Raw genomic sequence first — 288,358 nt, 5'->3', positions numbered from 1 at the left:
AGAAACCGACTCCAACTCTTCTGTTGTCAGAAATATTCCTAGTTGGAGACCATTAGTTAGCGAAATAAATGTGTCAGTTTGCCCTTGAACAATCAACTGTAATTTACTTCCAGGGTTGTCAATAATTGCTCTACTAAAAGAGAGCTTTTTTAATGTATTTTTTACACCAACACACATGTAAACACACGTGTGTAGAACAGGATGAATAAGCACTCCATGTGACCTTTGACATTATCCATTCCAGGCCATACCTCTTATTGCATCCTACTGTTGTTTTCTAACCATCTTCCACCAACTTGTACCCCTTCCTCCCTGTCTGTAAGTTGCAGTATTATCTTATTTACCCAATTCCTCTTTCTGTTCAAAGTAGTCTGGCCCTTTATTCCGCATGGTTACTTTATAACACAAATGCTACCTACTATTACAGCGATGACAAGGAAGTCATGCAGTAAGGAATTGATGTTGCCTTTTACTGGCATTTTTGTACTTTGACAGATTAGTACGGAAAAAGAAGAACTTTTGCTGGAATAGCTGGATTCTACAGCATGCTACAGCTGTACCTGCACACCGGAGGCAGAACCTTAGATGGCTCAATCAGCTTTGTTCAACTATCACTACTTTACACAACATGAAAATCTAAATCCCAAATCAAATCGTACATAATACTGCCTTTAGTCTGGTTTGCATGAAATAATGTACCCAAGACTAATGTCCTTTATAGTTAGTAGTCTCAAATTCATTCAAGCAATTTCCATAAAGATGTCAGCTCTTCCCATAAAGATGTCAGCTCTTCCCTTGGCTCATTATGTAGTCTCATATCACAGTGCTTTTCAACACAACCAAATCAACCAACATCAGTATAATGAATGCAATTCATCAGCAATTAAATTCAATGTCACAAATCAAAGGATTAACTCTTTAACACCCATCATGAATGCTATAAAATGCAGGACGGCTCTGCATTTCCCATGTGCCAAGATGAGACGGTCCTTTGCTGCCATCTAATGTCCCTTTTACCACAGTATATTGAATCACATAGGCTGTTCAGTCATTTTCTAAAAATACTGTTTATTTCACAATTGAAAATAGCACACCACATTCTTTGTCAGAATAGGGGTACCTCATGAGGCTCTTTGCAATAGGGAAAATGTTTATGTACTGCCACATAACATTTGATCTCTGTGAAAATGCATGGCTTTCAAATCTAAGACATTCTGAATATTTTGTCCTGAACTTATCTTGCCTTTTGTAATGCCCTCCCTGCTCTGGGAGAGCCACCATTTGGTATGTTTGCACTGCAAACCTGATTTAGTGCACCATATTCTAATAATTAGCTGGTTAATAAACTGCATGGGCTAGATATAGGTGGGTTTGGAGTGAAAACATACAGCAAGTTAGCACCCCAGTATTAGTACTGGAGATCACTGCACTATTGAATTCAGGGAGTTGTGTCCTAAATTAAAACGCCTTACAATTTTTACTACTTCAATTTAAGTAACTTTTTAAAAGGGAATGTAACTTACTCAGAAAATATTTTTTTTTTTTAAGTTTAATGAAAATGTAAGTTTAATGTACAATTAAATTGCACCTAAGGCAAAAGATGAGGTCAACACAACAACAAATGAATGGATATTCCAGCAAAGGCCTCAATGGAGAACACCAATGGAGAATGGCAACAAAACAACAGAAAAATATAACAGGGGAACGTGCTATAAAAGGATCTGCCGCCTGGTTCAGTTAAGAGGTGTCCATTGTAGGTTCTGAAAAACAAGGAGAAACAGTCACTTCACCCATTTGACCACTCAAAGAATACCATCTATAAAGTGCACATAGATGTAGGTTACGTGTTATTTTAATACAACACAATGCCTTTACAAATCTACTCTGAGAAATTTACATATGTTCTACGAAAGTTGCTTTTAAAATGTTAATTCTAGAGGTGTTCCCGAATACTCTCAAAAACAAGTATCATTACGGATGAGTATATGATCATTATTAATTAAATATCATTATCTGGACATTTACTGAAAACCAGACAGACATTCTCAAATCTCACACACACAGGTACATTCTGTTCCCATGCCGCCCCTCAAATATTTATGTCTTCAGATTATTATAATTTTTTTTAAAACAAGAAACCAGGCAAGCCTCGTTCAGCCGGACCGCAATAAAAAGTATTGCCCACGTGAGATTCGAACCCAGGGCTCAAACATCAAAGTGTGTGTCGCTAACCACTAACTACTACACCTAACCACTACGTTCAACGGGTGTCAGTATAGCCTCGTGTCTACGAACAAATCCTCTTTTGCCACTGGCCATTTTAACAGCTAATTGGCAATTTGTGAATGATATTGATACAGTTAAACTGACTAACGTTTCTTACCAAGTTTACCTCCACCACAAATAGTGTCTATGAACTGTTAGCTTTTGCCACTGGCCGTTTGAACAGCTTATTAGTTAGTAATAGGCTTTACCAGTATCTACTAACTTACTAGAATAGTCAGGAGTTGAGCAATTGCTAGCGAGTCTGCCAAAGCAATTTCATGGCATAAGAATGTATTTTTTTTCTTTCATGGCATAACAACATACTTTTTACTTTCATTCATGAATGAGACTGATACAATAACTATCAATAAAGGGGACGATAACTAACTTTTTCATCAATGTGAAACGACGAGAGAATCGTGGAAATAAAAAAATAATGTTGTTGTTCACAATAGATTGAAACTTGATTCCTGCCCCAACTCATCATACATGCGCACACACACGGTCTGCTTCAATTCTGCACTCTCATGTTTAAACTTTTTTCCTATGCAAATACGCAAATCCATAGTTAGACATCTTATTTCCCCATAATATGGATTATTTTTCTTTTGTATGTGGTTTAGTGGGCGGTTGCATAGCTGAAAAATATTCTAGTTATAATTGAGCCATTGTGTGTGCTAATTAAGCAAATGCTCTAATTGGCCTTTTGAGTGGTCAGGATCAGTTTTAAACTAAATGTCTTGAGCCTTCCACATGAGGCACTGTCTTTAATCAGAACACCACGGCCTCACACATTTCACCAGTTGCAAAACACTATTGAGCATTGTGTTAAACTGACTAACGTTTCTTATTAAGCTTACCTCCACCACAAAGAGCGTCTATGAACTGTTAGCTTTTGTCACTGGCTGTTTGAACAGCTTATTAGACGGTCATAGGCTTACTGGTATCTACTAACTTCTTGGGAATAATCATAAGAATTGACCAATTGCTAGCGAGACTGAAGATTAACTTTTCCATGCCAGAAACAGTTGCAATATAACCGTATAGAGTTTTAGTTAAGGATCACTGTAACATAACTACTTTAGCCAATGTTGTAGCCAGCAGATGTGTTTGTAAACTGTTTTGTTTCAGGCTTACTATAATGTAGTCATCAGAGGTTTTAGCCAGCGAGGAAGAATTCATAATGTGTTTTGCTAACCACTACGCTGTTTAACAAGGGGTGGTCATTCAGTCAGTCACTCAGTTTTCACTCTCCGCTAACGCAGAATGAAAGTTTGCCTGTCTGCGTATGTCTCAGAGAACAAAATAGAGAGTGATAAATAGTGATTATCAGGTAAGTCAGAATACTCTTGATTCAGGGAGGGGAGATTATGCTTACGGGATTGGCATCTGTTTTAGATGCATGTTGGGATTTGGAAAACGGACTTGTCATCCATTTCCTTGGAATACAAAATGACTTCCCAAGTTAGACTTGCTATTGGTCTGAAATGTTAGAAAATGGGGCAAAGACAAAAATTTGACTCACGTGTTGTCTCGTTGAAGAGGAATGAATCCTGATACTCCTTCATATACTGTGATGATCTGGCCTCATCCAGGAAAAGGGAGTAGACCCTTTTAATGTCCTCAACCTGCACCTCTGTACCCTGAGAAACAGAATCTAGCTTAAAAACTGGTCATATAGGAATCAATCCTCAACTAAACAAGATCTGACACCTGCATGTTTTACCTCAGTTACACAAGAGAGGATGTATGAAGAAGAATGCACATAAAGAATGGAGTGGAGAAATATAGCCTAAATGGAAATGTGAATCAATTTAAGAATACATTTAAGAATCCAATTTTCAAAGGATTCTAGGCATGCTGGTGGAATTAGTTCCTTCTTGTGTCTGCCCGTTAGGTCTCCAGGTGTGTGCGTAGGAAAGAGGGAGCGCAGTACAGGTGAATTTTATCCTGCCCTTTATATGGTGATGCTTGTGATAATAAAATAAAGGAATAGGTTCACCTTGCCCTTTATACAGTGATGTTTTTGATAATACAATTAAAAAATATGCTCAGCCTACCCTTCATACAGTGATGCATGTGATGATAAAATAAGGAAATAGGCTCACCCTGTCCATAATACGGTGATGCTTGTGATGATAAAATAAGGAAATAGGCTCACCCTGTCCATAATACGGTGATGCTTGTGATGATAAAATAAGGAAATAGGCTCACCCTGTCCATAATACGGTGATGCTTGTGATGATAAAATAAAGGAATAGGCTCACCCTGTCCATAATACGGTGATGCTTGTGATGATAAAATAAGGAAATAGGCTCACCCTGTCCATAATACGATGATGCTTGTGATGATAAAATAAGGAAATAGGCTCACCCTGTCCATAATACGGTGATGCTTGTGATAATAAAATAAAGGAATAGGCTCACCTAGGCCCTTTATACGGTGATGTTTGTGATAATAAAATTAGGAAATATGCTCTCTCTGCCCATCATACGATAATGCTTGTGATAATAAAATAAAGAAATAGGCTCACCCTGCGCTTGCGACACACCAGGCCAGCGGTGCTGATGAGCTGGATGGCGTAACGAAGCGACGTCTCCTGGCCAATACGAGTCAGAACAGTGTGAGCCTCCTCACTTAGCTCTACGTCCTCTTCCTCACACCTTGATGGAAAGCACAGAAGCATTACTACTCAGAATCCCCGACGTGTTTCACGTTGTTAGTCCCACATGGGAATGACCCTGAATGAAGGCCACCCGATTACTCAAAACACACCTTTTTGTTTCAAACCACCATGCAACACATACATTTCACAAATGAAGGATGTGTACAAACAAACTTTATGAAAGTCAGCTTGTTTGCTAAAAGCCTGGGTGTGGCAAGTTTTTACAATGTTTTCCCCCAAAAGAATAGTGTTACTGTATTTAAAATTTTAAATACAAAGAACAGGCAAGAAATCTGTCTTTTACCGGATCTTAAGGATTTGCCGTGTCTCTTTCTCAGTGTAGGGCGAGGTGGCAATGATGAGGAGGCGGTCCAGCAGGTCGATTGGGATGCCATGGGGACTCTGGTAGTTGGTGCCTCGGATACTGACAGAACGGAGGAGGACAGAAAGATACACTGTTACACGAGGCCAAATCATTTTCTTATAAACCAATACTTTTAAAGGTATAATCTGTATATAAAAAAATGTAACCATGTTTGCAGCTACAGTTATTATATATTTTTAACATCATTAAACATTGTAGTATAAAGGCTTCTAGCATGGTTTTATGGTGCATGTAAAAAAATTCAAAGCATAAATTGTATTCCTAAAGAGTAAAGGGGTATTATCATCAAATCACACATTGCCCATGTAAACTACTGGCAAAAACTTTAAAGACATGTTGTCATTATGCAAGCTTTAAACACGTCAAGAATTCTGACGTGCCAGTGGTAAATAAATTTACTACTGGCAGCCGACCCAAAAATATCTGGCACACAAGACGCAGCATTGCAGGTTCAGAAATTACTTGGTGATTCCCCGGTTGGTGGCCATAATTAGAACAGGTGATAAGTCACTCTCCAGGGCCCGGTTCAGGAAGGAGAAGCACTCCATGTCCAGCATGTGCACCTCGTCAATGAACAGCACCTGGAATCACAAAACACAGAGAACTCAATACAGTATACAGGAGTTTTGAAGTTTACGTTAAACATTCACTCCAGTTTTCCAGACAGACAAAATCTAATCCATGACTACAAAGCACTTTTAACGGAGACTCTCTACCCACAATTTATTTAAGTCCATTACTGGGCTTTGGAAACCTACAGATGATTGCAGACTCACCCCAGGAATGATCTCAGCCTTGCCCTCTTCCCTCCACTCCGAAACCTTGGCGTTGATCTGTTCACGGACTTCGGCCTTGATCTCTCCGGTGTCCCCAGAGAACAGGGCCAGGAAACCCTGGGTACGACTGTTGATCACGTCGATCTCGTGTAGAGACACTGTGTGCACCACCTCCTTCCTTTTCTGTAGCTCCCCCTCTGGACACTGGACGAATTGCGTCTGGAGAAGTAAAGTAAAAGTGGAGTTTTGAGATGATTACAACATTCACCTGTGAAACATAGGTGAAAACTACAAGCAGTTGAGCTCAATACAATACAATGCAGGCAACACCCCATAAGCTCTGCAACCGAGTCCAGCAAAGGAGTCACAATGGTGTGCATTGCAATACATTTGAATGAATGGACATCCGCTGCAACGCATATGGCTTGACGCATTCTAGGTCCCCGGCCTTAGACCACTGCACCACTCGGGCCTGAGAAAAACTATTTTAAAAGCAAGTAGTGATTCAATTTCAGTTGTATTTGTAAATAATTGATGATAAGGAGTAGTGTCTAAAAAAAGAATTGAGTCTAAAACCAATGTTGTACCTGTGCACCCATGGCATCGTAATCCCTGGCTCTGGTAAAGGAACGGCCCAGCTTGCTGATCTTTCCTGTGGCTTTATCAATAGTGATCACATCTCTGGAAGAGAGAGCGAAGAGTTTAGGTTATTTATGTGAATGAATGGATTCAACAAAGCCATCATGCCACCGAGGGCAGGGACAAAGGTTGTTGGCCATAATTATTAGGCAACCAAAGAGGGGTCATCGGAAACCTGTCCAATAACCAATGTCGTTTTGTTATGTCCTGATGACTACAAATTTGGTCAATGGCGCTATGTGAACAATATTATAATGAACAGTATTAACTGACTTACCCAGCCTGAACACGTTCTTTACTGAGGCTCTCAATCATCTTGCTACCCAGGTCATAGATAGTCTCCATCTCAGTAGTCTTTAGGGTCAGCTTACCCACCTTGGCACCCTACGAGAATAACATTTAAGGTGGCAGACAGGCAAGTAAGGAGAAGAATTATTGACTAACAGATTTATTTAGCCATCACATTTACAGGTCACATTCTGACTTACAGTGGATATAAAATGTCTACACACGCCTGTACAGTGAATTGGGCATCTCCTCAAAGATATCAGTTTGTTTTTCAATTGAATTATTCACATTATAGGTCACATTAAATGTGGAAAACATTCTGACATGATTTGTCTCATTCTTTTACATCACAAGAACCCAGCATTTTAACAGGGGTGTGTAGATATTTATATCCACTGTATATGCTTGTCAGCTGAACCATGGCCCGAAAGTGAAATTTTCATAATTAAACTAATTAATATTTTAAAAACATAAATAGTCCAAGTGCATTTGATAGATTCAAAAAGCAGATTCAAAATATGGTCAATGTGTTCAGCAGCTTAATCAAAATGTTGGGGCAGCAAATTAAGTGCTACCAGCGTCTGAGTGGCACAGACATATTTCAAACAACAAAACCTATCAGCTTCCAAAATGACATTTCACTGTGATCTATAAAATGCTGTTTCTATTAAATGACATCCTGACAGAACCCTCTCTCTTCACCACTCTAATGGATTCACCAGTCACTCTAAAGGATTGATTGATTGTATTATCAGAAGACAATTACAAACTTAATCACAGACTGAAATTAAATTGACCTGTCGTTACATCTCTAATGCACCTCATGAGTATGACTCACACTACACAAACAGACGGCATAGATCGAAACAGGTCTGAGTAGCTACCCACCGTTCCAGTAGCCGGCCTGTCAATCTGAATCTCCACCACCTCTCCTTCAATGATCTCTGTCTCCTCTCTGCAGAGAAAAATGTGTGTAATGAATATCAAATCATTCATAAAAACAAAAAAACAGACAAAAACTAAATACCAATGTAGACTCATTTCGTGGTCAATGTTGACAATCATTGAGCATTCTTGAATTATTGCCCAAGTGAACTGAACACTAAACTCACTTGATCCTCACTCCGATGGCTTTCCTGAAAGCCTGGCTGAGGGCCTCTGTCTTGCTCATCTCCAGAGAGAAGATCTCACTGCCGGCCATGGCCGTAAAGGGGGTGTCAGGGCCAAGTGACTGGGCAATGCCTGGATAGGTAAGAATGGGATCACCGTTATCAAAAACAGACTCATATAAGCAACAAGAAAATCCACATTTCATGAAATCTATTTTGTTCATCCTTAAATGTCCACGTTATAACACCATATGTAAATGAAACACAAAAAAACACCTTTAGTGAATTTAAATAAGAAATTTAACCAGGAACTTTTGTATCAGCAATCAGGGCACAGCAATTACAGAGGAAGATAACATAGCAATGGTAGAAGTAAATTAGCATCCATCCTTACCCATGGCGATGGCAGTTTTTCCAGTTCCAGGTTGGCCTGCGATCAGGACAGCCCTGCCTGCAATGTGGCCATCTTTAATCATTTCAAGGATGAGACCAGCTGCACGACGGGACGCCAACTGACCAACCATGCCCTGGGACACCTGGCCCCATGAAGAAAAGAGAAAAGCAGGTCAGATCAGTTAGCTTAGATTGAAAAACACTTTGCCCATATTTTACAGGGTAACTTAACGTAGAACACATCATTTACAGCAACTTCAGGAGAAATTCAAGTTAAATAAGGGAAAGGAAAACATTTTTGTCAGCTCTGGGATTCAATGTAGTAACTGGATGCTCAAACCACTAGACTACAAGCAGCCTCTAAATATAGAAGAGTTTCAGTTTACCTGTCGAGGTTCCAATGCATCATCTAAACCAAGGCCACGTATGTGTGAATGTGCTCCTACAGCAATAATAGCAGGATTCAGATCAGGTCAGGAAAAAGTACAAGACATGAAGAGTGGGATTTTAACACTTGTTACAATACAGACTGCAGTCAGAAATGTCAAGAATAAGTATTCAATAACCAGAGTATTCAGAAAACAACTGCTTGGAGTAATACCCTTACCAATTCTCTCAATCCTCGTGATGTCACGGACTTCTGGAACCTTTGTAGTCGCCATCTGTTGAATTAGAATAACTCAGTGTGATGGTTGTAGAGGTCATTTGGGACACGTAGTAAAACTAACGCTGAGAGGTTTAAGTTATCGAGTCGGGTTTGGTTGTCATAGTGATACAACACAAGTTCAGGACAACCGACTGCCCTTCAATACGCTAGTTAGCATTTTGGCTAATTGACTAACTGACGTTATTTAGCTTTGATACGTTTCATGTCAAAAGCACAATGTACCTAAAGCTGGCATGGTGAATTGAACTTATACAATATTATCCGCGTAATGATATGTGAAATAATGAAATCACTTTTTCATTAGATTAGTAAGAAAGTACCGTGACGTTGGTGCACGCTATGAGTACTGTAGCCCGTTGTTGTTAACGTGTAGTTTAGCTAGCTAGTTTCATTCATACACAACTGTCTAGTATTAACAGCACAATATTGTTCTAAGCTTTATTGTGCTATTATCTGAGAAACCCGATTTGCATAATAAAAATATAATAATATAGTTTTCGGTCTCAAGAACATAATCAAAGCTAGAAATTATTTTTTACATGATGCCGACTCACCTGCGCTGCCATGTTTGCAAAAATGCGGCGCTTCTTCAGTGAGTGCGTAGGGCAAAATAATTCGATGTGCAACCTAGATTGATGGGAAAACGTTCCGCGTGTATAGCTAATCTAATAGAGGTGGGTTGTTTGGACAGGCCATGAAAGGACATTTACTCACGCAAACTCCATGACACTCACGTGACATAGTGATTTCTTCTGAAAGATTTGGAAAACCTGGGATAGTTAACTTTCTGTATGTTATTATTCTTTGTTTCATCCATGTTCACTTTCGGTGGGTCACTTCGATGCCACAATGGGGATGCGCATGCGTCCACCATACCCATGAATACAAACAAAATCAGGTCTGATAAGGCTCTGAAGACTGGATAAATGCTTTTTTGTTTGACAGAAATGAACGAGCCAGGACTGGGAGGTTTTTGTCAACCAGATACATGGTGCAAAATGGCATGCCACAAGGTAGTGTGATTAGCCCTCTTCTACTTTTAATTATGATTAATGATGTTTCCCAGGGTGGGCCAGGCATTTGAAATGTCGTTGTTTACAGATGACAGGGTGATAGGTTAGAGGGATAGAAATGTGTGGTTTGTTGTTCGGAAAGTGCAGGAAGCAATTGTAGTGGTAGAGAGGTGGGTGTTGTCCTTGGATTTTAGGTTCACTGTACCGTAGCTAAGATACATACTATGTTTTTTAGTAGGAGAAAGGTGGGGGAAGAGGTGCAGCTAAAATTGTATACGGAACGCTGGGTGAGAGTATGTGGAGATTTTCATGAATTGCATATGTGGAGTCCGCAGTTGATTGTGTGGTATACAGTCACTAAAATCTGGCAACCCTGCCCCCAATATCAGAGTCACTCCTACACAGTTGATTAGGGTAAGCATGCAGTTTGTCACCATCTTTATAAGATAACGCCAACTTTCATCATTTACTGCTGTGTGTTGTCAGGTGTTTCTAGGAATTTCCTCACAGTTTTCCTTAGAAAACGTTATTCCTGTACCATCTTCATGGAGCCAAATTGAGCTCAATTGTATTGACCGTAAGAAAAGAAAAATGTAACATTTGTTTTTGAATAATACAAAAAGCAAGGTTAACAAAAATATTTAATCATCTGAAAATACATAAAAATGTGGTAAAAGTGTATGCTTACAGTGGATATAAAAAGTATACACACCCCTGTTAAAATGCCAGGTTTTTGTGATGTAAAAAATGAGACAAAGATAAATAATGTCAGAACTTTTTTCACTTTTAATGTGGCCTATAATGTGAACATATCAACTGAAAAACAAACAAACAAAGAAACAAATATTTGAGGGGGGGAAATTTAAAACTCCCAATAACCTGGTTGCATAAGTGTGCACACCCTTTAACTAATACTTTGTTAAAGCACCTTTCGATTTTATTACAGCACTCAGTCTTTTTGGGTAGGAGTCTATTAGCATGGCACATCTTCTTTGCAAAAGTGCTCCAAATCTGTCTCCTGTGCACAGCACTCTTCAGATCTCCCCACAGATGTTCAATTGGATTCAGGTCTGTGCACTGGCTGGGCCATTCCAAAACGTTAATCTTCTTCTGGTGAAGCCATGCTTTTGTGGATTTGGATGTGTGTTTTGGGGCGTTGTCGTGCTGAAAGGTGAACTTCATCTTCAGCTTTCTAACGGACGCTTGATGATTTTGTGCCAAAATTCCCTGGTATCAGGGACTGTTCATAATTCCCTCCACCCTGAGGCCCCGGTGCCAGCTGAAGAAAAACAGCCCCAAAGCATGATGCTGCCACCACCATGCTTCCTGGTGCTATGGTGTTCTTTGGGTGATGTGCAGTTGTTTTTGTGCCAAACATACCTATTGGAATTATGGCCAAAAAGTTCAACCTTGGTTTCATCAGACCATAACACATTTTCCCACGTGCTTTGGGGGACTTGATGTTTGTTTATTGCAAACTTCAGCCGGGCTTGGATGTTTTTCCTTGTACGAAAAGGCTTCCGTCTTGCCACCCTACCCCATAGGCCATTCATATGAAGAATACGGGAGATTGTTGTCACGTAGCACACAGCCAGTACTTACCAGTACCTCCTTTAATGTTGCTGTAGGCCTCTTGGAAGCCTCCCTGACCAGTTTTCTTCTCGTCTTTTCATACATTTTGGAGGGACGTCCAGTTCTTGGTAATGTCTCTGTTGTGCCACAGGTGTGTAATGACTTCTATTTAACATGAGTTTGAATGTGATTGGTTAATTCTGAACACAGCCAAATCCCCAGTTATAGGAGGGTGTGCACACTTATGCAACCAGGTTCTGGTAAGGTTTTATTTTCATTTTCCCCCCTCAAAGATTTCAGTTTGTTTTTCAATTGAATTGTTCACATTATAGGTCACATTAAAAGTGGAAAAAGATCGGACACTGTGTCTCATTCTTTTACATCACAAAAACCTGACATTTTAACAGGGGTTTGTAGACTTTTTATATCCACTGTAACTCAATAAATTGATTTTCATGTCCAATCTTCCAAGTTTCTTTGTTCAAACATGTTTTTTTCAATTTTTCTTCTTGCGATTACAATTTCTTCCCACTTTTGTTCAAGTTCCCACCTAGACGTTCTAATGATGTGTTCTATCAATACATTCTAATTACACTGCAGTGATCATACGCATCAAAGGGTTAAACTATTCATTGAATGTTATCCCTGTGACTGGCATGTTGACTGGTTATTAAACTAATACATAGGTTTTCAACCCTCTCCTGGGGATCCCCCAGGCATCTCACAGTTTAGTTTTAGCCCTGAATTATTTATAGAAATTTTTATCATAGGTACTCTTCAACTGTGAGTGACGGAATCTAAAACAAAAATCATATTGTAATTAATTAGCATTTTATTGCATGACATAAGTATTTGATACATCAGAAAAGCAGAACTTAATATTTGGTACAGAAACCTTTGTTTGCAATTACAGAGATCATATGTTTCCTGTAGTTCTTGACCAGGTTTGCACACACTGCAGCAGGTGTGCAAACAGACCTTCTCCAGATCCTTCAGGTTTTGGGGCTGTTGCTGGGCAATATGGACTTTCAGCTCCCTCCAAAGATTTTGTATTGGTTTCAGGTCTGGAGACTGGCTAGGCCACTCCAGGACCTTGAGATGCTTCTTACTCCTTGCCCTGGCTGTGTGTCAAAGAATTATGTTTCCACCTCCATGCTTCACAGTTGGGATGGTGTTCTTGGGGTTATACTAATCCTTCTTCTTCCTCCAATCACGGCGAGTGGAGTTTAGACCAAATAACTCTATTTCTGTCTCATCAGACCACATGACCTTCTCCCATTCCTCCTCTGGATCATCCAGATGGTCATTGGCAAACTTCAGAAAGGCCTGGATATGCGTTGGCTTGAGCAGGGGGACCTTGCGTGCGCTGCACATTTTTAATCCATGATGGCGTAGTGTGTTACTAATGGTTTTCTGTGAGACTGTGTTCCCAGCTCTCTTCAGGTCATTGACCAGGTCCTGCCATGTAGTTCTGGGCTGATCCCTCACCTTCCTCATGATCATTGATGCCCCAAGAGGTGAGATCTTGCATAGAGCCCCAGACCGAGGGAGATTGACCGTCATCTTGAACTTCTTCCATTTTCTAATAATTGCTCCAACAGTTGTTGCCTTCTCATCAAGCTGTTTGCCTATTGTCCTGTAGCCCATCCCAGCCTTGTGCAGGATTACAATTCTATCCCTGATGTCCTTACACAGCTTTCTGGTCTTGGCCATTGTAGAGAGGTTGGAGTCTGTTTGATTGAGTGTGTGGACAGGTGTCTGTTATACAGGTAATGAGTTCAAACAGGTGCAGTTAATACAGGTAATGAGTGGAGAACAGGAGGGCTTCTTAAAGAAAAACTAACAGGTCTGTGAGAGACGGAATTCTTACTGGTTGGTAGGTGATCAGATACTTATTTAAAAATCATATAATGTGATCTTCTGGATTTTTGTTTTAGATTCCATCTCTCACAGGTGAAGTGTACCTATGATACAAAATACAGACCTTTACATGCTTTGCAAAGTAGGAAAACCTGCAAAATCGGCAGTATATCAAATACTTGTTCTCCCCACTGTAGCTCACCTGATTCAACAGGTAAGGGCTTGTTAATAAGTTCATTCAGGTGTGCTAGCTCTGGGATACATCTAATAGATGGAATGGCTGGGGGGTCCCCAGGAGGGGGTTGAAGACCTATGTACTAATAGATGATCTTTCATTCCAGAGAGTTATTAATAGACAGGCAAATAGATAAGAGTCAGATAGGAGCCTTACTGTGTTTTAATTTTTTTTACGAGAAGGTATCAGGGAGTGATCATAGATAGGACAGAGTGGACGGAGCTCTTTTTGTCTGAGTTGGTAAGGGCACAAGCCTAAGCAGTGTTATAGAACAGTGATTCTAATTTTTAGGCCCAAGGAACCAGAGAATTAATGGTTTTCATTCAAGCCCTCTAATGAGGTAATTCAGTTGACATGAATGAATTACCAGTTAGAACAGAAAACTAACAATACAGTTGGTTGCCAGAAATGTTTTCAGAAAACATCCCTCCGACATAGGTGATTTGTTAAATTGTAATAGAAGTTTGTGAAAACCACAGTTGAAAAAAATGGCTATAGGACTCATGCACTAGGTCATTCCTACCCACTGAAAGCAAACAAGGGGTTTAACAAACATTTATTTGTTTCCATGTTTAAAAAATAAATCTATTTAACCATTTGTAATTTTGCTGGTGAATCTAAAGACAAAACTAAGATTATGCTTTTCTGCACATATCTGGAAGTCAAAGAGGCTTGGAAAATATGTCAATTTATGCAGGAGCTGTTCAGCTCTCTGCTGAAGACATGATACTAATACATGATAATGATCCTGCAGTTATCTAATCCAGACATACCAGAGAGGATCTTTTTGATTTCACTTTTATTCTTCTATGAAGGTGACTGCAGAAAGGTTTCAGATAATGTTGGAGAAGGTCCAGTTAGCTGCAGTTCTGGAAGTCAAGTTGATCTTGGCTACCCTCCGTGTCAATCTGCCAGTCAATGGAAGGGTGTACAGAGTTTACTGAATTGGCTGGTTCTTTTAAGACCATGGAAGGACAGTGGAAGAAATCTCCTAAAACAAACATGCTTCTTTAATTGCACATTATCTTTCATTATTATAGAGAATGCTGCTGGAGGTGAACGACCTAAAAAGAAGAAAAATCCCATTAGGAAGTTCTTCAACTGCATCTGAAGCATCATAATGTATTCCTCTGGAATCTACAGAGAAGAAAATAGCTTTTCTGTCCCTTTCTGTGTGGACAATGGGAATTGCCAGTAAGTAAAGATCCTATGATCATTTGCAATAGCTTCTAGAATATTCTTCATAGATCAGTTCACAAAAGTAGGATGGTGTCAAAGAAAGAGTAGCTGTGTAAATTACATAAAAAAGACAAACACAAAAAGACACACATCAGTCAACATGACCCAGGTCCACATGAGAGACAATCCACAGCCAAGGGGAGGTAGCCTGCTGAGCTGGAAGCACTGGCAAAAAAGAAAGAGATAAAGAGGTTGTGGAGTAGGAGAAAGAGAAAAATCATAAAAGGAGAAATAGAAAGTGAAAAACAGGAGAAAGAGGACAACAAAGAAGAGAGAAGAAGAAAAAGCAAGAGAAGAATAAAGAAAAATCCCAGAGTCGCCTCATCACAGTTGATGCTTAGACTGGTGTTTTGCGGGTACTATTTAATGAAGCTGCCTGTTGAGGACTTATGAGGCGCCTGTTTGTTAGTAGACATTCTAATATATTTGTCCTTTTGCTCAGTTGTGCACTGGGGCCACTCAGAGATGGGCAAAGATACATCAAAATGTATTTTAAAATAAGAAACCAAATACCTTAATTTTAAATGTATCAAAATAAACTACAATAAATAGTAGTATAAAGTACAGTATGTAAAATACTTTTACAAGGGAGCATGAAATCACTTCGCAAACTTCCATCTATCAGCCTATTTGATCTGTCCCTTCACCAGTACAATGACTCAGTTGATTAAGTAGACAATGTTTGATAGCAACAGCTTTTCTCTGCCTAATGAGTCATGTGATAAATCTGACATATGCAACCAGTTAACAGATAGAATATTCACATATCCCTGTGATCACCCTGTGATACATTACAATATTACTTTCGCTACCCCCTCCTTCTGAAAAGGTGACATACAACCAAATAGTCCATTACTTCCTTTTCTGCCGAGTAGCTCTCCTTGGGCTCTGTCTCAAATGGAAAAAAGTCAATATCATCACGGCTGGCTGACATCATGGACACAGAGGCAGGAGCATTTGTGCGACACTGAAGTCAGAAGCTCCCTCACAAGCTCTCTCCTACCCTCATCTCTCAGCCAACAGAGTTTGAACTGGCAGCTGCAATAAGTGCATCTTTGCTATCCAGTACACCAGCAAAATGAGTCTGGATGGCCAGTAAAATACAGTTTGGTTATATTATAATAGTTGTATGATTACTGTTTTATTTGTATTGGACTGCTTTAAAAACAAATTGCAGTAAGATCGGTTTCCTCTGTGGATCTCCGGCCAATGAATGGTGCAATGAAACAAATCTGCAGGTTTAGGAGTATAGGCATACCTTTACAATGACATCTGGAAGGCCAGCTGTCATCCTTGAGAGGGTTCCTTTCAATGCAATTGTCCTTGACATCAGGACTTCGAGGGTTGGTAATAAAGTCCCATAACAACAGTTATCCCTTTGTAAGATGTCCAGTGCTGTGGCTTCATGACGGTGCAGTACTCCCTCAGGAATTGGTACTCCTTGTCACTGAGGCACTTAATTCCCAGTTTTTACACACAGGCTATAGCTTTCTGTGGCTGACTTCCTCCGTGTGTTCTGTTGCAACTGTAGATCGACTTGCCTTGGTCCAAAGAGCTGTGCATTTCGCAGTGGGCCTATCACGAGGGGCCTATCATGAGCCAGTAAAATATCACATTGTTTTGTAATTTGTCAAATTTTCTGTCCATCACTTGATATTCATGATTCTGGCTGCTGATTGATCCAATTTTGACGTGACCAATGACGCTACGTTACCATGAGTTTGCATTAGGCCGAGCTCAAAAACGCAAAATATTACGGCAAAAAAAAAACTGTGAGAAGGAATTGTTTAAGCACATTAAAAGATAACAGGATAATTTAACCCTGCTAAAAATGAAGACGCGAGGACTGGATGAGCGTAGAGCCAACCGGAGATGGACAGACCAGAGGCCTGTTACCTGTCTCACCAGAGAAGAGGACCTGGCAGCACGGGTAGATCCAACCGAAGGGGATCACAGTGGAAGAGACAAATGGGCAAGATCAGATCAGATCAGATCAGATCAGATCAGGACGGGACGAGTCGGATGACGACCCCAAAAGCACTGACCCATGTCTCTGGGGCCACAATAATACTGACGAACAGGTTCGTCTTTACTGGGCGAAAATGGGACTGGAATTGTGCCAGAACAGAGAAGCTGACCTCTCTGCTTCAAAACACCAGAGAGGATTCTTCTCAAAGACACATTCCAAGCGCAAGCTTAGTAATGGCGAGTATCTGCCCAGGGAGTGGCTATGCTGCTCTACTTCCCAAGGTAGTGTGTTTTCCTTATTATTTGTTTGTAATCAGTCTGTACTGTTGTGCTTTGTTGTTACAGAATCACATACACATAGATAAACAGTCTAAACCATAGACCTGGACTCTATCTCCTTTTTACCACAATTGTACCTGAACATAGACATAGTGTCTGACGTCACACATATATTCTACACTGACTTTTGTGTTTATGGTCAAGTAGGCTCAAGTGATTTGGTCATCTCATATAGGGACAAGTGACTGTTGTGTCCCTCTTTAGAAACTAACACATTTTGAGCTGTATCGAAAAGCGTGGATTTTACAAATGTAATTATTTTTAGTGTGAGTTGGGGGGGGCCTACAAAAATCTTTCAGCCCCGGAGCCTAATGGCAGGTTAAGGTGTGTCTGCATGCCTCTGATTCACTTACGCTAAGGCTGGCTTGTTGCGCTCCAAAGTGGAACTGCTTATCCACTTAAAACTGTTACACCCAGAAAGCTTTTATTGTTAGCTGTCCAGACCTCAGCTGGGGTGGAAACAAAGTCTAACTTTCAGACTGTGCCTTCGAATTAGATTCCTTCAACGCATATTCTCTCTCGATGTAGCCTGCAAACGTCATTCTCTGTGGCAGCTTGGCATTGCTCTTCATGGATATTTTCTCTATAATGCGTTGAAAAGTGGGTGAGTCAACTGTGAAATAGGTAACATCTCCTCTACAATATCCAGCGACAAGCTTCTTCAGATCTTTTCCCATAGCGTCTGTCCACCACCTTGTCCTGCTCTGAAATCCAGTTTCTGCTGTTTAGCCGGAGTGCATGCCTCACTGGCAGTGCCACATTGTTGTGCTGCCCTATCAGATGCATCAATAAATTAGATGTTGTATTATTTTTTTTTTGCTACTCGCACAAAGTTTACGACGGACGACAATGTTCATTGCATCTTTGACTGAGACAAACTCAAAATGATGACAATACTTCCAGTTGTGGAAAGTATGCCTCTCTTCTTCTCCCACATCCTCCATACTTCATTTAGCTTTTTGGCTAGTATCCGACGTGACCTGCCCAGTGTTGCCAACTTAGCGACTTTGTCGCTATATTTAGGGAGTATTCAGACCCCTCTAGCAACTCTTCTTGAAAAAAACGTCTAGCGACAAATCTAGCAACGTTTTCTGGTGTTTTTGAAGTCTTGTGGAGACTGACGTGAAAGCATGTATCGTTTCTACTCTTCTCAACATGCAGCGGGTGCTGCAGTCAGAGCAGGAGATGTTCACCCCTCTGCGTCCAGAGACTGTAAATGAATCGTGCATGTGGGATCCCACGCTGCTGGCTGATCCCACCCTGGCTTACATTCAGGGCGGGATGTAAATGTCAAATGTTCTTTGTCCAAAATAAAGCACTGCACAATAATACATCACTGCATTTGACTCACACAGCCTCAGTCACTCACCTCGTCCACTGTGTACCTCCCTGTGACATAAGCTAAACACCTAGCTGGCTAGCTCATCATGTCATAGTCTAAACTGCACACTCAAAAATACAGAAAGGAGTGGGAATCAAACAATGAATTCAAAGGCTGGTTGAAGCCATTTATTGGAGATGATACACAGGCATACTGCCTGTATTGTAAGGCAGATTTTGTTGAAGTCTAACACTTCCCCGAGTTGGTTTGTTGGAAAGGAGAATAAAAAACCAGGAGTCAGGTTAATTACCGTATCATATGTCCATTTATTACAGAAGCTTCTGGAGACACGTGTCGCCGCACAATGTCTAAGGATCAACAGTCAAAACATCATTTTTATACTTCTACTACGCCCAAAAAGATAGAGGCGTTAACTTACAAAGCAAGTGTGCTATTGGTCCAGTTCCAGTTCTATTCCTTATAGGATAACTGCAAGTACCCCCTTGCCCCCCTTGTGGTTTCTGTGTTGTCTGTCTGACTATGTGTGTGCGCCTCTAACCTGTGTCCTGTTTCTCAAAAGACAGACATACTAAATCTTTCTCTCCCCGGCAACCGCTTGAACAGGGTTTCCTATTCTCCTACTTGCACCTTCAGTTTCAGCTCATATTACAAACAATTAATATTTTGCTTCATTGGTTACAACAGCTTACAACAGTTCACTAACTTATACAATCAATACATCTACAATTCCCCCTTTTGATCTCTCCCCAGAGAGATCACCCCTGTTCGCCAAGCTCCAGTTCTCCCGGGTCATGCTGCTCCAGTAGAGGCATCAGCATCCCTGGTGGCGGTCCTGGAGCCTTCTCAATGGCTGTAGAAATCACTCTCATGGCAAGCCCTCTTATGCATGGGATACAACAACACCCACAAGTAACCATTATAGCACCATATGTAGCAAGCGATAAAAGAACAGACATTATCAAACCTTTCCACTGGCAGAACATCGAGGTCAGCCATTCCTCCAGTGGATTATCTATCCCAGAATGCTCTTATGTGACCCCTTGACATAGTCCAATTCAATCCCCCAAATTTCCTCAAACAGGTGTCCTCAGGTGGGGTCGCGAACCTCTTCGCTGGGGGAATGAAGACCTGATGCCAACCTGGGAAACTTGTAACAACATACAACACACATCATTATTCCACCAATGTCCATGTACCACTTCATTCTACTATCATCTCCCCAGACCTTTCTCTGTAACCCTGTCATCTTGGTACGAGTGGTAGCCACTCAGTGTCCTATACCCCCTTTTGTTACAGTATTCTTCAGTTCTTTCCCCTAAGAGTCTATTCCCCTGACCCCGTCCTTTGTCTCCTTCACTTGCTCGTAGTCCCGCCGTGTCCTGGGGTCCGCTCCTGGCACCGGTCCGGCTGGTGCTGGTCCTCCTTCCGTCCACACTGGGGAAAGCTCCTCCTTCCCGGTTTGGATGAGGTCCGTTAGCGACCTCCCTGGCTCCTGCGCTGGTGTACACTGGCTCCAATGGTACCAGGTCTCTCCTTTGTCCCTCAGGCGGACCGCATGACTCGTTCTCTCCACCACCTGATGAGGACCCGTCCACCTTGGCTCCGACCACTTTCGCTTGATGACTTTCAGCAACACCCACTCCGCCTGGGGCAGGTTCTGGTCCAGCGGTTGCAGGTCCCTCCGTTCTCCGACTCTGTTGGTGAATTCTGAAACGAGAGCTCGCAATTCATCAAAATACACTCTGTGATCTCTGGGACACTTTTCCCCTTCCGGGACCGCAGGCCCCGCGGCTGGTCCTGGAACTGTCTCCCCGTCAGCAGCTCAGTGGTCTGATTTAACGAGCATCGAATCGTCATGAGTGCCAGTGGCAGTGCATCCACCCAGTTCAATTTAGTCTGTGCACATATCTTAGCCAACTTGTTTTTTAAGTTTTGGTTAATCCTTTCTACCTTTCCCTGGGACTGTGGATGGTACACAGTGCCAAAAGCATGTTTTAGGCCCAATAAGCTCTCTACCTTCTGTAAATCACTGTTCTTAAAGTGAGTCCCATTGTCTGACCTGATTTTCTCTGGGAAGCCGTGTCTGGGAATGTACTGGTTCACTAAACACTTGATCACTGTCTGACTGTCCTCCCTTCTTGCTGGCCAGGCTTCTGGCCACCCTGTGAACATGTCCACACACACTAACATGTAGCGGCACCCCCGTACTGTTTCCCCCATGTCCGTGTAGTCTATCACTATCTCTTGCCCAGGTCTCGTCGTCATGGGGAACGCCCCCATCTCAGGTTTGATCGTCGGTTTTGGATTGTGGTGAGTGCAGATGGTGCATGTCCTAGTGTAGTTACGTACCATGTCTACCATAAACGGGTGCCACCAATGGCACAAGTTCCTCAACATCTGTGCTGGCCCTACATGGCCCAACCCGTGGGCTTCTGCAAATGTATCTCCCCGCATGGCTGGTGGAAGTATTACTCTACCGTCTGGTCCTCTCCAGAGCCCGCTCGTCTCTGTTGCTCCTCTCTGTTGCCAAATTGTTTTGTCTTGTGGGGAAGCCCCCTTTTGATGTCTCACTAGCCCGTCTCTCTCAGGGCCTTCTTCCCACCCCACTTCCTCTTCTGCTCTTACCACCATCACTCGTGGAGTGTACCCTGCTGCCTGTTTTGCTTCTGTGTCTGCCGCTTGATTTCCCTGAGCTACTACACTATTTGAATTATCGTGTCCTTTGCATTTTATGATGGCTACCTTTTCGGGCAGGTCTAGGGCCTCAGCTAGTTCTCTCATCTCTGCCTCGTGTTTAATCGGTTTGTCTCCTGCTGTTCTAAACCCCGCTTTTAACCACTGTCCTAGCTCCACGTGCGCTGCACCTACTGCGTATGCCGAATCTGTGTAAATATTTATTCTCCTTTCTTGGGCCAGTCTGAGGGCCTCTATCACTGCTCTCACTTCTGCTCTCTGGGCTGATTGCATCCCCTGGAGCCTCTCTGCTTTCAGCGTGACTAAACCCTCTGGTGTTAGTTTCACTACCGCAAAGGCCGCCCTCAGCCCGTCTTGTTCGTGTCTGAAACAGCACCCATAAGTGAAGAGGTCCTCTGCCTCTGGGAGGGGTTCTGCCTCCAGATTGGTTCGGGTCTTACTCTCCCTCACTACCTCTTGCGCGCACTCATGTGGTAGCCCCGTCCCCATTTGGTCTGCAATATTTATTCATGTGTGAAAATCTAATTTGGAGCCCCGAGAATTTTGCTTAGGTGTTGTTGCCTGAGGGAAGTCATAGTGAACATCTGTGAATTTACATACGCCACTACATTGTGTGTTGTGAGTATCTGAAGGTGATGCCCCATCACTATGTGTGCGCATTTTTGAATGAGTCTCACTACCCCCGCTGCATGCTGTGTGCAGGTGGGGTGGCTTTTTTCGGTTTTGTCAAATCCTACGCTTATGTACATAAGGATGTTCCTATCTCCCCCTTTTTTCTGAAACAGGACCCCGTTCATGACTTGTCCTGTTTCAGAAACATCTAGAAAAAAGGGTTTTGTGTAGTCAGGTATGGCCAAATCAGCTGCGGTGGCTAGTTGTTGTTTCAGCAAAATGAAGGCCTGGTCGGCCGGGCAAGTCCAATTGAGAGTGGCTTTAAGTTTACGCATTCCCTGCTCCTTAACTAGCACTCTAAGTGGCTCTGTGAGCCCTGAATAGTTAGGGATGTAATTGCGGCTGTACCCCGTGAGTCCCAGGAATGATAGCATTTCCAGTACGTACAATGAGGACCGTCATTGTAGCTTGGATGCAGGCAGCCACCATTGGGGCCGCCAGCAGCAGGTCATCTACGTACTGGACCAAAGTTACCCCTGTCGGCAGGCAGCATCCCTGCAGCGCTTCTCTCAGTACCTGGTTGAATATACCAGGGGAAAGCGCGAACCCCTGTGGTAGTCTCGTGTACCGCCATTGCCGACCCCTATGTGTGAAAGAAAAAATATCACGAAGTTCCTCTGCTAGTGGGAGACAGAAAAAAGCGTTAGCCAGGTCAATGCAGGTGAACCATTTTTGATCCGGGGTCAAATTAGTGAGTGCTACATACGGGTTAGGTACCGGTATAGTGGGTGTGAGTAAAATGTTGTTAATAGCTCTGAGATCATGGGCCATACGGTATTTCCCTGTCCCTTTCTTTTCTACCGGGAGGATAGGTGTGTTCCACGCGGAACCTGACTCCTCTAACACCCCTGTGGGCCACAAATCATTCAATGTCACATCCAACCCTTCCTCTGCCTCTGGTTTGTGTGGGTATTGGGGCAGCCATATGGGCTCTCCCGGTCCGATTTTAAAGGTGACCGGTGGGCAATCGGTGAGCCCCACGTCCGTGGGGCCCTTGGACCACAGTGAGTCAGGTAACTCATTAAGTCTGGCTGTGGCTACAGGGTGATCCATCTTTTCCCTCCCATGATCCCAAGTTATCTCCCTTCGCTCTAAACATACCCAATCCGTCCCTGGTGCTTCTAACCGATACGTCTTACAGCTGTGTGAGTACCATACGTTTGGCGCCTGAGTGAGTGTCCAATCAGAACATTCGACCGCCCTTTTAACCATGGGCCCCAGGTCTTTTGCTTGGTGTTTAGGATGCAGTGCCAGTGACACATGTGGGACGGACTCCTCCGCCATCATGTACCACTGATCCTGCTCCTCTGTCAACTGTACATCTGCCGCTACCCCTTCAGGGCCTACATATATGAATTTAGACCCGACCTGCCACGTGTCCCCACACACTACATCCCCAAACCCCTCTCTATACACCTCATCGCCCTGCCGATCATAAAATAGGGTTACATGTGGGGGGTCTGGCGGAGGAAAGTACGGCTCGAGGAGGGAGATCCACGGCCTCCATTTGAAGTACTGGGACAAAATACCCTGTTTGTCCGGCTTTTCAGGTGTCAATAGTCCCCAGTATATCTCTGCTATTTCACCCTTCACCGGTTGTACCAGGTACTGCCCTTTGCGTGTGGTTTCAGGTCCGCACACCGCCGATGTCCCGTCTGGTAACGTGACAGTTAGTCCATCTGGAGAACATAAGATATTAGCCCCCAGTTTTATCAACAAGTCTCTCCCCAATAAGTTCACTGGTGTGTTTGTCGACACCACATACGGATGGCTGAGGGCATGTTTACCCAGTATCGTTTTAAGAGGAAATGTCACTGGCAAAGTCTGTCCCACTCCTTCAAACCCCACAACTTCCACTGTCTTGGAAGATAGTAGTCCTGTGACGGGAGGGGCGGTGATGGTGGAAAAAGTGGCACCTGTGTCAACCAGAAAGGGGAAGTCCTTCCCGTCGACATTCAGGGACAGCATAGGGTCTGCCCTTCCCCCGCTGTCCCCTCCCCTCCCTGTAGACCGTCATGCCTGGTCCTACCCTCCCTCATAAGAGAGTGGGTATTGTCCAGGTGCGCTAGGTGGTGGGACGGCGTGTGGGTTGGGAACTGGAGCTGCCCCTTGGTTTGGGTATCTTCTGCCCCCTGCAGTGTTCTGTGGGCAGTCTCTGGACCAGTGGTTCGGGTCACCACACATAAAGCAGGCTCCGTATGGGACTTGGGCTCCTGGAGCCCCTCTGCCTTTAAAGCCACTCTAAAGCCACCTTTTTCCCAAGGTAACTTGGGCATCGGGGCCCCAGCGGGCAAGGGAAATCGTTCCCTCAGGGCTGTGGCTATGCGCCCGACCACCTGACTGAAAGGGGTGTCGTCAGGGCTCCGCCTAGTGGCGGCCCATTTTTCTATCTCAGTCATAGCCTGGGCGGACACGGCTCGGGCGGCTACTGCCCTCCAGTCCCCCAGTGCCAACATTTGACCAGCTGTGAGTTTATCAAATTGTGACAACCATAGTCCACCTCCCTCTCCCATCGGGGGTAATTTATCTACCAATGCCTGTACGTCTCCCAGCCCCAATGGTTTATATCGCGGTTCGCCGCCTCCCACTCTAAAGAGAGGCAGCTGAAACCCAGCACACCCAGCTTCCCCTGCTTGTGACCGCGTATACATTTTATTTTGCGTCTTTTGAATTGATTCTACTGCGTCATGGTGTAGTTTATGTTCTGGTGGGGGCGTACGCGGCAGAGGGTATACGTCTACGTCCCCCTTACTCCCGTCTCCACTACTGTCTGCGTCGGGGTCTTCGTCTGAGTCAGTCCATCTCCCTACTGCATTGCCCGTGAGTACCACCCGTCCTCTATGTGAATTCCCTTTTTTCTGCCTAGTTCTGGTCCTTCTCACTGTGTCACTATCTTCCGACCTAACCTGCCTTTAGTACGGCCTGACCTTCTCTTTAGGGCCCCTGTAATCCCATCCTGTTTATTCTTTCCTAGTCGCCTCCCCTTCTCGCTCCTTTCTTCGTATCTCCCGTACTCTCTTACTGCTCTTGCCTTGAACGGTTTCACCTCCCCCTCAGTGTCTGTTTCGCTCTCTGACTCCGCTTTCCTACTCAGCTTTCTCTGATCTTGCTTTCCTGTGACTTGAGTTATGGGCTTGCTATTCTGTGTGTCTAAAGACAATATACCACTCTGTAAACGTAACACTGGATATAATGGTGCCCGGTCTGTACCAAGCACCGCCGGGTCATCTTCATATGCTGGGGGTTCTATCTCTCCTCCCTTTTTCTCCTCAATTTTCTGTCACACACTGCTAATTTACACCATTCTTTTCTGTGCTTTTCCCATTCCTTCTCCTTTTCTCTATATCTCCCTCTCTTGACCAAATTTGCTGTTTCCTTCTTGTCTCTAACTCTATCTCGATTTTTGGAACACTCCTTCTCCTTATTCCACAAAATAACATGTAATGGTCTCCTTTCCTCCATCCTTAATCCTGCCTCACTCACCACTTGTCGCAATTTCTCTTCTATCCCTTCTTTTTCTTTCTGAATTGGGTCCATCCTGCCTACAACAGTCATTACATTTGCCACCTGTATCCCCAATTGTTTCCACTTTCCTGTGCCTGGACCCCACCCATCGTCATCAAGTCCTCGGGCCTCTAACCCGACTGGTTGCCAAGACTCTAACTCGCAACTCTCCACCGCCCCCTGTCGGGAAGTGGCGTAGGGTAGTCAACCCTAGAACGATTAACGGGCCTCTAACCCGACTTACAGTGAGACTCTAACTCACACACCGGTAACGGGCCTCTAACCCGACTTACAGTGAGACTCTAACTCACACACCATTAACGGGCCTCTAACCCGACTTACAGTGAGACTCTAACTCACACACCGGTAACGGGCCTCTAACCCGACTTACAGTGAGACTCTAACTCACACACCATTAACGGGCCTCTAACCCGACTTACAGTGAGACTCTAACTCACACACTGGTAACGGGCCTCTAACCCGACTTATAGTGAGACTCTAACTCACAGACCGTTCCTCTGACCCCCTGAATTTAAACCAGTTTTTCACAGGTCCACAATTTAGTTCACAGCCAATATGCAGATTTAGATATAACAGGCTCTGCTTACCTTTATCATGAGCCGGCTCGGAACCTGTGAATCTCGCGTAGGTTGTCTGGACCAGATCGAATTCCTTCTCCTCTTTCCAATCCCGGACGAGCCCCCAAAATTGTTGAAGTCTAACACTTCCCTGAGTTGGTTTGTTGGAAAAGAGAATAAAAAACCAGGAATCAGGTCAATTACCGTATCATATGTCCATTTATTACAGAAGCTTCTGGAGACACGTGTCGCCGCACAATGTCTAAGGATCAACAGTCAAAACATCATTTTTATACTTCTACTACGCCCAAAAAGATAGAGGCGTTAACTTACAAAGCAAGTGTGCTATTGGTCCAGTTCCAGTTCTATTCCTTATAGGCTAACTGCAAGTACCCCCTTACCCCCCTTGTGGTTTCTGTGTTGTCTGTCCGACTATGTGTGTGCGCCTCTAACCTGTGTCCTGTTTCTCAAAAGACAGACATACTAAATCTTTCTCTCCCCGGCAACCGCTTGAACAGGGTTTCCTATTCTTCTACTTGCACCTTCAGTTTCAGCTCATATTACAAAAAAATTATATTTTGCTTCATTGGTTACAACAGCTTACAACAGTTCACTAACTTATACAATCAATACATCTACAATTTCTACGCCAAACTTAGTGATGTAAAAACACATGAAAACACATCAAAAACATACTCTAAAGACAGCGCCTTATAACAGTTCCACCCAAAACTAGCTGCCATTTATGGTTAAAAAAATTGACTCTGCAAAAAAGGCTGAGACCAAAATGGCATTAGCAATCGCTGAACACTGTTTCATGCTGGCATGTGATCACATTGGAGAAGCCTGTAGAGCTGCTTTCTCTCCCACGACGTTATTCCTCTTTCCTACAGCGTCCATCACATTTACATGCACATGGCCGGTTATGTAAAATAGGTGATGATGTCATTTAGCGACTTCTAGCAAGTTTTAAGACCGCCAATAGCTACTTTCCTTACCGAGGAGTTGGCAACACTGGACCTGCCTGCCATGCCTTATCGAGTTTTTGCAAAGCAATTATGCAAGGTGACTTGGATTAATAATTGTAAAAGGCGAACTAATACACAACCACAAAGCAATAGACGGAGTCGAGGAGAAAAGTAGGCTAAGGTGAAACACGGGAATTGATACTAGCGATGCACTAGGCGAACACAAAAACCCAAAGGCTCAGTATGAATGACAAACAATACCTCACAAAGGCTAGGGAGAACTGAACAGGACTAAATAGGGACATAAACCAGACACAGGTGGAGACACAGGTGCTCAGAATGAGAGTGATTGGGATCTGATGACTGGGGTGCGTTCAGGAGAGGTGGAGCGCAGAAGCGGATCCAAGCCGGAGGAGGACGTCACAGTTATTGATTAACGCTTTACTACCCAACACTGCTAGTTTCTAAGTAATTAAGCATTTGATTGTACATTTTTCTGAGCAATATATTTATGATTAAGGGAACATTTAAGTCACACATCAAGCCTTGATGAAGGTAACGTATTGAAGATAAATATCTATACTGTACATTGTATAATTTGTTGAGAACAAATTGAACTGAACTTGAACTTGACTTGAACATAACAACGGTCAATGGATACCAAAACCACCAACTGATTTTAGTGCTGGATTCGAACTCACACCGAAAATCTAAGTAAACAGTTGAAACCACAGGCTGAAGTTGCAGTGATGAATTTCATCACGGCAACTCATAATGTGACTCAGTAGTGTCTATGGCCCCCATATGTCTATATACACTCCCGACAGTGTCTGTGCATGCTCCTGATGAGACAAAGGATGGTGTCCTGGGGGATCTCTTCCCAGACCTGGATTAGGGCATCAGTGAGCTCCTGGACAGTCTGTGGCGCTACTTAGCAGTATCAAATGCACCGATGCATAACGTCCCAGAGGTTCTCAAGTGGATTCAGGTCTAGGGAATGTGAGGGCCAGTCAATGGTATCAATACCTTCGTCATCCAGGAACTGCCTACACACTCTGGCCACATAGGGCCGGGCATTGTTCTCCCCCAGGAGGAACCCAGGACCCACTGCACCAGCATAAGGTCTGACGATGGGTTTCAGGCAGGGCTTGACTTTGGCACCCGCCCACCCGCCAAATGCGGGTAGAATTCAGCTGTGGCATGTAATGTAGTCACACTTACTAGCCACTTCAGCGGGTGGCATTCTAAATATCTATACACAGGGTTTTTCCTGCATTTAAAGCTCATAGGCAACAGCCTTCCCAAAATCTCGCACCGCCTCTGTGTGTTGGCATGGTAAAACATTTTGCGCTTTTTCCATATTGAGTGTGGCCGAGCGGAGTGTGTTTCCCACACAACTAGGCTATTTTTAATGGTCTTGGGCGAGTCTATTTGTTTTCTGGAGACAGCAACAGAATACAGTTTATGGTCAATAAAATCTGGCAATCTTGCATACAGGACCACACGGGCACAGATTACGCGGAGAAGAGTAATGTCGGAAAAACAGGTGGATCTTAGTTTTCTTTCACACCCAAGCATGTCAAAATATTCCATTAAAACGTATTAACCTCAAATGACATCTAAAACGCAAAAAAAAATGTCAGGTTTGTTTTTAAAGAGAGATTGTGAGACAAACGAAGATGACTGGTGAAAAAACCATCAGATTAGGGTATGTACTATCACCAAAAACCTTAGGCTATATATAAAATATATAGAGTAAAAAAACATAATTAACTTAAAGTTACTAACAATATAAATATAGGGAACGTGAAGACGCTGGATCAGCGACAGCAGCAGAGCCTAGTACAGCTGAAGGAAGTCGAGGGGGATTAACGATGTGGCGTCAAGGCAAAGATGGGGGAAAAATAAAGCCTATATATGCAAGCCTATATTAACAAGAACATAGCATAACAAAAATAGACAACAATAATATTGACTGCGATTAATTATAAAGCTGGTAGGTGATTTCATATTTCTTTTTACATGACATGTTAATAGTTCTAGGTTATGTTAAGAATATATATATTGCTTGCATATTTTGATTGATATTAGGGAAGACATTGTAGCGTGCATTAGCTGCACAAGTGGATATGGACAACAGGGCAGATTTAACACTATATTAGTTGTCTTTTTCAAGTGTGTAGCCACATTATATAAAGTATTTCACAGAGGGGTGTACAGTAGAATGGGGTATCACTTTTGCCTAATAGTGACTGAACTAGTGAACCAGACAGGCTAAGATGTAGCACACCATTGTCAAATTTCCCAAAAACAAAATGGTGGCTAGTGAAAATGTTGAGTGGACTAGTAACTTTGGTAAACCACTAGCCACAGTGGCTGATGAGCAAAACATCTTATGTAAAGCGCTGGTCTTAGGATTTCATCCCGGTACCTAACAGCAGTTATGGTACCATTGGCTAGCACGTGGAGGTCCATGCAACCCTCCAAGGATATTCCTCCCCAGACCATCACTGACCCACTGCGAAACTGGTCATGCTGCATGATGTTGCAAGCAGCATAATGTTCACCACGACATTTCCAGACTCTTTTTTTTGTCTGTCACAAGTGCTTAGTGTGAACCTGCTCTCATCTGTGAAGAGAGTGGGGCGCCAATGGCAGACCTGAGAATTCTGGTGTTCACTGGTAAAAACCGATCGAGCTGCATGGTGCTGGGTTGTGAGCACAGGTCCCACTAGAGGACATCGGCCCTCATGCCACACTCATGGAGTCTTTTTTTTTGAGAGTTGGGTCGGAAACTTGCACACCAGTAGCCCGCTGGAGGTCATTTTGTAGGACTCCTGTTCCTTCTTGCACAAAGGAGCAGTTACCGTTCCTGCTGCTTGGTTGATGCCCTTCTACGGCCCTGTCCAGCTCTTCTCATGTAACAGTCCGTGCCCAAATTTCACAGTTTCTGTCATGGTAGGCAAACTTATGAGCACAACTGTACCTGCCAGAAGAGAAGACTTCGGCTCTCAGACCCAACCAACAGTCTGTGCTCTGCCATTTTGTGGCCACAGTTGGGTTGGAGAACTTGCCAGTGGTTGAGAGGGCACTATCCATCTGGCTGATGAAGTACGTGAATGCCGTCACCACAAAGTGGCTCCCTAACCCTGGTACTTCCTCTTATGACACCATTGTGGAAGCAATAGTGGATCCCCTTATTCCTGCAAAGTTGCATTTCTTCATGGCATTCCCATGGAACTTCACACCCTTTCTTACTAAGTACCAAACAGATGACCCTGTGATGCCATTTATTGGCAACAATCTGGCTGAGCTGCTGAAGGTAATGATTGTCTTATTGCACTGTGTATTTAAATGTAATCATGTTATACTGATTGATAGCCTATAGTACTGTGCTACATTAGTGGCTTATTTTCATAGTGAATTGATAATAGTGAGTGCAACTTTTCTGTTTGCAGAAAAAAAGTTTGCTGAGGCGATTCAATCAATCAATCAATCAACTCAGCAAATGTCACAAAGTGCTTTTACAAAACACCTGGCCTTAAACCCCAAGGAGCAAACAACAGTAGTGTTCAATTTCAGTGGCTAGGAAATACTCCCTAAGAATGCCAACATTTTGAAAGAAACCTAGAGAGGACCCAGGCTCAGAGGGGTGACCAGTCCTCTTCTGGCTGTGCCGGGTTAACATATTAAGATTACAACTGTAATAATTAATAAATGCATGTGGGCTGAGTCTAGAGTCTATTTAAACTTAGTCCTGGTCGGAAGCATGACCTGATGGACAAGGAAAGGGACAACAAGGGGGAGGCGGGATTCATTAAGAAAGAACTTCTCCATGGCCTCATACCTCTGCAAATGGTCCGGCTCGATGTCACTGACAAGAAGTGTATGGTCTGCTCAATTAAAGTCAACTTTGGCATTAGAGCAGAGGCTGTTATAAAAGTATGTGTGTTATGATAAGGGTGCAGACAATGGAATGATTTCTGTTGCATAAAAAGTTGTTTAGCACCTTTTCTCCTCCCTGTCAGGAACTCCAGCAGCAGAGTAGTCACAGCATTGGAGAGCTTTCTGTCCTTGAGTTCAGAAAGAATTGCATTAAGAGTCTATCCAGCATGGTGAGGAGGAGTTCAGGAAAAGCCCCACTGTGAGGCAGATGGTCTCCCTTAACACAGCCGTCATGTATTCAGATCCAGACTGGTGCCAGAGCAAGATGAAGTGTCTAGTGCAAAGGTTTCTCCAAATCTCTGGTACAAATTATTAAAAAAAATCAGTTTAGAAAGTTTGAAATAAGGGATCCAATGTCAGAAATTATATCAATAGAAACAAACCAGGAAACATTTATACAACTCAAACTAAAATCAGTAGTGAAAAGTATACAGGTGCTGGTCATAAAATTTGAATATCATCAAAAAGATTATTTATTTCAGTAATTCCATTCAAAAAGTGAAACTTGTTCATTATATTCATTCATTACACACAGACTGATATATTTCAAATGTTTATTTCTTTTAATTTTAATCAGCTGACCCATCTCGATGTGGAGGAGCAGCGGCTCTACTCTGCGCTCCTCCCGGGTGACCGAGCTTCTCACCCTATCTCTAAGGGATCACCCAGCCACCCTGCGGAGAAAGCTCATTTCGGCCGCCTGTATCCGGGATCTTGTCCTTTCGGTCATGACCCAAAGCTCATGACCATAGGTGAGAGTAGGAACGTAGATTGACCGGTAAATCGAGAGCTTCGCCTTGCGGCTCAGCTCTTTCTTCACCATGACAGACCGATACATCAACCGCATTACTGCAGAAGCTGCACCGATCTGTCTGTCAATCTCCCGTTCCATCCTTCCCTTACTCAAGAACAAGACCCCTAGATACTTAAACTCCTCCACTTGAGGCAGGCACTCTCCACCAACCTGAAGTGAGCAAGCCACCCTTTTCCGACTGAGGACCATGGCCTCGGATTTGGAGGTAGTGATTCTCATCCCCACCGCTTCACACTCGGCTGCAAACCGTCCCAGTGCATGCTGAAGGTCCTGGCTTGAAGGGGCCAACACGACAACATCATCCGCAAAGAGCAGAGACGAAATTGTGTGGTCCCCAAACCTGACACCCTCCGGCCCCTGGCTGCGCCTAGAAATTCTGTCCATAAAAATTACGAACAGAACCGGTGACAAAGGGCAGCCCTGCCGGAGTCCAACATGCACAGGGAACAAGTCTGACTTACTGCCGGCAATGCGGACCAAGCTCCTGCTTCGGTCATACAGGGACCTTACAGCCCTTAGCAAGGGACCCAGGACCCCATATTCCCGAAGCACCCTCCACAGGATGCCGCGAGGGACACAGTCGAATGCCTTCTCCAAATCCACAAAACACATGTGGATTGGTTGGGCAAACTCTCATGAACCCTCCATCACCCTGTAGAGGGTATAGAGCTGGTCCAGTGTTCCACGGCCTGGACGAAAACCACACTGTTCCTCCAGAATCCGAGGTTCTACTATCGGCCGTATTCTCCTCTCCAGAACCCTGGCATAGACTTTCCCGGGGAGGCTGAGAAGTGTGATCCCCCTATAGTTGGAACACACCCTCCGGTCACCCTTCTTAAAAAGAGGGACCACCACCCCAGTCTGCCATCCCAGAGGCACTGTCCCCGACTGCCACGCGATGTTGCACAGGCATGTCAGCCAAGACAGCCCCACAACATCCAGAGACTTGAGGTACTCAGGGCGGATCTCATCCACCCCCGGTGCCTTGCCACCGAGGAGTTTCTTAACCACCTCTGTGACTTCAGCCCGGGTGATGGACGAGTCCACCTCTGAGCCCTCATCCTCTGCTTCCTCAATGGAAGACGTGACGGCGGGATTGAGGAGATCCTCGAAGTACTCCTTCCACCGCCCGACGACATCCCCAGTTGAGGTCAACAGCTGCCCACCTCTACTGTAAACAGCGTTGGTAGGGCACTGTTTCCCTCTCCTGAGGCGCCGGACGGTTTGCCAGAATCTCTTCGAGGCCAGCCGATAGTCCTTCTCCATGGCCTCACCGAACTTCTCCCAGGCCCGAGTTTTTGCCTCCACAAGCCAACCAGGCCTGATAGGACTCCTTCTTCAGCTTGACGGCATCCCTTACTTCCGGTGTCCACCACCGGGTTCGGGGATTGCCGCCTCGACAGGCACCGGAGACCTTACGGCCACAGCTCTGAGCGGCCGCTTCAACAATGGCGGTGGAGAACATGGTCCACTCGGACTCAATATCTCCAGCCTCCCTCGGGATCCAGTCGAAGCTCTGCCGGAGGTGGGAGTTAAAGATCTCTCTGACAGGAGACTCTGCCAGACGTTCCCAGCAGACCCTTACAGTACGCTTGGGCCTGCCGAGTCTGTCCAGCTTCCTCCCCCGCCATCGGATCCAACTCACAACCAGGTGGTGATCAGTTGACAGCTCCGCCCCTCTCTTCACCCGAGTGTCCAAGACATACGGCCGCAGGTCAGATGAAACGACAACAAAGTCGATCATCGACCTGCGGCCTAGGGTGTCCTGGTGCCACGTGCACTGATGGACACCCTTATGCTTGAACATGGTGTTCGTTATGGACAAACTGTGACTAGCACAGAAGTCCAAGAACTGAACACCGCTCGGGTTCAGATCAGGGGGGCCGTTCCTCCAAATCACGCCCCTCCAGGTGTCACTGTCGTTGCCCACGTGGGCGTTGAAGTCCCCCAGTAGAACGATAGAGTCCCCAGTCGGAGCACTTTCCAGCACCCCTCCCAGAGACTCCAAGAAGGTTGGGTACTCTGCACTGCCGTTCGGCCCGTAGGCACAAACAACAGTGAGAGACCTATCCCCAACCCGTAGGCGCAGGGAAACGACCCTCTCGTTCACCGGGGTAAACTCCAACACATGGTGGAGTTTATTGTGAATATTGTGAAAAGGTTCAATATTGAAGACACCTGGAGCCACACTCTAATCAGCTAATTAACCCAAAACACCTGCAAAGGCCTTTAAATGGTCTCTCAGTCTAGTTCTGTAGGCAACACAATCATGGGGAAGACTGTTGACTTGACAGCTGTAGAAAAGACAGAATGAATATAATATACAAGTTTCACTTTTTGAATGGAATTACTGAAATAAATAAACTTTTTGATGATATTCAATATTTATGACCAGCACCTGTACTTATAACAAACTCATCTGTATATTTCTCAGAATTAATTTTCTTCAGGATTGCTGGTGTCAACCGTATTACAATTTTTACTTTTTGTTCTCCTCCAATCTTTTTCCTTTTCATTCATCTTCCTTCTCTTTTTTCCTCTCCTTCTCTTTACCTTTCCACCTCACTCTTTTTACTCCCTTCATTTTTCCTTCTCACTCTTCTCCAATATGACAACAGTTGCACTGGAGAGGCAATAACAAGACATCCCCCAAAAAGGGAACTGTCAGAAACCGACTCCATGAGGGTGGCATGAAGGACCGGCGTCCTCTAGTGGGACCTGTGCTCACAACCAAGCTCGATTGGCATTCGCCAGAGAACACCAGAATAGGCAGGTCCACCACTGGCGCTCCGTTCTCTTCACAGATGAGAGCAGGTTCACACTGACCACGTGACAGACGTGAAACAGTCTGGAGATGCCATGGTGAACGTTACGCTGCCTGCAACATCATCCAGCATGACCAGTTTAGCAGTGGGTGAGTGATGGTCTGGGGAGGCATATCCTTGGAGGGACACACAGACCTCCACGTGCTAGCCAACAGTACCCTGACTGCTGTCAGGTACCGGAATGAAATCCTCAGACCCATCGTCATATTTAATATATTTAATATATTATTAATTGAGTGTGATTTAAGTGTTCCCTTCATTTCTTTGAGCAGTGTAATAAAGATTTTTAGATACTGTGACACCATGGTCCTGTCCGTGTCTCGCCACTAGAGGGTGAGAGCGTGCCAGACCCAAAGGTTCAGAACCTTGGAGAGAGCACACCGAAAGAGTACATGGCGGACGTTCACCACGGGTGTCCAGAACCTTGAAGAGGCCCCACCCCTACACACATGTCTCTCGTCAAGAGTGATGTGGTTGCTATATGAGAGAGAAGGGGAGCTGGCTCCAGGGGGAGAAAGGTAACAAAAGGTCAAGATGGTTATCGGTGTAAATAACCATATGTATATTTTGTTATAAAATATAGTGATCGTCTTTTAATTTGAAACCTTTGTATTGAAACGGACTTCCGGTCTAAAGCTACGCGCTTTTGTTTTTCGTTTTGGAAGCGCGCGCATCTGCGAGTGCAGTTCATAGCAGGTAGCTCATTCCAAAAGAAACTGAAATAACTTCGGCACGGAGTGTCGACAAATTCATAATTGCAGCCCTTCCAAAGAGGCAAAAGGTTTGTTTATTCAGTTGAGAACGAGCATTTTGTCTGTTAATGTTAGTTTTGCACAAATGTAAGACAGCATGTGATTGTGAACAATGTTAACTGATGGGGTACATGTTTTTGTATACATTACAGCTCTTACGTTGGTGACATGGTGAACTGATTATGGTTCATAAAGAATTAAACATCATAAATCCATCAGTAAAAGACTCATCCTTGTTCGGGGGGCATGCTACAATCGGTTTTACAAATCCTTTGCTTGTTCCAACTTTTCTCTCAGCACAGGACACTACTCCTCATCATGCATCAAGCCCCACACGACTTTGCAGCCGCTGTTGCCTCCAAACCCTCCTGATTTAACCCTGCTGTTTGGACGTTCCAGGAGTTCTTAAGTTCTTTTCAATATAACGCCCTCGGCCTGTACACTAGCCGCCCTGTCCCGTGTCTTTAGGTATTCCTTGTATGAGCAGTTAGAACAGAGAAAGTACACATCCCTAGTACTTCCAGCAGCACTCAAACCTATTATTCAGACAATACCTTAGTCTGACCTCTGTGGGCCGCCTAATAGTTGTTGGGAATCAGACTCTATGTAGGCAAATGATTGAACAAGAGACAGGGCAGCAGTGTACAGGACCGTGTCATCAGCTTTAAAATGAAAATGACAGTTTCTCGCAGTTTCAGGTATCATTTACAGTGGGTATTAAAAGTAACCACCCCCTTTTTAAAATGTTCACCTTTTTTTTGCCTTACACCGTGAAATGGAAATACATAAAATCTAACTATTCAGACAGGGAAAAAAACTATTTGGATAAGTGAACACTGTCCTTAGAATTGCAATTGAAAACCTCTGCTCCATGTCTACCTGGTCATTCAGCTGACTTGTATTCTGTTCAGACTCTTGACACGGCCCATAAGCATTGATTCATTATTATAATCTTGTGTAATAATCTCCCTCAGAGTATTGGCTCCTTGTAAGGTTCCGACCTAGTTGAGTTGTTCCTAACCACTCTGCATCCATTCCATTGTTGCTTGCTCTTTGGGGTTTCAGGCTGGGTATCCATAAAAGCACTTTGTGACAACAGCTGATGTAAAAAGGGCTTCACAAAATAAATGTTATTGATTGATTGATATGGGCCTGAAAAGTACTTTCAAAAGATACAAGATAAAGTTTTGGAAAGGCATAAACATGCAATTTGAACAAGTTTGAACAATTCTGCTACGAAGAATATTGCATGGTCTACATGTGAAAAGTTAGTAGAGATTTATTCAAAGACACTCAAGGCTGTAATTCCAGCAAAAGGTGGTTCTAAAAAGTGTTAACTTGTGGGGGTGTTCATTTATCCAAATAAGGTATTGTACTAGTTTTTTTTTGGGGTGGGGGGGTTTGGCAATGAAGTGGTAGAACAGTTTTTCAGAGTTTTCCAGAATTTGGCCAGATTCCCCTTACAATCAAATAGTATGTTTACATACTATCAGACATAGTGGGACCCATGTCATCCAAAAATGTCCTCTTTTGACTCGCCTGTCCAGAGAACATTATACCAAACGGCTTGGAGGTTATCATTGTGCTTTTTTGCAAATGTGAGATGAGCACTAATGTTTGTCCTAGTTAGCAGTGTTTTGCACCTCGCAATTCCACCATGAATTCTATTTTTACCCAGTCACTTGCTAATTGTCAAATCATGCATGCTGACCTTAGGTGAGGCTAGAGTGGCCTCTAGTTCCTTAAATGATGCCCTGGGTGTTTTTGTGACTTCCTGGATGAGTCGTCGCTGTATTCACAGGCCTCTTAGAATCCACTTCACAAGTTTGCGTGGTCTACAACTTCGTAGCACGGTTGTTGTTCCTAGACATAAGTAGTATCCTATGACAGTGCCACGTTTAAAGTCACTGAGCTCTTCTGTACGATCCATTGTACTGCCAATGTTTGTCTATGGAGATTTCATGGCTCTTTACTGGATTTAATGCACCTGTGAGCAATGGGTGTGGCTGAATCCCAATTGTCCACATACGATGGATATAAAAAGTATACACACCCCTGTTAAAATGCCAGGTTTTTGTGATGTAAAAGAACGAGACAAAGATAAATCATGCCAGAATTTTTTCCACTTTAATGTGACCTATAATGTGAACAATTCAATTGAAAAACAAACTGAAACCTTCAAGGGGGAAAAATGAAAAATAAAAACCTTACAATAACCTGGTTGCATAAGTGTGTACACCCTCTTATAACTGGGGATGTGGCTATGTTCAGAATTAAACAATCACATTCAAACTCATGTTAAATAGAAGTCATTACACACCTGCCATAATTTAAAGTGACTCTGATTAATCACAAATAAATTAATCTGTTCAAGTAGGATTTTTCTGAAATTTCCTTAGTTGCATCTCAATGCAAAAGCCGTGGTCATCAGAGACCTTCCAGAGCATCAGAGGGATCTAACTTTTGAAAGATATCAGTCAGGAGAAGGGTACAAAATAATTTCCAAAGCATTAGATATACCATGGAACACAGTGAAGACAGTCATCATCAAGTGAAGAAAATATGGCACAACAGAGACATTGCCAAGAACTGGAAGTCCCTCCAAAATGTATGAAAAGACGAGAAGGAAACTGGTCAGGGAGTCTTCCAAGAGGCCTACAGCAACATTGAAGGAACTGCAGGAATTTCGGGCAAGTACTGACTGTGTGCAACATGTGACAACAATCTCCCGTATTCTTCATATGAATGGGCTATGGGGTAGAGTGGCAAGACGGAAGCCTTTTCATACGAAGAAAAACATCCAAGCCGGCTGAAGTTTGCTAAAACAAAGTACCCCAAAAGCATGTGTGTTATGGTCTGATGAAACCAAGGTTGAACATTTTGGCCATTGATAGATATTGAGCATGAAAAGTAATTGAATTAAGCTTGACATAATGTATGAGAGTACTAACTATCTCTGTACGAAGGACACTAGGTAGGAAATGTGATGCCCCATTACTGATGGGTCCCAAACACCCTGTCCATACCACCTGCTAGGAACTGTGTATGTGACTGTCATAGGACTCTCTGAATAGACCCTAGGGTCTTAGGTTGGAATATGCCATACAATGGTATTTTGTAGGATAAACTATTTCTTATAATAGTCTGTGTAATGGTTGGCTATGAACACTGACCAGCCTGCTATGTGTCCTGGTATAAAAGACTGTGTTTGCGTTGTAATCATTTGGAGAGAAAATGAAAGAACTATGGAAGGTTATCATTGTAAACCTCATGCTGAATAAAGGCTCTCCCCTGACTTCCAGTTGCATTCATTTTGTTCATGGATCAGAAATGGACAGAATCTAACAGCATGTTGCCATGATTTTGCGCTCTGATTGGTGAGTCAATGTCAAAGTGCAGGTGTAGTGTAACGTGTTCTCGTTACAGTACCCCCCCCCCAGGACGATCAGGGGCCAACGATGGAAGTCGGCGAGGGGCCCTGGATCAAGAACATCCACCGCCAGCACCCAGCAACGCTCCTCCGGGCCGTACCCCTCCCACTCCACCAGGTACTGCCTCGAATCGAGTATGGAACGGACAGAGTACGCCGGGCCCCCCTCGATGTCCGCACCTCAGACTGCTGGAGGGGACCAGCCACCACCGGCCTGAGGAGATACACATGGAACAAGGAGAGGAAGGAACCGGCAGGTCTTTCAAAACCGGTCCACAACAACCAGGACCGTGGTATTGCCAAGTGAGGGGGGAAGATCGGATAGAAAATCAACAGACAAGTGAGATCATGGTCGTTGTGGAACGGGCAAAGGATGTAACTTACCTGCCGGAAGGTGTCTAGGTGCCTTACACTGAGTGCACACCGAACAGGAGGACACGTACGCCCTCACATCCTTGGCCAGACCAGGCCACCAGTACTTATCGGTAAGGCAGCGCACAGTACGGTCTATGCCCGGGTGACCCGTAGAAGGGGATGTGTGGGCCCAGTAGATGAGACGGTTATGAACATCCAGCGGAACGTACTGGCGATCCGCAGGACACTGAGGAGGCCCAGGATGGGGTACCTGACAGTTGGGACAACACAGCACCTATCCCTACCGCCGAGCCATCCACCTCCACTATGAACGGCAGTGACGGATCGGGGTGAGCCAGAACCGGGGCAGAGGTGAACATTCTCTTAAGGGTGCGAAATGCGACGTCTGCCTCGGTCGTCCAGGTGATCCGGCTCGGCCCACCCTTCAACAAGAAGGTAATAGGATCTACCACCTTGCCGAAGCCCCGTATAAACCTACTGTAGAAATTGGCAAACCCAATAAATCACTGTACCGCCTTAACCGTGGTGGGAACGGGCCAATTACGCACGGCTGACACGCGATCGACCTCCATTTTCACCCCACTGGCTGAAAGCCGAAGCCCGAGGTAAAAGACGGCTCACTGGAAGAATGCGCACTTCTCTGCTTTAACGTACAGGCCATGCTCCAACAGCCGCTTCAGAAACCAGCGAACGAGAGACACATGCTCAGTACGCGTAGCGGAATACACAAGGATGTCGTCAATGTAAACCACAACTCCACGCCCCAGCATGTCCCTAAACACATCGTTCACAAAGGACTGAAACACTGCCGGGGCATTCATTAACTCATACGGCATCACCAGGTATTCGTAGTGCCCCGTGGTGGTGCTGAAGGCAGTCAACCACTCGTCTCCCTCTCGGATTCTCACCAAAATGTACGCACTCCTGAGGTCCAGTTTCGTGAAGAAGCACACCCCATGCATTGACTCAATGTATTGGGAAATCAGGGGGATAGGATACGAATACTGGACCATCAGTTTATTTAACGCCCTGTAGTCAATGCATGGACACAAACCCCCATCCTTCTTCCTCACGAAAAAGAAACTAGAGGAGGCGGGCGAGGTGGAACGGCGGATCTGCCCCTGCCGTAGGGATTCGGCCACATAGGTCTCCATCGCTGCTGTTTCTGCTTGCGACAGGGGATACACATGACAATAAGGCAGCACAGCATCTCCCTTTAGGTTTATAGCACAGTCCCCGAGCCGATGTGGTGGCAAACGACAAGCCATGGTCTTAGAAAAGACCAGCGCTAAATCGGCATATTTTGTGGGAATGTGCACTGCGCAGACATTGTCTGGACTTTCCACTGAGGTCGCACCAACGGAAACACCTAGACACCTCTCCTGACACCCCTGAGACCACCCTGTCAACACCCTCTGCGACCAGGAAATAGTTGGGTTGTGTCCCGACAACCACGGAAGACCCAGCACCACAGGGAAAGCAGGAGAGTGAATAACATGAAATTCAATCTTTTCTGTACGGGCATGCTGGATAGTCATAGTGAGGGGCACCGTGACGTTCTCTACTAGACCAGTACCCAGAGGTTTGCTGTCCAAGCCTGTAATGGACCTAGGCCTGGGCAACGGCACCAGCGGAATGCGCAACCTCTGGGCGTAACCACTGTCCAAAAAATTCCCAGCTGCGCCTGAGTCTACGAGCGCCTTACACTGAGAAATAGCAAGGAAATCGGGAAAGGCCACCAAAAGTGTCATGTGATTCGCAGCGAGCCCTGACAGTATGTGTGGTCTGCTCACCTGACTCGTTGTAGGGGTGTCAGACTTCCTCCGCTCAACCCTTTTCTGCTGGAAACAGTGGGAGGCTGAGTTCCCCTTCCTCCCACAAAAGGAGCACTCCGTAGGCCGCACCGTCTCCCTATGTGCGGCGCCTCCCACCTCCATGGGTTCAGGTCTGACGACGGGGTGTGCCGGAGGGGGCAGATTATTCCCGGTGCGTCCGCGGGTGGCTAGCAGGTTACTGTTATGGTCATTTTGAACTAAGGTACATTTGAGAAAGGTCTGTCTTCCCATTGGCTGGTATGTAGATCTTTACTTTGATTGTGACACACGTCTGTATAGTATCAGAGGATTAACAGGTATTTGGGCCATGTCCTCCTGCCTAGAAGAAGGGTGTCAGTCTTTTGTTCCTCAGGAATGTGGGGGATCTGGTATTTGCATAGGGGACATCTAATGTCTGTCCAGATGCTGTAAGAACTCTTAGAATTGAAGAAGTTACTTATGGTGGGAAGGAGAGCTGTCTTTTGTGTGAAGCTTAGGTAAACACAATAGTAAACATTATGGCAGGAAGGATAAGGTGGGGGAAGATAGCATTTGACTTGTGTGATAGAACAAAGGTGTTTTATTGACATAGGACAGCATCTTACCACACCCCTTTTTCTATGTAATAAATACTGTTGAAATGATGTTTTGAGTCAGAACTCAAAACATAATTTCAACAGAACTCCAGGGCGAAGGCCTGCACGCTCCTCGTCCCCTACCTGAGGTGCACAAGACGACCTCCCTGCCATCGGGCGGATGATCGAAAACGGCCCGAAAGAGGCAGATGAACGCCTCGTAATGGGGCAACTCCGGCCCATTAGCAGACCCAACGGAGTTGGCCCAGTCCAACACTTTGCCCCTCAGGCAGGAGACAAGGGCCGAGACCTTCTCCCTATCCCCCGGGTGAGGGTTGAGGGAGGCGAAATACAGCCCCAGCTGTAACAAGAACCCGCAGCACTGGGCTGTGTCTCCGCTGAATCCCTGAGGAAGGCTCAGTTGAATGGTCCTCCTCTGCGATGGTGGAGACGATGGCAGGGGCACGTCGGCCGGGTTGAGTGTTGGTGGTTGCTGCTCAGGTGGCAGCCTCGCCTCCAACCGCCGCATAGCCTGGACCATCTCAGTCATGGCCTCTGTCAAAGTGCAGGTGTAGTGGAGTGTGTGGAGAAGAACTGAATCAAGCGCAGGGAGGCGATAAACGTTTCTTGTATTAGTAACTCAAACTAAAGGTACACTATAATACCACACAAAGACACCCAGAAACACAGGAACTAATATAGGCAACATAATGAGGGAATGGACACCAGGTGTGTGCAATAACAAGACATGACAGTGCCGTGGGAGGAGGAGCGGCGTGACTAGAAGGCCGGCGATGACGCACGCCGAATACCACGTTGGGTCGTCGCGTCATCCACGCAAGTCCTCGTTAAGGTCAAACCACTCTAAAAGAACAAGTCAGTTTAAAGAGCATGAGTATCCAGATCACACATCTGGAACCAAAAGTCCTAGAAATGTCGCTTTTTAGGCAGTAGAACCCTGTGGTAAGAACACGCAAGACTTACATTGACGCTGAAAGATGTGTTCTTAGTCCATAAAATACCACAGGAGAAGTAAAATCTTCCCTGTTGTGAAGGCAAGTGCTTACTAGACTGAATAGTAAGTGTAACACTTGTATTACAAGACGTAATATTGGACACTCTTATATAAGTAAGAAACCTTCTTTATTCCATCCAGAATTCCTTGCTAGGTGGATAGCAGGTTGACACGTGTGAAATTGTGATATTGTTAGAAATCAGCAGTTTCGTATAATGGTCAAATAATGTAGAACCCGTATCAAATCGAGGGAGAAGTTCGCTCAAGGTTTCAAAATCATACATTTCAACATTAAAGCTATTGAGAGGAAAATATATTTAGCTTTCACTTAATGTTTGATTATCCCAGAACTGAATATGCTTGGTTGCTTGGTGTTGGTAAAATTACCACAGATGTGACCAGACTGAACACTTGAATTTAACCCTTAGTAATAGGCTACTTTGATTTAATGGGAAAGGTTGTTAGGGGCCATCCCAGTGGGTCTGCCCCACTTCCTGAAGCTCTGAGCTCCACCCACATATGGTGAGCCATTAAAAAGGCCAAATGTTTGTTTAAAGTATATGAGATTTTAATTCCCACACATAAAAATCTGACATGGTCCTCAGGCTATCCTTTCAATTTAGCCGACATATTTCGTTAACTGAAGATTTAGATTTAGTGTCCAATCCATCGAATATTTTAGTAGTTTGTAAAAATATGCTTATCATTATCTACACAACAACTCAACATTAGGGTGGAAATGAAGAAACTCTAAAGAATGGCAATGTAGACAGAAAACTGATGTATGAAGTCACTAAAATCAATAATCCAAAGGACACTCAACGTAGGCCTTAAACACTGTTACATCAATACCCTATTTGTTCATTAGTCAGTTTACTGTTTCAGAATTTAAACTCCATTAACGAGTATCAGGCGTCTGGATTAGAACACAAGTATTATCCCATTTATAGTTGGTAAATACAAATAAGAGAAACTATATTATTTAACCAAACTCAATTCAGCATTTAAAATACAACATCTAATTGTATTGTGGGGAGTAAACTCGCTTTAGCTGTATTAACCTTTTTTTTAAGTCTATGACTATTTTGGATTCAAATTCAATCCTCATGGAACACAGCCTGTCTCCTTAACGTTCAAGTCTATCACCATGTGGATTCTTCATTCTACCACTTATGCAATATATAAGGAGAGAGAAACACAATATTTTAACCTTTTGTAAGAAAACCATGAGAATATTTTACCAGATTAGAAAATCATTGTAACAAATTCTAATTCATCACTAGGTTTCAGACATACCCACTTGTGCTAGCGAACAGCTCCGCACACAACAAACAGGTACCACGTGGTGGGCCTTGGTTAAGGCCTACCCACATTGTTGTGAGACCCCCCTTGAGGCCTTACGGTTTTACACATTATCATCAATACAATAAATACGTTTGACTCAAAATTAAACAAGTACACATGATAAAGCACAACAAAACAGGTTATTTCTTGAATACCTATTAAAACATGTTCAGGCATGACAGAAAACAGGCTATTTCGAATGCCTATTAAAACATGCTATATAACATCCAAGTGCTTTTCAAACTGCAGGTAATATTCAGTTAAATAAGCTTGGCTATTACCGAGGAAGATGATCAGGTGTCCTTGATAAGTTCCAGCTTCATTTAATGGTTAGGTATGATACATTTTAGGAAATAAACATTTAAGAACTTGGAATCAATAATTATGAAAGCTCACGTCAGTTCCTAGTATCATCCATGATTCCAGGATCCCATAAGAGAGACTCCATCTTGAGACTACTGTCGGTCAGCCAGGTGGTCAAACCGAATGAATCTTCATCCATTTTGCTTGTCTCCTTTCGCACCTTTCGACTGTTGTCCTTTCTCGGCCATCTTAACTTTCCTCTGTCTTCTCTCTTTGTCTGTACCACACTCTCCATCTGTCCATATACAACTTTCTCCATCTTGTTTAGCCGGAAAACGTTATTTTACTTTCTGTCCATTTCGACTCCAAGCCTCGTTGTTAATGATCTTTTTCATTGTTGATGGTATCCTATTGGCGCCATGCTATTTAAATATGAACGCGTCATGCCAGAGGCTGCACTCGTCTTCCCGTCGTATTTGTACAAATGGACGGCATTATATTTTACTTGTACTAAAGCAATTAGCATTGTCAACGAAATACAGTTCAGCGCTACTCTCCAATTTATCCACCCCTGGAGATTTTTGCACAATTTTATTCGTGGCCTAGTCATGGTCTTACCAGGTCTTCTCTCCAATGTATCCACCCCTAGAGATATTTTACACGATTGCAATTCGTGGCCTAGTCAGGGAGTAACTAGGTCTCCTATCACTACTTGTGCTCTTGTATTACTCGATTTGTTCGTTAAATGATGTGGATTTCAGGCTCACCAATTTTTCAGCTGTTCACAAGAAACAGGAACAAAGATCGACTCCCTTGCGGGTGCCCGCAGCCAGCTTCGTCTCAGGATCTCCAGCAAAAACTGTAGTTTTTGGTAGAATCTAAATCTCCAACCCTACGGCTGACAGCACCAAGTGTTAGAAATCAGTGGTTACGTATAATGGTCAAATAATGTAGAACCTGTATCAAATCGAGGGAGAAGTTCGCTCAAATTTATTGGAAAATTGCAGCACCGATGTCATTCGGTGAACGATCCATTATCTTCTCACTGTAATGTTAGTTGCCAGCTAGGCTATACATTAAGGGCGTTTCTACCTAGAAAAGATCAGGTTTCCAAGACAGTTACCCCGATGCCAAATGGTCAGTGTAAACATTCCTGAGGTTATCAGAGCGCAACCTACAGAAAGATAATCTAAACAGAGAGGTTTCTGTTGTTCTCATTATCTAGGCACATTCACTTCCAATGAAACGTTCATTCATATTGTAATTGTTAATGCTCAGATTCCACAATATTAAAAAACATTGTATAAGTAACGTACTTTAATTAAACTACAATGTGGTACAGACGGGGACTGCAGCCCTGACGTTGCAATTTAGAAAAATTGCTAAATCAATTATGTCTTGTCGCCAAGACATAATTCAAAAATATGCCATTGTTCCAGAAGGGTTAGGGTTAGGATTTTTTTGAGTTTTTTTGATATACAGAAAATATGGGAAGAAATTACAAAAAACACGTTGGTCATTGATTGTGTTATCAGAAAATCAAAAATGGAATGATAAATTCCTCAAAGATGGTCTTGAAAGACCTTTGAAGGAGAACGAATGTGTACAGGCGTGGGCTGAACAAATGGCTGAACTGGTTGAAAAAGGAACTGGAAACATTGAAAGCAGGAGCAACATCTAAAGTCACTCAAAACCCATTGAAAAAGAAACCAGGATTATGTCACTATTGTGGAATCGCTGGTCATTGGCAGAATGAATGTCACAAGAAGAACCGAAGGAAAAAGACAGAATGTTCAGATGGTTGGAACACAAGACATTCTGTCCACATGCCGAGCAGCGGCAAGCAAAGATCTCCCATGTATGGAATTCAGGAATCAAAGACGGAGGATTTCCTGGAGATACCTGGAACTGACGTGAGTTTATATAGTCATTGATTGAGTTCTAAATCTGTTTCCAAAAATGTATCGTACTTAAATATGGAGTAGAGCTGGAACTTATCAAGGAAATCTGATCAATTCTCTTGTTAAATACCATGCTTATTTAAGTGGATTGTCACGGCTTCGGGGTTGAGAGGAGCAAGGAGGAACCGGAGAAGGCGTGATAGAATGATAGTTTAATGTATCCCAGCGAGAGAAATCAGCATGAGCTTACACAAAGCGTTGAACAGCTCTTCAATAGCAAGAGACAATTACACACAAAGACAGGGGGAGCAGAGGGAACATATATACCGGGGGAAACAGCGATGATGAGGAACAGGTGCATAAACGAGACACAGGTGAAATGTATGATGAGACGGTGGCGTCAGAAAGCAGGTGACGTCGACCGCTGGGGCCCGCCCGCTGCAGGGGGAGGTGAACCAGCAGAGGTCGCAGTTGTCACATGGATATTCATTTGAATAAGCATTCCAAATTAATGGGTATTCAAGAAATAGCCTGTTTTGTTGTGCCTCGTCATGTTCACTATGTAATTTTGAATCAAACGTATTTATTGCGTTGATGATAATGTTTAAAACCGTAAGGCCTCAAGGGGGGTCTCAATACAATGTGGGTAGGCTTTAACAGGCCCACCGCATGGTAACCATATGTTGCGTGCTGAGCTGTTCACTAGCACACGTTGGTACATCTAATCCTAGTAATACATTAGAAATTGGTACAATGATGATTTTCTACTCTGGTAAAATAGTCTCATAATTTTCTTACAAAAGGTTAAAATATAGTGTTTTCTCTCTTTTATATTGTATAAGTGGTAGAATGAATAATCCACATGGTGATAGTCTTTAACGGTAAGGAGACACACTGTGTCCTATTAGGACTGAATATGAATCCAAAATAGCCATAGGCCTTTACAAAGGGTTTCCACCAAGTTGGAATGGATGTGTTCTCTCTCTCTCTCTGCCTCGTCACAGGACGACTGGTGAGAGGGAAACAATACAGAGGGTAATCATTTTTTAAGTAAAACACATGGCTTTCCATGTGCACTGAATTTGATTCTAATAAATGTTATAATTTGGTTTTAGTCTAAAGATTGGGATTACATTTTCATGTGAAATTATAGCAGAAAGTTTGAAAACAGCCAAAAGCAAGTTTATCCCCTAAAATACAATTAAATAGTTTATTTTAAATGCTAAATTGGCTTTGGTTAATTAAGAAATTGTTATCTGTTGGTTTTTTGTGTTTCTGTAGTTACTGAGATGACATTTGTGTTTTAAAGGACAAAATAGTCCAATAGACATATAATGTTGATGAAGTTTAAGAAAAATAGCATGTTTAACAACAGTCAAATGTGTATTAAAGTTATAATGTAGTGTTTGGCTGACCGACACTATTTAAGAATAACATTTCAAAATGAATCAGAGTTTCAGAAAAATTTCCCTACAATTTAGGAAGTTAATCAAGATGTTATGTTTGTGTTTCTCATGAGGTAGTTGGGCCATAACCTTTAAAAATGCTGAATTTGGATGAGGTAGATATGTTAATAGAATCACCCTTGTGGTTGCAGTAGGTTACACATTGCAACCTGAGCTGGATTTCCCCCCACCCCCAATTATAGTTAAACAGACTATCCCCTAGAGGGCAACTTGTTTATTTAGTTGGGTATGTGCCACCAAACTACAGGAGTTTATACAGTAGGGAGAACAAGTGTTTGATACACTGCCGATGTTGCAGGTTTTCCTACTTACAAAGCATGTAGAGGTCTGTAATTTTTATCATAGGTACACTTCAACTGTGAGTGACGGAATCAAAAAATCCATAAAATTACATTGTATGATTTTTAAGTAGTTAATTAGCATTTTATTGCATGACATAAGTATTTGATCACCTACCAACCAGTAAGAATTCTGTCTCTCACAGACCTGTTAGTTTTTCTTTAAGATGTCCTCCTGTTCTCCACTCATTACCTGTATTAACTGCACCTGTTTGAACTCGTTACCTGTATGAAAGACACCTGTCCACACACTCAATCAAACAGACTTCAACCTCTCCACAATGGCCAAGACCAGAAAGCTGGGTAAGGACATCAGGGATAAAATTGTAGACCTGCACAAGGCTGGGATGGGCTACAGGAGAATAGGCAAGCAGCTTAGTGAGAAGGCAACAACTGTTGGTGCAATTATTAGAAAATGGAAGAAGTTCAAGATGACGGTCAATCTCCCTCGGTCTGGGGCTCCATACAAGATCTCACCTCATGGGGCATCAATGATCATGAGGAAGGTGAGGGATCAGCCCAGAACTACATGGCAGGACCTGGTTAGAACACCATCCCAACCGTGAAGCATGGAGGTGGAAACATCATTCTTTGGGAATGCTTTTCTGCAAAGGGGACAGGACAACTGCACCATATTGAGGGGAGGATGGATGGGGCCATGTGTCGTGAGATCTTGGCCAACAACCTCCTTCCCTCAGTAAGAGCATTGAAGATGGGTCGTGGCTGGGTCTTCCAGCATGACAACGACCCGAAACACACAGTCAAGGCAACTAAGGAGTGGCTCCGTAAGAAGCATCTCAAGGTCCTGGAGTTGCCTAGCCAGTCTCCAGACCTGAACCCAAAAGAAAATATTTGGAGGGAGCTGAAAGTCTGTATTGCCCAGCGACAGCCCCGAAACTTGAAGGATCTGGAGAAGGTCTGTATGGAAGAGTGGGCCAAAATCCCTGCTGCAGTGTGTGCAAATCTGGTCAAGAACTACAGGAAACGTATGATCCCTGTAATTGCTAGGTTTCTGTACCAAATATTAAGTTCTGCTTTTCTGATGTATCAAATACTTATGTCATGCAATAAAATGCAAATTATTAAGGGCCGTACTTTCTATGGCCCCTCGTGCTAACCCATCTGCACTAACCCATTATTAAACCCAACAAACCTAAGCGTGGCGAAAATGCCGGATCCAGAGCAAACACCATGGGGTCGCAATGCTGCCATCTTTCACCCTGGTACCTTGATTTACGTGCCCAGCATGCTTTAATAAGCTCGTCAGCCCTTTCGCAATATATTCCTTACTTTATACTGTGGTCCAACCCCCGTACTGTTAACAGTTTTAACCAAAGTCCGACTGTATTAGTCTCTGGGTACCTGTTTTGATAAATCTCAAATATAATTTCAGCTGGACGCCCTGACTCTCACCTCTTTTGTAGCCAGCCCACGATCGGGGGAGGATTCGGGCTCCAGAGACCCAGTCTCCAGCCGGGCATGGTTGACCTGCTAGGATATGATTTCGAGATAACAGGTTAAGTAACCAAAAGAGGACCCCCCAAAGTGTCATGGTAATTCCATCGATAGACACTCTTAAAGGAGTAAGTACAGAGACAAAATTCTCTTGGCACAATTATGTTTATTTGCAAATAGAGAGACGCTTCAAAAGCTTACAGGATAATCATTTGAGGAGTCTCTAAAGCATTTGGTAGTACATTCAATACTTAAAGAGGAATGGGTGGAGATAAGAATCTGCATGGTCATACCATAAAAACAATACATGTTCCTTATCCATCCTACCCCCTGTCGTATGTCTTCCTCTATCTGAAACCCCTTGGTCTGCATCCACCCCATCCTGTCGAAGATTTACATTAAACTTGACACCTCATACTTCCTTTACCACAGCACAACCAGCATTCCTTTTTTTCTCTAATCATGGGGACTCAATACATTTATCAATAAGAAATTTCCATAACATAGGACAACCAGGCAATTTGCTGAGTCCACATCACACTGACTGCAAATACTGATATTGGAACTTTACATCACTGATACAAGACAGAGAAGACTGAAGATTAGAACTACAGGACATTTGATGGAAACTAACTAACAATCAATAGCTTTCCTAAATTTACCCGGCATTTTGATCTCTTCCGTATGTATGTTCATTCCTCACAAGGCAGGTAGAGGACTACATATGATCAATACCCAAACATTAGTCACTGATATCTTTTTTTTGTGAGAAGCTGCTTAATAGTCATAATTACAACAACTATCCTGATATGTTTAATAGTGCCATATTCCTTTATAAATGTAGAAATTGTTACTAGTACATTCATTGGAGTTGAGTGTTGTTACATTCAGGGTATGTTGGGTCGTTAGTATGATGTTGATGCATGAATCATGATATGGACAAGGGGGGACTATAATTTATGCATTTCATTAATATGTCATGTTAGGTCTGTTTCTGTTGGATACAGGTTAGACTGATAGTAGCCTGGGACTTAAGGTGATAGAATCTAACACCATAATTCCAAAAGGTATGTCTTGTGCAAACACAACACTACACATCACCCAAAGAACACCATACCCACATTCAATTTTCCCCCCTCAAAGATTTCAGTTTGTTTTTCAATTGAATTGTTCAATTTATAGGTCACATTAAAGGTGGAATGTTAACTTTGTAGCCTGCTTTAAGTTAGCTGGATGAGATTTATAACTGAACACAGAACTGAATACTACTTCAGATAATGTTATAAAAAAGGCTATTCAGTCAGTTAGCGGGTTAAGTATACGTTTCTCAGCAGATGATAACTGCTAATAGTGTAATTGTAACAGGAGTGGATTCCAAATGTAAGGCTCAGAGTGAATGCTCCCCTGCCAGTCTGACTTTGAGAGGATCTACAAGGAAGAATGGGCAAAACTGATCGCTGCCAAAGGCACTTCTACATCGTACTGAATAAACCCATATGGAAAATAAATGTATTTTAAATATATTTTTGAATACATTTGGTAAATATATGTCAACATTTTTGAAATTGGCCGCTTACATATGTTTGTAAAAAATGTATATAATTCATTTAAAAAATGCATGTCTAAATTATTTTATGATGTGTAATATGATGTCCCCAATCTGCAATTTATGTAGTGATAATGTAACGAGGACGCGCGCCATCCCCCCCCGACGTGGTATTCGGCGCGCGTCGTCGCCGGTCTTCTAGCCACGCCGCTCCTCCTCCCACGGCACTGTCATGTCTTGTTATTGCACACACCTGGTGTCCATTCCCTCATTAGGTTGCCTATATTAGTTCCTGTGTTTCTGGGTGTCTTTGTGTGGTATTGTTCTATGTCTTTATATTGTGGAGAGAGGCACGTTCGTTTGAGCGTTTTATTTCGCCGTGTGATAGAGTGCCTTTGTTGTTGGATTGTTCTTTTTGAGAATACAGTTTTGTTTATCGCCTCCCTGCGTTTGGCTCCAAGTTCTTTCGATACACTCCACTACACCCAGCCGTGACAGAATACCACACCACCATGGAGTCAGCGGGGAGTGACCTGCTCCACCACCATGGCAGCATGATTGCGTCCCTGGGGGAGGCCATGACCGAGATGGTCCAGGCTATGCGGCGGTTGGAGGCGAGGCATCCACTTGAGCAGCAACCACCCATACTCAATCCGGCCGAAGTGCCCCTGCCAACGTCCGTAGGGAGCTGGCATGCCGGGACGCCATGTTGACCTTCGACCAGCTCGTCGACATGGCGATCCGGCTGGACAATCTGCTAGCCACCCGCGGACGCACCGGGAATGATCAGCCCCCTCCGGTACACCCCGTCGCCGGACCTGAACCCATGGAAGTGGGAGGCGCCGCACGAAGGGAGACGGTGCGGTCTAGGGAGTGTTCCTTTTGTGGGAGGAAGGGACACTCTGCCTCCCACTGTTTCCAGCGAGAGAGGGTCGAGCGGAGGAAGCCTGACACCACTACACCGAGTCAGGTGAGTAGACCACACACACTGTCAGTGCTCTCTGCGAAGCACATGACACTTTTGGTGGCCTTCCCTGATTTTCCTACTAACTCTCAGTGTAAGGCGCTCGTAGACTCAGGCGCAGCTGGGAATTTTATGGACAGCGGTTACGCACAGAAACTGCGCATTCCGCTGGTGCCATTGTCTCAACCTAGGTCCATTACGGGCTTAGACAGCAAACCACTAGGCACTGGTCTCGTTGAGCACGTCACAGTCCCTATCACGATGACCGTACAGCACGCCCATACCGAACAGATTGAGTTTCATGTTATTCACTCTCCTGCTTTCCCTGTGGTGCTGGGTCTTCCATGGTTGTCGGGACACAACCCAACTATTTCCTGGTCGCAGAGAGTGTTGACAGGGTGGTCTCAGGGGTGTCAGGAGAGGTGTCTAGGTGTTTCCATTGGTGCGACCTCGGTGGAAAGTCCAGACAGTGTCTCTGCAGTGCGCATTCCCCCGGAATATGCCGATTTAGCGCTGGTCTTTTCGAAGACCATGGCTAGTCGTTTGCCACCACATCGGTCCGGGGATTGTGCTATAAACCTAAAGGGAGATGCTGTGCCGCCTTATTGTCATGTGTATCCCCTGTCGCACGCAGAAACCGCAGCGATGGAGACCTATGTGGCCGAATCCCTGCGGCAGGGGCAGATCCGCCGTTCCACCTCGCCCGCCTCCTCGAGTTTCTTTTTTGTGAGGAAGAAGGATGGGGGTTTGCGTCCGTGCATTGACTACAGGGCGTTAAATAAACTGACGATCCGGTACTCATATCCTATCCCCCTGATTTCCCAATATATTGAGTCAATGCATGGGGCGCGCTTCTTCACAAAACTGGACCTCCGGAGTGCGTACAATTTGGTGAGAATCCGAGAGGGAGACGAGTGGAAAACCGCCTTCAGCACCACCACGGGTCACTACGAATACCTGGTGATGCCGTATGGGTTGATGAATGCCCCGGCAGTGTTTCAGTCCTTTGTGAACGACGTGTTTAGGGACATGCTGGGGCGCGGAGTTGTGGTTTACATTGACGACATCCTCGTGTATTCCACTACGCGTGCTGAGCATGTGTCTCTCGTTCGCAGGGTGCTGAAGCGACTGTTGGAGCATGGCCTGTACGCTAAAGCAGAGAAGTGCGCGTTCTTCCAGCGAGCCGTCTCTTTCCTCGGGTTTCGGATTTCCGCCGGTGGGGTGGAAATGGAGGTCGATTGCGTGTCAGCCGTGCGTAATTGGCCCGTTCCCACCACGGTTAAGGCGGTGCAGCGATTTATTGGGTTTGCCAATTTCTACCGTAGGTTTATACGGGGCTTCGGCAAGGTGGCAGCTCCTATTACTTCCTTGTTGAAGGGTGGGCCGAGCCGGATCACCTGGACGACCGAGGCAGACGTCGCATTTCGCACCCTTAAGAGAATGTTCACCTCTGCCCCGGTTCTGGCTCACCCCAATCCGTCACTGCCGTTCATAGTGGAGGTGGATGCCTCGGAGGTGGGGATAGGTGCTGTATTGTCCCAACTGTCGGGTACCCCTCCTAAGCGTCGCCCCTGTGCTTTTTACTCGCGAAAGCTCAGTGAGGCAGAGCGCAACTATGGCGTCGGTGACAGGGAGCTGTTGGCTGTGTTTAACGCCTTGACTGTTTGGAGACATTGGCTCGAGGGAGCGAGACACCCGTTTGTAGTCTGGACCGACCACCGTAACCTGGAGTACATCCGGGCGGCGAGGAGACTGAACCCTCGCCAGGCCAGGTGGGCGTTGTTTTTTGCCCGGTTCGATTTCACGCTTTCATACGTTCCGGGTACAAAAAACGCCAAGGCAGACGCGCTGTCTCGGTTGTGCGACGCGGGTGAAAGGCGGGTAGATGATACACCGATTCTGCCCGCCTCATGCATTGTGGCGCCGGTTGTGTGGGACGTGGACGCGGACATTCAGTGAGCGTTGCACAGCGATCCTGGGCCTCCTGGGTGTCCTGCGGGTCGTCAGTACGTCCCGCTGGATGTCCGTGACCGTCTCATTTACTGGGCCCACACGTCCCCTTCCACGGGTCACCCGGGCATAGACCGTACTGCGCGCTGCCTTACCGATAAGTACTGGTGGCCTGGTCTGGCTAAGGATGTGAGGGCGTACGTGTCCTCCTGTTCGGTGTGCGCTCAGTGTAAGGCACCTAGACACCTTCCGGCGGGTAAGTTACTCCCTTTGCCCGTTCCACAACGACCATGGTCTCACTTGTCCATTGATTTTCTGACCGATCTTCCCCCCTCACTAGGCAATACCACGGTCCTGGTTGTTGTGGACCGGTTTTCAAAGGCCTGCCGGTTCCTTCCCCTCCCTGGTCTCCCGACGGCCCTGCAGACCGCAGAGGCTCTATTCACCCATGTCTTCCGGCACTACGGGGTGCCGGAGGACATTGTTTCTGACCGGGGCCCTCAGTTCACGTCTCGAGTTTGGAAGGCCTTTATGGGCCGGTTGGGGGTCTCGGTCAGTCTCACCTCCGGGTTCCACCCCGAAGCTAATGGGCAAGTGGAGCGTGTGAACCAAGACCTGGGGAGGTTCCTGCGGTCCTATTGCCAGGACCGGCCGGGGGAGTGGGCGGAGTTCCTGCCCTGGGCAGAGTATGCTCAGAATTCACTCCGTCACTCCTCCACGTCCTTGACTCCCTTTCAGTGTGTCCTGGGGTACCAGCCGGTCTTGGTACCCTGGCAGAGCCAGCCCGAGTCTGGGGTTCCGGACTTCTGGCGAACCCCGGCGTGCCGGATGTGTCGATGGGCCACGGACCAGGTGTCCTCGGCGCGCCGGGGTTCGCCAGAAGTCCGCTGCTGACCGCCGGCTCAATGACACCCCGGTCTACGCTGTGGGCGACCGGGTCTGGCTCTCGACCCGGAACCTCCCTCTCCGCCTGCCCTGCCGGAAGCTGGGCCCGCGGTTTGTAGGGCCGTTTAAAGTCCTGGGGAGAGTGAACGAGGTAACCTATAAATTGCAACTTCCCCCTGATTACAGGATTAATGCCTCGTTCCATGTGTCTCTCCTCAGGCCGGTGGTGGCTGGTCCCCTCCAGCAGTCTGAGGTGCGGGAGGTCCCTCCGCCCCCTCTGGACATCGAGGGGGGCCCGGCGTACTCTGTCCGTTCCATCCTCGACTCGAGGCGCCTATAGTACCTGGTGGAGTGGGAGGGGTACGGCCCGGAGGAGCGTTGCTGGGTGCCGGCGATGGACATTCTTGATCCTGAGCTCCTCACTGACTTCCATCGTCGGCGCCCTGATCGTCCTGCGCGGCGTCCTCCGGGTCGGCCTCGGGGCCGGCGGGGGCCGCGCTTTGAGGGGGGGGTACTGTAACGAGGACGCGCGTGGAGGACACGCGCCATCCCCCCCGACGTGGTATTCGGCGCGCGTCATCGCCGGTCTTCTAGCCACGCCGCTCCTCCTCCCACGGCACTGTCATGTCTTGTTATTGCACACACCTGGTGTCCATTCCCTCATTAGGTTGCCTATATTAGTTCCTGTGTTTCTGGGTGTCTTTGTGTGGTATTGTTCTATGTCTTTATATTGTGGAGAGAGGCACGTTCGTTTGAGCGTTTTATTTCGCCGTGTGATAGAGTGCCTTTGTTGTTGGATTGTTCTTTTTGAGAATACAGTTTTGTTTATCGCCTCCCTGCGTTTGGCTCCAAGTTCTTTCGATACACTCCACTACACCCAGCCGTGACAGATAATTCGGTAAGCCCTGTTTGTCGACCGTCCTCTTCTCCTACCCCTGTGCCATTCAGAGACCCAAATTAGGGGTTGTTTTGTTAAAAGTTATAATAGCTGATACTTTAGTCTTTGAAAATATAAATGTTGGTAACATTCAAAATAATACCTGTGAAAAGGTTTTTCAAGAACCCCTGAATGCTCTTAATGACAAATTCTTTATTGAGTTGATAAATTTATAATAAAACATTGTATTACATATTCTGAGAATGAATACAGAAAGAACATAATATTATCTGCTTGACACATTCATATTAATCTTCATATTAAACCACAGTTGCATTTCATTCAACTGATCATTCAACACTTAAGACAGTTTTTGTTTCAAAGAAGATTGTTCATGATTATAAGAGCATCATACAGTAAATGTCATCTTTATCCCCTACGCAACAACCCAAATTGGTCATATTTGCTTATATACAGTATAAAAATGCAAATTGAATCATAAAAAACTTTCACATAAATTACAAATATTGAGATATAATTTCAATCATTATTGCTGATTTCACTGACTGATTAAGCCTAGTCCAGGGCAAAAAATTCATTTCCACAGAGATTTTCCATGACTAGGCTTAATCAGTGACTTGGAAACTATGGGAATGTATTAAGACAGATACAAAGGCAAATTATTTATTTTAGTCATAACTGTAGATAAAATATTAGGATAGCTGATTGATAGTGATCGCAGACTCATACCAAACCCAGAAGCCTGGGTACACAGGCTCAGCGAAAGAGGCCTTGAACTGGTGGATGAGAGACATGGTGTTCCCCACAGTGTAGAAGGACAGCGTGCCTGCCGAGTGGTCTAGGAAGATGCCTATACGCGAGGAGTAAGGTGCGTTGATCTCCACCTGGTCTTTGCTGTGCCTTGCGGAGTAGCTGGAGTCAGAACAGAAAAGGCTCCAGGACTTGCGGTTGTAGCCAATGCGGCAGCTGTCCCCATAGCCTGCCCTCTTGATCCCTTTGTAGGTGACTCCAACAGAGGCCCCCTCTCCGCTCCATTCCACCTCCCAGTAGAAGGCACCTCCTGACAGGGGCTCCTTGCAGAGGACCTGGGGCAGGCAGTCGAACCTGGAGGCACTTTCTGGGTAGTCCTGGGGGTCTCGTTTCAAGGTTGCCTTCCTATTGCCTCTGGACAGGTACAGCTGGCGGTAAGCAGTGTTGGGGTCCAGCGTGAGAACACAGGCATCTAAAGGGAGAAAGAACAGAGAGGTTATGGTTTTTCTGATGGACTATCATTTAACCTGTATATCCACACAACACTAAACATTCCATGGGTTAGTTATGGATGGTAAAGATTTGGTTCAAAACAGAAATTAGTACAAACCCAATTACACAAAATAGATTAGATTCAACTATACAATTATACAAAATAACCAACTTATAACCGAAGGTTTTCGCATCCCCAGTCAAGGTCAGACGTAGTTATTTGACCAACTGCCACAGCATAATATTACAAATACTATTGCAGTCGTTCAAGTTTGCGACGTGACCTTGAGTTTTAGCTGGAAAACGAAGTGTAAGAGACATAACCTGGTGTAGGTCACTTAGTAAAGAGCAGCATGGCACTTGCAACGCCAGGGTTGTGGGTTCGATTCCAATGTGGGCCAAGTAGGATGAACTATGCCCTCACTATTATTGTAAGTCACTCTAGATAGTCTTTGAAATCTAAATGACTGAAACATCGAATGGAAATGTCCCATGTCTCTCTGAGCTGTTTTGTGCATTGGCAAGTCAGTGGAAACAGATCCGGGACCAGGACACCAGGCTATTGAAACAGATCCGGGACCAGGACACCAGGCTATGGACAGCGAGCTGTGACCCTGCAGGACAGGTGTGCACCAGCATTCAGTCAAAGGAGGGCAGCAAATCTTATGGTACAGTGGAGTTGGTTCACCTGCTGCTGTGTTTCCCTGAACCCCATCAGCCAGGTCAGAACAGGGACTCTCTGTGGCCGCGGCTAGGACGAGGCAACCGACCATTTGGCCTATTGTCTGGTTTGATGGATCGACCACTTGGCCGGGAAGATTGGCCATCTGGCCTCTTATCTGGAATACCACCGGAGGTAGAGCCATTCATTTAAACATACGGCTCTGACCGCTGGCATTAAAATATGTGATGGACTAATCCGCAAACAGAGATTCATTTGATGCTCAATGTATGTTTCTCATTCTGCATGCCAGGTACACACCTGGCTCATTTCCTTTTCATTGCTGTCCTATTCAGAGCACATTTTATATTTGCTGTGGTAATTATTTCTTATACATGTAGTAATAATGTATCTTTCAAATATTGTTTTCTGAACACACAAACACAGGCAGTACAGGATTTGTATCTAAAATCATACTGGACATAGCATTTTTTGTAGTTTTAATACAATCTCTTTGAATAAATTATTCTGATTATTTCCATACAGTGTGCTCAACATTTCCAGAATTGTATAGAAATGTATGTAATGCAGCTTTGAAAGAATTGGTATCAAAATGCTGCACTGATTAGAATTGCAAAAGTGATGTCACTAAGTAACTCCCACAGCTATGAAGAACATTATAAGTATAGATTAATATCCTTGTACTAGCATCACTCTTACAAACCCAAACTCCCACTCACCACAGCAATCCAAGAAGATCAGTTGGGAAGTCTCAAAAACCTGCTGTAGAATTTAAGGAATGTGGTAAGACTACTCCCATTCCAGCACTAGCCTGTTTCCATGAGGACTGGGCGCCAGGTAGTACTTTAGATTTAGATTGTTGATCGAAATGATTGAGTATTCATATGGCACTAGAATGTATCCCTAGTCCCATCACTTTTAATTTTTCTCCAAACGAGAATTCTAGTTAACTACAAAGATTCTAAGGATTTCAAGCTTACATTTCAGGAAGTCCTCTCTGTGCTGTGGCTCTTGCATGATTGGGGTCTTGTACACTGCAGTTACTTCATCAGCTAGGAATAAAGAAAAACAATTATTTTAATATGATATTTTAACAATTGTAACCTGATACACTGCATGCATAGGAATTTACTTTATGTATAAAAGCTTTAGATAAAAATAGAAAACCCAGTGTTAATGAATTGGTGTAGGCTTGTCGAGAAATGCTAGATGTGTATCCTTCTGAGAGTTAACTTATCAACCAATGTAAACATTGTGGGCCACTTCATCAGCCAGCTGACCTTTGAGTGCCCTGTAATAAACCTTGCAGTGCTTGGACCACTTAACTAATCAAACACAGTAAGTGGGACCATTTTGTTTTTGTTAAGCCCTGCTGAGTAAAATAAATAAAATCATATAAACTTAATGGAGAATTTCTGTTTTCCCTTTTTACAGACATAATAATTTTCAATCACTGAAGCAAAAAAAATATTTCTAGAGGTAATGGGAATGTATATTTTTCTATGGTAACTTAATCCTTATTTGTTTTTTACATAATCACACAACTGCTTTACTTCCATAATGTCTATAAAAAAAAAAGGATTACATTTAGAAACCTTACAAAATGTGATTTCCCTGTAAAAAATAAATATATACACTGCTCCGGAAAACATTAAGAGACCACTGCACCTTTTTCTTTCCTTCCCAAAAAAGTCGAAAAGGAAGGGTTTGAGTGAGGAACAGAAGGATTAAAATGAAGAGACGACTGCAAATTGAAAGCTTCTGTTCCTCACTTAAAACTTTCCTTTTCAACTTTTTTGTAAAGGAAAGAAAAAGGTGCAGTGGTCTCTTAATTTTTTCCGGAGCAGTGTATATAACCACAGAGGTGTTAAATACTTGTTTCTGACTGGCATTCTAGAGTGGGCAAGTTTTCTCTACAATGCACATCAATATCCAGTGGCTATTAAGCCCTTACCTGTTGTATGTATGAGCTGCTATGTATGAGTGAAAGTCAAATTGAAATTTCTAGAGCTGTTGAATTTGATTTTCATTAGCAAGCTAACAGGATTCTTTGCTTATCTAAGATAGCAAGTCTGTTTAGTTACCAAGGCAACTGTATCTGGTAAAGTTTTTACAAAGGTGTAGGACAGTCCTAGCAGTGAATAATATTGACTGTGTTTCACTCTGGAAGGTTAGTGCCATTCCGTTGATGGGTCACTACAACACAAGGCTCTATATTCTTAGCAACAACCTAACAATGTTGTTTGGCGAGGTCGGACAGTTTTTTTATGTTGATTGACTTACCTTTTATTGTGTTCCTCCTTTTCACATCATCCAGCTGACAAAAAGGCATTTTGTTCACTGAAAGAGAAATTTGAATAAACTTACTTCACAATAATTTACAACCAATTGCCAAGACATTTACACGTTTAGTGGAGCTTAGATGTGTATCAATCAATGAGTCAAAACTGGACATCTGATATTACAAAGCCAACAACCTCACCTGTCTTGGCAACTTTGACCAGCTCCTCGTTGCTGAAGTCATGGAGATGAATTTTCATCTCAGAGACAGCCTTGGTTACTGGACCAAAGGAGAAGTAGGGGTTCACTGAGACTGTAGGGAGTTCTTCAGCCTCTGTCTGAGCGATCAGCATGTGGTAGCTCTATAAAACAGGAATGGATAAAGTTGGATCTATGAAAATATTATTTGTAAATTAAGTTATTGACAACATTTTGAATCCAAAGCTTTTTTTAACTAGATATATTTTAAGGCATTTATGATATATTACAAGAGACAGTGAGGTAATGTATTTTTAAACAGTACTGTAGCTGTATATTTGCTGCAGTACCAGCGGGTTAGACTTAGGCCATAACATTAATTTGTTTTAACACGTCCTCTGTTCCATGAGGTTTGTCATTTGAACTGGTCCACATTATTCCTAGCTACTGTTTTAATAGCACATTCTTTCAAATGTATGCACATTTACATAAACCCAGAATTTAACTGTAGGGACAGAGTGCCGAAAATCTGTTCAATCTTTTATAGTGAAGATGTTAATAGGACTTAAAGGACATATTCACCTGAATGAAGTGGATGTGGTCCTCTGTGCGTGAAAGCTGTGTGATTTCATTGTCTCTCTTCTTGAGATCAGTTATCTCACCAGTCAGACGCTCCAAGTGACCCTCTGCGTTGTTAAGAGCCGCTCTTTTATTGGAGGAGATCAGCTTGGTCATTTCCTGTTGCATTCGTTCAATGGAGCGCATCATCTCACCAAACATCTTCTCACACTCCTGCATGGCCCTCTGGGCTGAGCTCTGGAGTGGCGAGATGTAAAGGCAAACAATGTTAATGGGCTTGCTACAAAATTCTCTGTAAAGCTTGTTGTTGAGGTTGAGAACCAATTGTTTAGATGTTCACCTACTGTATTTTTAGTGTTACGAGAATCTAGAGACATTTACCTTGAGGGAATCCACAGCCTGTTTCAGCTCCTCCATCTGCTTAAGCCTCTCATGAATCTTCTCCTGGATCTCCGCCTGGGTGGCCCCCAAACGTTGCTTTGGACAAAGGACATGGTCAGTAACAGCTCCATCAAGTCAGACACTTGTTTCATTAATATTCCACGCACAGAGCGACTCAAATGATTGCATGGTGAAGTGGTGCCTACTGTTTTTGAAAGCATTTTATTTGAAATTGTTTTGCAGCATATAATAAAATATAGCAAGACCAGGTTGGAAACCACTCAAATGATTGCGACAATTGTTTAATTAATATTCCATGTGCAGAGTGACTCAAATGATTGCCCGGCAAAGTGGTACCTATTGTTTTTGAAAGCATTTTATTTTGTCTTCAAGCATAGTAATAAAATATAGACCCGGATTGAAGCCATTAATAGGCTCGATTGCAAATGCCTCCTTTGCACATATTTAAAGCAACTGGGATAGTCAGTTGTGCATGGCAATGTAACCCAGTTGGGTGAAATGTACAGATATTCAACCATTCCATTATACTTTAAGTGAAATGTCCTGCCACCCAGTAGACTGGACCTAGCAAAATGATCTTTCACTGCTTTCGTTCATGTGGGTGGAACTAAAGCATTTGTTTTAGGGGCTTGGCTGAAACCAGCTAATCTATTCTAACAATCAAGGCTCTTGGCTATCGGTCATTCATGAACTAACTTTTAAAGGAACATTCGCATCTGTGAAAGAGATTTGGCCCCTTGATTTGCATTTTGCTGCTGTTCTTTTTTTACCCAGCTAACTTTTGAAAAACATTATTGAAAGATGTTAATACCTAACTGCAAAAACAAGTTGTGCAGGTTGTGAGGAGAACCTCGTTGTAGGCGACACTACGTTGTAGTATACACATGAAATAAAGCATGAGCAAACAATTTGAAAACAATGTCATTTCTTCAGGTGACTAACCTTTCACACTCTAAGATGTACATCTATAGGCAGTTTTTTTTTGCTTTATCCAAGAAATGTGGTAAATTTTAACCACTACTGAAAAAATTATTATGTCTCTTTCAGTTCAAGAGAGTCAAAAGAATACCAAAAGCTAAACATAGCTATCTCTTAGTCACTAACCTGCAGTCAGAGAGGCTGCAGAAACCTTACTGTTTTGAATAGGCAAATGAAAAACCAGTAAAAAAAAAATAATATTTGCATACTCCATTGCTACACTAATTGTGTTATCAATGATCAAGACAGCAAGTAAAAATGTCCTGTCAACTACTTTAAACAGACAGATTAATTATGCAGGAGACGTAAAAAAAATAAAGAATGAAAAATGTAAAGACATTTTTTACCTGTTCTTCGTTCCTCTCCTGTTCGGCTGAAACCATATCGTGACCTTTGTGTTCCTTCACAGTGCACAGCACGCAGATACACATCTGGTCCGTCTTGCAGAACAACTCCAGGCCCTTCTGGTGCTGGGGGCAGATCTGCCTGTCCAGGTGGCCGATCTCATCCACCAACTTGTGCCTCTTGAAGCCAGGGTTTTCGTAATGGGGCTTCAGATGCTTTTCACAGTAGGACGCCAGGCACATCAGGCACGTCTTAATGGCCTTGTGCTTCTTTCCCATACAGATGTCGCAGCCCACGTCCTGCGGCCCTGCATAGTTGTAGTCTGGGTCCGGGGGCGGTGGTGGGTATGCCTCAGACATGCTGGGTTGGGTGTGGACCGAGTACGAAGAAGAGCGTGTGGACTGGAGGCGGCGCGGTGTTGGCCTCTTGTTGTAGGCGACCCGACACTGTGGGCAGTTGTAGGAACCTGTACGGTCAGCGTGGTCCCAGTAGGTCTTAAGGCAGATGGTGCAGAAGATGTGGCCACAGGGAATTGAGACCGGATCTCTGAAGTATTCCTTACACAGGTAACAGCTATCCTGGTCAGTAGACATGGAGATGGGAAGAGGAACACCAGTGCTGTTAGTTTCTCTGTAGCAGTGTGCTAATTATGAAAAGGCTGCTCTCGTCAGGTTGTCGATCTGTCACGTCTGAGGCAAAGTGAGCCGCAGGTGCTATGGCAGCATACTATATTGAGTAAACAGCCAGTGAAGGAAGGAAGCTAAACTGGTTACGCAGAAACTAGTAAAAAAGGGGTTGGGCCAGGTGAGTCCACAGAGTAAATGGGATCAATCAGCAAGAGGCGTGTACATTTGAAAAGCAAGAAATGATTGAAATGTATGATCTCATATTTTCATTGGACACCTTTAAGTAGATACTATAGGAATGAGAGTTAACATTTCCTCTGGTGTTTTCTGTCAGGTTAAACAGGTGACACTTAGGGTTAGGTTAATATTAGTCACAAGTGAAAGGCAATTTGATATGGAATTGCTTTAAATGGCAGTTCATGGGCAGAAAATAATTGTTTAAAGTTGTGACAAGCACATGTAGCAGCACAGCTAAATATCCTGATTCTCTGCACTTTGTACATGTATACACAGAGAGAGAGAGAGAGAGAGAGAGAGAGAGGGCGGGGCGGGGACAGGACAAAGAGGACAGAGAAACAACAAAAGCAGAGAGATATACACAACCTCATCATCAAACAACTATTTTACTTACCAAGCAATTACTACATATAGTTTTAGTTCAAATATTGAAATTAAAGTTTTATTCATCATTATTATTAATTCTGTGCATATATTAGAATTATGGTGCTGTTGACTCTATATTCTTACATTACAGAGCTACATTAGTTATATTACAGAAATGTTTACCCAACAACTTTGTTGTCTGTTTGATAATTTGAGTTTTATGGAGCTTTTTCTGTTGATGTGTCTGGAGCTTGGTGACCAGGTGTCCTTGTTAAAGGGTGGTGCCACCACCTGGCAGGTCCTATTATCCCGAATGAGAGAGGTGTGTTGGGTGATACCAACTTCATTCTACATTGAGGAAATACATTAAAACATGTATGTATATATTTCAAAATAATAATTTAAAACATTATATATAATAATAAGATGATGTATGCTTATAGGGGAAATTTGTGGTTTGGACTTGTAAATAGAGTGGGTATAAAAAGTCACCACACCTTTTCAAAATCTTTTGTTGCCTTACAGCCCAAAATTTAAACATATAGAATCTGGCCTTTTCTGGCATTAATTACACACAGTAAAAAAATCTGAACATAAAAGTAAAATTACACTGGATGAGTGAGAACCTCTTGAGTTAATACTTGGTGGAATCATCTTTTGGTTGAATTACTGAATGAGTCTCTTTGAATACACCTACACTGTGCAACCTTTGCCCATTGTTCTTGCAGAATTGTTCAAGCTTGTTCAAATTGCATGGGTACTTACTGCTTATGGACTGCACTCTTCAAGTAATTCCACATATTCTCGATGGGATTTAGGTTGGGGCTCCGACTAGACCACTAAAGGACATTCAGCTTCTTGTCCAGCCATTGTACAGTTTCTTTGGAGTTGTGCTTTGGGTCATTGTCATGTTGAAACATGAACCATCTTCCCATTTTCAGCTTCCTGGCAGAGGACTGCAGGTTCTAATCAAGAATCTGTTGGTATTTAGCACTGTCCATTTTCTATCCTGACAAGTGCTCCAGTCCCTGACTGAAGAGAAATACCCCCACAACAGTATGCTGCTACCTCCGTACTTTACAGTAGGCATGGTGTTCTGAAGGAGCCTGAAGCTTCTTCAAAGTCAGAATTGTTTTTTGAAAGTACTAATTTTGAAAGTGGAGTCCTCTATGAAAAACTGCTTTCCTTCTTCACTAATCCAAATCATTACAATTTTAGAGACTATTCACTGTTATTTTGTAACCTGCGTACTCTCTCCTTGCAAGTGTATATTAAACCGTTTATTGTGCAATTGAGTTTTCCTGTCTTACCTACCATTTTCATGGTACTGTTTGAACTTTAGAAATTGCCCTCACAAATTCTAAGGGGGAGTGTTTACTTATCCAAATAGGGTATTGTTTTGATTTTAATAAATTTTCTGACTATTTTAGCATTAATTTTTATTTGGTTACTGTGTATATATAGCCAAATAAAATCTGATTTTATATTGTAATTTCAGGTTGTAAGGCAACAAAATGTGAACACTTTGAAATGGGGTGGTAACTTTCTATAACCATTGTATATCCATTGATTCTTGAAGTATAAGACAAATGCCTAATGCTGGGCGAGGAATGCCCCATTCTGTGAGAGGAAGTAATAAGTCCATCATGATTGTGTGCAAGAATAATTATTTAATCAATTAGATTATTTTCATTATTTCTATGACACAAAATCATGAAAAATGTCCAAAACCAATTTCAAATGCATCCAATAAGTTTGTATAGTCGCAAGCTTGACGTTGTCATTATGTGATAGGAATATGGTACCAAATACTACACTTTCAACTACGCATTATGCTTGTATTTCTTACTAAATATGTACCCATTTTTCATTTTTATTATTTCCAAATTGTGATTATGGCCTCATTGCAACAACAGAAGTTTCAGGCAGAGTCAAAGATTAAGGAACAAGCTGTTCTGCTTCTTCCACAGATGCTCAATAGGGTTAAGGTCTGGACACATGTCCATCACCTTACCCTCAGCTTCTTTAGCAAGGCAGTGATTGTCTTGGAGGTGTGATTGGGGTCGTTATCATGTTGGTATACTGCCCTGCGGCCCAGTCTCCGAAGGGAGGTGATCATGCTCTGCTTCAGTATGTCAAAGTACATGTTGGCATTCATGAATGCCTCAATGAACTGTAGTTCCCCAGTGCCGGCAGCACTCAGACCCAGACCATGACACTCCAACCACCATGCTTGACTGTAGGCAAGACACTTTTCTTTTTCCTCCTCACCTGGTTGCCTCGACACACACTTGGCACCATCTGAACCAAATAAGTTTATCTTTGTCTCATCAGACCACAGGACATGGTTCCAGTATTCCATGTCCTTAGTCTGCTTGTCTTCCGCAAACTGTTTGCGGGCTTTCTTGTGCATCATCTTTAGAAGAGGCTTCCTTTTGTGTGACGACAGCCATGCAGACCAGTTTGATGCAATGTGTGGCGTATGGTCTGGGCGCTGACAGGCTGATCCCCCCAACCCTTCAACCTCTGCAGCAATGCTGGCAGCACTCATTCATCTATTTCCCAAAGACAACCTCTGGATATGACGCTGAGCACGTGCACTCAACTTCTTTGGTCGACCATGGCGAGGCCAGTTCTGAGTGGAACCTGTCCTGTTAAACTGCTGTATGGTCTTGGCCACCGTGCTGCAGCTCAGTTTCAGGGTCTTGGCAATCTTCTTATAGCCTAGGCCATCTTTATGTAGAGCAACAATTCTTTAGTTCTTTGCCATGAGGTTTCATGTTGAACTTCCAGTGACCAGTATGAGGGAGTGTGAGAGCGATAACACCAAATTTAACACACCTGCTCCCCATTCACACCTGAGACCTTGTAACACTTATGAGTCACATGACAACGAGGAGGGAAAATGGCTAGGTGTACTCACTTTTGTTCCCAGCGGTTTAGACATTAATGACTGTGTGTTGAGTTATTTTGATGGGACAGCAAATTATAGAAGCTGTACACTCACTACTTTACATTGTAGCAAAGTGTCATTTCTTCAGTGTTGTCACATGAAAAAATATAATCAAATATTAGCAAAAATGTGAGGGGTGTATTCACTTTTGTGAGATATACAGTGGGGAGAACAAGTATTTGATACACTGTCGATTTAGCAGGCGGAGTCTAAAACAAAAATCCAGAAAATCACATTGTATGATTTTTAAATAATTAATTTGCATTTTATTGCATGACATAAGTATTTGATCACCTACCAACCAGTAAGAATTCCGGCTCTCACAGACCTATTAGTTTTTCTTTAAGAAGCCCTCCTGTTCTCCACTCATTACCTATATTAACTGCACCTGTTTGAACTTGTTACCTGTATGAAAGACACCTGTCCACACATTCAATCAAACAGACTCCAACCTCTCCACAATTGCCAAGACAAGAGAGCTCTGTAAGGACATCAGGGATAAAATTGTAGACCTGCACAAGGCTGGGATGGGCTACAGGACAATAGACAAGCAGCTTGGTGAGAAGACAACAACTGTTGGCGCAATTATTAGAAAATGGAAGAAGTTCAAGTCTATCACCCTCGGTCTGGGGCTCCATGCAAGATCTCACCTTGTGGGGCATCAATGATCATGAGGAAGGTGAGGGATCAGCCCAGAACTACATGGCAGGACCTGGTTAGAACACCATCCCAACCGTGAAGCATGGAGGTGGAAACATCATTCTTTGGGAATGCTTTTCTGCAAAGGGGACAGGAAGACAGCACCGTATTGAGGGGAGGATGGATGGGGCCATGTATCGCAAGATCTTGGCCAACAACCTCCTTCCCTCAGTAAGAGCATTGAAGATGGGTCATGGCTGGGTCTTCCAGCATGACAACGACCCAAAACACACAGCCAGGGCAAGGAGTAAGAAGCATCTCAAGGTCCTGGAGTTGCCTAGCCAGTCTCCAGACCTGAACCCAATAGAAAATCTTTGGAGAGAGCTAAAAGTCTGTATTGCCCAGCGACAGCCCCAAAACCTGAAGGATCTAGAGAAGGTCTGTATGGAGGAGTGGGCCAAAATCCCTGCTGCAGTGTGTGCAAATCTGGTCAAGAACTACAGGAAACATATGATCTCTGTAATTGCAAACAAAAGTTTCTGTACCAAATATTAAGTTTTGCTTTTCTGATGTATCAAATCTTTATGTCATGCAATAAAAAGCAAATCAATTACTTAAAAATCCGGATTTTTGTACCTGTGATAAAAATTACAGACATGCTTTGTAAGTGGGTAAACCTGCAAAATCGGCAGTGTATCAAATACTTGTTCTCCCCACTGTATATACACTCACCTAAAGGATTATTAGGAACACCTGTTAAATTTCTCATAAATGCAATTATCTAATCAACCAATCACATGAGAGTTGCTTCAATGCATTTAGAGGTATGGTCCTGGTCAAGACAATCTCCTGAACTCCAAACTGAATGTCAGAATGGGAAAGAAAGGTGATTTAAGCAATTTTGAGCATGGCATGGTTGTTTTCACAATCTGCTCAGTTACTGGGATTTTCACGCACAACCATTTCTAGGGTTTACAAAGAATGGTGTGAAAAGGGAAAAACATCCAGTATGCGGCAGTCCTGTGGGCGAACATGCCTTGTTGATGCTAGAGGTCAGAGGAGAATGGGCTGACTGATTCAAGCTGATAGAAGAGCAACTTTGACTGAAATAACCACTCGTTACAACCGAGGTATGCAGAAAAGCATTTGTGAAGCCACAACACGCACAACCTTGAGGCGGATGAGCTACAACAGCAGAAGACCCCTCCGGGTACCACTCATCTCCACTACAAATTGGAAAAAGAGGCTACAATTTGCACGAGCTCACCAAAATTGGACAGTTGAAGACTGAATGAATGTTGCCTGGTCAGATGAGTCTCGATTTCTGTTGAGACATTCAGATGGTAGAGTCAGAATTTGGCATAAACAGAATGAGAACTTGGATCCATCATGCCTTGTTACCACTGTGCAGGCTGGTGGTGGTGGTGTAATGGTGTGGGGGATGTTTTCTTGGCACACTTTAGGCCCCTTAGTGCCAATTGGGCATTGTTTAAATGCCACGGCCTACCTGAGCATCGTTTCTGACCATGTCCATCCCTTTATGACCACCATATACCCATCCTCTGATGGCTACTTCCAGCAGGATAATGCACCATGTCACAAAGCTCAAATAACTTCAAATTGGTTTCTTGAACATGACAATGAGTTCACTGAACTGAAATGGCCCCCACAGTCACCAGATCTAAACCCAATAGAGCATCTTTGGGATGTGGTGGAACGGGAGCTTCGTGCCCTGGATGTGCATCCCACAAATCTCCATCAACTGCAAGATGCTATCCTATCAATATAGGCCAACATTTCTAAAGAATGCTTTCAGCACCTTGTTGAATCAATGCCATGTAGAATTAAGGCAGTTCTGAAGGTGAAAGGGGGTCAAACACAGTATTAGTATGGTGTTCTTAATAATCCTTTAGGTGAGTGTATATGCAAGCCTCAATGCTGTGCATAGAATGAAAAACAAAACAGCAGGGCAAGGCTATCTCCCATAGAGCTCCATTATTAGGGGATGGTCTGCCGATTTATGTGAGATATGTTGAGTCAGTATCAACCTATATGTGTCAACTTAAGAATTATCTATTAATTTGGGTCTATGATAAAATGTATTCTGGGGTTTATTTGATCCACTGGGAGGACAGCCCTCTAGCCCAAACCAGGAGGAGGACGCCTCCTAGCTACTGCTACCCAACCCATGGGGCCACATTGACTAGAGATCTGGATTTTGCCAAAGTCTCTGGATACATCCCATCTGTATTTATTGACCTGCCTATTATCTGAATGCATTGATGTGGCCCAAAAAGGTAAAGTACTCTTATCTTCACTTGTTACAGCCAGAAGACGACTGGCCACCCATAAGATTCAGGCTCCTCTCAAGATTTATTTCTAGGTTTGACTGCTAGTAGGGAGATATTACTAGCTAATGTGCAAACATTTCTTGTTGTTTCTTGCTCTTTGGGCATTAAGCTGGTAATCTTTATAAACAGTTTGGGAAAACTGCTTATGTAAAAATGGGTTTATAAGATACATTTAATTGATTGATTGAGTTGTTGAATTGAGATTTGGGAGGTTTGGCAGTTCTAGTTTGGGGTAAGAGTTAAAGGAAAGCTTCACAATTTTTTTTACCTTGGGCCTTATTTCAGATTATCTAGCATAATCCTCTCACATTAGAGACATATTTTGGGGGAATTATTACAGTTCATATATTTTTGTATTTTTTTGAAGGAAGCCTCTCTTCGGGCTACAGTGGAAGTTAGCGGGGCAACCGAGTGTACGAAAATATATGATATATTCAGTTTTCCAAAACAGGAAAGTCGGGATATATTGATATAGGTCTCCATATGTTCTCCGAAAACTATTTGTGCCAAAACGAGCAGTGTATCATTGGTTATCACTGTTTAGTCTTCCTGGAAAATGTATAAGCAGGTGCCGGTGTATTAGCTGGTAGTCAACCAACACAAATCTGTCTGTGAGGAGGACTTATCCAGCAACCGGCTTTCTTTACAAAACTGTAGTACACGTTAGGAGTGGGGTTTATTGCTACCTAATGCCATCAAGAACCTTGAAGTGTCCATGGATGAGGCAACAGATGGCATTGATTTTCAAAAACTGGAAGAGGCAAAGGCAAGAGGGACCAAACAGACAACTCTCAATTCTTTAAGTAGGCATGTGATAGCTATTTGGATAATTATGTCCTAAGTCCCGTTCTGCATGAATAGTATGGGGAGGTACTGAAATGATTACTACTACGGAGCATTGGCACGATTTACATACTGTTGGGAACGGCCAGGACAGTTATTTTCCCTGACTGACAACAATGACGGCCTGTCTTTTAGACAATTAGCTATATTTCATTTTATTAACACACAAGGGGACTACATATTCAAAAATATTATTGATTAATGTCTGTAAATTGTGCTTGTTGCTGGCTAGTAAACTCCAATCAGGTCAGCACTGTAGTTCAGCTATTTTGAAACAGCACCATGCTGTTAGTTTGAGTGCGAAAGTTTAGATGTTGTGAAGTAGTGCATTGTCTGAAAAAAATTGTTTGGTTTCACGTAGAACCTAACTACTGATACAATGCTCGTTTTGGCACAATTTCTTCAGGAAAACATATGGAGACCTACACTGATCAGCCATAACATAATGACCACTGACATTACCATGGCACCTGTCAGTGGGTGGGATATATTAGGCAGCAAATGAACATTCTGTCCTCAAATTTGATGTATTAAAAGTAGGAAAAATGGGCAAGCATAAGGATCTGAGCGACTTTGACAAGGGCCAAATTAGGATGGCTGGATGACTGGGTCAGAGCATCTCCATAACTGCAGCCCTTGTGGGGTGTTCCTGGTCTGCAGTGGTCAGTACCTGTCAAAAGTGGTCCAGGCAAAGAAAAGCGGTGAACCGGCGACAGGGTCACGGCAGCCAAGGCTCCTTGATGCACGTGGGGAGCAAAGGCTGGCCCGTGTGGTCCGATCCAACAGACTTCTGCAGGTGGCACGTTTTGGCGAAGAAACATAAGTCAGATGTGTTAAGATTGAAGAGAAATGGTGACAGTACGGTTCCCTGGAGTGCACCTGTGCTGCTTAACACCATGTCTGATCTGCCAACGGACAACCTGTGGTTGATCAATTAGGTAATCTGTTATCCAGGCAAACAGACCATTGTCCACCTGCATTGCCATGAGCTTATCAGCAAGCAGGGGTTCTGGATGATGTTAAATGCACTTGAGAAGTTGAAAAAACATGACTCTTACTGTACCTCCTGGTCTTTCCAGGTGAGAATACGCCCGATGGAGCAGGTAGAAGATGGCATCCTCTATGCCAATGCATGCCTGGTATGCAAACTGCAGAGGGTCGAGGAAGTCACACATCATGGGCCTTAGGTGCTGTAGAACTGGTCTCTCTAACTAGTCTCTCAAAGACTCTCCCAGCACTCTGAAGTCATTTAGAGTGCTGGGACATGCTGTCTTTGGTACTGGAATGATGCAGAATGTCTTCCAGAATTGGGGAACCCTCTTCAGCCTCAGTGAGATGTACAGGTACTGGAGTAAACCTGCTAGTTGTTCTGCACACACCTTCAGCACCCAGGGGTCAATGCTTTCTGGACATCTCACCTTGCTGATCCTGAGCCTAGTCAGCTCCCTGGGTCACATTTTTTATAGATTTTCTGTTCATAGGACACGCTGGAGGGACTATGTCTCCCGGCTGGCCTGGGAACGCCTCGGTGTCCCCCCGGAAGAGCTAGAGAAAGTGTCTGGGGAGAGGGAAGTCTGGGCATCCCTGCTTAGACTGCTGCCCCCGCGACCCGGCCCCGGATAAGCGGAAGAAGATGGATGGATGGATGGATGTTCACATTTGATTTCTTTCAGTACTTGGAATTATAGTTTTGTGAAATGTGTTATTTTAGCACTGATTTTCATACTCCAGTGTCTTGAAATATGGTTTGATCTGATGGAATTGACTAGCAGATGGGGGTTCACTATCTTCTATGTGAAACAGTTACATGTTTAACAATTTCCAATTTGTCATCCACTATGTTCATTAAACTGGATAAAAACATGAATTGAATCATGTTAGATGGCATATTTCCTGTTTGGAGTATTTTTATTGAACATAAGAACAGCCAAACTCAATGCATACATTTTACAAAAAAACATTCTGGGAGTTTCACTGGAGTTTGTTTCCAGTGGTAGATTTAAAAAATGACCATTCTCTCGCATTTTTCTACTCAGTCTAAAAAAATCCTCTGTCTACCCTCCAAGATGGCCGCTGCCAGGACTGAAAAATGGAATGTGACCAGCCCAGACAGTTCCAGGGTCAAGAAATGTTGCTTAACAAATTCCATTGTGATAGAGCACAGTGCCTGTTCTACACAGAATGCCAGTCCTAAACAAGTATGACCTACTACACAAAATATGTATTGTATCCTGTTTCATGAGATACTCGCAAGAGATTATTGCACCAACGGTGGGAGATGTTTTGTTTTTGCTGTAGAATTTAGGCAGAGGTTTAAATCTCTCCTCATCCAGTGATGCAACCTGAAATGGCCCTAAGGCCAGGGAAATTACACATGAATACATTTTGCTTAGCAATTTGTCTTATTAGTTCCAGTTTCTTTGCAATTATTTTGTTCCAAAGTTTTATTCACAGCTGAAGTGATTCACACTGTTTTATGATATATTTTGTAAACAGCCTCACAGCAGAAGATTCTGTAAATCTATCAGTGAAACACAGACAAAGACAATGCATTATTTTATATCTAAACCCCATTTATTTGAGTAGTAAGTGTTTTCATTAAAAAATAAATATACATAAATACATTGTTATAATATACACCGATCAGCCTTAACATTATGACCACTGACAGGTGAAGTGAAAAACACTGATAATCTCGTTATCATGGCATCTGTCAGTGGGTGGGATATATTTGGCAGCAAGTGAACTTTCTGTCCTCAAAGTTGATGTGTTAGAAGCAGGAAAAATGAGCAAGCGTAAGGATCTGAGCGACTTTGACAAGGGCCAAATTGTGATGGCTAGACTGATTGGGTCAGACCATCTCCAAAATGTGTGCGTTGCTTACCTAGAGAACACATGGCACCAGGATGCACTATAGAAAGGAGGCAAGTCGGCAGAGGCAGTGTGATGCTTTTGGCAATGATCTGCTGGGAAACCTTGGGTCCTGCCATTCGTGTGGATGTTACTTTGACACTTACAACCTACCTGAGCATTGTTGCAGACCATGTGCACCCTTTCATGTCAACTGTATTCCCTGATGGCATTGGCCTCTTTCAGCAGGATAATGTGAACTGCCACAAAGCAAAAATGGTTCTGGAATGGTTTGAGGAACACAACGAGTTCAAGGTGTTGACTTGTTCAGATTCCCAAGATATCAATCCAATTGAGCATCTGTGGGATGTGCTGGACAAACAAGTCCGATCTATGGAGGCCCCACCTCTGACTTCTGCTGCTAACGTCTTGGTGCCAGATACCACAGCACACCTTCAGAGGTCTACTGGAGTCCATGCCTCGATGAGTCAGGACTTTTTTGGCTGCAAAAGGGGGACCTACACAGTATTATGCAAGTGGTCAATGTTATGGGTGATCGTATATATTATTATTTGTTTTACAAATAAACACTTTGTATCCAAGTAAATTACTTTAATTTGACTTTCAGATGCCTAAGATTTTTATAAATTACTGTACAATTTATTGCCAATGAGAATACACCTTTCAGGTAACTTGACTGTGCATGAATTTAGGTCATCACTACTCCATATCAGAAATTCCAAAGTTCAGTCTAGATGAGAACGGTCTTCTGAAAGAGCAAACAGGTTTTTGATTAAACAGCATTATCATTGGCCTATCACTCCCTTTTATAGTCAGACATCTTTGTGGTCTTTCAGATAAAAGTGATTTTTAGTTCAGTTGCCCTGAAAGTGAACCTTGACTCTATAAAAGCCTTTATAGACATTTTTATAAGGAGGTGGTTCAGGATTATTTTCTTAGGCTTTATGTACTTGTCACCTAAATGTAGCTGTGATGCGGTGTGAATATTATTAATGCCGTTTTATCTTTGGCATCATGTAAAACGTTTTAGTATGAAAAGCTATTCTCATATTCCAATTATTACTTCAAAACATCTATTTGAATAGATTATAGAAACATGTTTTGGGGGTTTGTACTTATCTATGATTTTGAATTCTATTTTATACAAAAGACAGCAATTCAGAATATTTATTATTTTACTAGTATAATGTGTTTCCCATAGGTGGATATCACAGGTGTTACTACCTGGAAAATGACTGATTACAGAACTCGACAAGGACCTTGAGAAAACTCTTATCTGGGGAAGATTCTTTATTATACAGAAAATTACTTAACAATCACACCCTTTTTGTATGTTGCCTTGTTTAAGTATTGGGACAGTAAATATTTTTGTCTTCTTTTGGTTATATTCTCAAAGTTTGGGTTTGAAATCAAATATAAATATAAAAATGAATTTTATATTGTTTTACTATTTAGAAAAGACTACACAGGTTTTGGGACAGATTAAGGGATTATTCAGTATTTCTTTGAATATCTGTTTCATGCAATAGTATTCCTTCGGTAAGTATTCAGAACCATGTTGGTCTGTTATGATATGTATTCAGAAAATCTCTTAAATATATATATATATATATATATATATATATATATATATATATATATATATATATATATATATATATATATATATATTGCCTTCACCATTACATTCTCTTTGCAATTACATTCTCAGATGCATACTGTGTCCTTTGATTATCCTTGAGATGTCTCTACAACTTGATTTGGCAAATTCAATTGATTGGACATGATTTAGAAAGGCTTACACCTGTGTTTAGAATATATGAAAATATATGTATATGAAAACAAATGCTTAAGCATTGAATATTCCTAGGAGAACCATGGGCCCCTTCATTGTCAATGGAAATGTTGAATCCACCAAGACCCTACAGTCATGTGAAAAATTAACTTCACCTCATAATTCTTTTACATATTTGGACGACTGGCTATTTGAGTTATCAAGGGCTTTCTTGCATACACGGCAATGTTCAAATCCCCCCACTGCAGTTTGATAGGACTGAGATCTGGTCTTTGACTAGGCCATTCCATTAACCCTTGGGCAAACATATATAAGCTAGTGTCATATTCACACTTACTACTTCTCAGCAGAGAATGCAGTGTAGATGATTTTGCACACATTCAAGAAATACTTTAGTTCTCATCTACTTTTACTAGTGACCAAACAACTTCACCTTTGACTTATCTATCCAGAGCACATTGTTCCAGTAGTTTTGTCAATTAGGGTTGACTGCCTTGCTCAGAAACCACATATTTTTCATCTTGCTTGCTCTGGGTTTCGATCTAAGGAGACTTTTGGTTACTAGTCAGATACTTTAATACTTTAATACTAGTGCAGTTGCTGACCATTTCCTGTTCCTTTTCCAAACTGTTGTTTCTGGAAATGTAGGGAAATATCTTTGAGCCACAATGCCATGCCTAAATCCCACAGTAATTTGACCATAACATAATCAAGACGATTGTATTGCCATTGTAAGGATGCTGCTGTAAAACATCACTTTATGACTCACCTGTTCAACATCTTGATAATCTGAGGTAATGATGACACAACGGAAACACATGATTGACAGACAGTACCAGTCAAAGGTTTGGACACACCTACTCATTTAAGGGTATTTCTTTATTATTACTATTTTCCACATTGTGGAATAATAGTGAAGATATCAAAACAGTGAAATAACATATCGGATTGTGTAGTGAAAAAACTGTTAAACAAATCACATTTTAAATTCTTCAAAGTAGCCACCCTTTGCCTTGATGACAGTATTGCACATGTGGCATTCTCTCAACCAAATTCATGAGGCAAATACCTGGAATGCTTTTCCAACAATCTTGTAAGAGTTGCCACATCTGCTAAGCACTTGTTGGCTGCTGTTCCTTCACTTTACAGTCCAACTCATCCCACAACATCTCATTTGCGTTGACGTCAGGTTTTTGTGGAGGGCGGGTCATCTGATGCAGCACTCCATCACAGCACTTCATCACAGCACTCCATTACTTCTTGGACAGATAGCCCTTACAAGTCTTGGCTGTGACCATTAAGAACAATTTGGAACTCATCTGAATGGACTTCCAGAAACCTTTAGATGTGTCTTTTTTGACAGAAAAGTCTTCTACCTAGTAACCCTTCTGTGAATTTGGAGATTAGTGATCTTATTATTAAAGCATGCACAGTACCCAGAGAACAGAAGGTCTTGCAGCATCTCAGATGTTATGTTTGGGTTGGCATTTACCTGACTTATCTTTTTTTTTGTTAGGTTGTCCACATCTAGGCCTGAGTTGCTGTCATGGTAAATGTTACTGTCATGTTAAATTTGAGAATTATTTGCCTCACAGTGGACAAGTGGAGCTCAATCTTTTTGAGGTGGTATTACAGCTTTCCCCAGACTGATGTTTTTTTCGCTATCCTCTTCCTCTGGTCCTCTGAGATCTCCTTTCCTCTCAGCATGTTGTGTTTTGCATTTACCTGTATGGGTAACACAAAACAGACCAGGTTTCTTGTTTCTATTTGTCAGAATCCTGCCACTTTCCTAAGAAAATCTCTTAATTTGTTCATTAGTTACCCAATTTTTGCACCTAATTCCCTATTCATTAAATTTGACTACTTACACACATGATCTCCTCTAAACCAACATATAGAATTGATAACTATAAACCTGTTTGTCAAATAAAAAAGGCTGGTTCTGATTAATGAAAGATTTCATGGTGAACACTAAAGAAATATAGATTTGCACAAAGGGTTCACATACTTTGAAGCAGCACTGTATTCCCCAATTGCTTACCTAACAGAGAATTTTGAGAATAATATGGACTCATTGGTTGTGTGCAGATATTTACATTCAGAGTCAATGTTAAGTCAACAACCCTACATTTGCATAAACGGTTACTGTTTTTCAGGTACTGTCCAAACAATCTGGGTTAATTCAGATGTAAATATAAACAAAAAATGACATTTAATCCACAACAAAAATGAAAATATGGCCAAACACATTTAAACAATGGTTCGCTTTTGCCCATTTTGTTGTGGAGTTTTGTTCTGCAGTGGTAGCAGCAACCTGTTCAATGTGATCTGTCCCTTGACCAAACTCCTCCTCCCTGTGTATCAGCCAGCCAATGCTAACAAAAGTAACCATTGTTCTTGAAGGCAACACTTGTAAATACCTTTCCTGTCTCCAGGTTCTGGCCAATAGCACACAAACACAGCCAGCTTCTTAAACCATAGGCTGCAGCACAAACTGCATTCTTTTTCTTACTGCACCAAGGCTGACCAGTGTAGAATACTGCCATCCTCTCACACAAACATTAGTCTCTTCTACTCTCTTTGTCACTATCTCTAATACAACACTCCCTAACTGAACCCTGTGGGTTACTACAGTTGAAGCAAGAGATTTTTTAAGAATGTCTGACTTTTTTCTTGCGTGATGTGGAGTTTTAAGCCTGATTGAGTAAAGGGCATAACTATGACATCTGCCTGTATAACCATACTATTTTATTTTCGATGTAAACCATACAGTTGGCTGGGAAATACCTTTCTCCCTCCCTCTTTCTCTTGCAGTAGTTAATCTGTAAACCAAATAGGGCTGTTTTACTTGGAACAGGCCTACTTTGCTGGTATCTGGTCCACACAAAATGAGAGGAAAGAGAAACTAGCTTATCAGAAACCTGACCAAATATGGAGAGAGGCGAAACTACTGCTGATGTGCAATTATGTAAGATATGTGATTAGGGTAATGTTGTGTATGAAGCCTTGCGCAACCAGTGTGTGCTTACATATCTCTGGCCTTGTGATTGATTTAAATAATAGCGATATACTGTCAGTTTAGGAGCACATTTCCAGGAGTAAGATAATTCTGAAAACCATATTATCTTTATTTAGATCTTCCACCTTGCACAATATTTGACAGTTTAATAATCATTGTAAAAATATTGCAATACTATCTAGTTTTGTATTTTGTTGTGGTGGGGACTCTATAACCTTTATTGACAGAGGAGGGAAAAGCAGAAGATAGAGCATTCTGAAATAGCAGCAGGCCGGAATGAAACCTATGCCTCACCGGGCACTGTGGCTTAGACTGTTAGACGACGCTTGGCCAGAGGTAACAAGTCACACCCTAGGACCAAGAATAAAACCAAAGTGCACACTGAAATGCAAATTCGCTTACAAGCGAAGTTATGACATCGTCAGCAGTTGATACTCGCTATTAAGTCAGGAGTTGTAGGATGTTGGTGGTGGTGGGGGGGCAAGGAAGACAAACAGAAACCAAGGTGTGTCTGCTGAAAGACTCACCCTTTGCTGATTTTAGACTATAGGTAATTAAAGAAACAGCATACGGGTGATGTTTACACTGTACATAGTCAATACTAGGGGTATTGTTGTGTGACAGGCTGGATGTGCAAGTTTAGCTGTCACAGCGCTAACACAATGGTAAAGAAATGACAGCAAAATGTGGGCGAAAAATGGGGTAAATATGGAACAAAAGCTGATGATATCAGACAGATGTCATCCTGACTCAAACTTACCTCATATAGGAATTTGGTCAGAAATTCTTCTGTGATCACCACTCCTTTCTGGCTTTCCCTAGCAAGCATTTTGTTCACGACACACATCATATGTTAGTACTATAGCCACCTGTGGGGGCAGCCAGACTGGTTCAGCCAGATGCAACATTTCCTGTCCTGAACTCCAACGGCCTATTGTCTGAACACCTGTGGCAGGCAGTTCAAACAGCAACAGGTATTAACAAATATAACAAAAGACCCCATCTGTAATTTGACATTGAAAGTATAATGTTTTGTTTTTGGTGGGAGCAGGTTCATTTTTCTCGTGGACGGACTCCTGAGCCCTGAAAACCTGCTCTTCCACAAAGGTAGCATTTATGTCCATTCAACTGTAGCTAATGTAGGGCCCTATGACATCTGCATATCTGTTCACTGTTCCGAATGACTTGGGAAATACAGGTTCCATTCGAAAACACTGCCGTATTTCAGCCCTCAGTCGACACATGACACTACAGAGCAAACAAAATAACAATGATTAACCAATAATAGCCTTCAGTTTAGTTTGTTCACTAAGTAAAAAAAACTAACATTAGAATTCACTGCCTACAATCACACCAAACACTAAAATAAAATAAAAAATCTGGCATACTTAGCAGCAGTTAGTTCCTCCTTTAATACTACAAGTCATTCATTCTTCCTGACTCAACCTATCCCCTACTTTCTCTCCTTTCAGCCCGCCCCCTTTCTCATTCACTCACTCAGTCTCACTCTTTCCCTCCCTTTAAGTCTCCTACAGCCTTTGCTCAACCTGTTTATCTGAACTGGGCTTCACATACTCTCAACAGCACAGGGGGAGGGGTTCATCTGCTTTCAATCAATAACCTCTGGAATTCAGAAATACAAGTAGGTCCTGTCTCTGGCAGGCTCTGCCACACTCTTGAGGACAAGCGGGCTACGTAGTGAACCGGTTCAATTCCTCTGTGGATTTATGTCTGCCTGCTTCTCTCTACAGGTAGGTGTTTTACGGAGTAGAGAAAATGGCCGATCCCATTGCTTCCGATTATTTCAGCTGTCCATTGTGCGTGGACCTGCTGAGGGATCCAGTGGCTATCCCCTGCGGACATAGTTTTTGCATGGACTGCATTAGTGGTTACTGGAATGAGGCAGACTACACTGGCATCTACATCTGCCCACAGTGTAAGATCACTTTCACCCAAAGGCCTGTGCTCAGGCCCAACACTATGCTCACCAAGGTGGCGGAAAAGATCAAGAAGACTGGCACCAACCTCAACCTCATGCCCTCAGGGAACACTTTTGCTGGCCCAGCTGACGTGCCCTGTGACTACTGCTCCGGGAAGAAGCTCAAGGCCGTCAAGTCATGCCTGAACTGTCTGGCATCCTACTGCGAGAAGCACCTGAAGCCCCATTATGAATCGGCTACTTTCAAGAGGCACAAGCTGGTGGATGAGCTGGGGAACCTGGACAGGAAGATCTGCCCCCAGCACCAGAAGTCATTGGAGCTGTTCTGCCGCACGGACCAGATGTGTATCTGTGCCATTTGCACTGTCAGTGAACATAAGGGACATGACATTGTCTCAGCCGAGGCGGAGAGGAGTGAGAAGCAGGTAAGAGCAGGATACTCTGGTGTTACTTTCTGAGTGTCAAGTTTAATGGTATGATTTATGGGAGCCGCCCAGACCTTGACTTAAAGTTTTGAATGTTTCACAGAAAGATCTGTCATTTTGAAATCAAAACATTAAATGGTTTCAACAGCAATCAGAGATTCAATGACCTACTTTACATACGATGTAAAATAACTTGTTTGGTCGGTCGTACAGCAAAAGCCCATTCAGTGATAGCCTAATACACCCTGCGTGCGACAAGGCACAGTCACTACTGTGAGTGTTGTAGAACTGACCAATCGTTCATTTACAAAGACCTTGTTCCCTCCATTTATCAGGACAGGTTTGCGAGCCGGGGGGCAGTGGGATAATGCCGATGGGTGTTAATGGTAAAGGAATGTGGGTTAAGGCAGACGTGTAATGTTCCCAGCGCCCCCCCCCCCCACAACCCCCTCCCCCACACCCCGCACTATCACTAACGTTCCTACTTTTGACTCAACCAGCTCATCAAACCAGACAGTGCTGCTATCAGCCACTCCCGCAGGACAGGCAAACTTGCACAACTAAAAATAAGCACAGCATTCTGAAGATCTCTGAGGTTGATGGAGGAATTTCTTTCCTAATCAGTGATGAAAGCGTCTTTAAAAAGTGTGGCTTTCCAGAAGTTCTTGCGTGTACGGTTGAGACACATCCTGTTCGCTCCAGGGATGTGGTGGTGGTGTTACTGGAAGTCAGTGTTACATCTGTTTCTACCCACGTGGCCTGTTTAAATAGAAATGTGACTGCATCTAAATCAGACAGTTCCCATCAAAATTACCTGCCAAAATTGGGGGTCAGAAGCCTTTCTAAAACACACATTTGGACCACTTCAGACAATTGATAATGTATTCACCATTAACAAAGATAGATACTCATGCCCAGGACATTTGTGTCACCTACTCATAATACCGTGAAACTCAGGTATTAGCTTTTTCTGTTTCTCTCATCCCCAGAATCTGGTTTTTCTCATCCCCAGATTTACAACCCGACTCACATCTCTCAAGGCTTCACTTTTTTTGAATGCTACCCTCCCTTCCTTCCTCCCTCACTCACTCGCCCGCTTCTTCTCTCCCCCAATCCCCTCACCAGATTCCCAACATTCCTTGAGCTTATCTTCAAGAATGGGTGGGTGGGTTTTCAGTAGAGGAATTAGAATCTCTCTTTTCTCTATAATACAGGCCAGTGTATGTGCACCTTGACACATCTCTTTTGAAGTCAGGCATATAGTGGTGGTTTCACATTCCTGACATGGTCAGCATTCCATCAGGCTCTCTCTTTCCACTCCTGAGATAAAGGCATAAGTAGATCTTTAGAACTGTGGTTGTTATAGAATATTACATAGTATTACATAGTTTTCACATCATAGCTTTTTACTGCATGAAGACACACAAGCAATTAACTATCAACAGTATAATAAATAATTAATTTGAGCACAACTGATCATGTAAACCCAAATACAATGGGCAAAATAGAAGCACAAGATGCCTTCAAGATAGAACTGATTGAATTAACCACAAACAAACCAGTGAGTAGTATACCATTAGCAAACCAACTGGCTGGCCTAGCAAATCTACTGGTACAAATTATGAATGAAATGTGAGGCCATTTCATCCTAAATTGTGAGATGAAATTGTTCATGATGGTGTGGTGTGGTTTGACATCAACAGAAACTACTGGGAGTGTCACAAGCTGAGATCCGACAGAAGTGTCAGGAAAGGGTGAAGGAACTGGAAGAACTGAGGACAGCAGTAGACTCACTAAAGGTAACCAAATCAATTCTCCTAAGTATTTCTACAAAAATAATGTATTTCATGGTCTCATTGCAGGTGCAATAGTAATGTCATCTTTAATGATTTGATCATGATTGATTTACACTTTTTACCTCATTTGAACATACTCATTCCATAGATAATACTTTTTCTGTAAAATGTATGTTGTATTACTCGATTGAAGAAAGTAAGTGTATTGATCTGTATGGCAGGATTTAAGTCATGAAGTCTCAATGACAACTGTATCTTGTCTAAAAATACATTTAGCTATTGTATGTTGGTTTCTTGGGCTATTGCTCTATTAAATGAATCACTGTCTGTGCTATCCTGTCCAGAGCTCAGCGCAGAGGGCCATGGCAGAGAGTGAGAAGATGTTTGAGGACATGATCCGCTACATCGAGAGGATAAGGTCAGAGGTCACCAAGCTAATCGGGATCAACGAGAAGGCGGCATTCAACCAGGCTGAGGGGATGGTGGAGAGGCTGGAACAGGAGATTGATGAGCTGAAGAAGAAGGAGACAGGCCTCAAACAGCTGTACAGCACTGAGGACCACATCCACTTCTTACAGGTGAGACTGGAATGATCCCATACATTTACCTACAGCACATACTGAACATTCAACATTATTTACATACACTAATTATTGTTACCATTGGATGTGCACATAATTGTAAAGTGCAAGAAAACTGGATGTGTGAAAGGTTTAAAACAGCAAGTCAAGATCAGTCTTCTAAAAAGGACTGTGATTTTAGGCTGTGCTCAAATTCACAGATCTATAATGTTACCCTTGTACATGTTCATTGCACCTACTGGTCCTTATTTGACGACGTTCACGGTTACCCTTTCTACAGAACTTCAACTATCTTTGCACTCCAACGGATGACGGCTTCATCCCAAAAGTGTCATTAAACCCAGACTTCTCGTTCGGGGCGGCCAGGAAAGCCGTGGCTGAGATCAAGGACCGTCTGGAAGAGCTGGGCAAAGAGGAACTAATGAAGATCTCCAAGTCAGGTCAGAACAATATACCTGGCCCTGATTTCCAGTGTCAAGACCAGAATGCACCCAGTGTTTAAATGACAACATTATATTTTGCATCTATTTGCAAAACACGGAATTTTGTAAAGATACATCAACAGTAACCAACACTTGGGATGTTTTGTTAATTTGCTTTCTTACTGCCTCTTACAGTGAATGAGGTTCCTGTATATACAACGGAAAAGAGAGAAAGAAGCAGCCGAGGTCTGTTTTGTGATTCATATATCCATGCTGTTTGTTCGTTATGTTAAGCGAGATAGCAGATGGGCTATCTAAAACATTTCATATGGTTTGGGAGGCAAAGGACAAGGAATACAAAATGGTGTGGTTTTAAAAATTCATTTAGATCTGGTCTTCTATTTTCAACCTTTAGTCAAGGAAGTAGTGACCGTGGACAGTCTGCCTCCACCAGAGCCAAAGACAAGACACGAGTTCCTGAAATGTAAGTACATATTAGTTTACTCAGAACCTCTCCCACTGGGCAAAAATCAATCAATGCTGTTTCCATGTCACTTCTAACCAAAACAATAATCATTCAATCAAATGTATTTATATAAAGCCCTTTTACATTAGCTGTTGTCACAAACTGCTTTTACAAAACACCCAGCCTGAAACCCCAAGGAGCAAGCTACAACAGTGTTCATGCACAGTCGCTAAGAAAAACTCCATAAGAGGGGCCAAAATGTAGGAAGAAACCTAGAGAGGAACCAGGCTGGGAGGGGTGACCAGTCCTCTTCTGGCTGTGCCCGGTGAATTTTAAGAGTACAAATTGTAGTAATTAATAAATGCATGTGGGTTCGTGTCCAAAGTCTATAAAACATAAACCAGGTCAGAAGCATGACCAAATGGACAAGGACAGGGACAATCCAGGGGATAGGAATGGTCAACTGAAATCGTCAGGTATCATCATTATCTGCAAAACAACCAGGAGGACTTTGGACAGGAACAGCTACAAGTCTTTCAAGCCTGGTACTCCTGAGGTGTGGTCCAAGACCTCATGTCCTCCTAAGTTTTAACAGTGCAGGAGACAAGGACATTTTAGAGAGCATGTTCCTTAGATTAACAATAAGGATTTACAATGGAGAAGGAGACCTGACCATACTCCCCTGGAACAATAATATAGCAGAGTAAAACCTTAGGGCTGAGACGGAGGGACCAGTGACACTGTGGCCCTATCTGAAGGAGGCCCCAGACAGGGCCCCACAGGCAGGAAGTCAATCCACCAAACTACACCCAATATACACCCAAGAATTTTACTTGAATACATTTGATTTGTTGATAGTTTTAAACATGAGGGAATTGCTATATTCTCAACCAAATGTTTAACTGAATCCAATGACCTGGTGGCATGTTTTATCGATTTCATGTAAAATTTACGTTAATTGAAAACTCAACCAAATGTAAATCAATACCAGGACCAGGCTACCCATTTCTTCCTCATGAACTTGTTTATCCTCCTAAACGTTTATCACAGTACAACACCTGTCTAATGTTGACCCATTTTAATTCCACCAGACTTTTGCCAGCTGAGGCTGGACCCTAGCACGGCATACAAGGAGCTGCATCTGTCGGACAGTAGTAGGAAGGTGATTCGAACCAGGGAGCTCCAGCCCTACTCTGAAAACCCTGAGAGGTTTGACAGCTTTGCCCAGGTTCTGTGTCGCGAGGCCCTGTCTGGCGGACGCTTCTACTGGGAGATTGAGTGGAGCGGGGAGTTCTCCATGGGAGTCGCCTATAAGGGGATCAGCCGGAAGGGGAAAGGATCGCTGTGTCTACTGGGCTATAATGAGAAGTCCTGGAGCCTGTTGTGTTCTGAGACAGGGTACTCAGCCTGGCACAACAGGGTTGATAAGTCCATTAATGCACCCCATTCACCTAGAATAGGGGTCTATCTAGATCACTCAGCAGGGGTCCTGGCTTTCTATAGTATTGGCAACCAGATGACTCTCCTGCACAGGTTCGATACCACGTTTGATGAGCCCCTATATCCTGGCTTTGGTGTTGGAACCTCTGTCAAGATCTGTCAATTGAAATGAACATTTCTGATAATGCTTTTTTAAAGAATGGTTCAGTTCATTTGCCACCCATTCCCCTGTGAGTGGTGTATTTTGTTCTGTTTTTATTTGAGACAGACTATGCCACATATATTTTATGAATATGCAAAATATTTGGATGGAGAGGTTATACTGTATGTAACGTATGCACGTCTGCAACCTTAACCTTTATCCCACATCAAGTATTCTTTATATAATGGTACTTTAGAAAAAGCTAAATTTATCTACAAGGACCAACATAATTGTTTTTGTGATGTATGTAAGTTTGCTTTTTTAAATATTTTTAATAAAGATTAAAAAACGTTTCACATACGGCTCTATTCAATCTGCACAGACCAAAAATCGGCAGTAATGTGCAATATACATGCATATGTCAACTCAAAATGAAAATACCGCTGAACTTCAGCAATGACAATTGAGATTGCTAATATTCAAGAATACAATTTTAGACATTCATGTAATGTAATTATCAACTTTTTATTGGTTTTATTGTTACACCAAGTCCAAGAGGGAAATCTGAGATGTGAACAGAATCTATTAAAATAAATTTTAATTGTTTCATAACATCAGATTTTTATAACAAGAAATCATTGATTAGATTGTGTTTGCTATATTTGTTATAAATTAGGCATTATTACTGATAAGGAAAATCTGATGTTAAATGACATCAACTGTTTAAGGACTTAGGTCCTCAGGCAAACATGGCTTGTTTCAATTCACTGCTGGATTACTTGCCTGATTCCAGTGATTGTTAAATTCTGAATATCAGGGGCCTAAATTGTTTTTAGAATGTAATGTGAGACATACACCCCGTTCTGAAGTGTTGGGACAGTGAAACGGTTTTTCGTCTTTTGATTTCACCTGAAAGTTTACATTTGAAATCAAACAAGTGCTATGAGGTTATTCTTAAAGAGAATGGTTCCACTATATCAAAAACACTTTCTACAAACAGTCTACCTATTTCATGGTACAAAAAGTATTGGGATAGATTAATACTATGTAAATAGTATTTGGTTGTATAACCTTTGAAAGTCTGTGATCCATTGACTCAGATGCTCGGTATCCCCCCCTGGCAATTCTCTGCTAGGCCTGTACTTCGGCCATCTTCAGCAAAAGAAGGCCCTATCTAATGTATTTATATCAGGAGGTAAACTTGACCATTCAAAAACATTCCACTGTAACCAGAAAACCCCAAAATGCTCTGGCAGCATGTTTTGGTTCATTGTCTTACTGTACGATATATGAGTTTGGAAATATTGATTATACTTTAACAGTCAATATGTTTTTCAGTTCAGACATTCATTCAAGTGATGTCAGCAGATATATTCAGGAAGACTATAAGTTCTAGTCATACATGCCAAAGCCATAATTTCTTTCACCATATTTCACAGATGAGGTGGTACGCCAATACTTTTTTAGTCATCCACAGATGGTTTACTTTTGCTAAGCTCACCGGTGTTTTGCAAATTGTCCAAACAGTTCCTGACTTTGTATAAAATGTGTTGTCATTTATTTTGTTCTTAGTTATTACATTATTAAAAAAATGTATTCCCTCACATTTTTTAAATGTCCAATTTGGGATTACAGCCTTACCTTGTTGCAACAAACATAACGTGCAGGAGAGTCATGGATTTAAAGTTTACTAAATTTTTGAAATCAATGAACTCATGTGTATTTAAAATTATCAGTTTGATAATATAGCCTTTTTGATCAACATAGTCAAATGGAGCAGCTTTACGCTTTACGTTTAGATTTAACTCACCACAATGTCTGTTAATTCTCCTGGATACATTTGTGTCCAATGCCCTCTTCTGGTAAATGTTTTTCTACAACTAATGTCACGTGGTGAAATGAATTCATCCAACCCGATCCACCCCGCAGTTCTTTGTCCCACCCCTCTGCCTCGGAAACCATAGGGATGATGTTTACTTTATAGTTGGCCCTACAGCTTCTAATGTCGTTAGATGTGTTAACTACGTTTTACAAATCACAATTGGAATTGTAAGAAATATCGGCATATCGGAGACGCTACTTTTCTCATTCTTGTCGAGTTTCTTGCATTTAGTATCTGGGATCTGCCTGGGTACTGTCACCTTGCGAGAATTAGCAGTTTTTCTCAGCCAGCTTAGGTCTGCTACTGACTGTACTACAGTACTGTACCAATACTACTAGCTGTAAGCTGGACAAACTATCAACACAAGAGAAGGGGAGATGTTTAAGGCAAAAATTATTTTAATTGGACCTAGTGAGGTAAGGGGAAATCGCTCTAAAACCGTTTGTAATTGTTAGTGGCTTTAGCTACATAGCTAGGTGTGTATTAATGATTACAGTGTTATAATTCGTTAGCGCTTTCATAAAATTCCGACACAACGTCCATTGTTTTTTAGTCTGGAAAAACCGTTCTAGCCAACTTTCTCTCTGACACGGTAGAGACAATTGGAGGTGAATACAGTCCTACTCAAGGTGTCAGGTATGTAAAGAATGTACGCACATACCTCCCAGTGGCAGGATCACATTTTTGTCAATCAATAGGCAAAATGTTGGTTATGGTTGAAGGCGAAATTGACGTGTGCCGCATTTAACCATTTTTGTGTTGTTCCAAGGATACTGGAATTTGAATCTCAGATTGAGGGAAGTGGTGATAAATCATCACTCTGTGAGGTGGAACTTTGGGACTGTGCTGGAGATTTCAAGTAAGGAGCTATTATAAAAACACTTGTATTTACAGAACTTAAGTTGCATTTATGCACAGCAAAACTGAGTACTGCCTTTGCATGTTCAGGTTGTTAATGAGAATGAGAAGTAGCTTGCTTGGTTAAAAATATATATATCTTTTTTGTATATGTCCCTGTAATGAAAGCCACTGCTCAGCCACCTTGTCTCTTCTGATGCAGGTTTGAGTCATGCTGGCCGGCTTTGTTGAAAGACTCCAATGGTGTGGTTATAGTATTCAACCCAGATGTGCAACGCCACCTAATGGAAGTAGAAACATGGCACTCCATGTTCATCTCTTCACAGGGGCTGCATGATAACCAGTGTCTACTGATGGCCCATCATAAGCCTGGAAGTGGTACAGATAACGGACGTCCTGACCTAGGTAGACCAAAAAGAATAATCTAGCTCAACCTTGTTACATGCTAGTGCAGCATGCAGGAACTATCCTGCAAATAGGATTCCAACACCTTTGCTCCCAGGGGAAACCTGTGTGAACATACCATTTATGCAATTTCACTGTAAAGACAAGCCTGACATCATTGTTAGATTCATACCAGTGAGGTCACAATTACCTATTGATATCTGTGTATTTGTGTGTAGCCTCACATTTGAACAGGTTGCCACTTATTCACACAAACTTGGAGGAAGATCCAGAAGCAGTACGTCGGGAGTTCCGCAGGTACTTAGACAATGTCGTGCAGACACTGTCAGAGAGCCAGGAGCGAGAGGAGATGTCCATTATCACGTAATACTGTCCAAAATAAGCTTCCATCGTCAGTGGTTTGGATTTACAACTAGTAGATATCCTTCCCCAACCCCCAAAGGCTGTGACTGCACAAAGCACCTAATTTCTGTGCTTTTATAAATTACTAGTCAGCACAGTGAGATTTCTCATTTTATGAAATCTGTCTCAACTTCATGTATGCCACATCAACTCACAAGTTTAAGTAAAAATGTAATTGTCAGCACTTGGATATGTTGTGTACATACACACTTTACATGTCAACATATTTTCCACAAATCTGTCAAGAGGGAACAAATGTTTCAATAAACAAATGTATAGTGCTGCAGTGTCCAGTAGATACGATAATGAATCAAATGTTAGTGCTACAGTTCTTTAAACAATAAACATTTATTAAAGTCGATATCCACAGTTTTGAGGTGGAAGTCAGGAGCATACGACACTCAGAGCAACAAGCGACAGGACAGTCCAATATTTAAACATCATATCCAACGATGCCTCTTTTACCGATGCACTCGCCAATGTAAAACCACATCAGCACTTCAGTGCAGACCAGTCCATTTCTGAATGCCTCCTGTAATAGAAACAAATTGAGATTAATGCAATAGAAATACTAAAGAGTGACATCTAAAAATATGCAGATGTTCAAGGTCAAGTGACAATTTGCTTTGTCCCAAGTGATTAAGTTGCACACATACTTAGAGCTTTACTAGACTGCTTTAAAGTCTTGTGCGCACAGGCACACACATTTTACAAATGGGTACAAATAAGTCCTGGCTATGCAAACGCTAACAAGGAACTGAGCCATTAAGGACCCCTGTGGTTAGCTTCAAAGTAGCACTATAATGTATATAAGGAGGCAACTTACTGAAAGCCAATAGACACATTACAGAAATGAACTTGATAATTAGTTAACACCAGCAATGTTAGTTCTCACCTTTACTGTGGTCTGTCCAAGGCGTCCACTATTGACACCGCTGAGAATTTTCTTGACTCCAGCAATGGCCTGGGGAATCTCGGCTGGGGAAGGGGGCACGAGCTCTACTTTAGCGTAGTGCCAGAAGGTCGCTAGCCGGGGCTTAGAGTAACTGGCAGCGGCTGAAAAAAACAACGTCATGTTTGCCATGTCATGAAATGTGTCCTCTACTATACGTTGCTGGGTCATGATAGACAAGAAACATAGGAAAGCGAGCTAGCAAGATTACATATGACACAGCTGACTTCTGTAGGTGACTAGCTAAGTGAACACCTGTCCCTGGGGTTGAAATGTACAGTATCTAGGCTAAGGGGCTACATCAAATATCAACCTTTAGTGTGGCTACACGGCATAGCCAGTCACTTTTATTAAATTACGTGCTAGCGTAGCTAAATCAGCAAGCTAACAACTAGCGTTGAAGTTACTAGCTAGTTAAAGTTACGTAAAAAAGTTAACATCTAACTAGTCAAAGCGCATTTTATTCCATATTAAATGTGGTAGTTACTTTGTTGATGGTGATAAGTAAATCAGCAGCCTACCGACCTGGAGATGTTAACTACGTAGCTGTTGTCCGGAGATGTTACAAAAACGTTCCTAGCTAGCTTGCTAGCCACTGGTATAGCCACCTCAAAAGGTAGGCCATGCAAGGATTACTTCCAGAATAACATGTTTGAATATCGGCAACCTCAGCTTGCTCATATCCAAACAAAATAGACTTACCTCCAATCAAAGTGGGGACTTTGGCCACCAGCTTCTGGACTGCCTGTGCCATGGTGTTTTATTTTATAATAATTCTCTGGACTCCTCTAACCGGCTGTTGCCTGCAACTGCGAATGTCACCTCCAGATAGAAGGACCCATGATTTAGGACTGCTATATGAACTGCCTGAACATAAATAGCTGCCTACCTGGACAATTAATGTAGATTACTGGATTTATTTATATCATAATTTTTCACTTCTGAACATTTGCCTATTCTTTCGCAACAACATACAGTAATACATTTAAGTCAGTGTGCATAAAACCTTTCCAAAGTTTCGTCCCTATCTGAAAAGTTGAACATAGGCACACAAATATTTTCCTTCTGTCATATTGCTTTCACTGATTATATTTGGTAGAGCTAAGCGATTTGGAGAAAGAATAAAATTTCAGATAGCAAATGAAACTAAATCTAAATGTAAAATGTTATAAAATATCAAGATGTTTCATGTTTTGGCCAAATTACATACACATAAAGTTAAAAATAGTATGAAGAAACCTGACCATCACCCCTATGAGCTTGTTGGACATCCCATTTCAAATCCATGGACACTAATATGGAGTTGGCCCCCTTTGCAGCTATAACAGCCGTTGATGTACAACTTGCATTCTGCTGCTTGGCCATGGAAACCCATTTTATGAAGTTCCTGACACACAGTTCTTGTCCTGATGTTGCTTCCAGAGGCAGTTTGGAACTCTGTGGTGAGTGATGCAACATATGATAGGCACTTTTTATGCGTTACGCACTTCAGCACTCAATGGCCCTGCTCTGTGAGTTTGTGTGGTCTATCACTTCGTGGCTGGACTGTTGTTGCTTCTAAACACTTTCACTTCACAATTAAAGCACTTACAGTTGAACGGGGCAGATCTCGAAGGACAGACATTTCACAAACTGGCTTGTGGATATGACATCCTATGACAGTGCCACGTTTAAAATCACTGAGCTCTTCAGTACGATCCATTGTACTACTAATGTTTGACTATGGCACAACCACAGCTGTTGTCAACAGAAAGAACTGCAACAAAATTATTTTATTTTTATTTCTCGATGATTACTTCCTATAATTTATTATCTATGAATATAGCATCTTCCTAAATTGCATATCATTTGTGTTAGGATTTTATTTCATTTTCATTGGTCCCTGCCTTGCTGCTTCAGACTGCGTTCTGCCAATTCGAGTTTGCAGTAGTAGGCCATAAGCTAATCGTGAATGTGGGCCTCTCTCACAATGCAATGTACATTGTATGTGTGAGAATATTAATATGCACGCTCAGAATGTTAGTGTGATCAATGTAGATCACACAAATTTGATGCCAAGTGGGGCTGACAGCCGGTAGCCCCACTACAGCAACATTTTGTATTTCAGACCTGATTGGCTGTCTGTCTGTCTGGCGCCATCATTAGTCGGCAAGAAGAGCAAGGAGGATAGATTGTTGCCAGATAACTTGAGAAAATGAACAAAGTGGATTTCGTACTCGAGCACCGGTTTGAAACCCTTAATTTGGAGGACGAACTTGAAGTAAAGCGACTTGGTGCCCATCAGCCACGGGATATTGTCATCACTCAAACTGCTGGTAAAAGTAACCATGGGTTTAACGTGGAGTGGTTTTGAAGAAAAAGTGGCTAACGGTTAGCATAGCATGTTTTCCATGTCTGCTATAACAAACAGGTACGTTCTCAGTCGGATCATAACATGTATTAAACTGCGTGGAAAATGTGAAACCTCACTGCATGGGCACGACGAGTCGGTAGACTGCCTGAATCCTGGAATATTCAGATACATTTTCGAGACTATGAGTGAGGGTGATTTGAGACTTCAGAGGCACTATGACGCTCAGCCCATCTTCAAAGGGACATCTAGCACTGTAAAAAACAAACTGTTAGACTGTATGTATGAAGTGTACAGGGAGGAGATAGCCAAGCAAGTGGACGAGACATCATTTGTTGCCATACTGGCAGATGAGACAATTGATCTCTCCTGAAAATCACAAATGGTGGTTGTGTTGTGATACATGTTGCCTGACAGTACAGTGACAGAAAGGATTTCGGAGTTTGTGGAAGTCAAAGATAAAACTGGACTTGGCCTCTCTAATAACATCAAGGGTGTGCTGGAACCACTGAAGCTGGGAGAAAAGCTGATCGCTCAGACTTATGATGGTGTGGCTGTAATGAGTGGAAACGTCCGAGGGGTACAGGCGCTAATGAAAGAGACATACCCACATGCCCAATTTGTTCACTGCTATACTCACCAGCTGAATCTCCGTTGACCTTGGACCTCAGAAAACACAGTGGACCAACACCAGCAGATGACATGGCACCCCAAACCATCACTGACTGGAAACTTTACACTGGATTTAAAGCAACGTGGATTCTGTGCCTCTCCTATCTTCCTCTAGACTCTGGGACCATCATTTCCAAAGCATATGCAAAATTTACTTTCATCAGAGAACGTAACCCAGCAGCAGTCCAGTCCTTTTGGCTTTAGCCCAGGCGAGACGCTTCTGACGCTGTGTCTTGTTCAGGAGTGGCTTAACACAAGGAATGCGACAGCTGAAACCCATGTCTTGCATACGTCTGTGCGTGGTGGTTCTTGAAGCACTGACTCCAGCTGCAGTCCACTCTTTATGAATCTCCCCCACATTTTTGAATGGGTTTTGTTTCACAATCCTCTCCAGGGTGCGGTTATCCCTATTGCTTGTACAATTTTCTCTAACATATCTTTTCCTTCCCTTCGCCTCTCTATTAATGTGCTTGGACACAGAGCTCTGTGAACAGCCAGCCTCTTTAGCTATGACCTTTTGTGTCTTGCCCTCCTTGTGCAAGGTGTCAATGGTCGTCTTTTGGACAGCTGTCAAATCAGCAGTCTTCCCCATGTGTTGCCTACAGAACTAGACTGAGAGACCATTTAAAGGCCTTTGCAGGTGTTTTGGGTTAATTAGCTGATTAGAGTGTGGCACCAGGTTTCTTCAATATTGAACCTTTTCACAATATTCAGATTTTCTGAGATACTGATTTTGGGGTTTTCATTAGTTGTCAGTTATAATCATCAAAATTAAAATAAATAAACACTTGAAATATATCAGTCTGTGTGGAATGAATGTATCCATTATAAAGGTTTCACTTTTTGAATGGAATTACTGAAATAAATCAACTTTTTGATGATATTCAAATTTTATGGCCAGCACCTGTATATGTTATGTTTGAAAAATATAGCACAATCAGCTCAAAGAATAGAACTTACCTTTTGTTCTTTTTGGGTGTTTTTTTTTTTTTCCATAATTGCCAACATTGATTTTGTAATCTTAAAACAATAGAACATTCAGGGAGTGTATTGCTGATCGCCAGCCAGTAGGAGTGTCCATGCCATACCTGGCTTACAAAGGTCCCAGGAGTGTCCGGTTCAAGGGCGACTGCTGGTTCTTTGAAACCTCCACCTTCACTAGAACTGGGAGTGGGGTTCTTCTTTTTCTTTTGAAGAGCATAACTTCCACAGAAGAGTAGAGGAGATAAACCCATTTGAATCGAGTGAAAGACACTCATCATCTTTTTGCATGGACTTGATATGATTAATATCTGCTTACTTTTGGTCAAACAACTAAAACCTTTGAGGCAAGTGTGTTGACCGACCATGCGAACAAACACACAAAAATTCCAACACCATATAGCTTTTGCCATCTTAGTTGGGGAGGATGGACTCATAATAATGCCTGGAATAGACATCCACTCAATCACAGCCATAGTGGTCCTCCACAAACCAGCCTCCTGTGACACAGACACAATCTTGGATTGATTTGCTGGCATCTACCTGCATGTAAAAGTCATGGCCACAAGCTGTGATGGTGGTAAGGGCGGCCTGTTGGCCTTATTCTTTCCTCATTACCCAGTAACTCCACGGCCTCCTCATTGACTTCCAGTAGCTGGTCTGCTTCCTGCATGCCTGCTTTTTCAGCCTGACTGCCCCGGTCTACCTCATGCATTACGTGGGCTATATAGGGGAAACAATTTCAACACTAAGGTAAGAATTTAAATTATTGATATGAGTATTTGTGCATGCATGCATGTGTTTGTATCTTCTTTTCATTGTGCTGTCATGCTCATTTTGTAAGACCATGATGCTTGCAATAACAGTACTGTAGGTTTGATTACCACAAGGAGACCAGTATAAAAATGTATGCACTTACTACCGTAGGTTGCTCTGGATATGAAATGACATAAATATACATCACGCTACATGTTTGGTCATGGACTTCATCCCTCATCCCAGAAGAAGTTTCCTGGGTGTGTGAGGCAGGTTGTGGTGGAAACGAGACATGGTGAGCAGGATGGGCATCTGCCGGTGGGTGTAACTTTTCTCGCTCTCACTATCAATCACCAGGAGAGTCATGTGGTCCATGCATTTCTTCACCTGCACACAATAGCCTGTTCATTAGGTACCAAATGGAAAAACATGACTGGTATTGAGTATTAATAAGAACTGGATCTGTCAGATCTGACAATAAATTAGTTTGGCTCTGTAAATTACTCTTGATGGTTATACAGTCTTCTTAAAATGGTGAAGGACAGAATATCAATTCTGTACCATTGCACCTCTTTGTCCAGAAATTATGCATAAAAGTGTATATAGACACTTCAGTCAATTCCAGATTAGTCTACTGCAGTGTTATTCTCCCTAGCTTCCCAGATAAAACAGTAAATATACTTAAACTACAGTAGGAAATTCAAAGGCTGATTTAAAGGTTTTACTGTTAACCTACAAAGCATTCCATGGACTTACCTCTCTTTATTGGTCTGGCCATACATACCCCCTCATTCTTTCTTATTGTTTCATTTTACCCAATATTTCACTACTCCCGATTTTGTTATGTCCAATTCACAATTCTGGCTTTGCTTTATTGCAACAACTCCTCCAGCAGATTTGGGTACAGTTAAAGACCAGGCCATGTGTTCTCAGATGCACATCTTGTCAAGTTGTTCTGCTTCTTATCACACTACTTGCTCGGGAGGTCATAGCCAGTTTAAAAGGTAGGCCATGCAAGGTTTACTATCTGGAGTTATTCACTTATCAAGCCACCCTCTAAAGGACTTCTTGTCTCTGTCTGTGTAGTGACCAGAAACCCCTGGCAATACAGTGACTTACTCCACTTCGCCACATGGGGTCTCCATGTCTCTTTTCTTTCATAGAATTTGTAAACATCAGCTGAAAGGCTTTTCTTTTTTTAAACCAATTTTACCCCACTTTCCTCCACTTGGATTTCCTCCGCTCGGAATTGCACTGCCAATTACGTGATATCCATTTTCTGATCGCACTGCTCGCTCAACCAGGAAGTTAATTTAGTACACAGCTGAGTATACCCATAAGAAAGGGTCACAATCACGATGCCTCCTGCTCAAACAAGAACACAGATTATTTCAGCCAATCAGGAGGTCAGCTTAGAACCTTGCCTCTTTTTAATTGAACTATAAAAGCTGAGCGAATAAAACACTGATATAGACGACTAACCACCCTTTGCTAATGCTTGGACCTAGTTAAATCAAGAGTGAGGCTGACCATCAATCTTTTTGACGATGTAGGTAACCCAAAAGCAATTTTACACCCTTGTAAATCTCATGGAAATGACCGATCCACCTCTGTCCAGACGAGGCCATATCAAGGATAATTGGAGTGCAACATTGCTCTTTGATCATATGGAGCAGAAGAACCCTGATGCCATACTGTACTGTAGATGGGGACAGTGCCCTCCTGATGTCCGTAACTCATCTGATCTCCTGAACTGATCAGTGAGATAATGAGACCCAATGAGACCCAGTATGAGAAAATTCTCCATAAAGTCCCGGAATGCTGAAAAGTGGTGGAGGGGGCCAGTCCAATCCACCTACCATCTTGCTGAGACCAGTGTTCAAGAACTCTAACACCGTAGCTCCATCGATCCAAACCAGGCAGTCTCCCTGGTGAACCCCTGCCATCTCATCTTGACCACCGCTTACCAGGCTCACCGAGAACCGATCAACTCTGCTTCTGTTTAATAAATCAATTAATTGTTTGTATCAGTTCCCAGTCTCAGATACTGTACCTTCCACAGACAGGAAGCGGACACCCATCCCTGTACTCTTCTCCACATAACACCAGCAAACACAGCTGGGTGCCACTTTGCTTTATACACATGGCCAACTAACGCAGAAACAGAAAAACACACAGAAAAAGAGATGGTTATGTTCAGTTTCTGTGAATTTTGGTCTCTTAAAATACAGCTCTTTCATATCAATGGAATAACCTGGTAAAATAAAACAAAGTACATGTGTGTAACAGCTGTTTAGGGTAAATCTGCCTAAAAGTTCTAATTTACAATCTGACTTCAAGGTGTGTGATATCATCCACGAAACCCTCATTGATCTCCAGGAGTCGATCCCCATTTCTGAGGCCGCTGCGCTCCGCCACCACGCATGTCGTCACCTGTCTGATCACATGACCAATAGCAGATGGAAGCCAATGTCTGAGGATGCAGAGACGCGGTGTGAGCCCTGAGAATGGCTCTACATGAGAACATTTGAATACATTTGGTCTCAATTTATATAATATCTATATAAACATTTAAAAATGAATAAAAAACAAGTGTGTATGCTAATGAAGAATCCTAGGGGGGTTGCCTACCTGCATCGTCTGAGATAACCATTGCTGGGTTGTCAATTCCCTCTTTAGGACTGAAGGTACATTTCCTTTAACATGAAACAATTATTTCAAAATGTAGAGCTTAAGCTAAAGCCCTTTAACCTACCCGTTGAGGGGATATTCAGCCTTACAGCATGGTCCGACAGTACATGAGTGGAATCTTATTATTGCACATTAATGCATATTTTGGTCCCAAGTCTTAAAAATGTTATTGACCGAGAAAAAGAGAACAATTTTACATAAAATGTGGAATGATTAGTTATCTAGTCATTCACCTTAAACCATTTTACGGTGTTTAATTGTGATGCATAAGACCATTCATGAGATGTTTCATGTATAATGCAGGTCATTATGAACCATTAACTAATAGTGTAATTCAGTAAAATGGTGTGTGGGCAAACTTTCTGGTAAACGTGCATCCAAATAAATCCACATATTTGTTATGGGTTGGCTACTCTCCCCTGCCTTGATTGGGCTGTCTCTTCTTTTATGTTGTGTCTGTGTTGTCTGTTCGGAGCACTGGAGGCATTCCCAGAGGATAGTACATCAAGGGGCATGGCCGCATCAGACCTGCTCAGCCGTTTCTTCACAGCTACAGCCACTCTCCATGATTCAACACTGCAGTACTTAAACCCGGGCTGATCACCTCTTCAGCGCCGGTTCGTTAACTACAAACCCATGTGGTAACTAGGCTCTAGCTCCTAGCATTCTAGTGTTTGACCTTACCTTGTGTTTCCGTCCAAGATTCCATCCTGACCCGCTGCCTCCTCCGCTTACCTGCATGCTCCAGCTCTACCGTCAGCTCACACCTCCTCGTGTACAGCCTTGTATTCACCACCGCATGTCCCCCTCGGATCCCTCAGTCGCCTCGTCTCGGACAGGCCTCAACCTCCATTACACCTCTGAGTACTTCCTCTCGGTTCATTAAACTCTCTTACTAACCCCTAACGTTGCCTGTGTGTCATCTCTGCGTTCTGGGTCAGAACGCCCCATAACAGAACGAACTGGCCACAAATCCTGCAGAGTTGCCACATGTGGCAGATGACAACGGCATCCTTCGATCCATTAAAACACAAGGAGCGTTGTTGGACCAGTTAATCCAAAAATTACTGGAGACTAATCAGCAAGTATTCGACCGTGTCACTCAACTGTCTGCTCAAATCGCTACTCTGTCTGTTTCCAGTGCTCCGATTGTTCAACCCCTCCCCTCGTCTCCTTCTCAGTCTGCTCCCTCAGCCGTGGATAATGCCTCTTACACCCGGGAACCTCCTGTGACACCACCGTTTTCTGGTGAGCTAAACAAGTGCCAAGGATTCCTTCTCCAATGCAGACTCATCTTTCATCAGAAACCTCTGTCTTTTGCTTCGGAATCATCTAAGGTGCACTATGCTATGGGGTTACTTAGGGGAAGAGCTCTGGTTTGGGCTGAGGCTATGTCCTCCAATCAACATCTCTCTAGCTTGACTTTTGCTGAGTTTTTGATCACCCCGATTACGTCGGAAACACTTCCAAGGAATTGTTGGACCTCCGACAGGGCACAGAGCGTCGCGGAGTACTCCGTTGATTTTTGGATGTTGGCAGCTGATTCCAAATGGAATGAGGAGGCGCTACGCAGCGCATTTTTGCACGGTTTGCATAATTCGGTTAAAGATGAACTCGCTCTTCGTGACGAACCCAGTAACCTGCACAGCCTCATTTCCCTGGCGATCAAGATTGACAACAGGCTACGGGAGAGGCATGGACCCACGCACGTTCCGGTTCGGAATTCCAGAGCAGCTAAACCTCGGTCCTCACCGCCCTGTGGGGGGTTTTCGGTGGCTCCTGTTTCTGTTCCAAGAAAGGAAGAGGAACCCATGCAATTGGGCCGGGCTCGGTTATCCCCAGCCGAACGGTTTTGCTGTCGACAGGCAGGTGAGTGCATATACTGTGGAGATTCCGTCCATTTCCTTGTGAAGTGTCCTGTACGCCCAAAAGACGAGGCTCGCTAGTTAGAGTGGGAACGCTAGCAAGCCCTATTCATGAAACTGAGTCCACATTTCCTAGGTTGTCACTCCCTGCCACTATCCAGTTTGGAACGCTATCACTACAGTTATCAGCCCTTATAGATTCAGGGGCAGAGGATAACTAGACGTGAATCTGGTTAAGCAGGCTAACATCCCCCTCAGGCCACTTCCATCCCCTATTAACGTGACTACTATTGTCAGCTACTAGCCACAGTGACCCAGCAAACGGTCCCGGTGTCTCTGCTCCTATCCGGTAACGCGAGATTTCTTTCAAAGTAGTGTCAGCTTCATTTTCCCCTCTCATTCTCGTATTTCCCTGGCTCAGTTTACACAATCCTCAAATTGACTGGCAACACAGGAGTATTAACGGTTGGAGTGGTTTTTGTCATTCTTGCCTTGGTTCTGCTATTCCTCCTATCGCCAATACATCTACTGCATCCGTTACACCGCCTGATCTGTCATCTATTCCCCTGGAATACCTGGACCTTGCCAATGTATTTAACAAAGAACAAGCCTTGTCTCTGCCTCCCCATAGACCTTATAACTGTGCTATTGAGTTGTTTCCAGGGACCCCTTTTCCTTCAGCCCGGCTCTACAACCTGTCCAGACTTGAGAGAGAGGCCATGGAAAAATACATCGGAGATCCTCTGGCGGCAGGTATTATTCGCCCCTCGACGTCACCTTTTGGGGCAGGATTCTTTTTCGTGGACAAGAAAGACAAAACACTGCGCCCCTGTATCGACTTACGCAGACTGAACAACATCACTGTCAAAAACAAATACACATTACCACTCATAAATTCTGCTTTTGAACCCCTTCAGGGCGCCACGGACTTCACGAAACTGGACCTGCGCAATGCCTACCACCTCGTCAGGATTCGGCATGGAGATGCGTGGAAGACAGCATTTAAAACACCACTGGGGCATTTCGAATATCTGATAATGCCTTTCGGACTCACTAATGCACCTGCCTTTATTCAAGCCATGGTTAATGATGTGTTCCATCCATCCATCATCTTCCGCTTATCCGGGGCCAGGTCGCGGGGGCAGCAGTCTAAGCAGGGATGTCCAGACTTCCCTCTCCCCAGACACTTCCTCCAGCTCTTCCGAGGGGACACCGAGGCGTTCCCAGGCCAGCCGGGAGACATAGTCCCTCCAGTGTGTCCTAGGTCTTCCCCGGGGTCTCCTCCCGGTGGGACGGGACCGGAACACCTTTCCAGGAAAGCTTTCCGGGGGCATCCGAAACAGATGCCCAAGCCACCTCAGCTGACCCCTCTCGATGTGGAGGAGCAGCGGCTCTACTCTGAGCTCCTCCCGGGTGACCAAGCTTCTCACCCTATCTCTAAGGGATCGCCCAGCCACCCTGCGGAGAAAGCTCATTTCGGCCGCTTGTATCCGGGATCTTGTCCTTTCGGTCATCACCCAAAGCTCATGACCATAGGTGAGAGTAGGAACGTAGATTGACCGGTAAATCGAGAGCTTCGCCTTGTGGCTCAGCTCTTGCTTCACCACGACAGACTGATACATCGACCGCATTACTGCAGAAGCTGCACTGATCTGTCTGTCAATCTCCCGTTCCATCCTTCCCTCACTCGTGAACAAGACCCCTAGATACTTAAACTCCTCCACTTGAGGCAAGCACTCTCCACCAACCTGAAGTGGGTTAGCCACCCTTTTCCGACTGACGACCATGGCCTCGGATTTGGAGGTACTGATTCTCATCCCCACCGCTTCACACTCGGCTGCAAACCGTCCCAGCGCATGCTGAAGGTCCTGGTTTGAAGGGGCCAACACAACAACACCATCCGCAAAGAGCAAAGACGAAATACCCCAAACCTGACACCCTCCGGCCCCTGGCTGTGCCTAGAAATTCTGTCCATAAAAATTATGAACAGAACCGGCGACAAAGGGCAGCCCTGCCGGAGTCCAACATGCACTGGGAACAAGTCTGACTTACTGCCGGCAATGCGGACCAAGCTCCTACTTCGGTCGTATAGGGACCTGACAGCCCTTAGCAAAGGACCCAGGACCCCATATTCCCGAAGCACCTTCCACAGGACGCCGCGAGGGACACAGTCGAATGCCTTCTCCAAATCCACAAAACACATGTGGACTGGTTGGGCAAACTCCCATGAACCCTCCAACACCCTGTAGAGGGTATAGAGCTGGACGAAAACCACACTGTTCCTCCTGAATCCGAGGTTCTACTATCGGCCTAATTCTCCTCTCCAGAACCCTGGCATAGACTTTCCCGGGGAGGCTGCGAAGTGTGATCCCCCTATAGTTGGAACACACCCTCCGGTCCCCCTTTTTATAAAGAGGGACCACCACCCCGGTCTGCCATCCCAGAGGCACTGTCCCCGACCGCCACGCGATCTTGCACAGGCGTGTCAACCAAGACAGCCCCACAACATCCAGAGACTTGAGGTACTCAGGGCGGATCTCATCCACCCCCGGTGCCTTGCCACCTCTGAGCCCTCATCCTCTGCTTCCTCAATGGAAGACGTGATGGCGGGATTGAGGAGATCCTCGAAGTACTCCTTCCACCGCCCGACGACATCCCCAGTTGAGGTCAACAGCTGCCCACCTCTACTGTAAACAGCGTTGGTAGGGCACTGTTTCCCTCTCCTGAGGCGCCGGACGGTTTGCCAGAATCTCTTTGAAGGCCAGCCGATAGTCCTTCTCCATGGCCTCACCGAACTCCTCCCAGGCCCGAGTTTTTGCCTCCACAACCACCCGGGCTGCAGTCCGCTTGGCCTGTCGGTACCCGTCAGCTGTCTCAGGAGTCCCACAAGCCAACCAGGCTTGATAGGACTCCTTCTTCAGCTTGACGGCATCCCTTACTTCCGGTGTCCACCACCGGGTTCGGGGATTGCCGCCTCGACAGGCACCGGAGACCTTACGGCCACAGCTCCGAGCGGCCGCTTCGACAATGGCGGTGGACAACATGGTCCACTCGGACTCAATATCTCCAGCCTCCCTCGGGATCCAGTCGAAGCTCTGCCGGAGGTGGGAGTTAAAGATCCCTCTGACAGGAGACTCGGCCAGACGTTCCCAGCAGACCCTTACAGTACGCTTGGGCCTGCCGAGTCTGTCCAGCTTCCTCCACCCGCCATCGGATCCAACTCACCACCAGGTGGTGATCAGTTGACAGCTCCGCCCCTCTCTTCACCCGAGTGTCCAAGACATACGGCCGCAGGTGAGATGAAACGACAACAAGGTCGATCATCGACCTACGGCCTAGGGTGTCCTGGTGCCATGTGCACTGATGGACACCCTTATGCTTGAACATGGTGTTCGTTATGGACAAACTGTGACTAGCACAGAAGTCCAATAACTGAACACCGCTCGGGTTCAGATAAGGGGGGCCGTTCCTCCCAATCACACCCCCCCAGGTGCCACTGTTGTTGCCCACGTAGGCGTTGAAGTCCCCCAGTAGAACGATAGAGTCCCCAGTCGGAGCACTTTCTAGCACCCCTCCCAGAGACTCCAAGAAGGTTGGGTACTCTGCACTGCCGTTCGGCCCGTAGGCACAAACAACAGTGAGAGACCTATCCCGACCCGTAGGCGCAGGGAAACGACCCTCTCGTTCACAGGGGTAAACTCCAACACATGGCGGCAGAGCTGGGGAGCTATAAGCAAACCCACACCAGCCCGCCGCCTCTCACCATCGGCAACTCCAGAGTGGTGAAGAGTCCATCCTCTCTCAAGCAGTGTGGTTCCAAAGCCCAAGCCGTGCGTAGAGGTGATCCCGACTATCTCTAGTCGGAACCTTTCAACCTCACGCACGATCTCAGGCTCTTTCCCCGCCAGCGAGGTGACGTTCCACGTCCCTAGAACTAGTTTCTGTGTCCAGGGATCGGGTTGTCTAGGCCCCCGCCTTCGACTGCTGCCCGATCCTCTCTGCACCAACCCCTTATGGTCCCTCCTGTGGGTGGTGAGCCCACGGGAAGGCGGCCCCACATCGCTCATTCGGGCTGAGCCCGGCCGGGCCCCATGGGGAAAGGCCCGGCCACCAGGCGCTCGCGTACAAGCCCCAACCCCGGGCCTGGCTCCAGGGTGGGGCCCCGGCTGCGCCATACCGGGCGACGTCACAAAACATTCTTCCTTGAAATAATGTGTTGAAAAACGTATTCTAATGATATGCAAATTAGTGAATATTTAACGCTTGAAAGTTGACATCCGCGGAACTGCGAACAGTGCTCATTTGCATAAATAGTTTGAAAAATAGATTTGCCATAATTGTCCGATTGCAATGGTATATTATTTGTAGCCACTTTTGTGAAGCGTTCCGTGTATAATTTGGGTTGTCCGTGTAAAATATGGGTTGTATAGTTGTATAGTTTGTGTTGCTATGGGAACTTTTCACCAGGCAACGACATTGACCATGCATCTTAGAAAGGCTAATGTGTAGACAAGAATAGAGATTACAAGGGTGTACATCACTATATATGATGTTTTGAACCATAATACATCGTTTGTATTATAAATATGATATAAAAATAAATATTTAGTCCACATAGTATGGGGGTGTTCTTGAGTTTTTGGGAAGAAGTTGGAAGGAGTTTATAAAATATATAAGTCCAAACGTAACTAGCGATCTAGTCGTTTTGTGTCATTACACCATAAAAAAGGTAGATAGGGTTATAATCTTTCATTTTATAGTGTTTTATTTCTAGGTAGAAGAACCAAATTTTTTGGGGGTGCCTATATTTTTTACCTTCTTTTATTTCATTATTTTCAACCCAATTACAGTGTAATTTGATAGTAAAGGCATGAAAGTATGAGGAAATACCATTGACACAAAACCTCATAATGCTTTCAAAAAAAAAATTTGATGCTGAATGGCAGAAATGTTTTCAGAATTTTTTTTTTGCCTTTCAAACAGATGAGTTTTATAAATAGTGACCCAGAAGTCTGTTTTTATGTGTTTTTATTGTAGCCAGAGGGGTTGTTATTACCAGGATACATCACAATAGGTTGTATCTGTTACAGAAATTAATCTAGGACCAAAAATGTCCAAGTAGTGAAATCCGGCCGAAATCCCCATATTCTACCAAGGGTTAAGGGACATTTAGCCTCATTTGTGTATTTTAAAACTTGTAATATAGAAATATATTGTACTGTTAAAGGAATTGGTAAAGTTTCAATCTGATAAGACTAAAGGAAAAAAAATAAACCTTTTAGAGGATGATGCCTGGCCTTAATGTCACACACCAAACCCATTGGCACCCGGATCCCTCCCCAATCCTAAATGCTGATGCAATGTTGAAGGATGGTGCCTGGCCTTAATGTCACACACCAAACCCATTGGCACCCAGATCCCTCCCCAATCCTAAATGTTGATGCAATGTTGGAGCCCCCAGTTATTTGTAGACAGGTCTTGCATGCTGTTACACATCAGTCTTGTTTACAATTGCATGGTGACACTATAATGCCCATGACTCTGATTGTGCTACACATCGCAGTGTCTAACGTATTTTGGCTAGGGGGTCTAGAAGAAAATCTTGCACAGAGACTCATTAGGATGTATGGGGTAGTAGTATCACAGTTTGTGTATGGTGTGTGGGTTTGAGGGAGAGAGAAATTAAGAGAGGGGAAGCTTTATCCGAGCCTGTCGGGCTGTATCAACTCTGAAGGTCACTCAGGCACTCTCCGTGGACTGAAAACTGAACATTACAATGGCTAGTGTAAAAATCAACAGCTGGGTATCAGACACCTGACTGTAAGGACATTTACATGGATTTTATCACAGGATACCAGTTAGCATTGAAGTTAAAGAATCTGAAAAACAACTGAAAGCATGAGTTCAAGTTTGAGCTGGCAAGGTGAAGAACTTGTTGTTGCACTGTTCACGAGCGAGGCAGTTAATACTAATTTCTACTTTGGCCCTTTGTAGTAAATGAGAATGTCTTCTTGGTCAATTTACGTGGTAATATAAGGGTGAAACAAACATTTTGAAAAAATAAAAGTCAGTGGACTATGTAAGAAATGATCAGTGGCCACTAGGAGGATCCTTCACCCACACACTGATGTAGACTGATGCTGATGAGGATGTAGCTTGTTAAAGGGACTCTGTATAGAATCTTGACTCAAACAATTACATGACAGAATTTAAACAATAAAAAAAACTGTGTCTACCTCTCCGTCCATTACCAAATGACAGAAATAATATTTGCTTGTCCTGGGTGGTTTAGGGTGGGGGGTAGCACTGAGTGTCTAAGGCAATTTTGTAAAGAAATATTTGAAACAATAAATACAAATATTTTACTGCAGATGTCTTCTGGTCATTTATGCTTGCATTTTCCAGTGCAATTGGAGTTAAGCGTCTTTTCAAAACAAACAATCGTATCTAAACAAAGCATTAATATTCCCACAAATTGTTTCTTGGAACAAGTTATAAATAATTGTTTTTATTGTAATCTTCTGAACAGTGTTCTGTAGACTGAAATTGCATTGTTGTAGTTATAGAACAATAAGATCATGATAAAGAAACCAATAATGACAAGACATTAAAGAAAATTATGACAAAAACATACGTGTTTGTTGGTGTAAACAATCTGTTATTCCACTGTAATGCTGGGATGCTTAATTTGCACAAGAGCTAAGGGTTACCCCACCTATGTTTTGATTTTAAAAGAAAAATATGGATTGTTCTACAGAAATGTATCTACTCTTGAATTAATAGACAGAACTATGAAAGCAAGGTCTGATCATCCAATGTATCAATATTATAGATTTAACAATGCTTTGAGGCGTTAAAATTTTTGTTTACATTGTTAACAAATAGAGTTTAACAAGCTTATACTTGATGTTCAGATTGGGTACGACATAAAAAGCTCATTAGGCATTCGTATTTTTAATGAACTGATAATAAAAAAGATTTAATATGTGGAAACTAAGGATCCAGCTTATATCTATCAGCATAACCTCCCAGCTTACCAGTTGAACAGTCTGAATCATTGATCATCATTGGCCAAGTATGAATACAGTGCAAAATGATGCACTGATTGGCATTTCCCAAAAATTTTCATATGCTTAACAAAATGCAAACATAAGATAAAATGTCTGTCAAGCCACAGTGTCGTGTCACATTTTTCTTGCCCTAAAGTCCTTCTGCAAGAATGTTCTAGAAAAATTTCCTTGGATGGCTATTGCACACGTTGCATGGATAGGCTACAGCAAAAACAATCTATTCATAATTTGCACAACATATTTTCATATCCATCTCTTGCTCAAAGACCTTAAATGTGCATATCATATTTTCCCTATCAATTAAAAAATAAAAATAAATAACAGACAGGGACATGACATGTGCACAATACAAATATTGGATGGTAGACAAACAGGGTTGGGTAGGTTACTTTTTAAATGTAATCCGTTTGTTACAAGTTACATGTCCACATTTGTAATCAGTAACGTAACTTTTTGATTACTCAAACTTAGTAATGTAATCAGATTACTTTCTTATTAAGGGGCGTTAGAAAAAGCGTTTTTTATCATGAGCACCCGCACACAAATAAGTTTTACTAGATCGAACGATTATTAGGGCTGCCATAGATGGATTTTCAAAATGTAAATTAAATAAATAAACTGTGACTATACACCTGCACTCTTAGCTTAAAATCAGCAGCCAATGCTAACCAATGAACGCAATTGCCTGAGATGCAAAGCAGGCAGAATCACATGGCCTACCTGTATGGAGTTGAGTTGGCTACATCAAATGCAATCATCCTTTGGCAGAGTGCTTCCCAACACACCTTTTGTCCTCAAATATCCGTGATAAATTCCACATAATGTTTTATCTTGAAGGCAGCGTTGTGTTACAGCTGTCTAACAAATATTTGCCTAATCTTCTAAACAATTCCTGTCTGAGGTGTTCAGTGCAACTCTTCCTGGCATTGTTCAGTGCATTTGACAAATAAACCTTGAAACCTGAAAAAAACATTGTTCTCAAAAAGATGCGTTGATAGGTGATAACTAAATCACTTTTTATATGGGTCGGCTAATATTATACTCTGTTTTTACCAGCCACCCAACCAACTAAAAGTAAACTTGCGCTTCATGGTCACTAGTCTGCACGCACGTCTTTCTTCGCATGATGATCACACACAAGTGATGCGCGCAATTGTTATTTTCATTCAAAACATTTGAAAACAAAATCAAGTATGCAACATTATTTCTCGCACCTAATCTTTTTCAATTTAAGTAATCCAAAAGTAATCATTCATTTTTCAAAAGTATTTGTAATCCGATTACAATATTTTAGTTGGTAACGTAACAGATCACAGTTACTGATTTTTTGTAATCAGTTACATGTAACGGATTACTTGTAATCCGTTACTCCCCAACTCAGTGACAAATGAGGTAACATATGAAGCAGAAAGAATATTGCTATTAGTAATATATTTAATAAATAATTAGTGGTTCTCAATTAACAGACTAAGACTGGGATTCATTTAAACCAGCCAAAGCAATGTTTACACAGTGTTTTAACTGATAATATTTTTCCAGTGCTCACACTCTGAAAACTCACACTCTGAAAACTGAAAGCTGCGCTAGGTAGGATTTTTTCATTAAAAGTAAAATGTTTTGTCAATATAAACATGGTGTCAATATGAAATGAAGCATCCAGCCAATCTTTAGCCAATTGCCTTTCTCAAGGTGGGGCTTGGCTGTTTGTGAACGCACATACTGCCTGGATGTAGCATAAGTCTGCGATAAGGAGTGAATAAATAGTGTCTATTTGCACCCAGGTGAGCGTGAGCTCACATTATTGTATGTCTAATTTTGGTATTTTCTTTTATGCAAAGATTTTCTATTGAAAACGCAGCTAGCTAACAGCAACATAAAAATCCAGAGCTAGCCAGCAAAGTAATACATAGTAACTTATTTATTAAGACTAGCAAACTAGATCTAGCTCACCAAACCGTTAAGCTAAGGTTAGTGAGGCTACATTCAGTTGTGTAACTGGCAAGTCTAATGTAACCCAGTTTACATAAAATATACATCTGTCTAAAGAAACATATAACTAAATAGCTAACGTTTCTTATCTTTATTGTTGCCATTGCATTTATTTGGTTCTATGGTGATACATTTTCAGATCGCAGTTGCAAACCCAGCTGTCAATGTCTGGGGGAGAGGGGGAGTTGAGGAAAGAATTGACGCCGCTGTTTTCACATTTCAATTATTTTCTAAATCTTGCCTAGTGCAGCCCGATGTTTTAGGTGTAAATACAATACTCAACAGGAGACATTAATTTGAGTTCATTTGACAATGGGAAAAAACACTGCGTAAATATCGCAATGTGGGTTTGATTTAATTGAGCCCTAAGACTAAGCCACAGGAACAGAGATACAGTACTACCATTCAAATCATTCTAATTTTGCTGTGAGCCTGAATTTACAGAAAGCATCTCAACCCCACTTCCAGACACCACACTTCTTCGATATGGTATAATTGTATGATAATGTAGCTAACTTTTCATTATCATGCCAAACAAAATGGATAATTGCATGGCAGTAACAGAAGTTTGCTACAGTACATGCGCTACCACCACACTGTTCAAATGTTGACACTCGTCTTACTAAATTATTTCCTTCAATAGTAAAATATTGCACAGTTGACTTAAATTTGTATATATTAATGTCAATTTTTGACAGAAATTACAACATTAATGTTCCTATTCCGACAGCCTCAAATCCATGTGTTGGCTGTATAGTTCACCTATTTAAATACTTTAGACTGAACAATATCATTCTCCGTCAAGGGAGCACAGGTTTGAAGAGTAATATAAAGACATTTAATTTGTAATTTGCAAATAAATTGAGAAAAAGTTGAAAGTATGACTTTCTAGTACCTACCAAAGTAGATACATATTTGGGGAGCGAATACATTAGTTTGTCACCATTCCTTGATATACTGTTTCAAATTGGATATTTAATAGATTTCATTCCAAAAATCAACATGCAACATCTAGTTGCTGACCCCTTGAAGCAGTACTCTTTACATGTATAAAAAAAATTATACAAATGAGAAGAAATGCAATAAACATACATTGAAAAGTGCATATATACATTTCTATACAGCATAACATACTCACTGTACAATCATGTCATTATATACTGACAGTATTATAAGCATTATAATATGGATTACTAAGTAGCATAGTATCAGAAATGTTTCCATAGCAATATAATCTATTGGAAAATAATATTAGCGTTGCCTTGTGACAAAGAAGCTTGGCTAAAACAAAGCTGTGTGTGTGTTTGTGTGTTTCTTTCTCTTCATCTGTATTTGTATCTATATGTGTACCTATGTCTATGGATTTGTGTTGGCATAAGGTGCATGTGCAAATGATTTGCACTGAAGCAAAGAGAGCCCAGACCTTTTTAGTGCAGAGGCACAAAAACTGTCAAGTCAGCATCCAAAGAAACTAGCAACAACGTTTCTGACGACACACATCTGCTGTTCAGACTGCCAGAAAGGAGAATAATATAGAATGAAATCAAAATCCCATTTCAGAGCTCTAGTAGAGGAGTCAACAGTCATATAGCAAGCAGAAACAAGCAGTTTACGCTATTAGTCTTGTGTCCAAATGGCAACGCCATTTGACTTGCAGAAAACACACATTATTCACAACAGAGTTGACTATTACAATTACATTTAACAAACAAAAAGAAGTCAATCATTGAGTTCCACCATTAGTTTCCCTCTCATGTCAAGAAAAACATTGTAGAGCCTTTATGTTAAGGCAGCTGCTATCCAGTGAGGTTTTAGTGAAGATCCACTGCGCGTAGGACTCCAGTTCTGGAATGTTCTACCAATTGAATACAACACAGCCTGGGTAACATTCCAAACTTTGAGTGTCAAGGTTTAGAAGGTGGACCCACACCCTTGCTATTCTCCATGTCAGAAACGCATTGTGTTTACAGGAAGTCCCAAATTGAGCACCACTATCTTGAGCAATTTCCTCTCAGGGCTGTGACATCCTCAAGGCCACTAACATCCATTGATTTTGACTGACGGATTGAACGTTGTCATTTTGTCTGGCCCACATCAAAAATTGTCAGGGATGTTGGCTGGGGTTTCCCAAACAATCCTGGAAAGACCATGACATCACAGGGAATAATGAGAAATGATGATGTACTGTTGCTTCTTCTGGTTGTCTTTTGGTCCATTTCCAATTTGGTCTGCTATAAACTCTTTATGAAAGAACTGGGATACTGTTCCAAGACCAATACAGTCATCCATTGGGCCTCAGTTCCAAGACCAATGCAGTAATAAAAACGTCTTTGCAAACTGCCCAAAGAAAAAAGAGGAGACCTCTTCAGAGATGTTTATCTAATCCAGACCTACTCATACACCCAAAGAGACCACTCCTTATTTGATCACATATTGCAATCCATATTTCTACATTTTTGTTTCCAGACACAGTCCTTGTGCAATTGTCATTTTTGAATGTCTTTGGGAATTCAATGGGAAAGCATTGGGAAGGGAGATTTAGTGGTGGACACAAATTGACACAGTCAAGTCCAATCTCAGACCAAGAGGTTTTTGGATCCTAAACCTTTGTTAAATAGGATGGTTAAGCTCTTAGATGCAGTGCACTGTGAGCAGTTATGATTGTCCCCAGCTACCGTACATCTTCTCGTCCTTCCAAAGAGACACATGCTTTACTATTTTGGGTATCTGTTGGTTTGTGTATAATGCATTTACACATTATTGTTGGATAGCAAAATTAGATTAATATAGTAAATCATTAATTAAAGAAAGAATTCAACATAATTGACTATAATAATTGGTGGTATTACTAACTTCCGTTGTCAGAAAAAAGATAAAAGCTTGCAAAAATCTTTTCGACATACTCTTTGTCTTATCGCTCAGCTATGACTTTGTATTTGAGGACTAGGTACGTAGCTAGTCTCAGGACCAGGAAAAACACACCCAAAACCAGGAAGTCCACATAGAGCTTAGCATCCTCCACGTCCAGCAGCTGTAGAACCTCCTCTGGCTTCTGGAACTTACACACCACCCCTGGACACTCCAGCTCTGAACGGTTCATTCCATAGATGGATAGAATCACTCCCTCAAATCCATACCTTGGTGAACAAAAAAAGGAAGTTGAATTATGCTTCAACTTAATTTTAAAATATTTCCACCTTAGCGAAATATACAGGTCAAGTGGAACTGAAATCCAAAAATATGTTTAAAGAGCCTTCAAAAACTACAACTAAATTCAGCCACTAGCTGAAATACAATGGAAATAATCATTGAGCATGTTTAAAAAAAAAAACTGACTAATCTTAGAGTGAGACACCATTTAATATCAACTTAAAATAAGAAAAGGAACTAGACAAGCCTAGCTCAGCTGGCCCGCGATTAGAAGGGATGAACATTGTTGCCCTCGTAGGAATCGAACCATGATAGGCTGTGTCTTCACCACTACTACACCACTAAGCTATACATGTGACACATGTCGATATAGCGCCATTTTGCCACACATTAACATCACGCCAAGTTTGAATATTTCACTCGACACCATTAAGATTTGTGTTAAACTGACTAACGTTTCTTAATGAGTTTACGTCCACCACAAATAGCATCTATGACCTGTATGGCTATTGCCACAGGCTGTTTAAACATTTTATTAGCCAGTAATAGGCCTACTAGTATCTACTAACTTACTACTTGGAATGATCATAGGAATTGAGGAATTTCTAGGCAAGAGAATCATGGAAAACGCTATTCTTTTACTGTGCAAGGGGTTGTGATCTACTGTACACTACACCAAAAAGCATGCATGGATGCGTACTTCAAAAATCCAATAGAAATAGTCGCAATATAACCGTAAACAGCTTACAATAATGTAGCTACTGAAGCTTGTAGCCTGTGAAGTTTTTGTCTATCCTGCACAAATCATAATGCATAATTTGTTTTGAGTGTGGTGAGGCTCGAACACAGGTCCCTTGCATGGCAGTCTGCATCTCAAACCACTACGCTATTTAACATCAATCAGTCTGTCAGTCAGTCAGAGACATTCACTCTTCTTGGCCGGCTCCAATAGCGCGGTCCGTCAACAAGAGAAATTCACCTTAGAGCACTTTTAAGGTAGGACAGTAATACAATAGCCAAGATAATACAATAACCAAGAATGCCCACTACCAGATTACTTAAAAGATAAAGCAAAATATTTAAATACAGCTCTGGAAAAAATTAAGAGACCACTAATTTATCTTAAATCAGCATCTCTACATGTATGGCAGACAATCCATTCCAGTGTCTGTTCAATTCCAACACAGGCACACCTAATTTTACTTAATGAGGTACTGATTAGGTGATTATCTGAATAAATCTAATTTAATGAGGAAAAGTATAAAAACCACTGCTGTGGCCATCACTACCCTCTTGCAATAGGACCAGCTGAATGGCAAAAACAGTGAAAGTAGTACCTCAAAGGTAATTTGAATAAAAAAACAACTATTCAGCATCACAAAAGAGTTGAAAAGAAAAGCTTTGAGTGTGGAAAAGAAGGGTTCAATTCTGGCTTTACTGAGTGAGTGTCAGGTTGCTTCCATCCTGAAAATTTCAGAGACGGTGGTTCATAAGAACAAGGTCAAGGAACAGACATTGGGGACAACAAAGCTACAGAATGGCATAGGGCAAAAATGACTGTCCATTGACTGAGTTGACCGTCATCTAATTCGAATGTCACACAACAACTGTAGGATGACATCAAGTGACCTACAAAAAGAATGGTAAACAACAGCTGGGGTGAAGTGCATGGTGAGGACGGTTGAAAACAGGCTCCTAGGGGCAGGGCTGAAGTCATGCAAAGCTAGAAAAAAGCCATTCATCAATGAGAAGCAAAGAAGAGCCAGGCTGAAGTGTGCAAAAGACCAAAAGGATTGGACCGTAGAGGAATGGAGTAATGTCATCTTCTCTGACAAGTCAAAATTTCTGTTTTGCCCAACACCTGGTTGTCTAATGGTTAGACGGAAACCTGAAGAGGCCTACAAGCCACAGTGTCTCGCACCCACTGTGAAATATAGTGGAGGATTGGTGATGATCTGGGGATGCTTCAGTAAGGCTGGAATCAGGCAGATTGGTCTTTGTGAATGAGGCATGATCAAGCCAAGTACAAGGTTATCTTGGAAGAACACCTTCTTTCTGAGAATTGGGTTTTCCAACAGGACAATGCTCCATGCCACACAGCCAGGGCAATCAAGGAGTGGACGGAGAACCACCAGAACCTGTCATTGCCAACCCAATCTCCAGACCTGAACCCCATTGAAAACCTCTGGAATTTGATGAAGAGGAAGATGGATGGTCACAAGCCATCAAACAAAGCCGAGCTACTTGAATCTTTTTGCCAGGAGTGGCATAAAGTCACCCAAAAGCGATGTGACAGACAGGTGGAGAGGAAGCCAAGATGCATGACGTATTTTGTTGTTGAAAAATGAATATTATTTGTTTTCTTTGCATTATTTGAGGTCTGAAAACAATGCATATTTTTTTATTTATTTTTACCAGTAATTATTTTCTACACGTTAATACTCTAAATGACAATATATTTATTTGGAATTTTGGAGTAATGTTGTCAGTAGTTTATAGAATAAAACAAAACTGTTAATTTTACTCAAACACATACCATTGAATAGTAAAACCAGGAAAACTGATAATTTTGCAGTGGTCTCTTAATTTTTCCCAAAGCTGTACACCATAGCCCTGTGTCATAAGATAATGGGGCGGTTTTCCATACACAGATTAAGCCTTGCACAGGATTTGAACTACATTCAAATGGAGATTCTCCATTGAGCTTGATTTTTGGTTCAGAACAAAGCATAATCTGCTAAACCTGCCCTACAGGTTTAAGTTCAACCGTAGTATATTATATGGTGTTTTGTTGTAAGCTTGTTATGGTAGTATAGCCTATTTTAGTTGCTTTGGTAAAATGAGGTTTTCTTGAAAACATTGGTTATTATACATATTTGGGGGAAGGTGACCTTTAGACAGAAAAACTTAAGGTAGATAAGGTTTACATGCTGGTGGAAATTGTGGTCTTACAAAATCTTAAAACGCTACCATTAATGTAAGTGTACTGGGGCTTGCAAAATACTCACTTGTGAAATACATGCATGTATAATATCCTCCTCAAGCTCCAACTATTTAAGCGACAACTTTGCACACCAGACCAACCTGACATAGGAAACATAGGAGCTCCATTGTAGGTACTTAGGGATGGTGTCAAAGTTCACAAAGAATCCAGAGAACAGGAGCACTGGGATGGCCGTTACTGGACCCACAAAGGTCGCCACCTGAAGAAGAAGGAATCTGTCACTCACAGTGTAACCCTTAAACTCCTCTGACCAAGTAAGAGGGTGACCGAGCAAGCCAGTTTTGCCTTTATCATTTAGAAATCGGAAAAGAACACCTAAAATAGGAATATTTCAGAAATCTTGAAAACATTCGGTATGAGCAGCCCAATGTACTTCAACATGCATAGAGGCTGACTGACTTGGGCATGACTAAGAATGTGCTTGGCAGTATCGGTTTGTGAACGACTGACCCAGGCGTGTACAGTACCTGTAAGGAGGTGGAGGCAGCCCCAATGAGGAGCCCCAGGGACTGGGCTACCAGGGCTGTAGAGGTGGACAAGGCCATGAAGAGAAGGTACCGCACTGCCTCAGGGGGTTGTTCTGTCATCCAATATACTATACTACAGTAAATGATGGGACAGATCACCTGGGGCAAGGGGGGGTTGGACAGAGAAAGAAAGAAAGTCGCTGAAAGAAAGTCAGATAAACCCACACAGAGCTACAAGTTGATTTCACTTAAAGTAGCAGTAGGTAGGATTCTTTCAGTAAAAAATATTTTGTCCCCTATAAACATGTTATGTAAGCTAATGAGGCCCTCTAAGAGTTGTTTAGCAACACAGACAGCTCAGTGCCAGTGGAGTGTGAAGCTACATTCCAGACAATTCTGTTCCACCAAGTTGTTTTGGAACAGGTAATTCTATTTTTCATATTATTATTCGGAACTTCATTCGGTATCAGGCATTGGTGCGGAACTACTTTCTGACCGGTGAGTAATTGCAAAATTCTGTAATTCAATTTTTTGTTTTTACTGAAAATCCTACCTACTGTAGCTTTAATAGTGCCATGCCCAAAAGATGAGAACATGACACAAACATGCCAGCTGCTTACTTGGAAGGGTATGTCCGCCATTGTTTTTGCCAGGAAGTAGGCTTTCAGGCTGTACCAGTAGTTGAGATGTTCCCTCAAAAATACTGACATCTCCAGAGGAACTGTGAAACAGGTCAATAATCATAAGCTTAAGCTTATTGAAAGTACCAAAAACAAACCAGTGCAAAGATTAGATTGCATTGTTTAACCAACACTTGGCTACATCATATATTATACCATAGGATCATAAGTCACACAGCACAAACTGATCTAAGACCAGATTAGAATAACCCATTTGTTAGCTAATGTTTCCACCCTCCACATGTGAACTGTCTCTTACAGGTAAGGACGGTGGGCATCAGGGCAGCAAACATGAGGAAGAGCATGGAGAAAAAGAGGAAGCCAGTGTTGTTGAAGACCTTGCTGGCATCGTTGCCGATGCTGAGATAGAGCAGACCAATCAGGACTCCTATGCATATGTGAGACATCACTCTGAGATGGGTCAGTACCTGGGAACACACAATAAAAAACCTTGATTTAGTTTGCAAATATAACAGCACTAGGGATTGGTACAGAGAGTTGAATATTCAAATACCCAAAATTAATTTAGTATTTGAGTACTTACGTGTGTATTTAATTTTGACCCACATTCATTTTACATAGAGTTTTACATACAGAAATACATTTTCATGATTTTGGCTCAGTATGCCACCACAATGGATTTGAAATGAAACAACTTAAGATGCAATTGAATTGCAGACTATCAGCTTTAATTCAAGGAGTTGAACAAAAATATTGTATGAAATGTTTAGGAATTGCAATCATTTTCATACACAGTCCCCTTATATCAGGGGCTCAAATGTAATTGGACAAATTAACACAATCATAAATACAATGTTCATTTTTTATACTTTGTCGAGAATCCTTTGCTGGCAATGACTGTTTTAAGTCTGGACATCACCAAACTTTGGGTTACCTCCTTTGTGATGCTTTGCCAGGCCTTTACTGCAGCTGTCTTCAGTTGTTATTTGTTTGTGGGTCTTTCTGCCTTAAGTTGGTCTTCAGCAAGTGAAATGCATTCTCGATCGGGTTGAGATCAGGTGATTGACTCGGCCATTGCAGAATATTCTAGTATGTTTTGGGTCATTGTCCATCTGTAAAGTGAAGTGCCGTCCAATCAACTTCGCTGAAATTCACTGAATCTGAGCAGACAATATATCCCTATACATTTCAGAATACATCTGGCTGCTTCTGTCTTCGGTCACATCATCAATAAACACTAGCAACCCAGTGCCATTGGAAGCCATGCATGCCCATGCCATCACACTGCTACCACCGTGTTTTACAGATGATGTGGTATGCTTCGGATCATGAGCCGTTTCAAGTCTTCTCCATACTTTTTTCTTCCCATCAATCTGGTACAGGTTGATCTTAGTTTCATCTGTCCAAACATGCTGTTCCAGAACTGGGCTGGTTTTTTTAGATGTTATTTGTCAAAATCTGGCCTTTCTATTCTTGAGGCATATGAATGGTTTGCTCTTTGTAGTGAACCCTCTGTATTTGGTCTTGTGAAGTCTTCTTTTCATGGTCGACTTGGGTAATGATGTGCCAACCTCCTGGTGAGTGTTTTTCACTTGGCTGGATGTTGTGAAGGGTTTTTTCTTTACCATGGAAAGGATCCTACAATCATCCTCCACTGTTGTCTTCCATGGACATCCAGGCCTTTTTGTGTTGCAGAGCTCACCATTCTGTTCTTTTTTTCTCAGAATGTACCAAACTGTTGATTTGGTCACTCCTAATGTTCCTGCTACTTCTCTGATGGATTTTTTTATTTCCAGTAATGGAAGTGAAACAAAAATGGCCTGTTTCACTTGTATTGAGAGCTCCTTTGACTCCTTCACACGTTATTTCTTTACGATCGTCAACCAAAGCGTTAGTAGTGTTGTGGGGCCCAGTCAGTCAGAATGACACGACATATACAGCATAGCTTACTGTTAACAAGTGGATGAAAGTTAATTAATTCAAGGAAAGATGGAACATATTTCCTGAATTAATGTTACCTACGGAAACATTATTTGGCCACAAAATGCTACGTAAAGTTGAGAGTGCAGAAAACGGAGAGTTAAGCAAATCGCATATAGCTGGCTAGCTTAGCTAACTAGCTTTTTAGACTTCTATATCCAATAAATTGATAAATATTGATAAATATTGTCTTCTAGTTCTATAGTCTAGTTATATGGGTCTATCACACTGTTTCCTCCATATGCACGCTCGCTCTTTTGTCACACAAGTGGCCATTAAGCCAATGTTTATGGGAACTACACCCACTCCTATGTGTGTTATGCAGTAGCGCTCATATTGTACCGGTAGTTTTTAAAAACCTGTATTTCGGTTTGCCGAATACTATTCGAATAGCAACACATACTCAGAGTTTGGGATTACCAACAAGAAATCAGGCAAGCTCAAAAAAGATGCATTGTTTTCAGACCTCAAATAATGCAAAGAAAACTAATTCATATTCATTTTTCAACAACAAAATATGAATGTTTTAACTTAGGAAGAGTTTGGTGGAAATCAATATTTGGTGGAATAACCCAGATTTTTTTTAATCACAGCTTTCATGCGTCTTGGCATGCTCTCCACCAGTCTGTGACATTGCTGTTGTGTGACTTTATGCCACTCCTGGCACAACAATTCAAGTAGCTCGGCTTTGTTTGATGGCTGTGACCATCCATCTTCCTCTTGATCAAATTCCAGAAGTTTTCAATGTGGTTCAGGTCTGGAGATTGGGCTGGCCTTGACAGGGTCTTGATTTGGTGGTCCTCCATCCACACCTTGATAGACCTGGCTGTGTGACATGGAGCATTGTCCTGCTGGAAAACCCAATTCTCAGAGTTGGGGAACATTGTCAGAGCAGAAGGAAGCAGGTGTTCTTCCAGGATAACCTTGTACTTGGCTTGATTCATGCGTTTTTCACAAAGACCAATCTGCCTGATTCCAGCCTTACTGAAGAATCCCCAGTTCATCACCAATCCTCCACTATATTTCACAGTGGGTGTGAGACACTGTGGCTTGTAGCCCTCTTCAGGTTTCCGTCTAACCATTAGACAACCAGGTGTTGGGCAAAGCAGAAAATTTGACCTGACGCTCACTGTATCCCTCTGCCAGTAAAGACAGAATTGAACCCTTCTTTTCCTCATTCAAAGCTTTTTTTTCTCATCTCTTTTATCATGCTGAATAGTTATTTTCTCATTCAAATTACCTTTGAGGTACTACTTGCACTGTTTTTGCCATCCAACTGGTCCTATTGCATGAGGATAGTGATGACCACAGCAGTGGTTTTTATGTGTTTCCTTGTTAAATTAGATTTGGTTCAGGTAATCTCCTAATCAGTACCTCATTAAGTAAAATTAGGTGTGCCTGTGTTGGAATTGAACAGACACTGGAATGGAATGGCTGCCCTATGTATTTTCAAAATACATTTCAGGTATGAAAAGGTATTTCACCTTTTATTCTGAAATATATTAAAACATTTATACATATTTAACTTTATTCAAATTACATTTCAGCTATCAAACTGAATTTCACCTTTTATTTCTGAAATGTATGTCAAAATGTATAAGTACATTTACATTTTGTCCAAATGTATTTCTAAATTAATGTTCAAAATCCAAAATGACATGTCATGTAAGACTTGTTATATTTTTTTACTTCACAGTTGACCTGAAAATGACTTCACAGTTATTTCAACATGGAACACAAACTGAGACCAAGATCTTTTTTACAGCAAAATACAGGTGTTATTTCATTACAGGACTCAGGTTTTAGTGGATATTGGGCTTGGTAAGGACTGTGGGGTCCCTTAGGTGTAACCCAGGTTTTTTTCTGAAATCAATATTATATTACAGCCAAAAATAGAACTGGATTTTCTAAACAAAAGCAGCGCACTTGTCTTCACGCAGTGAATATACAAACACTTTCAAAATAATCATCATTAGTGACATATTGGTGACATCACTTTGGTGTTGAAATACATATATATTTATGGATTTTCAAAATGAATTACATTTTGTAGTCACCAGTAAAGTCTATTTTTAGTATGTATTTTCCAATACATTTTCAAATGCATCACCCAAAATTTCTGCTACATTTTATATCCATTTGGTAATATATTTGTAAATGTATTCTAAATGTATTTATTACATTTCCTTAAATACATTAATGGGCCGATTATTTGTATTTTTAAATGTATCCCAAATATATTTTAAAAAATATATTTAAAATGTGTTTATTCTCTTTATGGGGTCGCCTTCCCTGGATTCGAACTCGGGCCTCCCACTCGGGACTACCACTACACCACGAAGCTACACATATTTCAAGTGTTGGTATAGCATTTCAACATTAGATCATTTTGTCCCGCATTAACATTACGCCAAGTTAGACTATTTCGCTAGACATCATTAAGCATCGTGTTTAACCGAGTAACGTTTCTTATTAAGTTTACTTCCACCACAAATAGCAATGAACTGTATGGCTTTTGCCATTTAAACAGCTTATTAGCCATTCGTGAATGACACTGATGTCAATATAGGTGACAATAACTGACTTTTTCGTCAAGTGAAAAGACAAGAGAATCTTGTAGCCAGCAGAGTTTTTGTCTATCCTGAACAAACAGATATTTGAGGAGAAAAGGTGTGTCGGGAAGCACTCTGCCAAAGGATGATGATTTGTATTTGATGCAGCCACCTCAAATCCGACTATGGTAGGCCATTTGATTCTGCCTGCTTTGGATCTCAGCAAATTGTGTTCATTGGTTATCACTGGCTGCTGACAACATTGACTTTAAGATAAGAGTGCAGGTGTATAATCACAGTTTATTTAATTAATTTGTGTTTTGAAAATCCATCGCTGGTGGCCCTATTAATTGCAGGTTACGTTTGCATGGGTAGAACTTATTTGCGGGTGCATTCACATGACTGGCGTTTCTGCAACGTTTGGACAATGTTGGTTGTTATGGAGCAAAACATCAGACTACTGCAGATTTAGTGTACGCGCGAAAAGCTACGAATATCTTGATTTTCATATACAATAATGTCAATACCCTTTTCAAGTAATTGCCATTTATTTTTCAACAATGTTTTGAAGCAATTAAAAACATGAAAGAAACACAAATAACAGAATAGGCTAACACATCCTTAGATTTTGGGTTATGTTCAGATAAAAAGTCAGATTCTGGAAGATTAAGGGTTATTGGATTAATTGGAATGACAGAATATCTGACAAAGCTTTAGCGTGTAATGTAGAGATGTAGCCCAATCATATTGAAGTAAAAAACAATGGTTTAGAAACCCATTTCCAAAGGCACTGTACATAACCCATAAGGTAAAATGTGTATTACGTTTTTTGGCCAGCTAAGTAAACTCTAACATTGATTGATTCCGCTAAAGGTGTTCAATTGGTTATTGGCTATTCCTATTTGTTTTCTAATTCCTCTTAATATGAAAGTCATCTAAACGTATTCAGATTCCGTTACTGAGTAATACTCCGGATGGATTCATTCATTGATTCACATTCTATTTCAAGTTGATTAATCATTTCATACAAACATTATGTACCAACACATGCACACAAAACCATTATAATAATGAGTGTGACCATTATTATAATTGGAATTCTTTACCGTATCCCTGCATATTGTCAAAAGAGTTCTTCTGAACAGGACGCAGAACTGTGACCAGGTACTGGTGGCAAAGCTGTGTTTCTCCATTGTTCCTGTATATTGTGTATCCTGGGGATGGACGGACAAAAAGAAGACATTGAGCAATTAGTTAGATCCCTTACACATTGTGTGTAAACATGTTGCAGTCAGTTAGATCCCCTACAGTGTGTGAGAGTTTGTACGAACATGAAATAAGAGTGTACTCTAAATTAATAATATGTGCATGTACACCTCATGTTTTACTTTGTTTCCTTGTCTTTTTGTTGTATGTGCGACTGTGTGGTGTACAGCTGAGCGGGTTAAAAGTCATGAACTGCATTGGGTCCTGTAGGTCAGCGTGTGGTGCCACTAACGCTGTGACTGTTGGACTGTTGCGACGCCGGGTCACTCTTGTCGCTGGAGTTTTTCTTGCCCTCCTCTGAGCAGAGGCCTCCCTGCACCGCTTCGAACAGGACCGAGTTCAGGTCACCGTATTCTCCAGAGGCCACCTCGATGACTGGGTGCGGGGGAGCACACAGAGAGGACACAATGTGTTAGTCGTGAGACAAGAACAAAGTGCTCGGAACAGACAAACATGAGATTTTTTTGCTGACTCACTGAAATCTGCAGGATTGTGGTAGGTGGGACAGTGAAGGCCCAAGTTCTTCAGATAAGGAATCAGGTAGGGGACAGTGCCGTGGTAAATACATTGGCCCTGACTGAGGATGTACAGCTAAATTGGGATACACAGAGACAAGTATTTTACCTGAAGTAATATTAGTCTCTAAATACATTTTAGGTGACACTAATGGCTTTATATAACAACTGACCTGGATATGGAAGTCTAGAATAGGAGAAGGCAAGTATAGAGCCAGCTGTGGGCCAACAAATGTTGGAGTTGATGGTCGTGGGGGGCGGAACATAATTAGAAGAATTTGTACGACGCAAAACTGATCAAAAATAAGATTGCAAGTAACCATTACATACATTGATCCCAATGAGAAAACAGATGTTCTAAATTGAATACGTTTTTAACTGAATACCTGTTACCTGTTTGGTATTTTTTGGTCCAAGACATTAAAATGTGGGGCGTCACCTGTTGCCTACCCCTAATCTAGAGGATAGACCATACATAACTCAAGAGTTCATCTAATCAGAAATTGAATGCCTGTGTACATCCCAATCATACTGATCATATTGTATGTACTTAACTTTGAATGGCATGTTCCATTTAATTTTAAAGAATTGGGTTACCTTATCAAACATCTCAAAAAGCTTGGCGCTGGGCTGGTGGATGGTGCAGATGATTGTCCTTCCTCCCTGAGCCAGAGACTTCATGAGGGAGACCACCTGAAAACAAGATGCACTGTCCAGACCACTGATAGATAGAAGAGAGGGGGGTTGGGAGAGGAAGAAACAGCCCAAAACAGAAGACAAAATAGGGCAAATGTTAGCCTGTCCGGACTATTACACAGTGCAGCAAACAAAGCAGTTTCCCAACCCATTAAAGTGGCATTTCCATCGTGTCTGAGTATCACAGTGTACCCAGATATGTCTGTACACCAGGTGTGTTCATACCTGGTAGGTTCATCGAAAAACATAACAGGGGGGTTGTTGACCAGCTCCTGGGCAATGGCCAGTCTCTTACACTGCCCCCCTGACAGAGAGATTGTCCGGGTCTGGGCACACTCCTGCAATCCAAGGGCTGTCAGGATCTCATCCACCTGATTGGAAGACATGCAGAGAGACCCGTCCATATACACAGCGCTTGCATTGGGATAAAATAAGTGTAGGAACTGACAAAGTTGACTATTAGACTATGTTTATGAAAACGTATGTGATAATAAGGCTTGCCCAAAAAATGAACCGGAAAGCTGTTTGCCGCTCCGGCCCAAGTCAAGCACTGCATATACAGGTGAACCACAAGATGTGAGGCCTTTCTTTGAATCTGCTGATATACTGAGTATTCTACAGTATGAAGACTAACTCACCAGTTCCTTTTTCACTTCCATGCTTTCCTTCATCTTCAGATTGGCAGCCACCTAAAATAATGAGTACAACATCACAAAACGGACCTTAATAGGTCTTTGCCAACCACCATGTGTCGAACAGTGACCTTACCATCATGGCCTCATGTACATCATGTCTAATTGTTACAAACTTCTTGTAGGCCTTGGGTTGCCAGGTAGCCTAGCAGTAACAGCATCTGACCAATAACCAAAAGGTTGTTTTATCGAATCACCAAGCCATGTGAGGGTTGACTGTCCACAAATAAAACAGTTAACCATAATTGTGCCCAACATGGTGGCCCCCAAATGAAGCTTTGGAAACTTTAGTTACATTTCCGAGCAATTCCGTAATCCTCAATCCTGACCATCATGGCCTGACACGTTTAAGGTGACCTCACCAACATGGCCCGACACGTTTAAGATGATCTCACCATCATGGCCCGACACGTTTAATGTGACCTCACCATCATGGCCCGACACATTTAATGTGACCTCACCATCATGGCCCGACACATTTAATGTGACCTCAACCAACATGGCCTGACACGTTTATGATCTCACCATCATGGCCAGACACGTTTACAGTGACCTCAACATTATGGCCCAACACGTTTAATGTGACCTCACCATCATGGCCCGACACGTTTAATGTGACCTCACCATCATGGCTTGACACATTTAAGATGATCTCACCATCATGGCCCAACATGTTTATGGTGACCTCACCATCATAGCCCGACAGGTTTAATGTGACCTCAAAATCAAGGCCAACATGTTTAAGGAATCTGAGCATTAACAATTACAATATGAATGTACATTGCATTGGAAGTGAATGTGTCTAGATGAGAACAACAGAAACATCTCTGTTTAGATTATCTCTCAGTAGGTAGCGCTCTAATGACCATAGGAATTTTTACGATGGCCATATGGCATGGGGGTTGACTTCTAAAAACATGGTCTTTGCTAGTTAGAAACGCTCTTAATGTATAGGCTAGCTGGTAACCAACATTACAGTGAGAAGATAATGGAACGTTCACCGAATGACATCTGTGCTGTAATTTTCCAATAAACGTGAACGAACTTCTCCCTCGATTTGATACGGGTTCTACATTATTTGACCACTATACGAAACCGCCGATTTCTAACAAAGGTGACCTCACCATCATGGCCTACACGTTTAAAACCCTTTCGATGTGAATGGACTAAGACGATTTCAGCCATAACTGTCCTCCCAACACAACTCAACTGTACTGACTGTCAGTTAAACTGTTGCATGCAAAAGCCAGTCAAGCTTCCCTTATCCCTCCAAAAAAATACAATTATAATAATACAGAAACTACAGCCCATTGAACGAGTAATGTAATAACTTTGGTTTAGGAGTTTTCAGTTTTTCAGGGAGGGAGTGTATCCATTGTAAAATAAGGGGCCCTGGTGAAACAAAACCATGATCTAATATTTTAATGATTCAGAGGTATACTCTACACACAATTATCCCAATTCATCCTGTAATAGGTTATATGTAATAACAACATGGTAGATTTCTATGCTAATGAGTCACACCAAAGACTGGAAGGCACCACGGGAAAGACGCTTTCAGCAGACACCCTGGATACCCAGACAGGGCCTACCGTTCTCGTATATATTTAATTAAGTAACAGAGGTATCCCAAATATGGGGTACTTACATTCCGGGAGTTTTAAGGTGACCTCACCATTATGGTATAAATGTTTAAAGTTACATCACCATTATGGCGTAAACATTTAAAGTGACCTCACCATTATGGCCTACACATTAAAGGTGACCTCACCATCATGGCTTCCCGAGTGCTCAGGTTCGGCAACAGCATGTCGTCCTGCATGATGTAACAGGACATCTTCCTGAAGCTACGCAGGTCCCTTGGCCGCCCGTTAACCAGGATCTGACCCTTCATCCCTGTCTCTCTGTTACCAAATACAGAAACACACAGAATACAAGTACATTTGCAGAAATGTCCAGTCCACCACAGTCCAGATGAACCCAGGCCAACAAACACCATTCCCCACTTGTCAACCTGAGACTAGACACACATTTAAAATACTGAACAAAATACTAATCCTTCATCTGCACCCAACCTAATCAAACCCAACAAAGCCAATGTCTCACCTGTACCCAGCAAGTATGTTCATCAGAGTGGATTTGCCAGCTCCTGAGGGTCCCATGATGCCAATGAGCTCCCTGCTGCAGAACCTCCCTGACAGACACTTTAACAGGGCCTTGTAACCTGAAGACAGGAAACACAAGTCAGGAAACAACACAAAATATCGCATGATTTACAATCCCTGGCCCTATAATAATCACACATAACCCAAGCGATCCCAGCCTGGGGTCAGGCGATGCCCAACCATCTAAGGTTTTGTAACCTGAGGGACAGTAGACACCAGCATACTATGCAAGAGTCTCATAATCCTGAGAGACAAGGTTGATCATGTTTACTCTGCACATCAGGTCAGTGATGATTCACACATTAATAGTCAATCTAGATTGAAAAGAGATGGGACATAACTTGCTATTTATGCTGAGCGGAAATTATGTTATCGGTTGCTTCAATAGTGTTTACAGAGCTTAGGAATCATGTCCTCAGAGAATATTTTGCCAGGGTTTGTACTTGAACCTACCTACTCACACCCTAACCAGAACTTAAATGGGGGTGTCTTGAGTTGGGAAATATGCTGATCATTGAGTCAGAAAATATTTTTCACTCGAAAAAAAAGATTTATGATCTCTCAACATAAGGCCTGTTCAGACCTCAGAATTTTTGTGACAACAGTTTCATTTAAATAACATTTACATAATATGTTAATACAATTTTGTAATTTGACTTGCAATGAAAACATGTAGTGCTCAGAAAGGTCAACAACAAGTGGAAAATATGGCACAGAGCACCTTGCTCTGTCAAAATGGCTAGATAGCTGACTAGCTTGTCTTTTTACTCCGATCTAAACAGATCAGAGTTTGGGGAAGCTCTCTTGCATTTTCCTAACTTCTTGCCTGCATCTTTGCACTTGCAAACATCTTAAATCTGTGAAGAACTTTTATCTTTGATCCTTCTGCTTCAATTGCAATACTCTGAGATGTGCTCAAAAGTTTGCATATCTTGGGAAAATTTGTAAAATATGTACCATTTGTAAAGAACATGAGTGAGCAGTCAAAACATGTATTTTATTTCTTATGGGATTCACATTCAACTGTAGGTAATAACAGAATGGTACAATCATAAAACAAAACATGGCAACAAAGAAAAAAAATGAACTAACCCCTGTTCAAAAGTCTGCATACCTTTAGTTCTTAATACTGTGTATTGCCTCCTTTAGCATCAATGACAGCGTTCAGTATTTTGTAATAGTTGTCTATGAGGCCCCAAATTTTTGCAGGTGGTATAGCTTCCCATCCATCTTGGCAAAATGCCTCTAGGTCATGCCTAGAGTCAAGTCTTTGGTCATCTTGCATGAACCGCATGTTTGAGATCTCCCCAGAGTGGCTCGATGATATTAAGGTCAGGAGACTGTGATGGCCACTCCAGAACCTTCACAGGGGGTTGGTATTCTGTTCACTATAGGCCTTGTTGACCCCTCTCCAAACACAGCGCTTATGGTTGTGACCTTAAAGCTCTGATTTGGTCTTGTTACTGTGCCAGAAGCTGTGAGGCATGTCAAGGTGTTGTCAGGCATATTGTAACCAGGCTTTTTTGTGGCATTGGCACAGTAAAGGCTTCTTTCTAGCAACTCGACCATTGCAGCTCATTTTTGTTCAAGTACCGTCATATTGTGCTCCTTGAAACAACCACACTGTCTTTCCAGAGCAGCCTGTATTTTTCCTGAGGTTATCTGTGGGTTTTTCTTTGTATCCCGAATTCTTCTGGCAGTTTTGGCTGAAATCTTCCTTGTTCTACCTGACCTTGGCTTGGTATCAAGAGATCCCTGAAATTTCCACTTCTTAATAAGTGATTGAACAGTACTGAGTGGCATTTGCAAGGCTTTTGATATCTTTTGATATCCTTTTCCATCTTTCTAAAGTTACATTACCTTGTTATGCAGGTCTTTTGACAGTTCCTTTCTGCTCCCCATGGCTCAGTATCTAGCCTGCTCACTGCATCCACATGAGAGCTAATAAACTGATTGACTATTTATACACAGACACTAATTGAAATTTAAAAAGCCACTGATGTGGGAAATTCACCTTTAATTGCCATTTTCACCTGTGTGTGTCACCTTGTGTCTGTAACAAGGCCAAACATTCAAGGGTATGTAAACCTTTGATAAGGGCCATTTGGGTGATTTCTATTATCATTATGATTTAAAAATGAGCCAAACGACTATGTGATAATACATAGCTTCATATGATCACTATCTTTAAATAAAATATAGTATTTTTTCATGATCAGTCATATTTTCAAAACCAACGCCAATTTTTTAACATTTCTGCCAGGGTATGCAACCTTATGTGTACAACTGTATAATAAATTCAGTTTTTACATTAATTCATTGACAATTAATCTAATTAATCTAAAACGGTCAAAATCCAGTTCCTTCATGCGCTCTCACACTTATGGCACACAACGTTCTGTAATAGGTTCTTGTTATTTGACACTCTAATTAAGACATGTTGTGGATCAGCAGGCTGAATGTTTTAAGTCTGACAGTGGAACATAACATAACATGTCAACAATGTAGCTGGGGATTCCACCCCCAGCGCACCTCATGAACCTGAGGCAATGGCAGTAAATGGCTGCTTGAATGAACACTCCTACAGAGCAGGGACATCACCAGACCCAGGCTTTTGCAGCTCTAGCCCCAGATGTTTTCTGTTCAGACCGAGTGTTTTGCGGGTGGTACAATGTCAGAGACACAGTAACCACAGGGAGTATCTGTGGAAAAGTGTCCCAGGATTAAAGGTGCAACAGACAGGCAGAGGAGAGAGACTGAAAGGAGAATAGTGAGATTGAGAAAATAGATCTATAGATAAGAGGGGCATATTACATTTATGAGGCCCAGTTTTTCAAAAGGTATCTGTACAGATTTCAGCTGTCAAATAGGATTCCAAGTTAATAACTTGAAGACTATATGGCTGTCACGGAAGCATCATACATTTAAAGATAATTAATGGTATTACACAAGGACAATCTACCTCCTTCTGTCTATTCAGCCTTCTGGATTTATAAAAAATTAAAAAACAATATACAATACTTTTTCACATTACATTGATGTGCTCTGATGGCAAAGTATTGATCAGATTCTGTCTATAGTATTGATTACATTATGAAATATAGTAGATCCAATAAATGGATCCTATCAAATGGATCCTATCAAGTCATTGGAACCCAGCTGACCTGCTCCTCATTTGCCTAATTGACAGTTAATCCTAATTGACAGCCTTGTGGCCAGTTGCCCTCCTGTTTATTTCCCCCTCCCTCTCGCCTTTACTCACTACTTCAGACAGCCAATGTAAATGTTCCTCGTGTTTTGGCTCTTTTAATGAGCTCTTCTCTGTGGATACTCATCCGCAGCCCCTTCCTCCTGATATCTAATGGCCGCCTCCCCGCACCGCTCACCACATACGTCCCTCTTTCTCCTCTCTTCCCCCATGCTTGTGTTTCATTTGTCAGATACGCCACGGGCAGACAGAGAAGAGGCAGCCCCCCTGTCGGAGAAATAGTTCTGCCACGTCTTGCGGTGCATACTGATGATCTAACCCTACTGCTGCAGGTGGAACACAACACTGTAGCAGCCTGAGCCTGGTTTGCTCCTGTCGCATGCCGAAGGTGTGGTGATCCGCAAGCGGTAAAGCGGTAAAAAGAAGGCAGAGCCCGGCTCGGGATACCTGCAGGTACACTGTGCAGCACGCGAGGTCCCACTTTGTGGGACACCCTATTATGAACCTCATAATACACACTTGCACACTCGCATTCTGTGCCAGAATTTCTATTACGTCATTGTAATACCTACTGGGAAGTCTACACCCTCCACATGAAATGCCATTTAAAGAGCTACCTCATCCACATTCATCCATTATCTCTGACATAAATAGTCATACCAGGGATGAGTGGATAAAAAGGGTAAGGCAGCTGACAATATAAAAAGCAATAAGAGGAGTAGGATAAGGTCCCAGAGATGATGACTATAAAAAGGAATAAGGGCGGTGTTTGTTATTTTATTAGGCTGCAGCAGAAGCAATGGTAACGTCTACATTCTGAATACACACAATGGAAAAAACACATGGCAATCTATATAGAAAAAATAGTGTCTCTCCACAGTCCCTGTTCTGCTATTGTTGTTTTATCAGGGTTTTTTTTGCTAACCTTTGTTACCTGTGGTGGCAGAAAGTTTCATGCAGTCATATTTAGTACTGGCTGTTTACCAGCTTCTGTTCTGGACTTGAGGACTTTTAGAGCCTTCTGGAAGAATTTCTACAGGGTGGTATTGATAGTTGTCTAAGTTGTGTTAACTGACAGTGTGGGTCCTTTAACACATCAACACTAACTACAAAAAACAATAGTCATGTGTCAATTGGTCTTCTACTGTGGCGGTGTGAGTATAACAAGTGCATAAAAGAGAGGCAAAAAGGAAAAATAAACTAAACAAACGTTTCAAATGTTTACTTTAAGTTATTTTCTTTTTCAAAATAAGCGCACCAGCATGGTAGCTAACAGACAAACAATAATCCATGAGGTGCGGTGGGTGAACAACAGAATATAAACACAACTAAACAGTGATTGGAAACAGGTGTGTCCTCAGGATGCGCTGATGCCATGACTCTCCTGCCGGTGGATGGTACACCGACTAGGTGGAGCACTGGAGAGGAAGGGGAGCAGCTATGCCACGCGGAGCAGACGTTACAGCTACTCGAAGACAGGAGAGGTTGACCTGCATGCCAATGACTCTGAACACACATTTAAGGGCTGTATGTGCTGCTCTTTTCTGTGCCAACTGTAGTTTACCCATGACCTTTCTTAGGGCATTAAAAGATATATAGGCAGTGGTCCAGGTGTGAAAAATCGAGCATCTGTAGGTCTTGTTTGTAAAGCTGTCATCTTGGTTATCATGAAAATGATTGAACATATTAGCATAGCAAGTTCAGACAGGAAATCTGAGTGGTCATTGGTAAGCGACGTATCAGCTGATGCCTGAGATTGCTCCTTTCACAATATCATATTTAATACTGACTATATAATTGTCTCTGGTCTTATTGGCATGCTGGTGCAAAGCCACCTACCAGAACTGTCTCCACAGGGGGGGGTTGGTACTACCTTGCTATTAATGATATGATGGTGTTGTTATTGTAATTAGTAATATCGAATACACCATCATGTGCTCAGAGGAGTAGAACCTATCGCCAAGACCTGTAAGAAATTATCATGGTGCATGTTTCTAAGAAATGGTTAAACTAATTCAGGCAGAAACACCATGTATTGGTTTATCCATTTATTTGAGAATCTATGCAATATCCTGGCATTGGGTTCATCTCATTTAGGGTACCTCATTACCAATACGCAGGGTTGGGTAGGTTACTTTTAAATGTAATCCACATTTGTAATCAGTAACGTAACTTTTTGATTACTCAAACTCAGTAACGGATTCTGATTACTTTTAGATTAATTTCATATTAAGAAGCATAGGAAAACAAATAAGAATAGCCTATAACCAACTGAACACCTTTTGCGGGATCAATCAATGTTAGAGTTTATATAGCTGGCCAAAATGGAATTCGCATTTTACCTTAGGGGTTGTGTAGGCTACAGTGCCTTTGAAAATGGGTTTCTAAACCATTGCCTTTTACTTCAATATGATTGGCCTACACCTTTACATTACACGCTAAAGGTCTGTCAGATATTTAGTCATTCCAATTAATCCAATAGACTTTTTATCTGAACATAACCCAAAATCTAATGATGCTTAAACCTGTTCTGTTATTTGTTTCATTCATGTTTTTAATTGCTTCAAAACATTGTTGAAAAATAAATGTCAATTACATGAAAAGGGTATATTAAGATATCTGTAGCTTTTCGCGCATAAACTAAATCATCAGTAGTCAGATCATTTGCTCCACAACCAACATTGTCAAAATGTTGCAGTAACCCCAGGCACGCGAATGCACGTTTGCAATCGTGAACAGCCACATATAAATAAGATTTACCCCGCGCAAACGTAACTTGCGATTATTATGGCCACCAGTGATGGATTTTCAAAACGCAAATGAAAGAAATAAACTGTGATTATAAACCAGCACTCTTTGCTTAAAGTAAATGACGTCAGCAGCAAATGATAACCAATGAACACAATTTTCAGTGGTGCAAAGCAAGCAGAATCACATGGCCTACCTGTATGGCCGTGTCAAATGCAAATAATCATCCTTTGGCAGAGTACCTCCCAAAACAACTTTACTCCTCAAATGTCGTGGTAAATTCCATATAATGTTTTATCTTGAAGGTAGCGCCATGTTACAGCTATCTAACAAATAGTTGGCTAATGTATTAAACAATTCCTGTAAAAGTTATTTGGCGCAACTCATCCTGGATGTGTTGCTCGGTGCATTTGACAAATAAACCTTGAAACTTGAAAAGATATAACACCAGGTAGGTCTATTTCCTATCATTGCTATGAGAATGATGCGTCGAGTAGAAAACTAAATAACATTTTATATGACTCATATTATCGAAGATCCAACCAACCAAAACCGGAGAAATTTTAACTAGCGGTTCCTCCGTCATAAAACTGGTTATGCGCGTCCACCTCTGTGCACACGACTGAGGCCCACAACTGAGGCGCGCAATTCATATTTTGGTTCAAATAACAATGTTTTTATAACATTTAATAATAAAATCAAACATACAACCGGTTGTCATAATTATTTCGCACACCTATTCTTTTTTAACTGAAGTAATCCAAAAGTAATCATATTTTTTTTTCAAAAGTAGCTGTAATCTGATTACAATATGGTTACGTAACTGATTACAATATGGTTACGTAACTGATTACAGTTACTGTTTTTTTGTAATCAGTTACTCCCCAAATCTGCCAATACGTGATTGTGTATACGAAACTACCAACATCATAAAATATCCTTGATATTATTAATGCAATTGCCATGGGAATGAACGAGGTACGCAGTACAGATCCTCCCCACAAGAAACACAGAACCAAAGTGCAAACAACAGTAGTGTTGAATTTCAGTGGCTTGGACATACTGCCTAAGAATGCCAAAATTTAGGAAGAAACCTAGAGAGGACCCAGGCTAAGAGGGGTGACCAGTCCTCTTCTGGCTGAGCCAGGTGAACATATTTAGATTACAAATTGTAACAATTAATAACTGCATGTGGGCTGAGTCCAGAGTCTATTTAAACCCTAGTCCAGAAGCATGACCAGTGGGACAAGGACAGGGACAACACAGGGTGGTGGGGGGTTCAGCAGAGTGGCAGTTGAAATCGTCAGGTATTGTCTTGATCTGCAACACAACCAGGAGGACTCTGGACAGGGACAGCAACGGGTCCCCCAAGCCAGGTACCTCATGCACTCCTAAGTTCAAAACGGCAAGACACTGGGAAAATTCAGAAAATGCATTCCTCATATCAATATGGATTTTTAGTGGAGAAGGAGAACTTATTGGAAAGGGAGAACTGACCCTACTCCCCCAGCACAATAATAGAGCAGCGTAAGACCTTGGGACTGAGACGGGGGTCCAGTGACACTGTGGCCCTATCTGGGGGAGGCCCCGGATAGGGCCCAACAGGCAGGAAATCAATCCACCCACAAAGACCAATCTGCCGATTCCAGCCTTGCTGAAGCATCCCCAGATTATCACCGATCCCCCACCATATTACACAGTGGGTGCGAGACACTGTGGCTTGTAGGCCTCTTCAGATCTCTGTCTAACCATTAGACGACCAGGTGTTGGGCAAAGCTGAAAATTTGACTCGTCAGAGAAGATGACCTTACTCCAATTCTCTATGGTCCAGTCCTTATGGTCTTTTGCAAACTTCAGCCTTGCTCTTCTTTGCTTCTCATTGATGAAGGGCTTTTTTCTAGCTTTGCACGACTTCAGCCCTGCCCCTAGTAGCATGTTTTGAATTGTCCTCACCATGCACTTCACCCCAGCTGCTGTTTGCCATTCTTTTTGTAGGTCACTTGATGTCATCCTACGGTAGTTGAGTGACATTGGAATGAGTTGACGGTCATCTCAGTCAATGGACAGTCGTTTTTGCCCTCTGCCAGTCTGTAGCTTTGTTGTCCCCAATGTCTGTTGCTTGACCTTGTTCTTATGAACCACCATCTTTGAAATTTTCAGGATGGAAGCAACCTGATGCTCACTGTATCCCTCTGCCAGTAAAGCCAGAATTGAACCTTTCTTTTCCTCACTCAAAGCTTTTCTTTTCAACTCTTTTGTCATAGTTATTTTTTTTATTCAAATTACCTTTTACCATCCAGCTGGTCCTATTGCAAGAGGACAGTGATGACCACAGCAGTGGTTTCTATAAGGCCTCCCAGGGAGCAGCACGCGGGGGCTGGCCAAAAGAATAGATAATGCAAAAGAGAAAGCTTCAAGACAGAGGAGGATAATGGCCAGGAAATGGAGGGTGCTGGAGCAACTGCCAAAGTACAGTAAAATCCGTCAGCACCCATTCCTCCCAAACCATCATCGGGAGGCCACCCCAGAAACGAAGCTGCCTTTTGATTTCTCCATCACCTCCTCCCCTAACCCTGTCTTAGTTAAATGCCCACCAGGGCCCTGAACACACCCTCTGTGTCCGTTCCCTGTGTCTCTGACCATTATAATACACACTGTATATGCTGTATATCTCAACTGTAAATGCATATGTAGTATATATTCACCACCATGTAAGTCAATGTCTGGGGAATGTGTTAATGTACATAGTGAATCAATGCAATTCTGCCTTCTCTGCAGTTTTTAACCTTATGATCTAACCCCACTCGGAAGTCAAACAATTAAAGTATTGGCTCTCACTGACTGCCCCTTCACAGACATTTCAATATATTGTTTTCTTACTGAAACACAGATATCCTAAAATATTAGTGCTCCCACTTCGTGTTTGGAGTTTGTATTAATCTTATAAACCATCTGATATAAACCTTGTACTTCAGGCTGGATTATATAAATGTATCTTCATGAGAATCCAGTATTTCAGCATTTCTCCCAAGGACCCCCGCAACACCCTCCTGCTGGGAGCTTCATGATAACTCTTGGGTGCAAAAGCACACTCCGAAACCTTTTGCCACAGCCATAACCTTAATGCCGCAAGTTTACATTTTCCACTGCAGTGGGATCTTCTCAATGCTCGCACTCATTTTTCTAATGAAAGGAAAGGTTTAAGGTGCCTTGATAAAAAGGGAGTGAGACTAATGACATGAGAGTTGTTTTAGATCTAGGAAATGTTAACGTAGGAAACGTCTTTCCCACACACAAGTAGTTGGTATTCAGACTAACCTTGCAGTGCAGGTGTGGCTACCTTGAAAAACTGAATAAAAGTAAAGTAATTCCAATGCTAAAAACTTCCCAGCTACCCATCAGCTTTTCTTGAAGAAATGCTAAACAATTGGAATTCTCTGTGAATGCATCAAGAAGCTTTAATGTAACAGCCAGTTTGTTAATGTATTGTATATGCTTATAATTTGGCACAACATTTTATTAAAGCCAATAGTTATCAGTGTATATAATTTAGTTTAATTTGAAATTATAAATTTACATATGCATTGTTTAAGGCTGATAGGGCTAAACTGAGCATGTTGATTGGAAACCCTGCATGCTGGTTGTACTAGTAATGCAAAAAGTATTTGCTTTTTGAAAGGTGTGTTTGTTTGCATCATTAGTGCATATGCATGAGTGCTGTTTAAGTCTCAACTCTTTGCCTTTAGATTTAGAGTCTGTTGCAGCTGCCTAAAATAAAGACCAAATAAGTTTCAGTGTAAGTCAAGTTGGCAATTATGATGCATATAAGTCAGAAAAAAATCTATCAGAGGCACAGCCAAACATTAGGCATACAAAAATCAACTGTTTGGTACATTAAGAAGATATAAAGCACTGGTGAGCTCAGAAATAGCAAAGCCAGAAAATGTCACCATAATTAAGAGAGAGACAAAAATCAGACTGATCAAAAACACACTCCAGGAGGTAGGTATGTATGTGTGAGCCACTACCACCTGCAGAAGACTTCAAAAGCCAAACTACTGAGGCGGGACCGCAAAAGCACAAAAACAGGATGGACTAAAAAGTACCAAAAGGCAGGTCTGGAAAATATATTTTGGACAGAAGTGACAAAGATGTAACAGAGCAATGGCAAGGAGAAAAAGGGAACCTGTTACCTCTGTAAAATATGGAGGAGGTTTTGTAATTATCGCTGCCAGTGGAACTGGCTTACTTGTTTTCATTGATAATTTAATTGCTAAGGGAAGCTGCACAAGGAATTCTGAAGTGTACAGAAACAACTTGTCCATTAAAAAATATCACAAATGTCTCTAATCTCATTGAATGGCAGTTACATCATGAAGCAGGACAACAACCTTAAATCCACTGCCATAGCTACCAAGGAGTTTTTTTCAATGTATGGGAAAAGTTGAGAATACAGTATCTTGTTATAGCAAAGTTATTGAAAAGCCTTGGGAACAGGGCTCTTCATTGTCTATTTAAAGTATGACTGCTGCAATTGCCTCTTGTCATTTGTGAAAATAATATATAAGGGTACATCTCCTGGCAGTTTAGTCAGGAATTGGCTCTGGTTTTTGGATGACTGTTGGGGTTCCATTTGAATTGTTGGAGTATCTGGATCTTAGAATCTATTAAACCACCCTGCTCTTGGTCCACAGTTGTGGATAAGCAAGTGGCGTTCCACACAAGTTATCCAACAAAGATTTTCAACCGTTTTTCCCCATTGGAGTTGAAATCAATGCCTGAGCCATCTTCAGAGGGGAATCATGGCAGGAATTTTTTACCGGTGGCCCGGAACAACTGAAAACTAGTCATCTGCGACTCCTTTGCCCGCAGTATTAGACTAAAGAATCAGCTGGCGATCATACACTGTTTACCGAGGTGCAGAGCCACAGACATGGCCACAAATCTGGGTTGGGTGCTAGTGAAGTCTAAAACTGGCAAGTACAGAGAATACAGAGATTGTTAATCGTGTTGGCACCAACGACATTAGGATGAAACAGTCAGAGGTTACAAAGCAGAACATAGCGTCAGCGTGTAAATTAGCTAGAAAGATGTGTCGGGAACAAGTATTTATCTCTGGCCCCCTCACAGCTAGGGGTAGACTAACACAACTCAATCGGTGGCTGAAAATAGACGGGAGTCTCACTCCTATAGCCTTACCATGAGATAGGGTGCAGGTCAGGCCGCAGGCTGTTAGCCAGCCTGCTAGCGTAGTGGAGTCTGTCGATAGAGTCTGTCAATAAGCCAGACCATTTAAAATAGTTTTATTGAGACTGTGACTCGCTCCAGGCTGAGAAAAGTGAAACAAGGAAGTAACAATAGAATCCTTAAGATAAAGCTGCCCTCCACTAGATATTGTGGATCTAACTATCTTTCCTCATAATCCTGGAATATTGGACCACTGTCTTATTACAATTACCACTTGAACAAGAAACCCACTTGCACACCTAACAAAGCCATAATATAAATTCTGTTTTGATATACTTCCAGGCTCGCTATTCGATGACTAGTTAAATAAATCTGCAAACAAACTAATCAAGGGTCTATACTCAATACTGAGAAATACCTTAGATACGGTTGCACCACTGAAAACAAAAGAAATACGCAACAAGAAACTTGCTCCTTGGTTCACAGATAACATTGAGCACTAAAGCAAGCCTCTAGAAAGTTGGAGCAAAAGTGGTGTTCCACCAAGTTGCAGGTATTTGGACCTGCCTGGAAAGACAGTAAAGTGCAATGCCGAAGAGCCTATTCCTCCTCCATTAAGGTGAACAAACACAATCCTACATTTCTTTTTGATACAGTTGCAAAGCAATGCTCAACAAGTGAAGTGGGTCTCCACTTCAGCAGTGATGAATACATTAACTTCTTTGATGGTAAGATCATCACCATTAAAACACAAATAACAGACTCCTTAAATAAGTATAGTCCTCAAAAACTCAGTTGTCCTGAGAATGTACAGAACCTTCCTGACCTGGTATCAATGGGGACACATGCATTTTATTATCCTGTATCACTCAACAAGTTCCCTTAGGCCTAGTCCACACTTACACAGGTATTTTTGCTGGATGAGCTACAAGCGGAGCCGACCAAGAAGACTTACTGTCTGTTACTGAGTAAGTAAGAGACTGACTGTCTACCCATTGTTAAATAGCATAGTGATTAGAGACGCGGACTGCCACGTACAGTAGGCGACCGGCGCTTGATCCTAGCCACTGACTAAACAAATCAGGCATTAGGATTTGTTCAGGATAGACTAAAATTTCACTGGCTTCAAGCTTCAGTAGCTATATTATAGTATGCCTAAAATACAACTGTTTACAGTTATATTGAGATGGACAAACTGCACCAAAAAGGGACATATAGCATTCAATTTATGTAGCGTAGTTCACATAGCGTAATGGATGGCAATTCAGTTGTCATTGTTTTCTAAATAAACAAACCAGATATGGAGTGGAGTCATTGCAGCCAGTCTAAAACATCGCTTAGTGGCATAGTGGTTAAAGACACAGTTGTCACATAAGAAACCCCAGATCAACACGCAATGATATAACCCTAACCTTAAATCAGAAGCCAAAAAGAAAGTTACTACCGATTCCGGTAGGCTAACAACAATGGCGTGAGTGTTGGATGTAGCAGTGACCTCTGTAGCACATTCTGACGTCTCTGTTCCTCAATATAGTGGGAGAGTAACTGTACATTTACGTGTAAACATAAAAAGTGTTAGCAAGATTAAAACCTGCACAATTCCAACATTGCACAGAATTGCCTCACGTCAACAAAGTAGATAAGAACGCACACTCTGACGTCAAACAAAGAAGTTACCGGCGCACACTCTGAAGTTACAAGCCAAAAACTCAGTTTTCCCTGTCTACATGTCAACCCTGAAAATTCTGTTTCTGAATACCTGCACCTTGGAAGTCGTTTTTTAAAAGGTCAGTTTTCAGTGATCTAAAACGCAGTTTGTGTGTGGATGAAAGGCCAAAATGCATAGAAAAACCCACATTTGAAAAAATACCCATGTGTGGACTTAATTATGTGAGGTGAAAATTAGTAATGATTTCGAAAATGACCAGTTATCAACTGGACCCAATTCCAACAAAACTACTTAAAGAGCTACTTCTTGTGCTTGGTCCACCGATGTTGAACATAATAAACTGTTCCTCATCCTCCGGATGTGTAACAAACTCAGTAAAAATATTGGAAATAAAGCCTCTTCAAAAAAAATATTATTAGCCAATATCGAACTTCCTGTTCCTCAAACCTGTTGTTGGGAAACAGATGAATGTTTTCCAAACAACTCAATGCCGTCCGGAAGACATATAACATTAATGCAATGCTCCAGTCCGGTTTCAGACCCCGCCATACCACTGCGACTGCACTCGTGCACCTAAGTTACACCTGTGCAATAATCATGCTGTCTTATCAGCATCTTGATATGCCACACCTGTGAGGTGGATGGATTATCTCGGCAAAGGAGAAGTGCTCACTAACACAGATTTAAACAGATTTTGAGAGAAATAGGCCTTTTGTGTACATAGAGAGAGTCTTAGATCTTTGAGTTCAGCTCATGATAAATGGGGGCAAAAACAAAAGTGTTGCATTTATAATTTTGTTCAGTGTATGTTGCCTCGGGATGATGTCATCTGAATCCACAAAGTACATTTTCTCTGTTATGCTGATGACAGTTGCATATTTCAATGAAACATGGAGAAGCCCCAAAAGTAGCTGCTTTGGAAGCATGTGTTTCAGATATTAGGAAGTGGATGACAGAGAACATTTTGCTTTTAAACTCAGAAATCACATAAATGCTCATTTTAGGCCCAAGAAACAAATAATTTTGTTGGCAGATCTCACAAAGAACCTCGACAGTTGTTTGGGCATATCCCAAAAAACTGTGAGAAACCCTGGCGTTACCCTCGACCTTTGATGAACATGTACTTCAAAAGCTGCCTTTTTCCATCTTTGGAACATTGCAAAACTCTGAAACCTTTTATAAAAGAAATGTAATAAAATTATGCAGAAAAACAATCCATGCTTTTGTTACTTCAAGATTAGGTTACTGCTATTCTCTTCTCTCCAGGTTCCCTGATAAATCAATAAATAAACTTAAATTAGTGCTGAACACGGCTGCTAGAATCTTAACTAGAACAAAAGAATGTGGACACATTATTCCGGTATTAGCCTCTCTACACTGGCTGCTTGATAAGACTAGGGCTGATTTTAAGGTTTTATTGTTAACCTATAAAGCATTCCATGGACTTGCTCCTGCTTACCACGCTGAATTGGTCCAGCCATACATACCTAGCACTCCCCAAAAACGTCCTACAAAGACAACAGCAAGATATATAGAATCAGGTGAAGGTAGGGTGCAAGGTACACCCTTTTTGTTTGTCGGTTTTGTTCAGTTTTCAAAAAACAATTGTAAGTTACTTTCATTGGAGAAATATTATGTATATGAGGCTAAGGGGCCGTCTTAAAATTGCATTCTGGAGAAATCATTATTTACACATTTTCTTTCATTGTGCCAACAAAAACATTTTTACTCCACATTTACAATAAATAAAAGGTGTTATTATTTGTACTATACTAAACTTAAAAAATATAAAACACAAATAGGATAAGCCTAAATCCTTTTACAGATGATGATATTATCGAAGAGACATAGTTCTGCTCAAAAGTTTGCATACCCTTGGAGAATTGATAATATACAGGTGCTAGTCATATAATTAGAATATCATCAAAAAGTTGATTTATTTCAGTAATTCCATTAAAAAAGTGAAACTTGTATAATGTATACATTCATTCCACACAGACTGATATATTTCAAGTGTTTATTTCTTTTAATTTTGATGATTATAACTGACAACTAATGAAAACCCCAAATTCAGTATCTCAGAAAATTCGAATATTGTGAATAGGTTCAATATTGAAGACACCTGGTGCCACACTCTAATCAGCTAATTAACCGCTGTCGCGTTTCAGCTGTCGCATTCCTTGTGTCAAGCCACTCTTGAACAAGACACAGCGTCAGAAGCGTCTCGCCTGGGCTGAAAGACAAAAAGGACTGGACTGCTGCTGAGTGGTCCAAAGTTATGTTCTCTGATGAAAGTAAATTTAGCATTTCCTTTGGAAATCAAGGTCCCAGAGTCTGGAGGAAGAGAGGAGAGGCACAGAATCCACGTTGCTTGAAGTCCAGTGTAAGGTTCCCACAGTCAGTGATGGTTTGGGGTGCCATGTCATCCACTGGTGTTGGTCCACTGTGTTTTCTGAGGTCAACGCAGCCAGGAATTTTTAGAGCACTTCATGCTTCCTGCTGCTGACCAACTTTATGGAGATGCAGATTTCATTTTCCAACAGGACCTGACACCTGCACACAGTGCCAAAATTACCAGCACCTGGTTTAAGGACCATGGTATCCCTGTTCTTAATTGGCCAGCAAACTCGCCTGACCTTAACCCTATAGAAAATCTATGGGGTATTGTGAAGAGGAAGATGCGATACGCCAGACCCAACAATGCAGAAGATCTGAAGGTCACTATCAGAGCAACCTGGGCTCTCATAACACCTAAGCAGTGCCACAGACTGATCGACTCCATGCCACGCCGCATTGCTGCAGTAATTCAGGCAAAAGGAGCCCCAACTAAGTATTGAGTGCTGTACATGCTCATACTTTTCATGTTCATACTTTTCAGTTGTCCAACATTTCTAAAAATCATTTTTTTGTATTGGTCTTAAGTAATATTCAAATTTTCGGAGATACTGAATTTGGGATTTTCATTAGTTGTCAGTTATAATCATCACAATTAAAAGAAATAAACATTTGAAATATATCAGTCTGTGTGTAATGAATGAATATAGTATAAAAGTTTCACTTTAATATGACCAGCACCTATATGTACCATTTGTAAAGAACTTGAGTGAGCAGGCAAAAACACATCTTTTATTTCTTATGGGATACACATTCAACTGTAGGTCATAACAGAATGCCACAATCATAAAACAAAACATGGCAACAAAGAATTTTTTTTACTGACCCCAGTACAAAAGTTCTTAAAACCTCTTAACATCAAAGGGATTGATTCAAATGAGTAGATCTTTAGAACGGTTCCACCTATCCTAAAAGCTGCAGTAGTTTCTGAAATTTGCAAATCTCCCCTTTCTGGTAGGGTACAACATCTCTGGCCTTGGTCTTACTACCCAGCGGGGGATTTGTGCTCCTCCACTTCCTGGAGTAACCAAAAGATCAGAGTGGAAAGTTTGATTTACAATGAAGCCAGGCACTCCATCAATCACAAGGACATATATTTTGGATGCCTGGGACTTTTATCAATCCAGACGTCCGAGAGGCAACATCTTTATTGGAAAATCAGTTTTCGTCGAATACTTTCCTCTTACAAGATAAGCTCTGTATTGGTCTATGCGTGAGATAAAGCATTGACCAATTCCAGTTTGGTACCAAATTAATTGTTAGGTTCTTAGAACCTTAACCAGCCTATTGGCAATGTTATTGGCAAAGTCATGTATGACTGATAAAACATATCAATTGTCAGGAGAGTCCAAATTCGTATTTATACTTTGGATGTGGTAATTGATGAAGCATTCCGTTGCTAACGCTGTGTTAGCCTCTGTTAGCCTTCATTAGCCTAGCTCTGGGGTGGATTGACAAGTCCAGTAGCCAATTAGATTGTCCTTTCAGTGGTTGGCAGATTTCCCAGGCGGGGAAGAGTCTCTATATCGATCCTCATTGCGCAATAGGTCAAAGGTCCCATGGAAAGTCAATGGGATGTGAATGTTTGTGTTTTTATTGTAGAAAATGGTTTTCTATACTAAACAAAGCATAAACATTACAGATGTACATCAAACAGTGGAATAATGTAATATACAGATTTGAGGTTAGAGGACACTTGGAAATGGCTCTTGACACCACTTACTAAAATAGCTGCCAAGATCTAGCACTTATGTCTATAAATCCCCAATTGTTTTCTGAAAATGTTGACTTGTTTGGGTAACCATATGATGTGTTTATAGCAGCATTTATCAATATTTGATTTAGAAAGTCCAAGAAAGAATTGAAAAAGTAAAAATTGTATATCTTAGGTATATTTTATACAGAATACCTTCACTGTGCATGTCCTGACAACGTACGTGCACATAAATTGCAATTATAATGGGCAATGGCAGTGTAGGCAGAAATCTCAATTTGTCTATTTACCATCAAGAGGGTGGGTATTGCCACATTTAGCATCAATGACAGCATGCAGTCTTTTGTAATAGTTGTCTATGAGGCACTGAATTCTTGCAGGTGGTAAAAATTCAGCTGCCCATTGGTCTTGGAAAAATGCCTCCAAATAATGAAAAGTCGTTGGTTGTCTTGCATGAACCGCACATTTGAGATCTCCCCAGATTGGCTCGAAGATGACTGTGATGGCCACTCCAGAACCTTGAACTTTTTCTGCTGTAACCACTGGAGGGTCAACTTGGCCTTGTGCTTATGGTTATTGTCGTGCTGGAAAGTCCAAGGGAGTCCCATGCGTAGCTTTCGTGCTGAAGAATGTAAACTGTCTGCCAGTATTTTCTAATAACATGCTGCATTCATCTTGCCATCAATTTTCACAAGATCCCCGTGCCTTTAGAGTCCACATACCCCCAAAAAATCAGTGAGCCACCACCATGCTTCACAGTGGGGATGGTATTTTGTTCACTATAGGCCTTGTTGACCCCTCTACAAACATAGCGCTTATGGTTGTGACCATAAAGTACTATTTTGGTGTCGTCACTCCAGAATTACAGTGTGGCAGAAGCTATGAGGTGTGTCAAGATGTTGTCGGGCATATTGTAACCAGGCTTTTTTGTGGCATTGGTGCAGTAAAGGCTTCTTTCTGGCAACTTGACCATGTAGCTCATATTTGTTCAAGTATCATCATATTGTGCTCCTTGAAACAACCACACCGAGCGAACAAACTCATTGACTATTCATACACAGACACCAATTGCAATTTAAAAAGACACCGGTGTGGGAAATTCACCTTTAATTACCATTTTCACCTGTGTGTGTCACCTTGTCTGTCTGTAACAAGGCCAAACATTCAAGGGTATGTTAAATTTTGATCAGATCAATATGATTTAAAAAGGAAACAACTATGTGATAATAAATAGCTTCATATGATCACTGTTTTTAAATAAAAGATCAGTCATATTTTCAAAATGAATTCCAAAATGTCACAATTTCTGCCAGGGTATGCAAACTTATGAGCACAACTGTATCCGCGGCTATATAAACACCCATTGCACATTTATTTAGCTCAATTAGAGTGATTTTTAACACTGCATTAATGGGGAGATGTTTTTGTGTTGTTTCTTAACGTTTCCACATTGCTCCTTCGTTTTGATACTTGGGTGATGTTGGCGTAGATGTGTCAACATGGTTGAGGTGTTAGCAGCTGCATAGGCTACCTCTGTCAAGCCTTGGCAACATACACCTAACATTTTATTAACACCTTTCTGTCCACCACCATTGTAGTCTACTGAAATACTAAAATGCTGTCAAACTGGAGATTTAAATGAAGTTGGAGGATTTTACAATATTGGTTAATCTACTCGACATTGTAGAACTCCTCAAGTTTGGCTTACAAAACAGACAGTTGGAGAAAAGACAGTTGGAAAAATGCCAACAATTTTAAATACAACAACGTTTGTAAATGCCCTTGTTTCATTAAACAGAATAGCCTTACATGTTTTTCAACTCAATGAGATTTACTTAAGATTCATTCAACACCACGTAGCTAGCTTTTTATTTTGAAAACATTTAATAAATATATTATTTTGGGTTGATGTGCGAACCATATAGAGCCTGCTAAAGACCACTGAAGTTATCAATATGTGTACCATTACAGCCCAGATTCTTTGCTGTTGTTCATCTTATTTTACATTGATTTGATATGGTGTGGTGTGAGTGGACCAGTACAGTTACATTGTTTTTGTGAAATCTTTGTCTTGTACTAATGACGGTAGAGGCTGTTGATCTTGAAGGCTGTACTGGAATGAAATTATATGGTTAGTGTTAAAGACCATGCCTGTGGTGTCTGCTCACCACCGATTGTACATATTTACATGATATGCCTACTTTGTGTAAATGTTGTGTATTCTCTCCCTATATGTTGTCTAACAATAGCAGCACAATTGCACCAAATACAAATCTGAGTATGTGTAAAAGTACTATATTTACTCTGTATTTTGTGTGTGTGTGTGTGTGTGTGGGTGAGTGAGTGGGTGTGTGTGGGTGCTTCCGGAGACTAATGTCACATAGGGATTTCTGACTAGAGTCTTGTCTGATCAATAACTAACCTCTTTGTTCATGTATTGAAGTATAACATGGTGTAATACCAGCATTCTCCATTCAGTCAATCTGTGCTCTCTGCTGTTATATTTTTCATTTGACATTTTGCCATCATATTTTATGTGGTATCGACCTATAATCGATATACAAATGTTCAAGTGGAATTTTACTTATGATATCCAGTGGTCTTGTTGTTTTAAATAGTCAATAGTAAACACATTAAATCATAATGATAACAGAAATCACCCAAATGGCCCTGATCAAAAGTTTACATACCTAATTGATGCTAAAGGGGGCAATACACAATATTAAGAACTAAGGGAATGCAGACCTTTGAACAGGGGTCAAGTTCATTTTTTTCTTTGTTGCCATGTTTTGTTTTATGATTGTGCCATTCTGTTATGACCAACATTTGAACGTGAATCCCATAAGAAATTAAAGACGTGTTTTGCCTGCTCACTCATGTTTTCTTTACAAATGGTACATATATTACCAATTCTCCAAGGGAATGCAAACTTTTGAACTGTATGTGCCTGAAAACGTACCTAGCCATGACCCTTAAACCGCAATAAATTCAATACTGTGGGTCAAGCGTACGGAAGCACCCCTAGAAGTAGATTTATTAAATCAGACATGTTGAAACTTGTCTTGCTATAGACAGGTTTTTGGTGAAGCATAAAAAGTTTAAACTTTACTAATTTAGCAGACGCTCTAACCCAGAGCAATTTTACAGGAGCAATTAAGGTTAATGATCTTGCTCAAAACCGAAAAAATATATATTTCACATTCCAAACAATGTTTTTAGTTGTTGATCAGATGTTTATAACCGCTAGTCTGCCACCCCATTCATTGACTCCAATGACACGTGTCGCTATTTGTGTCTCCGGCTCAACCCCAGTGAAAAAAAAATTCATACCATTATTCAAAGCCTATACATATACATTTGTATGGCAGAGACTGAAAAACAACAATCACACACAATCACATTCCTTCAAACATTTCAGTCATCACAAAACCACACTAGAAAGAAAGCAAAGACCTGCCTCCACTATTCTAGCACCATTTTAACAAGAATACACTATTGGTATAACTAACAGGGGTGACAACTCAAAATAACACTATTTACTTTACACAATGTTTTTGGTAGGCTATGATTTTGTGTGTGTGGTGCTCAATTAACAAAATCTTTTTTTAGACCCTCCTAGTGGAAAGCCTAACCTATTTTCCTCTTCATGATGCAAACGTATTTATTTTCTTGCTTAAATTGGTGTGACAGCAGAGTTGAATTTGAACTCAAATTCTCAAGACTGGAGCAAAATATATCATTAAATTCTGGATATAATTTAATCCCTGGACATTATGGAGAATTTTCTAGAAGTCTAGAGCAATTCATGTCTACTTAGGAAATGGCAACTTTCATCTGGCTGGCACTGAAGAAGAACATCATAAATAAAGCAGAGCTAGTTCAGCCAGGAAACTGCAATAGGTATTGGCTCAGCGATGCATTGGCCCAGCTCCTACCACAGTTTTAAAAGTCCTAATAGAATATGGCAAATATGACAATTTAAGTCAGTCTGACTGCGGCTCTGCTGGTCGTCTTGCATGAGCATGCAAAATGCATGAATCCATGATCTGTATGAAGACAGATTTAGATTGGCTTCTCTTCATGGGTGTTTTCTTGCACAGGGACAAGCTACAGTTGAGCTCAGCATAAATTTGATTGGCTAATTATTTCACAGATTTTTTATAAATGGATTCCAACACTTCAAAGGTCACATAGAAATGTTCTTGTTTTCAAAAAGGAAAGCAAATCTTTTGTCCATTAAAATATATACATAGGTATAGAGGCCCATTATCAGTTCCAATGGCACATTGTGTTTGTCAATGAAGTATATCATTTTAAAAGGCTAATTGATCATTTAAAAACCCTTTTGCAATTACGTCAGCACTTGGGAAAATTGTTGTGCTGATTAAAAAAGAAATAAAACTGTCCTTCAGAAATTGTGTTCTAACAGGCTCAAAATGGCCAGAAACAAAGAATTTCTTCTGAAACTTGTGAGGCTATTCCATGCGAGCTGCCAAGAAACAGAAGATATCATACAATACTGTGCACTACTCCCTTCACAGAACAGTGCAAACTCGCTCTAACCAAAATAGAAAGAGGATTGGGAGGCCATGTTGCGCAACTGAGCAAGAGGACAAATACATTAGAGTGTCTAGTTTGAGAAAGACGCTTCACAGGTCATCAACTGGCACCTTCATGAAATAGTACCCCAAAAGTACCCAAGAGTGAAGAGGTGCCTCGGGATGCTGGCCTTCTAGACAGAGTTGCAAGGAAAAAGACATACCTCAGACTGGCCAATAAAAATGAAGATGGGCAAAACAACACAGACACTGGACAGAGGAAGACTAGAAAACAATTTTGGACAGACAAATCTAAGTTTCAGTTGTTTGGATTACAAAGGATCACAAATGAGACAGAGACCAAATTAAAACATTATGGGGGAGTGCTTGACGCTATCTGTAAAGCATAGTGGAGGCAATGTGATTGTCTGGGGCAGCTTTGGTAGTTGTAAATTGGGAGATTTGTACATGGCACCCTGTGGACTGCGTTTGATTGGAGCCAATATTCTCCTATAACAGGACAATGACCCAGAGAACAGCTCCAAACTGCATTAACTATTTAGGGAACAAGCAGTTCTGAGAGTAGCTTGACCGTATGGTACGTAAGAAGTGCCCAATAAGCCAGTCCAACTTGTGGGAGGTGCTTTAGGAAGCATGGGGTGACATCTCTTCAGATTATGTCAACAAATTGACAACTTACAAAGGTCCACAACACTGTAATTGCTGCAAATAGAGGATTCTTTGACGAAAGCACAAAGTTTGAAGGACACAATTATTATTTAAATTAAAAATAATTATTTGTAACCCTGTCAATACCTACACTCACCTAAAGGATTATTAGGAACACCATACTAATACTGTGTTTGACCCCCTTTCACCTTCAGAACTGCCTTAATTCTACGTGGCATTGATTCAACAAGGTGCTGAAAGCAGTCTTTAGAAATGTTGGCCCATATTGATAGGATAGCATCTTGCAGTTGATGGAGATTTGTGGGATGCACATCCAGGGCACGAAGCTCCCGTTCCACCACATCCCAAAGATGCTCTATTGGGTTGAGATCTGGTGACTGTGGGGGCCATTTCAGTACAGTGAACTCATTGTCATGTTCAAGAAACCAATTTTAAATGATTCGAGCTTTGTGACATGGTGCATTATCCTGCTGGAAGTAGCCATCAGAGGATGGGTACATGGTGGTCATAAAGGGATGGACATGGTCCGAAACAATGCTCAGGTAGGCCGTAGCATTTAAACAATGCCCAATTGCCACTTAGGGGCCTAAAGTGTGCCAAGAAATCATCCCCCACACCATTACACCACCACCAGCAGCCTGCACAGTGGTAACAAGGCATGATGGATCCATGTTCTCATTCTGTTTACGCCAAATTCTGACTATACCATCTGAATGTCTCAACAGAAATCGAGACTCATCAAACCAGGCAACATTCTTCCAGTCTTCAACTGTCCAATTTTGGTGAGCTTGTGCAAATTGTAGCCTCTTTTTCCTATATGTAGTGTAGATGAGTGGTACCCGGTAGGGTCTTCTGCTGTTGTAGCCCATCCGCCTCGAGGTTGTGCGTGTTGTGGCTTCACAAATGCTTTGCTGCATACCTCGGTTGTAACGAGTGGTTATTTCAGTCAAAGTTGCTCTTCTATCAGCTTGAATCAGTCGGCCCATTCTCCTCTGATTCTCCTTGATGCCACGCTCAAAATTACTTAAATCACCTTTCTTTCCCATTCTGACATTCAGTTTGGAGTTCAGGAGATTGTCTTGACCAGGACCACACCCCTAAATGCATTCAAGCAACTGCCAAGTGATTGGTTGATTAGATAATTGCATTAATGAGAAATTGAACAGGTGTTCCTAATAATCCTTTGGGTGAGTGTATATTTCCTATTCATTTTGCAATATATTCTATTCAAAGTCAATTAATGTATGTTTTAATGGAAAACAAGGACGTTTCTAAGTGACCCCAAACTTTTAAACGGTAGTGTATGGTGGTTGTACTCTTTCTAGGCAGACAGCGTGAAAGACATTGTATGCACATACTGAGAGAGGCACTCTTTTGCACCATCAGATGAGCTCCAGTAGATATTCTGTGCTCTGTAATATTGAAGGAAAATGTAAGAAAAACTCATAGTTATTTAATTTTTGGCAATACAGCTTTTGCTGCTCCAGACGCACAGTTTCAATTCATGAATTTGGACAATGCTAATAATGCTAATTCAAGGTTTGGAAAGAGGCTAATAATGGCTAGTTGTGAGACTGACTCCATAGGACTTCAAGAACAACTCGGGGTAAGCAGAATATCTGCCAAATATGAATCTAGTTTGAACTATCCCTTTAATAAAGCCATAAATCAGAAGTATGGCTTCTTTGAATATACGCCACTGCAAAGTTTTCATCATGGCTTCAGGGATAGGGGCTTTTAGAATGCAGATCTAATCAGCGAAATTATGAAAAGTATGAAATATACAAATGCCAATTTTAAATAGCTTTGGCATTCAGTAGAGTGCAAGAAAAGTTGTAAACACATCAAATTTGGATATTCGGATGTTGTAGAAATGGTTATTCTTGTTCAATAAAGCCCTGGTTCAGCAACATTTCCTGTACAACCACGAAATGTAGATGGACATTTCCACCAGTGCAATTGAGAAATGCTTGTGCTAGTTACATGGGGGCAAATTCACAATTTTGATGGCCATATGATTTATCAGCACATATAAATGAACATAAAGTATATAGGTAAACAGAGCAGCAGTGAAATTTCTGTTTGTTTTTGCGTATTATTATTAACCCAAGCTACAATTAAATTTGTTCCTGGCACAGGGTTGAAAGAGTCTAGCAAACTTCCAATTAAAATCAATATCATAATTTGACTGTCTTATGTAAAGAAATGTAAACAATATTAGGAAGCAGGTGTATCTTTCTCATATAAAAAATACTATAAGATGACTAGGTCAAGTGGTGTTACAGTTGCACTAATTCTGACCTATGTCAACTAAACACACAGAGCCCCTCAAAAAATAAAATAAAAAAAACTTCTGAAGATATGTATATCAAAGCTACTGAAGAGAAACACCAGTAGAAACATGTTTGACGTTTGGATCAGATTTGTCATAATGCATAATTTTTCCCCTACTAACAGCAATAACCTGTAGAGGACTCAAATAAGATTTCAGACAAAATTTTTACTCTCACTCTCTGTTGCTTAAAAATATGTCCACGTTATCCTGCTGCATTAAGTGGGTTAAGGAGAATGTTGCCCTGGACAGCGAGAAACGGCAAACCAAACTCAATCACATACTGGGCCTGTCTGTCTTCATGCCCATAGCCAAGGCATCCCATATGTACAATGTGAGAGGTGGCTAGAGGGTAAGATGTGAGGAGGGGGTGTCTTATTAATTATTTACCATGTCTAAACTCTGCTGAGCACAGAGATAGAGTAGCCCATAGTCTGGTAGTCTGTGTGTGTGTGTGTGTCTGTGTCTTTTTTTGTCTGTGTAAATGCATGTGTCTGCATGTGTGTGTGTGGGTGTATTGCATACAGATTATTGATCTTCCAAGCCAGACACACAGAGAAAATAAGCTTGGTCTATTTGGTGTGCAGAACAATGCTGTTTTGGACATGGTCCAACTGGATATCAAAGGACTTGAACCATTGGTTAACCTTAGCAAACCATTAAAACTGCTATCATGATTGGGAATCATTTGATAGGATCATTATTTCCAATGAAAATTCTGGAAGGGAAATGCTAGGAAACCTAGCCTGAAAATAATCCTATTTATAAACATGTGTAAAGAACCCTCTTAAAATGCCAAGTTCTTGTGATTTAAAAGAATGAGACAAAGTAAAAGAATGAGACAAATAACCTTTCCCACCTTTTAATGTGACCTGTAACGTGAACAATTCAATTGGAAAAACAAACCGAAATCTTTGAAAAAAACAAATAAACTCAATAACCTGGTTGCATAAGTGTGCACACCCTTAAACTATTACTTTGTTGAAGCACCTTTTGGTTTTATTATAACACTCAGTCTTTTTGGGTAGGAGTCTATTAGCATGGCACATCTTGAAGTGGCAATATTTGCCCACTCTACTTTGCAAAAGCGCTCCAAATCTGTCATATTGCAAGGAAATCTCCTGTACACAGCCCTCTTCAGCTCACCCCACAGACAAAATGTTAATCTTCTTCTGGTGAAGCCTTGCTTTTGTGGATTTGGATGTGTTCTTTGGGTCATTGTCATGCTGAAACTGAACTTCATCTTCAGCTTTCTAATGGACACCTGAAGGTTTTGAGGCAAAATTGCCTGGTATTTGGAACTGTTCATAATTCCCTCCACCCTGACTAAGGCCCTGGTTCCAGTTGAAAAAAAACAGCCCCAAAGCATGATGCTGCCACCACCATGATTCACTGTGGGTATGGTGTTATTTGGCGGATGTGCAGTGTTGTTTTTGCGCCAAACATACCTTTTGGAATTATGGCCGAAAAGTTCAACCTTAGTTTCATCAGACCATAACACATTTTCCCACGTGCTTTTGGGGGACTTCAGCCAGGCTTGGATGTTTTTCTTTGTAAGAAAATGCTTCCATCTTGCCTCCCTACCCCATAGCCCATTCATATGAAGAATACAGGAGATTGTTGTCACATGTAACACACAGCCAGTACTTGCCAGAAATTCCTGCAGTTCCTTTAATGTTGCTGTAGGCCTCTTGGAAGCCTCCCTGACCAGTTCTCTTCTCGTCTTTTCATCAATTTTGGAGGGACGTCCAGTTCTTGGTAATGTCTCTTTTGTGCCATATTTTCTCCACTTGATGATGACTGTCATCACTGTGTTCCATGGTTGCTTTGGAATTTCTTTTGAACCCTTCTCCTGACTGATATCTTTCAACAATTATATCCCTCTGATGCTTTGGAAGCTCTCTGCGGAACATGGCTTTTGCTCTGAGATGCAACTAAGAAAATTTCAGAAAAATCCTATTAGAACAGCTGAACTGTATTTGTTAGATCAGAGTCAATTTAAATGATGGCAGTTGTGTAATGACTTCTATCTAACATGAGTTATAATTTGATTGGTTAATTCTGAACACAGCCACATCCCCAGTTATAAAAGGGTGTGCACACTTATGCAACCAGTTTATAAGATTTTTATTTTTCATTTTTTCCCCTCAAAGATTTCAGTTTGTTTTTCAATTGAATTGTTCAAATTATAGATCACATAAAAAGTGGAAAATGTTCTGACATGATTCATCTTTGTCTCATTCTTTTACACCAGAAAAACCTGTCATTTTCACAGGGGTGTGTAGAATTTTTAGATCCACTGTATATATATATGTATAGATATAGATAGATATTGATATGTATATATAAAATGTATCCTCACAATAATAAACACATTCTCCTAAAAGTGTGGAGAATGATGTGTAGATAAGTGTGGGAAAGGTATTTTCTAAATAAAACTCTGAGGCACTGACAAAACTAAATGTGTAAAGCATTCATGAGGGTGTACACTTTCTATTGATGCTGATCTACTGAATACCTAATGCATACTGTGCTTTGACCACAAACCTTTTCCCACATTGCAGCTGGGTCAAAATCATGATGATAATTTTTGAGTTACAGCTTCTTTCTTGCCATCCTCCAATACAGGCCAATTGTATGCAGAGCTCTTTATATGATTGATCAATGCACCATTACTCCACTCCCAGCCACTGAACTATGTAGATCCTTCAAAGGTTGACTTCTGTGGCTTCTCTCGCATATCTGACATGTGGCATCGCTCCTTTTTTCAGCGCTGAGTTTTGTGGGAAGCTATTTCCCAACATAAAACAAGATGCTGTTGTTTTTCTTGGCTGACCTGGTCTTTGTATTTACTTAAGACACTAGTGGTTTCCTATTTTTTTTAAGACCTTCCCAACTGTTGATTTGGCTATGCCGAACTTATGTGCTATGGTTCCTCTTATTGCATTCAATTCGCTTACTTTTCTTTCATACACAACTCCCTAGTCTTCATGTTGGATTATACCTACCAAGTACGAGGACGAGCTCTGACAGTGCTGTTACTGGTGAAACATATAATTGTTGAAACTGATAGAAATTAAAGGTTAAGTGTTGCAGTTTTCCCTCATATTCATTTTTTTTCTATGCCTCGGAGTATACTGCAGAAATTTCAATTTTGACAATATTGTCCCAATACATATGCAAGGTATTGTGTCAACTATCTGTCTGTTATACAGTTTGGTCCGGATATAATTGGACACTGACATAAGTTTTGTTGCTTTTGCTGTTAACCAAAATATATTAAAGTTACAGTTAAATAATGAATATGGGCTTGAATTGCAGTCTCTCAGCTTTAATTTGAGGGCATTCATATCCAAAGGAAGGGTTAGGAAATTACACTTCTTTCAAATGTAGCCCCCTATTTTTCAACAGATCTAAAGTAATTGACTTAAAAGCTGTTTCATGACAGGTGTGGGTGATTCCTTTGTTATTTCTTCATCAATTAAGCAGGTAAAAGGTCTGGAGCTGATTCCAGATGTGGCATTCGCATTTGGAAGCTGTTGCTTTTAACCCACAACATGCGGGCAAAGGAGCTCTCAATGCAAGTGAAACAGGCCATCCTTTTTTATCCATCAGAGCGATAGCAGGAACATTAGGAGTGACCAAATCTATAGTTTGGTACATTCTGAAAAAAAAAGAAGGCACTGGTGAGCTCTGCAACACAAAAAGGCCTGGACGCCCATGGAAGACAACAGTGGTGGATGATCGTAGGATCCATTCCATGGTAAAGAAAACCCTTTACAACATCCAGCCAAGAGAGGAACACTTTCCAGGAGGTAAGCGTATCATTATCCAAGTCTACCATAAAGTGAACCCTCTGTATGAGAGAAAATACAGAGGGTTCACCACAAGGTATAAACCTTTAAGAAGACTCAAGAATAGAAAGGCCAGAATAGTTCTGGAACAGCATTCTTTGGACAGATGAAAGTAAGATCAACCTGTACCAGAATGATGGGAAGAAAAAAGCATGGAGAAGGCTTGGAACGGCTTATGATCCGAAGCATACCACATCATCTGTAAAACATGGTGGAGGTAGTGTGATGGCATGGCATGGGCATGCATGGCTTCCAATGGCACAGGGTCACTAGTGTTTATTGATGATGTGACATAAGTCAGAAGCAGCCAGATTAATCCCTATATAAGTGTATAGGGATATAGTGTCTGCTCAGATTCAGCCAAATTCAGCAAAGTTGATTGGACAACACTTCACTTTAAAGATGGACAATGACCCAAAACATACTGTGAAAGCAACTCAGGAGTTTTTTAAGGCAAAGAAGTGGAATATTCAATCAACTGATCTCATCCTGATCGAGCATGCATTTCATTCGCTGAAGACAAAACGAACAACTGAAGAGAGCTGCAGTAAAGGCCTGGCAAAGCATCATAAAGGAGGAAACCCAGTGTTTGGTCCATGTGTTCCAGACTTCAAGCAGTCAAAGAATTCTCGAAGAAGTATTAAAAATTTAAATTTTATTTATGATTGTGTTAATTTGACCAATTACATTTGAGCACCTGAAATAAGAGTACTGTGTATGACAATGGTTGCAATTCCTAAACATTTCATATGATATTTTTGTTCAAACCCATGAATTAAAGCTGAAAGTCTGCACTTCAGTTGCATCTTGGTTGTTTCATTTCAAATCCATTGTGGTGGGGTACAGAGGCAAAATTATGAAAACTGTGTCAGCGTCCAAATATTTCTGGACCTAACTGTAACAGCAGTGTAAAATGTGTCGGTGGTGTGGACACCACATTACCTCTCCTTCTCCAGCAGGGCCCCTCTCGGATGGTGTAGGACAGCTCAGTGAACTCTATGTCTACCGCAGAGCGTCTGGGCAGGTGAGAGAACCGCTGGGCCTCCGTAATGTGGTTTTCCACTTTCTTCAGGTGGGTGAGAAGCGGGCCTTCTGGGGGTGCAACCCCCCCTCCAGGCAGTTTGGTCTCTTCCATGGGGATGCTGACAGAAACAGACGTCTCCAACGTCTTCTCTGCCATACCAACAGACTAAAAGAGAGGGAGGAATCATTTGTTATAATACCACAGATTACAATGTGTCAAATATGCAAGCCTGCTATCCAGACCTTTGGCTGTATCTATGGGGTTCCTCAAGGGTCGATTCTTGGGCTAACCCTATTTTCTGTATATTGAATTGATGTTGCACTTGCTGCCGGTGACTCCCTCATCCACTTTTATTCTTATGACGCATCCCTGCAACATACCTTTAATCGTGTCCCTACCTTTAAACATGCCTTCTTTGACCTTTGACCCCTATCTACTCCTTAATATCCCCCAAAATAGATGCATACTCTTTAATCTGAGTCTACAACCTGCATGTCCACCAAACATTCTCTCTCTGAATGGGTGTGAGTTAGCTTATAATAGCACCTAGAACTAGTATCTTGTTATGGCTTTACTGCTCACTCTCATTTATAAACCCATATCACCCACCTCCATTCTCAAGTAAAGTCCCGAATTGGTTCCACAACAAGGCATCCTTTACCCACACTGCAAACTATGACCTTGTAAAATAATCATCCTGACAATCTTCGATTATGGCTACTTAGTCTATAGGCTTGACACTGAAAAGCTCAGTAAATTAATGCAAATAACCACACTGCTATCCACTTTGTCACCAGGGACTCGCTAATGTCAACTCATTTATAAGTCTCTTTTAGGTAAATGCCCCCTCTATCTTAGATCTACAACTCCAACGGTACTCTGTAACCCCAGTAGATCTGGGATCTTATTCTGGTCACTGCTTAAGCCTAAACTTCTTCACACCTCACATCTTCAAAAAGAAACTGCTATTTGATGAATGTGTCAGTTGAATCCGTCAAACCTAAAAGCATAGGTCTCACAGCACTGAAAGTAACTGCATGTTTCTTGTCTATTCCCTTGTATATTGTGTTTATTTGTATTTATGTTTTACATTATTTATGTGGTTCTCTGTTGTCTTGTCATCTTATGGATGAATGCCTTTGGCCAGTTCATCATTGAAAATGACAACATTAATCAAGCATTAAAATACAAACAACCATTCTGAACACCTTATGGAACTCAACTGAAACCTTCCTATAAATGCTCCATGTAATCTGAAGTTATTTCAGATGGTAAAGAAGGAAATAGGGCAAAAATAACTCCTTATGTTGTTAAACCAGGGGCTATAGAAAACAATTCTGATCGCTCGAAGGTTAGATGAATGAAATGGAATAATGACAGATCAACCGAATTATCAGCCGTATTGAGTGATTGATAAAGGGACAGGACTGACTTATTGACTGAGTGAGAAGCTTAAAAAACCATACTCTGCTAAGCCTAATCCTTAAGGACAAGGACTGGAGTGTCAGACTTTACAGTAGCAATGCTGCTACTATACATATAACGCTGTGTATAGTGGAAAGAGAGATACAGCAAATGCAGACATGGTAGACAGTCTAGACAGGCTCTTAAGCATCCAATGCTAATTGCTGGTGGTGACATAATTAAAGCTATGTACGTGTGTACGTCACAATGTGAACCCTACTCCCTACAAAGGGCACTTAACTGGACCAGAGCCCCACTGGCCTGAATTTAGGGAATAGCAGTGCTCATTTGGGATACATATGTAGCCTAACTGTATGATGCTGTAAGAGAGTTTTGGTGGGTCTGCAGTATGGATGTATATAGGCTGGGTGGGGGAGATCTGATACCCAGCTGGAGTGAGGAGGGGAGGGTTTGGTTACAGACTAGCAGAGGCTTAAAGTGCACAAATTGCTGATTCACAAAAAAACTCCTGCCCCACAGAGTAATCCTTCACCACACTAACACAGCAGCCATTGGCCTATCCATCTGCAGAGGGATCATGAAGGAGACATTTAGCACACAAATAGGAAATTGAACCTATAGGTAATCAAAGAATATTGCAGAATTCACATACATACAGTACATTATACATAAAGTCTTACAAACTGGGTGGTCTGAATCCTGACTGGATTAAGATCTGGGGAATTTGGAGGCCAAGTCAACACCTTGAACTCATTGTTGTGTTCCTCAACCTATTCCTGAACCATTTTTGTTAGGTGGCAGGGCGCATTGAAAGGTGCACATGGTCTGCAACAATGCTCAGGTAGGTGATACGTGTCAAAGTAACATCCACATAAATGGCAGGACCCAAGGTCTCCCAGGAGAACATTCCCCAAAGCATCACACTGCCTCCGCCGGCTCACACGCACCCGGCCATCCACGTGATGTAAAAGGAAACCTGATTCATCAGACCAGACCACGTTCTTCCATTGCTCTGTGGTCCAGTTCTGATGCTCACGTGCCCATTGTAGGCACTTTCGGCAGTGGACAGGGGTCAACATGGGCATCCTGACTGGTCTGCAGCTACGCAGCTCCATACACAACCAACTGCGATGCACTGTGTGTTTTGACACCTTTCTAACAGTACCAGCATTAACTTTTTCAGCAACTTTTGGAGCTATTTTGCAACTAGTGGTCCAGGGGCTCTTGTTAAGATCAATGGCATAATTAATTCCATTATGTACAAGAATATTTGAGCCCAAAACCTGGTTGGATCTGCCAGGAGTTTGAGACTTGGCCATGGATGGACCTTCAACAAGACAGTGAACCAAAACATAAATCAATACTAAAACAGAAATGGTTGCGGGAACACAAAGTCCATATTTTATTGTTACATCTCCGTCTCTGAGACCTATTAAAAATCTATTGTATGACTTGAAGAGGGCAGTCCACGAGCGCAAACCTATGAATATTAACAATCCTGAATCTTGATGTGCTGCATGAAGGAATGGTCCAAAATCCCTCCCAAATCAGTCTACGAATGTCAAAATATATTTAAGAGAATAATTTTACATTGCTCTCTATGAACAAAATATATTAAGGATCAAAATCTTTACGTTGAGAACAAAACAAAAAATGTAACAACGCTCAATGGAAATCAAAATCACCAACCAGTTGAGGGCTGGATTCAAACTCACACCGAAAATCAAAGTTAACCACTGAAATCACAGGCAGTTCCAACATGCGTGAATTTCACCACGGCAACTCATAATGTGACTCAGTAGTGTCTATGGCCCCCACATGCCTGTAGAAATCCCAACAACATATGGGCATGCCCCTGATGAGATGGCAGATGGTGTCCCAAGGTATCTCCTCCCAGACCTGGATCAGGTCATCAGTGAGCTCCTGGTCAGTCTGTGGCGCTACTTGGCGGCGGATGCACCGATACATAACGTCCCAGAGGTTCTCAATTGGATTCAGGTCTGGGGAACATGAAGGCAAGTCAATGGCATCCATGCCTTCATCATCTAGGAACTGCCTACACATTCCGGCCACATGAGGCCAGGCATTGTCCTGCAACAGGAGGAACCCAGGGCCCACTGCACCAGTGTAAGGTCTGACAATGGGTCTGAGGATTTAATTCCAGTACCTAACAGCAGTCAGGGTACCGCTGTCTAGCACATGGAGGTCTGTGCGACCCTCCAAGGATATATGCCTTTCCAGACCATCACTGACCTTGCTGCTGGGTTGATGGCCTTCTACAGCCTTGTCCAGCTCTCCTTGTGTAACGGCCTGTCTCCTGTTATCTCCTCCATGCTCCTGAGACTGTATTGTGTGACACAGCAAACCTTCTTGCAACGGCACGTATGGATGTGCCATCCAGGAGGAGCTGGACTACCTGTGCAACCTGAATGGCTTTCAGGTACCGCCTCAAGCTACCAGTAGTGACACTAGCAAAATGCTAAACTAGAGAAGTATCAGTCAGGAAGGATGAGGAGAGAGCAATTGTCTGTGGCCACCACCTGCAAAACCATTCCCTTTTGAGGGGTTGTCTTGCTGTTGACTTTCCACTGCACCTGTTGTTACTATCAGTTGCATCAAAACAGATGACACTGATTCCCAATTGCTTATGCTTCCCTAAGTGGACAGATTGACATCCCTGAAGTCTAACTGACTTGGTGTTATACTGTGATGATTACGTGTTCCTTAAATTTGTTTGAGCAATTTGATGCAACCCTTTTTCATGTAAATGTACATGGACGTGTACTACATGAAAGAAAAAACATTATGGCAGCATAGTCATGAACCCACAACCTTCGGATCCAAAGACAGGTGGAGTATCTATTATTCCATTTGCATTGGGGAATAACTGCTTTATAATGGTCGTTCCAATATACAAGAGGGGGGACACTTGCCTTCTGTCATTTACAGTACTGTAAATGAACAACTGTTTACATGTTCTGTTTCTAAACTCGATTTTCCTATTAACTCAATATAGCGCCTACTTGCCAGAGTCCTATTTCACACATTTATTTAACCTGTAAAATTGTAAAATTAGGTTTTTTATATTACACACATATTTGAAAATATTTTAATATATCTGACACTTCCTGGGACAATCTCATAGAATAGGTAAAAAATAAAAACATGAATAAGTATATGAATTGAATGTATCATAAAGATACAGTTGTGCTCATAAATTTGCATACCTTGAGAGAAATTGTGAAATTCTGGCATTGATTTTGAAAATATGACTGATCATGCAAGAAATCTGTCTTTTATTTAAGGATAGTGATCATATGAAGCCATTTATTATCACATAGTTGTTTGGCTCCTTTTTAAATCCTAATGATAACAGAAATCCCAGAGCTGAGGTTTAAGAACTCCTGGCTTACAACAATCTTAAAGACTCAAGCTCATAGGCAGACATAAGGACTATTCAGACACTTCAAAAATAATGTAAAAAGAATGCAGTAATGTACCTGCTAAAAAAACTACTCATGTTACCTATGCTGGAAGTAACAGGCAGACAAATTCATAAAATAAATTATTATTCTAATCTCTGGGTTAGAGGTGTGACTGGCTACAACCTCCTGTTGACTGCCAAACAATGCTCTTCAGACAGCTTAGTTATACACAAACAGACCTATGATAAGGTGCAGAAGTAAAAAGCGCATTTACAGGCATATAAATTAGAGGGGTGTTATTGTGTATTGAGTCAGTAGAGAGTCAATTAAGCTTAGGTTGCATACTGACATCAAGAAGTACAATGGTACAATGTAGCAGCCATTATAAGATAACTAAGATACCTGACAGCAAAAATGAAATGAGCCAACACTGGAGTATCACATTAGTTTCTGCCCGCAAGGTACAGTTGCCCTTAGAACACAATGTACTAGGAAAACCTTGTTGTTATGTGGTACTGTTATACACTGAGTTCTGTCAGGCATGGTTCAAAAATATAGATATGAAGAATAACTGACCGTGGCCTCTACTGATTGATCAGTCCCACATTAGTGAAGTTCCATTAGCACAATTCCAACCAGCCATTAGCTCATTGCTTTAAGGCTGATAAACAGAAACCTAACAGCACGTGAGTTTTGTATCACAAATGTCTCATTAATTCCTTCTGTACTCCTTTGACTACACACTTATTAAGTCAAAGCCAAACATAACCAACCAGAATGGGTTGAGTTTCTCAGAATATGTGTTTGAAGAGATTACCCTTTGGGAAAGTTCAACAAAAAGGGAGGGGATTTGAGCTGCCGAGCAGACCTTGACATAACATAATGGGTTCTCTCCTGCAATTTTAAAGCCACCCTGTTCTTTCCTCTCTCTTGTGTTGCACTACCTACCTGCCTGTAGCAGGGTGGGGGTAATTTGCCACATTCAAAGACTTCTGATTCATTTCTCCAGCTGTAGTCTACTGAAATACTGTAGGCAGCCGGGAATGTAAGTCGCAGAGACTGTCTTGGTTTAAACAACTAATTGTATCATTTCAGGGCTCCAGCCTACAGAATGAGACAAAGGTCTTCTGTGTTTTAGAGGCACCTGTTACTCCCATCTCCATTATGATGCAAACATCTAACTGTTTTTCAAGGTCTCACACTTCTAAGGTAAAGGCTGAACAAATGGTTGTGTAAATTGGTGGATATGAACATATTCTACGATCCTCAGAGGTGGGTGTAAGGTAGGGGGATTGGCTGATGAAGAGAGATTTTCAGGCCTACATGTTGTTCCCTTTATGCATGACATCACTAACACATCCTGCATAGCCTACCTACCACAAGCAGACATGCAGACATAAACAATTCGTAGAAACACAGACACATACAGATACAATTTACTACATTGACTAATGCTAAAAAATATACTTGAAACCAACATACTTTTTCTTGAGTGTTGACTTGACCAACAATGGAGCACTCAGTTCCCATTTATTAAGAGCACGCGTACGGCTGGTTCATCCCTTTACAATGAAACAGCAGATTCCGCAACAGGAGATGGGCCCCCTATGAGTCAGTCCCGTGCCAAGCAAAGATGGTTACTGTGTTCCAGGCTCCATGAAGGTTCGCATGGGTTTTGACGCGATGGAGGAGAATGAGGAAACGTGGCTTCCTCCAGAAAATCCCAAGGTACTTGATACATAACGTCCCGCAGAAATTACCTACCGCAACTCATGTCGAAACGATAACAACCCGCTTAAATCCGTGAGAAAGTGGGACATGATTGACACAGATGACTAATTCAACAAATGCTGCATCCTTTTTTGTCAATCAAGTATGCGTTCGATTTCTGACAGGCCAATTGTCAGCTGTGTTATAAAATAAAATAGGAAATCCACTATTCAGAACACATCAGGCTACTCACACACACGTTCCGCCGGTGTTGATTATTTCCACATGCTCTTCTGTCTTGCTGCAGTAGTTCAATAGCACGCAGTACCGTTATCTTGCCGGTCAGTGTTTCTCTGGCACGCCCGTCGTTCTAGGTTTCAGGGCGTCACAGGCATGTTTTCAGAGGAGATAGTCCGCAGGAGGCTCCGTTTGGTGGATGCTTTAAAGAGCCAGGGAGATGTTGTTTTATTTGTAGGCCACGTTTGCATTAGTGGAGGGGCTATTCCACTGAAGGACATCATACAGACATTGATATAGGCTACCCATACCACACTTTGTTATTCCGGGGTTGCAATATATATGTTTTGAAATGGGATGTTTTTTCCAAATATCACAATATTAGAGTAGAATAATGTTTTTACATCTTGAGCAAATAATATTTATTGTAGCCTATCATATGAGAAACGTTGAGATTTGGCCCTTTTTGTAATTTGGCGGATAGAAATGCTGCACATGGATAATAGATTAAAATGTCGATACAAAAATCCATTATTTGTTTTTCTTATCCGAGTGATGTAAACAATGCAAACACCGTTGTAGACTTTAGAACGCACCAGTGTGAATATAACCAATCGCGGTCTCTTTAAGGCCGCACCTGCGCATCTGCCTGGTGCTGATGCTGCAGTGCCCGGGTTATTTTCGGTGAAATGGCCGAGGTTACTTTCGTTCAAATAACGCCCTACATCACTTCAGCTTACAATAGTTTACAATGTCTGAAACGCAAGACTATCTTGACAGGGTTAAGCAAAGTTATTCGTGTTCATGCGGTCAAAGATAATTATTAAGGGGTGGCCTATAGCCTAGTCTATTTAGTATATTTATAATCTAAAATATCTTTGTAAATTATTAAAAAAATGGATACAGTGAATAACGAATCCATATATACATTTAATAAAAACAGACTTGAATTTTTATGTGACTTAATGCATGTAGTTATTGTGACCAACTGAGCAACCTGAGACAGATTTCTCTCGTGTCGCGCCAGTTTTCAACGTTTTGAAGTCAAGATTTTCGTATTCTGCGGCGACACCACGTGGACGTTATTTAAAGTAAGAAACTCGTGGGTTCCCTTTTCAGTTTGTTTTATTGACAAGCAGCGGTAAACAATTTTACTACTGTGTAATATAAACGTTTCAAACGTACAGCTATTTAAAGAAAGTTGTGGATTACAGTTTTTTAAAAGGCATGCACAAAATTACTGTAGCTATGTTTTCCTTACAGTTCAGGAGCCCTTTACTTTCTATATTGTTTAAATTAAACATGTTGCAGGCTGTTTAAATTAGTAAAGAGATGGTTTTTGCTCAAAGAGCTGTGGGCTGAATTCAAACCCATTGGTTTGAATTCTTGGGGGGGACTATGCCCCCCCCCCCCCCCAAGTGGCATAGTCAATGCTTCGCAGTACAGATTACATTGCAGCCAGGAGTTCCAATCCTGGTTGTGGCATAGCGACTTTGCCTAGAGTTTCCAGCAGAAAGTGGTTCAAATTAGTTCAGCATCGACCGGGGTGGAAGAGTAGGTTGTCTGACAGGGCTGCTTTGTGTCGTTGTACTCTATCGACTCCATGTGTTGGGTTGGTGCCTGTTATCCTCCAATCACTTATGCACTAGCAAATACTTCCTGGTTAAGCAAGCAGAGCGATAAGAAGCAGATAAGAAACATCTGGATTCTTTACTCTTCTGAACCTTCTACACATTTTTATCAACCACTATGGCATAAATGTGGATTTTTGGATTGATAAATAAAAGTATACTGAGGATTCAGTTTATGCTTAAAAGACTTTAGACCCAACAGTGGGATTTCATTCTGTTATTCAGTGTAATAGACATTCAGGAGCCATCTGACCAAATTGCATTAGGATGGGTAGATGAAAGGATACTGCACAAGGAAGAAAATGAAAAAGAACCCATAGGTGGCACAGGAATATTATCAAGCCTCATACAATCTTAATCATTTGACCTATTCAGTTACACCTGGAGCGTTATAATATAATATCCTAAATATTGGGTTGATATTGTTCTCTTTTATCTGTAATATAATTGAATATTCTTTTTTTATAATGCATATTGTGTTTTGTTTATGAGGCCATTTCCATGGGAACAGTGTGAAGCAGAGTCTCTAACTTTTACTTTAAAAGGTGTGCTAAAAAGACTTTAGATGTAAAGTTTGTTCAACTTTACATCTCTATGTAAAATAAACACATTTTACCAAAAGGGAAAAGTGCAAAGGCAAAATTTGGTTAACAAAATCCTGCAGTAATATCTCCCTCTGTTTTAAGTTAAATAAGGTATAAAGAGTCCATAATGAAGAAAGGTCAAGTCCGCTTCAAGAGCTGTAGTGGAAATTCTAGTGAGAAAAGGTAGAGAGACTGTTATTTCTTAAAGTAATTGAAACTTTATCAAATATTTGCAAACCAAACTCTTACATATTTATTGACCTTCTTGGCCTGATGCACAACTGCGATCACATTTTCCCAGAAATACCAGTAAAATATCTCTTTTGAACTGTGGCCTAGGGTGTTCTTGCTATAGTGTGGTTTCAACAGAATCACATAACTTTTTACTGTCCTTATTGGGTTGGTAACCATTATTTAATATAAATATTGCATCTCTTGGGTTTATAGTTTATTAGTAATATACCAGGACCAAGTGATGTATTCGGTCACACCACAATGCGTCATGCCTAAGAACAGCTTTTAGCTGTGGTATATTGGCCATTTACCTAGGATTCTCAGAGGATTGTCATCTGGACCTATTTATTGAAGTTCCTCAAGGTCTAATTCCTTCTCCTTAATACAAAAAAGTAAATGTAAGCTCTTTAATCAGAGCCTACCTCAATTTGCCTTTCCCCAAAACATAATTTACCTGAACGGTTCTGTTTGAGTATGTCAACACCTACAAATAACTTGGTATGAGACTTGACTCCTTGGATAAACTTGGATTAGCAAACACAACATGTCATTGGAACACAGGACTGGTGGTTGCTGATAATGGGCCTCTGTATGCAATGTACACCGATCAGCCAAAACATTATGACCTTCCTTGGACCATTTTTGATAAGTACTGACCACTGCAGACTGGGGAACACCCTACAAGGGCTGCGGTTTTGGAGATGCTCTGACCCAGTTGTCTAGCCCTCACAATTTGGCCCTTGTTAAAGTCGCTCAGATCCTTTCCAGTTTTCCTGCTTCTAACACATCAACTTTGAGGACAGAATGTTCACTTGATGCCTAATATATCCCACCCACTGACAGGTGCAATGATAACAGGATTATCAGTGTTATTCACTTCACCTGTCAGTGCTCATAATGTTATGGCTGATCGGTGTAGATATTCCATAAACAATCAGCCGTTTCCAGCTAGCTCTGGTGATTTACAACATTAACAATGTCTACGCTGTATTTCAATTTGATGTTGTTTTAATGGACAAAAGGACATTTGTAAGTGACCCCAACATTTTGAACGATAGTGTGCATTGCCACGATCAGCTATTCATACTTCGGCTCTCATTATTGCATAACAGCCTAATTTCGAATATATTAAATGATAATTGCACATCAATGATGCAAAACCTAGCTACCTTTTCTAAGTATAGATCCCGTTTGGTATGTATTTCCACACTCCTAAGCAATCAAAGGCATTATCTGAGTTGGAAGGGGCCAAAGAGGGATCCTTTGCCATGGGGAACAGGAAAGACAATGATATGATGTCCATGAATACCATCATGTGTTCCCAAATATGGATTGGGTTTTTCCTATGGGGTTTTGACAATAGTGGCTTTAAGGGGTATAGGGGACATAATCACTGCACCAAGAGTAAGGAGAATATATAGCTTTGAGTTTATTAAGGATTTATAGACACAACCCTCCCTCTATTCTGATTTAGGATTTATAGACCCAACCCTGCCTCTATTCTGATTCAGGATTTATAGACCCAACCCTGCCTCTATTCTGATTCAGGATTTATAGACCCAACCCTCCCTCTATTCTGATTTAAGATATATAGACCCAACCCTCCCTCTATTCTGATTTAAGATATATAGACCCAACCCTCCCTCTATTCTGATTTAAGATATGTAGATCCAACACTCCCTCTATTCTGATTTAAGATATATAGACCCAACCCTCCCTCTATTCTGATTTAAGATATATAGACCCAACCCTCCCTCTATTCTGATTTAGCATTTATAGATCCAACCCTCCCTCTATTCTGATTTAGCATTTATAGATCCAACCATCTTTCAATTCTGATTTAGCATTTATAGATCCAACCATCCCTCTATTCTGATTTAGCATTTATAGACCCAACCCTCCCTCTATTCTGATTTAGGATTTGTAATTTGGTGATGGCGGTGGGGTCCTTTACTGATGAAATGTTTTGTGAAACAATCCATCCATGTTGTGATAGTCAAGTCTGTCTACTGTTCCATCTTGTCCTCACAGGTTTGCAGTTCACTGCTACAGTGGCTGGGACGGAGTCCGACTGGACATACTGGGAGGTACTATCCGAGTCCTCTGGGGTTCAGACCAGGCTGGACACAGGTAACGTTGTAGTTCAATGGATGCTTATGAATCTTCTCTCATTCTTCAGCTCTCTCACTATTCTATATCCATTTAATGTGCAATAAGAGCCTGTTAACATAAATGGAGACAATACTCAATGACATGGTTACAGTTTGTCTTGACGGGAATCGGCTTCTACAGACCTGTAGAAAATGAACACATCATCCTGAGGACTAAATAGAATGCAACTGGAAAATGGGAAGGACCGTTCACTCAGGTCAGGTCAGACTTCGTATAACCATCTGCATTTTCCAAGCAATACAGTCTAACCAATGTGTATAACATGAAAAAGAACTATACAAGTGTCTTCCAGTCATTTACTAATACACTCTGACATAGCATATTATGTATTCCATACATTAATGAATAAAGTATTTTCAAAATACACACAAACACATTGTTGTTGTTTTTATGTCCATCCAAGCATTTCTAATTGACATGCTGTCAGATAATACCCTGGCTCACCCAACAACTCCGGTAGATAACAGGATTATGGTCTGAGCGCCGGAACCAGCTCATTCCAGGTTTCATGGGCATGTTGAAAGAGCAGGCTGGCTTAAGGGATGAGTCATTAATCCCAACAGAACCTGTACACTAGGAGAGACCTCCCCTTTCGTCTGTCACTGCTGCTCATTGATGTGATGACAACATTTCGTCAGTCTGACACATAGTCAGGGAGTTTATTATGAGCCTCCACTTTTTACGTTAACCCACTGAGGTTGTTGAGGTTGGAGCCTTAGTAGTCTTTTGCGACAGACTGATAGTTCCACGGAGAGATCTCTAGGTTTTTCTTCGATCCTTCTCCCCAAATCAGATGAGCCACCAGTATTCCGATGATGAATCTAGGATCTGTGACGTTAAGCTGTTCACTGTTATTCCTTGATTGTTCCGGAAAACATTCTAATCACTCAACAGAGGAATTTGTCCTTTTATCCTAAAGATGCTAAAAGATAAAAGACAAAACACCTTCTTATTGGGGTAATGTTTGTTTAGGTCAAAGTTTTTGTAGAACATCATACTTTAGAAATCTTGAATTATTTCCATCAGTATAATATTCAATAAACACCATGTGAACAATATTAACAAAAGCAATCAGTAACCAAACTCAACACATAAGAGTGACATTTTAATGGACCAAACAAACACCCATTCATTCATTAAAACCAGCCAAACTGGTTGAACTCCATTTCTAATTAGTTAAAATGTCAACTGACAGCGTTTCAAGGATGGGAATAGCATACCCTACTCACCGCAGGCGATGTGGCAATCACACAGGCAGGTGTCACAGCGAGTAAACCAGCGCTTCCAGTCGGGATTCATCTTCTGGCAATTGTCTATGCGGAAGCAGCCCAGCTTAGGAGGGCCTGTGTAGGACTTGAGGGGACAGGTGGAGGAGCAGGTAGATGTTTCTAGCTCCTTCTCAGTGATCTCCACACGACCCCGATGACATACCCCTTCGTACCCAGAGGAGATTTGGAAGCAGGGTGGAGATGCGAGTTAGGATGGGCGTGAGAGAGAAGGAAAGAAAGGAAAATATATAAGATTTGAGTTTAGTCACCCCTGTAATTCGGACACTGTGCAGTTAATGTGGTCACTGGATTCATGTTGTGCAGAGCTCCTGAGTAACATTTTGTGCCATTGGGTCTTTCAGTTGGTGGCACCAACACGTGATTTGGTCGCACCCTTACAAAAATACCTTACACATTAAAAGATACATTGATTTTATAATATTATCACTAGGACATCCCCATTGTCATTTTTAAGAATACAATCATGGCTAGACTTAATTGTAGAGTAATTGCAGGGATGATGAGGACAGGTCGCCAACAAATTGTTCACGAACTGCACATCACTGCTAAGCCTATTGACAGTTGTCTCATACCTTATGATCCGTGCTCTGTGACATGTCTGTCAATATGTAGGGGACGGAACAACACCGATCAGCCAAAACATTATGACCACTGACAGCTGAAGGGAATAACACTGATTATGTCGTTATCATGGCATCTGTCAGTGGGTGGGATATATGAGGCAGCAAGTGAACATTCTGTCCTCAAAGTTGATGTGTTAGAAGCAGGAAAAATGAGCATGTGTAAGTATCTATAGCAACTTTAACAAGGGCCAAATTGTGATGGCTAGACGACTGGGTCAGAGCATCTCCAAAACTGCAGCCCTTGTGGGGTGTTCCTGGTCTGCAGTGCTCAGTACCTATCAAAAGTGGTCCAATAGACGAGCTACTGTAGCTCAAATTGCTGAAAAAGTTAATACTGGTACTGATAGGAAGGTGTCAGAACACACAGTGCATCACAGTTTGTTGCATATGGGGCTGCGTAGCTGCAGACCAGTCAGGGTGACCGTGCTGACCCCTGTGACCACTGCCGAAAGCACCTAAAATGGGCACGTGAGCATCAGACCTGGACCACGGAGCAAAGGAAGAAGAATCATGTTTCCTTTTACATCACATGGATGGGTGGGTGTGTGGGCATCACTTACCTGGAGAACACATGGCACCAGGATGCACTATGGGAAGGAGGCAAGCCAGTGGAGGCAGTGTGATGCTTTATGAGATGTTCTGTGGGGAAACCCTGGGTCCTGCCACTCATGTGGGTGTTACTTTGACACTTACAACCTACCTGAGCATTGTTGCAGACCACGTGCACCTTTCATGTCAACAGTATTCCCTGATGGCATTGGCCTCTTTCAGCAGGTGTGGCGTGGGGGCGCCATAGTGGAGCTTCAGTGTGGTGCCACAGTACCCTTAGGGCACCTCAGAGGAGAACAGTGGGGCTGCAGCCCAAACAAAGAGCCCTGACAAGCCACACCTGGAGTCCATCAGGGCTCGTCAGGGCAAGGGCAAAAGGGACTCTCAGACAGGTATGTCGAGGAGAGTCTGGAAATGCTGACTGTGGTTTTTGTTCTCTATGTTCCAGAGAGTGAAGGTGAAGCAGACTGAGCTGACTGCCCAGAATAAAGGTGCCCTAGCCGAAGACTGCGCTCCAGCTACACTCACTGACCCCTTAGTCTTTGCACGTTTTTGTTTTCCCTTTTTTCGAGTTTGTGTTTGGATTTATAATAAATGCCCAAGGGCTTCCCAGCATCTCTGCATCAGGCCTCTTTGTTCTCCACACCATTACACAGGATAATGTGTACCACCACGCAAGCAAAAATGGTTCAGGAATGGTTTGAGGAAAACAACAATGAGTTCAAGGTGTTGACTTGGCCTCCAAATTCTCCCTATCTCAATCCAATCGAGCATCAGTGGGATGTGCTGGACTAAAGTCCAATCAATGGAGGCCCCACCTCACAACTTAAAGGACTTGAAGGATCTGCTGCTAACGTCTTGGTGCCAAATACCACAGCACACCTTCAGAGGTCTAGTGGAGTTCATGCCTCAACAGGTCAGGGCCATTTTGGCAGCAAAAGGGTGACCTACACAATATTAGGCAGGTAGTCATAATGGTATGGCTGATCGGTGTATATTTATATTGTTGGCTATGATGCCAATAAACAAAGCGTAAATGTTGTCTTTAGATTGGATTGTGAGAAAGTCTGATTTAAACATTGTAAATGGCATCTCGTCTTTGGCAATATTTCCGGCCATATAGAATTTTGCTATGATTTCGGCTCCCTCTCTCGGTTTGCTCTAACATTCCACCACTTTTGCAGCTTCATTTTGGAAATGACAGGCCAATAATAGTATAGTTTGCCTTCCTAGGAATTGATTCTGAAACCCACAGCATGACCATGTCACAGTTACCGGCAGAAGGGAGGAGTCAGAGGAAGAGTATTTTTATGCAAGAAAAAGGGTCGCAAATTTTGGTCAGCGTCCTCCTGTACTCCATGTTCAACCCTGACTGACAACGTGCGACTCCTGTTGAACCCTCAGGTATGCCGACGAGTGGTTGGCCAGATCACCAATGATGATGACACAGGGAAGGAGGGTAGAGCCCCTTGCTGAGTGGTACCCGGTAAACTACCACATACTCTACGTCAAAAAACCAACAAAGATGCTGATTGAAGTTGAGATGTTATCGAAATTTCTTGAACTAATGCATATTTTATTATTGTCTGCTTTTCTATTCCCTGGTGTGTAACTCTGCCTAATCTGCCTAAACCAATAAGGGCATCTGTCCTTTGTTCTTCAGGAATGTGGCCGGCTGTCATTTACGAAGTTCCCCTAGCCTCTAATCGATGGAATTGCCGTCATAAACATTCATCATCGATTACTAATGAACATCAGCTACTCACTGAGACAGGAGGGTTTTGGGGTCCAGCGTCCATCGGATTGGCAGGCTCCGACATGGTCCCCGATCAACAGGAAGCCAGAGCGGCAGGCATATCTGACCACTGAGCCCACCCACCAGTCATTCCCGTACACCACACCGTTATAGTCCACACCAGGCCGTCCACAGTTCACTGCACCACACAATACATTGAATAAGTGCAAAAATGGGTTTCTCCATCTCACCAAATAGTTGCAAAACATTTCGCCAAACGGGGTGGTTCTAATCTGCTTTCACTAATCAGCATTCATGGTTCAAACCAATTAGCTCAAAATAAAAGCAGTATTATGTTTTTTTGTACAATATATTTCCATGTTTGCATTTTTGTTACTATTTACTACAGATATGGAAATATATCACTTTACCTGACAGTTTGTTTTTCTAACTAATGTGCAGCCCAAGTATATTTCACTCATCTTAGAAGTGTCTTTGAGTTTTCCTACCTCTGCAAAAAGACTTGTAGCCAAACCAGCAGCAGTCAGAGTCCCCGCAGCGATCCTTCTTCAGCTCCTGGTGTCTCCCCTTACAGCCGCTCACACAGATCGGGGCTGTGCCTGACCAATACGTGTCATCCACAGGCTCCGGTAGAAACGCTGTCACACCTGAATTGGGTTCCATCAGATAATATGCCACTTCACCTGTCACACCTGAATTGGGTTCCATCAGATAATATGCCACTTCACCTGTCACACCTGAATTGGGTTCCATCAGATAATATACCACTTCACCTGTCACACCTGAACGAATCATATCGGTTTCATCAGATTGAACACACCCTGGACCGTATCAATAAGTCAATAAATGACAAAAATCTATTTAACAGAGGTTAAAACAAAATGAAAACTAGGCACTTTCAGTAACCACGGTAGCTGATGCTGTCATAGTTACAGTATCTTACGCTACCTCCTTCCTCTTCCACTGCATCAGGCAGCTGTGTGAATGCACTGTGAGAGGACCCCAGAAACAGTAGCAGCAGAGGGTGCAGGCTCATAGTGCCCTGTCTTCTGTCCTTCAGTAGCAGTCTCTACAAGCCGGAGATCATGACACCATCTGACAGCCAGGTTCTGAACCAAACCAAAACTAGGTCATTAGTTACCCTGCATGATTGCTCCATCTGCAAAGGTCTGGAGACAGCGACCGAACAAGGAAACAGAGTGCAATGATTCCTGCTTAGACTAAGCTTCAAACACTGGTTAATCTGTTAAACACATCGAACAACCACCCGTTGCTATCCACTACTACCACAGAAGTCATGTGCGCTTTTTTCAGAAAATAGGATGCAATCAAGAACTGAAAATGGTTCATCGGCTGTCCCTGTGGGAGAAGCATTGAAAGAACACTTTTGGGTTCCAGGTAGAACCTAATGCTGCACACAAGGAAACCTACACAAACCTTTTTGTAATAATTCTGTAGTCCTGCAATTATATGAAAAATGTGAATATTGTGAAGAAAATACACTGTTTTCTTAAGTGCATTACAACTGCTGCATGACAACTCCATACAGGACAGAAAATAGTGTTCATTTCCATTAGTGCCCTTAAGTGGCATCAACTGATCAACTGTCTCTGAACCTCCTTCAGACCACTGAAACGTAATTGTTTAAAGTAAGACGCCACAATAAGAATGTGAACAAGATCAGGACAGACGCTACATGTTTGTACCAGGTGTAAACAGGGCTTGTCGTACAGTCTTGTTTACTTGTCTATCCTTGGATGCAGTGTTTAACAGAAGAAACAGGCAGAAGCTAAAAGCTCAACTAAGTGGATTAGATTCTATGTCATAGTGCTCTGCCACACACTCACCCATCCAATTGTGCGCTCTTCCATACCACGCACACATGCAAGCACACTCACATATTGGATCTTATCAGCTCTCCACATTATACACATAAATAAAATACACACACCATTCTGCTTCTGTTGACCATTCAGTCTGAAAATATTATTGCAATATTCTGGCATTCACATTTGCCTAAAACTATACCAGACCCATGAAGCAAGACCAAAATGAATGAAATTGATCCAAAACAAAATACAGGCCAATCAAAACCAGTTTATTGCGTAGAATGAAACAAAATTCCAATCAAACTCCCTGTACTACAAAACAAGATCAATGACAATCAGTTACTACCGATTTTCAGGTTCAATAAGAAAGTTATAAGAAAGTAACTAAGATATTTATTTTTGATTGGGTCAATAGGTCCTTGCCCATTTCAGGTTAATATATAAAATGAAATGAACATCTTGATCAGAATATTTGGTCATGTTAGCCGGTTAACGTGTTGATCACCTCACGTACAACCCTGTCGAATCCCTTCAGCATTGCTCAGAAAATGAACATGGCAAAACACAGCAAGGATCGGGGTCACAGCCAAACGGTGGACCAAAAATGAATAAAACCGCTCTTATAAGTTTAGAATCTAAACAAAACAAAAAAGTGTCACTTATTTGACCAGTTAAGTTGACTGAGAACACACAATACCAGCATGCTCCAGGGAATACTTGTGTCAACTCAACATATTCTCACAGAGATAAGACAGAGACACAGGTTGTGCACTGATGAGAGGATGAGGCAACGCCAGTCCTGCTGGTAAATTCAAATCTTCACTCAAGCTGTGCAATAAACTGCCAGAATTGATAACTTTAAACAAAAGTATACATTTCTTTTTCTACAACACTTTTGTCATTGTAGGTTTTCTCACTGTCGCAATCAATTATCCCAACAAAAAAACAACATCTCAGCAAACAATTTCAAATTCACATTCCTTTAGTAAAGGCTACTTGTCGTAAAAACGTATCAGTAAAACACCAGAAAAATGGTCAAGATCGCAAATTTCCCGTTTATCGTCCCGGAGATACGTTGTTCCCTAATCGACAAATCCTTGAAAGGTTTGTCTTCCCTCACACTCGGCATACCCCCAGACAGGGGCCCGGATTCAGGGTTGCAGCCCTCTGGTCCTGCCCTCAGTCGTAGTGCTGCCACGTTGGACCTTTGCTCAGCGCGCCAGAAGAGAGGGCCAGGAGATGACCAGTATATTTTCGACGGGTTGCCGTCGTCACACCACCTGCATGCCCATCTGCTGGGCTGTATCCTGTAGTTGCAACATCACAGCGTCCTCCTCCACCTCAGACGGCTCGCTGGCGCTCAGAACATACAACACGCCCTCCCCCGACTCTCCTCCATCCACTGGTCCACCCTCGTCCAACATCACCCCTTTGAGCTCCACCTGAACCTCCGGGGGGGGTGCTGCCGGCCCGCTGACATCTTCGTCCTCACCAGGGCTGTCGGTCTGGGACACCTCCTCCTCTCCTTCCTCCGCCTCCGGTCTCTCTCTCATTAGCTGCTCCGTCAGCTCCACACTCTCATAGCGGATCAGCTGCAGGCGCATGAAGCCATCCTCATGCTCCTTGTACCTGGGGGTAAAGGAGGAGGATGAGAAAGGCATTTTTATGCTTTACCAGACAGAGACTTTGGAAAAGATGGAAGAGCTGCAGAAGCACATGAGGCAGTGGTTTAGACTGCCGGACCACCTGGGTGTTTAACTTAAACTAAGGGCGCACTTAGGCTCAGGCACTAATTTACATTAAAGTAATTATTCCAGCAGTCAATTAGGCCTTACTTCTGCTGAATATCTCCACCTCAACATGCTGTTACATATTTACCGCAATCCTAGCCACATTCACTTCATGTTGCAAGCTTTGAATGTCTTCCCATTTTAAATGGCTCTGTAGCGGTTACCTGAATCGGGGGTGTCCCGAGGGCCATTTGAACTGGTGCTTCTTGCGGAGGTGAGCGGTGAGGTTGTTCCCTCGGGTGAAACACTGCTCACACACATGACACTTGTAGCGAGCCACAAAGTCTCCCTAAATTGGCAAGACAAAAAGGCAAACCATTACATTTTGAAACCAGAGTTGGGTCAGCGTGCCTGTGTTTCTCTACCACCGAGCCCTGTATCAGTACATGGCTGTAGACAGTCGAATACTGGGCTGTGACATAGAACAAATATATTTATCCTCCAGCACACAAGATGGGTAATTCACTCACTTGGCGCAGATCAGTCTGTGAACCATTGAGTCTGAGTCCCTGATACATCTTTGTTGGAAAAAAGTCACATACCCTGATTGTATGAATTACATGTCCATCAACTCTAACATATAACTCTGTTCCCAAATATCAAGGCTAATATAATCAGCACACCGTGGGGACGGCAGGTAATGAGAATAATATTGTAAAGATTGCTAGTAGCTGGTATCTACCAGACACTTCTGCCCAAGATGTATGTTAAGAGCAGATTGGCTATTGGGTGGCCAACTTTGCTCCTTAGTACTCTATTCCTGCATATTTTCTTACCAAAGTAATGGGTGGATTTCAATATATTTTGGGTACTTTCTTCTTGGGTGGGCCGACACAATGTTTAGGTGGCCTCCTCAAAGGGTTTCTATAGCAGATAAATCCCTGCAGGTAGAGTAAGCTTTATATGTATTGGTTCCTAAACATATGGTGGTGCTGATTTATAAACACATACTTGCAAAACAGTAAAGGAGTCAATGAAATTGCTAGCAAACATGTGTGGGAGTGGACAACATTGTCCACACTCTTCACAGCGCCCCAGGCCTCCCAGTGCCTGCTGCCAGACACTTGAGAAATATTGATAGACATTTTAGAACATTCATGAGGCACGGTTTATGAGAAGTTAGAAATGTTGTGGGGCAAGTAAATAGCCACTAATATGGTTAAAGACATTTGCTTATATCAAAAGCCCTTTTTTTCTTAGCTGACAGAGATTCAAGAAGTATGTATTGAAATAAATGCAGCATGGAAGCTAGGAGTTAGCTCTATGGAAAGCAATGAATGTATTTGCTGCTGTAGTCTATAAAAGCTAAAGAAATACCAGTGGATGGGCCTGGAGTCAGAAGCGCACGAGCTTAGGCAAAATGGTAGTAATCTGTGGCCTAGGGTGGTCGGATGGTTTAAGATGCTGCCTTTGGTGCACATTTACTTCTGCAGCATAGGCTCAATTCCAGTGCTATTTCAGCAAAAAAATTAAATAAAAAATAATGGAAAAATGCATTAATTAATGAATATCAAATAATATAATATGTATCTCTCACCTCATGTGATTTTTTGTAGTGGCTCTTGATAGAGTGTAGTGAGCGGGTGGTGTAGTCACAGTTGGTACAGCGGTAGGCCGGCTCTGCGCTGTGGGTGTCCAGGTGTTTACGAAGGTCAATCAGGTTCTTACAGCTGAAGAAAATAAATATTTCCACATTAAAAGTACCAGACTAAGCATGTATAATAAAAACAACAAAATCTTTTTCTGAGGTAAAAACATTGAGAGTGATGGCGCAGTTTCCGTGTTAATCAGGCAGTGAAAATATTCAGTGGTTCAAGCAAACTGAATGACCTTCTGTCTCAAATGGTTGGAAAACTGTCTGGCATTTCCCCCTGATGGTCTGGACACTACAGAGTACACCGCAGGGTGTAGGGTGTCACATTAATAACTCACTTTTTAAGGCATTTCTAACGATGCATAATAGGCAGTAAAAACCCATGAATCAGGCAGGTGAATCAAGTCCTGGCCAGATTGACCAGTAACTTCTCAGCAAATGTTTGCATTTCACTCCAACATACAATCATGTGAAAAAGTACAAACACCCCCTGGAAAGTTCTCTTTTTAATATATATATGGAAAATATGATTTAAGAAATTAAAGATTTTGAATAGACTATACTTTGCAATTATTTGTTCATCACAAATCAACAACATTTCTAAGTGCATGAAATATAAGTACTCAGCTTAAATACACAGATACATTGACAGAAATCTTGTTTTGTGCAGTGGTAACTGTAAATGTACATAGAAAATAAACTCAGCATGGATAGTTTAACTGACAATGCCATCATTAAAAGTGCACATTTGGTGCAATGTCTGGTAATCACATATGGCAAGAGATTTCAGTGGGTCTTTGTAGAAAAATATTTACGATTACTTTGCAATGCTATCTTCCTTATGCAAAGTAATTGTTATTAAAAATATTGTCTATTTTGTTTTGGCCTTAATATTGAAATCAATTGCTGCCTTTTTGAATTTGAATTTGAGCCTATAGATTCTGGAACATTTCTAGGAGTTTCAAGAAAAACTAAACGTTCCACTGACCCACGATTAGATTGATGAATGTTGTCGCCCTCATTGGATTTGAACCTGGGTCTCCCAAGTGGCTATGTCTTTAACCACTACGCCACAGAGCTACATGTTTGCTGGATGTCGGTAGTGTCTCGACATTAGATCATTTCGCTAGACACCATTAAGCATTTTGTTAAACTGACTGACGTTTCTTATTAAGTTTACCTCCACCAGAAATAGCATCTATGAACTGTATGGCTTTTGCCACTTAGCCAGTGTGATGGCAATTTCTAAAATCCAACTAATTCTATGAAAATGGTAGGTAAGACAGGAGAAATCAATTGCGCAATAAACAGTTTTAATCTTGCTTGCAAGGAGAAAGTATACAGGTTACAAAGTAACGGTGGATAGTTTCTAAATAAAAACATCATTTCGACAGTATTTATTACATAGGAAAAAGGGGTGTGGTAAGATGCTGCCATCTGTTTCATGTCAATCAAACACCTTTCCCTTTGTTCTATCACACACGTCAAATGCTATCTTCCCCCACCTTATCCTTCCTGCCATAATGTCTACTGTAGTGTTTACCCAAAGGGGCCAACTGACCTTACTGCCCCCTTGCTGTATCTTCTCCTATCCTGTCCTAAAACCCATTGATCTGCATCTGGACAGACAATAGATGCCCCCTATGCAAATACCAGGTCCCACACATTCCTGTACCTATCTTAACAGTGGGACTCACTCCTTTATACAGTCAGAATACATTGTATAAGAAATTTCCACAACACCAGAAATAGGCTTACTAGTATCTACTAACTTACTACTGGGAATAGTCATAAGAATTTAGCAATTTCAAGCAAGACTGAAGATTACACTGCCAAAGATATTTAATTTCATGGCACAACAACGAAGTGTTAACACACACATTTTTTGATCAAAGCAGATGAAGTTGCTAATCTTATATGCAAGGCAGGACCATCACAAGTTACTCTATAAGGATTGTCTAATCATATGCATTGTTTCAGTACCTAGATTAGAATTTTAGCCACTTTGGTTAAGGTATTCACTTAAGGAAATTGCAGACCGCGTTAGCAGAGCCGGCCAAGAAGAGCAAATGTATCCGAGTGAATGAGTGAGTGAGCGAGCAGCGACCGACCACCCATTGTTAAATAGAGTTGTGGTTAGAGACGCTGACCACAGACAAACATTAGGTGACTAAAACTTTGCTGGCTACAACCTTCAGTAGCTACATTATAGTAAGCCTAAATTAAAACTGTTTATGGTTACATTGCGATGGATGAATTGCACCGACAAGGAACATATTGCTCTCAAATCTTTCGATTTGCATAGCATAGTTCATATAGCGTAGTACTTAGCTATTCAAATGTAATTGTTTTCTAAAGAAACAAACCGGCCATGGAGTGATTCGAATCAACATTTTCATTGTATGTACTTCATTAAAGCTATAAGCTAGCCATATACTGTAATCTCTTCCTAATTTACGTGCAAATCACCCGCTACTAAAATAGCGTAGTGGTTAAATAAAATCTTAAAATCCATTTGCACTGTTAAATTAGTAGGAGAATAGAGAGAAAGAACTAGCCATCGTGACGAACAATATTGCTAATATGATACATGTTGTGGCACTAATGGAGCTGCTTCACATTGGCTGTTTCGCACACACATTTAACATATCCTTGCAGGATGCTCTCAAACATCCAGTGATCTCATGCTTGCTTGGACAGGTGAAGCACACTGCAATCTTTTTTCACTGTAGCACTAAAGCCAGCCATTGCGCTTAAACAGAAGCAGAAGTTGTTGGACCTGCCTTTACACAAGCTGCTGATTGACGTGGTAACATGGTGGTTTGCTGGAGAACCCAGAAAGGTTCCTGGAGCAACAGCCAGCAATCTCCACAGTTCTGCTCTGACTAGGGATGTGCAGATCGCAAACCAGTCATTCTTTTTTATCAACGTTATACTGACTCAAGAGTAACAAGTCTATTTTAAGCAATTTTATTTGTTTAATAAAAAGCAATTCAATGTCATGTTTAGGTGCCAGGTCATCAATGTTTAATATTACTCTTTAGCAACCAAACGCCATAAGCTAGAAGGTTCCCTGTATAGTTCATTGCCTTCATTCTCAGATAATCTCTTGAATAAGCAATATTGGTATTGTAATTATCACAATCCAAATGAAATCAAAATTGAATCAAAATCAAATTGAAACATTTGAATTAAAGCAAAATCAGTGCCGATACCTAGCGTGAGTTTCAAAGTTTGTTTGGTTTTGGTGTGATTTGTTCAATTGGGTTACCTTGATCAATGAATGTGGTTGGAATACAGCTAAAATAAGTCCAAATATGTAAATCTTCTCTTCAACCTCCACTGTCCAAACACCCCATTGACAATGACACAGGAAAAAGTTAAGGTTTCTTTATTTATGTATATTGGTTTTTAGTCCCTGAGCAAAAATTGTCCATGAATCAACTCGCTGAGCTAATCTGAGCTGACCTTTCTTTAACAATGGTAAAGTACATAATCCTTCCGTAGTGAACATTATAAACGACAAACAAATATCATGCTGGTTTCAGCTAATACTCTGCAAACGACAAAACACTTTAGCATTCATCTTGCCTAGCCAACTGCAGACGGTAGAGGTTGAAACACTTCTGAATAGCTATTGTCTTAATGGAATAGCGCCCTATTTTTGGATGTAGATAAAATCTTCTCATAAAGACATTCTTTAAATACAAATTGAATGAAGTTAATACAACGCAACTCTGAAGCAAAGTAAATTACTTGCACTGCTTATTTATACTACACATCTTAATACATATAACCAATTGCAGCCAATAAATAGCTGCATAAAACCTTGCATGCAAAACTATATATAGCCCTTTTTTTTTATTAAACTGTGTATATATTCATTCAAGTTCACCTGTGTACCAAGCATGGAAGGATACCTGTACCAGGAGGGTCAATACAAACGGGTGTACCGATACACCCTGAAAAGATTATCTCAGTTAGAGATGGATGATAGCTTTTATCATTGACAGGGATCCCTGGATATTACTGCGGCATATTGTTACGCATGCAGGAACCTTGTAGGTGCGTTTAGTTTTCCCCTACTGCAGTTTCCCCAGGTGTCCTTTATGTTCCTGATTGTGCTCGTTGGTGTTTCTCACCTGGCAGTCATGAGTGAATCACCTGACTGCTGAGGGGGACCAATCAGTGGACACTCCTAATTGCACCACCTGTTCCTTTTTTCCTGTACCCAATCACATCACACATCCTTGGTTTAAAAACCCAGTCAGTTGGTTCTCACAGAGAGACTCTTTTGCTTTACCCCATATGGAAACTCTTGAGATACACATCCTTTTTGATAGACAGACACTTTGTTAATTCATACATCACTTAGTTTAGCACATACATCTCACTTTGTCCTGTTTCATGTGAGTATGTATTACTGTGGTGTTTTGTTTGGTGTTGTCCAGTCAATTATTTGCTGTTTGCCATTTAGTCCCTGTTTAACCTGTGGGTTTTTTGTCCCTGGAAAAGTTTTTCTTATTTTTTTTAGCAAGTGACCCTTGGGCATACACAACCCGTAGGAAAACTTTGTCTAGTTAACACTAGTTAGAACTGCACGGACCACCCTCTGTATTTTTGTATTGGTTAGTAGTCAACTAAGCGGTTCTTGAGGCAGGCAAGTTCAGTTTAGGGATGTTTGGACTATATTATTTCATTTCTTGAGTCCAGCTTAGCCCCTTTTCCCTAACCCCTTTACCGTGTGTTTATAATAAACGTTTTATGTTTGACTGTAGGTTTGGTTGTTTGTGTCGTTTGTTCTCACTGTTCATGTACACTACACCACTTTGCATGAGTTATGTTACGGGTCTCTGTACCATCCACCCAAGACTGCTAGAGCCACAGGGTTCGTAACCCATATACCCCTTTTAATGACATACCTGTACTCGCAGTATTCACAGCTGTATGGCTTCTCGTTGCTATGGCGAAATTTGACATGGTTGCGCAGCGAGGATGGGGAAGGACAGGTCATGTCACACAGAGGACACTTGTAGTGGTTTACTAACGACAGGAAAAAAAGAGGGAGAAGAGACCAAGGAACAAATCAGACAACAGTGCTACTGGGAAGCTGACCATTGCAGAATATCAAGGCGTGAAGGGAGTTCTAGGGACCGACCGTGATTCCTCATGTGGTCACGCAGTAGCCTCTCGGTTGCAAAGCGCTTAGAGCAGTGTGAGCACTGAAACATCTGACCTAGAATAGAAGAGGGAGCACATGCGCACAAAGGTCCGTCATTAAATCAAATGCCATTAGTTGTGTTTGAAATACAGCCTCAGACACAATAAAGCCAGTTAAAAGATAAGACAAAATACAAGAGAAAGTATCCTATGAGTTAGAAGAAGAGCAATAAAGAAAAATACACACAAAATTGGAATACCTTTAGGGCTATCTACAGAGGTTTTTTTGGACATCATACCGCCATAGCGTCTCGAAATATTACCGCAGTTCATACCGTCATCATTTTCAAATACCACATTTTACCGTTTTACCATCATATCGCCAAACCCTATTAACAATGAGTCATATCAGTTGGGTAACTCTCCAGAACAAAGTCCTAAACCCTACCCAACCCTGACCCTCCTCTCTCACCTTCCATGGTGATCTGCCGACGAATGTGGTCAAAGAACTTAGTATTGTTTGCAAACATCCCTCCGCAGATCGGGCAGGCCACTACCTTCTCTCCTGTGTGGCTCCTTAGGTGTTCCCGCAGTTTGAAACGGCCTTTAAACATGGCCTCGCAGTCTGGACGGAAGTACAGGTTAAATTCTCAGTATCTGTTCCCGGTTGGTAATAACCAGCACTTTTTCATTATATTGCCACGGTGACACAGTTTGCTGGCTGGAACGTGCATACGTCACTGTGACAAAAGTCAGTGGACTCACCCTTCCAGCCGCAGTGCACCAAGGCATCCTTGTCAGAAGATAGCACGTCCACGCACATGCTGTGCATCTCCACATGCCGATAAAACCACTCTGGGTTGGTCAGGGATGGTTGCTGCAAACATACAGAGACTTGTCATTTAAAGGGATGGTGTCAGTAATAAGACCAACAAAAGTGCTTGTTGTTGCAGTGACTAACCTGATGTACAGACAAATGGACACAGACAAGTTTTGTTATTTTGGCTATTTACCAAAAAATATTCAAGTTACAGTTAAATAATGAATATGGACTTAAAGTGCACTCTCTCAGCTTTAATTTGAGGGTATTCACATCCAAATTGGAGGAAGGGTTTAGGAATTACAGCTATTTAATATTTAGCCCCTATTTTCTCTATTCAACAGACCAAAAGTAAATAGCTGTTTAATGGACAGGGGTGGGTGATTCCTTTGTTATTTCTTCATCAATGAAGCAGGTAAAAGGTCTGGAGTTGATTCCAGGTATGGCATTTGGAAGCTGTTACTGTCAACCCACAACATGTGGTCAAAGGAGCTCTCAATGCAAGCAAAAAAGGCCATCCTTAGGCTATCCATCAGAGAGATATCAGGAACATTAGGAGAGGCCAAATCAATAGTTTGTTACATTCTGAGAAAAAACAAGGCACTAGTGAGCTCTGCAACACAAAAAGGCCTGGACGTCCACAGAAGACAACAGTGGTGGATGATCGTAGGATCCGTTCCATGGTAAAGAAAAACCCCTTCACAACATCCAGCCAAGTGAAGAACACTCTCCAGTAGACATATCATTATCCAGGTCTACCATATAAATACTTCACAAGAGCAAATATAACCGTCAATGAAAGTTTGTGACACTTTATTTTTCTCCATTTGGTCCGTATTGTACAACACCTGAAAATGTCAAAAGTATGACAAGAAGTATAGCTTGTGTCCCAAACTTCATAAAGATTTCACTTCAACAATATGCAGAAGGAAACAGCCATTCTACTGTGACGAAAGTTACAATTCTGTAGCCTACATCCCTGGGTTGGCCCAGTCTTCCCTGCTCCCTTGATGTTAAATATGTAGCAATTCACTTGTTGTTTCAGAGATTAAGTTATGGTACTGAGCATATATCACCAAACTGAATCAAACAACCAATAATACTGTTCCATACCGGTTCATGTGTTTGTTACAAACTGTATTCTTCCTCCCGCTAAGAGCTCCAGAGAAGAAACAGATTCAGAACTACACCACTGTTCTAGAGTGAACTTATGGCGTGTTGCTTATGGCAATGAGGATAGTGTGTTCACACCAGGCTAAATTAACCAAGCAATCAGGTAATTTGGTGGGGGAAAAAGTTCTTCAATATTTTGGTTTAAAATCCACCTAAAGACCAGGATTGTACTGGGAACGAACACGCACCCATCTTTTCACCCACCTTTTCAACTGAGGCATACAAGTTTAAGCAGTGAACAGTGTCTCACCTCACATTTGTCCCACTGGCAGGTGAAGTTGTCTGTGATGTCAGGCACAATGTTGCGGTTGTGAAGGCCAATGGTGCAGGTTCCAAGCATGGGTTTGGTTTTGAGCACCTCCTGACCCCACTGTTTTAGCTTGATGTGGTAACAGTGGAAATACACATGACGCTTTAACTCCACCACACTCTCCACAGAGCAGAACCCACAGTCTTTCCATAGACAACTGTGCTCTAGGGACAGATGACAACCAAAAGACATGTGGATGACATTTTAACAGGGTATAAATGTGTGTATTCCGCAATAGGAGAAGTTACTTGTATCTGGGTGGGTATGATGGTAAGTTAACAGTTTTTTCCAATCACATGTACTATGTCCCTTACAAGACTCCATGCTCCCCTACGCCTGCTCACCAACTGAGTAATTGTCCCCGTCCTCTATGTCCAGCGCCTTGAGGTGACTCTCTACATGTTCACAGAATTCCTGCATCCGATGGAACGAGTCTTGGCAGGACCCCCACTCACACGCCAACTCCAGCGGTGAGTCCTCTTTTCTAGCCCGTTTGCTTGCAGGAGGCATCTCACACACTGTTCATACACACGCTTGTTTCTAACGGAGAACGCCAACTATCTATACGGAAACGAAAATTGTCTAGTTGGGCAAGATGAACAGCTCCCAGTATAACGTTAAGCTAGTACGTTAACGTCCTCAATTAGCTAGCTAACGTATGTATTATCGAGGTGTGAAAACAACGTAACGTTACTTACATTGTTACAACGAATGTGACCGAGTTGCACAGTCATGAGATGTAGCATGACATTTTTAAGAAAAACCTTAAACACTATTTATCGGTTATTATAAAACAAGAACTAAATACAAAATAACACGCTTGGGAGTTGTTAGTCTTACTGCTTCCTGGTGAGACTGAGTCTCTAAACACCAATCAGAAAGACGTTAATGGCCAGTAACCAATGGACATTGTCAAAAGCAGCCATAACTCAACGTTGGCCAATCACGCAACGCAGTTTTTCAGGCGGGATGGGTACAACTTGAAAATTGTTCTCAGAAAACAGGAATGATGAAAACGTGTTCCGGCATCGATTAGAAATACCCGGAACTACCCTTAAAGCTTGTGTTCAGCATGGTTTAGCATAATTTAAATATAAAAAATAATTTATAATAGCGATTTTTTTTCTGAATACAACTTTATTTCCTGGTTTCAACATTGCCTTAATAAAGTATTTTACAATAAGCAGAATTGTCCAGTGTCAAAACAAATCAGCCTTACTTGACAAAGGCAATGTTTACATACACATTATGGATTGAGGAAAAATTAAAACTTTCACATTTCATGTACTCTAGTACGTTCATAAAAATAAATGTAACCAATGATATCAAGAAAAGCCCTTATTTTAGGATTTCCTCCCACATCAACTCCTTAAAGTACAACTACACATATCCTTCCGTCCCTGCCCGTCACAAGGAGTAGCCATCCTCAATATGTAAATAGCTTGGAACAATTGCCTTTTCATTATAGTATGACTGCCATCCATTCAGCTTCATTGCTCCTCAGAAATAATGTCAATTTATCAGATGCAGATCTTCAATTCTAACAAATGTGATACATAAAAGGGGTGTAAGTTCTCAACGTCCCTTTTCTATATCGGAAGTCATCTTCGGGTGTCAGTCTTGTTGTTAAAATACATATTTTAACAGAAAGGGAAATATAAAGTAATTATTAAGGAATTAATAGTCAATAGGCAGAATGATCATTAAGGATCAAACAGGGTTGGTCCAGCATGATTGGACATCCCTCCTCGTAGTCTTAGCTTCTTTTTTCAGATAGAGCATCTAGACATCGTAGAAGAGGCGAACAAGGTGATACCGAATCCCAAAAGCCAATGCACTCCCCAGCACCTATGACAAAGACAAATATTAGTTGTGTTAAGAGGTAAGGGCCAATATCTTAGAAATTAAAATTTATTGTCATAATCTGTCTCATTTCACTGTCAAAATGTGGTACGCATTGCTCCCTTTAATGGTGATATATTTAGTGAAAGGTTTTCTGAGGTGGTATGCAGTGTAAAATGTTTGAGAACCACTGCACAAAACAGTCAACATTGACATATACAGCTCTGGAAAATATTAAGAGACCACTCCACATTTTTCTTAAATCAGCATCTCTACATGTATGGCAGACATTCCATTCCAGTGTCTGTTAAATTCCAACACAGGCACACGTCATTTTACTTAATGAAGTACTGATTAGGTGATTAGGACGGTCTGAAACAGGCTCCTAGAGGCAGGGCTGAAGTCGTGCAAAGCTAGAAAAAAAAGCTCTTCATCAATGAGAAGCAAAGAAGAGCCAGGCTGAAGTTTTCAAAATACCATAAGGATTGGACCATAGAGGAATGGAATAAGGTTAACTTCTCTGACGAGTCAAATTTTCAGCTTTGCCCAACGCCTCGTTGTCTAATGGTTAGACGGAGACCTGGAGAGGCCTACAAGCCACAGTGTCTCCCACCCACTGTGAAATATGGTGGAGGATCGGCGATGATATGGGGATGCTTCAGCAAGGCTGGAATCGGTCAGATTTGTCTTTGTGAAGGCCACATGAATCAAGCCAAGTACAAGGTTGTCCTGGAAGAACACCTGCTTCCTTCTGCTCTGACAATTTTCCTCAACTGTGAGATTTTTTTTTCCCCAGCAGGACAATGCTCCATGCCACACATCAAAATATTGATTTCCACCAAACTCTTTCTAAGTTAGTATTTTGTTGTAGAAAAATTAATATGAATTGGTTTTATTTGAGGTCTGAAAACAAAGTATATTTTTGTGGTTATTTTGACCAAATAAATACTCTAAATAACAATATATTTATTTGGAATTTGGGAGTAATGTTGTCAGTAGTTTATGGAATAAAACTGTTCATTTTACTCAAAAACATACTTATGAATAGTAAAACCAGAGAAAATGATAATTTTGCAGTGGTCTATTAATTTTTTTTTATTTTTTAGAGCCATACTAGTTACATAGCTACATAATCAGATTTTACTTTCAGGGAATGAGACATGTTGAAGTACCTGTATTAGCAGCATGATGGCGGTGAGATTCCTCTCATGTGTGGGTCCCAGTACCTTCAGCACCAGGTTTATTAAGGTCATATTGTTACACTGAACAAACTCATCATGGCCTTCCTGACCATGCTGCACCTCCAGCACCTGCAGCCTCACTGCCACCTGGTGGGGGAATAATGAACAACATGAACACACTGACATAGTGGCACTGTCCAGACAGGCAGGGCTAATTGCCCTTATGTATTAGTCACACTTTAGTCAAATCAAAATATTGCCTCCTTAACCTATTGTAAACATAACACGGACTACCATGTACACAAACATAGATAGTCTGGTTCTACCAAAACACTTTTCTACATCAACATTATTGAATATTCTATTCTCAAATTGGTGGAAGAACACATTAATATGCTGCAGATAAAGGGCAAGAATTGACACAAAAACATTCACTGTTTGTGTGAGGTGAAAACACTAACAACTCAAATGCAATGTATTTGTCAATTAAATCAGTTACGTTAATGTTGACTGGTTATCAGAAGTGGGAAAAAATCTAAATTGAACAACTCTGAATAGAAAAGAACTCACAAGATATTGTGGATAGCTAACATCATTATAAATCTTGTAGCCAGGTTATACACTTTAAGTAGGCATTGCGTATATACTCCAATATTCCATATTGATGTGTCAAAATAGTTTATAGCAGCTATACACAATATCAAATAAGGCGGATGGAACATATGAGAATCCTTAGTTTACAATGCTGATATTGCTTACTACTGTTTATTAACATTTTAAGCACAGCATTGGGCACAGTATAGATGTATGAAATGTGCAAAAGTTAATTAGCCAGCAGGAAATGCATGTTCGTTTCCGCAGTTTAATTGACATGGATGGAAATATCAGTTTGAAATGTAAGAGCAAGGGCAACAGAAGATTTAAAAACGTTTAGATAACAAATTAGGGTATGCCCACATCTCCCAGCGCCACATCACTGTTTTTTCCTGTGTGTGTATATTGAGATGATGCGCATTGAAATGTGTTTTGATGTTTGTAGTATTTTTCCCTTCAATTGTTTGTAAACGCTGTGTTCGCCAGTGGAATAGTTGTTTTCTGTCTTGTTTAAGTCTAGAGTAGGGTAACATGGGGCAAAACACCTCCTGGGGTAATACGCCCACCCCATGTAACTCACAGAAAAATGTCACCATTCATTGTTTCAACACCTCCTCTGGCTGCCACCAATCTTAATCAACTACAAATGTTCTCTGTATCACCACACCTGCTCAGCCTACTATCAAAAACATTTTCTTCTGCATCTCATTTTAAACAATGCTGGGATTTAAAATACTGCCATTATGAAACAATAATAAGTTTAGTTTAACTGTATGAAACAAGGGCCAAAGAAAAAAAAACAGGGCCAATTCTTTAAAACCCTAAGGCATTATCTTCTATTGGGTAAGATTCCCTGGGGGCAACTAACCCCATGGGGCTGTAAAAAATGCCCCTTTCCTAAAAAAATAATTTGATTAAATACAAATTAATCTGTCAACTGTATTTTAGTTTATAATCCATTACCCTAAGCATAACCATCTTCAACATACAAAAAATAAGTCACTACACTTTTTTTTCTCTCCAATAAATAGACATCGATAGACATCGATAGACATCGTGTCTTAACCCAAACTACGTGATATATTATAGTGCCTCCAAATGTCTGCCCTTTCTTCCCTTCATGTAATCTATACCGGGGGAATAGCCATAGTGAACCTAGTTTATCTGTTGCCGCCAAATTAGACAAAGGTTAGAGACGTGGCTGGATTGACCTGGATATGACATTTCTTTTCCACCAATAACAGCACTGCAACATTGGAATGAGAAAGGCAAACAATCCTACCAAAGTACATGCATGGTTTTGATCGGACAAAACAAAACCACTCAGAAGCTCTCTTTGCAAAATCCTCCCATTCAATTATGGTGGTTATATGACTTTCGTCACAAAGGTAATTTTGTCTTGTTTTTGTCAACCAAAATTTTTAATAGATATTGTTCAGTTATTATATTCTCGGGCTCTATTTAGTCAGTTATCGCCTCGTCAAGTGAAAAATAAGTATTTTACTTACGAATATTTTAGTCACTATTTTTGTTGACGAAATGAATACTGTAGCCAGGCCAAAGCTGTCTTCCGCTCATACTAACCTACCTAACTCAAGTCAACATTTGCACTGATCCCAACACATAACCAAATGACACACTGATGAACATCAGTACATATTTGTTTACCTGTAAAATTAGATTTCCCAATTTGGAGAGGTCCTTTCTTTTAAATTTAGACCAACTCATTCCTAGTTTTCCTGTTGCTGGGTTCAGTCTTCATCCATCAGGTACATTTTGGGAGGAAAAACAATGTTTATGTTTATAGCAACGGATTATAATACGTGAAATAAAAAGTTTATTGTAAAGAATTTTATCACAGAATACTAATTTACTAGAAGACCCTTTTCTCCCCTATTCTTTCCATCTAATCTGAGACTAATTTAGACCTGGAACAGTAGGTTGAACAATTCATCATTGGTCTCCGGACATCATACGATAACAGCATATTTAGACTACACTAGTAGATCCCATCCTACGGGGTGTTTCTCTAAACGTTTCAAATGGGACTACTGACCTTCCATGTGTAACAAAAAACATATTTCTTCTATGCTATGCTATAATAGGAAAAAAGTCCATTACTGTTACCTGGGGAGGCGGTGTCTGGGACAGGGTATAACATGGAACAGCTGGGGCAGCGAGTAGACAAAGTTGACCACTTGAGGAATGAAGAAGAGCAGCATTGTCTTGCTAAAGTGCCCCAGGATCCCAACCACTGCAAAGGTCATGCCCGCAAAGTAGCAAAAGGTGTCTCCAACAAACACAGATGAAGGGTACCTGTCGCAAAGACAACATGTGATGCCATGTTGGCTCAAAATCCTTTATTACAGCAACTCCATGAGAGATCTCCGGAAACTCACCAGTTGTGGTAGAAAAGTGCCAAAGTTGTGAAGAAGAATGGGAGCATGAAGTATAGGGAGAAAACATGGTCATCTCTGTAGTCTCCTGAAAAGGTTACAAAAAGTGTTCCATACTTCAGGCCTTAATAATGTGTGGATACAAAGTAACATTTGGTAGAATGTGCAGGCATATGACTGATACAGACAGAAATCAAGAATACAAACTGAAACATTGAGAGAATGTTGGTGAGAGATAGACAACTGAAACTTACCATTGAGCTCAAGCAGGTTGAAGATGATGATGGAGCCAGATATGAAGAGTGCCTGTCCTGACTCAATGCCATTGATGCCCGCCAGGATGTTGATGGCATTAGTACAGAACACTGCCAGCATGCCCATGTAAACATAGTATAGGATACCTAAGAGGCATAACATCAGTCAATATAACACATGCAAGGTGTGCGAAGAATATTGATACAAGACATTCAGCAGGCAAAACTGCTTGACATCTAATCATTACAAACACATAACTAGAAGTACTCTTTCTAAACTCATTGGGATTTACATCACTTTCAGTGGCTTTGACTGCTGAGTTAAAGCATCCTAAAGAAATTAGGCATTAAGCAACAAAACTGCGATTATCATCCAACTCTTATTTGGCTATGGACAAACAGATATTTGAGACATTTGCAGTGTGTTCCTTTGCAGACATAGACAAAGAAATACACACCAAACGTTTTATGTTTACTGTTTAGTAACTTAGCAAAGACTCTTATCAACTGCAACATAGCAGAAAGAGCATGGAAGTAGGTTTTGTACAGATTCTAGTACCTGTCCATGGGAATGAAACCCACAACCCTGCATTGCAAGTGCCATTTTGTATCAGTTGAGCCACACTTGATCACCGTGTTTCTCTCATCAGTGTCTAACATTTCCATTATGAACCTCACTCACCCAGATCCAAATGCATCCCTAGTAAAACCCTGAAGGGTTTGGGAACCACGATGACGGTGTTCCCGAAGTTGGTGAAGTAAACCATGAGCAGCGGCAGGGAGGCCATGGTGGGCAGAAGGAGCTTATGTCTCCAGCGCAGGTTCAACACGTCATCAGCAAACCCAAGGAAGATCATACAACAGATAGCCAGCAGAGCACCAATCAACTGAACAAACTGGTAGGAACAGAAATATTTGAGAATGTCAGCCTTGCCTAAAACACACTGTACTGAACATTGGCCTTTGCTACAAAGAACCTAAAACATACTGGAAATTCTTTGGCATACAGTCTCTCAGTTACTTTGTTCTATTATTATTGTAAGTTGTGCAGATCACAAGGAAAGTCCCTTTTGCCATTGTAACAGATAACAAATAAATGCATAATTAGATGAACAGGCAGAATAAGTATAGGTCAGTAACCTCCCCAGCTGCCTTACCCACCTCATTGTGTGGGAAGCCATTGCACTTCTCTCCAACGAAGCAGCTGAGAAAAGGCACCGGGATAAAACAGAAGAGGATGATGAGGAACACGGTCCCGCTGATGACACCCTGAGACTCCGGACTGCAGAAGAGTGAGGCAAGTGACAAAGATAAGTCAGATCAAAACCACAACGTAAGTGTCAATGTTAAAAACGGACATTAGTACATTAAACTCACACTTCCTTCTTATTCGTTTTGTTCAGATCGATCCCACACAGTCTGGCTGAGATGAAGTGGTCTTTGAACGCTGGAATTAGCTTTAACGTGGCCAAGCCCCCAAAGGCAGACATGCACCCATTAATTATAATGGGTAGGACAGGAATTGGTGTCATGTTTTCAGGTTATTGCTGAGTCTATTGCTAGCTAACTTTGTGCTGACGGTCTATGTGCTTCGTAAGCTATCAAAACATGTGTCGAATCATAACAGCTGCGAAATTACATGAATGGTGTCTGAAAGAAAAATAAAGATTATCATGTCGATAATTATTTCTGTGAGGTGTTATGTGAGTTTGTTGTGTTCCTCGTTATTCCTAGTCGAACCCTAATCTAACTAGAACACTCAGACAGCAGCGTCTTGCAAGCAACAGTAAAAGGACTTCATAATCAAGAGATTTCAAAATAAGGGTCCCCACGTAATAGTAGGCAATTGCCATTTACCTGCATTTTATTAAATATGATTTTCAAATATGTTGCTTTGACATACAGTATTGCATTTGAGTCCATGGTTAGGGCAAATAAAAAAACCTCTCTGCACGACACATTCCTGCCTAAAATATAATATATTGTGTTGGTGGGGCCCGTGCAAAGTCTTTTCCACCCCACCATATTGGAGACATATTGCAAACCTTTTTCTGCAAATTCCAATATATACATATATAATAATTTTACAATAAACTTCTTTAACTGCTATCCAAAGGTTGGAGTATAAAGTTAGAAACACTTATTTTCAAACTCATCAGATTTTCTTCAATATCACATAGCTTTGTAGTCATCATCATCATCTTCTTCTGCTTATCCGGGGCCGGGTCGCGGGGGCAGCAGTCTAAGCAGAGATGCCCAGACTTCCCTCTCCCCAGAAACTTCCTCTAGCTCTTCCGGGGGGGGGACCGAGGCGTTCCCAGGCCAGCCGGGAGATATAGTTCCTCCAACGTGTCCTAGGTCTTCCCCGGGGTCTCCTCCCGATGGACGGGTAGTGCAAACCTTTATTCTGAAGGCAAAATCTAAAGCCGGAAGTCTAGTGCTGCTGGTATGACACTAATCCCGCTGACAACGAAAAGTCCACGTCTACTTCCGGTTATATGAACTGTGTATTTGGAAATTGACGATACTTTGATGAGTTGATAATTATTTTAATATTTATTAATTATCAATTCATCCTTGCGTAAGTGATCTCAGCTTCTTATGAAATAATATAACTTAAGGGTTTCAGTCCGACCAGTTTCAGACGGACGCACTACAATGTAACACAGAAGTTGCCTTTGTTTATAAATTTTTTTAAATCCCTTAAAATACCACTACATCCGAAATACAGTAAATAAAACAGCCAATGGATTATATAAAGAGATTTTGTTTTATATATTTTGTTTTCTAATATCTTAAATATCATCATCATTTCATCATTTTCTTCCGCTTATCGGGGGTCGGGTCGCGGGGGCAGCAGTCTAAGCAGAGATGCCCAGACTTCCCTCTCCCTAGACACTTCCTCCAGCTCTTCCGGGGTGACACCAAGGCGTTCCCAGGCCAGCCGGGAGACATAGTCCCTCCAGTGTGTCCTAGGTCTTCCCCGGGGTCTCCTCCCGGTGGGACGGGACCGCAACCCCTTCCCAGGAAGGCGTTCTGGAGGCATCCGAAACAGATGCCCAAGCCACCTCAGTTGACCCCTCTCGATGTGGAGGAGCAGCGGCTCTACTCTGAGCTCCTCCCAGGTGACCGAGCTTCTCACCCTATCTCTAAGGGATCGCCCAGCCACACTGCAGAGAAAGCTCATTTCGGCCGCCGGTATCCGGGATCTTGTCCTTTCAGTCATGACCCAAAGCTTATGACCATAGGTGAGAGTAGGAACGTAGATTGACCGGTAAATCGAGAGCTTCGCCTTGCGGCTCAGCTCTTTCTTCACCACGACAGACCAGTACATCGACCGCATTACTGCAGAAGCTGCACCGATCCGTCTGTCAATCTCCCGTTCCATCCTTCCCTCACTCGTGAACAAGACCCCTAGATACTTAAACTCCTCCACTTGAGGCAGGCACTCTCCACCAACCTGAAGTGGGCAAGCCACCCTTTTCCGACTGAGGACCATGGCCTCGGATTTGGAGGTACTGATTCTCATCCCCACTGCTTCACACTCGGCTGCAAACCTGGCTTGTCCTGGCTTGAAGGGGCCAACACGACAACATCATCCACAAAGAGCAGAAACGAAATCGTGTGGTCCTCAAACCTGACACCCTCCGGCCCCTGGCTGCGCCTAGAAATTCTGTCCATAAAAATTACGAACAGAACCGGCGACAAAGGGCAGCCCTGCCGGAGTCCAACATGCACTGGGAACAAGTCTGACTTACTGCCGGCAATGCGGACCAAGCTCCTGCTTCGGTCGTACAGGGACCTAGGACCCCATAGGACCCAGGACCCCATATTCCCGAAGCACTCTCCACAGGATGCCGCGAGGGACACAGTCAAATGCCTTCTCCAAATCCACAAAACACATGTGAATTGGTTGGGCAAACTCCCATGAACCCTCCAGCACCCCGTTGAGGGTATAGAGCTGGTCCAGTGTTCCACGGCCCGGACGAAAACCACACTGTTCCTCCTGAATCCGAGGTTCTACTATCGGCCGTATTCTCCTCTCCAGTGCCCTGGCATAGACTTTTCCAGGGAGGCTGAGAAGTGTGATCCCCCTATAGTTGGAACACACCCTCCGGTCCCCCTTTTTAAAAAGAGGGACCACCACCCCGGTCTGCCATCCCAGAGGCACTATCCCCGACCACCACGCGATGTTGCACAGGCGTGTCAACCAAAACAGCCCCACAACATCCAGAGACTTGAGGTACTCAGGGCAGATCTCATCCACACCCGGTGCCTTGCCATCAAGTTTTTTGACTACCTCTGTGACTTAAGCCCGGGTGATGGACGAGTCCACCTCTGAGCCCTCATCCTCTGCTTCCTCAATGGAAGACGTGACGGCGGGATTGAGGAGATCCTCGAAGTACTCCTTCCACCGCCCGACAACATCCCCAGTTGAGGTCAACAGCTGCCCACCTCTACTGTAAACAGCGTTGGTAGGGCACTGTTTCCCTCTCCTGAGGCGCCGGATGGTTTGCCATAATCTCTTCGAGGCCAGCCGATAGTCCTTCTCCATGGCCTCACCGAACTCCTCCCAGGCCCGGGTTTTTGCCTCCACAACCACCCGGGCTGCAGTCCGCTTGGCCTGCCAGTACCCGTCAGCTGCTTCAGGAGTCCCACAAGCCAACCAGGCCTTCAGCTTGACGGCATCCCTTACTTCCGGTGTCCACCACCGGGTTCGGGGATTGCTGCCTCGACAGGCACCAGAGACCTTACGGCCACAGCTTGGAGCGGCCGCTTTGACAATGGCGGTGGAAAACATGGTCCACTCGGACTCAATATCTCCAGCCTCCCTCGGGATCCAGTCGAAGCTCTGCTGGAGGTGGGAGTTAAAGATCTCTCTGACAGGAGACTCGGCCAGACGTTCCCAGCAGACCCTTACAGTACGCTTGGGCCTGCCGAGTCTGTCCAGCTTCCTCCCCCGCCATCGGATCCAACTCACCACCAGGTGGTGATCAGTTGACAGCTCCGCCCCTCTCTTTACCCGAGTGTCCAAGACATACGGCCGCAGATCAGATGAAACGACAACAAAGTCGATCATCGACCTGCGGCCTAGGGTGTCCTGGTGCCATGTGCACTGATGGACACCCTTATGCTTGAACATGGTGTTCGTTATGGACAAACTGTGACTAGCACAGAAGTCCAATAACTGAACACCACTCGGGTTCAGATCAGGGTGGCCGTTCCTCCCAATCACACCCCTCCAGGTGTCACTGTCGTTGAAGTCCCCCAGTAGAACGATAGAGTCCCCAGTCGGAGCACTTTCCAGCACCCCTCCCAGAGACTCCAAGAAGGTTGGTTACTCTGCACTGCCGTTAGGCCCGTAGGCACAAACAACAGTGAGAGACCCATCCCCGACCCGAAGGCGCAGGGAAACGACCCTCTCATTCACATGCACCGACCCCCAGCCGGGCCCCATGGGGAAAGGCCCGGCCACCAGGCGCTCGCCTGCGAGCCCCAACCCGGGCCTGGCTACAGGGTGGGGCCCCGGCTGCGCCATACCGGGCGACGTCACGGAACTCAAATAATTTTTCATCATTAAGGGGTGTTTTGAACCGCTCTTAGTCTGACCCGTTGCCTAGGACCTGTTTGCCTTGGGAGACCCTACCAGGGGCATATAGCCCCAGACAACATAGCTCCAAGGGTCACTCGGGTACTCAAACCCCTCCACCACGTTAAGGTGGCAGTTCATGGAGGAGTATTTGATACATCAGAAAAGCAGAACTTAATATTTGATACAGAAACCTTTGTTTGCAATTACAGAGATGATACGTTTCCTGTAGTTCTTGACCAGGTTTGCACACACTGCAGCAGGGATTTTGGCCCACTCCTCCATACAGACCTTCTCCAGATCCTTCAGGTTTCGGGGCTGTCACTGGGCAATACAGACTTTCAGCTCCCTCCAAAAATGTTCTATTGGGTTCAGGTCTGGAGACTGGCTAGGCCACTCCAGGACCTTGAGAAGATTCTTACGGAGCCACTCCTTAGTTGTTCTGGCTGTGTGTTTCTTGTCGTTGTCATGCTGGAAGACTGAGCCACAACCCATCTTCAATGCTCTTACTGAGGGAAGGAGGTTGTTGGCCAAGATCTCGCGATACATGGCCCCATCCATCCTCGCCTCAATACGGTGCAGTCGTCCTGTCCCCTTTGGAGAAAAAGCATCCCCAAAGAATGATGTTTCCACCTCCATGCTTCACGGTTGGGATGGTGTTCTTGGGGGTGTACACATCCTTCTTCTTCCTCCAAACACGGCGAGTGGAGTTTAGACCAAAAAGCTCTATTTTTGTCTCATCAGACCACATGACCTTCTCCCATTCCTCCTCTGGATCATCCAGATGGTCACTGGCAAACTTCAGATGGGCCTGGACATGCGCTGGCTTGAGCAGGGGGACCTTGCGTGCGCTGCAGGATTTTAATCCATGAAGGCGTAGTGTGTTACTAATGGTTTTCTTTGAGACTGTGGTCCCAGCTCTCTTCAGGTCATTGACCAGGTCCTGCTGTGTAGTTCTGGGCTGATCCCTCACCTTCCTCATGATCATTGATGCCCCACAAGGTGAGATCTTGCATGGAGCCCCAGGCCGAGGGAGATTGACCGTCATCTTGAACTTCTTCCTGTAGCCCATCCCAGCCTTGTGCAGGTCTACAATTTTATCCCTGATGTCCTTACACATCTCTCTGGTCTTGGCCATTGTGGAGAGGTTGGAGTCTGTTTGATTGAGTGTGTGGACAGGTGTCTTTTATAGAGGTAACGAGTTCAAACATGTGCAGTAAATACAGGTAATCAGTGGAGAACAGGAGGGCTTCTTAAAGAAAATCTAACAGGTCTGTGAGAGCAGGAAATTCATACTGGTTGGTAGGTGATCAATACTTATGTCATGCAATAAAATGTAAATTATTTAAAAATCATACAATGTGATTTTCTGTCTCTCACATTTGAAGTGTACCTATGATAAAAATTACAGACCTCTACATGCTTTGTAAGTAGCAAAACCTGCAAAATCGGCAGTGTATCAAATACTTGTTCTCTCCACTGTAGCTAGCTACTGTCATGGTAGATAGGTTAAAAAGCCTTCACATTTTGAAAATATTATTATATAAAATGAATGCAATATTTTTACAATTTTAGTGGTTTTCATTATTATAATTACTGTGAAAGTATTTAGACATTTTCATGGATAAAGTTAGCATAATGTTTTCTGTTAGAGAGTGAAGAGTTGTGATGCTGGGTCGTTCGCGAACTTGTCGGCTCTAAGAGCTGGCTCTTGTAAGTAAACGCTAGGAGCCGGCTCGCATATCAGAAAAGCCGAATCTATTAATAAGGATATTTAAAAAATTAAAATACGAATAATCAAACGATTTAAATGAATAGAATTAAGTAATTCAAAGAACGAAAAACTAAATTAAATAATATGTGCCTAAATGCTCAAGGACACACATTTGTTCTGTCTGCTCACACTACCGCCATTCCACGTTAATAGCTGCACCGTGAATGAACCGCACCAATGCCCACCTTAAGAAGAGCCGTAAAAACACCTTTCATCGTATCTATTTGAGGTTTGATTATCATTAGCCATTTGTTTAAACTTCACAGAAAATAAAGAAATGCATTGAATAACATGCTAATATCTAGTAGGTAATCAAGGGATGTTCAAAACAGCAAAACAAAAGTGTCATTTGGCACAAAATAGGCAAATTTGTTGTTGTTTAAAAGTACTAAGGCCCGACCACGCAGGCTGATATCAGTCTTCAATAACATGTTTGAATTAATTCCTACAAATAACACCTACAATCACGGACATCATTTCTACACTTATCTAAAGCAGCTGGGGAAAATTCCATAACCAATTACACACCATCGAAATTCATGGAGGAAAGAACAAGTTCACTCACCAACATGCATTTTCACTGATGGGTTTGTTATGAATCAGCAGTCTATTTTATTCTTGTAAATAGATAGGCCTGAATGAGTGCATGTTGTGCATAGAGTAGAATGTAATAAAATATGCATAAAATTACCATACAGTGCAAAAAGTGCTCCCTAAAGACCAGGTTCTATGGGACACCCGGTCACACAATTCCTAAAGCATTCGAATTATGCTGTTCAGATTTTATTTGTTATAAATGGTTAGATTTATATGCTTTGTTTATATACATTCAAAAATTATACTTTAAATGCAAATGTTTATACCATTTCTTTCATAACAAACCAATGCATTTTAAATACATTGTGGTGAAGTTAGTTTATGATTTCATTTAATAATTTAATAAGAATTGTTTTAACACCAATCATAGTCAAACTATCGCAAACTGTTTGACTTGAAAAAATGCAAAACGTTTTTTTAAAGAGCCATTTTGGAGCCAAAAGAAACAGCTTTTTTTTGTGAGCTGAGCTGAACGAGCCGACTGAAAAGAGCCAAAATGCCCATCACTAGTGACAAGAAAGGAGAGAAGGAAGACTGGGTCAGACAAAGAGTCAAGGAGATAGAACAACACTATTGTTTATGCCCCCATTTATCATGAGCTGAACTCAAAGATCTAAGACTTTATCTATGAACACAAAAGGCGTATTTCTCTCAAATATTGTTCACAAATCTGTCTAAATCTGTGTTAGTGAGCACTTCTCCTTTGCAGAGATAATCCATCCACCTCAAAGGTGTGGCATAGCAAGATGCATGATTATTGCACAGGTGTGCCTCAGGCTGGTCACAATAAAAGCCCACTCTAAAATGTGCAGATCCATCACACAGCACAATGCCACAGACGTCGCAAGTTTTGAGGGAGCATGCATTTGGCATGCTGACTGCAGGAATGTCCACCAGAGCTGTTGCCCGTGAATTGAATGTTCATTTCTATACCATAAACCGTCGCCAAAGGCTTTGTAGAGAATTTGGCAGTACATCCAACTGGCCTCATATCCGCAGACCACATGTAACCACACCAGCCCAGGACCTCCACATCCAGCATCTTCACCTCCAAGATCGTCTGAGACCAGCCACCCGGACAGCTGCTGCAACAATCGGTTTGCATAACCAAAGAATTTCTGCACAAACTGTCAGAAACCATCTCAGAGAAGCTCATCTGCATGCTCATCGTCCTCATCAGGGTCTCGACCTGACTGCAGTTCGTCGTTGTAACCGACTTGAGTGGGCAAATGCTCACATTCAATAGTGTCTCACTTTGTAGAGGTGTTCTCTTCACAGATGAATCCCGGTTTTCACTGTACAGAGCAGATGGCAGACAATGTTTATGGCATCGTGTGGGTGAGCGGTTTGCTGATGTCTACGCTGTAGATCGAGTGGCCCATGGTGGCGGTGGGGTTATGGTATGGTATGGGCAGGCGTGTGTTATTGACAACGAACACAGGTGCATTTTATTGATGTCATTTTGAATGCACAGAGATACTGTGACAAGATCCTGAGGCCCATTGTTGTGCCATTCGTCCACGACCATCACCTCATGTTGCAGCATGATAATGCACGGCCCCATGTTGCAAGGATCTGCACACAATTCCTGGAAGCTGAAAACATCCCAGTTCTTGCATGGCCAGCATACTCACCGGACATGTCACCCACTGAGCATGTCTGGGATGCTCTGGATCGGCGTGTACGACAGCGTGTTCCAGGTCCTGCCAATATCCAGCAACTTCACACAGCCATTGAAGAGGAGTGGACCAACATTCCACAGGCCACAATCAACAACCTGATCAACTCTATGCGAAGGAGATGTGTTGCACTGCTGAGGAAAATGGTGGTCACACCAGATACTGACTGGTTTTCGTACCCCCACGGATCCCCCCGGACTCCCCCAATACAGTGAAACAGTACAGAATTGTGAGCAATATTTAAGAGAAATAGGCCTTATGTGTGCACAGAGAAAGTCTTAGATCTTTGAGTTCAGCTCATGATAAATGGGGGCAAAAACAAAAGTGTTGCGTTTATAATTTTGTTCAGTGTAGATTAGGAAAGGTCGAGATTTGATTACAGTCCCTGGCAATTAATTATTCCACACAATGGTTTTGATGTAAAATATAAAAATTAATCAAGCAATGGGAATCTGTTAACCAAAATATATTTTTTCATTGTGTATTGTTTATTATTCAAGATTGGAGTGGAAGAAGAAGGGAGTAAAAGGTGTGAAGCGAGGAGAGTGTAGAAGAGTGAAGTGGTAATATAGCCTAGTTGTTTTATCTGTCTTCACAATGTGCCTTCACAGTGTGCCTGTTGTTTTCTTTTGAACTTGATGTTTTTGGTCCTAGACTAGGCTTAATCTGTGTCTGCTAAACCAGCCCATTGACCACCAAACTGGAAATGTCCCCGGTTTTCATTTCAGAAATCTGGTCACCTTAACATAGGGGGTACTTCAGAAAGCAGGTTTAGTGATAGCCTAGTTGACTCAGAGTTGATGGAAACTCTGGGTTTACAGTTTCAAAGAGCCAGTTCAGCATTTCTCTGAGTCAGTTACTATGGCAACATACTCTTTGAAGCTAACCTGCTCACTAGCAGGTTTTATCCAACTAACCCTGAGTTTGTCCAAATCTTTAACCTGCCATCTGAATGTGTCAGACAGGGCGTGCCTTTTTCTCGAAGAGCCAGTTGAAGCACAAATACTCAGCAGAAATCTCCATCGGGAAAGAGTGATCAGACCCCGCTTAGATGTTTTATCATTCCCTAATGACTATCTGTTTGAGCATTACCGTTATTTTGCACAATCGATCATTTATCTAAACAATATTCTCAGCCCTCATGTTGTTCCTATGATACATGGTGGACATGCTATCAGTTCAGAACAAATTCTTTGTGTTGCAGTTTTCTGTATAACATTGGTGACGCTGAGCGTCAAAGACAACCGTCTCTGTCTGGCTGTTAGAGATGCGACTCCTGCACTGCAATGTTTTATATACACTTTTGTAGTGTTCCCAAGTCACAGACCCTCAAGACTCATCAAAAAAGAAATCCACAGAATTGCAGGTATCAGTCTAAGCAGTAATCAGTTTATTTAGTATGAAGCTTTGAGACTTTAAGCACTAATCAGTTAATATTTTAGGGTTTCCAGGTGTGATTGGCTGCATAGATGACACTCATACTCCTATCACAGCTCCTTCAGTAAATGAAGGAGATTATGTGAATAGAAAGTCTTTCCACAGCATTAATGTGCAGGTAGGCCAACAAAGAATTGTGCTTTTTTTGAGAATTGTACTTATTTTCTCACAAAAGTGAGTACACCCTCACATTTTTGCAAATATTTGATTATATCTTTTCATGTGACAACACTGAAGAAATGACACTTTGTTTCAATGTAAAGTAGTGAGTGAGCATCTTGTATAACAGTGTACATTTGCTGTCCCCTCAAAATAACACAACACACAGCCATTCATGTCTAAACCACTGGCAACGAAAGTGAGTACCCCCCTAAGTGAAAATGCCACTGAAAGTTGTTTAATTTGGTAGGGGAGGCTAAACCGCATTACAATCGCTTGTACTGATATTGTACTTTTCCTGTTTGATGTATATTTTTTATTTCATCTTCAGTTGCTGCCAAGTACGTTTTGTACCTGTTGGTTTGCACCTGCATAAACAGATGACCTCACTTGGTCCAGGCAAGCGAACCCAGCAGTGAGAACAGCCCAAAAGCAACTATACTTCCTGAGGACACTCAAGACGTTTGGCATGTCTGTAAAAACTCTCACCAACTTCTACAGGTGCACCATTGAGAGCTTTCTATCAGGCAGCATTACTGCTGGTACGGCAGCTGCTCCGATCGCAAGTCCATCCAGTGGGTGGTGAAGTCTGCGGAGCGCGTCATCAGCTGCCATCTTCCCTCCATGCAAGGCATCTACCACACAGTATGCCTTAGGAATCCACAGAACATCAAGGACTACAGCCACCAGGGCTATGGTCTATTCAGACCACTGCTAATGATCAAACATGAACATTCCAAATGCTCTGATATCTTTCTATGTACATTTAATGTACATTAGAACAATATTTTGTATGTACCATTCATAGGCATATTACACTCATATTATATTTATAATATTCAATACTTCTACCTATATTGTTCATATTTCCCATCCTACTCTCTAAAATTGCTTATAGTTTTATGTTTATTATTGCTATATTTTGGCTTTATGTATTTCTTAATTCTTTCTACATAGATGTGTGCTATGTCACATGAATATCATTATTCAGAATGACACTGTGTTATTCAGTGCATTTGAAAACTCAGAACTTAATATTATACACACACACACACACGCACATTATATATATGTTTAATTAGACTCGAGATGTTACTTTTCTATTTTTTCAATTAATACTCATTTTCTCGGTCAGCCATTTTCTGCTACACTAGCTCATGTTTTTTGGGTGCTGCATTGCTTTTTTTTCTGAGACCTTTTTCTCCTGTTGCCATGATGAATTACGTTATCTGCATTCCATCAATGAGGGCTTTTTATCTCCTCGTGCACTTGCTTTACTCAGGGTTAACTTAACTCAGAGATGACTGAACTAATTTGAACCACCTATTCTGAAAACGTCAACTCTGAGTTTGAAATGTTAACCTTGCTTTCTGAAATACCCCCAGTATAGTAGAAAATTAAGTCTCCCAAGCTACTGAAAACAAAATAAGGAACAATATTTCAAAAGCTAAGATGTTTTAAGAATCTCTTAATCAATTAACTTTTGATATCTGAGTAAAGAGAGTAAAATGTAAAACATTTAGACCACAAACCCTATTTGTATGTACAGTTGTACTCATAAGTTTGATAGATTTTGAAAATATGACTGATCATGCAAAAAAACTCTCTTTTATTGAAGGATAGTGATCATATGAATCAATTTATTATTACATAGTAGTTTGGCTCCTTTTTAAATCACATTGATAACAGAAATCACCCAAATGGCCCTGATCAAAGGTTTACATACCCTTGAATGTTGGCCTTGTTACAGACACAAGGTGACACACACAGGTGAAAATGGCAATTAAAGGTGAATTTCCCACATCAGTGGCTTTTTAAATTGCAATTAATGTCTGTGTTTAAATAGTCAATCAGTTTGTTAGCTCTCACATGGATGCAGTGAGCAGGCTAGATACTGAGCTATGGGGAAATGCCAGTCAGTACTGCTCAGTCACTTAAGTGGAAAATTCAGGGATCTCTTGATAACCAAGCCAAGGTCAGGTAGACCAAGAAAGACTTCAGCCAAAACTGCCAGAAGAATGGTTCAGGATACAAAGAAAAACCCACAGGTAACCTCAGGAGAAATACAGGCTGCTCTGGATAAAGACGGTGTGGTTGTTTCAAGGAGCACAATATGACGTTACTTGAACAAAAAAGAGCTGCATGGTCGAGTTGCCAGAAAGAAGCATTTACTGTGCCATTGCCATAAAACAGCTTGGTTACAATATGCCCGACAACACCTTGACACGCCTCACAGCTTCTGGCACACTGTGATTTGGAGTGACAAGACTAAAATAGAGCTTTATGGTCACAACCATAAGTGCTATGTTTGGAGAGGGGTCAACAAGGCCTATAGTGAACAGAATACCATCCCCATTGTGAAGCATGGTGGTGGCTCACTGATGTTTTGGGAGTGTGTGAGCTCTAAAGGCACGGGGTATCTTGTGAAAAGTAATGACATGCTGCATTCATCTTGCCATCAGAAAATACTGGAAGACAATTTCCATTAATCTGCACCAAAGCCACTCTTCGACTTACCAGCACAACAATGACCCTAAGCACAAGGCCAAGTTGACCCTCCAGTGGTTACAGCAGAAAATGGTGAAGGTTCTGGAGTGGCCATCACAGTCTCCTGACCTTAATATCTTTGCCATTCTTGGGAGATCTTAAACGTGCGGTTCATGCAACCGACCAAAGTCTTTGCATGTCCAGCTATACCAAGACAAATAGGCAGCTATACCACCTGCAGGAATTCGGGCCATAGACAACTATTACAGAAGACTGCAAGCTGTCATTGATGCTAAAGGGGGCAGTACAAAGTATGAAGAACTAAGGATATGCAGACTTTTGAAAAGGGGTCAGTAAAAAAAATAATCTTTGTTGCCATGTTGTGCCATTTTGTTATTACCCACAGTTGAATGTGAATCCCATAAGAAATAAAATATGTTTTGCCTGCTCACTCATGTTTTCTTTATAAATGGTACATATATTACAAATTCTCAGAGGGTATGCAAACTTTTGAGTGTGCCTGAACAGGAAACATTTTTTCACCAGGTTTTTGTTGTCCGGTGGCGGTTTTGGCTCGTGCTCTGGGGTCTTCGGATGCTGAGGCATGTGGGTTACCTTCTTTTTTTTTATTGTAACACATGATAAAACTGCTGTGTGCTACGGGCTGAAGCACTCTAGTGACATATATTAAATCCTCCAATCCTCCCCAATATGTGACCTGACGTGTGGCTAGTGAAGAGGCCAGCCAATGACGGGTAAGATGCCAACTGTGATATCGAGACAATCTAAGAGAGGCACAGTTGTGCATCTGGTCAAAATCCACAACATACAAGGTATGTTTGTATGTCACCCAGAAACAGGATCTGTGCTGAACAAATAGCACAATGACTAGACCAAGAACATGTGGTGCTTTCCAGGTCTGGGGAGGTTGTTGAGTGACAGACAAATGCACTGGATTCCCAACTGCACACATTGTTACAGTCTCACATGAAACAGGTGCACCACCCACATAGCGGTTGTTTTGTGATTTTCCTGGAGAGTGGACCTTCACATCTCCCAGAAATAAAAGCAAGGGACGACACTACATACTTATTGACACAGGGCAGGAGGCAGGACACAGACGCACAGTGGTGGTTCAAATCCATTTCATTTGATTCTGCAAAACAGAAATAAAAAACCATAGCAGTACCAACCAACAAATGCATGAAGCATACATACAAACAATAATCCACACCGAGTTCAGCAACAGGCTGAACAAAATAAGATCCCCAAATTGAGGCAACAATTTGCAACTGCCTACATTTGGGGAAAACAAAAAACAGTTAAGATGCCTAGAGGCCTCTCCTCTGCCAGTTCCTGATAATGGCAGCACAAATATGGATAGGAATAGCCAGGACCTGACACTTATTGTGTTTGTTTGTCTATATATTTTTTTTGTGAGTGAGATCGTGTGATTGAGTGTAAGAATATACATTAGAAAAAGGAAAAAAGTGGGTGCAGAAATAATGACAGTATTCCCCAATGACTTGGTTGACATTAATGATTGTTCTGCACAAACTATAATAATAATAATACACAGATAAATACGTGAACAGGCTTGTGTAAAAATATATTTTAAGATAACAACCATCATGTGCTATAGTTATTATAATAGTAGGCCATTTCGAGTGATGGAACTGTCGTGTAGCCTTGAGGTTGATGATTGTGAAATAGTGAAATATGCAGTGATAATAATTTGTCTACTATTATTTTTCTCAACCACCAGGTGCCATCAGCGCACATTGTGTGAATGAGGCTTCCAGAAAGCCTTTCTTGTGACACATTTGTCTGGAAAGCTTCATTGATTGAACAAGATCTTGTTTTGCCATCCATTTAGTGGTGTTTGAACACCACAATTACTTTACTCTTCATATGAATATCTGAATAATAGTGAGCCTCCTTTCTCATTAAGAAAGATTAATGTTTTTGTGAATTACTTTTTAACACCTGCAGGTGTTACTTTTTAACACCTGTAACACACTTAAAGAGATAGTTCATCCACATTTCAAAATGTTACATTGGTGTCCTTTGTCCAGTCTATGGACAAAATGACATATTTTTTGGGTTTAATTTACCTGGCGTTGTTTCTAACTGCAAGTATTTCTGGCAACAAAACAAAACAAAGTCCAGAGACCTATATTATATTTTTTTTTTCTTCATCCGCTTATACGGTAGCGGGTTGCGGGGGCAGCAGCACCAGCAGGGGACCCCAAACTTCCCTTTCCCGAGCCACATTTGCCAGCTCTGACTGGGGGATCCCGAGGCGTTCCCAGGCCAGTGTCGAAATATAATCTCTCCACCTAGTCCTGGGCCTACCCCGAGGTCTCCTCCCAGCTGGACGTGCCTGGAACACCTCCCTAGGGAGACATCCTGGGGGCATCCTTACCAGATGCCCGAACCACCTCAACTGGCTCCTTTCGATATATTTTTTATCATTATTATATTGGTTTGATTATATGGATTATATGGCATTTGTGAAACACATCCCAGTCTAATAATGGTTTTAATTCAATCCTTCATCACGCATCATGTTCAGGTCTCCTATTAGAGCCTTTATTGAGCCTCAAGATACATTTCATAGACTGCTCAGATATAGGTCTACAGACTAGGATAGGATTTATGCGACAAATGTTAAGATACTTGATTTTGGAAACCATGTTGGGAAACTAATTTCCTATGAAACTTTATCTATAGACTGCTTAAATGGTAAGGATATGTATGGATGTGGAGGGCAGAGGTATTTGGAACAAAGAGATTTGATGGCATTTTTTAAAATGCATTATTCGATTGGAATTACCTTGTTGAAGAATAAAACAGATCATTTTGGAAAAACATTTTACTCCACAGTATTTTGAATGTGTGCAATTTATAATTTTAAATGAATGGCCAAAGTTTTTCTAAACAACTTCAATTAATGAGTTGTGTGGGTGATTTATGAGTGATCTGCTATATAATGTGTAAAACAATTAACTCTCACTCTGAAACAAGCAATTTGTCTTGGTGATTTATGTGTGATCTACTATATAATGTGTAATACAATTAACTCTCACTCTGAAACATGCAATTTTGGCACCATGCTGCTGGAATAGAAAAGATCATCTGGAAAAGATTGTCAGCTGCAGTCAAGGAAGAGACTTGGGCTCTATTTTGCATAATCATGTTGCCTACTCAATGACATTTACAAAGATACTTCATTGGGTATAGGAAGCAAGGTGTGTACCCACGTTCCCTAACAGTCAAGAAACGTCCCTTGTCAGGAAACGCCCCAGGACTCTTGTTTTATTCAGACAGATTCAGACCATGTTGGGATTTTGTCTTAAATGCTTTATCGTTAGACTGTAACGCCACCTGCTGTTGCCCTGGAGAAACAGTACAAGCTCCCCTCTGAAGCTTTGTTTTTTTTTTATTACAAGGTTGTGTTTCCATTTCAGACTCTGGCATACAATTATCTCTGCATTATTTTATTACAACGTTCTAACGTTTCGGGAGCCTATTTCTAAATCCTATAAAATGTGCACATTCAGTAGTCATGGATTCATGGCATAGAATGTTCCAGTCCTTCCACTTGGCAGAAAACGTTTCATGTCATATGCAATTAGTCTTGTCAGTAGGCTATCATCTCTCCTCATTACCTCATGTTAATGCATCTGACTGGGGCTGCCAGGACTAGTAAAACAGTGTATTGCACCCTGATCTGAAACATTTTAAATGTACAGTGACTATAAAAAGTCTACACATCCCCCTTAAAATGCCAGGTTATTGTGATGTAAAAGAATGAGACAAAGATAAATCATGTCAGAATATTGATTTCTGAACTCTTGATTTCTGAAACCAAATATTGATTTCTGAACTCTTCTTAGTTAAAACATTAGTATTATGTTGTTGAAAAATGAATATGAATTTGTTTTCTTTGTTTTTATTTGAGGTCTGAAAACAATGCATCTTTTTAAGTTCTTTTGACCATTTGTTATTTTCTACAAATGAATACTCTAAATGACAATATTGTTATTTGGAATTTTGGAGTAATGTTGTCAGTAGTTCATAGAATAAAACAGAACTGTTCATTTTACTCAAACACATACCTATGAATCGAAAAACCAGAGAAACTGATACATTTGCAGTGGTGTCTTAATTTTTTCCAGAGCTGTATATATTCTTAATGTAAACATATTGACCCAGGGCAGTTCTCAGTTTATGTAGGTATAAATGTGTGTATTTAAATAATAGCAGTAATTATTATTATAGTTAATACAAATGTATGTATATATATATGATACAAAAACAGAGGAATTTACTGAGTTACCTATTCATATATCAACATTAATCTATACAAATGAATTGACTATTCCCTCATCTCTAATCTATAGATTTCGTTAGACAGAAATGATCTTTTTGAGTTTATTGAACATTTATGGGATCTTTAATTTCAGGCTTATTAAACATGGGAACAACACTAGATATTTTTTAAAGTATATATACGGCTATACAATATACGACCACTGTCCATCGCAGTCCAGCCGCCCTCAAAAGGGACGCCTGCTCGCCCGGAGGACCTCCTAAAAAATGAAATGCTCTGCGTGGCTCTTTAAATGTGTGGGTCGTTCACTCGCTGTTTGTGCTACGGTTTGACAGTTCCTTAGTTCCTGCGCAATAGCCATTGCTGACTTTGTAGTGTACAGGATCGGAGGTGGGAGGGTGCATGCATGCTATAATGCAGTTGAGGTGATATCCGATAATGAAAATTATTGAATATATACATGTAAATTGTACGTCGATCCGGAAACTGCACAACTGCTGACTATGACTATAGAAGCATATTCAGAAGACAGACACAATGTAGCGGTTACTGGCGATCGACATGTAGCCGGCTACATGTTTCCGATTTCTTGCTGTCGATGCCTCCGCTGACTTAAATGGTGGCCCGGTGAGATCAGATCTTTCGAGAAATAAAAGGTAAACAAATTTAGCGTTTAAAAAATTCACAGGAAATGCATACGCTCTAGGGTACATACAGTGCAATTAAAATCAACAAAATAGCAACGTTTGTCTGAACACTGTTATTCTACGGTAGAGCTACGTAATGCATGTTGTGTTTCTAATTATGGCAACATTTTGACACATAGACGACGCGGTGTGCTTGAAAAATGCACATGCGGGTAGTCTACAGTTTTCATGCGTTCCAAATTTATCTTGTGATTCCTGTCAAGGCCAGCTATTCGAGTTAATTTCAAATGACCAGTTTGACGTAAAAGCTATCTCGAATATTAAATACATTATTCCCAAGCATTATACTGTTATGTTGCTTGCATTTTGACAGAGTGTTCTCTTACCCCTCCACACCTAAAGGTATACAACAAGAAGACCCACAGTTAATCCTCCAGTCTGCTGATATGAGAAACCCTAGAAGGTCTGCATGATGATGGAGATGCTCCAGTACATAAGCTGGCTGTGCTTGGTTGGTCTCTTCCTAGCCTCCTTACTAATTGTGTTGGCCTGGCTGATCCAGTACTCTCTGACAGTGCTACGATCCCGGAGCCCAAAGTCACTCACCCAGAGCCCGGGAGCCACATTCAGGCAACTCCCCTCTCTCCGCCCCTCCCACCAGATCTTGGCTGGAGGAGTGTGGGGCAGCCTGCTGAAGCTTTGTTTCGGCCGGGATGGAAGAGGAGCTGCTTCTGAAGCGGGTGTAAAGGGTCTGCTCACATCACTGTTCTCCTTCAAGTCTTTCCGGGAACACTGGCAGAGAGCATGGGTCAAAGCGCTCAATGAACAAGCCTACAGACAAGGGGTACGTTAGGCAGTTTTGGCCGCTCTATGTATTTTTTTTTCCTTTCGGGCTTCAGGCTGTTCCATGGCAAGCATGAGTTATTAATTTGACATCATGTTAAAAGAACCAAGCGTCAATGTAATTAGTCTGTTACAGATTGCTTGTTTTGAGAACAACTGCCAAGCCACAATAGTTGTTGCAATGTTGAATTCTGTAAATACGCTGCCGTAATGTGCATGTGTCTGTGAGTGCATGTGTGCTGTTCCATCCAGGTAGGTAGCAGGCTACACATTGCTGGAAGTGTGTGTGGGTGTTGGAGTGTCAGGATAAGCAGGCGAGAGAGAAAGACAGATTCTTGTGTATTGTATCATTTTGCATGTGTGCAGAAACCATTGAGACGTGATTTCTGTGGGTGGGAGCCAATCCTGGTGCCATTTGGCAGCAAAACATGTGTTCTTTATTATATAACTGTTATCATATATTTAGAATGATATAATATCGCCTATTCACCTGTATGGCAACACAGAGGTAATTTTGAGTGGTATCCAAGAAATCGCTGAAATGGGAAGCTGCTCTCATTGATAAATGTATCCAGTCTAATTCAGACCTGAAATGACTATCAAGCATATTTTCTCCATCTTCTTCATTACTGGCTAATGCGCAACTGATGTCAGTATAACATCCAAGCCTAGAAAGCCCTTCGGTTTCCCTGTCACGCTGCCAGTCCGACACAGAGTCTATCCCCTGCGCTAGTTAGTCCTGTGTTGGACGGGGTCACCGTCCTCCTGTACAATTTCCTCTTTCATTCTGCAAACTCTACTTTTTGAATTGTCTAGACCAAATCCCACTGCTCTGACTACAATCCTGTGGCCACTGAGTATAGCAACTGAATCCCCTACAGACGACCAGACAGATTTGTATATTTGTGGCTGAGTGTATGCATGGATGAGACAAAATGTATGCGCATCAGAGTTTGATGGGGGTCAAACTGGACACCACCAAGGTGGACTGCAACTCTCTTGAGTGAAACAGGACACTCCTTTGTACTCTGTCACCATCCACCACTTATTTTTACCCACTATTTACTGAATGCTGGTGCTGTACAAAGCCTGGTGTGTCAAAATGCATCAAACCTGTTCAGTCCAGAAAGACACTGGCAGCATTTACAGGAAACGTCCTTCAGCTCAGGTCTGAAAAGTGTTTTGAAAATCTCTGATGATTGGATTGGTAACAATTTGGTGGAAAGTTCAGTATTCCTGTCTTTACACGAATGAAAGGAAAACCCTAACATCGCACTTCCAAATTTGTGTTGGTCGATGGCACATATAGCAGATCAAGGGCGAAAATCTTATCTCAGCTTTGGAGGGGACAATTACATGAAATTTTCTCAAGATACTGTAGCTCTGCATATTCAGCTATTCTGTGTGAACTCCACCAACACAAAACAAACTTACTGAAAATAATAATTGCACGACTCAGTTGTGTGTGATCACCATGCAAGCGCAGATTAGTGACCGATGAAGCGCTAGTTAGATTATTGGTTGGTTGGGTGGCTGGTATAAACCGAGTACAGTATATCTACGATTATATTAGCCTACCCATATACAATTAGATTTAGTTATCTACTATGAACGCATTTTTTTAGAATAATGATAGGCGACACGTTTTCCAAGGTTCCAAGGTTGATTTGTCAAATGCACACAATGACAGGAAGAGTTGCACCGAACAACTCAGACAGGAATTGTTTAGAAGATTAGGCTAATATTTGTTATATAGCTGTAACACGACGCTGCCTTCAAGATAAAACATTATATGGAATTTATCACGGATATTTGAGGACAAAAGGTGTGTTGGGAATCATTCAGCCAAAGGATGATTGCATTTGATGTAGCCAACTCAACTCCATACAGGTAGGCCATGTAATTCTGCCTGCTTTGCATCTCAGACAATTGCGTTCATTGGTTAGCATTGGCTGCTGAGGACTTTGAATTTAGGCTAAGAGTGCAGTTGTATAGTCACAGTTTATTTCTTTCATTTACGTATTGAAAATCCATCGGAAGCCCTAATAATCGCAGGTCACGTTCGCGCGAGTAAAACGTATTTGTGTGCGGTTGTTCACGATTGCAAACGCGTTTTCTAATGCCTCTTAAAAGTAATCAGATTACGTTACTGAGTTTGAGTAATTAAAAAGTTACGTTAATGATTTTAAATGTGGACAGGTAACTTGTAACTGTAATGGATTACATTTTAAAAGTAACCTACCCAACCCTGCTGCTTGCATCCTCCCTTCTTGATTAAGTAAAATAGCGGGCCGTATTACAGTGGTAGCAGAACACTGAAAAATATTTCTAGTGTTTCTTGTGGAGGCTGCTTTTTTTTTTACTATTTGAAGACAAAAAAGTTGGCCATGTTAGCCAGATTGAATTCAGTAACCTGGTGCAGGATGGTCTAGTAGACAACTTAATAACTATACCTACTATAATGTTTAGATTTTTATTTATATATAGTAACAGCGTAGGACATAAGGAATGGACACTTTGCAGGTGTTTAGGGCACTGGTGGGCGTTTTCTGAACATAAATAGAAGGGGGAAAGGATGGTCACATGTTTGTACCTCCAGCAGCCTATTTTTCCTTCATTTCCTGGTCTTCTTCTCCTCCCTTGGCTCCTGCATTGCTGGGGCTGAGCAGCGATAAGGGCAGCATGGCTTGAGGTTGCCATGTCATTTGAAGCTTCTCCTATCCCTCCAATTCCTGTACTTCTCTCACAGCATTGTCTGCTTTCACAGTAGCTTCAGTTATAGCTTCGGCCTTTAGCTGCTCCTTGGGAGCTCTTACTTACCTATCTTGACAAGGTCCTGATAGGAGGCAGCTGTGCGCTGTGTGGGGCGTGGCTTGCCTTTTTATATAAACTATGTACACTGTATGGCCAAAAGCATCCGGACACCCGACCATCACACCTATATGAGCTTGTTGGACAGTTTGGAACTATGTAATGAGTAATGCAACTGATGATAGGCATTTTTTATACCTTACGTGCTTCAGCACTCTGCCTCTCTCTGTGAGTTTGTGTGGTCTACCACTTTGTGGCTAGGCTGTTGTTGTGGCTGGGCTGTTGTCGAGGCTGGGATGTTTCACACCTTATATGCTTCAGCACTTGCGGGGCCCTCTGTGTGTTTGTGGGGTCTACTACTTCGTGGCTGGGCTATTGTTGCTCCTAGACACCTTCGCTTCAAAATGATAGCACGTAGCCTACAGTTGACTGGGACTGGTCTAGTGCGACAGAAATGTCTCAAACTGACTTGTGGCAATGGTGACATCCTATGCAGCATTATCACTCTTCTTGGTCAAACAGATAGGATGATGTATCACTGAATAATGCTGTGGTAGCCATGCTGGTTGAGTGTGCATTTAATTCTAAATAAAGACAGTGTCACCAGCAAAGTGCCCCCACACCATCACACTTCCTCCTCCTTGCTTCACATTGGAAACCACACGTGGTGATTATCCACTCACCCACTCTGTGTCTCATAACGACAACAGAGATGGAACAAAAGATCTTGTCAGACTAAAGGACATAATTCCACCTGTCTATTGTTAGTTTCTCGTGTTTCTTGGTTCAAGCAGGTCTCTTCTTATTGGTGTCCTTCAGTAGTAGTTTCTTTGCAGCAATTCACCCATGAAGGACTGATTAACGCAGTCTCCTTTAAACAGTTAATATTGGGAAGGAAAGAATGAAAATAATGAAATAACCAACTTTAAAGAAGGCACACCATTTAAGACTACCTCATGAAGCTAATAAGCTAATAATCTACAATATGAAATGTTTTCTGATCTGTTTATCACATTGTTGGTTACTACCTGATTCCATATGTGTTATGCTGTAGTTTTTAAGTCTTCACTATTATTCTGCAATGTGTAAAGTACTTAAAAACTAAGGAAATACCCTTGAGTGAGTGGGTGTGTGCAAACTTCTGACTGGTTCTGTATACACTGATGAGCCAAAACATTATGATCAACTGCCTAATATGCGGGATAGCCTCCATTGCTCTCCAACACGTTGAAAACAAGGAGTAATTGTTTGCTTATCATCAAATCACCCCAATCAACCTTGGCATGTGCCTTTGTTAGGAGATGATTGACGTTATTCCATTCACCTGTGGTGGTCATAATGTTTTGGCTCATCAATGTGTATAGACACTTTATATATTGTAACAGGGAGAGGCACAGGGAATGGACACAAAGCTTCAAAGCTGGAATATGGTATCTCACAATTTACACTGAAAGAAATTGTCCTAACATGGACGCAATTACCATACACTTGGCATAATCCATGTTTTCTGGATTAAAACACCCACTGTTGAACAATGGTAAGGCTGTGAATCTGAAGAAAAATTAAGACCAAATAAGAGGTAAAAGTAATACAAATGAATACATTACAATACGTTTACAAAATAATGAAAATGTTTGGATATCCCAATGTGCACAGTTGATTAGTAATCAGGAAAAGCTGCATCACACCACTCATGCATTGTCAAGAGCCACAGAGATGCTAACAATCACATGGAAGGATCTACAGAGTTCCATGACTGGGAGTGGAGTAATAGTGCACAAATCAATCATATGAATACCTCTATGTTAAACTGGTCTGTTTTGAACTAGCAAAAGAAAAAAGCAGTAACTCAAAAAGTAGCAACTGAAAGCATAAGGGTGAACCAGCTGCGATGTGGGAAAAGGTTTTGTGGTCAGATAGCGCTTTGAGTTTTGGGCAGAAAGCTCTATGTGTGGTGTAAACCTAACACTGCTAATGCCTCAACGCACACCGTCATTAGAGTAAAGAATGGTGTGGCAGCATCATACTGGGGGAATGCTTCTCATCTGGAGTTACTGGGAATCTTGTCAAAATTAAAGGAAACAGTTTTTGTTCAGATTTTAATTTTCATTATAAACACATGCACACACATTGCAGTTTTACTTATTCAAACAGGTGTTAGAGGCAGATCAGGTCTGGAGGCAAAAATGAATACAATTGTTTAACTCAGTGGAGAGGGCAGAGCTTCATCCCGTTCTCTGAAATCATTCAGTTGAAGTTTACATTGAAGATGATTGAGTTAGGGTTTAGGTAAGGGTAGGAGTTATGTTTAGGGTTTTGGTAAGGGTCAAGCACTGCGTGGTTAAATGTCCTCTCAGAGCATTCTGCTTTTTTGAAAACTCCACCCTTGACTCTGTCAACCATTCATATTAATGTTTGCCTTCAGGCCAGATCTGCCTTCAAGACGTTTGAATAAGTAAGACTCCCACATGTGTGGGTATGATGATAATTGTGTGAACAAAGAAAAGCTGTGTGTCCATGAATGGTGTGTGAACTTGAGAACACTGGTTGCTTTATATCTTTCATATCATGTTCATTAGATTTTTTAAGTGAGCTGGAGGGTGATCTTGGGTGAAATGGGCTCTAAGGTTTCGATCAAATTGCATGTCGGATCGGCAGTTTGTTTTTTGTCTGATGGCCTGGGGATGAAAGTTTTTTTTTTTCAACTCCCTAAATCATTGATGGATGTTTTTTCTTGACTCCTTGAATCCCGGTAATGATGCTCCTGAACACTCTTGTCTGCTAGATAGTAGCAACAGTAGTAACAGTGCATTGTGCTAAGATAACAGTAACATCTTAATAAAGAGATGAAATGCAAGAAAAGCGTTGAGGCATGTGTCAGCAGCATTCTTCTAGAAGGGGTCACTTTATAGCAAACTGCTTTATTTCTTCAGCATAATTAGCACAGAAACTCAAATCTCGGTCTAATCAATGAGGCACCAATTTTGCGACAGAGAAAAGCAGGAGTGTTGAGTTAAATGCTTTTCACGCCGTTTTTATCTCTGGTTAATTAAATGCTGCTGCCTGTTCAGCAATCCAGATTTAGCTACCCAGTTGTCAGGGCATTCAGCATGGTTACAGCATGGTTACGTCATTTGTTCCTTAAATTCCAAAGTCAGTCTGTAAGTAAACTATGCCAGGAGAGGAAAGTACAGAAAAAAGCTGTTTACCCGCATGGTGTTGAATTTGAACTCGGGTCAACTGCCAAATCTAGTACAGTTGCAACTTCCTCTTTTAAACTTTGGTGCAATCTATGTGGCAACATAGAATAAGACTAAAAGTATTTCTTTTGTGCAACGCAGTTTCCACTTACCTGACAACTTGAAGTAATTGCTGTAGCCAATAGCCACACCCACAGTCGTTTATTCAACACAATTACTCTTCTAAACATTCTGATTGGTAACAAAAACCAATGGTTTGGGTCAGACCCAGAAAACATGGAGGTAAAGTAGTTTTCTTTTTTTAATTCATTGCTGGTTTTGCCGCTGTCTGGTTAGAGACAATCCAATCGCTAGTGATATTGTCGGACCCCATATTATTGAGTCAATATTATTTGATTGTTAAACGTATACCAAACGTATACCAACTCAACCAGATGAGTTGTGATTGCCTGAGACAGACAAGCAATTGTAGCCAGCCAGTATTAAAAGCTTTGATTTATCTAGTCAAACTTAGCCATAGAGGTAGTTAGAACGCACCATTGATCTATATACAACTATGTAAATGCAACTACCTTTAGGTTTTACCCAATGAGCAAAGTATGAACACATACCTGGAAGTATTACTCAGAAAAGATGTGCATTTACTCAATAATCCATCTTAATGAGGAAGTCCCTTTTTGTAAACCCTTTTTTCACCTTATTTGCAAGAAGTTTAGAACCAGTTGGTTACTTTTGGTTACTGGCCACCTGCATTTTATAAGTTATTGTATTCTATTTTTAAATTCCTAAATTTGAATGATTCATATTAAACCTGATATGTTTGGCACAAAGTGATACATGTCAGTCTAGGTCTGAGACTTCTGCTCCAGTTCCTCCTCGCTTGTTCACTCACCTTATGCCTCTCATCCACAACTACACCTGACCTGAAAAACCACCTGGGGGGGTTTTGGTGTGGTTTTCTGCCACAGAATTATTAGTGCTCCATAGCCAAGTCACCATTGTCACTCTCTCCGATCCTCACACACAAGCACCTGCCAAGCGTGTTTGCCGGTAACAGATACTGTGGTGACCATGGCATTTGCGGCTCACGTTTACACTCTGATCCGCCCACTGTCACGGTTATGTTTCTGCATCGGGCAAACTTTGAGCTCACATTGCAGGAAAGAAATGACATTGATCGTTAAGTCCCCACTGGAGACTGGAGACTGGAGCCATCGTTGCCCTTGCCTCAGCCATAGATAGAATGATTCCCTTGAAGCCAGGATAGAATGATTCCCTTGAAGCCAGGGAGACAAAGTATGCGGGGCCCATGACAAGGATGCACTGACAGATAGTGTCAGAGAGACCTGTAAATTCTCTTGGGAGTCGGATGCGTTTAACTTCACATGACTGGGCCTTCAGGCTTCTGCTTGCAATAGAGTCAAAGGCGATTAATGTGGAAAAAGAGCAGGAAAACAACAAGTAGAAGTAGCCTACTGTTATTATTCAGCTTCATGTAACTAAATAAACTTTATACATCCAACCTTGTGTATGAAAAGACACCTGGATGCTGATAAGATGCCCTGATCCCTCCTATCAAGCCCAGAATCTACTTGGTTCACATGTTGGTACATACCACTGTAAACTGAAACGTTATGTACAAAAATTATGTAAAATAAGGCACATTTTGTAGTCTAAAAGGTTGAGAAGGTGAGAAGGCCAGGGACCGGTGTGTGTGCGTGTGCGTGTGCACAGATATTAGCCAGCAAGTTTATATAGCAGTCCGTACATAGAAGCAATTCAATGTGCTTTACAAAGAAAATTTAATAAGAAAATAGAAATGGTAGTATTCCATGAGGAAGTTATAAAAGCTGTAAGGTTAAACAGTGTGGTTAAGTTTAAGCACTCAGTCATAGGCACGTAAAAAGATAAGTTTTTTTTTTACCTGGATTTAAAATGTATATGTTTGGGGCACATCTAAGATCTTCTGGTAGTTTATTCTAGTTGTGGGTAGCATAACTGCTAAACGCAGCTTCGCCGTGTTTAGTTTGGACTCTGGGACTCCACTAGCTCATGCAAGATCATGGATCACTGCTCGGTTTATAAGAGCCCTGCTCGGTTTATATTCTTCAAACATGAGAATCAGAAATGTGGGCCTAAACCATTCAGTGATTCATAGACTAAAGGCACCACTTTCAAATCTATTCTGTAACTGACTGGAAGCCAGTGCAAATATTTAAGAATTGGAGTGATGCGCTCTGTTCTCTTGTTCCTGATTCCACTTCCAATTTTCATATTTTGCCTTCAACATAAAAGTCTGCAATGTGTGTATTGTGTAAAATTTCTAAGGAAAACTAAAATATGAATTAAACAAATTACTATTTAAATAATACATTATATAAGGTAAAGAATATTACAAGGTGGAGCACATTGAGAAATGGTTAGAGTTTAATAAGTTAATGTAGAGAACCTTTCTAATATACATTTTATAATTTTTTATGTTATTGTTACTTTATTTTTGCTCCTTAGCTTTGGACAGGGTTTGTGTTATAAATCTGGGAGGCGGTTCATGAACAGTTTTAGAGTGGTTAATTGAGGGGGGTGCTTAGGTTATTAGGGAATTATGTTAAGTAAGCATTGTCAAATAATGTTAAGAAAGTTGACAAGTAAGAGATACTGGTGTAAAGGGTTGACGTTATTGCAATACATAAAAAACATTTTTGAAGATAAAGGCGTTTCAAGAGCCTGGCTACAGTACGATGTTGATTGTATGATGCTGAGTGATGAGTTTTTCTGTGTGTGGCCAGTATTCTGATAAAAGCAGAAAAAACAAATTTGTCATCGGAAATACAAAGTTTGTATTCAACATAATACCTTATTATCTTAATGAAATGTACTGAAATTAATGTATACGTGACACAAAAAGGCAATTTATTATTTTGGCTGCTAAAAAAATATGCTTGGCTGGTGGATTGTTTTAAAAACCAGTCCCCTTGGCAGGTGAGCCAAAAAGTACATTTCGGAGTGTGTGTGTGTGTGTGTGTGTTTTGTTGACGAAGGAGAAGAAGGTGAGACAGTTTTCTCTCCAGACAGACCTAAGGGAATGTGCAGCACCCGGAGTGTCTGGTCTGACATCGAAGTGTCTGTTTCAGTGTGACAGATTAATTCCAAGTTCAAACACAGGGTTTGCCATGGGCACACACATGCAGTTGGGTATGGCCGACACTGCTGTCCTCCTTGGACCCCCACTCTCCAGAAGATGCTAGACAAGGATACTGACTTCCTGTTAATCTGTTCTTCAAACAAAGTTATGCAGCACCATTTTAATCAGATTAGAACCGGGGGTCTTCTTGTTGAAAGACAGACTGCATACTGGGGAAAATTAACTTAAGAGTGGGAAAATTAACTTAAGATAAATACACAAATAAAATCTGTTACGTAAAGATTTTTTACAGATTAAAATGTAAATCACCTTGTTATATGGACATGTGTTTTTGTGTATGTACGTATTCGTCTTGATTCGTGCTGATCAGCTGTTTAATCATCTTATCCAAACAGTTAGGACGTCCTCGCCTGACCGAGAGAGAGAGTGTGTAGTAGGTGTAGGTTGCTTGGATATGTGTTGCAGGCAGCTGTGTTAAGTGTTCCCACACTACACGCATCCACTTCCGGTCCATTGGTGATGATCTGTGGGTCTGTCTAAGAAGCTTTCCCATCCCTCCCTCTCTGGGTAATCCAGGGATTGAACATAAGGCTCTGCACAGCTGGTTACATGTGACGTGGATGTCAACAGAAGGACGTCCTCTAAAGGCGTGCTCACATGCACACGCGCATACACAAACACATGCGATTAAGCATACAGTATTGCGGTGTAATTAAGGATTAAAGGATTAAATTATTTTAGTCAGCAGTTGCGCACAAGCCCAACTGAAAACTGATTTCTGCTTTTAAACCCGTACCTCTCCATATTTGCGCACTAGGAGCAATTAAGGTTTTATTTATCATCGGCTATGGGTTAAGATCTAGCAACCTTCAGTTCCAGGTCATGTGCTTCTACAAGGCTACCTGCCACCAATGTGTAATCCTATGTGAGCTCTTTGATCACACTGAGCTCTTTGACACTGCTTAAGTTGGAAATACAAGTACCCAATAACCCCCTTTACATTAGCAATTTTATTCATTTAGTTAATGCGTTCATCTTAAGAAAAGCTAGGCGGGACAATCTTTCTTTGTCATAATCATAGTCAGTATATTTACCTCAGTAGCTATCAGCAAAAGTCAGTGCTAGTAGAACAAAAAAATAATCCAGTTTGCCAGCTATGGGATTTCAGTCAGCTGCTCTAACTGCTAGACTACCTTCTTCTTACCTACGTAAAACTAAGTTGAATGGGTAAGGATGAAGAAGTTTGGTTTCAGATGTTTTTCTGAAGATTTTCTGCTGTATATTAATAGTTGGTAATTATACAGCCTGCTCAGAAAAAGGATACTTATCTGTTGTTTTTTAGGGGGAGCTTGAGGAGAGTGACTCTAGCCATAATGAAGTTACAAGAGACCAGAATGAGTTGAGGGGAGTGAATAATAGGCCTTCCATTTCCATTTCCATGGAAGGTCTCCAGATATGGTCTGTAGGTGGAGTGTATGGGGTCCAGAAGGCAGGTTGTCTGTCTGATGGAGTTTTTTTTTTCTGTTTAGGGTTACAGTATTAGAGCCAATAAGAATCACCTTAGTTCGCTAAGCACATTTGCACATACATATCATTTTACTGTAATGGTGCTGGTAGTGGTAGGCAAATTGGGACAGAAAGAATACACAAAATGTAAGCAAAGTTTACATACATACAGTTGCCCACAGAATGATTGGCACACTTGACAAAGATGAGAAAATCCAGCCTAACTATCTTAAGATAATTGCACTAACTGAATAAGAAGATCCGCCCAATGACTAAAATATAAGTTCATATAAAAGTAAAATACATGCACACCCTAACTCCGGGACAGCTCTTTTTTCTGATGGAGTTGTTTATGTGTGTGTCACAACAGCTTTGTTGCCTTCACTTTGGGACAGGGTTTTGGAAGTCCTTTCATGAGACAGTGAGAGATGTGCTACAGCTTTATGTTTGCGATGACTCAGCTTCTCAGCCAGAGGCGTGTGTGCGGAGGAATTGTTACCGCAGGGCTCCTTTGTTTTGTGGAGTGTTTATTTTTACGATTTTAAGTAAAGAATCGTGAAGCCATTCAGGATAGTAACAACGACTCAAAACAACGCTTTCCAGAACACGCTGGCTTGGCAGTGTCGTAGAGAATGCATGGTAGGGCGATGTCATCAGTGATGAGCATCAAAGCACGCATAATGAGGACATGAAAAGAACACCTGTCTGTCTGTTTATATTGAGGACCAGAAACTTACAGGTACTAATTGAGTATTATTTTCCATAATGGCCCCCCAGTTGGTACAGAACCCACAACCCAAGCATTGTAAGCACACTGCTCAACCGAGTAAGTTACTCGACACTCTTGTCTGGCTGTTTGTGTTGATGGGTGGGTGGCAGCTCTACAATTATGAAGATTATTTGCTACAGTTCACCCTGTGTGGCTATGAATTTGTTGTACTAAAAATATCTGGTGTTATTGCTTGATCCTAGGTACAGTTTTGGCTTGCTAGTTTCCATAGTTTTTACTTTCTTCATCTAAAAATAGATAGTATTGTTTGGTTTGTCTGGGGACTATAATACTTGATTTATACACCCAAATACCCATTGAAATGCTTGGTTTTTGACCTGCTGCATACCGGGTTTAGTCTCTTCTCAATTGCCTGTGCCTATTCTTTTTTTATTCCAAATGGCTAAATCTTTCAGAGAGCAACGTTTCACATTTTCTCTGCAAATCAGCACTGTTCCTTGGCTGAACCTCCGACTCCATCCTCCCGACGGGTAGGGATGATTTGCTGAGACATGTTTTTTGGATGGTGGGGAGTTATTGCTTCCTTTCCTGTGTTTTGGCAGTAGGTAAACCCTTTCTGGTCACCCAGAAGCCGTTCAGAGCATATTAGCTACCTACAAACCTGTGGAATTTATAGATTAACAACATGGATGTCCTCAGAAAGGGTCCTACTCCAGAAAGCAGCCACCCCATCGTAGAGACTCATTTTGGTGGCTCAGAAGGACAAGTTGGATCTGTGACAGTCACACATTAGGCTGTAAGCCAATCACACGCTTCTCTGAAATCCTTCCTCCATATATGGTGTACTGTAACATCAGGTGCAGTAAATCATGGTTTTAAGCTGATTCAAATAGGATTGGTTTTATGACTCAGGATATATGAAAGTAGTTACTAATTGTATTACAGAATACTAGGGATACAATTATACTGGTCATTAAATGCAAGTATGTATTTCTTTTTTAATATATTTTCTAGTTTTCAATTCATTTTTATGCATTGTGGCTTACACAGCTTGACCTTTATCTCATCATGGGGGACAATGTCTCCTGTTCAATTTGACATTATTCACAGATTTGGTGAATGGTTTTAGTGGAGGGCAAATGGGATGCTTCCCAACACTTATCTGGCCTCCTGGCATGTTTTGAATTATTGAAATGTATTGGTTGTAGCTCATATAGAAGGCAAATGTATTATAGAGCTAAGCAAATTGGAGAGTTGAGTCCCTTTCTAATCAAAAACGCTCACTGGACAGAAAGGAGGTATGTAGCTCTAAGTGAGCCCTCCATAGCCAGAAAGTAGGATTTAAAGTGCTGGGCCAATTAATTGAATGGTTGGTGGAGCCAGCAAGGTGGAAAAGCTATGGTTCCCAATCACCCCAAAGTCATTGTCAGTTGTAGCGGATCACTGTCAGTGACCTCATTCTACAAGGATGTTTTGGGGGGGAGTGGGCATGTGCAAAATAACTTTTGGTTTTCCACTTCACACCAACACACTTGCACAAGTTACACACTTGTGCGAGTGTGTAACTTACTTATCAAATACACGCAGGTCTCTACATGTTGTTTACAGTGTTCATGTTGTGTGGCTGATCCATGTACTCGTGCAAAAAAAAAATCAGCTGGCATCCGAACTGCTGGATCACTGCACTTCCAAAAGCTCTGCCAGTATTACACCCTCCGACGCAGCCTCAGCACCCCCTGGCCAAGTTCCCAAATTCCCTTTTAGCTTTTGTGTGTGGGAGTCTGTCCATCAGCAAGACGCAAGGTACTATGGTCGATGGGCATGTGTCGTCCGTCCCTGCAAGTTTGTCGCCTGTCCGTTCAATATCTGGTCAGTACCACAACGCTTTCGACCATAATTGGCACGCCCTGATCAAAACATCTGGCTGCACAGAGCTATGGGCTCTATCCCTCTGGCACAATTTCGACTTCCAAATCTCTCACCAGCAGGCAGGCACTCGCACACTTATAAACAACCTGGCCTAATAACCCTATCCCCCTCATGCTCTCCTGCTGTGCAGTTTGATGGAGATTGCAGTAATGAGATGAGAAACATTATGCTTTGACAATAGGGGATTTGTTTCACTCTCCTAGCCCTGCCTTCCTGAGCCACTTAAAGGCACCAGTGAAATAGAACCGCTAATCCTCTGACACAGGTACCCACACACAGAGAAATAAAACAGCCTATTGTATTGCTACAGTGTAGACACATGTTGGTCTCATCTGGAAATAAAGTATCGGCAAGATATCTTGCAAAGTTTGATCAGCAACACAACTCCATCTGTGTGGAATTCAATTTCCCCACAGAGACTGTGGTTGCTGCTGTCAGCCAGCGTCCACCTGGTCTGGGATGATGACTCTGGCTTTGGGGTAAGAAAAAGAAAATGAACAAGAGATGGCATCTTGTGAAGGCATGATGGTAGTTCATTAAAAGGAGCCTTTTTTAATAAGCGTGTCGTCAAGGCTTCCCGAGCATTCGGAGCATATGGTTCATCCTCTTGCCAATTCCACTCTGCACTTGCCAACAGCATGGAGAAAGCTCACTACATTTGCCTTTGTAATGAAGTGCATACACTCTCTGTCCTGTCATACGTTGAACAGGAGGCGGTAGACTTAAGGGAATACGTAGGATTATGTCATAAATTGCCACGACATAAAGGATACAGGGCTGACATCGAGTCATGGGTCTTGAACTATGTCCACCAGAAATTGTATCAGCTCTTTGCTTTGGACTAATTTCGCATGGCACAGTTCTTATCGAGTGAGACAAAGTTTGGTGAATTCTAGCTAACTGAGAGGAGCCACACTAGTCATAATTCTCGGTGCAGAGAAAAGCTCAGAATCAGATATATTTGCATTTCAATTAAGTTAGGGAGGCTGTGGACTCTCTTAGCATCTGTTCTGGCATTTAAGCCTGAACAACCTAGGCCAACTCTGTTATAATCCGTATCATTGCTACAACAAATCTGCCTAAATACGTCCTCCTTGTGTTTTTAAGCTGTCTAGATTAAATTGGTTGACAATGTCTGAGGCTTTTTGCTCTTTGCTCTCTCTTCCACAGAGTTCAATCCAGATTACCTTTGACAACAGTAGCCAGCTTCCTGCCTCTGCCACCATAGATAGTGTGGCATGCATAGGCCAATCCACAAGCAGTATGGTGAGTATCAAGCAAACGTGCCTGTCTTATCTAGTGGTTATCTGATTTGATATCAAATCAAATTGTACTTGCTTTGTGAACAATGATATTGACTTACTGTGAAGTTCCTGCTTGGTGGGTGCACTTTTTAAAAAGTTGAAAACAAATACAAATAGAAAATTCTAATTAATGGAAAAGATAGGAAAGGGTCTTGGCCACTGCCTCTGGAGCTACAGCATGTTTTGAATCCGTCCCATTGCTATATCAGCAAATAGTCTGTTGTTCCCCATTTTTCTGAAATGTTTTCTGAACGTTTTTAAATGTACAGTATTATAACCCACAATTAGTTGTTTTAGTCAAGACAGACTAACGGTTCTCTTTTTCCCTTCGTGGCCTCAGGTCTTACATTGTAAATGTGCAGTTGACACAGTAACATTCCCAGTTACTGTCACCCAGCAGTCCCCTGTGGCAGTTTCCATGGACACCTACCAGATCACCATAAAACCAATGCTGGCCCAGGTATAACCCCTCCCCATTTTGGGTTTGTAAGTTTGCATGTGGTCATTTGACTGGTTAATCCTGTTGAGCTTTCACTCCATTGAATTGCCTTCAAGTAGAATTGTTTACTTTTGAATGAAACCTTGTAGGCCTACTCACACAAATGCTACGTCACCTAAGTACTGAAAACGTTATTTTCTTTTAAATCATAAATTATGCATAAAAGTTTTTTCCCACTTATGGTGCTGAGAATGCAGAATCATTTTAGTTTTTGTCCTTCCGCACCGTCACAGCTTATCAAATGAAAGGCTTGATGAGTACTTTATTTATTGAATCCTATGTGATTGCTAGGACAAAAATAAAAATAAAGTTTAAGCCTTTGGCTTCCCAGAAACAGGATTGGGAAACTCTGAGCTCTACATTTACAGACTAATTTAAACCAGATGGCCACAGACTCATGTTACATGCCTGTTCCCTTCTTTCTTCTGTCAGTTGGTGGTGCGTCTGGAGGAGGTAGAAGAAGAAGGTCTGCTGGTGTCCTGGACCTTCTCCCAACAACCCATCTCCCTCACCCTGGCCCCATGCAAGATTCAGAGAGAAGTGAGACTCAAGCTAACAGCAAATCTCTCAGTAAACTAAGGCTAGAATTATATCTAGAAGATTGTGTTTCAGCAGAGGTGGGAGGTAGCCTTTTATTAGAAAGTTTCTAGATTGAATCCTTGAGCCTGCAAAATCTGCCCTTGAGCATTACTGTAACTTTAATTACCCATGTAAGTCCCTCTGGATAAAATCATCCCCTAATCATCCCCTAAATTGTCAAATGTAACAGACATGCCCTCTAACTCTAGAATTGTATTCTAGTGAACTAAAGCTACAGTTGCTCTCAAAAGTATTTATTTCCACATTTTATTGTTACAACATAAAATTTGAATTGATTTAGTGAGGAGTTTGTAAAGTGTTCAAAATGAATTACAAACATAAAACAAATACATATTTTGAGTAAGTATTCATCCTCGTTGCTATGACACACCTGAATGAGCTGTGGTGCAACCGAATGTCTTCATAAATCTTGTAGTAATGGGGTCCTCTTATGTGCAATCAAGAAGTTTCACATTATTTCAAGTTCAGTACGCCTGACTCTGAGACCAAGTGAAAGAGGTTTCTATGGTCTGATGAGACCAAACTAGAGCTTTTTGTCCTCAACTCTGAATGCTATGTTTGAGGCAGGATTAACCCTGCACATCATCATGAGAAGATCAAACCTACCGTGACGCATGTTGGTGGCAGCATCATGCAATGGGGATGCATCTCTGTGTCAGGGCCTGGAAAGCTAGTGAAGATAGAGAGTACAATGGATGCAGCAAGTACTGAGAAATCCTGTAAGAAAACTTGCTGAAGTCTTCAAGACACCTGGGACTTGGGAGATGTAACTTTGTGCAAAGAAATGAATCTAATGAGAGAAGAACAGACAGTTATGTCAAAAGCCATCCTATAATGTGTTACAGTGAGCCATCACTACCACAGCTTGAGAGTATCACCCCGTCTCAGGACTCATACAAGGACTTAAGAACTCCACACCATATTGAGCCCCAAACAACACTCCAGCAGGTTACTATGGAGAGGGTTGTGACAATCAGTCAACCATCCAGCAGCACCTAGCGACCACACGTAAAAAACATAAAATGTTCTTCTTCTCCTGGGACTTCATTGAAGATTCTCAGTACTACTTAAAGTGTATAGCTATCTGTCCTTGTACGCTAAGCAGCGCATGAAGGGACAGAATAAGAACAATGATCCCAAACATAGGTTCAAAGACACATCGGAGTGATTTAAAAACAAAAAAGGTAAATGTCCAACTGAGAATATCTGGAATGAGTTGCAAACATTTTAACATTTGGTCAAGACTTATCGAAATAGACAAGCACTGTATAATTGCTGCCAAAGTTACCAAATATTGACTACAAATAATACTATAAAGCTCTGGAAAAAAATTAAGAGCCCATTGCAAAGTTATCAGTTTCTCTGGTTTTAATATTCAATGGTATGTGTTTGAGTAAAATTAACAGTTTTGTTACTCCAAAATTCCAAATTAAAATATTGTCATTGTCATTGTATTTATTTGTAGAAAATAGCAACTGGTCAAAATAACCAAAAAAATATGCATTGTTTTCAGATCTCAAATAATGCAAAGAAAACAAATAAAAATTCATTTTTCAACAACAAAATACAAATGTTTTAACTTAGGAAGAGTTCAGAAATCAATATTTGGTTTCAAGCATGCTCTCCATCAGTCTGTCACATTGCTTTTAGTTGACTTTATGCCACTCCTGTCACAAAATGTAAAGTAGCTCGGCTTTGTTTGGTGGCTTGTGACCATCCATCTTCCTCTTGATGAAATTCCAGAGGTTTTCAATGGGGTTCAGGTCTGGAGATTGGGCTGGCCCTGACAGGGTCTTGATCTGGTGGTCCTCCATCCACACCTTAATTGACCTGGCTGTGTGGCATGGAGCATTGTCCTGCTGGAAAGCCCAATTCTCAGAGTTGGGGAACATTGTCAGGGCAGAAGGAAGAAGGTGTTCTTCCAGGATAACCTTGTACTTGGCTTGATTCATGCGCCCTGTCCCTAGGAGCCTGTTTCGAACCGTCCTTGCCATGCACTTCACCCCAACTGCTGTTTGCCATTCTTTTTGTAGGTCACTTGTTGTCATCTTATGGTTGTTGAGTGACATTCAAATTAGTTGACGGTCATCTCGGTCAGTGGACAGTCGTTTTTGCCCACTGCCAGTCTGTAGTTTTGTTGTCCCCAATGTCTGTTGCTTGACCTTGTTCTTATGAACCGACGTCTTTGTCATTTTCATGCTAACTGTATCCCTCTGCCAGTAAAGACAGAATTGAACCCTTCTTTTCCTCACTCAAAGCTTTTCTTTTCAACTCTTTTGTCATGCTGAATAGTAATTTAAATTACCTTTGAGGTACTACTTGCACTGTTTCTGCCATCCAGCTGGTCCTATTGCAAGAGTATAGTGATGACCACAGCAGTGGTTTTTATACTTATCCTTGTTAAATTAGATTTGATTCAGGTAATCATCTAATCAGTACCTCATTAAGTAAAAGGAGGTGTGCCGGTGTTGGAATTAAACAGACACTGGAATGGATTGGCTGCCATACATGTAGAGATGCTGATTTAAGAAAAATTAGGAGGGGTCTCTTAATTTTTTCCAGAGCTGTATGTAATACGTATGCGATAAAATTATATTGATATGTTTAAATTATTTAGAAGAATTAGCAGATTTTATTTTTCACTTTGACAATGTGAGCTTTTTATGTTGATCAATGGTAAAGTCTCCTGATTAAATCCATTTTGATTTATGTTGCAAAAATAAAATGTGGGAATGTCCAATGGGGGTGAATACTTTTGAGAGAAACCATATAACTAGAGTATATCTAGAAAGTGTCAATTAGCTTTATTTCAAGCACTATGAACTGCCATTGATTTTTGCCTTGCTGGTGTCGTGTCCTGGTGGTGGGTGGTGTTGACTTTAGTGGCTGGTATTTTGTGCTCAGGACAGCGATACAGAAGTAGACCTGGACATGATTGGAGACCTGGTGGAGGATACTCTGTTCAGTACACAGCCAGCTATGATCGTCAACCTCAGGGCCTGTGTGTCCAGCCCTTCGGTAAGACAATGATACTGATGGCCACACTATGTAAATGAATGGTGCCTTGTATGCGGGTTGTTTTAAAATTGTAACATGAAAACGTAGCTGCGTTTGCATAATTTCTGCAAAGTGTTTAGTGGACTTAAAAGTGCACTGAAAGCATTGTTTTCCATCCACTGGTGTTATTTTGATCTGCTAAAACAGACTAGAAACATATAAACCGAGGGGAACATAAAACACAGCTTGAACTTGCTTTACTGACATGCAAATTCTACAGTCAGAGTCACACTCCTCATAGATTATTTAAGGCCTCAACTGTGACTAAAAAGTGGAGAATCCAACATTATAACGGTATAACGGGAATGTAAAACCTTCTGGATAGGACAAACCAGGAGCCACAGTATGACAATGTTTTATGGTCTGGAGATTTGTCTCTCTGGTGTTAAATTCAATTTCTCTCTTTATTTCATCCAGTTCCCCAGTGGAACCGGTCTGACCCCGGCGGCTCTGACCCCCCCATCCCAGAGTTTAGCCCCCATAAGAAGGCTCCTGCTCCGCCAGCTCAGGGGAACCTGCCTCAGAGCAGGTCAGATATATAACATCAACCACAAACTACCTCTTGTTCTTACAAAAAACGTTTAAAAGTTAATATTGATTACTCTGTGTGTGTGTGCATGCGTGCGCACGTGTGTGCACGTACAGCCCGGTCCATTTCAGGAGAGCTGTGTTGTACTGTCAGCCTGGACCAGCCATCTACAGAAAAGAGGACCCGCTTCCTGCCTGCACCTCCTGGCCCTGATACCTCATTGGACTGGAACGAGGACATCACATTGTAAGACAACCTGATTATAGACATCAATAAATAATCAAAAATAGTAAACATCAATTACACTAATGATATTTCAACAGTAATAGTTCAACTAGCCTCAATTGCATGGGACTAGTAATACTAGAGAATGTTGGTTATTTCATTTTAACCCATGAATGTCTGTACATTTCCAAGATGTCAATTAGAAATGCCCCCCCACCCCGTAATTATTTTTGATATGTATTTTTTTATTCTTATGACCAAAGAATGAACAGAAGCTTTTAATCTAGGCATGAATGTTTTTTCATGTCCTGGCAATTTGGCTATACCAAAAATTGCCAGGACATGAAATACCAATTTGGCTATGTGAAGTGTCTGTCACCATAATACTTTTGGAACTGTGATGATGATTATTTTAGTAATCCAGACTAGATTAACTAATTGCTCCCATTTTACTGACCTAAAAACATTTATGTTTTTTGGCTAATGAACTTGATGTAATTTCTTTATTAGCTCATTTGGAATGCTGCTTTTTGATCTACTATCAGCAGGGCTTTCTTTTAATGGGCACAATTTTTTACCAGACCGCGTAAGCGGTCTCAGCTTAGATGAGCGAATGTCTCTTACTGAGTAAGTGACTGACTGACTAACCCTTGTTAAGTAGCGTAGTGGTTAGAGACGTGAACTGCCATGCAGGCGACTGGTGTTCGAGCCTCGCCACAATCAAAACAAATTATGCATCAAAATGTTTTCAGGATAGACAAAAACTTTGCTGTCTGCAATCTTCAGTAGCTACGTTATAGTAAGCCTAAAATGAAATTATTAGCGGTTATAGTGCGACTATTTCTGGTGGATTTTCGAAGTACGCGTCTGTGCATGCTTTTTTGGGTAATATAGATCACAACCCCTTGCGCAGTAAAAGAGGAGGGGTTTCCACAATTCTCTCGTCTTTTGACTTGATGAAAAAGTCAGATGTCATCACCTATATTGAGAGTTATTGCATCAGTGTCATTCATGAATCAAAGAAAAACAAACTTTGTGCCATGAAATGAAATGGCTTTGGCAGTGCAAAGTTAATCTTCAGTCTCGCTGGCATTGCTCCATTCTAATGACTATTCCAAGTAGCAAGTTAGAAGATACTAGTAAGCCTATTTCTGGCTAATAAGCTGTTAAAACGGCCAGTGGCAAAAGCCATAAAGTTCATAGATGCTATTTGTAGTGGAAGTAAACTTAATAAGAAACGTTAGTCAGTTTAACAGAATGCTGAATGGTGTCTAGCTAAATATTCAAACTTGCCGTGATGTTAATGCATGACAAAATGATCTAATGTTGAGACGCTACACTGACACTCAGCACACGTATAGCTTAGTGGCTTAGTAGTTAAAGATACAGCCTGTCACATAGGAGACCCCAGTTTTAATCCAGCAAGGGCAACAACATTCTTCCCTTCTAATCGCTTACATTTTTTGTTTGCTAACACATTTCATAATATTCAATAATTGGAACAAAATGTAGGCTATAAACAAAATAATTCGCTTTTAATAGTATATACATGTAGGTTATTAATATGGGCAGCTTGGGGAGGAGAATGCACCACTCTTTGTTTAAAATATTTTTTTTCTAAAGCAATGATTTTTGTAAAATGGTGGTCACACAATCATACATTTTAGTTTTTTTTGCTCAAACCCTTACCAAAGATATTGCAGTTTTAAGAACAATGCGCACATATTTACATTATATGACCTCACCCAGTAAAATGTATCCTGTGAAAATAGGGTCTATGATATTACCAAGTGAAAAACATTATACATGCTCATTGTTTGGCACTGCTATGCTAATGCATAAACATATTTGATTGTGCAGGGATCTGGATCCAGAAACCAAAGAGCTGAGAGTAAAACTGTTGGAGAAGACTGCCAAAGGGGAACGTAAGACCTCTTAATTAGTGGAATCTATATCGTAGGCTCTTTAAGCTTAAAGCTTACAAATGCCATATAAAGCCTTCATAAGATCCAGAGGTTTGATGTGTGACCCAAAAGCAATAGCAAAGTCTTGTTGACTTATCATAAAGGGATATATATTTAGATAGATGTATGTGAAAAAATACAGGTCTCTTTTTCTGTGCTTCCATGCTCCAAATATTACCCTAATTGCAGAATTCATGCCTGGCTTTGCCAGTTTACCACTGGACCTCCCCCGCAGAGCTCCTACTGGTCAGCATGTATTGTCAGTCAGCCCAGGGCATGGCCTGGCACCCAATGCTACAGTCACCTTGGAGGTAAGTGGCAAGTAATAGGTGGAAAGCTATTCCAGAATGGGTAGATACTGTAAGTAATTCTCAGTGTCAAGGTACAAATTAAATATAATTACATTAATTACATTTCATTTCAATGACTGAACCACACAGGCATCAGACTGATTCTATAAATGTCCAAGTCATTTTTTATTGTGTCCAATTAGGAGCCTATTCACATTTACAAGACTATGACATTCTAATTGAAATAACATTTAATTAATATGTATAGTAGCTGCACATTTGTGATTTATACATATCAAGCCCCTAAGGCTTGGACAACCAGTTGACTCATGGTAAAGAATCAGTGACCTTAATTCATCCACCAAGAACAAGGCAGAAAACCATTCATCAAATTAGTTTGACCCGTGTCTTAGAACCATGGTCCCCAACTCTGTTGCTTGAGTACCCCTAAAGCAATGGTATTATGTAGGGTTGCACCGTTACTTGTACTCATACTCACAGAAATATGCCGATACCACAAACCGATAGCACGTCATGGAAACATTACATGAAAATCGATGACTGTGTCGCGTCTGGCCGCAGAGGAATAGAATATAGATTGGTAGAGCGGGAAGACGGAGATGTCAGCAATTACACAAGTAGAGTACAAGCTTTGGTTTTCGTATTTTGCCTTCAAAATAAAACAGCATGTTTATAGGGGACAAAACTCTGTACTCGGTATCGGCAAGTACCCAAATATAAGAACTCGTACTTGGTATTGGTGCATCCCTAGTATTATGTGTTTGTCCATAACATTTACTATATTCTGAATCCCCTCTGCAGCTGGTGTACCTGGAAACAACGGAAACCTGTGGAGCTCATAACGCAAATCCTGTATGCGCTTCCATCACCCCATCCAAGAAGGTGGATGTGGACCGGACCATCATGCCTGATGGGACCATCGTCACCACAGTGACCACCATTCAGTCAAGACCCAGACTGGGCCAACTAGGTACAGTAGGTGGGTGAGACAGCAGGAGACTGGGCTGTAGCTAATGATAGTAATGAGTCTGCGTTAGGATCGAAATGTAACTCTGCATGCCATTCCTTTAATGTGTTTTATAAAGCCCTATTTAAATCATCAAGTATTAAGACAAATACCCAAAAGAGCAAGCAATGTAGGTAAATCACACTGGCTAGGAAACACTACCTAGAAAGGCATGAAACTAAGAAGATGGAGAGGAACCATACTTTAAGGGGTGGCCAGTGCTCTTCTTGGGAATAATTACCAATCACTACCAACCCTTTAACATTTTAATTGGTGTTAATCTACTGCCTCACATGTGCTTACACAGATGAATCTCCCACACGGTCCATGTCTAAAGTGGAGGTGACAGAGAAAGGGCCCACAATCCTTGTTGATAGCTGTCATAGCAGGACCAGCTCCAGCTTTACACTCAGCAGTGAGTAATGTTCCTCTATGGCTTCATAGCCCAGACCAACAACGGTTTTTGCTGACTTGCTCCTATGGTCGTTGTCAAGTTCACTACCGTATTTACCCTAACATATAGCCAGGCTAATCACTCCACACGCTTTGTGCAACCATTTTTCCATTCAGACCCCTTCACTTTTTCTTAATTTTGATGTGCTATAGAGAGAATTTATAATTAATTACATTAAGTGAAATCTAGGATGTAACTGTACAATCCCTGACCAAAGTCTTGTCGCTTGTGTACAAATTGACCTGAAGTGCCGCTGAAATATATTTCTAATCAAGATGTCTTTACAAGAAATGGCTCATTTTAATCCCAACAGCTTTTGTAATAATGTTTCAGTGCAAAACGAAACTGTCAAAAAGTATTCTAATATTCACAGCTTGGTAAAGCCCATTGAGTCAATTTTTGCAAAGACATAAGTGTTGTCGCCTTGTCATATGAGCTTCACCTGTGACTAATAATGGATCAATTAGGTCTCAGGTGTGTATAAAAACAACCCCAGTACACTAGACCTTCACATCAACTGCAAACATGCCTAAGATTCACCCTGAGACCAAAGTTTTGATTATCAAGAGGCTGAAGTTCAGATCCACTGCTGATGTGGCCCGACACCTTCAATGTGTCTCAGCGTCAAGTACAGAGGATAAAAAAAACATTTGAAGACACTGGATACGTTTTTGACAAGCCCAGGTCAGGCAGACCCCGCAAGACAACTGCTCGAGAGGACCGTTTGTTGGCTCGAAAATCCAAGGCCAGCCCCTTTTCCACTGCAGCAGAGCTCCACGAGATCTGGTCACCTGAAGTCCCTGTGTCAACCAGAACAGTTTGTCGGATTCTGTCTCGAAATGGCCTCCATGGTCGAATCAGTGCCCAGAAACCAGCACTAAATAAAAGACAATTGAAAAACGTGTGGCATTTGCCAAGGCCCACAGCCTGCTAAAAGGATGGATGCTGGAAAAGTGGAAGAAGGTGAATTTTTCAGATGAATCTTCTGTTGAATTACACCACAGTCGCCGCAAATTTTGCAGGGGACCTACTGGAGCCCGCATGGATCCGAGATTCAACCAGAAAACAAAGTTCCTCAAGGCGAAGAAGATCAAGATGCTCCAGGATTGGCCAGCCCAGTCACCAGACATGAACATCATTGAGCATATGTGGGGTAGGATGAAAGAGGAAGCATGGCAGACGAAACCAAAGAATATTTATGATCTCTGGGAGGCATGCAAGACTGCTTTCTTTGCTATTCCTGATGACTTCATCAATAAATTGTATGAATCCTTGCCAAACCGCATGGATGCAGTCCTTCAAGCTCATGGAAGTCATACAAGACATTACATTTGGATCTCACAGCACCACTACTTAATTTGCTGACATATTTTTGTATTTGCAGTAAATTTGTTCAATTTCTATATAGGCGACAAAACTTTTGTCTTGCCAAAATTTGACCTTTCTGTCTTGATTAAATGATAAATCTTTTTGCAGTGAAACTAATTTATTTCAGTGCATTAAACATCATTTGGGAGGGTTTTAGCTTTTCATATGAGCTATTTCTAACACCAATTGATTAATTAAAAGTCAGGTTAATAGCAGGTGTTTCTACAAAATAGATAAGCGACAAGACTTTTGTCAGGGACTGTACATGTATTTGTAACCCTACCATACAGTTTGCATGTGAACGCAAATTCATAAATACCTAGCTACGCTGTGTTGAATGTGATGGTTAGGTTTGAAAAACATTAGGCTACTCTGTTTAAATGGTGGCCTTCAAGCATAATTTAGTTGAAATTATAATACTTGGAGGAGCTTTTCCAACTTCAGTTTTGTATGTCCAATTTGAGAAGGAATGGCAAGTGGTGTTAGGGTATTGATAAATCAACATTGTAAAAACTCTAGCTTCATTTAAATATCTAGTTTAGCAGCTTTTTGGCAGCGAGTGAACATTCTGTCCTCAAAGTTGATGTGTTAGAAGCAGGAAAAATGGGCAAGCGTACGGATCTGAGCGACTTTGACAAATTGTGATGGCTAGACTGTGTCAGAGCATCTCCAAAACTGCAGCCCTTGTGAGGTGTTTCTGGTCTGCAGTGGTCAGTACCTATCAAATGTGGTCCAAGGAAGTGAAAAGCGGTGAACCAGCGACAGGGTTTTGGGTGGCCAAGGCTTATGGATGCAAGTGGGGAGTTAAGGTCCGTGTGGTCCGAACCAACAGATGAGCTACTGTAGCTTAAATTGCTAAAAAGGTTAATGTTGGTACTGATAGAAAGGTGTCAGAACACATAGTGCATCTCAGTTGGCTGCGTATAGGGCTGCGTAGCCGCAGACCAGTTAGGATGCTCATGCTGACCCCTGTCCACTGCCGAAAGCACCTACAATGGGTACATGAGCATCAGAACTAGACCACGGAGCAATGGATTAAGGTGGTTTGGTCTGATGAATCACATTTCCTTTTACATCACGTGGATGGCCGGGTGCATGTGCGTCACTTACCTGGAGAACACATAGCACCAGGATGCACTATAGGAAGGATGCAAGCCAGCGGAGGCAGTGTGATGCTTTGGGGAATGTTCTGCTGGGAAACCTTGGGTCCTGCCATTCATGTGGATATTACTTCGACACGTACAACCTACTTGAGCATTGTTGCAGACCATATGCACCCTTTCATGGCAACAATATTCCCTGATGGCATTGGCCTCTTTCAGCAGGATAATGTGACGGGTCAGGGCTGTTTTGGTGGCAAAAGGGGGACATACACAATATTATGCAGGTGGTCATAATGTTATGGCTGATCGGTGTATGTTGCCACTGCTTGACCAAGTAGAATATGCAGCAGCTAATTCCTCAAATATGTTGAAAATATTGATCTACAGTAACAAACAATTTCATTTTAAATGTCTCCTTTTAATCACTTGAGAGAATTTAGTCTTTTTGTAGTGAGTCATTCAACTAAATCTTTAATTCAGATGGCTAGCAGCAGATTGGTACAATGCACATCTTTTTGCATTATTTTATTGAATAATGCATTATTTTATTGAATAACTTCATAAGATCTGAGTCTGTATAAAGACAAACTTCCTAACATAGTTTACACATATACGCCGACATCACCCCAGTATTAAAATCCTGGAGCAACACGGAAGTGCAAAGAAACAACACAACTTTCCCGAATGCATTCAAGCAGCCCTCAGAAGACTGATCATGCTAAAGAAATGACCAGAGCAATAGGTGTGTGAGTGTATGTGGCTGCAGGTCTGTTCTCCGGTTGAGAATGGAGATTTTCAGCACTATGTCAGCAAACAGGTAGGCCTAGTACCCACACTATATGATTGTAAAAATAATGTTTGTGCCATATTCACATTATGTACTTTACTTTAGATTGTGCTCTTATCTGGTATTATGTTTTATAGTCTTCCTGAATTGGTGTTGCGTCTTTTGCCAAATGAACGAAAACATTTTCAGTAAATGTTGACAATACATTTTTGCACTGTACTGAAAACGTACCAAACCGTGACCCTCAAACCACAATACATACCGTGGGTTAAGCGTACCGTTACACCCCTAGTGAAAACACGAAATATCTCATTTACATAAGTATTCAGACCCTTTATTCAATATTTTGTAGAAGCACCTTTGGCAGCAATCACAGCTCGTGGGTGTTTCTATCAGCTTTGCACAACTTAATTTGGGTTGTTTTTCCCATTCTTGTAGACTTTTTTCCCTCATGCTCTCAACAGTCCTTTTACTCAGGTGGGGCTTTCGTCTACCCACTCACAAAATGTTTTTTCTTAATAGTAAGAGGCCTCCCAAACAGTAAAAGTTCCTAGCTAAGAGTTTCCTCTTAAAACCTATTCACAAAGCTACTGAGACCAACTTCCACTAAGGAATGGGGAGACATCTTAAGAGAAAGGGCGGGGTTGACCCTGTTGCTATGGAAGATGTCTTGTTCCATGAACAAGCTTACTTACTATGCCCAGTGATTGGCTAATAGGGAATTCATCATAGTAGTGAATTCATCATAGCAATTGATAGTTTATGTGATGTCACTACATATAGGGAATGCCCACTTGGCGGGCAGAAAAGTTCTCCTTCCTTTGCCCACCATCGACAACTTTTACTAGTAATACTTTTACTAGTTATACTTATAATACTAAATACCAGATAGTTGGAGTTCCATTGAATGCGCTAACCATGTATATATTGTATTTGCAACCATTGTAATGAATGTCATGGTCTGTTTTCGTCTGCACCAATGCAACCAACTTAAATGGCTTAACTAATGTTAGTGAGGCTAGCAAAATTGCGCCAATCCAACCTTCTCCACAGCAACCCAAGCTGTCAATGGTGGGTGATTTAAACAGTAGAAATGGTTTACTGGACATTGGGAAAATGTGTATATTATTACTGGCACATTTGCACAAGGTTGTGTTATACTGGCTGCACAATGATACACTGACCACCCATAGAACTAACAAAACAGTAATTTAGGTAAATTAGCATTCAACTTCGCTTTGACAATGAAGAATTTCTTCTCCTTCACCTCCCAAACAATTGCATTATTGACTAATTGAATGCACAGATAGCTGTCTGTACTTTAGTACACTTTCATATTGGTAGCAGTGTGCATAAAGGGATGGATTCTCCACAAGGTATATGTACACATCCCCAAAGGTCAGCTCTGAAAGGGATGATGCTGTTTTTAATGATGTAAATAATGCAGCTGGTGCTGTATTTGGGAAGACTTGCAGTGTATTTGCATTCATTTTGTTTTGCATGTTTTGTGAGATGATCTTAACACTCAAAAAGTAGAACATTTGACCAGCTTGTGCAATAGCTCCATAGAATTCCCAGTGTTAGCCGCTGTGTTTTAAAAATGTTTTGCCCGCCAGACTGTCAGAGCAATCACTTGACTGAAAACTATGAATACAGTAGAAGGATGTGTCATGTTGCCATATTGAAATAAACATATTTCAATAAAAATGTAGGCTAAGTGTCACTGGTTAAACATAAAACCAAGAATGATATACTGCCTAGTCAGGTATATGTCAGCTAATTGTCAGCCTCTTACATGTCTGGCAGCTTGTAAACAATTAGCGGATATGCATATATGCAACCTTTTAATTATCGGACTAGAATAATCTTGGCTGTTAGTGGGACGTTACATTGTGCTAACAAAAACGAAACCAAACTGGAAACATGAACAAGTTTTGCTTCTTGGCCAACTTATACATTAAAGGAAGATATTATTAAAGGAACATTTGTAATTGGGATAACTTCTAAAACCAGAAAAGAAGTGTGTGAAAATAAAGTTCGGTCTGGAAATATTTGGACAGTGACACACATTTTGTCATTTTGGCTGTTTACCAAAATATATTCAAGTAAAATATATAAGCCCAGCCCAGTTCTGGAACAGCATTTTTGAACAAATGAAACTAAGATCAACCTTGGAACGGCTTGTTATCCGAAGCATACCACATCATCTTTAAAACACAGTGGAGGTAGTGTGATGGCATAGTCATGCATGGGTTCCAATGGCACTGGGTCACTCGTGTTTATTGATGACGTGACAGAAGACAGAAACAGCCCGATTAATTCTGAAGTGTTTAGGGATATATTGTCTGCTCAGATTCAGCCAAAATCAGCGAAGTCGATCGTCCATCTGTAAAGTGAAGTGCCATCCAACGACCCAAAATATACTGCGAAAGCAACCCAAGAGTTTAAGGCAAAGAAGTGGAATATTCTGCAATGGCCGAGTCAATCACCTGATCTCAACCCAAACGAGCATGCATTTCACTTGCTGAAGACAACTTAAGGCAGAAAGACCCTGAAGGAACTATTTACACATACAATGACTCTTCTTTATTTATTATAGACATGTATACTTTCGTTACTTCTAGACTAGATTACTGCAATGCTCTTCTTTCCGGTTACCCTGACAAATCAATTAATAAAATTCAATTAGTGCTGCACACGGCTGCTAGAATCCTAACTAGAACAAAAATAATTGAACACATTACTCCTGTCCTAGCGTCCTTACACTGGCTGCCTGTTAGGGTTAGGGCTGATTTTAAGGTTTTACTCTTAACCTATAAATCAATACATGGACTTGTTCTTACTTACCTTGCTGAAATGATCCAGCCATACATAACTACACGTAACCTACGATCGCAAGATGCAGTCCTTTTAATTGTACCTAGAATTTATAAACAGCCGGAGGCAGGGCCTTTTCTCATAGAGCTCCACTACTGTGGAATGATTTGCCAATTAAGGTTAGAAATGCAAACGCAGTGCAATCTTTCAAGTGTCTACTAAAACCTCATCTCTACAGCGCGGGTTATAATTAGGTGTAGGCTTGATACTGTCCACCCTTGCTGTTTTGCCAGGTGGGCTCTCGTCGCCACTGGGATGCCCTCCCTCCAATGCCTTTTGGGGGAAGAGTCACTGGCTTGTCACTTGCGCAGTTGGGCTGTACTCTGCTGGCAATACTCGGCTCTCATTCAGGGTGGTTTCGGTTGGTGGGTGTCCCTTTGGTTGATGACCTAAGTACTTGATTTCTGTTTTAGTAGGCTGTCATTGGAATGTTTGTGGTTAACAGATGTTTCTGTAAGGAGGGAATGCAGAGACAAAAGGGTTGTTTTTAATTCCCTAGCTTGCTTGATCCTTGAGGTAAAACCCCTCTGTCATTGGAAGAGCCCCACGGATTGATAATGGGTCTATTCTACAGGACTGGTTTTGTTTTCCTTAGGTCAGTTGACCAACCCCGACTACTTGAGTTTTAGGAAAAACCAGAGCGAGGGTTTGAAGAAGGTCTCTTGCATTTACCTTTCCTCCTGTCTGCATCTTCAAACTCCGGAGTACTTTAATCTTTGATACTTGTACTGCAATTGTAATACTCTCTTTATACATTAAATCCAATGGTTACATTAATTAATTGACTATTTGGAATTAATCTAAAACCGGTCCAAATCCAGTTCCACCAACCCACAAACAAACAACAACCGAAGACAGCAAGTCTGCAAGTTGGGAGCTACTTTTAGTCTTAAGATGTTTTGTGAATACGGATGTGTGTGCTGCAAAAATGTTTAGTTTGGCCGGACGGACGGACACATTTTTCTGAACTTCATGGCTTTTTTTGTCATGGATTGTCATGGGGAATGGTCATGATACTTAATGTACATGTTCATTTTTGTATTACTAATAATTTGTTGATATTGTCTAAAACTATGTTTTTGCTGTGTTTTTATGGGGTTTTGTGTAGATTGATGGGGGGGGCGGAATTTATTAATTAAAATTAAATTCTAGTCTATAAGTCTATAACAACAAAATGTGGAGAAAGGGAAGAGGTCTAAATACTTCCCGAAGGCACTGTATGTCTACTGTTTTGAGACTGTGTGTTTGTTTTTAGTGGACAGTCCCCTGTCGAATGGGCTGGACCCGGTGGCTGACACGGCCATAAGACAATTGACTGAGAATGCTAGCAAGGTGGCCAAGAAGACTCCCACTAAACGGAGCACGCTTATCATCTCTGGCGTGTCAAAGGTTAGACCCTAATAGTAGTGGCCAGACCGCAAAAACAGAATCTAAATTCAATTTCTATGCTACAGGCATAGCACACCCAGCAGTTCTGTAAGAATCTCACCAGCCACTGTGTAAAAGGATCTTATGCTGGAGTTGCTAAAGATACATGTACACAAACATATTGTTACTGTTAGGTTTTGAAAATATGTCAGTAATTCATTTCCTTTTACCTTAAATTGAAATAAGTTAATTTAGGTCTCAATATTTGTTGTGAAATTAATGAAGTTTCATACCTCAGGTCCCTATCTCAGAGGACGACTGTGGCATGTCTTGTGGCTACGCTGCAGCCATGGATGCTGCCCTGCAAGAAGGAGAGGCCTCCAACCACTATGGGGCAGGGCATCATCAGGAAGCAGACGAGACCACGCCCTCTGATGTGTCTGAGCGCCCATCTGTTGATGATGTGGAGTCTGAAATGGGCTCAACCGGGGCCCTGGAGACACGCAGCCTCAAAGACCATAAAGGTACTGGGCTGCCAAAGATCCGGATGGGCCTGTGTGGCTACATCAGTAGACAGCCCATTGCCACAGTAGGGTTCTGTGTTAAATTTACAGATGGGGAAACATTTTAAAAACGATGAATGTATGCACTAAATAATAAGTCGGCCCCTTTGTGGTCTAAGTCCCTGCCTCGCAGAACACATTTGTGTTAATTTGGGCACCAAAATTGGGAGGAGAGTAACATTTGGAAAAATTGAATAATCCACTGGTTAGAACATCTGACCAGTAATCGAAAGTTAGCTTGATCTAATCCCTGAGCTGTCAACATGAAAAATATCTTGAAAAGCCCTCAATGAACCTTAATTGCCTATGTAGTGTCTGCTATATATCTCTCTACAGATATAAACTTATTTCTCAAGAAAAAACGCAAAAATACACAAAATGGTGTGGATAATTGAATACACATTTAAAGTTGACAAACTTTAAAATCCCAAATCCCTATAACAAACATTGACGTATTTCCATTGCTTTGTTCTAGTGGGCTTCCTACGCAGCGGAACCAAGCTGCTGTTCCGTAGAAGACATCAAAAGAAGGACCCAACCTTCAGCCAATCCCATGAGGACTTGTCCAACATGGCTAGTGACTCTACTTCCTCAGCCTCTTGCACTGCCGGACGCAAGAAGTCTGGCAGCTTTTCCCGAAGACTCATCAAACGCTTCTCTTTCAAGTCGAAGGACAAAACCACTGCCACCAATGGAGGAGCAAGCACTGCCGACAACTGACAGGCTGATAGGTGTAGTGGATGGCCAAGCACATTGCTGCTGCCGTCCTGAGATCTGGAAGTAAGCTGCTGTCAGTCCTGGATCCGGAAACCACTGTGGCTTATATCTGGGTTAACGGTATTGGATTTGAACAGGTTTTAGAACTGCTTGAAGTGGTTGGAAGACTGTTACTGTCCGTCATCTTGCCCCAAATTTTCTTCCTATGTGTTCACCAACAGATGAGGAATCCAGCTTTGACATGCAGATAACTACCGATGGGTGGCCATCTGTCCAACCTCTCTTACCTCAGATGAGAAATACACTGCACCTTCAGGGATTGATGGATGGATCCAGAGACTGTTTCTTATCCAGACTATTTGTTTTCAAAAGTTCCACCTTAATCTGCTGGTTGTAAAGGGAACATTTTGAAGTAGCAATTAACTTGAAGTTGATGGAATGAAACTATGCTGTAGTGAGCAAAAGGGAGCACAATCTAGTTTGCATCTGACCAGAAACTAAAAGGTTTATATATCAAATCCCAAACCTGATAAGTTAAAACAAATGTTGTTCAGCCTTTTGCGCTAGATAGCCAACTAGAATTGATTCCCAGGCACCCAGTGTGGCCCATTTCGGAGCGGTTTGATTAAAAGCGGAAGTTATGTTTTAGTTGGATCTTGTGTGCAATTGATGGCTGAGCAATTTAATCCTTTAATTTAATCTAGTTGGTAGGTACATGTTAATCTAAAACTGGATTTCTTGGTTGCACATTGGAAATGTATCAGATTGTTTACAGCACTCCGAAGCTTATTCTGGTGTTCATTCCATTGGTATGTGTAATGTTTGCATTCTTATAAAAAATAAGTAGCATCCTGTTTCCCTCAAATAGTAATGGTTGGTACTTTGCATTATATAGGCCTATTAAAGACATGACTTTGTGAGCTTCCTGTTTAGTTTTAAAGTTAATCTAAAAAAAACTTAGTTGAAGAACAAATCAAGCCTTGGACTTGGTGTTGACTTACAGTGGCTTAATTTTTTTAAAGATTTTCATCCTTCTGACCTATACAAAAATAAAAATTGGAACAGAAAATTTTAAAGGCAAAGTGTTATTTAAAAAATGGTAAGTATTTAGAAAAATAATCTGGTTTGAAACTTCTAGATGTGGATCTGCTACAGTAGGCAACTTAAAATTCCTCACTTGCCTTGATAATTAAAATTAATTTGGTAAATATTATTCCATTTAATGTAATACAAAACATTGACATTAACAAAGACAATGTATTAATTTTCCCCTTTTCACTTTCCCTCTTTTTAGATGTCAGTCTATTAGGACAGGTGATGTTGCTTACACTTAGGCTTATCAAAGTGTAAAAATGTACATATAAGTAGTTATCTTATACAGTATTGACATGATTTTGTTCATCTTACAAAACACATTGTCAATCTGAAGCACTGTAAAACAGCACAAAGAAGTTATTTTGATTTGCTCTTAAAATGTTTATCTCTTGTCTCTACACTGATTGGTTGCCGCATAAGGAAAAGTGGTTGAGATGTAGTAGTCAAGGAATTATTGTTAATTCTACCCAACCTATATCTTTGCAGCTAAACTCAGAATTCCTCAAAATGGATACTGTTTGCCAAGATATATACCTTAAGTTTAATTTATGGTTTGTAATTGAGGTAACAAAATGTTATTGGTTGAAAACCATAGAAAATACTAATCTAATGTCTGAAGACATTGTCAATGTTTTATCTTCTTTTTGAGATTTTCCAAGTTGTCCAACTTGGTCCTCACTGTGTTGTCATGTGAAAAAAACAATAACCTTATTAACTTTTGATTTTTAATATGTTTGATTCTCTTCTCTGATGTGGTCATTTAATTTATTTGCAATAAATTATTTTTGAAAACTCAACCTTTGCCACATCTCTACTACTGTGAATGTGATAAGGAGTCTCAACATGATTGCAGTGGTAGTGATTAAGAGGATTTTACACTCAGTAGCCAGTTTATTCGGTACACCAATTTACAGTGCCCTCAGTAATTATTAGAACAGTGAGGGATTAATTTATTCATTTGGCTCTATATAAATACTCAAAAAGGTCGATTTGAAATCAAAGAATTTCAATGAACAAAAATATATAACTTAAAAAAGCATATTTCTCTGAAATGTTTTGAACACATTTCTTTACATCCCTGTTAGTAAGAATTTCAGCTTTACCAATATAATTCATCCACCTGAAAGCTGTGGCACATCAAGAAGCAGGTTAAACAGCTTCATTAAAATTATGTTTTGTTTCAGAATACAATGCCACAGCTGTCTCAAGTTTCAAAGTAGCTTGCAATTGGAACTCTGACTGCAGTTATGTCCAGGAGAGCTGTTACCTGGGAACTGAATTAATTAATTTCTCTACAATCAGCCACAACCAATATCATTTCAGAGAATTTGGCAGTAGGTCTAACCGGCTGTACTTCACAGAAGTACTGTGTGTGCAATCCATTTTATCAATGGTCATTTGAAAAGACGAAAGTACAGAGAAAAAAAAGGAATACTCAAGTGTACAGAAACATCTTGTCTGCTGAATTAAATGCCTCCAAATCATAACACAAGACAATAAACCCCCAACATACGGCTATTAGAACTAATTAATTTGTCAGGACAAAAGATTTAAAACTGTTGACTAGCCTGGTCAATTTAAAGATTTAGATTCAATTCAATGTGCCTTTAATTTGAAGATGTGGCAACAAAACTGGAAAGGTTGAACACTCCATGCAAGATCTCACCTCGTGGGGCATCAATGATCATGAGGAAGGTGAGGGATCAGCCAAGAACTACTCGGCAGGACCTGGTCAAAAACATCATTCTTTTGGGATGCTTTTCTGCAAAGGGGACAGGACGACTGCACCGTATTGAGGGGAGGATAGATGGGGCCATGTATCGCGAGATCTTGGCCAACAACCTCCTTCCCTCAGTAAGAGCATTGAAGATGGGTCGTAGCTGTGTCTTCCAGCATGACAATGACTCGAAACTCACAGCCAGGGAAACTAAGGAGTGGCTCCGTAAGAAGCATCTCAAGGTCCTGGAGTGGCCTAGCCAGTCTCCAGACCTGAACCCAATAGAAAATCTTTGGAGGGAGCTGAAAGTCCGTATTGCCCAGCGACAGCCCTGAAACCTGAAGGATCTGGAGAAGGTCTGTATGCAGTGCTGCAGTGTGTGCAAACCTGGTCAAGATTTACAGGAAACGTATGATCTCTGTAATTGCAAACAAAGGTTTCTGTATCAAATATTAAGTTATGCTTTTCTGATGTATCAAATACTTATGTCATGCAATAAAATGCAAATTAATTATAACAAAAACATTCAATGTGATTTTCTGGAATAAAAATGACAGACTTCTACATGCTTTGTATGTGGGAAAACCTGCAAAATCGGCAGTGTATCAAATACTTGTTCTCCCCACTGTATCTGTCTGCGTGGTACTAGGACAACAAACTTTACCTCAACGTCAGCCATGAGCAAGCGGCTGGACATCACACTACATTGTACATAATAAATATTGCACATGTTCTTACTGAAGTTTTTAATTAAAAAGTAATGTAACACAGTTAAAGACATTTTGATCTTACTGCAACCGATCCACTAAGTCATCCATTATTTCGATATGCTGCAGTCATGGTGTGTTAACCAGATCTATAGTGTAAATGGGAGAAATAATCAACAATCTTTGAAAAAAAAGTATAGGATGTTACAGGCTACACCAAATCAAGACTGGCATTTGTATTGTTATTACCGGCTTGCTCACCTTCACACTGTAACTTCTTCCTTTAGTGCACAAATTTTGTGCACCAGACCTTTAACTCCCTGAATACAATGGAATTGCTGACTCTTACTCTGGTTACAAAACGATCAACCATGAACACAAGCCATGGACCTGTATTTTAGACAAAGGCACACCCAAATATCTTCACGGAGAATAGCACTTAAAAGTATCAACTAAAAACCTGTGTTTCTAAAATGGTCATTCATGACAAAAACCAAATGCTGGACATCTAGTCTAGTCACATCTGTCAAGTTAAATGCACACAATTCTTATCTCCAACAACAAATAATCTGACCATGATTAGCATTGACAAGGACAGTGTCACTAGGGGGTGGCAGAGTGCTCTTCTGCCCCCTGCCAGCTAGAAATGCCGGGAGGGGTCAGATTGACCCAGAGCTACCCAAAAAAAAAAACATTCATTGCACTCCATATCATTCAAAGACAGACAGACAGACAGACAGGTTAGAGAAGCAGACTTGTGAAGTATGTGTCCCGAGTTTGTATCTCCTCGCAGACCTGGGTTCAAATTTCAAGGTGCCAATATTTACTATTGTGGGCCAGCTGAACTGATTTCTTGTTTTATTTCATCTTAAGTTGCTACGTTTTGTGCCTGCTGGGCTGCACCTGCATAAACAGATGGCCTCACTTGGTCCAGGCAAGCAAACTCCGCAGTGAAAACTGCCCAAAAGCAACTATACTTTTGGGCATGAAATTGGGCATGACTAAAAACTCTCACCAACTTCTACAGGTGCACCATTGAGAGCATCCTATCAGGCTGTATTACGGCCTGGAACAGCAGCCGCTCCGATCGCAAGTCCCTCCAGTGGGTGGTGAAGTCTGCGGAGCGCGTCATCGTCTGCCATCACACTTCCATGCAAGGCATCTACTGTACACGATACCTTAGGAAAACACAGAACTTCAAAGACTACAGCCACAAGGGCTATGGTCTATTCACACAGCTCTTACTGTCTGGTTGACACTACCGGAGCTTCAGAGCACGTATTTCCAGACTCTCAGTTTTTTCCCTCAGGCCATAAGGCTCCTCAACCTGCAACACTAATCTATGATCATACTGATCACACATGAACATTCCAAATGCTCTGATGTCTTTCTATGTACATTTAATGTACATTAGAATATTATTTTAGAGTATTATGTACCATTCATAGGCATATTACAATCATTATATTTATAATATTCAGTACTTCTACCTGTTCATATTTCCCATCCTACTCTCTTTAAAATTACTGCTAGTTTACATTTTTATGTATACTATTGCTATATTTTTGCTTTATATATTTCTTAATTCTTAATACGTAGATGTCACAAGAATGTCACAAAAATGTCACTGTTCAGAATGACGCTGTGTTATTCGGTGCATTTGATAATTAAACTCTGAACTTGATATACACCCACATGAACACATTATATAAATGTTTAATGAGTGAAAGACTCGAGATGCTCTTTTTCGTTTTTTAAGTTAATACTAATTTTCTCGGTCAGCAATTTTCTGCCACGCTAGCTCACATTCTTTTGCTGCTGATCCTGTATTGGTTTTTTCTTGAATATATACTCATATTCTGCATGTGCATTCATTAATATATCGAACTCCACTGAGGAGAAGTATAGGGTCTGAGACCTTTTTTCTCCTGTTGCCATGATGAATCACGTTATCGGCATTCCATTGATGAGGGCTTTTTATCTCCTTGTCCTTGTGCTTTACTCAGGGTTAACTTTGGGTTAACTTAACTCAGTGTTGACTGAACTAATTGTTACCACCTGTTCTGAAACCATCAACTCTGAGTTTCACAAGTCAGAGTCAATCAACCCAGAGTTGTGGTTTCAACTCAGAGTATGTTACAGAGTATGTTTACATATACTGTTTTTAATTGAATCATGTAGGGCTGTAAGATTTGGAAAAAATATTGAATAGCGTTTTCTTTGACAAATATTGCAATTGCAGTTGATATATTTTAAAACATGGGTGTAAACAGTAGATAATCTCACTTAACAATATAAATCATAGCCTACATAGAATAACTATATCGAGTTAGATGGGTCTAAATATTCGTAAATATATATAGAAAATCTGTGCGTATATTCATCACAACAATAGGATTTGTAAATGTGAACAGATATTTTGTAAATAAAAACATTCTCTGCAAATATGTAAACATGTTTCACAAATATAAATAAAAATGTGTGAATATGTAAAAACATATTTCGCAAATAAAACAAATCTGTAAAATATTTACAACTGTTGCTTAACATTTACAAGTGTTATTTACTGATCTGAAATGTATATTTACACATTTTTGAGACACATTTTCGAGACACATTTTCCTTCGGTCGACAAGATCTTGTGTGCGTGGTTTCAGTCAGAGGGCTCGCTTGGTGGGATTTATGGAATATTCGGAATGGAGCCTGTTAGATTGGAGTTTATAGGTGGGCATTTCTCAGATTAAGGGCCAAATTGGGTTGCTGCAATTTTGAAAATTAAAATTCACAATTTGACTAATTGGTATACATCAAGGCACCGGGGGTGGATGAGATCCGCCCTGAGTACCTCAAGTCTCTGGATGTTGTGGGGCTGTCTTGGTTGACACGCCTGTGCAACATCGCGTGGCGGTCGGGGACAGTGCCTCTGGGATGGCAGACCGGGGTGGTGGTCCCTCTTTTTAAGAAGGGGGACCGGAGGGTGTGTTCCAACTATAGGGGGATCACACTTCTCAGCCTCCCCGGGAAAGTCTATGCCAGGGTTCTGGAGAGGAGAATACGGCCGATAGTAGAACCTCGGATTCAGGAGGAACAGTGTGGTTTTCGTCCGGGCCGTGGAACACTGGACCAGCTCTATACCCTCTACGGGGTGTTGGAGGGTTCATGGGAGTTTGCCCAACCAATCCACATGTGTTTTGTGGATTTGGAGAAGGCATTCGACTGTGTCCCTCGCGGCATCTTGTGGAGGGTGCTTGGGGAATATGGGGTCCTGGGTCCTTTGCTAAGGGCTGTCAGGTCCCTGTACAACCGAAGCAGGAGCTTGGTCCGCATTGCCGGCAGTAAGTCAGACTTGTTCCCAGTGCATGTTGGACTCCGGCAGGGCTGCCCTTTGTCACCGGTTCTGTTCGTAATTTTTATGGACAGAATTTCTAGGCGCAGCCAGGGGCCGGAGGGTGTCAGGTTTGGGGACCACACAATTTCGTCTCTGCTCTTTGCAGATGATGTTGTCGTGTTGGCCCCTTCTAACCAGGACCTTCAGCATGCGCTGGGACGGTTTGCAGCCGAGTGTGAAGCGGTGGGGATGAAAATCAGTACCTCCAAATCCGAGGCCATGGTCCTCAGTCGGAAAAGGGTGGCTTGCCCACTTCAGGTTGGTGGAGAGTGCCTGCCTCAAGTGGAGGAGTTTAAGTATCTAGGGGTTTTGTTCACGAGTGAGGGAAGGATGGAACGGGAGATTGACAGACGGATCGGTGCAGCTTCTGCAGTAATGCAGTCGATGTATCGGTCTGTCGTGGTGAAGAAAGAGCTGAGCCGCAAGGCGAAGCTCTCGATTTACCAGTCAATCTACGTTCCTACTCTCACCTATGGTCATGAGCTTTGGGTCATGACCGAAAGGACAAGATCCCGGATACAGGCGGCCGAAATGAGCTTTCTCCGCAGGGTGGCCGGGCGATCCCTTAGAGATAGGGTGAGAAGCTCGGTCACCCGGGAGGAGCTCAGAGTAGAGCCGCTGCTCCTCCACATCGAGAGGGGTCAGCTGAGGTGGCTTGGGCATCTTTTTCGGATGCCTCCGGAACGCCTTCCTGGGAAGGTGTTCCGGTCCCGTCCCACCGGGAGGAGACCCCGGGGAAGACCTAGGACACGCTGGAGGGACTATGTCTCCCGGCTGGCCTGGGAACGCCTCGGTGTCCCCCCGGAAGAGCTGGAGGAAGTGTCTGGGGAGAGGGAAGTCTGGGCATCCCTGCTTAGACTGCTGCCCCCGCGACCCGGCCCCGGATAAGCGGAAGAAGATGGTATGGTATGGTATGGTACCCTTGCTTGGAATATAAGCTTATTTTAATTGAATGCCATATATCAAAACATTTTAATACAGTGATCATTTAGACTGTCCAACATTGTCAGAAATATGTAAATGTAGGATGTTTTTGTAATTTATACATAATTTATTGGCAAATATATGTATTGTGATGGGGATGACATTGCAGTTCTGGTAATGACTGTTTGTTGCGGTGATGACAAATCACTGATCATAACCTGTAATTGTAATTTAATAACCTAAGTGACTTCAGACCAACAAAAAAAACAACAGCTAGTAATCTGTTTAAACATCAAAACATAGTTTAATCTGATTATGGAAGACCAAACATAAACTGTGTTCCTTGTGAACAGGATTGGTTCAGTATAAATATAGTCTAAACTGACTATTTAATCATTTCATAGCCATGTTGAATAAAAAAAAAACATGAAACAGGAGGGCAGTTAAGAACAGGTAAAACGCTGAAATAACACATTAGTCATATTAACTATACCAAACAACTAGAATCTAATCTGACAGGATGTCGTCTTTCAGAGGCCAAAAAAAACAGTTAACCCCAATGATACACATTGTTTTCACCTGGACAGACTCTTCATCTACATCCTGGACCACACCTGGTTAGGCCTCCCCATCGTAACAGACCACACACCATTCTCCCACCAAAGACATGGTTATTTCATTCCTTGCATTTGGCACATCACTATTCTGATTTTCTTGTGTATGGACATCAGGAGATTCTGGAGGACTATTCATTGAAAGATAATTTTCTATTTCTCTTTTTTCTCTGTCCTTAGCTCTCTTCCTTTGTTGATTAACTTTCCATCTCTTTTTTTCATATCTGTGTTCTCGTGTGCTCAATAGCGAAACAGATTTAAATTTTCCTGTTTCTCTTCTTCTACGATATCTCTCTTTCTCACTCTGCAGATACTGTGCATATTTCTCAGGATTATCTTTTAGACGTTTTCTGTATGATTTGGACCTTTGGGCAGCTGCTTTTGGAGCCATGTCACACCTAAACACAACAATTGTAATGAATTAATTTAATATTTTAAAAACAAATGCATTACTTTTAAAATATAGTGACTTTTGATTGGTAAATGTATATTAATTAATTCAAGATAACGTTTTCAACATAAATTCTTTAAAGAACAGTATGTTTAATGTATCTGCCGTCATCTCCACCACAACCTGTCATTACCAGCACAAGCTGTAATGTGCTGGTGATGACTGTGCTGGTAATGACATTTTTGTCAAAAAACTAGCCTTACTAGCAAAGATGATGACTAAGCAAATGTAGCTAGCTTTCTACATGTAATGTACACCAATTTAACTATTAAAGTGAACAAATAATCCAAAAATGTTTAAAAATACAGAAATACAACACATATGGTAATGACGCATAATTAGTGTACATGCCCAACACAAAGAATAGAGTAGATTTACTTACTTTTCTGGACATCAAGGCATCAGACTTGCAGCTTGAAATCCATGTGCTCCACTATGATATTGGGTTACCATGGCTACCAAATAAACCTTTGATGAAAAAACAGTAGGAAAGTGCCTTTATGCAGAGCGTGTTGGTAATGACGGCTAAACCATGGGACATGTAGAAATTAAGCAAATTAAAGTACAAAATGCATATATATGCTTAATCTTTGCATGTAGTTTATTAGTTCAGGTAACATTTAATTCATATTCATATTTTTTTAATTAATTTGTGATAAATAATGTTTGAGATATGGCATGACGTGAAAACTCTGGTGGCGGACAACACCAAAACACAGATATTGTACCACTAAACACCAATAAAATTTGTTAAAATCATTAGTAAGAGCAGCCATAAAAAAAAGTCTAGGCTTGTTTTTGTTTATACTAGTTAGTGGTGCTAAAATAGCATAGCATAGCATCATCTTCCGCTTATCCGGGGCCGGGTCGCGGGGGCAGCAGTCTAAGCAGGGATGCCCAGACTTCCCTCTCCCCAGACACTTCCTCCAGCTCTGCCGGTGAAAAGGGTAGCCCTGCCGGAGTCCAACATGCACAGGGAACAAGTCTGACTTACTGCCGGCAATGCGGACCAAGCTCCTGCTTCGGTTGTATAGGGACCTGACAGCCCTTAGCAAAGGACCCAGGACCCCATATTCCCCAAGCACCCTCCACAAGATGCCGCGAGGGACACAGTCGAATGCCTTCTCCAAATCCACAAAACACATGTGGACTGGTTGGGCAAACTCCCATGAACCCTCCATCACCCTGTAGAGGGTATAGAGCTGGTCCAGTGTTCCACGGCCTGGACGAAAACCACACTGTTCCTCCTGAATCCGAGGTTCTACTATCGGCCGTATTCTCCTCTCCAGAACCCTGGCATAGACTTTCCCGGGGAGGCTGAGAAGTGTGATCCCCCTATAGTTGGAACACACCCTCCGGTCCCCCTTCTTAAAAAGAGGGACCACCACCCCGGTCTGCCATCCCAGAGGCACTGTCCCCGACCGCCACGCGATGTTGCACAGGGGTGTCAACCAAGACAGCCCCACAACATCCAGAGACTTGAGGTACTCAGGGCGGATCTCATCCACCCCCGGTGCCTTGCCACCGAGGAGTTTCTTAACCACCTCGGTGACTTCAGCCCGGGTGATGGACGAGTCCACCTCTGAGCCCTCATCCTCTGCTTCCTCAATGGAAGACGTGACGGCGGGATTGAGGAGATCCTCGAAGTACTCCTTCCACCGCCTGACGAAATCCCCAGTTGAGGTCAACAGCTGCCCACCTCTACTGTAAACAGCGTTGGTAGGGCACTGTTTCCCTCTCCTGAGGCGCCGGATGGTTTGCCAGAATCTCTTCGAGGCCAGCCGATAGTCCTTCTCCATGGCCTCACCGAACTCCTCCCAGGCCCGAGTTTTTGCCTCCACAACCACCCGGGCTGCAGTCCGCTTGGCCTGTCGGTACCCGTCAGCTGCCTCTGGAGTCCCACAAGCCAACCAGGCCTGATAGGACTCCTTCTTCAGCTTGACAGCATCCCTTACTTCCGGTGTCCACCACCGGGTTCGGGGATTGCCGCCTCGACAGGCACCGGAGACCTTACGACCACAGCTCCGAGCGGCTGCTTCGACAATGGCGGTGGAGAACATGGTCCACTCAGACTCAATATCTCCAGCCTCCCTCGGGATCCAGTCGAAGCTCTGCTGGAGGTGGGAGTTAAAGATCTCTCTGACAGGAGACTCGGCCAGACGTTCCCAGCAGACCCTTACAGTACGCTTGGGCCTGCCGAGTCTGTCCAGATTCCTCCCCCGCCATCGGATCCAACTCACAACCAGGTGGTGATCAGTTGACAGCTCCGCCCCTCTCTTCACCCGAGTGTCCAAGACATGTGGCCGCAGGTCAGATGAAACGACAACAAAGTCGATCATCGACCTGCGGCCTAGGGTGTCCTGGTGCCACGTGCACTGATGGACACCCTTATGCTTGAACATGGTGTTCGTAATGGACAAACTGTGACTAGCACAGAAGTCCAATAACTGAACACCGCTCGGGTTCAGATCAGGGGGGCCGTTCCTCCCAATCACGCCCCTCCAGGTGTCACTGTCGTTGCCCACGTGGGCGTTGAAGTCCCCCAGTAGAACGATAGAGTCCCCAGTCGGAGCACTTTCCAGCACCCCACCCAGAGACTCCAAGAAGGTCGGGTACTCTGCACTGCCGTTCGGCCCGTAGGCACAAACAACAGTGAGAGACCTATCCCCGACCCGTAGGCGCAGGGAAACGACCCTCTCGTTCACCGGGGTAAACTCCAACACATGGCGGCTGAGCTGGGGAGCTATAAGCAAACCCACACCAGCCCGCCGCCTCTCACCATGGGCAACTCCAGAGTGGTGAAGAGTCCATCCTCTCTCAAGGAGTGTGGTTCCAGAGCCCAAGCCGTGCGTAGAGGTGATCCCGACTACCTCTAGTCGGAACCTCTCAATCTCACGCACGATCTCAGGCTCCTTCCCCGCCAGCGAGGTGACATTCCACGTCCCTAGAGCTAGTTTCCGTGTCCTCTCTGCACCGGCCCCTTATGGTCCCTCCTGTGGGTGGTGAGCCCACGGGAGGGCGGCCCCATGTCGCTCGTTCGGGCTGGGCCCGGCCGGGCCCCATGGGGAAAGGCCCGGCCACCAGGCGCTCGCGAACGAGCCCCAACCCCGGGCCTGGCTCCAGGGTGGGGCCCCGGCTGCGCCATGCCGGGCGACGTCACAGAACACACGATTTTTTTCTTCATGTATTTCTCAATGTATTAGATATAATTTGTTTTTAATAGAATTACACCCTGTGGACAGAAATAGGCCCGAATTCTGGGAAATACCCAGGTAGCTATAGGACACATTTTTCCTGAAATGTGAGTATAAAGTTTATTTGTGTAACAATATTTGACTGCATCACCAATGGGTAATACAATGCAGAGCGTGTTTTCGACATTCAGGCAACTAACTTAAGCACTGTGTCATGGTGCGGTGAGCAGCAGCGCCACCGTGCCATATATTCTCAAGTTCCCATATCACACGAACACATCCCGGACTGTCACATGTCTCCAATCTTTCACACCAGGTCCCAATTGACATCATTTGTATGTGTTTAAATGTTTCCCCTCTGCTCCCCACATTGTGGATCATTGTTGCTGTTATGCCTGTTTGTGTGTCGGTGAGTGGTGCTGATGTACTGTTTGAATGTTAGCTGTTCAGACGTGTTGTCGCGCACTTTATTTTCATTCAGTAGATTAATTCCGTTTGTGTTTGGTTTGTTTGTTGTTTATTAAAACCCATGAATGCGATATATGCCTGTGCCTGGTTCCTTGCCAACACTACACCACAAGAACATTGTTACAGAATGATCCACCAAAACCTGAACCAGCAGGCAGTCCCTCCAGGGCCGAGGCCTCCCCAATAAAGTTTTAGGGGGGGCTATGGGGGTGCCCGAGGAAGGTTGTGATGGCACCCCCTCTGCGTCCGGAGGCCTTCCCGGTGGTTGGGCGGAGTGAGGACTGGTGGGGCTTCAAGGACCCGCCGTACCGCTTCTCGCCGCCAGAGGAAAAGTTCCGGCCGGCTTGACGAGGCCAACGCCCGGCTGCCCCGGCGCCCTCTCCTGTCCAGGCCGCCCCGGCGCCCTCTCCTGACCCTCCGCCGACCCTCCGTCGGCTCTCCCGGCCCCTGACCCTCCGCCGGCTCCTGATCTTCTGCCGGTTCTGCCAGCCCGGCCTGTCCCGACGGCTCCGCCTCCCCACATTGTGGATCATTGTTGCTGTTATGCCCGTTCGTGTGTCGATGTACTGGTTGAATGTTAGCTGTTAAGACGCGTTGTCGAGCACTTTATTTTCATTCGGTAGATTAGTTATCGTTTACCGTTCGTGTTTGGTTTGTTTGTTTATTAAAACCCACAAACGCGATATATGCCTGCGCCTGGTTCCTTGCCAACACTACACCACAAGAACATCGTTACACACAGTTAAAGCCTACATCTGGTTGGCTATATCTAGCCATATCGTCCCGTATTGAAAAATATAATGCACTCTCCCTTACAAAATCAATACGGGCGCGATCTTTTTTCATGCACACAGTACGTAAAGCTTATATTGCCACGAAAAATACATGTATTATTTATTATAAATATAAAAAACCCAAATAGTTTAATGAAACATAGCGGATAAGTATTTAATCAGAATGACAGGTGAGTTCTCTGCCACCTAACGTCATCGTTGCCCTGGTTACGGAGACTCAAACGCACGGTAACATCTGCAGTGCGGTTCTCCCAGATAAGTAGACAGTTCTGTAAGCAGAAATACGACCCTCCGCACGCATGAGCTGTGTGTATGTGTGAGAGAAATGTAACCAATATCCCACTTGGTGGAAATTAAGTCACTTTTATTTATATAGCACATTTGTAAACAACAGTAGTTGACACAAAGGGCTTTATAGGCAGATGAACAAACATCTGCCTCAAAACAGGTACACGTGCAGGCGCTAGAACAAACGTTTTGGATGTGCTTTTGATTGCCATGGACGGGCACATTTGTCCTACTTGTCAACATAGAATAGTAGCTAAAGCACGACGGACGGAAAGCAAATAGTATTTGCATGCATGGCTTGCTGAGGCTATATACTAGCAAAATACAGAGCTGTCAATCAAATTTGAAAGCTTTAGTAACTGCAGTAGTTACACATTCTTTGTAGCTTAGTGATCACATCAGCCTACAGCCTACAGCAAATGAAGGGAAGAGAGCTAGCCTTCATTCCCAACAGTTATTAGTGAAGTACAGTATTGGGAAGCATTACCCAAACTATGTTTGGGGGGCAAAGAATTCTTGCTGGGAGGCAATGCCCCTGTCCCACCAGGTCTGTATACATGATTAAGCGGAATAATACATAAAAGGCAACCATACATAATAGAATACAATGGTACATATAATACATATAGGGCAAGACTAAAATGGAAAACACTTCAGACAACTAAAATAATGTAAAATCAAATCAATAGGAAGTTAAGAGAAATCAAAAAAACCAACAACAGATTAAAAAACAGTAAGAGGACGTTAAAAATAAGTAAAGAGGGACAAGGTCAGACTGAACTAAAAGCAAGAGAAAAAATGTGTGTATTTAAATTTGATTTAAAATTGTCAATGGTGGAACAGGACTTAATGTGGGATGGGAGATATTCCAGAGCATGGGAGAAGCAACAGACCAAACTAGGCTATGTCATCTTTCCTGGAGGGTGGGTTCTTGCTTCTTCCAAATCTTCCAAATAGTTTATTTTCAAAGACCAAACATCTTGCCCATGTCTATGATCTGATGTTTCAATCCTTAATATAATTGATGCAACTGTTCTTTACTCTTATTTACTCAATTTCCATTACATTCATGTTCACAGTAGCAGAGGACTTTGAAAATTACAATACAATGCATTTCTATGCATACAAATTGGTGCATAGAAATTCACCAGAATGCAGGGAATGAAGCATCTGACACTCCCAGGTTTGGGGCCGCTGGCAAGATGTCCCTTATTTTTCCACATTGAAGTTGGCAACCCTAATCTTACCCCACAGCGTGATATGTTGTTGACTTGCACAGCTGCATTTGGTTAATTCAGTATGAGTCTTGCATATCTAGCTAGTGTTAGTGGTTATACAATTGTGCTCATAAGTTTGCATACCTTGGCAGAAATTGTGCAATTTTGGCATTGATTTTGAAAATATGACTGATCATGCAATAAATATATATTTTATTTAAGGATAGTGATAATATGAAGCCATTTATTATTACATAGATGTTTGGCTCCTTTTTAAATCATAATGATAACAGAAATCACCCTAATGGCCCTGATCAAAAGTCATACCCTTGAATGTTTGTTACAGACACAAAACATGACAAACACAAGTTAAAATGGCAATTAAAGGGTAATTTCCAAACCCAGTGGCTTTTAAATCACAATTAGTGTCGAAAAAGGTGAAGGTTCTGGAGTGGCCCTCACAGTCTCCTGACCTTAATATCATCTGGGGAGATCTCAAAAGTGCGGTTCATGCAAGACAACCAGAGACTTTGCATGACCTGGAAGCATTTTACCAAGCAAATGCACAGCTATACCGCCTGCAAGAATGCAGGGCCTCATAGTCAACAATTACAAAAGACTGCACACTATCATGCTGAAGGGGCAATACACAGTATTAAGAACTAAGGATATGCAGACTTTTGAACAGGGGTCATTTCATTTTTTTTTGTATTAGGATTGTGCCATTCTGTTATAACCTACAGTTGATTATGAATTCCATAAGAAATCAAATAAATGAGTTTTGCCTGCTCAATCATGTTTTCTTTAAAAATGGTACATATATTAACAATTCTCCAAGGGTATGCAAACCTTTTAACTGTAATTGCTCATTGACAGTAGTGAATGGAAGATAATAGCAGGCATTCTCAAAGCAACGTTTATATTTTTGAATACAAGGATACTCCAGTATGTAATTACTAATTTTAATTAATGGGCATTTAATAAATAGAGTATTTTGTACAATCATACTCACAATGGGATGTCAAACAAATAATAATAGCAATATCCAAACGTTACTGAATGCAGCGTTCCATTTACCTCAGAAGTCGGAACTGTGAATGACGTCACACCCGAGTTAAACCAAGTTGAAGTGTTCCAGCGTCCAAGTCGGAAAACAATATGGACTCCCACATTAAAGCCTTTGTTTTGCTTGCCCTATTGGAATATATACAATGTTTTTCATTGTATAGAAAAAAAAAATTGACCACTTTTCAAGTGTAAGAGAAATTGTAGTCCGGCCTGACATCCTTTATAATAAAAGAAGTAAATGCACTTGTTTACATTGATTAACTAACAAGATTACTGGTAGCATTTGTTATTACAAACAATTAGGTATTAGACTAACTTAGCAAATAATAGGTTACTGTACTGTTATTTAGCAAAAACAATAGCTAACTAAACACACATAGACATTAGGACTGTCTACTTTGAACATTTTGCCGTAACTCATGTCCACAACGTCGTCATGTTAATTTGGTTTATAAACAACACAAATGTTTATTTAATTTTCATAATTTCTCTTACATCTACCTCTTGCTAAAACTAGCTTGTTAAAGCCATTGTACATATAGTGGCATGATTAATCGAATTATAATCGAAATTGCGATACTGACATGTGCAATTTCCAAATCACCAATTTACGAGATTTTCAGTTCAAAAAAATTGTGCTTCACGCGAGGAAATGGGTATGCATCGTATGTCCTTAATAGTTTTTCTAGCAGGTGCTGTAGGTTTTTTTGGAGATTACTTAAATACCTTGTTATAGGTGTTTGAAGACCCGTTTTGAAGCTCATTTTTGGCGGAGATGGTTGTCGCCATCTTGGCAGTGCATGACTCGTCCTAACTCCCGGATTACCAAAACTGGGCAAAGAGGTGGGGCGTGGTTGCAGCTGAGGTGCCTGGTTGCTAAAACGATGGTTACTTTCGTAACCCCAGTTCTATGAGTGGAGCGTTGCCCATAGGGGCTTCGCTCCTATTGGTTTAGGGCAAAGCGAGCGAGCCCAAGATGTACTCCCTGCCTGTCACCCACCTCACCTAAGAGATAAGTGCCAAACAGGACGGCCCAGGCGTGGAAACCACGACACAGAACCACTTCCATCCTGCACACACTAAGCACATACGGTTGCACACTGATCACAGCCCCCAAACGAATGTACACACAACACCAACCCATCCGGTACCTCAATTAGCCTCGACTGAATCGGAGCGTCCGAGGCCAGCCCATAGAACACGCCGAGACCCGGACTCGGCGCACAAGGAGACGCTCCAGCACACAAAATCTCACACACAAAAGCGCACAGGCACACCAGAGCAGCGGACGGACCCACGTCAACGGTGCCGACCCAGCAGCTCAACGGAACCAACTCACACCCCAGACTCAGCCACATTGAGCACAGAGTGAGACAACGTGCCTGTGGCCATGTCACGCTAGTAAAATCGGACAAACAGTGATGGCGTCCCCCAAGACGCGGCAGCACAAATGTCCATCTTCACTTAAAGAATTTAATAGAACACAATACTTGCTATGCAATTGGCCTATCATTGCCATTGTGAAATACTGTAGGCTACTACAATTTCGGTTATTGGCTTAATAATTACTATAATTGCAATAAAAGTGCTCTGTAAATGAAAAACAGTATTAATAACCTTCCGTACGCCTTCTTGATAAAGAAATTATGTCACATCTCTAACAAATTAGCTAATTCAGTTATTTTCTGCAACGCTTCTATTCTGGCTTTTGCGGCAGCGATGGTGTTACTATTTTTACTTGGGAAAAACGGTTAGGAAATATATCGAGTTTGACATGTATGAGTTAACTACGCTGGCCAGAAGATTACTATGGAAAAATTATAACATTAAAAAATAAATTATTCTGAAGGATCTATTCGGGGTCCAATAATTAGTTCCCATCATAATGTGCAGTGCACAGTGCAGACATACTGACAGAATAGAATCTGATTGGTGGATATTCTCCAGGTTTTATTCACTTGGACTGGATGAGAACTTAACCTAGTATGTTTGGTTCAGAGCATTTGTTGCAATGGTTTTTGATCATGCTACTTTCCAAGTTCTTTCTTTCAAGCTCTCTTGATATTCTGTTTTGACAGAGCTCACTAGTTACTAATCCAGCTTTCTGGAACACCCCTCTGGTCTGGTAGGCATCTGTGTTTTGTTATGTTTTCTGTTTTTGACTAGGAAATATTTCTCCTCTGTATTTTAATTGATCAAAAACGATCTTATAAATGTAAGCTAAATGACAGTGAGACTAATTATTTTATTTGAAGCCAAAATCTGAATTTGGAAATGTTTGCATTACTTTGAAATAAACCGTTTTGAAAACTATCATTTGTGTGGGCGTAGAGATATCCCAGTGAACGTGCTACCTAATTGTAATTAATTTAAATTTGTACAGAGAGAGACTGCAATTTACATAAGTGATGGTGATGGCCCATATCTAGACCATTTAATCAAGGGACCCACAGTGTTTTTGGGTTTATACAGCTCTGGAAAAAATTAAGAGACCACTGCATATTTTTCTTTAATTTCCAAAAACGTTGAAAAGGAAAGTTTTAAGTGAGGAACAGAATCGTTCAATTTGCAGTGATCTCTTAATTTTAACCCTTCTCAAGACCTTCCTTTTTGAATTTTTTTGGAAAGGAAAGAAAAGCTGCAGTGGTCTCTTAATTTTTTCCAGAGCTGTATTTATGCTGGTTGGGTGATATTCCAATGCTGAGTAAATTTACGTTATGGAAAATAATATTGGAAAAGGTCCAACTGACCTTAGAATTATTGTTCCTCTCTGCCCACAATAATTGTAGGGGACACATACTCTGAAACCTTATATTCTGATTCCATATTATTATACATTTTCTTATGACCCAGATAACATTTTTTATTTCTTCATGAAACTGATTAGTGTGCCTTGTTAAAGATAACAGTGCCTGTCTCCTACTGTATCCAAATAAAGTTGGTTGATTGTATCTGATGATGTATGGTCTCACCCTTTAAATATATTGTACTTATTTATACGAAGGGGTTAGTTCTTTGTGTCTTTCACATAAACTTGACTAGCAGCAACTGTCTACCTTGTACAATTAAAAGGAATTTAAAAACGTCCCTGTACTCTGTAATTAAGAATGTGTCCAGTGTTATAATGACTAAATACAGGGCCGTATCTAACCAATCCCTTTAGATGGGGGGGGGGGGGGGGGGGTACTCTTCCTCCATTTTGTTCATGGTTTGTGGCCATTTCCTGCTATGTGATCTCCATGTGTTTGGTAGGAATGGTGGTGGCCCATTGCCTCCTGTACAAGTACTGGCACCAACAATGGAATGAAGTACCTTGTTTGAATTGTAAATCACACCCATCCTGAATGTGTAAACCCAGTATATACCAGACAGTTTCGGTTCCAACCCAGAACCAATTCGTAAAAACGCCCATACAGTCTGATTTGGTCCTGATAGCTCGTGAAAAAAGGGGTATGGCTAATGGGCAAGAGAAAACATCTCTGGCAAGTGCTTTGATTGTCCTTCATGCAGGTTTTAGCTGGATTTAGTGGACATAGTCCACTTCTTCAGCCACACTTTCCCTCACAGCATCTGCCAAGACAATGTCTGACCGAGTAACAGTTAGTCTTTTATAGCCACCCCTTTTGGGTTTCATATCAACTTTTCTTTCAGCTGCTGTTGGGTTAATGTCCGAATTTCATTTGCCTATGCAGAAGACACAGTAGATATATAAAGATATAGCAAATGGGATCAAAAAAGGAGCCCCTTGGGTCTGACCAATTTCTTCCTGGAAGAAAATTTAAGAAAGAGCTAGATCCTCTGCGCCCTTTTATAAATTAGTATATGGAAATAATGTGACAAAGTATGAACCTTTAAAATTTGACTGGTGTGGGGTCCCAAATAAGATTAAACCTAAGAAAATGGTGACATAATAGAACACAAACATTTAACCGAAGAATAATATAAAGTTTGTATTAAGAATGTATTTGAGAAAGTTAATCTGAGAGACACTGGGTGGCTAATAGGCTATCCATGAACAGACTTTCTGTCCATGCTAGCTGTAGTCAGCTAGACATATATTAAAACAAAACATGTCCAATGTCAGGACATAACAAAAATTAGACACTAGAGCACTTTTTAATTAATAGTGTTAGGTCCAAAGATGTGTGGCGTTATATGAGCGCAATCCATATCAGAATTGAAATAAATATCAAATTAGTTATGTATGGTATTTTTAACGAGCAATGGTCACCAAAAGAAATAAATATATATGGTGGATGATTCATCTCATCTTCATCTGCTTATCCGGTATCGGTCGCAGGGGTAGCAGCTCCAGCAGGGGTGGATGATTACATGTATAATAAATTGAAAATTGTGGAGAACCAGATGCTTAATGGTCATTAATCAAATAATAAATTTCTGGAGAAAGTTTTTGATTAATTAAAATGATTGAGAAACCAAGACAATACAAAAACAGACAGTACCATGGCACACCTTGGAATTGTAACATTTTGAATGTATTTATTAACTTGTGTAACTAAAATGTTATAAAAGTCTTTAAACAGTATGCCTAATGAGAAACATATTTAACAATACTAGGCCTACCTTTCTCAAAAAACAATATGCTACTGAAAGACCTCATACACACAAACACCATAATTACCCATCACCAAAACAGAACTGACAGAAGACATGGCTTTAGAGGCTTTAGCTTTTTGCTATGTTCTGAGTGTTTTGTGGGCTGATTTGTTCAGGCCAAAGTTTTTTTTGCTCAGTTGGAAGGGTCTCAATTCCAAGTGCTTTTATGAAAACTAGTAGACCCTCACTTCTGTAAGTTGCTCTGGATAACAGTGTCAACTGAATGACCAAAAATGTAAATGAAACACAGGTGTTCCAAAACTCTGATGTTATCCCGGCTTTCGATTAAACAAATTCAGACATAGGCAATCACATCTAATAAATCCAAAAATAAAAAAGCCTTATCTTAAAAAAATATATTGGCATATCATAAAGGAGTCTATGCCTACATACGTATGTTGGTTGAAAACAAAATGTAAATTTGAAGAGAAGATTTTTGTGCTACACTATTAACATGTATGCCTCAGTGAATGATTTAAATGTCGCTCTAAGAGCATCATTAAAAATATGAAACGTATGAAAAATAAAAGTGAAATCAACAATAGAAATACATATGCCAACTAACATTTCCATGATAATGTGGTGAGGCTGACTGCTGCGCCTTTTAATGTGAGTGCCTAGCACCTTTTGTTTCCGTTTGTTTTGATACAGTTGCCTAGGTTGGTTGGTCGGCTAAATTCAATATAATATAGGCTATTCGTAGTTCGTCTATATTTTTACAATTTTATTTTATATGTAGCATCTGTGGTGGTACGCATTTGAATGTCTTCCCGCTACGGTACATGCATTTAAAAAAAATCACGAGATTTGGGAAGGCGGTTGAACCAAGGAGAAAAGACTTCCGGGAACGCTTGAAATGACACTGGTGTTTTGGGTTTCACGTGATTATATAAGTAGTTAAACAAATTGTACATATTTTTATTCTTATTATAAACGTTAATGCATGACTTCTTGTCAAAAACCACTATCAAAATTGTAACTTTGACTTGATTTTGCACATGCGCAGATAAACAAGACCCTACACAATTACATTTAAGTCACAAGACTTACATTTAAATCATAATGATCAATATCCCCAACTAAACAACACACAAATCAATATTAAACAATATGGCAGTAGACTACAGCACCTGTGGGTTTGAAATAAATAAATTACAGCGAGGTAACAAGACACAAGAGCCGCAACATATTATCCGGGGGATGCTCACAACATTATCCGTCTTTATGTCATATATAATAGTTTGTTTTGTTGTGGCAATGTGGTGATAAATCCTAGGAACAGTCCTGCTTTTGCAACAGTTAATGAATGATAATAATACATTGAAGATAACAAGATAAATTATGATATCAAACGCATAAAGTAATGATATTCGGACTAAATTACAAACACATATACGTTTGTGCAGACTTTTCACTTTCCGCCAAAAATTAAATTTCGGAGGGAGGATATTTGATTGGCATGAAATTTCCATCTAAATGTGATCGACAGATTGGGATCCAATGACAACAGAGAAAGCACAACAAACCAATCAAACTCTGGCTTTAGTATGCTGTATTCTGATTGTTTAACTATTTCAGTCTAATTATTCACCGAAAGCCCTGGCCAATAAACGTTGAGCTTTATCAAGCTGTAGCCTCTAGTCTAATCATATGCGCCTTCTCAGTTGTCCAATAGAACTCGAGGGCGGTGCCAAATAGCAGTGTTTATATTCCGCAGTTCCTTCAACCACCATTCATTCTTCGAACCGAAAACAATTTTGTAATTTTTTTCTACTATAGTGCCGTGTGTATTTTGGTAATGTCTGGAAGGGGCAAAACCGGAGGAAAGGCCCGTGCCAAGGCGAAGTCCCGCAGCTCTCGCGCTGGCCTTCAGTTTCCCGTAGGTCGTGTCCACCGTCTGCTGAGGAAGGGCAACTATGCTCATAGAGTGGGCGCGGGGGCTCCCGTGTACATGGCTGCTGTTCTCGAGTACCTGACTGCTGAGATCCTGGAATTGGCTGGCAACGCGGCACGCGACAATAAGAAAAGCCGTATCATTCCCCGCCATCTGCAGCTGGCTGTCCGTAACGACGAAGAGTTGAATAAACTACTCGGCGGTGTGACGATCGCCCAGGGAGGTGTGCTGCCCAACATCCAGGCTGTATTGCTACCAAAGAAGACCGGCGCGGTCGCGGCACCAAGTGGGAAGGCAGGGAAGAAGGCTTCTTCACAGTCCCAAGAATACTAGTGAGCTAGTTAACTGGCTAAATATCCAACGAACTGTTAAATAAACGGCCCTTTTAAGGGCCCCCAAACATTCTGGGAAGAGCACAGCTTTCGATATTTCTCTCTGATTATTGTGCCGTTGTATATTTTTTCGCGCTTAAACGTGTTTCAATAAATGTTTTTTTTTGCTACATCTTGTCTGTTTGGTTTGTTGTACTGCAACACCACCTGTATACAATTATACCTGGGTGCTAAATGAAAAACTTGGGAAATCTGTTGCGAAATCGTTAGTGGGACCCTGATTCAGATGAACATTTAGTACCACGGGAGTGAACATTCTAACAATAGCTAGCTACTGGTACGCTAGCTTACTACTGCGTGGGCGTTTACTATACTTAGTGTACTATTCACGAAAGCAAGTATTTGAACGTGTAGCTGGGTGTTTTTTCAGAATAAACGTGTTGCTATAGGTCTAGTTTCACTTTAGTTGCATCTCGTACGATTGTCTCCGATACGATTCCAACTGATCAGTGTTGTGTAAATTCTGTAATTCAGAGGATCAAACATTTGTGGAATGGTGTGAAGTAATCCTCAAATTCTTTGGTACATAAAGAAATACGTTCAACCTTTGCTGAGGGTACGGGTTAACTGCGTTAGCATTTCTCTCGTGCTGGTTTACTGTGTTGCAATATTACTGATGTCTGCAGTTACAGCTACATTTTCACTGCGGCTGAACCGTGCAGGTTGTAAGCGTGGGAAAACAGCTAAGGCCATCTGGAATGTCTTTTCTCAATCAGACGAGAACCAATAGTTGCGTTCATGTTTCGGACAAGCTTTCGATTGCCTTTACAGTCAGCTCGAGTACGTAGATCACATTTGACTTACTCTTTTCAAAGAACTGTACATAAACACTCGCCTTTTTTACAACTTTTTCAGCAGTGTTTTTGAGGAAATATTTCAAAACATAAAACATCATACAGTAACAATAATTTTAATGTCAGATAATACAAATATATTCCAACCCATATCTGGTTGTTGGTATCCAGTGGTTATTCAGGAACAAGAGTCTAGTAGCATATTTTGGTTAAACAAACTAAATGTACACATTTGTAAGCTTCATGTGAAGCACATTACAAAATATAAACAAACTATGGCACTATGGGTAATGTTTTCCAGTAAGCGTTGACAGTTATGTCATTTGTAACAACACTCTAGCCACTAATATCATTTTTCTGTCAGTATATTCCAGCATTTATCAATTTACTTTTGTTCAGGGAGTCAATGTGTAGTTCAGTTGGTCAATATTTTGATCTTGTCCATTTTTTTAACATTTGAAATACTCTTGCCTTAGGTAGTAAGTGATCAGAGAGTTTGAATGTTATAATCAATGTGAGGTGTGGGTGTGATACATCTATAACCTCAGCATTTATACAAATCTTGACCTGGAATTTGTCTATTCTAAAGAGCATGTTGAGTGATACATAAATAGGATAATTAAATTGTTATCTTATACAATTGTCCAACGAAGGTGAATCCGTACAAGACGAGGCATTATTAAAGGCCCTGACAGACATAAGCTGGTCTTGATGCTGATGCTGGCTAGCGTATTGTCTGGCAGCCCTTCTCAATTTGTTCACTACTTGTTTTCCTTAAACAAGAGATCCAAAGGAAGGTGTACGAAGCAATTTGGGAGTCACTATGCAGAGAGGATATTTTTCAGCGGGCGTCGTTGAGTTTCCGAGCAGTGGTCAGAATCTCCATCGCTCCTTGGCTGAGCAGGAGATCAGCCAGGGCCACCCCCAGTTTCTCAGCTGCTACCTGGGAAAACTGAGGCACGTTCAGGGCTGTCACCCCAACATGCTGGAAGTCGGCGGACTCCTCTGCCTGTGTAAAGGAAATGTTAGGACCGCCAATGAGATATACCATATTCACATTGTAGGAAAACAATTAAAACAAGCCTGGAAACCATATGCTCACCACAATGGTCAAACTGAGCATATTCGTTTGGATTATTATTCCCAGGCTTATCACAAATATGACAATCTTACAGTACAAACAATTGCTTTCTATGGATGAATAGTACTTTCTAAATGTACCTTTTGAATGCGGCTGGAGTGGCATGCAATCGTTTGGAGACAGAAATCGATCAACATTTTCTAAACTTGTCAGTAGCGAGTCACAAATATATCTTCGCAGTGCTTTTTATTTGACAGCTGCATTATGTATTTGTGACTTGCTGTACGTACGTACGTACCTACCTACCTACCTACCTACCTACCTACCTACCTACCTACCTACCTACATACATACATACATACATACATACATGTTAAAATCCCCCCAAAATAATTAATAGTTAACAAAAACAAAGAATGATTAGCAAATAAATGTAAGACTTTTTTTCCCAAACATGTTTTTGTGAATGTCATAACATTTGGCACCTGCATTTTACAGATTTGTGGTTTGCATTACATTTGTGAGCGGCCTTACATATTTGAGTTACTCCACATATTTGTCACAGTCCGATGCATATTTGTGTCTGGCGTTGGATATGTGAGTCATGTTTTAAAGATCAGATTAATACAGAATCCAGATTAGGACCTTCTTAGTTCTGGTTATGCTTAGTCTCCAGAACCCTATGGTTCCACCTGTACCGTGCAGTGGAAAAGCTCCCAAAGCGAGTAGAGGCAAGGCGAGTAGAGTTGAGACAATACCTTGCAGTGGAAAAGCGCCATATGTGTAAAATGTGCTTTCAGAATGACAGCACATAATTACTTGTATAAATAGAGTGTTGGGTAATGATTTATGTTACATTTGATGGAGGACAAATGTCAGTCAATGTCTAGGTCAGTGTAAGGGACCACCACGTTTAACCAATACACTCACCTAAAGGATTATTAGGAACACCATACTAATACTGTGTTTGACCCCCTTTTGGCTTCAGAACTGCCTTAATTCTACATGGCAATGATTCAACAAGGTGCTGAAAGCATTCTTTAGAAATGTTGGCCCATATTGATAGGATAGCATCTTGCAGTTGATGGAGATTTGTGGGATGCACATCCAGGGAACGAAGCTCACGTTCCACCACATCCCAAAGATGCTCTATTGGGTTGAGATCTGGTGACTGTGGGGGCCATTTCAGTACAGTTAACTTATTGTCATGTTCAAGAAACCAATTTGAAATGATTCAAGCTTTGTGACATGGTGCATTATCCTGCTGGAAGTAGCCATCAGAGGATGGGTACATGGTGGTCATAAAGGGATGGACATGGTCAGAAACAATGCTCAGGTAGGCCGTGGCATTTAAACAAAGCCCAATTGGCACGAAGGGGCCTAAAGTGTGCCAAGAAAACATCCCCCACACCATTACACCACCACCAGCAGCCTGCACAGTGGTAACAAGGCATGATGGATCCATGTTCTCATTCTGTTTACGCCAAATTCTGACTCTACCATCTGAATGTCTCAACAGAAATTGAGACTCATCAGACCAGGCAACATTCTTCCAGTCTTCAACTGTCCAATTTTGGTGAGCTCATGCAAATTGTAGCCTCTTTTTCCGGCCCATTCTCCTCTGACCTCTAGCATCAACAAGGCATTTTCGCCCACAGGACTGCCGCATACTGGATGTTTTTCCCTTTTCACACCATTCTTTGTAAACCCTAGAAATGGTTGTGCGTGAAAATCCCAGTAACTGAGCAGATTGTGAAATACTCAGACCGGCCTGTCTGGCATCAACAACCATGCTTAAATCAACTTTCTTTCCCATTCTGACATTCAGTTTGGAGTTCAGGAGATTGTCTTGACCAGGACCACACCCCTTAATGCATTGAAGCAACTGCCATGTGATTGGTTGATTAGATAATTGCATTAATGAGAAATTGAACAGGTGTTCCTAACAATCCTTTAGGTGAGTGTAGAATGAGTTTGTTTGTTTGGAACTGCTTCTACATTGTATGTTAAGATGTTCAATAGTATCAGAAAATAAGTGTGCAATAGGTGTGAAATATAGTATACTTGTGTCTTCAAAGCATTTAGGCATAAAGAGAACTTATAATTTTTTTAATCAGGGGTGTCCCTGATTAAAATAGACAGAAAAACAGACAGACAATTTGCACAGAAGGTATAGCATATATATATTTGATTGTACATTTTAGATGTTACAGTATCTTTTCAATTGGGAATCAAGACAATTTTCACTCAAAATAGGCGAACAGCAATCATCTGATCTCTTTTTCCGATTGTGAGAACCGATCACTGATGTACAATGTGTGCCAAAATTATTAATAAAAACTGAAGGTTGAAGGTCTTATTAGATGCTAAATTAGTTGAGTATAGGCTATTCATTCAATTCCAAAGCAATCTGGGTGGGTAAAAGATGCATCCTAGGCACTATGTTCATCGGCCGCTATAAGAGCTATATAAGCTGCAGCTGTAGAATCAGTGCACCACAGTTTACGTTTACTATGGATGCATATATCTATCAAAGGCAAATAAAAATGTCCCGGTATAAAGAGCACATTTTAAACGGACTGACATTCTGCTGTTTTAAATAAAGGTAGGCTAACCATACCATATCACGACTGAGATTTAATGGGTGTGAGGCAACCCATGGCAGCCAATCAGAGGGGCTGAAAAAAATGATTGCAAGCTGAATAAAATATTAATTTAGTTGTTGATTTTCTTAAATATTATTTAGTAAGAGAATACTTATGTTGACACAGATGTGATGATTGGGATCCCATAATGCATTTTTATGATTGACTGTGACCATCAGGGTGTCAATGTCACGTCAGACTGTGGGCTCGTTTTCTTCCTATTTCTTTTAGGAGGGATATCGATTAATCCTGTTAGCAGTAGTAAGATTTTAGGGGGGGCTCCCACTAATGAATGTGCAAGCTAAGCTCTGCCCCTGACTGACTGGTAGGCTACCTGAGCGAAACCAATACTTTTACTGCCCTCAAAAAAGCTGATCAGGGCATTCCTGGTCTCTTGTATTTCTCTATTGTGATGAACCTTTCAAAGTTTATCTTGGGAGCGTTTTGTATTGATTTAAGTGATCAAAGAGCAGAAGTTGGTCTCTTGGCATATATTAAACATTTAAATCCACATTTAAATCAAAAGCATTATAGACATTTTTTTTTTCAAGAGCGTTCAAAATAAAAATGTGCTCTTTTTGCATGCAATGAGAGTCCCTGACCTGGTTGCCTGGTGTGATGCTGGCTTCCATTGTGTCCTTTAAGCAGTCGGTTCCATCCAGGCTGTACACAGCACCAGTTAGCGAGAGCTGAAAGAACACCGTGAGGAGCATTAAACTTGCCACCACACCCAATAACATCAGAATATTTTGCCCAAACACACTCCAACAGTAGATTATTACTCGTTATTTAACACAGGCCGTTAAAAGGGACTGAATAAAAGCAATGCAGTAAAACAAACTGCTTGGATGTTATTCTACAGGCTTTAGATCGCCTGGTTTCTTCACATATTCCCGAATCCGTTTCAGGAAAATTCCTTACCACTGAATCCTTCACTTCTGTGTGCACAGCGACTGGGACACTGCAGCCTCCCTCCTGGGAAAAGGAAGGACCGTAAGTGTCGGAGTGACAGACCAGACTATGTTCAGAATAGCAGGGCTTTGTGATTCTGACCCACCAAATGATTGTGTACGGTTGCGGTGATTAAGTATGGGTTCCATGCACTTCAAGTAGTAGCAGCATTTTAACTGCAACTTTGTGAAGCTGCCAGCTGGTGTTCTGTTTATGTTTTGTACAACTTTGAGTGGGTGGGGATTCAGCGTTAACTTGCCAGGCGTCTCAGGAAGGCTCTTTCAGCGATGCAGCGCAGCACTGTCTCAGGGTGGTGCAGGTTGGACACCATCTCTAGGATGTCGCTGTCCCGTGCTCGTACTTCAACGGCCAGAGCGCCCTGTGCCATGAGGAGCATTCACTAGAAGTCATTATTTAATTACACAGACATGTCATTAAATATTAAGGAATTGTGTGTTCTGTCTATCGAGAGGTTGTGTCCAACAATGAATATACACCAGCCTGCAGGATGGATGTGAGGCTGTAACGGTTGTAACGGTTGTCAGCCCAGGTGCTTCCTCTGAATGTCAACAACGAACATCAACAAAAAAAAAAAAAAAAAAACATGTACCCACCTGGCCAACAGCATACATGCAGTCTTCAGGGTTGAGAACCTGTGGAGAACAGATAAAATTATAGGTTTACAATAAGTGTTATGGGCTGGGGTTCGGTTTAAGGATAGCGTGAGGTTTAGGGCTAGGGTTAAGGATAGCGTGAGGTTTAGGGCTAGGGTTAAGGATAGCGTGAGGTTTTGGGCTAGGGTTAAGGATAGCGTGAGGTTTAGGGCTAGGGTTAAGGATAGCATGAGGTTTAGGGCTAGGGTTAAGGATAGCATGAGGTTTAGGGCTAGGGTTAAGGATAGCGTGAGGTTTAGGGCTAGGGTTAAGGATAGCGTGAGGTTTAGGGCTAGGGTTAAGGATAGCGTGAGGTTTAGGGCTAGGGTTAAGGATAGCGTGAGGTTTAGGGCTAGGGTTAAGGATAGCGTGAGGTTTAGGGCTAGGGTTAAGGATAGCGTGAGGTTTAGGGCTAGGGTTAAGGATAGCATGAGGTTTAGGGCTAGGGTTAAGGATAGCGTGAGGTTTAGGGCTAGGGTTAAGGATAGAATGAGGTTTAGGGCTAGGGTTAAGGATAGCATGAGGTTTAGGGCTAGGGTTAAGGATAGCATGAGGTTTAGGGCTAGGGTTAAGGATAGCATGAGGTTTAGGGCTAGGGTTAAGGATAGCATGAGGTTTAGGGCTAGGGTTAAGGATAGCGTGAGGTTTAGGGCTAGGGTTAAGGATAGCATGAGGTTTAGGGCTAGGGTTTAGTACACAGTCTATTGAAAGTAAATGCCTTCTAAAGTTAAGGTTGGGGTAAGGTTTAGAAAAACTGTTATATTAAAGGTTATGGACAGTGTTAGGATGAGGTGTACGGTTAGGGTTGGTGTTACTAGAGAGTCAGTTGAAGTAAAGTATTACTGATAGTCTGTAGATCGTCAATCGGTAGATGCTTTACAGAATATGCAAATAAAGGGTAACCCAATATTTTTCTCAACCTTGTTAGCTCATGGATCAGAACCAGCTACCTTTACGAGTCTGATGCTATTGACCGCTACGTTACATTTCTACAGCAACTACTGTGGCTAAGAACAAATATACATGTCTAATGACAAATGTAATAAAACAGAATGATATAAAATGTATTTCTCTAGTTATTTTCTTTATAGGCTTTTGCTCAGTAACATTACTGTGTCTTGCCTCAAGGACCTGGCATGCTAGTCACACTTGAAGTGTTCGGGTGGCTGGTTAGACTGTACCTGGCTGATTCGTGTCTCCCAGCCCATCCTCTTCAACCCTGCTGCGGCCAGGATGATGGCAGAGTAGTCTTCCTTCTCATCCAGCTTCTTCAGACGAGTGTTGAGGTTCCCCCGCTGCAATGCAAAGGTTAAGGACTAATGCATAGAGTAGTGACAGGCATGTGAACTGAAAATATTGGGAAGCCACGAACAGCTAGTAAAGCATCATTCCCCATTACAAAAGGATACAATGTCTTTAAACTCGAGATGAGAAAACCTCTTTTTCAGCTGTGCAGCCCGGCGCAGAGAGCTAGTTCCAATCACACTGCAAGAGCAGAACAAACGTCAGTGGAGTTCTCATCCTTCAGAGAATTCTCTTAAGCATCAAACATCTATAGCTGGACAGTAATTTGAACATTAAGCATTGTAACAGTCAGTTATTCAAATGATTTAGTGGCGAAATAGGTAAGGTCTTTGCAGATTATATTTTGCAACTGCTCCACATCCTAATATTATGGTTTGAAGGCATAATGTGTGCCTGGATGCACCACGTCTTCTGCAGGACCCTTCAAATTGGCCTCTTTATTCACTGCTCTCCTTTGGCACACAGACCTGCCATCTGGCAAAGAGTCCAAGGTCAGTCCACTGTTCTTTGGATGTAGCACCACAGCATCATAGGGGCTTTCACGCCTTGGGGGAATAAATTGGAAAAGGACGAGAAAACATATAGACAGATAACCTTAGTATTCAAAACGAGACTTGTTTTGTTGAAAAGACATTGGTCCAAATGAATGTAGAAGCCCCCAAAAAACGAAAATTCATGGGTCAATTTATTGTATTAACATTGAAAGACATCAGCTTCCTGTTCTGCCATGTTGTACTGCTCATATCACAACTCATTCACGGCTCGGTTCTCTATAAAAATGCAGCGTGGATTAAAATGGACAGAGCTGATGCTGAATTGAGTACAAACTGTACTCACTGAAGCACTGCTCCTATAGTGAAGCCATCAGGCAGAGTTGTAGGGAGATCTTTGAGTGAATGCACTACCAGGTCCACCCTGTTCGGACAGAGAAGTTGGTTATAAAGTGGTCGCAAACTCCACATTTTGTTTTGCATTAGTAGCACAGGTTTGTCATTTAAAACATGTAACACAATTTTACCAAATGCTTAGTTACTTTTGTAAAGACTTCTAACTTTTAGTGCACTAATATACTCTGTGTGTACCCAGTCAAAACTCTTCTCTGTCCTTGCACCCCTGTTAAAAAGAGAATGGTGGAACCACCTTCCCCTAAAGGCAAGGATAGCAGAGTCTATGCCTAGTTTCAGAAAACCATGCTATGTTTATTATTTGTGTTGCCTTCCTTCTAGTATGCAGTTTGCTGAGAGCCACCTAAATGAGTAGGATACACTTAAGGGCTACATGACTAGTTGTGTGGTGGTTCCACATAGCTTTCTTAAAATGTGCGCATTAAATGCAAGTCGTTCTGGATTTGAGTCTAAATGACTCAAATGTAAAGATTTAAATGTATGACATTGTTAAGTTTGAGAAAACCAACAGAGGGCGCTGTTTTTTAGACTTGTTAGTTTTCACCAGGAGTGTCATTCAAATCCTTGCTATGGATCAAGTCACTCTGTACAAACTTACTCATTTCTCTCCAGAGCATTCTCCAGCTCTTTTGTGAAAAGACTTTTCTCACCAATCTGAAACAACCAAAGGACACATTCTGACACTGAAATAGACACAAGACACACTGCCATACAGTAATAGCTCCATTACCCATTTAATGGCATTCACAAATAAACATTAAGCATTATTTAATATAAACTAACCTTGGATAATGCAGTGTCCAAGATTTTATCACCAATGGTGGACATTGGAACTGGAATGAATGAAAATGTAGTACATTACTATCATGACTATTTGTAGTGATCTCATCAATTCCATTTCAGCAAATTCCCCTTAAAGACTGTCAGAGCAACAAAGACTGAAGACAGTGAACTGTCTGTCAGTACAGCTGTATGCTTTACACCATCCTCATGCAAGCACAATCTTCTATTTGTTCAGAGACTGAAAGGCAGACAGACAGAGGGGAGAAAGACAGAGTCAGGGTGTGAAAAAGAAAAAGGCGGAAGAGAAAGAGAAAGAGGGAGAAAGCAGGAGTGAAAGAGCGTGAGAAAGGAAGCACAATGAGCATTCTTATACAGCATATTTCTGTATCTCACCTATTCCCAGATTTACATCTGGATAAAGATTCTTCAGTTTTTCTGCTACATAGTCAGTCTGGATGCGAGCCAACTGAAATAAAGTAAAAAGAATAGAGGAGAACATTTTAAGGGACAATGTCCAAGATGCAGCTGATCCCCCGCCTGCCTTGATAAAGGCTATGATTTCAAGTTAGTAACTGTAAGTCATTTTACATATGTCTGCTGAAAGACTAAAATGTAAATGTTAACAGTTCATGCATTGTCATGTGTTACATATTATGTATGATATCTGTCACACGTTGCCTCAGAAATGTCTGTTTGCCTATCACGATGATCAGTGAGAGCTCTTATCACACTACTACACATGGACCCACCCATTTCAAGTTGGACTTTCCTCCCCATTTTCAACTGAAAAAACTGTCTAGGTTAAAAACACCCCACAAGGTAACAAAGCTGTATGATGTGAAAACTCCTACAACGGGAGCATCTCCACATAAGCTGTGTCTAAAGAAGCTTTTCACTTAGTGAGTTAATTTATTTACCTGGCTTTTCCTGGTCCCCATCCGAATGACCCGACTCACTGTCCCATTTACATCCTGTTAAAAAGAGAATGCATATTAATCAGCTTCCTTGTGTGCAATTTTCCTTGTGACTACAACTTGTTAGACAAGTCCCCGGTTAAACCATAAACACTTACTCGAACACACTTATAAGGTCCTTCCTCCATTCTATTGGTTGACTTAAAAGGTGGATATTTGTGGTAAGGCTGAAGGAAGGCTATAGATCTTCCTCAGAATGTCTGTGAGGAGTATGTGAAGACCAATGAGATTTTCCTTTGACCTGTCGATTCTTGTAGTGTCTTGGTCTCCACCCTCAATCTCCTTGTATATACGTATACATTAAGAATGCCGATTCATTGTGTCAATCGTTGGGTGTGCGTATGTTTGTACACAATTTACATTCGATGTATGACGGGAAGAATCAAGAGTCTGCCCTTTTCACATTCTCCACTCTCATCGTGAATTTAACGACTTCCGAAGAATACCATCGTAATGCATTTAAGATCATATAAACGACAGTTTAGTTGATGTAAGTTTAGTCACACCGCGCGTAGTGCAATAGGTCAGAAAATAGTAAATATTTCCTCTGAGTAGGCTACAACGAATTAATGGATTTCCGTATGAATGGATTTGCAGTGATGAACAGGTTCTCCAAGTCTCACTGAAACGAGTTACACTAGTGATTTGTCTAGCTACAAAAGACAGAAGTTAAATATCGGGATGGAATAATTGACCACTGCGGTAAATCCATGTATACCAATAAAATTAACAACTTTAAGACAAGTTATTAGGTGTAAATCTGATGCACAATTCAGGAGTTTGTTTTGAATGAATAAAAACAGGTAATAGAATGAATGAACATAATATTCCACCAATCAACGTTCAGTGAAGGGCAGTCTTAAAAACTAAACTCGTGCTCCGTACTTTGTCAGAGTCTTACCTGTACATTTTGCGCTTCCCCAGACATCTCCCTGCATACAGAAAGTTCCCAAAGGTTTTAGCAAAATGGTCTTCAAAATAATTCTAATATATATGCTAATATAATAACTAAATAGTAAAAAAAACGAATCGCAGGTTTCAGCGCACATGACCTGGGAAATGTCACTTCCGTAAGAGTTAAAAATGAGGCGGGGCATGGGCCTGGGATATTTTCGTGGCACGTTCAACGGAGACTGAAAATGCAGGCAGCGTTTTTCTTCTTCTTTTTCCGTAGGGTTTAACGGTGGTTGGCATCCAACGCTATTGGTGTATTACCGCCACCTACTGTAAAGGAGTATGGGCCAGCGTCAGGGAGGACCTAAACTCTCCCTGCCAACCCAGCTTCTCCAAGGAACACAAACAGACACCTAACCACTGCACCGAACACACCCTACCCAACATAGATTCCAAATTCAACACTCTGCCCTTAAACCCTGTTGCAACCTCTCCCTCTCATAGAGTCTGCACTGCATCAGGACGTGATCCACCGTCTCCACTCCCCCACAGTAGTCACACAACCCAGTTGGATGCTTCCCTATCATGTGTAGCGTGCCGTACAATCCACAGTGCCCCACCCTCAATCTAGTCACTATCCCTTCCTCCGTCCTACTCCTTACTGCCCTCCTTCCATCCCCAATCTCACCCTGTATCTGGAACAAGTGCCTTCCTTTGCCTCCTTAGCCTCTACCCTGTTCAAGGGCACCACCACGTCCACCACCCCCCTCTCCAGGGCCTGTTTTGCCAATTTATCAGCTGTTTCGTTCCCATCCACCCCAGCATGAGATGGAACCCACATGAATGAGACCTGCACCCCATCCCTTCTTACTCTATCCTGTGCTTCCAACACCCTATTTAAAATGTCCTGCCACCTAGTGGATTTGAAGACTGCAAACCAATCAACACCTCAGATGAATCAGAGCAAATAACCACCTTTTCCGGCTTAGTGTCCTCCACCCACCTCAAGGCATACTGCACCGCCAGAAGCTCAGCCGAGTAAACTGCAAAGTGATCTGTAACCCTTTTAGTAGACACTCACACCCACTCCCCTAACTACAAAAGCTGCCCCCTAGCCAAACCGTCCTTGGGTCCTTTGAACAATCCGTGAACACCACTACACACTCCGGGTACCCACCCTCCAGGCGCATCTTAACCACCTCTTAACCATCATGCACAATATCTCCAATATTCCCAGATCCACCACTGGAGACAAAAGTAACCAAGGAGGCCTCAATGACAAATCCACTGTAGGACTAAACTCCCTCCCTACAAAACCTACCTCTCTGGCCACCCACACAAAGCTCATGATATCCCTCTCACTGTGTTTCCAGCAACCCAACAACACCTCTTTTGTAGGGTTTGACCCCCCATATCCCTGCAAATTAAGCCAGTAATTAATCAACATTTGCCTTCTCCTCAAATGTAATGGCATCTCCCCCATCTCCACCTGTAGCACTGAAACCAGAGGTATTCGAAATGCCCTGCAAACTCGAAGCCCCTGTGCCTGGGCAGCGTTTTTCAACCTGTCAGTCTGAACAAGAGATCCTACATCATTTTCATACAGATAGCATGTAATAAGTGTATAGCTATTACATCATCTATCATACGCTTTGCATGGGACTGCTTTTTTTCCCTGCAATTACTAATACTACATTTAACATTAACAACATTGTAGTGTATTTGTTAAATACATAATGCTGTCTATTATAATAATGGCCACATCAAAGTAATAATATACTTTATAATAGAATTTTTAATGATGGATTGCAGTGCAAGCTAGTCTGTGTCATTAAGAATCAATACTCTATTGAATGAATAATGATGATGGTGTGTCTTCCACATATTCATTTTTTTGTTTCTGCCCTTTCACCTTGCTGACGAGCCTTTTCCGGTGGAGACGTGGCTAGATGTCCTTCCATATTGAACCTGTATACAGACGCAACTTTCATTCCGTAAATTGTGCATTGTAGACAGTAAATACGTGGTAATATATTACGGAAGCGGCTCGGCAAATATTTTTTATCGCATAAGGGATAACACTAACAAAATGGTGAGTTATGAAATGTTTTGAAATGTAAGTACAGTAATTACCAGCTTGTGTCGAAAACTAGCTCACGTAAGCTAACTGGTTAGCATGCTAATCGTTAATGTTGCTATGTCTTGTTCCGGTTTTTCGATTTGAACATTGACAGGGTCCCCTAGCTAAACAGTTACTTAACAAATCAACGCAGTTCGACCGTTAACATGTAATTTAAGCTATATATCTACTAAAATCTGTCTTAGACAGCTGTCACACATCAGTAAATGCCAGCTCAGCTGGCTAGGTAGCCTCGGTGTCTGTATTGACGTATTAGCGGGCCTACAGACTCAAGAAACCTACTATAAATGTTACTCTTGTTGGCTGTCCGATAGATAACGTTACCGCACTAGTTATTGCACTAGGGTTAGTTGACAGTTTGCAACAGCTCATCTACGTACGCTAGCTAGTTGTCATTGCCCTGATATAACATTGAGGATGATAGGCTGTACTTATTAGTTACTGTACAATCATGCTTGCTTAGTTATTTAGCATGCTAACTATCGGTACATCGCTCCACTGCATTGACGTCAAAATACCAGTGTCAACTCGAAAACCAATAAACTTGCGTTAGTAACTAGTTGTTCACATTGTATTAATATAAATTGTCGCGTAAGAATCAAATTAGTCACACAATTGCCAGCAAACTCGTATGTTATTCACCTGTTATTAATGTGGGCCTAATGAGAATAGAATACATGGACAAAGAAGCTTAGAAGCCTTGGCAAACGTTATTATTTTTAGCAAACTACTGGTTATTTTAATAGTTGGTTGTTGTAAACGATATTAGCTACATTTTCACAAAACAATCAAACAGACCGTCCCTGGAAATACGTTAGGTCAGCAAAACATTTAGGCTGCACCCGAATTTCTTATTAACCACTAGCCCACGTCTGAAAAGCAAGCAATACGGCCCCATCTGTGTACTTACACTCTGATAGGTTAGGTCAGGACCGATATGTAGCGTTGCTAGGGGCTTGAAACGTGTTAGGAAGGTGATTTTGAACTGACATGGTGTTAAGGACACTTTTTGTGGTCAAACAGTTATAGATTAAAATATCTTCATATTTTGAAATGGTTAAAGAATGGTTGAATAGGCTTAGTGAATAGTTTGATTACATTAAAAACGATTACAGCCTCAGAAAATAAATTGAGATTAGAGGGTTATCTATTTTAAAAAGCAGACCCTCTAAAGCCTCTGCTTGTCAGAGCAACCCTTAAAACTTAAGATGGGGTCAGAAACATTGCTGTGGTTCGTTGTTAATATTAGTGGTGGATTATCTCTGAAAAGATTTGTAAAATAAACCAAGTAACACATTACATGCTCAGATAACTGTAAATTAAAGGTTGAATGAACACTAGTGTTCTTTCTCTGAGGACCTAAGAAACAGCTGCTTTTGTATTACATAACCAGGATCTTTTAGCCCCTTTTAGTTTAACTGGGTGGGATGGGATTTTTCTAAAGTGCGAGTGTTACCATAGTTTCATGCATCATGTTTCTTGTTAGAAGTGACAACTGTAATAGTGGATTTCAAAAGCCTTCTGTAATATTAGTTGAAGGGTAATAATCTTCCCAGATGCTCCAGCCCCAATGTGCAGAATGTCAAGTGGGCTTGTGTGTAAAACCTGGACTTCAATAGCCAGTAAGAAAGTTGGTAGAAGTTCCTGGTGCGGTAACAATTTGGTTCTGTCTGCTTAGTTTACTAACCAATCATATCTAATAACATGTTCTCCACAATTGCTTTATTGTAATATGGGGCAGAAGTATCATGTGCAGCTGAGCAGCCTCAATACTGCACTGACTTGGGGCTGCAAGGGGTGGTTACTGCTTCATTAAAACTTGTGGCAATAATATAATGTTACTATGGGAGCTTGCTAGCTTATTGGAAGAGCATTGCCTTATTGTAACTGGCTACAAGATAGTTAGCTCCTCTTGTAATAGGATTATTAAGACATCCTTTGTAGCTCATTTTGTAAATGAATCGCGCTAGCAACGTCACGGTTGTGGGTTGGGGTGTTGCGATATACCGTTATTGATGATAACCGTGATATTTAAAAAATGAAATATTGATATGTTAATAATACACATGATAATATCATATTCACTAGACAAACTAAAGTTGTATTTTTCCAAAAAACCCTCTCTGTTTTTTGATACCTTATTCATGTCACTGATAGACTAACGATGCATGTGCTTAAGGAGACTGGACCTATGCACAGGCATTGAAATCAACTCGTTAGCCCCACTGGAACACACGTGGGAAATCCGCGAAGATGCGCCATTTTAGTAGCGTATTCACATGGACAAAAGGATGTCGTCTTTTTCCAAAAACTATTTTGGTTTTTCAATACCTTATGCATGTCACCTATAGACAAATTATTTGTGTGCTTAAACAAGGAGACTGGACCTAAGCACTGGCATTGAAATCAACTTGTTAGCCCCACTAGAACCCCCGGGAGAGATCCACAAAGATGTGCCATGTTTGTAACCTATTTACATAGAAAAAAGGATATTTTTCCCAAAACTCCTCTTGGTTTTCCATAGCTTATTCACGGACAAACGATGCATGTGCTTAAATTACGAGTCTGGACCTATAAACTAGCATTTGAATTAACTCCTTTTCGTAGCCTTTTTTTTTTTCTTCCCAAAACTCCTCTCAGTGTTAGGCTTGTGGATCTTTTGTTTTGTTTAGCAGTTCATATGTTTGCCTTTTCACTATCCATTAAGTGTAATTGTTCTTTTTTTATGCTTATTTTTTTATTTGTAGAGTTATGGTTACAGACTCTCCACCTCCATACACTCATTTCGAGTGTAATTCATTTGCCAAAACAAGAAAGAAAAAACACATTAAACGAAGTTGGAGATTAATTTGAATGATATAACATTTCTATAGATACCACGATAATATCATTACCGTGAATTATTTTGGCCACGATAATCTTGCAGTGAAAATATGATATCGTGACAGTCCTAGTTGTGGTTTAAAATATGACAGTATGAACATTCCGTTCCTCTGGAAAAGTGTCTGGTTAATAATTTAAATGTGAGAATATAGTGTCTGTTTTAGGCTAGAAAAGATGTGAAAGTGTTTGTCTGTGTCCTCAAATGGCAGAAATGTCCCTCCATTTTTAGTGAAGATGACAAATACTTTACTGAGTAGTCTGTCATTCCCATAAAATAATTGTCATTCTCACTTAGGCAAATGTAAGTGTTGTTGTTGTTAAACTCATTTGTGCTGTGCTTATTAGCCTGGGACTAGGTTAGTTGAAGGGGAATACTGCTGAAACATTGCCTTTACGCCTAGGATTGATCACCCATTTCTGTTCTGTAACGTTTGGTCTCTTCCTGTTTGGTCCCAGGTGCTGTTGGCAGCGGCGGTGTGCACCAAGGCGGGCAAGGCCATCGTTTCGCGGCAGTTTGTGGAGATGACGCGGACGCGCGTTGAGGGTCTGTTGGCTGCTTTCCCCAAGCTGATGAACACGGGCAAGCAGCACACGTTCGTAGAGACAGAGAGTGTGCGCTACGTCTACCAGCCCCTGGAGAAGCTCTACATGGTGCTCGTCACCACCAAGAACAGCAACATCCTGGAAGACCTGGAGACTCTACGGCTCTTCTCACGTGTTGTATGACACATTTCTGAATACCACCACACAAACACAACTATCCTTAGTCACCAGCCAACAGACAAACATGCTCTCAGACACACCACACTATGTAAACAAAGTTCTAAGTTAAGCATAAACTTTTCTTCTTTTAAATTTGTCTAATCATAGCGTCTTCTTTTTTTTTTTTTTCAAGACTAAAGTATCCTTAAGATTTTGTCTTCAACTTTTGCCACTTTAATGTGCTACTGAGTAGAATAAGTATAAACAATGCTTGCACACAGACACACGAGGCACTCAAATTTCAAGTTATTTAAAAATGATTCTGCAAGGTAGCACTTACATCTTTTATAGTGTACAACAATTGTGTAAAAACTGTTTCTCACTCCTTACTTTATATAAAGTACCAGTCAAACATTTGTACACCTACTCATTCAAGGGTAGTTCTTTATTTTAACTTTTTTCCTAATTGTAGAATAATTGTGAAGACATCAAAACGATGAAATAACACATGGAATCATGTAGTAACCAAAAAAGCGTTAAGCAGAATCATTGCAGATTCTTTAAACTGGCCACCCTGTGCACGTTCTTTGCATTCTTTCAACCAGCTTCATAAGGTAGTCACATGGAATGCATTTCAATTAACAGGTGTGTCTTATTCAAAGTTTATTTGTGTAATGTATTTTCTTAATGCATTTGAGCCAGTCATTTGTGTTGTGACAAGGTGTGGTTGGTGTACAGAAGACCATCATTATATCTGTACTGTAGTAGTCCATATTATAGCAAGAACATAAAGAAAATAAATTACATTATTACTTTAAAACATGATGGTCAGTCAATCCAGAAAAAACCATGAAGCACTATGATGAAACTGGCTATCATGAGGACCACCCCAGGAAAGGAAGACCCAGAGTTCCCTCTGCTGCAAAGAATAAGTTCATTAGAGTTACCAGCCCCAGAAATCAGGCCCCACCTCAGATTGCAGCCCCAATAAATGCTTCACTAAGTTCACATTTTACCAATTGTGTCTCTTTGAAGACACATTTCAACATGAACTGTTCTGAACAGTCTTTGGGAAAAAGGCCATTATGGTCCAATTGCTGCAAAGAAACCGCTACTGAAGAATACCAATAAGACAAGACTTGCTTGGTCCAAGTAAGATGACAAATGGACACTTGACCAATGACAATCTGTAATTTGAGTCCTATTTGAGACTAATGAAAACAAGGACATATTTAAGTGACCTTGTACTTTTGAATGGTAGATTGTGCATTGTTTCTTGTACAGTATATCCCAAAATGCAGGTTAGTTTAAATGTTTGTAAACTAAGTAAATATAAACAAACAGTATATAGTCCATGAACAAAATTCTAATTTTGAAGTCAGGTGCATAGCTCTGTCTGGAACGGGGACATCACTTTGGTGCTGTTTCAACCAAAAATACCCCCCCTCTCATCTTTAACTGGAGTTGAGCTCTGGAGGAAAGTGACCATAATCTCTTTGTGTCTCAGATCCCAGAGTACTGTCGTGTGCTGGAGGAAGGGGAGATCTCTGACCACTGTTTCGACCTGATCTTTGCCTTTGATGAGATTGTGGCGCTAGGCTACAGGGAGAATGTCAACCTGGCCCAGATCAGAACCTTCACTGAGATGGACTCTCACGAGGAGAAGGTGTTCCGCGCTGTCCGAGAGGTGAGCGTATAACTGAGAACCCATTGTCAGCCGGGTAGGGTGAACTGCCCTGTTTTGGGACTGTACAACCGCATTTTCCCCATTCAGGCTGTGATTCAATGTAGCTTGTTACTTTATCGCTGTTGATTCCTAATGAAATGAACCAGAGCGTCGGAAGGTTATCATCTTTAGGGTACTACAGGAGAATGTCTGAATTTGACTAGACAAAAGGTTTCCAAATCTCATTCAGCCTTCCCCTCTCTTTCTCAGACTCAGGAGCGGGAGGCTAAAGCTGAGATGAGGCGAAAGGCCAAAGAGCTGCAGCAGGCTAGGCGTGACGCAGACCGCTCTGGGAAGAAGTCTCCAGGGTTCTCCGGTGGGTTCGGAAGCATGTCCAGCAGCAGCAATGCCACCATCATCACTGACACCCTCATGGAGCCAGAGAAACCCAAAGCTTCGCCTGTCCCCGCTAGGTACCCTCATACATTTTAAACCCGGTGGTAACCGCACGGTCATAATGGACCCTGGTGTCGCTCGGAAATACCACAAGTGTGGAAGGGAATTGTCAGTGAAATGGATAGAAACATTTGGCCCTATTCCTCAAGTGTTGTGTATTCCTCCACAGGGCTAGTGGTCCCAGTAAGGCCCTGAAGCTGAGCGCCAGAGGGAAGGAGGTTGACGACTTTGTGGACAAGCTCAAGTCTGAGGGCCAAGTCATCATGCCTACCTCAGGAAAGAGGCCCACAGAAGCATCCAAATCCCTGCCTTCACCAATTAATACCGAGAGGTGGGCTAACTTCTACCTCACTAATTCTCAGATGATATATCCAGTGGTTAGTTTGATCAAATTGTTAGAATCTGCTCTTGGTTTTTTTGCTTCTAGTTGTTTTGCATTAGTATATCCCAGCCTTTTATTTTCTAAATGTTCATTATGTCAGCACAATTGTCATTGTCTTTGTAATAATCAATGCAATGGTCGTAATATGCTTGTGGGCAGAACTTGTCTAACCTCTGACTTCCCTCTAACTACCAGTGTGCATCTCCGCTGTGAGGAGAAGATCAGCCTGACCTGCGGGAGAGACGGAGGGCTGCAGAACATGGAGGTCCTGGGCATGATCACCCTCCGGGTGGCCGATGAAAAGAACGGACGCATCCGCCTCACCATCAACAATGGAGACAAGAAGGGTGTCCAGTTGCAGGTAGGTTCCAGACACAAACCTTTCATTGGACTGAGAGCACGGGCAAAGTTCACAACAGTTATACATGCCAACGTCAATTTGGCTGGTATTAATCAAGATAGTCGTTTTGGCTGTTGGTGTCATTTGCTTTGGGTGCTGCATTGCGCCATTGTTTTATGCTGTGGGAGTGTTTTTAATGATTTCACTCCTGCCCTGCTCCATCCAGACACATCCCAATGTGGATAAGAAGCTTTTCACCACAGATTCAGTGCTGGGCCTCAAGAACCCGGATAAGTCCTTCCCTCTGAACAATGATGTGGGTGTTCTCAAATGGAGGCTACAGACTACGGATGAGACCCTTATACCACTAACCAGTCAGTATTTTATACTGTCATTTATTTTATGTTTGGTTTATAACCAGGTTTTTATACCTCTTATATAAATAGTTATTCACAATTTCCCTTTCTGGAGTTCTGGGGCTGTATTCACAAAACATCCTAAGGCTGAAAGTAGCTCCTAACTTGCTGATTTAGGAGTAACTCTTCAAAGAGAATGGACGTGTCAGTTCTAACCTCAGGACTCCTACATTTTTGGTTTAAGAGTATTTCACAAAGGGTTTTAGCGCTAAAACCAGCTCCTAAGTCTGGGAAAAGTTTTGGGAAGTCAAGTGAACTCCTAAGACCAAGTCACAAACAATCCAAAAATGGCTGCATTTATTGATACTGAGCTTTTAAAAAGGTATCTCCTTAATCGCAAGGGTATTATGATCATAGTAGAGCTAGCCAGGGAGGTTGTCACTTCACCAACAAACAGAAACAACCCCATAACAATAACAACTGACATCAAGGTTTTGACAACTCAACGCTACTTGGCCACAGGGGAAATGCAGCTGTGCAGTATGCAGCTGTGCAGTATGCAGCTGTGCAGTATGCAGCACAGATGAACTATGTATATTCATCCATCTGTCAGTAGAATATTACATCTAACAATAAATGCCCTTCCCAGACCCCATATCCTGCAACCTAATCGGTTTGATTAGGGTTGGGTACTGAATGATTAGGTTTGGGTACTGAGCTCTGTACTTTCAAGGGTCCCAACCGAATTACGTCAGAACTACCGAGTACCAATTCACGTAAAATCAATTGGTGCCAAATTTCGGTACCTGAGAGTGCATCTGGGTGAGAGAGTAGAGAGAGAGAGAGAGAGCCAGACTATGAGAACGAGATTACCTCACCCCTGCAGCTTGTTCAATGTTCAACACCAACAGAGTCAGGGCAGTGGCAAGCTGAAAGCAGTCCGATGTGTGGTTACACTTCAAAACCTGATGCAGACAACGCTCGCTGTAATATTTGTGATGCGAAATGCAAAGCTGGCCATGGCAACACGTCTAACCTGAGGAAACACCTGGTCAAACACAATGTTTTGACCCAACCCTACTCATGTTATTCGCCAACTGCATAGAAACATGGCTAACTTCATGGCCATAGCTCAATCGCCCAGTGTAGTTAGTGGTGGGGGACACAATTGCATGAATTATTGCACCATCAAAAGATTAACACGCATTTCTTTACGAGCTGCCAGACATGTAAGAGACTGACAGTTAGCTGAACATATCATGACTAGTCAGTATATCATTCTTGGTTTCATGTTCTATCAGTGACACTTAGCCTACATTAAAATTTTAATATCTTTATTTCAATATGGCAACATGACACATTCTTCTACAGTATTGCTATGATGAATTCACTGACAGAGACCCCTCCCCTATCAGCCAATCACTGTGGGCATACAGTAGTAAGCTTGTTCATGGAACACGACATAATCCACAGCAACAAGGTCAACCCCGCCCTTTCTTTTAGCTTAAGACTTCTCCCCGTTCCTTAGTTAAAGTTGCTGTCAGCAGCTTTGGGAATATATTTTAAAAGGAAACTCTTAGCTATGAACTTGTAGTGCTGTTTAGGAGTCCTAGTGGTAAGATGTTTTTGTGAATACCGCCCCTGGAATTTGTGTTCCAAGCGTTCTCTTCCAAACATTGGAAATGTGGTGTTCTAATTATTTTAAACTCTGCCTTCTATGCCATTAAAATGTTCTGAAGATTCAGTTTTTTGTTCCTCTGCTTCTTTGCAGTAAACTGCTGGCCTTCTGAGAGTGCCACTGGCTGCGATGTCAATATTGAGTATGAGCTTCAGGAAGAAGCACTTGAACTGAACGATGTAGTGATCTCCATTCCTGTTCCGTAAGTAAACCAATCTGAAGCATCTAAACATTTAGGATCCTGTTTCCTGTTAAATCCTTCCTATTCTATACAGTGGCTGTTGCGGCCTGCCACTTGAGTTTAAAATACCTATTTATCTGTCATGGTAGGGCGGGTGTCGGCGCTCCTGTGATCGGTGACCTGGACGGAGAATACCGCCATGACAGCCGGCGGAATGTTCTGGAGTGGTGTTTACCTGTGGTGGATGTCAACAACAAGACAGGAAGTCTTGAGTTCAGCGTGGCAGGCCAGCCTAACGACTTCTTCCCGGTCAACGTTTCCTTTATCTCTAAAGGAAACTACTGTGACATAACGGTCAGCCTTTGATATTTTCAGTTACATTTCACCAGGAAGCTGGTTATAAATGTAATTTTTTTGTCAATTCTGAGTAGTGATGCACCAGTCGATTGTCTGGAATTGGATGATGTTTGCTTAAAATGCGATCAGCAAACGCCTATTAAAATAGATTGGTATTAGCTTCCGAAAAGCTGATTGTTGCACCTCAACTTCTGAGTGTTTTAATGAACTACACGTCAATGTATATTTGTTTTTTTAAAACAAGGCCAATAATGACTTACTCTCCCCTCCAGGTGGCCAAGGTTTGCCAGGTAGATGGGCAGGTTCCAGTGAGGTTCTCCTCCGAGACGTCGTTCCTGGTTGACAAATACGAAATACTGTAATTCCCCTGTGTACGGCACCGCCCACCGAAACCACGATGACAATATCCGTGGATTGACACGTTATGGAAAGAAACAACCCAACCCTAAACTGTAAAGGGATAAGTGGTTCGCTGCTAGCCTGTTCAGCACCACCAGTACCACCGACAGGACTCAAAACCCCTTTTTAAAAAAAAAGAAAAGCCCCCTTTCACACCATGGCTCTCCGGCTTTTGGTGTCTTTCTACCTTTTTACCAGAAATCTCATCGATGGATCATCATATAGCTGTATGTAAAAACCTGCTTGACGCACCCTCGAGAAGGATTGGTGAAGTCGAAGATCTTTACCCGGGGTAGGTTGGGTGGACCTGGGGTAGTGAAGGGCAGGTGTTGGGTCTGTGTGAATGATACTCTCTTTGGCCCAGTTTGTAGCCCATGAAATCCTTTGGTAACTTCCGGTAAAACACTACAACCACATTGTGCTCTGTCTCTGAGAACCACACTGTGATTGGTACCAAACGGAACCGCTAAAACCTTAACCAAGATGATTAAAACGACCGTTTATAGTTTAGCACACGTTCGAAAGATCAAAGGAAAAAATGTCTGTCTTTTTTTTGTCCCTGCGCAGTGAGCAGGCAAGTTAATATAATAAAGTCTAGTAGCCCCCTTTTTCAATGTAATATACTGATTAATCAAATGCCTTGAGGTTGTTCAATACAAATTTTTGTACCCACTCCGACGGACTCTAGTTATATGCACTATTTTCCATAGTTCATTTGAAGTCCTGTCTGCGAATTGGACTGTTCTATATGAAAGCCTGCATATCAAACGCAAGCAATGAAAGAACCATAAACCTCTAACGCTCCAAACATTCTAGGTACATACAGCATCAGGAATGCGCTTGAATTCAAAGCTGCTTACAGCACTCCCTGTGCTTATGTGGTATGCCATGTGTAGCCCCAGCGGAAATTGACCCCACAGTCCTGGTGCCGCTAACACAATGCTCTTACCAGCTATGCCATGCCGGAGAACCCTGTCCATCACCGGTACCCCACGGTCCACCCTCCAAACAGCCCCACTGCAACAAGCCCTCATGCTTATTTTGAATGAATGAATGCCAGGGCTTTTTTCTCTCATTTCACAGATTTCTCTATGAATGGCCATATTCACTTTGACTGTGCTCATGACATACAATTGAGAGAGGGTAAATGTTAAATAATATTTTGTCTGTTGGATTTATTTTGTTAGTTATTCTGAATAGTGTGGGATTCAGATTGTAGGTCGGTGGGGGAGATTGGAGTTAAATAAATGAATCAACTTTTGTAACCCTATAGAATAATGAACGTGGGTAATTAACATTCCAATGTAAACATGAAAAAGATTAAAGTGTATTATAAACCCTGAAAACGCCTATGTAGTTTATGATTTTTTGTAATGTGTGCTTTGGTACTGTCAGAGCCATTGATTTATTGCATATGTTTTATGGTGAAAGCATATATGAAATGTTTTTACAATCAAATGATTCTGTAGTTTCAGTAGTGCTAGATTTTGTTATAGTGACATCACAAAGTTTTACAATGATTTAATACGGAATGGATGTTCAGGTCACTGGTGGGATACAAGAGTGGAATTTAACATAATCTCTTGGTTTGTTCCAAATGTTGTTCTATTTTTGGTAATGCACTCAATGTGTCCAATACGGTTTAGTCATGTAGCAGACGTTGTGATCTGTCAGTCTAAACAGGCTGTGTTCTGTAGGGTTACAACACACTCAAAAGAATAGAAACATATGTCGTCATATTGGGAAAACACTGATAAAAGCTCCCGGTTTCACTTAATTTCAAACTGTTTTTGCCTTACTGAACACAACCAAGGCTTTCCCATGAGCTTATCCAGCCTCCAGAGAGGATATTTGAGCCATGTCATTGACTAGACCAACAGGATGATCCTACCATCAGGACAGGTCAAGCTCTGATTGAATCTGGTGGAAAAAAAATAAACAATTCTGATTTTATTCCTCCTTTTCTGTTCTAAGTACATCTGTACAAGGATTTCAGTGGCAGAGAATGCATGTCAGATTTAACTGATTTCTACTGCTTTGTACTTGAGGGAAGAGTGAATGTGTTTAATCGTGAGGAAGCAAGGGA

The 288,358-nt window shown here is 41.7% G+C and overlaps 13 protein-coding genes and 1 long non-coding RNA gene across 26 annotated transcripts; 5 read left to right on the top strand and 9 right to left on the bottom strand.

Moving 5' to 3' along the window:
- Window positions 1-1,048: 1,048 nt before the first annotated feature.
- Window positions 1,049-9,804, bottom strand: ruvbl2 (RuvB-like AAA ATPase 2). Its single transcript, XM_010870387.5, has 14 exons — window positions 9,742-9,804; window positions 9,128-9,182; window positions 8,907-8,962; window positions 8,522-8,663; window positions 8,131-8,260; window positions 7,907-7,973; window positions 7,008-7,114; window positions 6,679-6,772; window positions 6,092-6,310; window positions 5,778-5,896; window positions 5,235-5,354; window positions 4,799-4,928; window positions 3,791-3,908; window positions 1,049-1,760 (listed from the first exon to the last, which is right to left on the bottom strand). Exons 1-14 carry the CDS (start codon window positions 9,751-9,753, stop codon window positions 1,738-1,740), a joined length of 1,392 nt encoding a protein of 463 aa, XP_010868689.1. The 5' UTR covers window positions 9,754-9,804; the 3' UTR covers window positions 1,049-1,737.
- A 46,174-nt stretch (window positions 9,805-55,978) lies between these two features.
- On the bottom strand, window positions 55,979-63,803 carry ftr83 (finTRIM family, member 83). 2 transcript variants are annotated; one of them, XM_020047916.3, is made up of 8 exons: window positions 63,730-63,803; window positions 62,475-63,045; window positions 61,129-61,224; window positions 60,751-60,984; window positions 60,173-60,332; window positions 59,974-60,030; window positions 58,671-58,742; window positions 55,979-56,988 (listed from the first exon to the last, which is right to left on the bottom strand). In XM_020047916.3, exons 1-8 carry the CDS (start codon window positions 63,786-63,788, stop codon window positions 56,459-56,461), a joined length of 1,779 nt encoding a protein of 592 aa, XP_019903475.1. In that variant the 5' UTR covers window positions 63,789-63,803; the 3' UTR covers window positions 55,979-56,458. The 2 variants fall into 2 exon arrangements, with proteins under 2 accessions (XP_019903475.1, XP_012989761.1); XM_013134307.4 differs by lacking the exon at window positions 63,730-63,803 and having other exon boundaries at window positions 55,980-56,988; window positions 62,475-63,196.
- A 15,913-nt stretch (window positions 63,804-79,716) lies between these two features.
- ftr82 (finTRIM family, member 82) lies at window positions 79,717-85,739 on the top strand. Its single transcript, XM_010870460.3, has 7 exons — window positions 79,717-80,536; window positions 82,240-82,335; window positions 82,677-82,910; window positions 83,194-83,353; window positions 83,531-83,581; window positions 83,751-83,819; window positions 84,893-85,739. Exons 1-7 carry the CDS (start codon window positions 79,949-79,951, stop codon window positions 85,411-85,413), a joined length of 1,719 nt encoding a protein of 572 aa, XP_010868762.1. The 5' UTR covers window positions 79,717-79,948; the 3' UTR covers window positions 85,414-85,739.
- A 1,607-nt stretch (window positions 85,740-87,346) lies between these two features.
- Window positions 87,347-89,209, top strand: ift22 (intraflagellar transport 22 homolog (Chlamydomonas)). The gene is given in 5 exon segments (NM_001303961.1): window positions 87,347-87,681; window positions 87,819-87,901; window positions 88,035-88,124; window positions 88,326-88,528; window positions 88,747-89,209. Coding segments are annotated over 5 exon segments (564 nt in total). The 5' UTR covers window positions 87,347-87,642; the 3' UTR covers window positions 88,896-89,209.
- A 56-nt stretch (window positions 89,210-89,265) lies between these two features.
- Window positions 89,266-90,722, bottom strand: atp5l (ATP synthase, H+ transporting, mitochondrial F0 complex, subunit g). Its single transcript, NM_001303960.1, is given in 3 exon segments — window positions 89,266-89,462; window positions 89,826-89,986; window positions 90,585-90,722. Coding segments are annotated over 3 exon segments (312 nt in total). The 5' UTR covers window positions 90,637-90,722; the 3' UTR covers window positions 89,266-89,363.
- A 16,957-nt stretch (window positions 90,723-107,679) lies between these two features.
- Window positions 107,680-161,826, bottom strand: abcg4a (ATP-binding cassette, sub-family G (WHITE), member 4a). 5 transcript variants are annotated; one of them, XM_020048585.2, is made up of 16 exons: window positions 161,556-161,826; window positions 154,661-154,907; window positions 125,326-125,443; window positions 124,991-125,123; window positions 123,166-123,216; window positions 122,753-122,898; window positions 122,429-122,552; window positions 122,005-122,124; window positions 121,793-121,907; window positions 121,549-121,691; window positions 121,157-121,264; window positions 115,817-115,985; window positions 115,498-115,598; window positions 114,878-115,036; window positions 114,491-114,609; window positions 107,680-111,393 (listed from the first exon to the last, which is right to left on the bottom strand). In XM_020048585.2, exons 2-16 carry the CDS (start codon window positions 154,896-154,898, stop codon window positions 111,168-111,170), a joined length of 2,070 nt encoding a protein of 689 aa, XP_019904144.1. In that variant the 5' UTR covers window positions 154,899-154,907; window positions 161,556-161,826; the 3' UTR covers window positions 107,680-111,167. The 5 variants fall into 5 exon arrangements, with proteins under 5 accessions (XP_019904144.1, XP_019904143.1, XP_010868756.1 ...); XM_020048584.2 differs by lacking the exon at window positions 161,556-161,826 and adding an exon at window positions 161,075-161,216; XM_010870454.4 differs by lacking the exon at window positions 161,556-161,826 and adding an exon at window positions 161,075-161,216 and having other exon boundaries at window positions 122,005-122,049.
- A 3,567-nt stretch (window positions 161,827-165,393) lies between these two features.
- On the bottom strand, window positions 165,394-171,562 carry si:ch211-117m20.4 (sushi, von Willebrand factor type A, EGF and pentraxin domain-containing protein 1). Of its 2 annotated transcripts, none has more exons than XM_010870453.3 (5): window positions 171,326-171,562; window positions 170,866-171,024; window positions 170,388-170,555; window positions 167,381-167,593; window positions 165,394-167,082 (listed from the first exon to the last, which is right to left on the bottom strand). In XM_010870453.3, the coding sequence occupies exons 1-4, from the start codon at window positions 171,411-171,413 to the stop codon at window positions 167,382-167,384; spliced, it is 627 nt and encodes a 208-aa protein (XP_010868755.2). In that variant the 5' UTR covers window positions 171,414-171,562; the 3' UTR covers window positions 165,394-167,082; window position 167,381. The 2 variants fall into 2 exon arrangements, with proteins under 2 accessions (XP_010868755.2, XP_010868754.2); XM_010870452.3 differs by having other exon boundaries at window positions 167,390-167,593.
- Window positions 171,563-172,454: 892 nt separating this feature from the next.
- Window positions 172,455-183,974, bottom strand: hinfp (histone H4 transcription factor). 2 transcript variants are annotated; one of them, XM_020047868.3, is made up of 10 exons: window positions 183,752-183,974; window positions 183,398-183,571; window positions 182,994-183,217; window positions 181,516-181,627; window positions 181,223-181,375; window positions 180,749-180,826; window positions 180,513-180,633; window positions 175,534-175,666; window positions 174,161-174,285; window positions 172,455-173,835 (listed from the first exon to the last, which is right to left on the bottom strand). In XM_020047868.3, exons 2-10 carry the CDS (start codon window positions 183,561-183,563, stop codon window positions 173,478-173,480), a joined length of 1,470 nt encoding a protein of 489 aa, XP_019903427.1. In that variant the 5' UTR covers window positions 183,564-183,571; window positions 183,752-183,974; the 3' UTR covers window positions 172,455-173,477. The 2 variants fall into 2 exon arrangements, with proteins under 2 accessions (XP_019903427.1, XP_010868753.1); XM_010870451.5 differs by having other exon boundaries at window positions 183,398-183,614; window positions 183,752-183,973.
- Window positions 183,975-184,834: 860 nt separating this feature from the next.
- On the bottom strand, window positions 184,835-191,117 carry dpagt1 (dolichyl-phosphate (UDP-N-acetylglucosamine) N-acetylglucosaminephosphotransferase 1 (GlcNAc-1-P transferase)). The gene is made up of 9 exons (XM_010870449.3): window positions 190,698-191,117; window positions 190,482-190,602; window positions 190,003-190,216; window positions 189,321-189,467; window positions 189,070-189,154; window positions 188,798-188,986; window positions 188,339-188,426; window positions 186,068-186,223; window positions 184,835-184,901 (listed from the first exon to the last, which is right to left on the bottom strand). The coding sequence occupies exons 1-9, from the start codon at window positions 190,850-190,852 to the stop codon at window positions 184,836-184,838; spliced, it is 1,221 nt and encodes a 406-aa protein (XP_010868751.1). The 5' UTR covers window positions 190,853-191,117; the 3' UTR covers window position 184,835.
- Window positions 191,118-207,734: 16,617 nt separating this feature from the next.
- Window positions 207,735-242,803, top strand: c2cd2l (c2cd2 like). 4 transcript variants are annotated; one of them, XM_010870444.4, is made up of 15 exons: window positions 207,735-208,035; window positions 208,429-208,870; window positions 223,358-223,453; window positions 223,832-223,951; window positions 224,423-224,530; window positions 227,495-227,608; window positions 228,065-228,176; window positions 228,293-228,422; window positions 230,262-230,326; window positions 230,555-230,676; window positions 231,478-231,646; window positions 231,990-232,097; window positions 239,527-239,660; window positions 239,938-240,163; window positions 240,678-242,803. In XM_010870444.4, exons 2-15 carry the CDS (start codon window positions 208,496-208,498, stop codon window positions 240,920-240,922), a joined length of 2,124 nt encoding a protein of 707 aa, XP_010868746.2. In that variant the 5' UTR covers window positions 207,735-208,035; window positions 208,429-208,495; the 3' UTR covers window positions 240,923-242,803. The 4 variants fall into 4 exon arrangements, with proteins under 4 accessions (XP_010868746.2, XP_010868745.2, XP_010868750.2 ...); XM_010870443.4 differs by having other exon boundaries at window positions 231,478-231,655; XM_010870448.4 differs by lacking the exon at window positions 231,990-232,097.
- Window positions 242,804-249,560: 6,757 nt separating this feature from the next.
- On the bottom strand, window positions 249,561-257,642 carry LOC105010813. 2 transcript variants are annotated; one of them, XR_002196952.2, is made up of 4 exons: window positions 257,571-257,642; window positions 256,854-256,970; window positions 250,198-250,283; window positions 249,561-249,762 (listed from the first exon to the last, which is right to left on the bottom strand). It is a non-coding gene; the product is annotated as an uncharacterized LOC105010813 (long non-coding RNA). The 2 variants fall into 2 exon arrangements; XR_828037.3 differs by lacking the exon at window positions 256,854-256,970 and having other exon boundaries at window positions 257,571-257,639.
- A 5,554-nt stretch (window positions 257,643-263,196) lies between these two features.
- Window positions 263,197-263,853, top strand: LOC105010812 (histone H2AX). Its single transcript, NM_001310952.1, is given in 1 exon segment — window positions 263,197-263,853. A coding segment is annotated over 1 exon segment (429 nt). The 5' UTR covers window positions 263,197-263,259; the 3' UTR covers window positions 263,689-263,853.
- Window positions 263,854-264,641: 788 nt separating this feature from the next.
- On the bottom strand, window positions 264,642-274,943 carry hmbsa (hydroxymethylbilane synthase a). 2 transcript variants are annotated; one of them, XM_010870441.4, is made up of 14 exons: window positions 274,740-274,943; window positions 273,782-273,835; window positions 273,258-273,330; window positions 272,865-272,914; window positions 272,680-272,735; window positions 272,014-272,091; window positions 271,644-271,721; window positions 271,281-271,356; window positions 271,053-271,166; window positions 269,833-269,871; window positions 269,478-269,597; window positions 269,189-269,242; window positions 268,870-268,956; window positions 264,642-265,550 (listed from the first exon to the last, which is right to left on the bottom strand). In XM_010870441.4, the coding sequence occupies exons 1-14, from the start codon at window positions 274,764-274,766 to the stop codon at window positions 265,383-265,385; spliced, it is 1,074 nt and encodes a 357-aa protein (XP_010868743.1). In that variant the 5' UTR covers window positions 274,767-274,943; the 3' UTR covers window positions 264,642-265,382. The 2 variants fall into 2 exon arrangements, with proteins under 2 accessions (XP_010868743.1, XP_010868742.1); XM_010870440.5 differs by lacking the exon at window positions 274,740-274,943 and adding an exon at window positions 273,937-274,331.
- A 1,706-nt stretch (window positions 274,944-276,649) lies between these two features.
- arcn1a (archain 1a) lies at window positions 276,650-287,618 on the top strand. Its single transcript, XM_010870438.3, has 10 exons — window positions 276,650-276,824; window positions 280,212-280,475; window positions 281,965-282,144; window positions 282,394-282,596; window positions 282,749-282,910; window positions 283,157-283,322; window positions 283,528-283,675; window positions 285,429-285,537; window positions 285,666-285,870; window positions 286,146-287,618. Exons 1-10 carry the CDS (start codon window positions 276,822-276,824, stop codon window positions 286,233-286,235), a joined length of 1,530 nt encoding a protein of 509 aa, XP_010868740.2. The 5' UTR covers window positions 276,650-276,821; the 3' UTR covers window positions 286,236-287,618.
- Window positions 287,619-288,358: the final 740 nt, after the last annotated feature.

Source organism: Esox lucius, chromosome 7 (assembly GCF_011004845.1).
Source record: "Esox lucius isolate fEsoLuc1 chromosome 7, fEsoLuc1.pri, whole genome shotgun sequence".
Classification (NCBI taxonomy): domain Eukaryota; kingdom Metazoa; phylum Chordata; class Actinopteri; order Esociformes; family Esocidae; genus Esox; species Esox lucius.
The sequence above is the reverse complement of the archived record's forward strand: the minus strand, read 5'-3'. Positions and strand labels throughout refer to the sequence as shown.

Coding starts and splice junctions, on each gene's coding strand:
- ruvbl2 (XM_010870387.5), bottom strand. Junction 8,261..8,521: donor AAAAACTGCCATCGCCATGG/GTAAGGATGGAT, acceptor TTACCTATCCAG/GCATTGCCCAGTCACTTGGC. Junction 3,909..4,798: donor TGGTGTGTCGCAAGCGCAGG/GTGAGCCTATTT, acceptor TCTGTTTCTCAG/GGTACAGAGGTGCAGGTTGA.
- ftr83 (XM_020047916.3), bottom strand. CDS start 63,788: ATGATGAATAAAACTTTAATTTCAATATTTGAACTAAAACTATATGTA. Junction 58,743..59,973: donor AAGGAGGAACACAATAAAAG/GTAAGTCAATCA, acceptor CTTTATTCCTAG/CTGATGAAGTAACTGCAGTG. Junction 56,989..58,670: donor CAGAGAGGACTTCCTGAAAT/GTAAGCTTGAAA, acceptor TTCTCCCTTTAG/ATGCCTGTGTTCTCACGCTG.
- ftr82 (XM_010870460.3), top strand. CDS start 79,949: ATGGCCGATCCCATTGCTTCCGATTATTTCAGCTGTCCATTGTGCGTG. Junction 83,354..83,530: donor AATGAAGATCTCCAAGTCAG/GTCAGAACAATA, acceptor TGCCTCTTACAG/TGAATGAGGTTCCTGTATAT. Junction 83,582..83,750: donor GAGAGAAAGAAGCAGCCGAG/GTCTGTTTTGTG, acceptor TTCAACCTTTAG/TCAAGGAAGTAGTGACCGTG.
- abcg4a (XM_020048584.2), bottom strand. CDS start 161,122: ATGGGAACTGAGTGCTCCATTGTTGGTCAAGTCAACACTCAAGAAAAA. Junction 125,444..154,660: donor GCCCTGCTGGAGAAGGAGAG/GTAATGTGGTGT, acceptor TCCTGTCTTCAG/GTTACAAGGCCCTGTTAAAG. Junction 111,394..114,490: donor TCCTATGTTTCCTATGTCAG/GTTGGTCTGGTG, acceptor TTGTTCACCAAG/GTATGGATTTGAGGGAGTGA.
- si:ch211-117m20.4 (XM_010870452.3), bottom strand. CDS start 171,413: ATGAGCCTGCACCCTCTGCTGCTACTGTTTCTGGGGTCCTCTCACAGT. Junction 170,556..170,865: donor CTACAAGTCTTTTTGCAGAG/GTAGGAAAACTC, acceptor TGTGTGGTGCAG/TGAACTGTGGACGGCCTGGT. Junction 167,594..170,387: donor CCCAAAACCCTCCTGTCTCA/GTGAGTAGCTGA, acceptor CTGGGTACGAAG/GGGTATGTCATCGGGGTCGT.
- hinfp (XM_020047868.3), bottom strand. CDS start 183,563: ATGCCTCCTGCAAGCAAACGGGCTAGAAAAGAGGACTCACCGCTGGAG. Junction 180,827..181,222: donor TCGGCAGATCACCATGGAAG/GTGAGAGAGGAG, acceptor CTTCTATTCTAG/GTCAGATGTTTCAGTGCTCA. Junction 174,286..175,533: donor ACTACAAAAAATCACATGAG/GTGAGAGATACA, acceptor TTGCCAATTTAG/GGAGACTTTGTGGCTCGCTA.
- dpagt1 (XM_010870449.3), bottom strand. CDS start 190,852: ATGACACCAATTCCTGTCCTACCCATTATAATTAATGGGTGCATGTCT. Junction 188,987..189,069: donor GCACTTTTCTACCACAACTG/GTGAGTTTCCGG, acceptor TCTTTGCGACAG/GTACCCTTCATCTGTGTTTG. Junction 186,224..188,338: donor TGGGAAATCTAATTTTACAG/GTAAACAAATAT, acceptor TTCCCCCACCAG/GTGGCAGTGAGGCTGCAGGT.
- c2cd2l (XM_010870443.4), top strand. CDS start 208,496: ATGATGATGGAGATGCTCCAGTACATAAGCTGGCTGTGCTTGGTTGGT. Junction 232,098..239,526: donor CTCCAGCTTTACACTCAGCA/GTGAGTAATGTT, acceptor GTTTGTTTTTAG/TGGACAGTCCCCTGTCGAAT. Junction 239,661..239,937: donor TCATCTCTGGCGTGTCAAAG/GTTAGACCCTAA, acceptor TTCATACCTCAG/GTCCCTATCTCAGAGGACGA.
- hmbsa (XM_010870440.5), bottom strand. CDS start 273,966: ATGGAGGAAGGACCTTATAAGTGTGTTCGA. Junction 272,915..273,257: donor AGATGTAAATCTGGGAATAG/GTGAGATACAGA, acceptor CATTCATTCCAG/TTCCAATGTCCACCATTGGT. Junction 272,736..272,864: donor TGGACACTGCATTATCCAAG/GTTAGTTTATAT, acceptor TGGTTGTTTCAG/ATTGGTGAGAAAAGTCTTTT.
- arcn1a (XM_010870438.3), top strand. Junction 282,911..283,156: donor TCACCAATTAATACCGAGAG/GTGGGCTAACTT, acceptor TCTAACTACCAG/TGTGCATCTCCGCTGTGAGG. Junction 283,323..283,527: donor AGAAGGGTGTCCAGTTGCAG/GTAGGTTCCAGA, acceptor TGCTCCATCCAG/ACACATCCCAATGTGGATAA.